This window comes from Pteronotus mesoamericanus, unplaced genomic scaffold, assembly GCF_021234165.1.
Source record: "Pteronotus mesoamericanus isolate MK-2021 breed Mesoamerican mustached bat unplaced genomic scaffold, CSHL_Meso_final contig_246, whole genome shotgun sequence".
NCBI classification, from domain to species: Eukaryota; Metazoa; Chordata; class Mammalia; order Chiroptera; family Mormoopidae; genus Pteronotus; species Pteronotus mesoamericanus.
This window is the reverse complement of record NW_026555104.1, coordinates 9,626,354-9,910,223: the sequence shown is the minus strand read 5'-3', so window position 1 is coordinate 9,910,223 and position 283,870 is coordinate 9,626,354. Positions and strand designations below refer to the sequence as shown.

Below are 283,870 nucleotides of genomic sequence, written 5' to 3'. Positions count from 1 at the left end.
GGGTGAATGTCAGTGCTTTCTGCTGAGAGAAAGCAGCCAGACTCAAAAGGCTGCATACTGTATGGTTCTATTTACCCCATAAAAATAGATCAGTGGTTGCCAAACACTTCTGAGAACAAAATCTGAGCCACATGATCTCTCTGAGCCTCTATTTTTTCATCTGTAAAATGGGGGGAGGGGTAATTTTACCTCCCTCCTGCGGGTGTTGTGAGCACTCGATGCCAAAATATGTAAAAGAGCTAGAAAAGTCTTCGTGCTCAGGAAATGTTCATGTTCTCCCCTTTCCCTCCCTCTGCTTTGGGCAGACAGGTCACTCTTACAGGTGGCTAATCTCATCTGTGACGTGCTGATCCACTAGAGGAGCCCTTGTTTTCACATTCTGGAGGCTCCCTGCTTGTCCTCTAGATCCGACTGCTGCCGTTGATGTGTACTGACTGTTACTTGAGTGGTGATTTCAGCTTGAATCCAACCTGGGGTTTAGACATACATGTCTGAAGACCCAGTGGGATGGCTTTCCAAAGCCTTGTTGATGTGAAGGATGGAACATTCCCGAAACTCTGTTCTAAGTAAAGAAGGTGGTAACAGCCATTGGTAAGAGGGAGCTCTTAAGAATAACAGGCAGAGAAAGAGGGCAGCGATTCTGTGGCCTCTCCCTCAAGTGCTTACACCTGCCCGGGCTCCCATGGGCTGTTTGGGCACTTGCTCTCAAAGGATGGCAAGGTGAAGAGGCACTCTCTTCCTCTTTGCGCCTGAAAACTCTGCAACATGGGTATTTCCAGGACCCCTGCGTCTTGGCTATGACAGGAGTTGGTGGCGTCTGGTGCCATGGTGGAACACTGTGACAACTCTGCGGAGAAGCTAGGGATCAGCAGGAGAGCATTCGGCCAAGTGCACACTTGAAACACCTCCTGGAAACTCCCAGAAGAACCTGGGAGACAGAAACAGGGTCGGGGAATTTTGAGTTGTTAATGGGTGCCCTCTGTGTCCACAGGCTGGTAGTAGGATCTCTCTCTATGTCTCCCCTACCTTTCCTTCTGGTGATTCTCATGTAATTGCCCACAGAGGCTGTGATCCTTCTACTGTGGCCAGGCATTTGAGAAGAAGCCCACGGTCCTTTATTAATAGGAATTTGTCACAAGACACCCATTTAGCATCTACCTAACACACACCAAGGACACAACCCTACTGCGTTCTAGTGGGATACACTGGTGTAGTCCGTGGGGCGTGCGTCTTGTTGGGGGAAGTCACACCCATGAAACAACTTTAGAATGATTATGGTATAATGTTATATTTGTTCTCATACAGGGTACTGTGGCAACAGGCTCTAGATCTGGGAGTTGCTTGCTAACCTATATTACCTGCAACTGTTTTTATCCCTGGCCATCCCTTAAAATCACCTGGAGGGAGGCACTTATATGCTCTGACGCCTGGGTCCCACCAGAGACCAACTCAGCTGGAATCTGTAGGTGCAGCCCCTGTGCTGTTGATGTGTTTTAAATGCTCCAGGTGTCTTTTTTCTCTTATATTTTTTATTGACCTTTTCCAAATAATTGAGATAATACATACAAAACAACATAAACAGAGGCAGACTGAAGAACATTCAGCATTTTTAAACATTTTTTAAAAATTCAAAGATCGGATTCTCATCCTTTCTGTACTATATTTTTAAAAAGCAAACTGCTTTCAATATAAAATACTGTTAGATATAAATAAAAATAAATTGTATATATGTAGGTAGATATTTTTAAGACTAGAATTTATGTAACATTAAAACACTTGCACTCAATCCTACAGTCTTATTTATGGTGTTGCAAGGATCTTGAGATAATTTAAGATTAAAAAAATAAAAAGAATTTGACAGTGAAAATAATATTTTTATCCTGAGATCATGAGCTAAAAAATAAAATTGTAGTATTTTTCCTAAAAATTTCCTATTCTTTTGTAATTAGAATCAACAACCTCACTTCAAAATACTATAATTCACTTCATCTAAGTTACTTTTGGTCAGGAAGGCAATACGGTGAAACTTCTTTTCAGCAATAAATAAAAACATTAGAACAAATCTGAATATCCATTTAAAATAATGCCAAGATGACCCCAGCTGGCATGGCTCAGTGGATTGAGTGCCAGCCTGTGAGTCAAAATATTGCCAGTTCGATTCTGCATTGGGGCACATTTCTGGGTTGCGGGCCAGGTCCTCAGTTGGGGGCGTGCAAGAGGCAACCAATGAACGTATCTCTCACACACTGATCTTTCTTTCTCCTTCCCTTCCCCTCTCTCTAAAAATAAATAAATAAAATCTTTAAAAAGATAAAATAATGCCAAAGTGTTAGCTTATTTACTATTTATGTAACATAGTAAGTGTGTATCTTATATATAATTAATTTTTCTGAAGAGATTATCTGCAAAGGAGTTTGTCACTACCTTGTAAGAGATTTTATATTATTATTAGCACTCTATTCAATATAATAATTTAATATAATTTTGGTGATTCTATTTTCACAAGAGCCACTCAAAAAAAGGTGCAGTGATATGAGATTCTTGTTAAAACAATTTAAAAAAAGATTTTATTTACTTATTTTTAGAGAGCAGAGAAGGGAGGGAGGAACATTTATGTGTGAGAGAAGTGTCAATTTGTTGCCTCTCCCAAGCCCCCAACTGGGGACCTGCCCGGCAACCCAGGCATGTGCCCTGACAGGGAATTGAACCACCGAGCTTTCGGTTCTCAGGCTAGCGCTCAATGCACTGAGCCACACCAGTCGGGGCTAAAAGAGTTATTTCTGGGTCTTTGCCTGAGCAAGATGGCTGCCGCTGCATGGGGATGAGTCAGCACCGAGATCCCTCAGGCTACTCTCTCAGTTCTCTCCCGGAAGCCTCCTTTCCCCGACTCTCCTCAGGCATCTCTAACCCACTCCTGCCCCTGCCTTAGCTGGAGACCACGGAGACATATCAGCAAAAATAATGCCGGTCAGGGAAAGGGGTGCTCAGCGCCCCCGCACCTAGGACAGGGCTTCAGATGTGTGTCCTCCAGGGAAGGCCCGAGGCGCACTTGGCTTGGGCCTCGGGTGCACCTTCCCAGCCATGGAGTTGTTGCCGGCGCCTTCGGATGCCTCAGGCGACCACGAGCCTGGCGTTTTCTCTGCTTTGGTGGCGGGCATGGCCGCCTCAATCAGCAGCATCTTGAGGAGCTGCAGCAAGTCGATGGGGCCCAGGCATGGTGCAAAGCCACCCTTGGCCTGAGCTGGCGGGCACAGAAACCTACGCGCGCGCCTGCTGCCCGCTCCAACCCCGCCCACTGCCGCCTCTGAGCCCTGCCCCTGCGAGGCCCCCGCCGTGCTGCTGCCGCCGGGAAGGCTGAGCTGAGTCCTGTCTCGAGCTTGCCGTTGTTCGGAGGAGGATGCGCTGCGGCTGCGTGTCCTCGCCCTCAGTCACCTTGACCCGGCTCAGGGCGGTGATGGCAGCTCAGCGCCTCACTGATTCGGGCTCTGCCCGCTGCCTTCCCGCCTGCATGGCTCTGGCTCGCGGGGCCCACAGGACATGCCAGCACCAAAGGTGGGGTTGGGAGGCACTGACGGAGGGCCAGAGAGTAGGAGTTTCTTTTTTCCCTTCCTGGGCCCTTTACTCTTCTTTGCTGTTTAATGGTTTATTTGGTTTATTTGTTCACCAACAACATAATCACTCAAGCTAAAAAGCTTAGAGTCATTCTTGCCCCCTCTTTCTACCTCATTTGCTCACCACATCAAATAACTGTTCGACTCCCGATTTCATTTCCAGTGTACCCGAGTATATATAAATATTAAATGCAACCTTTGTAAGTCAATGTGGACACACATGTAAATGTAATGGTTAAATACACAAATAAATTATATAATTAAATTAAAGAAAAAGAATTCTTTCTACTGAAAGAATTCGAGGTATAAATTTGGTCTCCTGAGAATTGGGCAGGCTTCCTAAAATCACCGTCGGTGTGGTTACCTCCTCATGAGATTTATCATAAAGCATTCTGAAGGTATTTATAAGCACTATAAATAAACTATCGTGCTACCTGCCACGTCAGATTAGGCGCACCAATAGCAGATGTCACAGTGATGTGCCGGGCCAGTGCACCCTGGCTTCCCAGGGCTAATGGTTAAATATTCAGGAACTTTGCAAGCAGGCTATTCAACCATTGGTAGCCTGAAATCTTCCATAGTGGCAGTACTTCACCATGGAAATCAGCAAGTGCTACACAAGAGCCGGTTTATCAGCACGCACTGTCTAGGACAGTATTTGTGATTTTTACCTAGAACTATCATATTTAGAAAAGTGGTTCCCTACAACTCCTAACCTGTGCTATGCTGTGCTTGGGTCCCCACTGCGCTGCTATTTTATGGCCACAACATTGAGCCTCCTGCAGGCCCGTGTGACAGAGGCCCAGGCGTTCCTCTCCTTCCACAGCTGTGCCATCCCAAACTTCCTGTGGTCCCAGAATGACAGCCTGCATGTCCATTAGGAGAATTTCCTTGATCACATGTATGCCTGTTTGCGCCTGGTTATTTAACGTGCATTTACACATGTTAACATACTTTCCTTGCCATGAGTGAACAGGAGGTATGTAAGTACCTATCGGCAGGCATAGGTTTGGGGAGGGAAAAGAAGCATGAATAGAGCAACTGCCTCCTAGGTGCCACCTGCTCTCCATGGCCCTGGTGGCTGTGCCCCAGCCTCTCTCCCACTGTGATCTGTGTAGGAAGGACTCAGGGAGACCCAGGGAACCTAGAAATGGACTCGGTGGCATTTGAGGGTGTGGCTGTGTACTTCCCCCTGGGGGAGTGGCTTCACTGGATCCTTCACAGGAGGAGGTCTGTGTGGAGAAAAGTCTCCATGAATCATTCATCCCATAATATGCACATTAGATGTGAGACTGGACGCTACGGAGAGAAGCCATATGAATGTAATGGATATGTGAGAGCATTCATTTATATACAGTGTTTTGAAACACATGAAAGAAATCACAATAGAGAGAAAACCAATTAATGTAAGGAATGTGACAAAGCCTTCAGTTCTTCAACTTCGCTTCAAAGAACTACACAGGGGAGAAATTCAAGGTAAACAATGCGGAAAAGCCTATAGATACCCTCAAACTTTTCAAATACATGAAAGGACTCACACAGAAAAGAAAGCCTATGAATGTGAAAAATGTAGCAAAGACTCTAGTTGTCTCAGAAATCTTCCATCATGAAATAAATCACACTGGAAAGAAGCCCTATAAATGTAAAAAAAATGTAGTGAATCATTTGTTTCCTAGGGATCTTCAAAAACATGAAAGAAATCTCACTGGAGAGAAACGCTTTGAATGGAAACAATGCGGTAAAGACCACGGACATCCCCCCCAGTTTCCTCCAAGTATGAGAAAGAACTCATGTTGAAGAGGAACCCTATGAATATAAGGAAGTTGTAAAAGTCTGTCTTTATCACACAGCTTTTTGAAGACATGTGACAATTCTACAGGGTTTGGCAGGAGTAACGTTTGCTTGAGTGCGGTTGGTAGGGTAAAAATATGGGTATAATAATATAGTTTTAATTTGAACATTTTACCTATAATGTCATATGGTGTGTTTGAGTGTGATATTGTCATATTGCGGAATTACATGCTTAATATTTTGTTAAAAGATTTTGTAATAAAAAAGGAGGATTATGTGTGCCAGACTGTACTTTTCACACTAATAAATAGTTGGAATAGATTTTACGTGTGGCAAGATTTTGGGGGGCAGAGTTATTACCCTCCCCACCCTTCTCCCTCAAATACTTTTTTCTCTTGACTTGAAGGACACCACACTTTCTTGGTTTGTAGCTTCCTCCTCACCTGTAAGGAGGTGTCCAAATCTGGCCTCCTCGTCTCCCCACCCCTGACCTGCCTGCCCCCTTCTCCTTCTCCGCTAAAAACACCTTCCTCCTTTCCAGTTGCTCAGGTTAAAACCCTTGGAGTCACCCTCCACTCCTCCCTTTCTCTCACACCCCACATCTGGTCCATTGGCAAATCTTGTTGTCTCTCCTTTCAAACTGTACCTAGAATCTGATCACTTCTCATCACCTCTGTTGCCACGACCCTGGTCCAAATTTATTCCTAACCCCGGCGGTCAGGTTGATTCTTTTTGAGTGTAAGTCGGGTCATGCCACTCCTCCGCTCAAAGCTCCTTGTGTCTCTCAAGGAAACGTCAATGTTCTTAAAATGGCCCCGAAGCACTGTGTGATCTGGCCCCGTGACCCCATGACCTCTCGCACCTTCTCCTGGCAAGTGCGCTCCTCTCCCCCGGCTCCAGCCTCACTGGCCTCCTTGCCCTTTCCTAATCCTGCCAGGCTCACCCCACTCAGGACCTTTGCGCTTGTTCCTTCCCACCCCCCACGCTTCCCTTCGAGAGTTGCATGCTTTGCTTCCTCACCACTTCCAATATCTTGTTAAATTGTCACCTTCTTGGTAAAAACTTTCCTGACCACCGTATTTAAAAGTGCAATTCTTGCCCTGGCTGGTGTGGCTCAGTGGGTTGAATTCCAGTCTGTGAACCAACCAAAGGGTTGCTTGTTCAATTCCCAGTCAGGGCACATACCCGGGTTGTGGACCAGGCATGGGCCAGGGCTTCTGTCTGGGTTGTGAGTGATGTGTAGGGGGTGCTTGAGAGGCAACCACACATCAATGTTTCTCTCCCTGTCTCACTCCCTTCCCCTCTCTCAAAAAGTAAATGAATGGAATCTTTAAAAAAAAAACAACCCTCAAAACTGCAACTCTCAGCACACCCCACCCTCTTCCCTGCTGTGTTCTTCCCACCTCCTAAGAGACTATGTGGTTCCTTTTGGCTCCATTTTCATCTGAATCCTCCACTTCAACCTAAGCACTAGGAAGGCAGGGATTTTTGTGTGTTTTGCCCACCATTCTATCCCAAGCAACTAGCACAGTGCTTGGCAGACAGTGAACACTTAATAAATATGTCAAATGCATAACTACCTGACATTTAACTGATTCTTACTAAGCATCAGGCACTGTGCTAACTCCTTCATGGAGTCGGTGATTCCATCCTCTAGAAATACTGTGAAGTGGACACTATTATTATTTTATAAATTAAAAAACGAAAACTTAGGCTAAGTAGCGAACCTGGCTCCCATGGTCAGGTAGCGGTAGAGGTGGGCTTGACGTGACTTGCCTGCCTCCAGAGCCTGTGCGCCTACCCTCTTTGCTGCAGTGCATACAAGCCTCAGTGCAAGCCTCCACCTCCAGGAGACCCTTCTGACCCCCAGCGCAGGCTGGGCTCAGCGACTGCCCCACACCGCTGGCGCTCACACAGCACCGGGGCCATCTTGGTCATAATATCTCTTTCCTGTTATTTTAGAAGTCAGTTTGCATGTCTGCCTCTCCCTTTAGACTGTGAGTTCTGCTAGGACGGTGCCTCAGTCATGTTTATTTCCCCAGCCCTGCACACAGTTGGTGCCCGGGAAACGTTCTTGTAGGGGTTTGGAGCTGCTTGTGTTTTCCATACTCCGTTGAGAGTGGCTGCCGTGTGCTCTGCAAGAGCCCCAGGAACCATCAGCCACATCTGTCGTGTGCAGAGGTGCGGAGCAGGGTCACATGCACACTTGTTTGCCTTCAGCTAAGTACAGAGTAGATAGTCAGGGTCTTGTTGTTGACTGAAGGACACAATTACTTCTTTAAGGAATTGAATTGAACCCTTCAGGCCACACAGGAAGGTATGGCTTTTTTTGTTTGTTTGTTTTTGATTTAAAAAGAGGCATTTTAGCAGAAGCCCCTTCTGGTTTAACTGAACAGAAATTCATTCTATCTTGGTGGACACACATTTGCACCCTTGTTAAAATTATGTTGAGAGAAGGTGCTTTGCCTGTAGTAACTGAGGATGCCGGAACGACTACGGGTTCGATACAGCACCGCTACTTGCAGTATGGGCGCATAAGAACTTGGGTTAAATCAAGGACAGTCCCTGAATATTGGTGCTTTTGTTACCTCTCAGACATACATTTCCCTTCTTGTAATTTGGTTCTTTATATTAAAAGTAGACCCACCTACGTTTGGGAATGGGATGAATAGATAAGATTCCAATTAATTGATGATTCTAACTGGATGAATTGCAGTTGACTGATTTTACAAATAATAGGGCCCTAAGACAAATCTGTGACTGTGTCCCATGCTTACTCATCCTAAAAACCAGAAATAGTCACACCTCATTGTAACGATCCTGGGTTCAGCCCATACATTGTTCTGCTAATTTATTAGCTGACAATTGCTTTAGTAAGTGGAACCCTTTTAATTCCCAGGGCTTGGGAATCTCTCTCTCTCTCTCTCTCTCTCTCTCTCTCTCTCTCTTCTGTTCAGTGAACTCAAAAAAGTCTGGAGGCTTTGCTAGAAATAAATGATAGAGATTTATTCTAGGGTCTTAGAATCTGCAAACTGGAAACATAGATCGACAAAAACCCAGAAATGCTCCAAAGAAGAAAGAGGTTAAAAGTTCTTATAGCCAAAGTGCATTCTTGAGAATTATCATTCTTTCATTCTTAGCCCTAGGACTGGTCCAGGGTGGTTATCAGTCAGATGACAGGTGGTCAAGGCAATGGAATGCGAGGTGGAGCGGAAGATGAGCGCCAGGAGGTCTGGTCACATCTCGGTGGCTTAGATAATGTCATGTGGATGTCGACGTGAGCCCTTCAGGGTTAGTTAGAGGGTACCTGGAGGCCCAGATGCATGTCCAGGCACCAGACTGGAAAGCTGATGTTTATCCAGGCATTGATGTAGGTCTGGAAAGTCCAAAAAAGCTTAAACTGATGAGGCAAAAACTACAAGTCTTCCCTTATCTTGACTCTTACCTCAGTTCTTAGAGATTGGGGCCCGGCTGCTACTTACAGCAATGTTTGGCTGAAAGGGAAGAACATGGACGTGTGTAGCTATATGAAGTGCTGTGCATAGAGCACAAAAAATTGTTTTGAGCCACTGTACCTGCCTGCCACCCCCCACCCCATGATGCAAGGTACAATCTTTTCAAACAAGAGTTTGAGAAGTGATTGTCCCTTAGCCTTACAATCAATTCAAATCAGCTCCAAGAAAACAGATTCAAATCAGTAACCCAAATCCCACCCAGAGCAAATTCTGTTTGAGCAATAGCTGTAACAAACACCTCACTGAACATTAGATGCCCAATTGTATTTTTATTAAGTATGGCAGTTTAACTCCAAAGTCAGGTTTAATTAATTAATTAACTTCAACCTCTTTATTAAAAAAAAGAACATGAAGGGCTTCATAACTTTAAATACAATGAAATGAAGATTTTAAAAATGATACTGGAAGCTAGCTATGGCAAAGTAGGGAATACTCTACCAGAAATGTGGATAAAATAGTTTCAGCATGATATTTAACCCTGAGCTTCCTAGCACCAAAGGCAAAAATAGAAAATGGTGGGCCATGTGAGTTTCATCATCATGATCTGAAAAAATACAAGGAGGAGGAGAGGGAGATAGAGGAGGGGAGCAGCAGCAGCTACGTTCGATTTTGTTTGTAGAAGCAAACGTTTGTCTTGCATTACATTATTGGAAATTAGACTTTGGAGCTCTTCATGGAAGGGATGTGAGATAACTTGCTCAGAGATGTCTTCAACTGTTGTTTTGGCAGCAGGAAAAATGGTTTAGGTCTTACCATGAAATCATGAAAGTGCAAATCAGTGATGGTTCTTCTGAGGAGAGCAGTCAACTCAATTAAGCTCCTGCATCCACGCCCGAGCCCACGTCACTTTTATTTTTAAGTGTGGTTCCAGGGTGTGAGGTGGTTGCTCAGAGTGGGTTTACTTCCAGAGAGGTGTGTTTTAGAGACACAGCCAATACAAGTACTGCAAACAAGCCAGTTTGAACAAACCACCAGAAGTCCTCATGCCTTCTTTTTCCGTGGGTTGCTCAATACTGTATTTACCCCCGGGTGATGCTGTCAAGAGAGAAAACGAAATAATCCATAGAGACTTGGCCAAAGGAGATAAAAAAAAAACAGCACTGACTTCACGGATGGAGCAGGAGCTTCAGCTGTTGGAACTACCCAGAATGCCCCCATTTTGGCGTTTCCACTTTGTGTGTGGACTTCCTGAGGTGGTGGAAGAAAGCCAGTTCTGGCATCTGTAGTAAGAGAGGTTTCTACCCTAGTGTGAATATCCTGGCCCTGAGCTTTGAACCAGCATATATACTGGTCCAGGCCCAATATTTGACTGTGTATATAAAGGTAGCTTTTCTGATACATCTTTACAGGAAATTAAATTAGCTTATTTTTCCTGCTTTCTCTTGTCTGGTTCTTTTGGAACCAGCCACACACATCTGCATTGCAAGTACAAGTGTTTAGCACCAGAAAGACCCCTGTCATTCCTGTAGGCCATTCCCAGGGAGGGGGGCACTTTCCACATCTCTGGATTGATGACCGACACATCTCACAAGGGACTATATACAGAATTAAGTACAGACATTCCAGGGGATTAGGGCAATGGCTGAAAAAGGTGAAGGGGATTAAGAAGTACAAACTACCAGTTACAGAATAAACTACAAGGATGTAATGTACAACACAGGGAATATAGTCAGTAACACCGTGATGACTGTGTGTGTTGTCAGTGGTTACTAGAATTATTACTGTGACCACTTCATAAGGTATATAAATGCCTAATTGCTGTGTTGTACATCTGAAACTAATATAATGTTAGATGGCAACTTTAATTAAAAATAAAACTTTAAAAAGGCAGACATTCCATCACCTGATTCCAGGCTTCTTAATGAGATAGTTTCTACTTGGGGATGGGTCAGTGATGGATTCTTGGCAGCCCGGTGCCCTTTGGAAGGCTCAGGTTCCTTCTAGGGCACCAAGTGAAGGGCAGGGATGGTGAATAACTGTCTTCCCCCGGGACACTGTCTTATGACCAGTAGAGAGCATGAGTTGGCATTGGGGAACAGGGGGCTGGGGCTGTCCCTTTACTGGAGGGATATTAAACCAATGTCCTGTCAAAGGACAGGAAGAGAGCTCCCCAAATCCCCATTTATTAAACTGGGGACTTCTGAGACACACGGTTTACTTCCAAGCGTGGCAACCGAGGGGTTTTTCCCTGTCTGGGTGAGACAAGTGATTCAGTCTTTGGCTCATTTTTCTTTCTCAGTTCTTGGCTGTAAGTCTTGACTTTACTCTAGAAAAGAACACTTCTCAGAAATGGGCATCACTTAGCTGTACCAGTTAACACGGGAGCCAGACTTCCTTGCAGAAATTCTGTAGATTCCCCCAGGGGTCCAGGAAGTCACATTAGTAAAAATATGAACAGTAACAACCATGCCTTTGATAGCACTTACTATGTACCAGCTTTGTACATTTACTCACTTGGGTGGAGTTGTTATCCTCATTTATGGGTGATGAACTTTGGGAACAAAGAGGCTTAGTAACTTACCCAAGGTCACACAGTGGTGGGATGATGTCTGCTGGACACAGGATACTAAGAAAGTGTCATGGGAAGGGGTGGTTTGAGGTAACGGTCTGGGGGGTCAGTAGCCAGTCTGATGGGACCCTGATGCTCTTGAACCTTCTTTATGTGCAGAAGCCCTTTTGGGAATATGTTGAAGCATAACCCTCTCCCCTGAGCAATGTACATACACATCATTATAGAAAAAAGTGCCAGTATAGCTGCTTTTCTTGAGGAATTGCAACTTACTATTTAACAAACTATAGCATCGTTTTCCTGATATTTGCTGCCAGTGGTGCCATCAACGCTTTTTTGTGCAGGTAAGCTTCTGCTGATGAACAACCTAAAGGACTTCTCAGTCTGTCCTCATAACATTAATCGTTTGCATTTATTAAAACAATCTTCTGTACCCTTTAAATATATAAAATTTTGTTTGTCATTTATACCTCAATAAAGCCATGAGAAAAAGAAAACCACCAGCCTCATTCATTATTAAGTCTTAATATTAGCAATGTAACATAAATATTGTTCATTTAAAAACTTCAGTCTTATATTCAATTCCAAATTTCCCTCTTCCTCCCAGGCCGCCATAAGGCTCCTTTGCTTCTGAGGCTATGTGTTGGGTGTGTCTCAGAAATGCCTCCGCCCTCCGTGACCCAACAACCTCATTCTGGGTGTTTATTCTGCATAAATGAAGACTTGCGACCCCGACCTTTGGATTGGCATAAGTCAAAGGAGGCACCTGATTAGGGTTCTGCTACAGGGGACTCAATGTCAACATCAATGTAAATGGCATACTGAGGGGGGTACGGTGGCAGCACTGTCCCTAGAGAATTTAAAAGTCATCATAAAAGTGACAAAAGTCCATCTGTGCTTATCATCATTATGCACAGATAAACCTAAATAATGTCAGTAATAAAATACTTCTTCCCGCCTAAACGGACCATTCCCTCTTGATATGCCACGATGTCAAGTAACTTTGCCGGTGTTGAGGGTCCGTTGACCTGATGGTATCTTCAGGTCAACTCCCGCTGGAAGTACCTACCAGTCATGCGTCTGTGCCCAGCGCTGCTTGTCTCCTCGTCTCCAGCAAACCTGTAGGCAGCCTCCCAGCCCATCGTACTCTCCATGGCCCCAACTCTGGCGCCTGCAGGCCCTGGCTGTGGGAACCTGGGATGGGACGGCAAAATCCTTGCCCTTTCTGGACCATACCATTCCTGTAGCCTCAGGGCAGCTTCCAAATAGGCAAAGAGCTGTTCCTCTCCACACTGTCCATCTCCCCATTGCTGATGTCCATGGAATTTTTTTAATTCTCACCAGAGATGTTTTTTTAAAATTGATTTTAGAGTGAGAGGAAGCAGAGGGAGAGAGAGAGACCAGTTGCCTGCCATATGCGCCCCTTCCAAGGACTGAACCCACAACCTAGGTATATGCCTTGACCAAGGAAGGAACCTGCAACCTTTTTGGTGTATGGGACAATGCTCCAACCAACTGAGCCACATGGCCAGGGCAGTCTGTTTCTCTCTTTTTAAAAATATTTTATTTATTTATTTCTTAGAGAGAGGGGAAGGGAGGGAGAAAGAGAAGGGGAGAAACATCAGTGTGTGATTGCCTCTCACACTGCCTCTACTGGGGACCTGGCCTGCAACCCAAGCATGTGCCCTGACTGGGAATTGAACGGGCAACCCTTCGGTTTGCAGGCCAGCATTCAATCCACTGAGCCACACCAGCCGGGGTTAATCAGTTTGAATACTTCTTGCCAGTCCCTTCTAGCCTGCAAAGTTTCTTTTGTGAAATCGCAGTCTTATGGGAACTCCTTTGTAGGTAACCCTCTGCTTTCCTCTTGCTGCTTTTAAGATTCTCTCTTTATCTTTAACCTTTGACATTTTAATTATGATGTGTCTTGGTGTGGTCCTTTTTGTGTCCATCTTGTTTGAGACTCTCTCTGTTTCCTAGACTTGTATGTCTATTTCCTTCACCAAATTAAGGAAGTTTTCTTTCATTATGTTTTCAAATAAGTTTTCAGTTTCTTGCTCTTCCTCTTCTCCTTCTGGCATCCCTATGATTCAGATGCTGGTAGGTTTGGAGATGTCCCAGAAGCTCCTTGTTTTTTTGAATTCTTTTTTCTTCTTGGTGTCCTGATTGAATGCTTTTTTTCTTCCTTATGTTTCAAATTGTTGATTTGATTCTCAGTTCATCCCTTCCACTGTTGATTCCCTGTAGATTTTTCATTATTTCACTTAATGTAAACTTCATTTTTGCTGGGGTCTTTTTTATGCTGTTGCTGTACTCAATGAGTTCTTTGAGCATTGTGATAATCAGTGTTTTGAACTCTGCATCTAATAGATTGGTTATCTCCATTTCATTTGATTCTTTTGTTCTGTTCTTTCAATTGGGCCGTATTTCTTTGTCTCCTCAATTTGGCAGCCTCCCTGTGTTTGTTTCTGTGTTTAGGTAGAGCTGCTTTGACTCCCTTAGTATTGTGACCTATTGTAGAAGAGTGGACCTGTGAATTGTGTGGGGCAGAGCCTTAGGCTGTTGTCCAAGGGCTGGGCAACCCGTTTCACTGCTTTGTGGCTCTGTATGCAGGGAGGGCTCAGAGAGGGGACAATGCCATTACCTGGCTCCTGGAGGTTTGCCTGGGAGGGAGCTATCTCCTTGCACTTACCCTGCTTTCAGTCACGTTGCTTTCTCCCCATATGCCATTGGTACCCTTCCAGCTATTGCTCTGGTGCTGAATCCCAGAGGTGGTGGGTCTGTGTAAGTCTTAAGTCTGAGCGGACCCTTTAAGAGGAGTCTCCTGATTATCTGGCAGTTTCTTCTGGCTGCCCCAAACCCCACTGGTTTTTACAGCACAAAGTTGGGGGGATTTATCTTCCTGGAGCTGGAACTCTGGGCTGCTGGGTGGTCTGGCTTGGGGCTGATTTTTATTCATCACATGTGAATGTGGGACTGCCTGTTCCATCACCTCTTCATGCCACTCCAGCAGCTCAGCTTGGCGTCTCTCTGTCTCTCTGCATTCTGCCCCTCCTACCTGTCTGAATGAATGTGGCTTCTTTATATCCTTGGTTGTTGGACTTCCATATAGCTCAATTTTCTGACAGTTCTGGGTAATGATTTTTTTGTAATGTAGTTGTAATTTTTTCTGTAGTTGTGCAAGGAGGTGAAGCATGTTTACCTACGCCTCCATCTTGACTGGAACTCTCCTTTTTTATTCGTTCTTAATGATTATTTTGGCCAAAGATCAGCAAACTATGGCTCACAGGGCAAATTTGCCCCATTGCCTGTTTTAGTAAGTAAAGTTTTATTGGAACACAGTCATGCTCATTTGCCTATGTATTGTTGATGGTTGCTTTTGTGTTACAAGTGTAGAAATGAGTAGTTGTGACAAAACTGAATGGCCTGTAAGTCTAATATTTCTAATCCCTTTACAGAAAAAGTTTTGCAACCCCTAGTCTTGGTGATTCTAGGTCCTTTATATATCTGTATTTTAAAAACCCTGTTGGGGTTTTAATTGAGATTGCATTGAATTATTAGATCAGTAGTATCTTGCAATATTGAGTCTTCTAATGATGAATACGATGTCTTTATCCAGCTATTTATATTTTCTTTAATTTTCCTCAGCAATGTTTTAGTGTAGCTCTTGTACATCTTTTAATAGATTTATTCCTAAGTATCTGATTTTTTTGATATTATTAATAATATTTTATTTTTTTATCTTTTAAAAAGGTTTTATTTATTTATTTTTAGAGAGGGGAAGGGAGGGAGAAAGGGAGAGAAACATCAATGAGTGATTATTTCTCTCCCCTACACGTGCACCCCACACTGGGAACCTGGCCTGCAACCCAGGCATGTGCCTTAGACTGGGAATTGAACTGGTTACCTTTGGTTTGCAGGCCAGCACTCAATCCACTGAGCCACACCAGCCAGGGCAATTATTAATAATATTTTAAAGCTTTTATTTAAAAACAATTTCAGATCCAAAAATGTTGCAAAATCTGCAGGTCTATGTAAACATTTTTCCAGATTCCCTAAATGTTAACATTTTATTACATATGCTTCATAATTCTCCCTCTTCTCTCATACACACACAGACACACCACACATTATTGGTGAGTGGTATTTTTTAAATCTTATTTCTGAATGTTGCTAATATATAGAAAAAAAGTTGATGTTTTATATTGACCTTGTAGCTAACAACTTTGCTAAATTCACTTGATAATCCCAGTAATGGATTATTTGGCTTTTCTACACATGTAATTATGTGATCTGTGAAAAATGACAGATTTATAGCTTCCTTTCCAATATTCTTCTGTTTCTTTTTCTTGACTTATTGCATCGGCTGGGACCTCTGGTAAGGTGTTAAGTGTAGATGGTGACAGTGGACATTTTTATCTTGTTCTCAAACTCAGAAGAAAAGTGTTCTATATGTTATTACTAAATTGGATGTTAGCAGTATTTTGTTGGTATTATAATAAAGAGTGTCAAAAAATACCTGCAAAATGCAAATCCTTATCAAATCAATTTACATAGCAATGAAAAAGAAAGAATTACTGCCACACTCAACAATACAGTGACTCTCATAGATATAACAGGGAGGTAAGAATGATAGAAACAAAAGATTACAAGAAGTTCTGTATCATTTCACTTACATGAAGTTCAAGAACAGGCAAAATTTATCAAAATAGTGTTTTCTGAAGCAGGTAATTGACAAGAAAGGGGCATGGAGAAGCCTTCTGTGCACATGGAAGTGTTATTTCTTGATCTGAGTGGTGGGCGTATAAGCATATATATGTAAAAATTCACTGAGCAGTATACATGCAACTACTGCGCTTTAATAAAAAAATGTAAAGTTCTGCTTGAATAGAAAATTCAACGCTCTCTGCATTTTCACAGAACTATTTGGTGTCTGCATCAGCAGCAGCTGTTACTGCCAGCTAGCCTGCGCTGCTCCAGTGTGTCTATGAAGCTTTCATGCGAGGTTTTGTCTAATCTCCTTTCTGAGATCTAGTCTTTCTACATCTATTACAGTGCTTCTCAAACTTTTTTTTTCTTTTTGTCCAAGCCCTGTACAATGACTATTTATTCTGAGTTTTAAAATATCTCTACCAGCCAAAGAGATTTGGTGAAAACTCCCTCTGGAAATTCGGATAGTTGCTGGGGTGCCTGCCCACATAGCCTGAAAATCACTGGTGTCCTGATGCAACAGTCCTTTTGAAAAGTTTTTAAAGAGACAATCTTCCGATGACTTGTCCTTGGTGTATTTGTGTTGGTTCCTGGAGATCAAGACACTCATAGGTCATTTATTTAATAATCAGTCTAGAATTTTTCCGGGGTTGGACATTACGCTTTCTGATAGTGAAAATGTTACAATGATATCACAAACTCTGGCAAAAATCCAGAACTGACTTATTTTGGTACATTTCCTTTTTACCTTGAGCCAAGTTAAGTTTGGCTATCTGCTATTTGCACCTGAAAATATTTAACTCATTAAGAAAGGAAACCAACCCTGAGAAAGTGTCCTGTGGCAAGCACTTTAGAGCCACTGAAATTTAAATCTTAAAACAGCCAAATGAAGTAGATGTTACTCTCCCACCTTATAGATGAGGAGACTGAGGTTCTGACAGAGCAAATGACCTGCCCTAGCAGCGGGGTCAGGATCTGAACCCAGATCCCAGTCTTACCTCGGTGCCCATGTTTTCCACCACTCCTCTCCCTCTTAACCACCACGCCCAAGTGTATTCTACACTTTCTGATTTGAAGACATTCGTCTCTTTGATGGAGACTGACATGAAAACAGATGTTGAGTAGTTCCGCTACCTTCTAATCACACCTGCCCTATAATGTGACCTAGCATCTCCAGAGCTGTTTTGCATGGAACCCTAATCTGTCTTTAGGTGTTAATGGATGTCTCATGAAAAAACAAATGTTTAATGGTGAAATGACTTTGGAAATGCCACCCTGTCTTAGAGTCACAGGTGCATTAACACTTTAAAGGCTCTGGTAGATCCTGCATATACAGGGTGGGGCAAAAGTAAGTTTACATTTGTGAGCACCATGAAACACAGTATTTGCTCTTGTATTATTTATTAATTATTGCATTGTTTTCCATACAAACACCTGTAAACCTGCTTCTGCCTCACCCTGTATAACCTGTGTAATCTCACTTAACCCAGTGTTTCTCAAACTTATTGGTCACTGAGTCCTGTTTTGAAGGGACATTTATTAAAATTTTGATGATGAGGCATGGTGTTCATTGGAGGGGTTTGGGATTTGCTGATGTAATGGACCAAGCCCTTGGTATCAGAGACTCTGTTTTTCTAACTCCTACAAAGTTTATTTACCTAAACTTTGGTGTAGTAAAGTAAAATAGGCCAGTAATGGCTTCCTGCCTTACAGACTACTATTAGAATTCAAATAAAATATGAGCAGTAATAGCTAACATCTGTGGTGTGTTTGTTCTGTGCCAGGCATTGCTTAGACACTATATACATTAACTCATTTAATCCTCACTATACCCTACGTGGTAGATTCTGTCATTGTACTTGGGGGAAATGACACTCCTGTGTGTCTAACAGTCTCTAAGTGGAAAAGCCAGGATTTGATCCCAGATACCGTGGGCCTAGAGTCATAACCACTGTCCCACCCTCCCTCAGCTCTTACATGATGACGGTGACTAGGAGGCCCTCTGGCAGGACTTAGTGTATTTTCCAAGCTTCGGCCCCTTCTGTCCTTCAGCCTTTCTGCTTCTGCCTGTGCCTCTTTGCCCAAAAGCAATCTCTGAACTCCTACACTGGCAGAGTTGCTGAAAATTCCACTTTGGCGCACCACACAGTGTTTCCACTCAGGGTGCGGGCACAACTTCAAGACCAGAGATTCCTGCCACAACCTGTGGATGAAGTGATGGAGGAGGGAGCTGTAGGCTTTTATAGTGAGCAGACTTTGCTTGCTGTCTGTGAGCATCGTGGTGTGGCCCAGTGGGAACCCTGGGTGCCTGTTCTTTCTTCTTGCTCTGCAACAGCTCTGAACTCTGTGACTTTTTCACAAGTCACATAATACTCTTTGTGCTGCTTTTTACACTTAAAGATCTACCTTGCAGGTTATTGCATAGGTTGCATGAAGACCTGTTTTGCTCTTTGCAGCAGCTGCAGAGGACTTCATTAGTTTCTTTAGTGCAACCTGTTCACTGTAGACTCTTCTGGCCACAATGCCTGGCTCATTCAGTCTTGCCCATAATAGTGAGATAGGGGTCCACACAGGCGTCTGTGTGCATACCTACCTGAACGGGGGTAGGGAGGAGGCAGCTTTAAACCTGGATCTTACGAAGGAACCCAGAGGGTCTGATGGAAATGGCTGATCCCAAGTGCTGGAAGGAGGACCACATACATTTTCCCAGATGGTTATCAAATCTGGATGTGACTGAATCTCTGCGGACAGCCACTTTTCTCATCCTGGAAAGCTGGGCTCAGCACCTGGGAGGTGGCCACGCCATAGCTCATGAGTAAGAAACGGGTGCTTTATGGCGCTGTGGCAGAGAGATGCGGAAGGGACTTTCCTTTGCATGCCACTCAGTCAAACTTTGTCAAGGTCCCCAAACCCCCTTCCCGATGCTCATCACCTCATCTCCCTGCTCCCCAACCTCATTCATCTCCTCTTCCCCTGCAGCTTCCCCTCAGGGCTCTCCTTCGTCCCTGTCTGGACCATTTAGCTCTTTTGCCTTCTCCCCTTTGTGTCCTCTCCTCCCCTACGTCGGCCTGCACAGCAGTGTTTCTCAAAGTGTGATTTCTGGGTCTTCTTCATTAGATTCACCTGAAGGACTTGTGGGACATGCCTCCCAGGACCTGAAAGAACTAGAAACTGGGGGATGGCATCACCAGCAAGCTCTCAGATGATTTGTAGGTGTACTAAGTAAAGTTTGAGGACCAGCTGTTCAAGGTTGCTTTTGGCACCATTGCCAAAATCCAAGTACGTGGAGCCTGGTTGATGGGATCAAGGGCTTGCGAGTAAAAATGCCACCATCCTGACATGCTGCATTCAGAAAGGAGTAATGTAATACTGAGTGTAATACTGAGTCCAGTCCCTGGGATGAAGGGGTAAATCCCCCACTATGCTTTGCACATGGACACCCTGCTTGGAGGCTACCATTTTTTTTTCCTTTTAAAAATTTGAGGTATAAATTATTTGCTAAAGTGCTCAAAATCTGATTGTGCAGCTTGATGACTTTTTGCATAATTACACACCTGTGTAATGTACCACCACCCTCCTCAGGAGCTAGAGGGTGGGCTCCCTCGTCCCTCTCTCATCCCGCCCCACCCAGGGGTCACCGCTATTGTGACCGCCATCATTATAGATTAATTCTGTCTGGTTTTGAACTTTACCTAAAAGGAATCATACAGGATGTACTCTTTTGTGTTTGGCTTCTTTTGCTTCACATCTGTCCGGGAGATTCATCCATGTTTTGACATGTAGTAGAGATTCAGCCTTTTTCACTGCTGTGTGCAACGGATCAGCGACCTCTTTCCATAAAGGGCGAGGTATAAATATTTCCAGCTATGTGGACTCTGCTTCTGTAGCTCAGGTGCAACCACGGGCAATGCACACACCACGCACACAGAATAGGCCACAGGTTGGCCTGGGAAGCATAGTTTGCTGACCCCTGCTGCATAAAATTTGGTTATGTGGCTCTATCACAGCGTGTTAAAGTTATCCATTCTCCTCTTATGAGCATTTGGGTTACCCGCTTTTGGATTCAATGACATGTGCTACAGTGGGTACTGGTGAAAATATGCACGCGTTTTGTGGAGGGGAAGGAGTGGAATTATCAGGTCATAAGATAAGCATACGTAGACCATTAGTAGACACTGCCAAATGGTATTTTAATGTGGTTGCACCAATTCCACTCATCAGCAAAGTTTCTTCACATCCTCAATAGTACTTGGAATTGCCATTCTTTTTTAGTTACAGCCATTTGGGTAGTAGGTGTGTCTTGATATCGCCTTGTGGATTTTCATTTGCATTTCTCTGATGAGTTACGATGCTGTATATCTTCTCAGACGCCTGTTTGGCTACTTGAATATTCTTTTTTGAAGTAAAAACTGTTTTCTATTTCTAAAAATTGAATTGCCTTTTGTTGTTTTATAGAAGTTTGTTATATATTTTGGATACAAATCCTTTGTTAGATATAAGTGTGGCCAATACCTTTTTTTCACTGTAGGGCTTGCCTTTTTGCTTTCTTAATAATAGCTTTTGATGAACAGGTGTTTTTAATTTTAATGAGGCCCATTTTAATCATCTTCTTCTTTCACAGGTAGTACTTTTAGTGTTGTTTAAAAAAATCTCTGCCTGCCCCAAGGTCATAAAGGTATTCTCCTGTTTTCTTCTAGAAGCTTTATTGTTTTACCTTTCACATCTAGATCTATAACCCATTATAAATTAATTTTTGTGTTTGATGTGAGGTAAGGGTCAAAGTTTCCATGTGAAAATCCAATCGTTCCAGTACCAGTTAGTGAAACAACCATCCATTCCACTGTGATGAGGGCTGCATTTAAGGTTGAACTCTAGTCTTTGCAAAGGTTCTGGACCTGTAGTGTGTATGAAGCTGAGGATAGTTCCTAGGCTGTGCCCCAGGAGGAAGAGAGGAAGGAGCGGGGCCTGGACGCTCTGGGCTGCCCTAGTCTGGAGCGATCAGCTCTGAGGTGGCCAAGGCACAGGTTCCCCTTTCCTCCTCAGAGGAAAGGAGGCAGCTTCTTTCCATCTGTGAAAGTCTCTGTCTCCACAACACTTAGAAGGATGTCTCACCAGGCCAAGGTTTTTCAGCTGTTGCTGGAAAAACGAGATTTCCAAGAAACTGCCCTCAGGAAAAAAAACCAAAACAAAAAACCCAGCTTTCCCTTTTTAAATGTTTTCATTATTCTTCATATTGCTCTGGTCAAATTTTTGCTCCCAGAAGAAAACAGGCTTTACACTATGAAAGACTAAGTAAGCCAGTACTGGCAGGAGCAGTAACCAGGGAAAGTCCTGAATATTTGGAGACTCAGAAGTGTTTATTTCTGTAACTGAAAGAGAAACAGTGTCCCAGGCCCAGGTTTTGCAGACATCAAAATGTGGACTAATATTTTCCAGGCAGATGACTGCTGTCCAGAACTTTCCTGGACCGCCCCCCACACGTCCCCGCCCTAGGGCTTCTCACTGGCTCCGTGAGCCCCGGCGGCCCCTGTGCCCTGTGGGAGGGACTAGAGAGCTGCTTTCGTATGCATCACTCTGATACTCCAAGGATGGGGCAGGTGGGCACTTACTATTTCTCACCAGTTCCGGAGTGTGTGGGATTTGACTTGGCTGGGGGGTCAGGGAGCAGATGTGGGGCTGTGGGCCTGGCCCTTGAGCGAATGCTGGAAGAGTGTTTCATTCTCTGACTCATGGTTTATTCCTGAGTATCTGGGGTCTGCAGGGGCAGCTGTACCTCGGGATAAGGCGCCCAGGTGGGATGGGCAGGCTCCACCAACCAAGAATCATCCTTGAGGCCCACTCTCCTTAGAAGGTGGTAGTGATTGCAATTAACAAATAATTTATTCCCTGTCACATTATATCAGAGAATTTCAGTCATTCACCTAAAGATATTGAGGCCGGCACTGTGCTTTGTCCTAGGTATCCATATATGAACAAAATGGACAAAAATACCCGCTCTCATGGGGCCTTCATTCTAGTGGGGAAAAACAATGCAAATTATATAGGATGTGAAGTTAAGTTCTGGGGGAGATGTACAGAGAAGGGTAAGGGAAATCAGGGGGGTCAGGGGAGGGCAAAGCCTGTACCTTTGCGTAGGGATTGCAGGGTTGACCTCAGTGAGGAGGTGACATAAGAACAAAGACTCCAAGGAGGCCCTGGCCAGTGTGGCTCAGTTGGTTGGAACATCATTCTGTAGACTGTAAGGTTGTGGGTTCAATTCCTCCTCAGGGCACATACCCCGGTTGTGGGTTCGATCCCCAGTCAGGGTGCATATGAAAAGGCAGCCGATCAATATTTCTGTCTCTCCTGCTTCCTCTCTCTCTAAAAGCAGTGAAAAAAATGTCCTTGGGTGAGGAAAAGTCATCTCTGGAAGGCTTTGGCTCACCCCTACATTAGACAAATTCTAATACCAAACTTCCCTTTCCTTCCTTTCTCTGCCCTTCTTTCCTTCTTCCCTTCCACACACATTAATTAAATGTCCGCCACACCCAGACACTTTCTTACCCACTATGGTTCTCCTGTCACCAAGAAACAATGGGCAGATGGGCTCAGGTATTGAGAGCTCTTCAGGCCCCTTGAAATAGGACCTGGACATCTTCAGAAATGCCCCCAATAAGGCAGAACAGATGGGAAAATAATGATAGATTGCCTTTCTAATATTAGAACCTCATAGATGCCCTTGGGATGTTATTAAATTGTAATATGTTCACTCCAACTATTTTTATTTCATCCCAACTAACCTCTGTCTTCCGAGGCCTTTGATGGACATTTTAATTAAATCATGAAGAGCCCTTTGTCTCCTGAGAAGGAGGATAAAAACCTTCCCATCCCTCATCATCCCTCATCACCTGGGTATATTTTTCTTTGAGGCTCTGTAGCAATTACTGAGCGATCTACATAGCTTAGGGTCATCCCTGAGAGCTACGAAGGCTTGGACATATGGAACCTCTGTCCACTTCCCTGGGACTGGCAAAACAGGTCTTGCATTAAGTTTAATGCAAGATAGCATTAAACCTAATGGTGCTAAACCTAATGACCTGGCCTAAACTCCCTGTTGCCTGCTTTATACTGGAGGCAGGCTGTGCTGCAAAAGAAGATTAGCCTCTTCTTCTCAAGGGACTCAGGGTCCAATTTCTTCTAGTTGGTGCTCCTAGAGCATGCACCCTAAAAGAGGGTGTACTGAGGCACTGTGGATGAAGATTGTATTGCCTATTGTCTTTGGGGACAGAAAACTTTCTAGAGACCATCCTTCATCTCTGAACTTACTGAAGGGATCTGTTTCCCATCTGGAAGAGAAGAGAGGCATCCCTGTTTTTCCCAGCCTATAGTGAGCTTGAAGGGAGCATCCCCTGCTCATGCCTGGGTCCCTGGAATCAGCGAGCCTAACTGCATGACCAACCCCGGTCTTGTACCACAGCCAGCTTCAGCATCCTGAGGCCTGTGCCTCGCCCCTTCCAGGACGGGGCGGAGACCTTCCCGAAGTGGCAATACTATAGTTATGCCCAGGTGTGGAGCCTTATCAATAGTCGGTGGTGGGGCACAAATTGCTGGGTCTCTTTAACTCTGCATGGGCAATTCTGATGGTCTCTGGCCTTTACTAGCCTTGCTGGGGGTTCCTGCCCTCATGTCTGTCTGTACAAGAGGTGTTTATTACCTCCATTGCCTTGGGTAGAAAAACTAATCTCATAACTCTGGCTTTTAGTATTTGGGCAAGTTTCCCTGCCTTTCATGCTCCCAGGAGCCTTAGTCCCTTAGGGGACCTACGGGAGGGGAGAGAGAGAAAGAGAGAGAGAGCACGCGCAGCCGTGCCACTCCTTGAAGGGAAGGGGGAGTCCCTGTTAAGCAGTCCCTGAGGCTCTTATAGAGGATGGTCCCCTTCCCCGGATACCTCAGGGACTGTGCAGAAAAGGTGTTTTAAAAGACAGGGAACCTGGGAGGGATCAGAGAAGATCCCTGGGAACCTGTGTATGTTAGCTGGGCTGGCCAGAGGAAGCCAGCACCTCCGGCCCTGAGCAAGTCCTGCTGACCTTTCCAGGGAGATCAGAAACTGCCGGGTGTCTCTGGGTACGAGAAGGCACGCAAGTCCTAGGAAAAATGAACACGCCTTCAGTCTGTCTCAAGATTAGCCTCCTCTTGTTGAGTTTCCTTTAAAAGTATTATTTTCCTAATTGGTCCAGTGTCTGATTCATTTAGCTCTAAATATAGTTTCCTGGAAAAAGGATATGTGGGCATCATTGATTTTAAGAAAATCTTGTCCTGTCAGTGATTTTGTCCCATAACATTCTTTTGTTGGAAGGGAACAGCTTCTATTTTAAAAGCAAACATTGGTTGACTAGCTACCTCTACCATTGGTACAGAAGCTTTGCTCTGAGGGAGAAGGCACCAGACGGAGTAGCCCCGGTGTCTGCAAGAGCCTTAGTGGCTTCCCCTTTTAGGATAATTTCAACTTCTCCCAAATTATCAGTGAGGAGGAGGGGAAAATGCCCTCCGAGCAACCCTTTGAAGAAGAGCCAGGACCAAATTCTGTAACAGTTAAATAAGTCCTTTGCAGACCCATCGGGGACCTGGAGAAGAGAACGTATTCCATCGCTGTACTCCAGTTTTTCTGGTGTCTATTCTGTAATTTGCCTGTGCTTCCCCTAGATGCCTCTGATTTCCAATCAAGATAAGCTTTCCATTCGTTTAGTTTCAGTTTTAGAGCCGGCTTTTTCTAATTTTAGGTGCAAAAATTAAATTAGGCATCAAAAGAGCTCCATTTTGGCCATCTTAAGTTGATAGCATTTCTAGTTGAATCTTCTCATTTCTGTAAGCACTTGCAAGTAAAGGCTTCCTATTAACTCTATAGCTGCAGACGTATTCATGGGGGCCTGGGGTCTGGGAGCTTCCAGTATTGGAGACATGGTTCTCCATGTTGACTTTAGTTTTATTTTGGGATCTGTAGAGTCTAAACAAATATCTAGGGATATTATGGGGGTGGGTTGAGGGTGATGTTTATGGGTGGAGCTCCAAGGGGCTGTCACCTCCTGAGTCATCTCAAACCCTCTTCTGTGTCTCGCTTTCTCTCCCAGGCTGTCTCACACAGCAGTGAGGACTCGAAGAGCTAGGTAACCGTCCTTTATGTGTGCGTCTCTGGATGAGCCAGTTATTTAATTACAGTTGAATTGGAATTCCCTCTGTGATTCCTGCACATTCTGAGGTCTACCCCTGACACCTCCACAGAGATCCTTAGACACCCAAGAATGGCCTCGATTTGAGGTGGAGGGAGGAAGTGCCCCTCCATTTCCTCTCCTGTCCTTAGTTATCTTGATTCTTATCTGTAGCTTATGTTCTCTCAACCCTTGACCTTTAGCTCCACCTCGAGGACTTTAAAAAAACAGCTCAAAGAAAGCCTGAATTCAACTTCAGATATAAGGAAGAAGGAAAAGGATGTCCTTCTAGCTGAAAAGACAAGGACTTTCTCTCTGTTGGAACTAGTAACCTGAGAGCCGCTGGGAAGGGCTTTGTGTGATTTTGTAGTGTTCCTGGGTGCATGGATGTTGTCTTGCAGTCTATGGGGTGCTCAGTGCGAACTTCCCTGGTCCAGGACCAGGCTTCCTTCATGGGAGTCTTCAGTGGCAAGCGGAGTGCTCCACCAGTGCCTGCAAAGTGTGGCAATCCATAGAAAACTTTTTAGAAAGAGGGGGAGGTAGGGAGAAAGAGAGGGAGAGAAACATCAATGCATGAGAGATGTTGCCTTTTGCATGCCCTGAAAGTGGGAATCTGCCTGTAACCCAGGCGTGTGCCCTGACCAGGACTTGAACTGGTGACCTTTCAGTTCTCAGGCCAGTGCTCAATTCACTGAGCCACACCAGCCAGGGCTAAGTGAGAGAGAACCCCATGGCTGGATGAAAGGAGGTAGAAAACACAGCTAATCAAGTCCTTCAAGCCAAGGCCATGAGGATGACTGGCATACCAGTAGCAAAACAAGCTGAGTCATGGCGCCAAAGATGTTATTGGTGAGACATTGAGACACAGACCTCCATTATTATCTTTGTGAAGAAAAGGTTTCAGTCAAGAGACGAAGAGCAGCAGCAAGGCAGGCAGGGATTTATTGGCAGGGGGGAAACGCACTCAGGAGGGACTGAGCGGGCTCCTCTGGGTGCGAGCGCCATCAGTCCAAAGCCCTCCTTCCCGGACTTCTCCGCTTTTGCTCCCTCAGCTCACCCCTCTCACTAACCTGTCTGCGCACCAGTAGGGCTGGAACTGGTGACCTGCGCGGCTGAACAGTGTCCTGAGACTGAATCAGAGATTCAGTGACCACAATTCCAGGTATGTTAAGGGCTGTTCCAGCCTAGAGATTTATGTTAGGCCCCGTAGACATGCAAGGATACAGAGGATAATCCCCTTTCCCTTCCTTTGCCTGCCCCTTGGCTCATGGTTAACTAGCTACCTATTTCAACAGGACTTTCGGCCAGCTTTCTGCTTCTTTAGAGCTCAGTAAACTCAGTACAAGGGGTACTTTCCAGCATTACCTATCATTGTCCAGCTCCTCTCCTTCCTCAACTCCTGGTAAACCTTTTACCCCACAAACAGGAGACTTCCTCAATAAAACGATAGTACCTGTGTTAGGCTCTGTTAGGAGCAATCACTTTGGAAAACTTCTCACCTGCAAAAATGCAAGCCCTGCACACAGGTTCTCTTGGGACCTGAGATTATTGTGGAATATTCTGGGCAATAAAGCAGCATGGCCGTGAGTCACTCGGCCTGGTCCCGGGTTTTCTGCACGCGGCCTGGCTGGGGCAGCCTGCTCCTCCTGCAGCGCCTCCTGCCCTCTCTCCCCACCTCCGGGCACCTGCTCACTCATGGCTCCTCTGCACCCTGGCTCCACCCTGCACCTTCCCTCTGGGGTCTTTCGTGAGATCTACTCTGCTATCAACCACCGCTCCTCTGTCTTCAGTTCAAATCCTTGGAGGAAGAGGGTCCGCCTCTGACAGGCTACCTCAGGCTGCCCCACGGTGACATGCCCACCCGGGTGCAGTCTACTGGGAAGGGTCACATGATACACAGCAGAGAGATGGAGGCCCTGGAAACCCCTCAGAACTGGCTGGACCAGCGCAGCTGTTCTGATGCTCCTAGAAGGAGTCTCTCCAGGTAGGAGTTAGGTATCAATGACAAGCCAATACATACACAATTACAGGCAAAACAAGGACCTGGAGCACAGTTGCCACCACAGGTCTGCCCGTGTTTCTGTGCATTTCTTCCGCTTCTCCCAACCCGCTGGCACATGCTTCGGTTTTCCCTTCTGGGGAACCAGGGCACCGGCTCACCTGGAGTCACTCGGATGAGCCGGAATTGTCCCGAAGCAGGCCTGGGCTCTCCTGGCCTCTCTCAGCGGTAGTGACAACTTCTGCCTGGGTCCTGCACTAACCAGACACTCAGTGCTGAGTCCTTCCTGGAGGGCAGGGTCAGCCACAGGCGAGCTGCCACCGCCCTAGTCGTGTAGCGATTTATTATAATTCTCTCCTTTTTCTTTGCTGACCTTTCAGCTGCCCCAACCAACAAACTACTTACGTGACAGAGAAAGTATCTAACGGAGAGCTCACCTTATATTGGTCTAGAATGATAAATTTAGGTCACTGCTCTTACAATGCTCCACTCCTTAAAATATACAGAATCTTCAGGGAAAATACAATAAAATATATGTGTATGTATATACACACGCACACACACACACACACACACACACACAAAACCTTAAAGTCCTTCTTGCTGCAAGGCTCTGTACCCCTCTAAGGACCTAAACAGGAGGCCTAGGGGTCTGGAAAGCAAGAGTGGTACCTGAGGGTACAAACAGCTCGGGGGGCAGGGGGAAAGCCCGCCGAGGCCCGTGGTAATTCCCTGGATTGTCCGCGATCCCACCCACTCCGGGACTGGCTGCTCTTTCCCGCCACATGTCTTGTCTCTCTTTCTCCCTTTCCGCCGCCCCCTCTCCTCAAGCTCTTTCCCAGTAATTAATTAGTGAACTGACATTTATGTGCCCATTGGATGGGCCTCTGACTAAACAGACCTGAAAAAGAAAGCCTCCTTCTGTGCCTTGTAGGCAATCTGCGTGCATTCCCTCATTCCACGCCATCCCAGAAGCCGAGGTTTGCTTCTGTTTCCCAGAGGAGGGAGCTACAGCCCAGAGGGGTTACAGAGCTAGCCCCACGTAGAGCGGGGCCCCGTCCAGTGCCTCCCACGGAACAAGGGGAGTCCAGGCCACCTGCATGCTTGAGCCACCCAGGACTGAGGCAGGAGGGTGGAACCACCCCGGGGGCAGGCTGCAGACTGCTCTCTCTGCTCGGTGCAGACCCCCAGCGAAATCGGAGAGCAGAGCTCGGGGGCTGGCATCCACTTCTACAAGTCCATTCACCCATCCAGTGATTAGTTATTCATTCTGCGAAAGTCCTTTGATGTCTGCACACCCACGAGGAAGCCCTAATTAAAAGGACAGGCCACAGAGAATGCTGGAAAGTATGTGGAGACATCGAAGCCCTCAAACACTGCTGGTGGGAGTATAAAATGGAGCAGTCCTTTGGAAAACAATTTTATAGTTCCTCAAAGAGTTAAAGATTAAAAAACAATTAAACATAAAGTTACACTATGAGCCAGCATTCTACTTATAAGCATCTACCCAAGAGAGTTGAAAATATCTGTTCACACAGAAACCTGTATTCAAATGTTCATAGCAGCATAGAATATCCAAACAATGGAGGCAACCCACGTGCCCATCCACTGAGTAATGGATAAACAAAATGTGTTATGTCCATACAATGGAGTATTATTTGGTCATTAAAAGGAGTGAAGTACTAATATATGCTACAACATGAATAAACCTTAAAAACATTATGCTAAGTAAAATAAGCCAGCCACAAAAGGCCATATATTGCATGATTCTATTTATATAAAATGCCCACAATAGGCAAATTCATAGAGACAAAAGTCAAGTTAGTTGTTGCCTGAGGCTCAGGGGAGAATACAATGGGGAGTGGCTGCTGGTGGGTATGGGGTTTCTTTTGGGGGTGATGGAAATATTCTGGAATTAGGTAGTGGTGATGGCCACGCAACACTGGAATGTACTAAAAACCACCGAACTGTACACTTCAAATGGTGAATTTTACATTATGTGCTTATATCTTAATAAAAAAAATTCTTTATTGAGTACCTACTCTGTGCCACGCATGGTGCTGGTGCTACAGAGAATTGTGAGACATGGCCTTGGCCTTGGAGAGCTTGTGTCCAGTAAAGGAGACAGGTGAGTGTTGAGCTGGAGGCAAAACAAGAAGGCTTAGGGACGGAGGATGGGGGAACCCTCTAGAGATGAGAGTACACGGAGTGGGGGCGGAGTCTGGAGATTAGAGTTAGCCAGGGGAAGAGTGGGGAGGATATTGCAGGCAGAGAGAGAGCAACGGTGTGGCTTGCGGGGGAGCTCCTGAGGGAGGCGGGCAGAGTGGATGAGGCAGGAGCGGCACAGGCATGGGATCACAAAGGTCAAGGTTACTGCCTGAGTGTTGCAGGTGCCTCCCTTGTTAGCTCAGCAGCCAGGGTGGGGGGAAACGAAACATTCCTTCCTGTTGGGGACGGTCAGCTCCACTAGGAGCAGTCTTCCTGGTCCTAATTTACATACAGCAAACTGCCTGTTCCCTCCTCCCCACCCCCATTTCCATGTGGAAAACATAGAGAAGGTAAAGAAGAAAATAACCATTACCTGTAATTCCACCACTCTTAATGTTTTAGGTTCTTACTCAGTTTTTTCTATGCCTTTATTTTACATAGTGGGGATCATTTGGCACTGTAATCTGATGTTTTTCTTTTGATATCATAAATATTATTCCTTAACATAAAGTGTTCTTAATATACTTCATATCTTTGACTATATAATGATCCTCCATAAAGGGGGATTCTGAAACGGGACCAGCACGATCTCAATGATTCTGACTCTGATGCACAGTGATGCCCTGAATGTCTGAATGTTTTTGTGCGCCAGTGGCCAGAGTCTGAACTCAGAGGTGCCAGTTCTTGCTGCATTCTGCTTTTTGGTGGACACTCTGACCTGGAAGGGGACTGTCCCAAGAATACCAGACTCAAGACATGCATGGGGCAGAGAGACTGAGAAAGTCCAGATATCAGCACTGGGAAGGCTCCAGGGAACCTTAGCAGAGAAAACAGAAACATAGAGGGATCACATGGCCCAACCAAAGGGGCCCCGACAGGAAAAGGTCCGAAGGGTGTGCTTGGCTGGTGCAAAGGCATCTAGAACTTATTTGGATGAGCACCCAACATCCTCAGAGGGTGAAGCTGGGGAAACACTTCCTTTTCTCCTCCACCCACATTCCTCATGGCATTGCACCTTGTGAATTCCAGCTGCAAGCGTCAGCCTGTCTGGGCCTGAGGGCTTCTCGAGAACTGAGGAAGGCCGCCCTGTCCGCAGCAGGCCTTGGAATGTCCACCAGCCCCGGGAGCAGGCTCAACCGGTGATGCTCTGAAATTGCTGGGTGAACAGCAGCCTGGCCTCTCCGTTGGGCTGTTCTGAGGCCTGGGATGCACACTCTTTCCTAAGGGTTCCCTTGGGGTTGAACTCCTGTTGCCCATTAGGGTAGCTGGTTTAAGAGTGCACCCTGGGTGACCGCTTGCCCTTCCCCACGCCCCTAGTGACATCCCCTGCAGGTCTCAAATACACTGCTTGCACCTGAATCCTTGAAGTACCACACCTCAAAGCTTGCCTGGATGCCACTCTGAATTAATCCTCAACCCACGAAGACTCACGGAAGGGCAGAGAAGGGAGGGTGCTCTGGGGACTGTCGACAAGAAAATTCCTGGCTGGAACACCCGCGAGAGCACGGGCTTGGTGAGGGCCAGCCAGGCTTGCGCCAGCAGTGTGAGTCACCCTCCAGGGACTCCGCCAGCCATGCTGTCTGTCTCCTGATCTACCCTGGGTCCGTCCACCCCAGGTGACCACCTTGGCATTTCAGCAAAAGTCCCTGTTCTTCTGTTATCTGCATGTCATTTGAGGTGGTACATGCCCCAGGGGGACCTTGCCTACTGAGCTATGGGAACTTGTGTGACTCATGCCCTTCAGTGGTCAGTCAACAAGTGACGTTGGTCTCCGGAACTGGGGGCCTATTTGAGACTTAATGTGTTTGGGCACTAACTGGGAGGATTCTTAGAAAGCCTCTTCCCAGAACCATCCTTTGACAGGGGTGTTGGACTTGTGACTTGCCATGGGACATACACACACACACACACACACACACACACACACAGTCAAACTCACAGGTCTCCTGCTGTACTTTCTTTGCAGTTATTTGTATCCCACCTTCATAATTTCTGTCATGCCTACAAAATACTTACACTGTTTTTTGCTTAAATATTTTTCCTTAAATTAACTCTTTTTTAAACTTAAATGTATTTCTAAAATAATTTTTTTCTTTCCTTTTCTTTTTTATTTTCCAGACGGGGAGGGAGAAGGAGAGGGAGAGAAACATCAATGTGTGGTTGCCTCTTGCGTGCCCCCTACTGGGGACGTGACATGTCCCCCATGTGTTCTGACTGGGAATTGAACCAGTGACGCTTTGGTTCGCATGCCTGCACTTGATCCACTGAGCCACACCAATCAGGGCTAAAATAAATTTTTATTTCCATTTTTCACAAGTGGAAAGTCAGTAAATTGTCATAGACAGTAATCACATCAATAAATACTTCAGCTATTACAAGGAAGAAACATGTTATTCCAGGTATCACCCCAAATCCCTCTGGATTGCCTTAGGTACAATGACCCTGAGAGCAGGTGGCATGGCCTCCCCAACCTCCCTGGCCTCCCTGAGAGCCCTGTGGCTCACCATGACAACCACACTTTTTCACTCCTGTTGGGACACCAGGTGCCTGGGCTGCTGAGCTGGAGCATTCTGGGCGACAGTGACACACGGCATCTCCACCCTGGAGAAGGGACACTGACGCTCTCGTCGAGAAGCGATGGAGGTTGAGGATTTGCCTCTGGCCTGAGCCACCCTCCTCCGCCCCCTCACCCCATCTAAGTCCTTCCATCCTTCAAGTGCCCCTTTGCTTGAAGGATTTCAGCCTTCCTGAGCGACCCAGCCCCAGCCCCTGAAAGCCTGGAGCCCTCAGCATTGGGCAGCCCATTGGAGCACTTTGTACAGAACCAGAGTTGGTGCAGGGCCCCTCGGGGGACAGTTCCCCGTCTTCGGAGCCGGGAGGGCGCAAGTCTGCAGAAGGCTGTCCAGTTTTGATCCTTGAGCCCGTGGGCCACCTCTCCAAGCCTCAGGGTCTCGCCTGCAAAATGGGAACAACGGTACTTTCATTGCAAGGTTGTCATGGGGTTGGGCAAAGCGCTGCGCACATAGCAAGTGCTCATGCAATCCCTGCATGCGATCAATGTTTGACTGCCTACTTACTGTGAACCATGGGAATACAGCGATAAGTGTGACAGGCACCCCATACATAAACTCATGGCAGAGAAAGAACTTGCCTGTAGAGTCTGACAGTTCTGGGTTCAAATCCCAGCTCCGCCCCTTACTCCCTGGGTGACTCAGGCAAGTCATTTCTCAACTCTGAACTTCGGATTCCTCCTCCATACATTAGACATGACAGTACCTCCCTCAAAGAGCTGGTGAGAGAGTTCCACTGGGGCTTCTGTGAGGCAGGGACACAGAGCAGGGTCTCTTCTCCTCCTTCTTGCAACTCCTCACCCTGCTTCTGCCTTATATTGCACAGAGCTGGCAACTGACTCTGGTACCTGGAGAAGAACATTCAACCACAAGTCAAACTCAGCTCTTACAGTGGCCTCAGTTTCCTAGCCCTGTCCTGCCACTCCTTCACCTTTTGCCTGGGGTGTGCTCACATGCAGACATGGGCATGCACACAACGGCACGTGAGGTAGAGAGTCATCTGCAACCCAGCAAGGACCTTGGTCTGAGACCTGGGCCAAGCCTCAGCTCCCTTCCTTTTGAGTTCAGTGACATTGGGCCGGTTGCTCAACCTTTTTGTGTTTCAGTTTCCTTACTTGTGAAATTGGTATAATAACAGAACTTTTGCAGGAGGCAGGCTGCTGGAGGATTGACCGAGATGAGAAAAGCTCAGGGCCTGGTATAGTTATTGAGCTGTAATTATTCTTGTCTCTAAGTCTCCAAGAATAATTATTATTACAGGAGGGTGGGGGAAGAAAGGCAGTGAGTGTGGTGTAGGAGCCTTGCTCCTCTGGCACTGTGTTCTGGCTCTCTCCTTTATAGCAAGTGACAGTAGTGAGAGAGGAAGGAAGGAGACACCAGGGTTTTAGCCTTGCCACCACCTGGCTGTGTGATCTTGGACAAGTCATTTAACTTTGCCGAGCCTCAATATCCCCATCTATAAAATGGGATTAGCAACAACCCTCCCTTCACAGGTTGTTGCGTAGATTAAATGGCTGATACATATAAATGCCTTGCTTAGTAATTGTTCTCTCTGATCCTTGTTTTAGTAGAAAGAGCCTCAAAGTTCCTACCTCCCAGGGGCCAACTGGAGCTGAACCATCTCCACAAGCTGGTGCAGGGACAGATCAACTTTATTTGATGGACGATCAGTCCCAGTAAATGGTAATGGAAAAAAAAAATACAATAAAGATTAACTCCCATCACTGCCAAAAGAAAAAAAAAAGAAAAAAAAGAAAGAAAGAGAGAAAGAAAAAGAAAAAAAAAAAGAAAGAAAGAAAAGAAAAAGAAAAAAGAAAAGAAAATCAGTCCCAGAATGCTAACCTCAGAATGGGTTGAGAAACCCCAGTGCTGGTGGGTATTGGCGTGGTGCCCACGATGGGCTGGTGACGAAGAGAGGAGAGCACCTCTCCACAGCAGCCTCGGGGCCTCCATCCCCACTCTCCCAGGGGCCCGCCTGTTCCTGGTGCGCCCTTCCAGGTGCTCGGCAGCATTCATCTGCTGCATCCATCGTCAGGAGCCGCCCAGGAATGCGACCCGTTGGGTGAGCTGGGCCAAGGGCGAGGCAGCCGTGCAGCCCAGAAAGCCACAGGATATGCAGAGAGGAAAACCCATGAGAACTTCCAGGAGGGGGCCAGCCCCGGACCCAGACCTGCAGACCAGAGCTTTGGGCTGGGCAGCAGGGCTCACTGTCTGTCCTGGCTCAGAGACTGTCTGCTGTGTGTCCGCGGTGAATCTCTTAACCTCTTCATGTGTCACAAAACTTACTGCTATATATTTTTTAAAGATTTTATTTATATTTAGGGAGAGGGGAGAAAGAGAGGGAGAGAAACACCGATGTAAGAGAGAAACATAAATTGGTTGCCTCTCGCACAAGCCCCAACCAGGAACGAACCTGCACCCCAGGCATGTGCCCTGATCGGGAACAGAACTGGTGACGTTTTGTTTTGCTGGATGATATCCAACCAACTGAGCTGCACTGGTCAGGGCCTTACTGTTATTTTTACTCCCTCCCTCGCTGTTCATCAATTAAGAGAGTATTGGGATAATGGTGATAGTCACATACAATATTGTGAGTGTATTAAAAACCACTGATATATACACGTTAAAGTAGTCAAAATGATGAACTTTATGTTATGTGAGTTTTAGCCCAATTAAAAAAAAATAAAGGAATGCAATGTTACAGAGCGAGAAAGAGAATTGGAAATTTCAAAGTAAGTGTGGTGGCGGAGCCCTGCCCCCGCTGCTGAAGGGTAGTTTGAAAGGCAGGTCCTGTTACCTGCTGCTCTTTGTCAAAATGTAAATTATTATTCTCTGACCCACAGTGGGGACCAAAAATTCCTGCTTGACTGCCTTTTTTGCTCCATAGCTCCAAAAATTTCCTCCCTCCCTTCCTTCCACCCTTCCTTCCTTCCTTCCTTCTTTCTTTCCTTATTCCTTCCTTTCTTCCTCACCCAAGAATGGATATTTTCATTGATTTTAGAGAGAGAGGAAGTAGGGGGTAGAGAGAGAGATACATCGATGTGAAAGAGAAGCGTCCATTGGTTACCTCCCATGCACACCCTGACCGGGTATCAAACCCTTAACCTAGGCATGTGCCCTGACTGGGAATCAAACCAGCAGCCTTTTGGTGTATGAGAGGATGCCCCAACCAACTGAACCACCTGGCCAGGGCCAAAGCATTTTCTTCTGTCTCATTACTCACTTTATCTTGGCCACCATTTGTCATGTAAAAATTTTGGCCCAGAGATGAGAAGTGGCTTCCCTGAGGTCACAGAGCAGCTCAATAGTCTGTTAGGAGATTCCAGGACCTTTCAGGTTAATTCCATGGACGCCCTCAAGGCCTGGTGCTGAGTCTGACAGTGACTGCTGACCCCAGCCCTCCCAGGGCCAAGCACGCGGCCTGGCAGGCAGATGGCGGGTTGGAGGTGGGCCCGAGGGGATGCGGCCGCCTTGGAACTCAGGATGATAACGTCCCTAGAATGCAAAGGAACAGGAAAAGTAAATAATTACTGAGCTCTTACCCTGAACCAGACATTCCAGAGGCCCTTTGAGTAGCACCACACGTCATTCATTTATCACTCCATCATCATATATTCGGCTAATGCTTTTCTGTGTGTCCACTCTGTGCCAGTCAATAGGTGCTGGGAATATTGGGCGGTAAGGACAACATGGTCCTTATGTCTAAGGGCACAGGAGGTTTACAGGGGAGACAGTGAGGAGATTTGGGTTCCTGTCAGGCTCTACCACAGACTCACCTGAGACTCCAGGTGCTTGGATCTCCACACACGCCCAGGGGATGAGGAATCAAAGAAGAGGACGGACACAAGGGCTGCTGGGTGGTTGTAAGTACCACACTCTTCAGGGGTCGTGCAAGGGAGGCCCCTTGAGGAGGAGAGCTGACAGCGAGATGACAAGGACATGGAGATCCCCCCCAGGGACCGCATTGGGACCGGTCCTCTCCATCAAGGGCAGGAGCGTCTTAGAGAGCGAGCCAGGGCACCAGCCTCAAGTCCCAGGGTTTCACTGCCCATCCATCCAACTGTCACGTGTTTGACAGATCAAATGGCGGAATAACTGCGTTTTCTGAAACAAAGCCAACCAGGCAGTCTGATGCCAAGTAGGTGGGATTCTAGAGAATTCCATGAAAGGCAAGTAATAGTAGCCACCTCATAGGGTGGTAGGCAGTTACACAGACATGAGCCCAGCGAGGACAATAGGCCAGGGGCAGAAGGTCGCCAGGGAAGGAAGCCTGAGAAAAACAAGGATCTTGTGGCCAGGGAGACCTTTTCTCCCCTAGTACATTGCTGGTCATGGTTAGATCCCTGGCCTGTTCTCCTTACAGGTAACAGCTAGGTCTCAGTTGTGTTTCAGCTACAGATCCAGAAGAGCAGAAAAACCTGCATTGACTAATGACCCCCTGCCCAGCTTTTGACCAATCAGTGGAGACCAGGACTCTGGAAGGACACATCCAGAAAACCGAGGAATGTTCTTTTGAGGCCCTCCCCTAAGATCTTCACCCTTAGAAATGCTTTTGCCCTTCCTCTCTCCCTCCTTGTCCGCCTTCCGAGAGTCTTATGTCCTGAGCCCATTTCTTCTACCGCTCACTTTCTTTTTTTAAACTTCTGTGACTTTCTAAGTAAGTTTTCTCTTATAGTTTGACTCTTGGCTCTGCGTTCTTTCCCAGCCAGAACTCAAGTACTGAAGTTGCTGCACTGAGGTCCATTTTGACCCCACTGGTCTGACACCTGGTACTGTTCTTGCCATGGCCACCATCATGGTGCCGTGACTCAGATCGTGACTCAGGTTGTCTTCTCAGGCCTAGTGTGGTAGGATTCCAGAGAAGCCCACCCGGGACCACCTTGCAGACCTCGATCAGTGCTAGGTACCAGCAGGGGCCCATTGTGATACTTTGCATCCGGTGGACTTGGGAGAATTTTCCTTGGAATTCCGGACCTACTTATTTTAAAGTTAGAGACTGTTCCATCCCTCTATCCCTGCATGTACCACTCTGTAGTATAATTATTCATTCCTTTCTTTAGGCTTTGCACTCCTTAGGCCCAGGGACTATGCATCTTTCCTCGAGCAGCATTGGTGTCCTGGAACAAACTGGCTGAAGCCTGAAAGAAGGATGGCTTTGGTATGTTGAAACCCATTGCAATCTACTATTATTTTTATTCACTCGTTCGTTCAATTAACGAAGATCTTTGAGCTCCTATTCATGCCTTTTGTAACTTACTTTGTCTATCTCAGACAAATTCAATTCATTATAATGCTGCATTTAATTTGGGGGAAGATGGGAAGGAAGTGAATGGATGGTGGCAATGATGCATTAGGATGGTGAGATCGAGGGCGTTTTCTTTCCTTCCATTTTTTGACTCTTCCCTAATGTAGTTGTTATTTTACTTTTCTAACGGAACAATTCATACCATATAGGAATACTGTGTTCAGAGCACTAGAATAAATGAAATTATTAAACATTATAATTTTTCATATTAAAAAAGAAACCATTTTTTTTCCATAGAAGAGGCTATAACACACTTTCTTTTAAAATAAAGGAATTTTTTTCTCTATAGAAAATAATTCTCCCTGCCATTGTGTCACAGCCAACGTAGCGCTGCAGGGTGGGACGCCCGTGACACCCACGTCTGAGCGGCCTCCCTGTGCCCGTAGCTTCCCTTCCCTTCCCTTCCCCAAAACTCAGGCTGAATGTTCCAGGGACCTGCCTGGAACCCTGGCCTCACCCAGAGTCCCTGGCCTTCTGTAATCGGACATTTTCTAGTTTGTTCCACACTCAATATCCCTCAGCTTCCTGGGCCCCTGCCACAAACTGCAAAGCCAAAAGTCTGGGCAGGAGTTAACCAGAGAGCCTTCTGATGAGGAAAAAAGCAAAATTCCCAGATGCTGAAAGTGAAGCAATGTGACTTAGCTAAACAAATCCTGGTTCCATGACGACTTCTTTATTGAACTTGCCACCCTGCTAATGAGCTGCTACCTTGAACCTGGGACCAGGAAGAAGTGAATTTACTGGGGATGCCCAACAGGATGATGCCACAGCAAGATCAAGCCACCCACGGGCCAGGAGTTCCAGTCATAAATTAGCTAACTGTACATGCTGCTGGGGACACTCCCTTTGGACACAAAAAAAGAATTTTATGCAAAAACAGCTCCCTGGATGACACAGGATGGGTATAAATACTTCTTAGCTGCCAGTGTGATAAAAACTTCGCAACGAGTTGAAGACTGAGACTCTCTGGACCCAGAAAACTCAGCATTGCTGGTTTGAACCCTCTCAGCCTGTCTTGGTAAAGGGCCAGGGCAGTTACAGGCGGTTCTGAAGGGCTCGAAGCGCCCAGTTGGCTTGTTGAGTCAGCGCAGTCAGCTGCGAGGTGAGTTGTCTTCATTTGCGGGCCATCTGCTGCTTCTTCCTGTGTGGAAAGGCTCAGAAAACTGTGGGAATTTTCTGCCTGCCGGCGCCGACCCGAGCTAGCAGATAAACGGGTGAAAAACCTGAGAAATGCCAACACGAGGTAGGCTGTCAGGGCCTGTAAGGGAGGTGCGCAGGGTTTGTGCTATGTCCCCGTTGAGCTATGATCCAGCATTTTTCCTTTAGATTTTTATGCAGGTTTTTAGAATTAAAGTCTATATCCCTAGGATCCCCCAAACCAGCCCCAAAATAGCAACAGAGGTTGCAAAGCATTGATGAAGCATCTGTTCTAGATTTATGTTCTAGACTTTGGTATGATTCTCTGGTAAACCAACCATATGGGGGAGGCCACGTCCTGTAAACTCTGTGTCACCCTTCTGTCACCATCTCCTTCCCCTTCCTCAGCCCCGTGGTGAAGAACCTCTGAGTTAAAATCCAGAGAAGTGACCTGCTTTGCAAAGCCACAGAGATGGCTTATTTCTGGAAGTTTCTATTCAAAGCTAAATCATACTTTATGAAAGAACCAGACATCAACAATAATGTGGGAAAAACCGTCCGGGCTCCCGACAGGTATGTTTTCCCCGGCCACCCCCACCTCCGCTCTTCTCCTGTCTGTTTTCATTTTCCCTCCAGCACTGACAACTCGGAATTTCTCTCTCATCCCAGCTTCTCGCTGGGGGTCTGATCTCACTGGTTGCTTCTTGGGTGTCCCTGTTGGAATCTGATGTAGCTACTCTTTGTTGTGTACCTCACTGCGCCTGACATGATGTGGAAAAGGAAGGAACATGGCACGGTGCTGGCCCTGAAGGAGGTTGGAATCTTTTGCAGGGGAAGAATATGGAATGTGAATGTGGAATCCCTGACTTAACCAATGGAAGGCAGTAGAGTCCAGTGGTTAGAGCCAAGGTGGCAACCTGGCCAACACCTTTTCTGATTTGCCAGTGCGCATGCCTCACCAGTTGTTAGATATTTTGAATATCAACCTTGGAGAGGGCACTGGGATGTTAGACAGACTGTGTCCCAGCCTTGTGCTGTGCCGCACTTGCTGGTCCTGTGCTGTCTTTCACCGGCTTTGTAACCTAGGGCAAGTGAACCTCTCTGAGCCTCAGATGTTCTCACCTGCAGTATGGGGACAACAACGGGACCCACCTCATATCATGTTGAAATGAAATGAGAGTGTGCAGTGTGCCCATATAGAACAGGCCCTCGTAAACATGAGGCTTTTATTATAGTTTACTGAGCGCCCACTCTGTGCCAGGGCTCTGCGGGGCACCTCGTATCATTGCGTCTCAGCTCATCTCCACAGTGGCTCTGTGAAGTGCGAGTTATTGTTGCATTTTTTACTGTCGCATTTTATAAACGAGGAGACAGAAGCTCTAAGAGGGGAGGGACTGTCCCTAGGTCACCTAAGTGGTATTTAGAAAGTTGGGCTTTGAACGCGCACACACACATGCACGCACACACCACACACACTACTTGCTTGGAGAAGCCAACTTGAGGCAGAATTGAGGGAATGGCAACCAACCAGTCGGTGGTCAGGCTTCCAGAGTGTGCTAGGAGGGTTCACCCAGCATGCCTTGAACTGGAGGTTGAGGCTTGCTCAAGTGAAAGACAAGAAAATCTGCAATATCATGAAAGCAGGAATCGAACCAAAGCCTCAATCCATGAGGGCAACCTCGGCCCCAGGGGAGCCTTTCCCATGGACTCCAGCGGGCAGGGCGCCCTCTGGGGGCGGACAGCACGGCAATCAACCCAGAGAGTACCTGACAGGTGACAGGAAAGCCTCGGGTTACGAGCATGGGCTTGGAGGTAAGCAAGTGGCTTTGCCATGTAATAGCCCTGTGACCTTGGAGAAGTCCCCTAGCCTCTGAGCCTCAGTTTCCTTATCTGTGAGAAGGGGGCAGTGATGCCTATTTTCTGGGGCGGTGGTAAGAATTAAATGAATTTTCACATGTAAACAACCTAGCACTGTGCCTGGCACAGAATAAGTGCTTGGTAAATGGCACATGTTGCTGTTGTCATCGCTGTTTTTGCTGTTGGCAGGTAGGGCGACATTGAGCAACATTAAAAAGGGTCTCTCAAAAGGCTTTCGAGAAGTGAGTGGACTCGGGGTGGACTTGGAAGAGTGCGTAGAATGTGGGGAAATCAAGAGAAATAGCAAGGACATTCCAGGAAGGGCGAGAGGGCGGGCGATGACAGAGCCAGAAGTGAGCGTGCCTGTGCTTCGGCCTGGGGTCGTGGTGGGAGCTGGGGTAGGAGCGACGGGGCCGGGGCCGGCGCTGGGAGGGCTTGAATGCAAAGCAGAGGGTTTGGACTTGCTCAGCTGGGTGGCAGTGGGGGGCCAATGTAGCTTCCTGAGCAAGACCATCCAGGTATGGGGTGTGGGCTGAACTAGAGACGAGAACGTTTGAAACCAGGCAGTCTGGGGTATGGTGGTCGAGGAGGCCAAGAGATTGAGGCGTGCGAATGCAGCGTTGGGTAGCCTCTCGTTGTCCTCCTGGCTTTTCAGACTCACATGCTGCCGACTGACAGGAGCTTCATCACACCTCAGAGGAGCTAGGGAAGGCTTGAACCCCAGCAATCTGCTTTGACTCTTCTTGGTCACCAAGTAACACGTCCCTTCCTTCATTCTCTTCCCCCCATGGCTACAGCCTCTGCAGCTGTCCCTGCTTCCCCCACTGCAGCCCCTGACCCTGGCTCTGACCTCTCTTACTCCAACTTGACTTCTAGCAAGCCATGCTATTGTTCTAGAGTCTGCTGTGGCTCCCTATTGACTGTTGGCACACTGAGGCTTGGCTGCAGGGTTCTGCAAGACCACTCTTCCCGGAGGGCCCATCACACCGGCCAGCCCAGCCTTCCTCAGTTTCCCGGTGCCTGTACAAGCAGGTTTCTTCTTGGACTCATCCAGACCCAATCCATCTCCTATCTTTTGAGACCCTCCCCTACGCCCTGCAGTGCAGCCTACAGCTTTTAGCTCTGAATCCCACACCCTCTAACGGCACTGACAGTTATGCCTGACTTGTGTTTTGGACACTTCAGGAGACCTGAGCTCAGACCCTAGGCGGGACCCTGCGCTGCATGTTTACCAGGAGCAAACCAGTTGACTCGCCCCACCTTTTTAGGCTTGGGTGGGTTGGCGGAAATGCTTGAATCAGGCACTAGAGCTGACGGAAAGAAAATATCATACTTTGATTTATTTACCCCTCCCAACAATCCATGAGGAAGGGACTTTTATTTTCCTCCTACTGTAAGGATGAGAACATTGAAGCCTAGAAAGTTTAAGTAATTTTTAAGGTCTCACAGTTAGCAAATATGGAGCCAGGGGTCCACCTTGGCAGTCTGGCTTGTAACCCCTAATAGGGCTGCTGCACTTTCGGTTCCAGGCACGCGGCAGCCCAGCAACACTTAACTGCTGAGAGCTGCATACTTGGCACTGTGCGGGGCGGGGGGGTCATGGAGGTGTCCATGAGGCCCTTCTGTTTATTAATTAAACAGTAATTTAAGTCACTGATTAATTGCGTGCACAGCAGCTAAAAATAAAAGATAACATTTGTAAAGTACCTATTACTGAGACTCAGAGGCTGGGGGACTTGCCAAAGATCATAAGGCTATTAAGTGTCAGTAATGAGACAATATCCTTATTTCATTATACTTATTTTACAAAGTTGAATGACCTACTCAAGATCAGTATCTGGAAAGTGGTAGAACTGAGGTTTGAAACAAGTTCAAATTCATAACCTCTATAGTCTGTGAGCTCTCCTCGAGGGCCTACTACGTGCTGGGTTAGAAGAGGGGCAGAGAGGAGACCCAGGTGCTGCTGTCAGGGAGGGATGGGGGCCCTGGTACCTGCCTCGCTGGTTTGGGGAGGAGGGCATGCAGAATGGGAGGTTAAGGCGCTCAGTGATTGGGGTGGAGTGCCACGGAGCGGTAGGAGGTTGCAGGAGAAAGGGGGGTGGGCAGTAAGCACTCGGAGCTCTTCTGCAGGAGAACTCTGCAGCTGGGAGGCAGGGCTGTGACTGGAAGAGGAAGCAGCAGTGCAAAGGGGATTTTATACTGAAAGCAATGGGAACCAATGAATAGATTTTGATTTTAAAAGGTAATTTTCAAATTCATTCAGGTGCAGTTAGACCCAGAACCTATTATTTGCGACTAACGATTCTGTATTTTGTGTAAAACATGATGAGGAAGTGAACATGGTAGGTGTGTGTTTTTGGGACAAAGGCAAATGTGGGAACATCTAGGTGAAGATGTATGTAATTTGGAAAAAGGCCAAGCTGGGTTGCCGCTGGCTCAGAATAGATGTGTGCCTTCTTGTATTGGATTTTAGTCTGGGTAGGGATTGAATACACTGGAACGCGTCCTGGAGGGCCCTGTGCACGCTGGGGTCGGGGCTGCCCCCTGTCTCTCCAGTCCAGACCCTATAGGTGTTACCCTGCTTCCACAGGAGGAGGGACGACAGGTGGAGCAAAGTCAGAAGGAGGGCCCTGTGCCTTCCAGATTGAGAGGACAAGGGTCCTGGAAGGGACCTATGGTGGCTCCTGGTCCAACTTGCAGCCCCCCACGTTTCCCGCGAAAAGTCACCCCTCGCCCTGCTCTTTCTTTGGCTTCCTTCGTGGAATCACACTAAACATGCAGAAAAGAAATAGCACTTCCCAGGGCTGGCAGCTCTGTGAGGGGAGGGAGCTCGGTTGCGGCCCTGGGCCTACCATGCGGCCTGGGGCAAGGTCTTTAACGCCTCTGCCCCGCCTCTCCCCAGTAAAGTCGGGGTAGCAATATAGATTTGCCCCTTGACTGGATTTAGTAAGGGGTAGATGAAATAACAGAATAAAGTTTGCTTTGTAAACTGTAAAGCACTACAGTACAAAGCCCGCCGTACTTGTCCCGGGGTCTTAGCCCAGAGAAAATCCGGTGGCATTCAAACGGCGGTCTTCCCTGCGAACGCCCGCTCGGTCCGCTGGGTGTGGGCACCCCGCACGCGCGCCCCAGGACTCTCCGGCCCAGGGCCAGTCGGGGTGAAGCTGAGTCCGTCAGCGCCCCGTGCTCGCTCCGCCTCGGGGCGGGGGCTGCGGGGGCGGGCGGCTATAAAGGGGCCGGCGCCGAGCGGAAAGGGGCGCCGTCTGAGCTGCGCCCTGGCCGGCACCATGCGCGAGGGCCTGGGTGCGGCGTGCGAGGCAGCCCGGCCGCGGCTCTGTGGGCTCCTCCGCAGGATCCTGCGGCCGAAGCCCGCCTGCGGCTCCCGCCGAGTCAGGTACTGCCGCCGGGCCGGGTCCGCCCTGGGAGGGAGGCGGGCGGCTCCGCGCGGGGACCGGGCTCCCACCCGACGTGGCACTGACTTTCTCTGAGCCTCGGTTTTCCGCGAAAATATGAGAGTTGTAATATTCGCTCTGTAGGGTTCCGATGAGGATGTACATAAAAGTGTTTTTTCTGTTAGAAGCCGGCGAGGTTACAATTCTGTAGCCACCGAGGCCCAGAGAGTCCCCACATGCCCCCGTGAGCCACGTCTGCGAGGGCCGGAGTGGGAAGTGTGGATGTTTCAGCACTTGGGAGCTTTCTAGAGTTTTTCGGCCCTGGGGCTGCTACACCCTTTAAAAGAACTAAAGAGTTCTTGTTTTACAAATAAGATCCGTTTCCCGGGAACTCCTCCCTACCCGCAGCCCTTGGTGTGTGGAGCGGTGGGCAGGTGAGGAGAAATGAGAACTGTGGGAGAGTTGGAACCCCAGGTCGGCCCCCAAACAAGCCACAGGCTGCAGCGCGGCCCGCACCCCGGCCCTGGGTCTGAGCAGCGCCGCACTCCAGCGCTCCTTCTGACGGCAGGCCCTGAAGGCCCCTCCTTCCCCACGAAGGACCAAGCACGGCTGTGGGTTCAACCAAATGCACTGAGCGGCTGGGTGGACAATGCAATAGTTTGTCAAAAGTATCCAGAAACTTAATATGCTCATCTGGCTTCTGACCACTGCATCTCCCAACAGCTAGCCTAAAGAAATCTGCTGAGGGGCAAAGGGGATTGTGCACAGCTTTGTTTATTCATTTTCAAATTAAAAAACCTTCCCAATTATGAAAGGAACTCATGGTCGCTGTGAAAAGATGGAGAATACAAAGAAGTATAAAGAAAAATTCAAATCACCCATGCTCTTATTACTTAATGGTAGTCACTGTTAACATTTCCTTACGTTTTTCACACACACAGCAGCAGACCATGTACACAGTTTGGGGCATTGTTTTTAATAGCGGAGAAACTAGGCACAACCTAAATATTACTTTTTCCAATAATAAAAGCAATACATGCTCCTTTGTCGTATTCCAACATCACAGATACGTATAGAGTGGAACGGGAGGGACCCTTGGGATACTCTCCAGTTGCCTTCCCCTTTGATGTGCGTGCATACACACCCCAGAAAACACTGCAAAGAACACGGAACACCGCACGCTTTCCTACTCAAGTGCCCCTGTAGTGTGATCCGCCCCAGAAGGAGGCATCTGTGATTTTGGAGGGGCGCTCACGAGTCTGTCGCCAGAGGAGTTACGTCTTCTGTTCTCTGTAGCATTTGCCAGGAGAGCAAACCTGAAATCCCAAACCAGAACCAATGGTTTCTGAGTGTGATTTCAGACTATTAGGGCTTTCTCCAATGGATACGCTAAGTTCTTTAAATCTGCTGTTTTAAAATAAATGTAACCAATATGTTATTTTCTTTAAGAGTCCTTATCTTCCAGAAGTGCTTCCTGAGATGTTTCTGGATGGCAGGGCATCTCAGACTTGCTTTAGGCTGATGGTGGGGGCTGTGGGGGGGGGCCGGAACAGGGCTGGCCGTGGTTGGTAATCACTGACTGGGTGAGGGGCCCTTGGGGGTTTATTAGTGTATTATCTCTACTGTGCATGTTTAACATTTTCCATAATAAGAACTTAAAATAAGTAAATAAACCAAGACAAATCAAATGCTTTAAATAAAAATGCTTAAGTCCTCCAAAATGAATGGGTGGTGAGCAGTGCTGCTGGCCTGGAAGAAGCCGTTCTCTGCCTGAGCACGTTAATCCTCAGCTTCTGAGGGGGGCATCTTCCCAGAGCGCCCGCGGGCCATCCTTTGGGCCGCCCGCTTTGGTTCAGCTCCCTTCATGTCTTTCTGGCTGTGGAGAGGGAAGGCACGAGGAGAAGAGGAGGAGGGAGGGTAGTGATGGTGAGGAGATCGGGTCTGACTGACTGCGTCCCCTGCCACATACACACACTGTCTTTGTCTGGGAACCACGAGCAATTCACTCCCATCCTCTGGACCTCAGTTCCCTCATCCATCAAATGACAGGCTGGCAGAAGGGACTCCGAGATCCCTCTCTGCCCTCTGATACTCCGTCTCATGATAGTTGTTTCCTTTCACAGTCCAGTGATGCAGGATGACCCCAAGCGTCACAGCCTTGGCAAGCCCCAGAATGAGTCCCCCCAGCCCTTCACAGGGACGGTAAAGGTCAGTGAGTCACACAGGTGTGGGAAGCCCCATCCTCACTTGCCCAGGCAGATGCAGGCTGAGCAGCCTGGTGGAAGCTGGGGTCTGGGCAGTGAGTAGAGACCCAGGGGACTCAGGTGGGGACAAGGAAGGGCTTTGGGAGGGCAGGATGATTTATGGCGATCAGGAGTGGTGGGCCCCCAGGTGCGCCGTGTGGGCTAGCAGGCCTGGGTGAGAGGAGACCACCGATAGAGTCAGACTCAGCAGCTGAGCCTCCGGTGCCAGCCCCCGGCCTCTGTCCCACTGGCCCCATCTTCCCTAGGTGCTTTGGGACTCAGTGTTCCAGACAGATGGGCAGAGAAATGGGGGTGGGGCGGGGAGGTGGCTGGGAGAGAAAATGGTTTACATTTTTTTAAATGCATCTGTGGTCCATTCTTCCTCCTCCTGATTTCTGTCCTCGGAGGCATTGCTGTAACACTCCAGCGACAGCAGTCTCCTTTGCATCTAGTCTCCTCTACTGTTGTAATTCCCCTGAGGGAGCATTTGGCAGGGTCTTGGGTGAGGAGAGAGGCCTGGCCAGTGGCCCAGGCACCTGGAGCTCTTAGCAGGCACTGGCCCAGGTGGCCAGGCTGCCGGGAAGGGAGGATGGACGTGGACCTACACCCTGACCTGTGTACCCTCCCAAGCTCCCCACCCTACCCAAAGCCAAAGCAGGGCCAGGGGCCAGGGAGAGACCCATGGGGTCCTGGAGTTGGACGCATTTGGAAATCCCTGTTTTCTTCCCCCTCTTAGAAGTCTCCAGAATCCCTGGTCAAGCTGAACGCGCCCCCCTCGGGCTGCCCACGGCACATGAGGATAAAAAACTGGGGCAGTGGGATGACCTTCCAAGACACACTTCACCGCAAGGCCAAAGGGGTGAGACTTCTGGGGCTTCAGGGAGAACCACCGTTGTCCCATGTCAGTGAAGCCACCGGGGTCCTTGGAGGACCAAACAGATGTGCCCCCGGGCCAAGCGAACGGTCATCGCTTGGGTAAGGGGTTCTGGGAAGAGAGATGTGTGCTCCTCATAAATAATGGTAGGAAGTGAGTGATGCCAACTCCCGTGAATCCCCCTCGTGGATAATGGATCGTCCAGGGGTGAGAGAAATGGTTACAGGAACAAGTGAATTCTTTTCAAGAGAGACACAGACTTCAGCATAGTATCAGGGAGAATTTTCTAACAGACCTGTCTAAAGCTGAACTGAAGTACATCAAGGGGCAGTGAGCTTGTTGTCATGAGAAGGATTCAAGGGCTATTTGATAGGGATGTTAGAGAGGAGTTCAAGCACCCAGTGAATGGTTGTACTGTTGTGCTAATTGTCCTTTACAGCTTCTTACTGTAGTCTTCGTTTCTCATTCTAACTTTAGAATGCCTTCTATCTAAGTTGCAAAGAATTGAAAATTTCAAGACCATGAAAGCAGAATGATTTCCCACATCTTCCAGATTAACATTTGGGTGTACTTCCTTCCTGTACTTTTTCTGTGCTGTCCTCCGACTTTGAAATTTGCACCCTCTCATTTCAGTTCACTCTGGGTGAATATCAATAGTGTGTTCCCAGGAGCCACATCAGCCCCTTTAAATGAGAACATAGCTGAGATGTTTCCAGGGATAGAGCTGTTGACTTTGCTGTGGGTCTGGGGATGGCTGGGAATGGCACCCAGTGGCTGAGCCCAGGCAAGGGGGAGCAACCCCAGCTCACATCCACTGGGGTCCAGCCAGTAGAGGAAAAGAGATCTAGGTGGGGCGAAAGCTTGGTGGACCCCCAAGGAGGAGGTGCCACAAGGGTGCCGAGGGGTGGTAGGGAGCTGGAGCAGCCAGAGTAGAAGGCGATGCCGGGAGAGCTAGCCCTGGAGAGGATGGCCATCAAAATTGCCCACTTTACCTCCCGCCTCTCTCTTCCCAGGATCTTGCTTGCAAGTCCAAGTGTTGCTTGGGAGCCATCATGAACTCCAAAAGTTTGACAAGAGGACCCAGGGACAAGCCTACCTCCCCAGACGAGCTTCTACCTCAAGCTATCGAATTTGTCAACCAGTATTACAGCTCCTTCAAAGAGTAAGGCTTGTCTCTGGCAGGATCCGCTGCCGCCCGCGTCCTGCGAGCTCCCCTGCGTCCAGCCATCTCCCTCTGACCCCAGGCCCCTTTTCCCCACAGATTTGTAGTGGAAAGTAAAGCATAGTTTCCCAAGGAAATAAAAAACTCAGGGTAGGTTTTCATAATTGTAAGACAAAGAGGCAGAGTGATAGTGGTTAAAAGTGTGAGCGGGAATATAACTGAGTTTAAATCCTGTCTCCCCTAGTAAGCAGTCCTGTATCCTTGGGAAATCTGTTTACCCTCTCTGTGCCTCAGCTTCCTCATCTGTAGAAGGTGGGGGTGAGGATAGAATGTTGCTTAAAAGATTGCTGTAAGGATTCAATAAATTTAGAACAGTGTCCTGGCACAAAGTCACCTTGAGTATGACTTGATATGCATCCTTTTATTATTAAATATTTGTAATAGGCAGGACTTTTGAAACTACCTAGGCAAGCCCTTCTCCTACAGGTGTGGCCAAGGAAGCCCAGTGACACACCCGGGTCACCCAGTCACAGCTAGAATTCAGGCTGCCCAACTTGGAGAAGGCAGGCTGTACTCTTTGCACTCAACTTTGTGGGGCTCTCCATTCCTGGGCTTCATTAAATATATGACTTTTGATTTAGGCCCCTTTAAAACTTTGCAATAACAGTGCACAAAGGGATTGTAAGACAGAATGGCCAAGGGCATGGATTTGCTGTTTTATGGGCTGGGAGGAGACTGTGGCTTCTATGGTGTAGCCCCATGTGGCATTCTACTGCGTGAAGTGAGCCATGCAAGTGCACCCGGGCCCCCCGTGGTGGAAAGAGTGGTTCCTGGTGACACCACATTCCCGCTCCTATGACCCTGCAGGGTCTGAGCTGGGAGGGACCTTGAGTCTATGAAAGAGACCCTTATCTCCCAGGGCCAGTGATCCTCAACCCACGTTGCACTGTAGAGTCACCTGAGGACCTTGCAAAATACTGATGTCAGGGTCCACTGGGCCAGCAGTGTCAGCACCCCAGGAAGCGGGAGGCAGCAGACATCCATGGTCTTTAAAAGCTCCCGGGCAATCCTAACACACAGCCTGTCTGGGAGCCCCCCCCCCCATAGTGCTGTGTGCTGTGCACTACGACCTCTGCAGAAGTGCCTTGTTGACTGGGAGGTTCAAGATCCTGGGCTTTCAGCTAGGTTGTTGACTAATGAGCCTTTGAGGGTGCAGGCATGATTTCCACGTGCTTCCTTGGGCCACTATATTGATGGCAACATTTACTGAGCACCAAGTATGTTCTGAGCCTTGCGTGAGTGCCTTGTAAGTGATGCCCACCACCACTCTGGGAGATTGGTGTCATTATCATCCTCCGCAGTTTTCAGACACGGAAACTGAAGCCGTGAGGGACATGTGACTTACTCAAAGTCATACACTCTGAAGTCCCAGAGCTAGGATTTGAACCCCAGAAGTTTGGTGCTAGAGCCCCTGCTTTTAACCTCAGTGTTCTAGTCTCCAGCTCTTTGACTGTGAAGGGCCTGACTCCATGCTGGACCCGGGGCGGGGGCGGGGGGGTGCCGCTGGTGTCTGGAAGGCAGCTGGGGCCTCCAGGGCTGCTCTTGTGGCTGTTCAAACCCATGGGCTCCTCACTGAGGGAAGAGTCATTTCCCACAGTCACAAGTCCGTGCCTGGCACCCCAAGAGGACCTGGGAGGTGTGAGTGACAAATGGCAGTCATCTTCTCAATTGCACTAGCAGCCAGAAGCACAAACAACTGGGCTGTTTGGTTCGGTCTTTCATGAAGGAAAGATTGTATAGTTAGAAATGGGAACTTGTTGAATGTTCTGTTCAAATCCAGTTTGCCGCTGCCAAGAGCCACTCTCTCTTTTTCAGAGCGGACAGGCATCATAGCATTTCTAGTGCCTCTGATATGTGACTGTATGAAAACAGTGGTAAAGTACAGAATTCTAAAGGAATTGGGTAGACAAGTGAAGAAGAATCCTGCCTTATGTAGTCACACGGTCATACTACCAAGTATGCTCTGGGGATCGCTGGTGTTTTCCTGCTTGGACGCAGCGCAGGGAGCGGGGCGAGGAGCTTGGTTTGGGGAGGAAGGGCTTCCTGTGGTGGGGCAAACTCAGCCTTCACCCGGCAGCCATTAAGCCAGGGGCATCCTTGAAGATAAACAGTGTCGAGTGTTTTGTCTTGGAGCTTTTTTCTTTAATCAAGGAAGAGTTGTCGAGACACCCTTCATCCACAGAAAGGCCATTTTGTTCGGAGTTGTCCAATCTCCTTAATCAGGAGTTCATTCTTTAAATAGTTTTGTTTGTTGCCATTTCAAACATCTTTGGCTCTGATTGGAAATCTCAAGGTTTCTGTGTGTGTGGGTTTCAAAGCCTTTCCACTGAATGCCTCCTCCCTGGGGGATATTTCGGAAACCTGGCAGGGAAGGGGAGAACCCAGTGTAGAAACCGCCTATGGCATGGCTGGCTGAGAGGTGCAGAGGTTGGGAAACAACACATTGTAAATAGCCCTTGATGTGGGACCTCGCCGGAGCCCTGCAGGCTGAGTCCTGAGGGCTGGGCCCTGTCTGTGCCTGACTGTGAGGAAGGCGTGGGAAGGCCGTCAGCATCTCTGGGCTTGCAGTCTTCCCTGAGGTGGAAAGTGTAAGGTTAAGAGCCTGGGCTTGGTATCAGGGAAACCTGAATCTGAGTCCTGACTTTGCTCTTTATCATACTTATGTTCTATGTGGTTACTTAACCTCCTAGAGCGTTGATACAGTGGACTATCGAATAGACACAAAAATGCCTCCCTCATAGACTCAATGAGACCCCGAGTGGGAGGGACTTCACCCAGTACCTGGTTCCTAGCAAGGGCTCAGTGCGCGGGAGATGCCGTGGGAGGGACTGGCTCATCTCTTCACCGTGGGAAGGTGGGCAGCTGCTCCCCTGGATGAGGGGCAGGATGGGACTGTGGTGTGATGGACGCCCCTCTGGGTCATGCATCTGGGGAGCACACGTCCTCCTTGCTTGTGCTCGCCAAGCTGAGATGCACAAGATTAGACGCGCCTAGAAACAACAAGGGTGCTGGTTGGATTGGAACTAGCTATGTTACCTGCAGGACGCAGTGTAAAAAATGAAAATGTTGACTTCCTGTTCCAAAGTGATTACAAATTTCAAGGCATTGACAGCAAAGCATGAAACGAAGCGGGGGGCCCTTCTAAGCTCAGAGCCCGTGAGGCTGGCCCATGAAGCTGACCCAGGAGGGGACAGTCTCCATGAGAGACATCTTGCCCTCCTGGTGTCCTGATTCAGTTCCTGCTTCTGTGGATTGAATTAATCCCTGTTTAAGGCCATCTCATTGTTGATCTTCCTGATGTCTTCCTGTCCTCCAGAGCAAAAATAGAGGAACATCTGGCCAGAGTGGAAGCTGTAACAAAGGAGATAGAAACAACAGGAACCTACCAGCTGACAGGAGATGAGCTCATCTATGCCACCAAACAGGCCTGGCGCAATGCCCCGCGCTGCATCGGGAGGATCCAGTGGTCCAACCTACAGGTGGACTTCCTGAGGCCCCGGTGGGAGAGGAAGTGGGCGGGGGCTGGGAGTGGGCAGGCCCTGGGCAGACGCCTCTGAACAGCCAAGCAGACCGGTGCCCAGGGCTCCCAGACTGAAACCAGGGCCTCGGGCTCTCGCTCCACATTCCTGAACCTGAGATGGGACCCTAAGAGAAACCTAGAATCCGATTTCAGTCCCAGGATTTCTAGCTGATCTTTCTCTTTTACGTTAAATTTGGGGTACTAAACACCAACATCAAACCAAACGACCTTGTTACTATTATGGTGGAAGCCCTGGTGCCGCAAAGAAAGGTTGTTTACCTCGGCCGTTTGATTCTTGGCTCCTAGAAAACATTTTCTCTATTTTAGCTTCCTAGGACCTCTTTACATTGGGGGTCACTTGCTGCTGGATAATAGCGAAAGCACTTGGACAGAGAAATCGATGAGCAATGGCAGTGAAAGCAGCGCTGGTTGTAACAAAACGTGCTGGAGGCCTGGTGCACAGGGTACTCATGTTGTAAAGAGACAGGCTGGGCTGTGGGAATCCTCATTCATGGTGTTTGAAATCAGGCTCTCTTGGGATTTGAGTTTTGAGAGCATCCTCCAAGCGGGGTTGCTCGGGCTCCACCAGGAGAGCAGGAGAAAGGATGGCAGTGCAGCCCCGAGGTGGGGGATGTCAGTGCCGAGGTGAGAGAGCACTTCTCCGCCTGGTGTTCGACAGCGAGGGGTTGGGACCCACCCTAGGGCCCTCCTGACTTAGCTTCTGATCATCCCTGGGGGCTGTGTGCAGGTCTTTGATGCCCGGAGCTGTTCTACTGCCCAGGAAATGTTCGAGCACATCTGCAGACACCTGCGGTATGCCACCAACAACGGCAACATCAGGTGTGGCACCTTTCCCAAGGCTATGACTGGGGTCCACCCTCCTTCAGAATCCACCCAAAGATACAGATGTGTTTGGGGGTGGCATTTCTAGCTCCAGAAGAAACCAGGGAGAAAGAGACCTGAGACAGAGGCTTCTTTAGGGAAGCCCCGCAGTGAGCAGAGCGCCCACGAGCTTAGCCCTCCTCAGTAGCCTGTTTCCTTGGTTTGCTTCTGACTTGTAACCATTTGGGGGGGGCGGGTTCTTTAAGAAGCAAGATTAGGGTTGCCCACTTTTTAGAAGGGATGCGAGGTTAGTTTTGGCTCCAGGGTGGTGTTTTTCTGAGAGGGGGGGAGTGTTACTGCTCGTTGTACCACCTCCGCCTTACCTTCCCTGCCCTCAGCCAGCGAGGTCAAGGCTGGTAGGACTGAGCAGCTCATTCATCCAGTCATTCATCTGTTCTTCTGTTCAGCAAATACTCAGTGACCACCCAACAGGGGCACAACCGCGGGCCAGGCACAAGGGTGGCATAGGTGGCAGGGGTACTGAGGCGACTAAGACCCTAAGACACTGCTCCAGCCACTGTGAACCTACGTCTGCACTAACTCACTCGACCTCAAGGAGAGAAATGTGGTGCAGCAGGAGAAAGGGATGGGGCAGCTAACCCTGCCTGAGAGTTGGGGGGCCTCCTGGAGGGGCCAGTCCCTGTGCTGGAGGGAGAAGAGGGAGGGAGCGGGCATTTCAGGGAGTGGGGCAGGCCACACAGAGGCCAGGGAGAGCTTGGCGTGTTGGGGAGCTGCAGGAGTTGGGTTCAGTTAGCTCAGGTGCAGAGGGCTGGGCAGTGGGAAGACAGGAAGGGGAGGTGGGCCAGCGGGGGATGGCTGGGAGCCCCCACTGATGCCAGGTGGTAAACAGCACTCTCTGGTCTTGGGGAAGGTCGGCCATCACTGTGTTCCCTCAGCGGAGCGATGGGAAGCATGACTTCCGGGTCTGGAACTCTCAGCTCATCCGGTATGCCGGCTACCAGATGCCTGATGGCACCATCAGAGGGGACCCTGCGTGCGTGGAGTTCACCCAGGTACCAGATCCAGCCTTGGTGTTGACAGAGTGGAGCCACGTGGGGTCGAGGGGCCTGGGCCTGGAGACTCACCAGGCCTGTCTTGTCCCCAGCTGTGCATTGACCTGGGCTGGAAACCTAAGTACGGCCGCTTCGATGTGGTGCCTCTGGTCCTGCAGGCTGATGGCTGTGACCCTGAGCTCTTCGAAATCCCACCTGACCTTGTGCTTGAGGTGCCTATGGAACATCCCAAGTAAGCAGCAGGCTGAGGGTGCCGGGGGTGAGAGTTCACACGATGCTCCCCTCCTTCCTAAGTGAGACCTCAACCCTCAGGCCCCTCCTTGCATCACCCCCAAAGCCCAGTCATCAGCAGCTGTCCAAAAGGGCTGGCTTTCAAGGGCCCCCCTTGTCATCCTTCTACAGCAACTCTGCATGGTGTCTGGGGCTTCAGGCTTATGAGGATATGTTATTGGTGGGGCGGGTGGGAGGGTGGAGCGGAGACTTGGACAGATGGGGTCCTAGGAGCTTGGGAGGCAGTGCCCCTGGGAGAGGAACCCCCGCAAGGCTCTGAGATTCTCACAGTGAGCAGCCCAGGCCTCTTTGCCTTCCCGCTCCAGACTGTGATGAAAGTACAGGCCTATGGCGACTTGCTCCAGGCAGCTCTCATAACCACAAAAATTACTTCCATATAGTGAGACTCACTATGTAACGACCATTGGGCTGGGTGCTTTTTTCTTTTCTTTTCTTTTCTTTCTTTCTTTTTTTTTTTTTGTCCCTTGAATATCCTGAAACACAGTCCTGTTTCTGGACCTTTGCACCTGCTGTTCCCCCACCCATTTCCCAGAGTTCATTTCTTCCTGTCAGTGAGGTCTCCCTGAATGTTAGTTACTCTGAGAAACCTCTTCTAAATGCCCAGTCCAGAGTAGGCACCTTCACTCTCTGAGTAACATATCACCTTGTCTCTGTCTTCCTATTTATTTATTTGTTTGTTTGTTTATTTGTTTGTTTACCTGTACATAGTCTAGAATCTAGATTCTAGACTGTAACCTCCTTGAGAATAAGGATCTTGCCTTTCTGTTTCAGCAATATATCCCCAACACTTAGCAGGGTGCCTGGTATATAGTAGGTGCTCACTTATAAATATTTCTAGAATAAATGAATATACAAATGAATGATAGCATTATCTTCACAATAATCTCCCTAGTTTGGTGCTATTATCTCCTTTTTAGTGGTGCGGATACTGAGGCTCAGAGGGTCTAAATAATATCCCAAAGCCACACAGCTGGTGAGCAGTAAGAACCTGAAACCAGGCTTTCTGACACGAGAGCCCTTTGCCGCTGTATTACGTTGGGTTCTCAACATTTGGCACAGGGCCTGGCATGTACTTGATTCTCACTATACATATGCACTAGGGAGCGAATGAGTGAATGAATGCATAATTAATGAATGACACCTAGTGTACCCATTCACCCCTCTGCTGGGATGAGATCAACACTTGCAAAGGAGTTATCTTGGCGGACTCTTTTCCTGAAGCTTTTTCGGGAGTGAGGGTGGGCAGACGTGATGGCCTCTGTTGCCAGTGGCTCTGTGTCCCTGCCAGGTACGAGTGGTTCCGGGAGCTGGAGCTGAAGTGGTACGCCCTGCCTGCGGTGTCCAACATGCTGCTCGAGGTGGGTGGCCTCGAGTTCCCAGGGTGCCCCTTCAACGGCTGGTACATGGGCACAGAGATCGGGGTCCGGGACTTCTGTGACGTCCAGCGCTACAACATCCTGGAGGTAACTGGGACCATCAAACTGGCTCAGCTGGAGGTGTGGGCCTGTGGTTTGGTCCCAAGGACTGCTATGCCCCATTTCTCTGCCTCTGCAGGAAGTGGGCAGAAGGATGGGCCTGGAAACGCACAAGCTGGCCTCACTCTGGAAAGACCAGGCTGTCATTGAGATCAACGTTGCCGTGCTCCACAGTTTCCAGGTATATCCGGTGTTCTGTAGGTCTGAAGCCTTTCCTGGAGGAGGGTCACCTGGGCCAGCCGCTCACGCCATGCTTGGTTTTCCCCCTACAGCCCCATTCACATATTCATGTGTCACACAAGCACTGAACAGCTAGTTTGTGCTGCATGCTGTGCTCGGTGCTGGGGACAGAGACAAACAAGCCCTCTCGCTAACTCTGGGTCTTCTGGCGTAACTTGTAGGCATCTAGCAACAGGCAACTACTTTCCTCCCAAGACCGATCAGCCCTGTGTTTAAGCACTGAATCCTGTCCTCTCTCAATTTCTCCAGGGCTTGAATCCTGAAAATATCTCCCCTTTCTCTCCTGTACCATCAGCATCTCCCTTGCCACTGGACCATTCCCATGAATACCAACAGGACATCATGGTAGCCATCTCAAAGAAATACATGGCTAGCTGATCCAGTAACTCCCCCAGCTACAACTTGTTTTCTGCTCCCCTTTACAGCAAAACCAAGGAAAGATCTCATGACAGGTCCTCATTCCCGAGCCACTCCAGTCAGGTGTTTGTCCTCTACCACTCTCCCGGTCACGCTGGAATTCTTGCTGGTTTCCAAATTCACCAATGTAGTTCCCGCCTCAGGGCCTTTGCTCTTGCTTTTCCCTCTGCCCAGAATACTCTTCTCACAGATCACCCTATGGCCAGCCCTCTCCCTTCAACCAGGTCCCAACTGTCACCTCCTCAGAGCAGCCCTCCTTGACCATGCAGTATAAAATGACACCCTCATGCCACTTCTGTCCTGTCTCTCTCTCTCTTATTCCTTTAACTGTCTTATTTTTCTTTATAATACTTATTATAAGTATTCATAGTACACCCACTTCTTTCTTTCTTTGTTGCTTTGCTCCCACACCCCTAGAATGTGAGCTCCAGGGGACAGTGTCTTGTCTCTCTTGTTCACTGCTCTGCCTCTAGAGTCCAGAAGAGTCTCTGGCACATGGTAGATTCTAAAGATATGTCTTGAGTGAATGAATGAGAGCTCACATCCAGGTGAGCCCTGGTGCTCTTGTTTCCCTGTACTGAGCGACAATGTCTGCCCCTTGGCCCACACCCAGCAGGTGGGTTCCTGTATGGGGAAGCCCGTTGGGCCATCTTCTGCTCTTACTCATGTAAACACACCCCTTTCTTTTGGGAAGGAGGCATAGGATGTGTGAAGATATTACTTTAGAAGTTGGGACCATCTCCACAAAGGGGCAGATGTCCTGGAGGCCAGACCTCTGGGCTAAGAGTCATTCATTCATTCAGCAAAGTTTCACGGAGCATTTTCCTTGTGCCAGGCACTAGGCTGGGCCAAGGATGTGAGTGGTGAACAAAATAGACCAAAATTCTCTTCCTCGGTTCATTCCTGGGTTTCGGCCCCACAAAAAAAAAAGAAAAGAAAAGAAAAGAAAAATCTGTCCTTGTGCAATAGAGTGGCTAACATTAAACAATCACGCAGTAAATATTTACAATCACACACTGTTCCCCATGACTGGTCATCCCATAAGCAGGTCAGGCTTGTGTGTTGATTGGGGGTGGTAGCCTTGAGGCAGGACAGGAAGAGCCCCCTGGGGCCGTCCCCGCCCGGGAAGGCCGGGAAGGTCGCCCTGGCTGTGGGCCACACATCCTGACCCCTGGGGGCCCCCAGCATCAGCCATGACACTGGCAGGATGCAGATATGTCCTCAGAAATCCCCTGATCCTTTGCTGTCTCTTGCCCATTGCTGACCACGTTCCCCGCCACTGTTTTTGAGTCTCCAGGACTTCCTTGTCACTTTCCTTCATGGCAAAAAAACTTCGAAAGACTTGGCCTTGCTTCCTAATCTGTAGGGCAGAGATAATCATAGTACCATCCTCACTAGGCTACTGGAAGAATTCAATGAAATGTATGCAAAACGTTTAGCTGAGCTGCCTGGCCCACAGTGAACATTTAGTAAGCCCTTGTTTTGTTGTTATTATTATTTATTATTGTTGCCATCATTATTACAATGATTATCATCAGCTCCTGAGCTTAAAACGGGTCTGGCACTCGGGAGCCACTATATGTGTCTGTATAAATTTTAGAAGGTGTGGCTGGGCCTACGGGGGCCTCTACCAGCTAGCTCCTCTCTCCTCCTGGCCTTGACTCTTGCTGTGTCCTCCCTCAGGTATGCCTGTCTCTAGCCTAACTTCTACCCATTCCTCAAGACTCACCACCTCTTCAAAGATGTCCCTGAAAACCCCCACCGCAGCCTCCAGGCCGCTGTCTGAGCTAAGCCCTCTCCCCTGCCCTCCATCAGCGCCTGCGCCCACCTCCATCGTAACTTCTATCAGACCACGGGAAACAGCTGATGTCCCTCTGCCTCCCCCAGTCAGAATATAATCTGATGCAGAGATGGGACCCTGTCTTTCATTTCTGTAATGCCAGTGCCTTACGCTATGCCTGGCAGACAGAAATAATAACAGCAGCTAACAATTGAGCACGTTCTGTGCTTTACTTGTAATAATACTGCATCTTTTCAATCACCTTATGATGTCAGAACTGTTATCATCCCCACTTTACAGATGAGGACACTGAGGCCTAGTGAGGTCCGGGAACTAATTACTTAAGGTCACATGGCTAATAAGGCCAAGGTTTGAACCACTATATTAAACGTCTCCTGACTGAATAAGTTGCCCCTAACATTGAAGGGTCATTCTGGAAAGGCTCAGACCCTTTGGCTTTTAACTTTAGGATTGTGGTCACCGTCTTCCACACACTTCACTTCTCTTCAGAGGGGTCTAGGTCCTTTTTGGCCAAGAGAGCCACATCCTTGGGGAAGTGACTCCTGGAACTCTACCAGCAAAAGTGCACTGTAGCTTGATTTGTTAGCATCCAGAAAGAGCCATTCGCTGGGAATTTGGGGAGGCTTGTGGGCATGGCCTGAGAAGCTGGGCACTGTCCCCAGAGGGCCAACAGGAGGTCCCATTTGATCTGGAGGCTGACCATGGCCATGGTGATTTTTTTTTTTGGCTCTTTCAGAGGCTCTGAAAGTCCCTTTCATTTGGGTATTTATCTTCAGCGGTGAGGAGGGGGCCAGGAGGAATTGCTGTCCCGTTTTACAGATTCCCAGGCCTTCTCATGGTTTATCCGGGAGCCCTGCAATCAACAGACCGCTCTCCTGACTCTCCTATCCCTTGTCTCAACTCCCCTTCTTGCCTCCTTCTGACGTAGAAGCAGAATGTGACCATCATGGACCACCACTCAGCTGCAGAGTCTTTCATGAAGTACATGCAGAATGAGTACCGGTCCCGCGGGGGCTGCCCTGCTGACTGGGTTTGGCTGGTGCCCCCGATTTCTGGAAGCATCACCCCTGTGTTCCACCAGGAGATGTTAAACTATGTCCTGTCCCCTTTCTACTACTACCAGGTAACAGGAAGGCCTTCCTCTCCTCTCTGTCTTGGGAGCTCAGGGTAGAAAGACTGTCGGCATGTGTGTTTATACATGTGTGTGCTTGCATGTTTGTGTGCATCTGTGTGCGCCCGTGCATGCTCACTCGTGCAGGACATATGAGGAAGGATCAGGGACACAGGCATATTTAAATGCTTCTTAGGCTTGACTCAAAGATGTTCATTTCCACAGGGCATGGAACTGAAGGAAATTCCTTACACTGTCTCTTTGGTGGCCGTTGCTCTGACATGGTTCAGGCTCCCGGGGGTGACCACCATGGCACCTGCCTCTGTGGGAGGACCCTAAACAGTCCCATAGCATCATGGTGCAGAGCTTGGCTCCCAGGTCAGGCGCACCTGGTGGAGGCGGAGTGTCATTTCACCCATCTCAGCCCAGATTTTTTCACCTCTAAAGGGACTGGCCTTAATTTCACATAGGAGGTTGTAAGGATCACGTGAGCTGCTGTATGTAACAGCTGAGCCCAGTGCCCAACAAAACGCACTCAATAAACATCATGCCTTGAAACAAGCTCATTTTTTGTTAAGAAGGACTTTGGTTAGATTTGGGAAGAACTTCCTTGCTCTAAAGGTGATCAGTAGGGTGACTTATTGTCCTGGACAGTTGGCATCTGTTGTCATAGAACCTTGTTTCACTCTCGAAGGTGTCTATGCATCATATCGTCTTGCGAGTGATAAGACACTAAAAACAAGAGAAGTGGGGCCTTTTCATTCCAGAGAGACACTAATGACCATAAAACCAACTGGCCACTGGTACATGCAGGCTCCGTGCTGGACCGGAGCTGCCGCTCTGAGGGACACAGACAGGCAGCGCCGTCGGAGTGGGGCTCTCAGTGAGGGCGGGGGTTGGGACAGGGCCTGCTCGCCCCCAGCTCACGAAGGGCACAGAGGGTCCGCCGTCCCGCCAGCACCTCAGCACAGGCTGGGCCGGGCCTGCCTTGCTCTCATACCAGCCCTCTCTTCCGAAGGTGGAGGCCTGGAAAACCCATGTCTGGCAGGACGAGAAGCGGAGACCCCGGCGAAGAGAGATTCGATTCCAAGTGGTGGTTAAGTAAGTGGGAGCGGCCAGTGTTGCCATCTTCCTTCTAGTCAGCCAGCCCTTCTAGGCCTCGTAGGGCAGGGAACAAAGAGAAAAGATGGTCCTGATTAAGTTTGGCTGCCAGAGGTCCCCACATCAATTCCAAGGGTCACCTGTTGCCATTGTCCCCACCCTCTCTCTCCTCCATTTTCCCAAAGGGGCTAAGCAGGAGTTGAGCGGGTGAGGGGAGGAGAAGGGGGGGGAGTCGTTTGCTGGCTGGTGAAAAATGTGGGTTCTTTCAACTCAACCTGCCCCACTTTAAACACTGGCCCTCCTCCCACCCTCCTGGGCCCCCATCTTCCTCTGGAAGGATGACTCAGCATGTGCCTGTCTGTCGGTCTCCACAGAGCCGTGCTCTTCGCCTCTATGCTGATGCGCAAGACCATGGCGTCCCGAGTCAGAGCCACAATCCTTTTTGCGACAGAGATGGGAAAATCAGAAACGCTGGCCCAGGACCTGGGTGCCTTGTTCAGCTGTGCCTTCAACCCCAAGGTATCTGACCCGGCTGGGTGTGCGCTGTTTTCTCTGTCTGCGTTCAAGGAGTTTTGGGGAAAGGTCAGACGGTTGCTCTGCCCCTGGGTGGCCCAGAGCCTTGGATGTGCTGCTGTTCGTGGTAAATCGCTGATAGGAGGAGACGTGTCTAGGGCTTCCCACACTCACACAGTAAATACGTTTTTCAGAGTGTTCCAGGGAAGGCAGGTTGAGAAACACATTTCTAATGAATCCAAGTCTCAATATACATGAGCTTCTCTAGATGAATTTTATTCCCGTTTACTGAACACCTTCCATACACGGTGCATGGGGAAAGGAAGGGGGCAAAGGATGAATAAAGTGCAGACAAATAAAACAAACCCGCAAAGGGATAGTCATTCGTTGCATCAGTACTGTACTTTATTCTTCATCTCTGAAGGCCCCCCAGTCCTGTAGGCCCGGGGGGTGGGGCAGGAGGCAGTGAGGGCGCGGTTAGTGTCAGGCAGAGTAGGTGGGTCCCAGAGCTGCCGAAGGAGTCATCGTCTTTGTAACCTGCTCATCCCATTTTTGTGGGAAACGTGTCCACACACTCAGAATCCAAAGTAGCCATGGAAGTGGCAAAAGTGTTTTGATTTGGGACGTGCAGCATTTGGGAAGCAAGCCCTCCAGGGCTTGCTGACGTCGTAGCGTTGGGGCTCGAGGCGTGGAGACTCGAGACATGTGTTCGAGCCGGTTCACTTGGCAGGGATTTGTTCGGTGCTCACCTCCTCTGTGCCACGCCGGTGCTGGGAGGGGGCAGCAGCAGGGGGACAGGAGGACGAAGGGGGCGAACGGCCTGGGGAGGGGGAGGGCGGCACAGGGGGTCCGGGGAGGGCGCAGAGGACCCCAGCCTGAGAGCCGCGGGCTGACGCCCACCCTGGTGCCCTACAGGTTCTCTGCATGGACGAGTACAGGCTGAGCAGCCTGGAGGAAGAGCGGCTGCTGCTGGTGGTGACCAGCACGTTTGGGAACGGAGGCTCCCCCGGCAATGGAGAGGTGGGTGGCCCAGGCCCCAGTGTCTGGGGGGTGGCAGGGCCCAAGAGCACCAAGGAAAGGGCCTGGGGGATTCAGCACGTCCTGAGGAGGACGTTTGGAAGTGAGTGCTCAGACCGCCCTGGGTTGCCCTAAGGTCGGCCATTTGCCTGTGTCCTTCGTAATTTTCGCCATGTGCCTGTACCACCTTCCCTGTGACACACTTAAACGTCCTCAGTAGAGTTCAGTAAAGTGACCTCGCTTTTAAAATGCAACAATTCATGTTTAAAAGAAATTTTATATCCGTCTCACAAATGGAAAGCCAACAAAAAGTAAATCCAATGAAAACCAAACAGTTACTGAATTTTAGCTAGGAATTATTACCTAACTGTGGCTTGCTTAGTTTTTTGGTTTTTTTGTTTTTAAAGAATAATAAGCAAGTATTAGAAAGGTATTAAGTCTCCATTAATAACAATCTGAGACTTTCTCTCTAGTGCTCAGAAGAACAAAACACATAAATAAATAAATAAACTGGAATAAATTTAAAAAAATTCCAGAAAACAGAATACTTTCTTACAACGAGATTTGACACTGTATCGGCTAGGCCATATACCACCTAAAATTACCTTGAGTTCCTGGGAAATGAGGATTATTTTAGAAAATGTGGCAACAGTTGTTGCTCTCACAAGGTTCCAAACAAGAAGAGGGGTTCGCTCACACCCCCGTGGGAAACCCTCCAGACACGCCCTGCTGTGAGGCAGGCCCCTCTGCCAGGGCTGGTTGGGCTGGAGGTGGGGACGTTCTGGGTCCCCCACTGAGGGTCAAGACCACATGAGTGGCTAAGGCTGAACTTGCCCCTGAGCCCCAGCCAGGTACACAAAACCCAGCTTATATTCGTGGATCCTGAACCTTCTGTAAGATGTGGCCAGATCTTATCTGGGCCACCAGAAGAAAAGAAACAATACTGCTTTTGTGAATCCTGTCCTGAGAATTTTGTGGTTCTCTCTCTTTCTAGAAACTGAAGAAATCCCTCTTCATGCTGAAAGAGCTCACCAACAAGTTCAGGTAAGGCTGTTCCCCACCCCGACTTGTCTGAGCCCCACCTCAGGGACCCAGGGTCTGGAAATGGGTGTGGAAGGGGGTCTTCTCTGGGGTGTCCAGACACAGAGAGAGCCGGTCCTCAGCGTGTGTTGAGGATCAAATCAGGGAATCCAAGTCCCTCCTACTGGTCTGCAGGCCAAACATGTGGCTGGTCTTCAGAGTTGGTGACAAGACTCAGATGCCAAAGAGGACCAGAAGGGAGCATACACTGTTGGGCCCAATGCTGGCTGGAATGGGAGTCCCTGAGGCCGGCCTTCTGGGCTGTGGAGGGGTGGGCGCTGCCTGCCTGGGCCGTCTCGCTCCATTCTCTGTGCGTGTGTCCTCCTCTGGCAGGTATGCCGTGTTCGGCCTCGGTTCCAGCATGTACCCTCAGTTCTGCGCCTTTGCTCATGATGTCGACCAGAAGCTGTCCCACCTGGGAGCGTCTCAGCTCACCCCGACGGGGGAAGGGGACGAGCTCAGCGGACAGGAGGAGGCCTTCCGCAGCTGGGCCGTGCAGACCTTCAAGGTCAGTTCCTCGCTGGAGCTGTCCCGCAGCGCGGACAGGGCACTGTGGTGCATTCGTGCCCAGGACGTCTGTGCGGGGCATCCTGGGTGGCGTGACCCCTGCCTAGTCCAACAAATCAATCAATTTGTTGATTGGTCCCAGGTGTGGGCTGGGCTGCAGGGCGAGGGCTCAGATTGCTGCTGCTCTTCCTCAGCCCCCAGAAGAGCTCCACTGTAAGCATGTGTCCCGGGGCAGGAGAAGGTCGCTAGGATGCCTCCCTGCATTCTGGGAGGCTTGGTTTGAGATCTTACCCCCTCTCACTGGCCAGCTCTTCTCTTGACAACCTTGCGTCGTTTCAAGTCTCCCAGCCACAGAGTGCTCGGGGACAGGGACCACACAGTTGAGTTCTTTGGACCTATATCAGTGGGCCTTTGTTGCTTGGGTTTGACTCCTCTGACTTAGCAAACTCCTCATTTACGCAAAGCGTTTCACCCTGTGGTGCTTAGGAACACCGGCTTGAGTCAGGGCCAGCGTGATTCCCAAGCCCAGGTCTCCTCCAGTGATTTTGCATCAGGACAATGGGGGCAATCAAACCTACCCCACGGTGTGGTCATGCAGATAAGATGAGATACTGTCAAAATTAATATTCGCCATAATAGCAATAGCTAGCATGCGCCAAGCCTGGCACCGCTTTGAGTCTACACAACAGCCCGATCAGATTAGTGTGCTTAGTAATTTAACGAAACACTTAGCTTGTTGTAAGGGCCTAAAAAGTGAGAGCCCTTACATTTGGTGGTGATGCTGCTGTTGCTCGTTAATACCGATTCGCTCTATCTCCCTCAGGCAGCCTGTGAGACGTTCGATGTCCGAGGCAAGGACCGCATTCAGATCCCCAAGCGCTACACCACCAGTGCGACCTGGGACCCGCACCACTACAGGCTCGTGCAGGACTCACAGCCTTTGGACCTCAACAAAGGTACCAGCTTCCCTGTACCACACGCGGCTTGTTTGCCCTGCCTGCTGGGTTGGGGGGTCATTGAGCCATGAGCCTGTGGTTGAAAAGAGCAGTAGGAGCTTCTGAAGAGGGGCAGCTGGCCTAGGGCTGCCAGGCGTCTCCCCGTTGTGGCCTTCAAGAGCCAGTCGGGGTGCCAGAATTGAGGCCTTGCTTTGTCCATGACGGAGGCCATATCAGGAGGAAGCCCTGGGAGGGAGGTGAAGAGAGAAGGAAATGCTCCAGCTGAGGGCCTCCTGTGTGCCAAGCACTGTGATGGACTCTTTGCCCACCTCTAAGCAAACCCTGACACTCATCCTTCAAGAAGGACACAGAGAAACTGAAGTCCAGGGAGCTAAAGCAAGTTGCCAGCATGTGGCCACATTGAGATTTGCGTCCCGCCCTTCCAGTGCCAACGATGGCCAAGTATTTGTAGAGAACATTCTGTAGAGGCAATTGCAGAACATTCTGCAACCTGTGACCTCTCAGCAGTGCCCTCCAGATGCTGTGCCTCCGTGCTTTCTCTTTTCTTGTGCCATGAGTTTGGTGGTCCTGCAGATTTCTGCTCGTTTAGGACGTCCCCAGCCTCAGTGATGCTCTCCCACATCGCTGGAAATCCCTATATTTGGGCCTCTAAGTTGCATTTCCTAACACCTAGCAGCCACACGACCACCCTCTGTCAGACCAAAGGTCTTCATTTGTGATTCAGAGGTGCAGTAGGAAAGGGATGTCATTGACTCAGACACATGGAGGCTGCCCCACCAATGCTTAAAAGCCACTTGGCCATTTCTCTGTCTGTCTGTCCCCTGCAGCCCTCAGCAGTATGCACGCCAAGAATGTGTTCACCATGAAGCTCAAGTCACGGCAGAATCTACAGAGTCCAAAATCCAGGTAGGGTGGAGTACAGGGCTTCTTGGGTGATGGTCCACAGATTTTATTTTAGTGAAGGAAAGACCAGAGCAAGTCAGTCTTTGAGAAAGGGGAAGTGTCCATGAGCATGAGCGATGGGGCCGTTGGTGAGGACCAGCTTCATGGTAACCCCGTGGCCACCAGTGCCTTTACATCTGGTCTCCATCAACGATGGGCCACTTTTCCAGCTTCGGAACTAGGTACCTGCTTCATTTCCTGTCCTTAACTCTCACCAAAAGGGGAGCGCAAGAGGAAACCAAACCATTTGGCGTTTTCTTAAGAACGTCCAGAAAAAGTTGAGCAGAGAAGGACATCCCCCCACCAGGGCAAGCCAGCGGGTACTCTGTGCTGTCCTCCCCCCACTTCTTTAGGAAAACCTGGGCTTTGTTCTAGTAAAAACAGGATTTGTGCTGGGGACAAGGAAAGGTTTGTCCCAGTGCCTACATATCTCCCAGAGGGTTGCTTTCTTCGGGCTGAGTCTGTGGTCCAGCCCTCGCGGGTTCAGGTGGGTTGTGCAGCGAAGGGATCAGCGCACTCCCCCCCCACGGAGAAGCCTCAGGCCTGGTCAGCCCCAGGTCCTCTTCAGTGACCTGCGCTCATAGAGCCAGGCAGGAAGATGAAAGGAGGGCATATTTCCTGGGGAAACCAGCCCACCTGTCGGGAAACTCTGGAGGAAATCCTGGTGGCATCACCAGAGGCTTCTTGTCCCTTCTCCAGCCGCACCACCGTCCTAGTGGAACTCTCCTGTGAGAGTGGTCAAGGTCTCAGCTACCTGCCGGGGGAGCACCTGGGGGTTTTCCCAAGCAACCAGCCGGCCCTGGTGCAAGGCATTTTGGAGCGAGTGGTGGATGGCCCTGCACCTCACCAACCTGTGTGTCTGGAGACCCTCAGCGAGACCGGTGAGCTCCCTACACACCCAGCATTCCCCCCCCCCCGCCCCCTGTCAACTCCTCAACCAGCTGATGGGAAGGGCCTGGGCCTGCGCTGCAGGCAGATGACCTTGGCCTTCCTGCTGGGTGGGTGGGCCCCCCAGCCGGCGCTAAAGCGACCTTGCAAACAGTTCTCAACCAGCAAAAAGGGAAGCTTCTTTGGGATGATCTGCCCAACACCAAAGGTTGGAGAGTCTTTTCCCCTTTATTCTTTTGCTTATCTGGTCACTCTTTTGTTGATTGGCCAATTCATTCATTTTTCCATCACAATTTTATCTGGTGATATCTGTAAATGCCCTGGGCTAAAAAAAAAATGAATGAGATTCAGTGTCTGCCCTCAGAGAGCTCACTACCTAGTATGAGAGGCAGGTATGCAAGAATATTCATAGTAATCATTATTATAATATTAACAGTAGCAGCTAGCATTTATTGGGCAATTACTCTATGCCAGCATTTTACATGCATCGTCTCTTTAGCCCCCACAACAGACACATGTGTGCAGCTTGCCTGGTGACATACTAGAGAAATGTGGACACCATGTAAAAATAGTGAGGTCTGAAGTTTCGAGTTCCGGATCCATCACTTACCCGCTATGTGACCTTGGGCATATGAGTTAACTACTCTAGGCTTTATTTCTTTGTCTCTAAAATAGAGATAAGAGGGCCTTCCTTGGAGGCCTGTTTTGAAGAACAAATGAGTAGATACACATACAGCCTTCACCACAATTCCTGGCACCAAATAAGTGCAGGAGTGGAGGAATGTCCATTTCCCATAGGCGAATGAAAATTTGTTCACAAGGTCAGACGATACACCTTGAGTCTCCTTGGATCCCAAAATGTATAACATTTTCACATTTTCATGGCATTCTAATTTCATACTGCTACCCCACCAAGGGTCTGATTTATCCCCGCTTCCCGGGGCAATGAGCTTGGGCAGGCCTTAGGTGGCCAGGACAGGGTGGCATCTCCTGGCCAGCCTCATTGGGGAGAAGCCACTGTCCTGGGGCATGTCCAGGGCCCCCATCCTGAGCCCCGGCGAGGCTGTCTGTCTGTGTGGTGAGCACAGTACAGGGTGATGGGCACCAGGCGCGGAACACTAATGAGATCTACCATCACGGGCCTCCTGCCATACGACTTGCCCTCTGGCCTTAGCTTTCTCGGTGATAATGACACCTTCAAGAATGTGTCCTCCTGCCCGGCTGTTGTGGCTCAGTGGACTGAGTGCCAGCCTATGAACCAAGGTGCCACTGATTCGATTCCCAGTCAGCGCACATGCCTGGGTTGCGGGCCGGGACCCCAATAAGGGGTACACAAGAGGCAACCGCATATTGATGTTTCTCTCCCTCTCTTTCTCCCTCCCTTCCTCTCTCTAAAAAAAATAAATAAATACAATCTTTTTTAAAAATGAAAAAAAAAAAAAAAAGAACATGTTCCCTTGAAGAGAGGAGCCAAAATAGGAAAGCAGGGGCTAGAGAAACAAAGGGTGGCACCGTATCCCACTGCCCAGGAGAGTGTGAGACAGCCTGAAACCTGGGGACGAGGGGACAGAGATAGCCTCATGACTGTAGGGAGACACATGTGGCTCATCAGGCCTTGCGTCTAGATGAAACAATGTCATATTCATATTTTTACCTAAAATTTACTGAGCGCCTGTGTCCCAGACACTGTGCTTACTCTTAGGCTGCACTATTTCATTCAGAGTTCATATAAGCCTCACGAGACAAGTGTTCTTATCACATCTGCTTAACAGAGGCAGAACCTTTGAAAGGCTCAGAGAGCTCAGTCAACCAACCAGTAAGTGGAGAGCCAGAGTTTGAACCCACATCTATGGGCCCCAGGGTTCATGCTGTGACCGCCCTGTATACTGGCTCTTAGGACTACTTGAGACTCACCACCTCCCTTCTGGGTGATTGGCAGCTCTCCTGGCACCTCTTGGTATAGTATGCCAGGGGACCGTGGTCATGGGCTTTTCTCTAAATGAACAACCAGCCTCTAGGGTATACATAGGTCTCTGGTGGATTTTTGTCACTGTGAGCCTGAAGTTCACCTGTGGATATCCTGCTAAAGTCCAGGTCTGGGTGAGAGAGGGACTGGACTCTGGCACATAGTTAGTTTATAGGTCACTGTGGGTTCCCTTTGGAGGGCTGTCGATCAACCTTCCCTGCGGCCCCATCTCTGAGCACCGCTGTTCTGGACATGAGCTGGACACCAGGAGCCCTGTTGCTGTTCCTGGAGCCGGAACTTCAGTGTCTTCTCTCCCCTTCAGGCAGTTACTGGGTCAGGGACCAGCGGCTGCCCCCCTGCTCACTCAGCCAGGCCCTCACCTACTTTCTGGACATCACCACTCCCCCAACGCAGCTGCTGCTCCGAAAGCTGGCCCAGCTGGCCACCGAAGAGGCCGAGAGGCAGAGGCTAGAGACCCTGTGCCAGGTGAAGTTTGGAGCTGGAGTGGGAGGCAGGTGCCAGGTCCTAGAGTCAGGGGAAGCCAGAGCCCTGAGCGGACCTTTAACCCCCAAGGGTTAAACCCTCATGAAGCTTCCCATCTGGTGGGTGCAATGAACCCCAGAAATAGATAGTTTTCCTTGTGTCGGTGCTGAGAAGGAAGGCACAGGGTGCTACAAGGACAGAGGATGGGGGCTGGGCTGACATAGAAGAGAAGGCCCAAATCTTCCCAAGGGAAATCCACGTCAGCTGCCCAAAGTGAGACTTGTCCAAGTCTGGTGGGAAGTCAGGCACCCTCTCCCATCCTGTCTCTAGGACGCAGTTGTGTTGAGTAAACTGGATTTTTCTGAGTGTCTGCAGGATGCAACCAAAGTACACATCCTCAGACATTAGCTAGAAGAAGAGAGTCACTGTGTCTTGCCTATCTTTGTATTCCCAAAACCTGAGACAAGCCTAGGACTTAGAAAGGGTTAGAGGATGGATGGGGTGGATGAATGGATAAATGGACAGAGTGCCAGGTGGGCAGATAAATTAATAAATTAATAAAAGAATACATTAACTCATCTGAAACTTTCTAGGCCCAGTCGTTGCAAAAGATGCGGGATGTCATTATTATATCAACATTATTGCTGATTATCATGATTCCAGCCACCTACACGGGCCATTACCCTGTGGCTGTGCTGCACTAACTTGTGAGGGAACACATTTTCTCATTTAATTCTCACAACATCCCCACAAAGTAGGTGATGCTGTCCTCGGCTCGCAAAGGCTGAGTAACTGGGACAAGATGCCACAGCTCTAGAACAAGCATCGGGTCACAGCATCCAGTTAAGATTTGAACCCAGGTCTGTAAGATTCCAAAGCCCTGCCCCAGTTGAGATTGCAACAGAGATTTTGACTCCTGCCCACAAGTTGCTCACAGTGAAGTTCTAAGCACACAAGTTAGATCAATGCTACTCACTGGCCTGAGTTCTTCCAGGACAGGAAAGATCCAAAATTTTCTCACCAGCTGGGTAGCACCCTGGACAGCGCCTAGTACTTTCAAGTGTCTGCTGAGGGAGGGAATGAATGAATGAGTGAATGAATGAATCCTGGATTGTGACAGCCTCTTCCCTCGATGTGGGGCAGGCGCCCTGAGTTGCTCACACTGCCCTTGCCTTTCAGCCCTCGGAGTACAACAAGTGGAAGTTCACCAACAGTCCCACACTCCTGGAGGTGCTGGAGGAGTTCCCGTCCCTGCGGGTATCTGCCAGCTTCCTGCTCTCCCAGCTCCCTGCTCTGAAACCCCGGTACTATTCCATCAGCTCCTCCGGGGACCGCACACCCATGGAGGTCCACCTCACCGTGGCCGTGCTCAGCTACCGCACCCGAGGTAAGGCTGCGGCAGGGGCAGAGGCAGAGGCTCTGGAGTGTTCCCACTCTGTTATTTCCTGGGCAGCTGTTCAACATGTCTGAGCTTTGGTCTCCCCATCGTTAAACACCCGCCTTCCAGAGTTGTGATGGCAATAGGAGGCGTGTGGGGGAGATTACTCTGAGCCAGGCACTGAACTAGCCCCTTTGTATGCATATCACCAGTAGTCATATGAGATGGGTACTGTGTGCATTTTACAGGTGAGGAAACCGAGGCACAAAGAGGTTAAGCCACTTCTTCAAAGTCACACCATTACCAAGTAGAGAACTGATATGCGAACCCAGGTAGTCTGCTAGAGTCCAAATTTTTTAAAAATTTAATTTATTTATTTTTAGAGAGAAGGGAAGGGAGGGAGAAAGAGAAAGACAGAAACATTGATAGGCCACCTCCCACAAACCCCCGAATGGGGACATAGCCCACAACCCAGGCATGTGCCCTGACCGGGAACTGAACATCACAGGCCGGTGCTCAGTCCACGGAGCCACATCAGCCGGGGCCTGAATCCAGATTCTTAACCACCCTACTTTACAGTCCTACTGCTGTTGGGGCAATTCAGTGAGACTGAATGTGAAAGCACCCACTACTCAGTGGGAGCCCAATGATTCTTAGTCTTCCTGCTAGCCCATCCTAAATACAGGCGCGGTTCTGCCTTGATCGTTCACTGCTTCACTCACTCATTCAACAATGATTCGTTTCATACTTCTCTACACGTGGCACTCTGCTGGGTGTGGAAATGTAGCCCCTGCCCTCGCCAAGCTTCCCATCTGGTGGGTGCAATGAAAAGAGACCCACAGAAATAGACAGTTTTCCTTGTGTCGGTGCTGAGAAGGAAGGCCCAGGGTGCTACCAGGACAGAGGATGGGGGCGGGGCTGACAGAAGGGAAGGCCCAAATCCTTGTCCAGCTGGACTCGGCTCCTCCAGTGGATGGACTGGGCCCCTGCCTTGCTCTCAGTAACTGAGCACGGCCTGGGGTGGCAAAGCTGGGGGGCTGCCCCACACCTCAGGGCCCTGGGTGCCCTGAGAAGCCCAAGCGCACGGTTCTAAGGACTGGGCAGAGGCTACTTGCTGTGCTGAAGGACATCGCACAGGCTCAGCCTCAACCCTCAGACCCGGAGACGGGAGGCAGGCACGTCCCACGAGGGCAACGTCCATCCAGAGGAAAAGCAGAGGGACTTTGCAAGTTGCTTGGAGGTCCCTTGAAATTCTGGGCCACTGGGAAGGGAATGTATCCCAGGGAAAGCTGGGGTTTCCACAAGCCCAGGAGGGGCCACATGCAGATGTCCAAACAGACTGGGATGCTCAGGAGGTTGTCCATCACCCAGGGTTCCTACCAGTAAGGGCTATACTTGTGACGACACTCTGGGGCAGTGACTGTGGCCACTCTCAGGGGCCACTTTGTGAAACTGTCATGGGATCCAAGTGGTGGGCTGGGAGGGTCCCTGCAGTCAGGGAAGCTGAGGTGTGGCCTGATTCTCTTGCTACCGGAGTGACCTTGTACAAGTCACTGACCCTCTGAAACTCAGTTTCTGCAGTGGCAACAGGAGAGGCTTGCACACTCTCTAGGTCCCTTTCCGCTTTCACCAGCTCTGGATATTTAGAGGGTAGATGTCAGAACCGAGAGACAACAGCTCCCACATTAGCGGGCCGTTCGAGGAGGCCCATCAGTCGGGGAGTTGCCACTGGGGCGGTTCGCGCAGGGGCGGGGGGCGAGGCCGGTCAGGTCTGTGCTGTCCTCACAGATGGCCAAGGTCCCCTGCACCACGGTGTCTGCAGCACATGGCTGAACAGCCTGAAGCCCCAAGACGCAGTGCCCTGTTTTGTACGAAGGTAAGCACCCGCTCGACTCTGTCTGTTGTGGGACCACTGGCTCTGGGGGTTTGGGGCTGAAATGGAAGGACCTAGGGTTTAGGAACCAGTCTGGACCCCTTGGCCCGTAAAGAAGGCACTTGGGGCCACGCTGGGCTGTCTGTTCTACCTCCTGGCTGTAGAACATGGCCGAGTCTATAGCGGGGATGGAGGTGGCAGGCAGTGGCGATGGGGCCCGGAGTGTGATGAGGCTCAGCCTCCTTCAAAAGGACTCCAGCACAAGGTGCTGGTGTGTCTGGTCAGGGGAAACGAGGCAGCTTGTGGACTTGGAATCAAATTCGAGCTCACTGTCCTCTCCATGCCGGCCAACACCACCACGCCCAACCACACCCCCAGCGCCTCAGCCCCTGGCCTGCGTGTGCATCCGGCCCATGGTGTCTGAGGACTAGGGCCTCTCTTTCTGTCCCCTTCAGTGCCAGCGGCTTCCAGCTCCCCGAGGACCCCTCCCATCCTTGCATCCTCATTGGGCCTGGCACGGGCATCGCTCCCTTCCGCGGTTTCTGGCAGCAGCGGCTTTATGACGTTGAAAACAAAGGTACTGCTGAGGGGCCCCCAGGGGTAGCGGGGGGGCCCCAGGTGCCTGGGAATAGAACTGAGTGCAGGATAGCTGTGCCACTGTCCACCCACGGTTCCTGGCCCCTATCCCAGGTCTGCCTCAGCCTGTGTGGGCAAGTGATCTGAATGCCCTGGCCCCTCAGCTTCCTCATCTATAAAGTGAGGAAATTACTAGACAGGATCCTTGTGGAGATGCAGTGAGAATTCAAGTTGGGTCCCAGCTTGTCAGGCCTTGACGCCTGCCCTCTGGTGCCCACCCTGGTAACTGCAGCCTTCTGGATCTTCCAGGGCTCCGGAGTGGCCGCATGACCCTGGTGTTCGGGTGCCGGTGCCCCGACGAGGACCACCTCTATCGGGAGGAGATGTCAGAGATGGCCCAGAAGGGGGTGCTGCATGAGGTGCACACGGCCTACTCTCGCCTGCCTGGCCAACCCAAGGTAATGTGGCGCTGCCCGCGCCGAGAGGAGCATTAAAAGCGCAGACTGTGCTATGATGGGTGTCCTGGAACTGCACACGCCCCTTACGTCTCTGAACCTCCATCTCCTCGGCTCTAAAATGTAGGCAGGTATACGGTCAGAATGATGCTGCGAAGCTATTCGGTTCACGCTTCCAGGAGGAGAGATGGGCCCTGAGGCGTTCAGGACCAAGCCAGTGCCACATAGTGGGTTAGTAGAGGACCCCAGAGCCCACCCTGCTGAACGCCCTCCCCACCTGGGACACACAACTGCCCAGGGAGAGGTTGTAGGCTGACTTTAGCTCAACCACAGCAAGGCTGGAGGGCGTCCGCCGCTCCCACCGGGAGACCACTGATGGGCTCTGCTGCTCCAGGACACTTTGCCCCGTGAGCCCGGGGAGTCAGGACAGACTCTGGGCCCCTCCCTTATGAACGCATCCTATCAGGGCTCCTCCCAGAGCCAGGGCTCCATGCCCAGGGCTGGGGTCACTGGGAGCCCCCGTTGACTCCTGGACGTCTGTGTCACGGGAGAGCCCAGGGCTCTGTGTCCTGCTCTGCTTTACAGCGCAGGCCGCATCGGCAGCCCGCATGGCGAGAATCCCTCTTCCGGGGAGCAGGCAGGTGAGCCTCAGAGCCCTGGGCAGGGCAAGTGGCTTGGCTGACGCCTCTCTGAAGCGTGCTGAATCCAGAGTGCGCCCAGGAGCGCCACTGGACCGTCAGCTCCTCGAGGGCAGGGCTGTGGCCAGCGTTCATCTCTCCAGCCTAAGCCTGGGCTGGGCAGGGCACCAGGGCATGTCCTCATGCTGAGCCTGGTCCCTGTGCAAAGTCCTGGCAGGGAGGGTGGTCACCCTGCTGCCCATCTCACCCCCAGGCCGCCTCCCCGGGGCCAGCAGGCCTCCCCGCGGCTTTGTCCCCTCCCCCCAGCAGCAGGGGCCCGGACTCACCATCTCCTCTGGTTTCAGGTCTACGTCCAAGACATCCTTCAGCAGCAGCTGGCCGGTGAGGTGCTCCACGTGCTCCACAAGGAGCAGGGCCACCTCTATGTCTGCGGGGACGTGCGCATGGCCCGGGATGTGGCCCACGCACTGAAGCAGCTGGTGGCTGCCAAGCTGAACCTGAGTGAGGAGCAGGTCGAGGACTATTTCTTCCAGCTTAAGGTATGGCAGCTGGTGTGAGGGCTAGGGATGCAGGGCAAGGGCACGGGCCAGGCAGCCAGGACGAGGGGAGTCAGAACTGGGGAAGTCCTGGATGCCAGGGGATCCCACAGATGGCTGCAGGTCAGAGCCGGATGGGCTGTTGGAGGCTTGACTGTGCCTCCTGCTCTGGTTGCTCAGTTAAGCAAAGACAAACATGTCGCTTTACCAGAGGACTTTCAGAGCCTCTAACATGGTCCTGGGGCATCGTGATGCTTCAAAACTGGGAGAAAGTATATCATATTCAGCAAACGTATTTATCATAGAGCCCATATTTCCAGGAGCATCATGGGGGATAAGCACTAGGCGGGTGATTCAGTCCATCATAAAGCCCGGAAAGATGTTTAGGTGGTCCTTGGCAGAGCAGGCAGCGGTGGGAGTTATGGCGCCTAAGTCAGAATCAAGTGTGACCGAAGCATGGCAGTCGGGAGGGCAACGGGTCAGGAGTGTACGAGTGGTAGGGAAGCTGGGTGAGCGCAGGGAGCTCGTTCCAGCCTGAACCTGATGGATGAGAGGTGGCTGGACCCGCAGAACTGACATATTGATTTCTGTTTTCCCTTAAAGAACCAGAAGCGCTATCATGAAGATATCTTCAGTGCTGTATTTCCCTACAAGGTGAAACAGGATGGGGCAGCAGGGAAGCCTAGTGATCCCAGGGCTCCAACAGCCCACGGAAGTTAAAGCTGCCACTGCTGAATCCTACAACAGACCCAGTTCTCGATGATCTGTGGTCACAGGGATACAGGTGGTGGGAAATTATATTCCCAAGCCTCACATCCTATTTCTCCATCTCCTTCCCCCTTTGCTTAACTTGCTACCAAGTAGCAGCCTGAACTGAATGGAACCTCGTCTCCTATGAGCTCACCCTTCCCCGGATAACGGAACACTGGGGCATTGGAGAGTAAATCTACAATGGCAGGCCTGGCTAGTGGGTGAGGATGAATCTTTCTTCTGATTGCACTACTGTGAGTGACCACGAGGAGGCGCTGTTTCACCACTCTGTATTTAGCCCCACCCTTCTCCCAGTGTACAGTTATTTATGCCTTTGTATTAAAAAAATAAATAAGTAAACAAACCAGTCATCCCCTGAAGGCCATTTAGGCCTTCCTTGTATGGCTCCTTGATGGAGATGTTTATATGAAATACATTTTATTTTAACCACATTGTATGTGCGCATGTGTGTGTGTCACAAGTAAAGCAGCCCTCAGTTACACTGAGTTGGGCACTGGCAGGTGGCCCAGCTTGGCCACGCAGCGTCTCTGGAATGGGTGTGAGAGCTGCACATGGGGTGCATACCTGGATACCCGTGATGGGCGAGGGAGCACAGGCCTCAGCGGAGCCTCACACAACACGCACCTCATGCCGGGGACAGCAGAGGTGCGACACTGTACAGGATGCCCCCTCTTTAATGAAGACATGGGCACGGCCTATCTTCAAAGTCACTGTATTTTGCTCCAGGGTCTGCTGCTTCATGACAGTTTGGCCAGTAAAGATTTGGCACCTGATGAGGTCGGGCTACAGGTCAAGGACTTGGCCGAGAGTGAGGGACACATGCCTTCCATGAGGAAGGCTTCTTAAGGGACCGAGCCATGTTTCCTCCTCCCAGTGGGAACAGGGAAGGAACTCAGCCAGGGGCGAAGTGAGGATCTGGTAAAATCTGGATCCCAGCTTGGGTTTGGCCTCTGTTTCATTGGCTCCCTGGCAACCTCCTCAGATGGGGGGTGCGGGGAGAGGGGGCACACCAACCGGCAGTGTCCCAGCGGTGCCTCTGAAAAAACGGTGATCAACCACACAGACCCCTAGCTCCATGCCTGCCGCACGCTAATCTGCGTACTAACCACCTGGGATCTCGCTCCGATTCAGGTCTGGGGCGCAGCCTGAGATTCTGCGTTTTAAACAAGCTCCCAGAGGCTGTAGCTACTGTTGGCTCAAGGACTTCACTTTGAGCCCTTGCCCTGGTTCCCGAGGCCCTGGATTCTTGAAGGAGGTAGCAGGGTGTGTTGGCATCAGGTGGACACAGGCCTAGGTCCCGTGCACTGGCCCAGTGGCTGGCAGACCGCTCCACACTGAGCCACTTTCCCAGCACCCCCCTAACCCCTAACACAGAAGGACCCACAGTGGAACAATGCAAACAAGCTCTCTTCTGGGTCAACTCCTCCTGACCCCACCTGCCACCTCCTCCCACTGATACACCTGCCCTGCCATTGGGCTTCCTGGCCCTGCAGTGGCCCTCACAGGCTCCAGCCCAGCCCTTGGCCCACCTCAGAAGCATGGGGCTGCTTCCTGGCTTCAACTCTGTTCCCAATCTTCCTGTCAGATGATCTTGTCCGAAAAGCTTGAGTCCAGGTGCTTTCTCTCACTCCCTTGTGGGGATTTGTGAGATCCACTGAGAGCAGAAATGGATCAGGACCCCCACATCAAAGTGTGCCTGTGCTCTCTCCTAGGCCAGGACCTCCCCAGTTCCAGAACCCAGGTGTCTCCAAACACATTTCACAAACCACAGCCATCCGTGCATGTGTGCCAAGGCAGATATTTCTTTCCCACTTTATTTGAAGGACACTGGGAAAGGGAAGAGCTTCCAGCTGAAGAAGGTCCTGTCTCTTGGCAGAGACCAGCAGGTGTCAATCAGGGTCACTTTCCTGGTGTAGGGGAAGGGTTGGTCATGGTATAAGGAAAGGTTAAAGGTCGGAGAAAGAGGAGGAGCTGAGGAGAACACCTCCTATGTGAGTCACCCGCTAGTGGCTTGAGCCTGAGGTGGACTGGAAAGGAGGGTGGCAGTGGGGTCAAAGCAGACGAGGAGTAGGCCCGTGCTGGCAGCTGGGGAAGGTCCAGGAAGCACCCTCCCCTTCTGCCGAGGGGACAGAACCTGGAGCTTCAACCTGCAGACTGCCCCTCTCCTCAGGTGTCAGGATGTGGGCAGCTGGAGCCCCGGGTGCCGCCCAGGCTGAGGAAGGCAGTCCCGGCCGGCGGGCTTCTCCCCTCCAGGGTGGCTGCAGCCAGAAGCAGGGAAGGCAAGGACCTGGCTCCTCAGATCCTTGGCTGGCTGGGAGGGGCGGAGACTGGGCAGGGACAGGGAAGGCGGAGGTGATAGGCAGATCTGGAGAGCAGACTCGCAAACATCGAAATCCCACCTAGGTCTGCACGTGAGTCAGCTGGATGTCGCCTCCCACTTCCAGGTTGTTGATGGCGGGCAGGTTATTCACGCGGTGGTAGTAGTCAAACAGGTGCTGGCCGTTCACGGCCACCTTCAGGCAATGATTTTCACACATGATCCACACCTGGGTAGACAGACCGACTGCGTCATTTGCACTCCGCTTGGAAAGTTGTCACCCCTAAATGCAGGCCTGGGTCTCCCTCCCTCCTTCCTGCCTTGCTCTAACGTGACGTAGCACGCCCCACGCCCACATCCTCGGCACAGGAAGGACTCACTCTTCACAAATGTGCTCTCTTTCCTTTCCTTTTACACATTTTGTTCCCCTGGCATAGAAAGCCCTTCCCCGGCCCCCACCGCACACCTCGCCCACACGGATAGTTGCTGGTGCCCCTGAGGATGCACCCCTCTCCAGCCAGGCTTCCCGGCCTTCTGCCACCGCCTGACTCCTCATACTCAGGTCAGGTGCCCCCTCAGGTCGGGCCCCCCACCCCCATCCTCACTCTCCAACTGGGCCCTGTGCCTCCAGCGGCAGGAGCCACGGCTTATGCCACCCACAGCCCTATCCCCCGGCACCCAGGGGCGCTCCACGCCTGCACTCCTGCGGCGGCCGCCCCCTGGCTTGTCCCTTTTACCCCCAATAGTCTCCACAAGGCGGTCAGAGCACATCTGGTAAAATGCTATCATCCCCCTCGCAGCCCCTAACACTTGCAGCACGCTCGCTGGGGAGGAGGCACTGTCCTAAGCATGTCACGAGCACAGTGCTGTTTCATTCTTACTTCTCTATGAGACCAGTATTGTCATTAGCCTCATTTTTGAGATGGAAATACTGTGGCTCAGAGCAGTGAAGTCACTTGCTCAAAGTCGCACAGCTTATCTGTAAATGGATGTATATTGCTCTCTGGCTCGAAACACACCAACACACTGGATCACAATGCAGACTCCTTTCCGTGGCCCTAAGGCCCTACATTGGTCATTTTCAGCCCTGGCTGAGGAGCATTAGGGCCTATTTAAAGGGCCAGGCTCATGCCGTTGGTGGTGGGGAGTGGGCCAGGCATGGAGTTTTCTTTCTTAAGCTCTGTGGGTGGTTTGAACCTGTAATCAGGGCTGAGAACCCCCTGCTCTGAGATCTGGGCCTCCAGCCTCCCCACCCATCCGGTTCCTGGATGCGCCATGCCTGTGATCCCCACCCTTGGAGCAGCAGCTGCTCCCTCCAACGTCTCTGGGGCTGCACCCCTCAGATTTCATGGGGCGGCTCCTTCAATCACTGAGGCCTCCCCTGCACTGTGGTCCCTGAGAGCTGTCCCCACCTCACGCCGCGTAGCCCCTGCCTAGGCCTCACTCTACCAGCGATGTCCAGACTTTTGGTGTCTCTGGGTCACACTGGAAGAAGAAGAGTTGTCTTAGGCCATACATTTTGACCCAAGGATCACACACCGAGACACATCATAATGAAGTTACCCAAGATTACAGGTAAGGGGAGAATCTTAAAAGCAGCAAGAGAAAAGGAGACAGTTACCTACAAAGGAGTTCCCATAAGACTGTCAGCTGATTTCTCAAAAGAAACCTTGCAGGTAAGAAGGGGCTGGAAAGAAGTATTCAAAGTCATGAAAGCCAAGGACCTACATCCAAGATGACTCTACCCAGCAAAGCTCTCACTTAGAATGGAAGGGCAGATAAAGTGCTTCCCAGGTCAGGTCAAGTTAAAGGAGTTCATCATCACCAAGCCCTTATTGTCTGAAATGTTAGAAGGACTTACCTAAGAAAAAGAAGAAGATCAAAACTATCAACAGTAAAATGACAACAAACTCACAAATATCAACAACTGAACGTAAAAACAAACACAAAAACAGCATAAGCAAACTACTAGAACAGGAACAGAATCACAGAAAGGGAGATCACATGGAGGGTTATCAGTGGTGAGCGGGTGGGAGGAAAAGGGGGGAAAAGGTGCAGGGAATTAGAAGCATAAATAGTAGGTACAAAATAGACAGGGGGAGGTTAAGACTAGTATAAGATATGGAGAAGCCAAAGAACTGATGTGCAGGACCATGGGCGTGAACTAAGTGGGGGGAATGCTGGGGGGAGGGGGGTGCAGGGCAGAGAGAATAAAGGGGGGCAAAAACGGGACACCTGTAATAGCATAATCGATAAAATATACTTTAAGAACAAAATTATTTTTAAAAAGCATTATTGGTAGGCACAAAATAGACAAGGGGAGGTTAAGAATAGTATAGGAAATGGAGAAGCCAAAGAACTTAAATGTATGACCCATGGACATGAACCAAGGTGGGCAATGCTGGGGGCAGGGGGGGCAGGACAGAGGGGCACAAAGGGGAGGGAAAAATGCGACACCTGTAATAGCATAACCAATAAAACATACTTAAAAAATAAATATATTGCGATGTGTAATCACACACACACACACACACACACACACACAAATCTCACGATGTTTTAAGTAAATCGATGGTTTCGCGTGGGGGGCATTCACAGCCATCCTGGGCTGCACGCGGCCCGCGGGCCGCCTGGGGGACACCCTGCTCCACATTACGCTCCTTTGCTTTCAGCGCAGCACCTGCTGTGACCTGCACTGATTCTCTGCTGCCTGAACTGCAAACTTCGGGGCAGGACCTGGTCTGCCTGCTTCATGGCTGCCTTCCCCGACCGCCAGCACCTGGACCGCTTCCTGCACGAAGTGGGCCTTGACCATACGGCTGAGAAGCAATTGTTGAATGAATGAGTGAATGAACGAATAAACGAACAACACCTCATTCTTGGGCTCCATCGGGCACTTACTGGCTGTCACCTCAGGCGAGGAGCCTGCACTTGAGTTTTTCCCTATCTGTAAACAGCAGATACCACCACCTATTTATGTGGGACAATAATTGTAAAGCCGCAAGAACAAATATTTGTTGAACACGTTCTCTTCTTCTGGGCTCAGCCCTCACACCAGAGGCCTCGGGGCCCATCTGGTACCCGGGGTAGCAGACCCCCGCCCCCCGCTTTCCTTGCCCCTCAGAGCCCGCCGAGCCCCAGGCTGTGGCACCTTACCAAGAAGCTCTGGCCTCTGGAGAAGGGCATTGTTTGGGGCAGGCTGCGCTCCTCAGGCCCCCAAGAGCCCTTGACCTGCGTGTTTCGGACCACGGCGTTCTCATTGAAACGGGGATTCAGGTGAAAGGCGATGTCATTCCCAGAGCGCAGGTTGATGTGGAACCTGGGGGAGGGCGGCTCACATGGGTCTCCTTTGCCCGCCGAACTCGGGCCCCTGCCCCTCCCCAGCCTGCCCGGGGCCAGGGGGGAGGCCAGAATGGCCTTGGGGTATCTCTCCTCTGCAGGAGCCCAGGCTTACCTCTGAGCGCTGGGCAGGACCATGCCTGACACGGTGATGCTCTTGGAGGGGTACAGCCCACCAGGGATGGAGGTGAAGTAAGGTATCGGCTGTTGTGGGGAGAGGGACAGGTCAGCCAGCGGCAGCCAGAGCAGCGACCATTGTAGGGGGAACTTCCTGCCGATTTCCATGAGTTCAGACTGCCCACTGAGTTTAAAACTGTGCCTGTGAGTCATATCTTTAATAAATGCCACAGGAAAACTCTCCAGTGTTCCTCAAATTAATGGGCTCAGACTGTCATGAAAGGACGTTGGCCGGACACAAAGGATACTGGGGCTGAGGAGGGAAGGCCATGCAATATGCTCACCGTGAGGGGACAATTTTAAAGGAGAAAGCTCCTTTCAACGTCTTCTAATTTACTCGGACGTGGGACTTCAGCTTGCCAAAGGGCTCCTTTTGATTTTGTAAGCCGCCCCTCACCTCCCACACTGCCCCCACACACCAAACCTCCTCCCTCCCTGGGAAATCACTTACATAGGTGGGGCCGCTCTGCATCACAGGTGGGATTACAGGGTTCTGTTGAAGAGACCAGAAAACGCAGTGTGGGGTTGCGCCCACACGCAGGCCCCCCACACTCTGAGGCGGTGCTCCGCAGGAGGCATCAGCCCCTGGACCCTCCCGTTCACCTCCCCTCTCCTGACGGCCTGGGCGCACTTCTGCCATAGTCCCCGACCCCATCGCGGGCCACCTGCCCTCAGCTGTCCACAGGCAGCTCTGCTGCCTCCGGGGCTCCCACCTGACTTCTACCAGCAGGGGGAAGGGAAGCAGCGGCTTAAGTCTGGGACCAGCAGTGACATCCAGGGACCCGAGGAGGCCAGGCCTCAGATCCAGACCCTGGGCCCGCTGCACTCCCCTCTCGGTAACAGAAGGACCAGTTGTCCTGCTGTCCCTGGGGGTCCTGCCTCCTGGGCCTCGAGGTAAAGCCAGACTGAGCCAGAATTTCTGCCATCCCTGGGTGAGCTTGACTTGCATGTCTCCTGAGCAGAGGGCCAGCCCCAAATCCCCCAGCCTCCCTGTTAAACTGCTTCCGCCTCTTCTCTGGGATTAGAGAATTCAGTCCTTGGTGAAGGGGGACATCACAGGGGCTGTGAGCTGACTAGAGCTTTCGGACTTACAGAGAACATTTGTCCAGGGGCGCTCTGCACCGTGTGGATGACCGTTTGAGTCTGGAAGAAAGAGGTAAGAGTTTTAACTCATTCTCAACAGCATGATCGCCACCACCTGCCACCAGAGGACACCATTTCACACACTTTGGGAGGTGCCTCTGAGCTACTAACTAGCTCAACGGCCCTGACAAGACTCCCGGAATTGGAGGATAGAGAGGTGTTTCTCCCCTCAAGAGGATGAGGTAGGGGCAAAAGATTCTCATGAAGAAGAAATATGGATTCATTTGTGGCCTGTAGGCCCATTTTTCTTCGCAGAGGAATTTCATAGCTTCACTTCTCAGGAGGAAGAAGTAAATGTGGGGTGTCTGCCTCCTGTGGCTGCCCACAGAATGGCAGGGGCCTGGGCGCTTCAGCTCGTCTCCCTGTTCATCGGGCCAGCCGGTCACCCCTGACCCCAGGCCCTCCCACCACCACCACCGCAGTCAGACGGTCAGGGGGCTGGCACCAGCTGCCCCTTGTCCTGTGGTAGAGGCCTAACGCCTCGCCTGGCCTCCTCCTTTTAACCCACGGGAAGAACCAAAATGAAGATGTTCCGAAGAGAGAAAACACTCACCATGGGAGCGGTGGTGGCCTTCCAGAAGCCTGAGGGCTGACGGGGACGAGATAATCAAAATGAGGGTTAACATCAGTGCCACACGAGGCTGAGACAACGGCAGAAACTGGTAAACATGCCTCCCCAGACTCTCGCTCGCTTCCTTCCTGCTCCCGAAAAGCCTCCCTGAGCCTGAGGTCAGGCCAGGCCTGGAGGAGAGGGAGCATCCCCATTGGCTCCTTCAGAGAGAGAGCATAAGGGTCTGGCGTACGCCCACAACACGGAGCTTCCCTTAGCTCCCAGAGGCAAAACAATCTATTCCTTCCAGTGTGCTATTTCATCCAGAAGTTGAAAAGTAGCGTTTACCCAGGACTGCCGTGTGCCAAGCCCCCGCTGCTACGGTTTATGAGGGAGGCACCCTTAGCTGCTCTTTGGCTAAGTGAGACAGCCAGGCTCAGACAGGTTAAGCAACTTGCCCAAGCCTGTCAGATCACCAGCCATAAAACACACAGTGGTCCCCAGCTGTGTCTGATTGTATCCAGCGTACTGTCCTCCCCGGGCAAGGCGAGGCTTTCCGGCAAGGCGTCCTGGAGTTTGACCAGTCCAGAAGTCATTGTGGCTGGTGGCAGGTGCTCTACCTGCACTGTGATTGGCCACAAGAGGGCTGGGTAGAGAGGCCCCCCTTGCCCTTTGTCCCCACTGCTTAAGTGGCCAAAGGAAGGGCCAGGCATTTCTCCCCTTTCCTGTCCTGGATCCTCTCCCCACCCAGCACACTGTCCTTGTGCTCCCTGCTGTCCTCTTCTAGTGGCTCTGCAATCTACCATCCTCATCCGATTATCAAGTCCCTACTGCATTCCAGGCACTGTGCATAGGGCTGGGGCTACACAAAGGGACAAGTCACAGTTCCAACCTCATGGGTGTGGGAAAAGAGGAGGTGGGGTGACGGGGACACACATGTAAATGCAGTTACAACAGGACCTGGTGACTGGCATGGCGCAGAGCTGTACAAAGTTCATGGGGATGGGAGGTGGAGGGGCATCCAGCCATTTACCCCGCAGGGAAGATGGCCCTGAGCTAACACTGAAGCAGAGCATTAAAGGGCAGTTACTGGTTGGCTGGCAGTGAGGTGGCAACGGGACAGCAGATGCAAAAGCGTGGTGGCTGGAGACAGCCCGGAGCGAGCCACAGAGGCGCATGAGCTCAGCACGTGGGGTGCCCGCCAGGAGGTGGGCGGGCACTGCTGGGGAGGATTCTCCACATCCCGCTGGGGACTTCGAGCTCTATTGAGAAGGGCTTGGGGCCTTCAGGATTTTTAACAGGGAGAAGATGTGATGGAATTTGCTTGTAGGAAGGTCAGTGTGGCAGCGGGTGGGTGTGAGGGGCCAGGTGGCCAGGACCAAGGCACTGGTTTCCGGAAGGGGAGTGTTGGTACACTGAGGAGAGATTGAGGAAGGGAGGGAAGAACCAAGGATGACACCCAGGTCCCGGCTCTGGGTGCTTGGTGGATGGAGACAGGGAAGCTTGGGTGGGCACTACCGGGCCTGAGTTCCTGGCCGGCCTGCTGGCTGGAACTCGCCTCTCTCAGACCCTCTGTCCTTCCTGCTGGCTGCTCTGCCCTCCAGGTTCTCAGGTGTAACTCACTTTTGGTTTGCGCCCCTTGGGCGTGGATGGGAAACAAGTTGTCTGGGGAAAGTGCATCGCGGAGAAGCCAGGCTGGATAAGGATTGTACGGATATTCTGTTAAAACAAAAGGTGCCGAGGCATGAAAAGAAGCTTTAACGGAGCCAAGGAAGAGTGGAAAGGCAGGGGCGGGGACAAGAGGGCAAAGCCAGGCCAGCGGGGAGACAGCAGGGCGAGAGCAGGGGAGGGCGGGAACGGGAGGGATGAGGGCCAGAGAGAGAGGAGCTCCTTCCTATTTGTTGAGGGCCTAGCGTGTGCCCTCCTCATCGCCGGGAATGTGCTCACGTCCAGAGAACGGTGACAAGGGTGGCAATGCAGCCGCCTGGGCCCTGCGGGAACACCAGCCCCTACAGGCCCAACCTTCCCAGTCTTCACAGACACTCAGATTTCCATGGGTCACCCACCAGGCCATTATAATTTGGGGGGGGTAAATACACAGAAAATTGGCCACCTTAACCAGCGTTCAGTTACAGTCGAGTGGCACTGAGTACATTAACACTGTTGGGCAGCTGTCACGACCAAGCAGCTCCAGAGGGCAAAGTCCTCCTGACCTTTCAGATGCTGGCAACACTTTCCAAAGTTTTAAAACACAGAGAGGGTCAAACAGACCCTGGTGTGGGCCCCTGTGGGTCATTTCCTTTTTAAGGTTTTATTTATTTATTTTTAGAAAGAGGGGAAAGGAGGGAGAAAGGAAGGGAGAGAAAAATCAATATGAGGGAGAAACATCCATCAGTCACCTCTCATACACGCCCTGACTGGGTATGGAACCCACATGCCAGGCATGTGCCCTGACCAGGAATTGAACCCCCGACTCCTCGCCTTGAGGGATGCTGCCCAACCCACAGAAGCACACCGGTCATGGCCCACGTGGGCTGTTTTGTGACATCTGACAGGTATCTCCTCAATGACCTCACACAATAGCCCACGGGGCTGCACTGACTATCCCTTTTCCACAGATGAGGAGACTGAGGTTGGGAGAGGCAAAGTCACTTGTCTAAGATCCCACAGCTGGTGACAATGGCAGAGCTAGAATCTGAGCAAGGCTTCTTTCAGGAGCCACGTGGCCTCCTAACCAGGGTGGGAATAGAGAGTGTCAGAGAAGAGTCGTAAGAGGCAGGAGGCTGAAGCAAGTGTTATGAACAGAGATGGTGACACAAGAAGGACGGGACAGGGGAGATAGGTTTGTCCCCAGAGTCACCTGGGTAGGAAATTGCCAGGTACCTTTGGGTCCACCCATCAGGGCCCTAGACTGGATCCTGTACCAAGACCTGGGACACATGCCCGTTGGACAATCTGACCTGGAAGCTGATGTTGGTCAGCCCCACAGCGCCGGTGACAGAGATAGCATCCACTTGGTGGAATGGCACGCGGTGTATGTACTGCAGAAAGAAGTTTCCATTCACTGACACCTGTCAACAAGAGTACGTGATCCAGGAGTGGGGTCCCAGACCAGGGTGGGGAGCACACCTGAGCCTCCAGGCCCCCGCGCCTAGAAACTAAGACCTGCCTGGTTTTCACCTCTGACCCCTCTAGGACAGGACACCAGCCTCCCGAGCTGCACCAGTTACAGGAACATGCGTGTGATCTGAAGCACATCCCAAACCAACCACCCTCGACACTGGTTGCGGGCTTCTTAGTTCTTATGGTTGTTTGTTTATTGCAGTAGGTTTGTCTTTCCAATCTTAGCTCCCCTGGGGTGTTACTTAAATATGCGCTGTTAAATATGCATAAAATGCTCATGGGGGAGGGGCAGAGTTGGGGGCCCCAGGTTGCACCCTGAGGGGATGGGAACACCCACGTTCCCACAGAGAAGCACAGACACAGGTCCCCAGCCCTCCGTCTCCCCAGCCCAGCAGAACCACTCTGCTTGCAAAAGCAATTTGCAGCTCCGTGCCAAGCTGGGCCATTCAAGGTCCCAGATAAGGGCTGTGCAATGTCATACCCATGACAACTACTCCACACCATGGGAAAAAAAAGTTATCCCAAGGACCTTAGAGAACAATGACTACTGCAAAGGAATGGAATTAACTTATTACCCAAGGCCAAAGAACACGTGGAGACTTATCTAGTTCTTATCTCCTAGTCATTGAAGCAGCAGGTGCCCCTGCAGGTGCAGGTGGAGGTGTGTGAGGTCCTGCTGTCTGTAAATGGTGTTGCTGGGTACTTGTTTCAAGGCTTTTGACCAGGCCTGATAGGGCAGTGGGAGGGAGGGGAGCTCCTGCTCACCTGGAATTCCTTGCTCTGCACCAGGAAGGAGAGCTGGAAGGGGTTCCCCCTCTGGAAAGGCATGTGCATATTCCTCTCCTCTGGCCCCCAGCTTCCTTTCGTTTTCGTGTTACAGACCACATACCCGCCTTCTTCAAACCGGGGATTGAAGTGGAAGGCAATGTTCTGATCACCGAGGCCATTCTGCAAGTTCACAGCAAACCTGGGCCCAGGAAAATCAGAGCGTTCTGGTTCATTGCCCATGGGAGGAATAGAAAAGCCTCTTGTCTCTGACTTTGTGCCTCTGAGAATTTGCATACATCCTACCTGGCAGTTTTGCTCCCATGATTACTTTGTTGCCTTCCTTTCTGTTTACCTAATTTGCACATGGGGTGTTTTGGTGTAATTGTTGCATTATGCCCTTTCCAGTGTGACTTTCAAAAAATAAGTAGAAAACGGTAAAGAAGAATGTTGACACTATGAAAAGGAAGCATAAAACTGATTACTAATTTTAATTGAAGATACAAATCGGGACTATGCCTAGAAGCAAGAGCCTTTCATGAAAAGTGTGCACTTGTTAGAGGGCAGCCCATGCATGTGCATTTGGGAAAGAAGAGAAGAAACTGAGAGAACATGTAAAATTGATGGAATATAGCTCTGGGATTGAGACAGAGTGGCTGCCAAGAGAGTATTATGTGTCCACAAGGGCGTCAGCTGCCAGCCCCCGTGTACGCAGACCCCACCCAAATCGGGCCGGAGCCCACACCTGCCCACCTCCCGGACCTCAGCAGAGGGCAGCCAGGCTGCGAGGGGATCGGAGCGCTCCGCAGCCACAGGCTCTTGCCTGTTCCCCAAAGTCCCCTCTTGGGTGGGAAATGGTGCTGAGATGTTTGTACTTTGAATTGACTTACTAATATCTGGAAAAGAGGTTGAAACAGAAAGTGACCAAAGTACACTTAATGGTAGGTTTAAACATTTCCATATAAGTCAAATGGCTTGAAGTGAAAAGGGTAGTTGTGGGTCACAAAGGAAGTGTTATTTTTTGAACTCTGGGTCTCAGTGTGCAGAGTTCAGTCCTAGGCCATAATCATCAGTCTCTGCGCTGCCTTGGACTGGGAGCCCCTACTATCTCTGGGTCTATGGCGCGTCTTTGTCAATGTGTCCAGACGCTATTAGCAGACGGCAGGGGTCACACACGGTGTGGGCAGGGGCCGGGCCCCCTTGTCCGGCGTCCCCGGAGCCAGGCACAGGCTACTTGGGGAACGTCGGGTGAGCTGGCCTGAGGGGCAGGCGCCACGGTTTGCTGAGGGGCAAGGCAGCTCCAGGTACCTGGTTCCACCGGAGTGAAGAACAATCCCATTGAGAGTGATCTGAAGTCCATCCTGGAGGCCCCCCTGGATGGACCCAGTGAAGGGGACGACCTGCAGGGAGAAAAGCCAGGCCGTAAGAGTGCCAGCCTCCTTCTGGCCGTTGCCCCCGGTCACCTGCTAGTGGCCGGTCTGGTGTGTCAGGCACCGAGCCCGGGGCTGTGTACAGCTGGGAACGGAGGAAATGGCCCCAACCCAGGCAGTTTCACACACAGTCTGAGACGCTCAAGGAAACTTCCAGGCCCTGGGATGATGTGACCGGGAGCTGACCTCCCCTACAAGGAAGTGACAGCTCCCTGGTGGAGGAAGTAGCGTGTTCATGACCCTGAGAGGGGAGGGAACCAGGGCAGCGAGAGGAGCTGCCGGGCCCCAGGCCAAACCACAGGCGCCTCGGTTGAAGACCCAGGAACCCAGGGACCAAAGAGGCCGCCAACCTAGTCTAGAGGGTAACCCTTCGGCTCCCCTGAGGAGGTCCAGAGGAAGGCATCCTCTCACCTCCCGCCCGCCCCACCAGAGGTCAGTGGTGGCCGTGACCTTAGGAAGCTCTTCTTCCTGGATGCCCTCTGCTGCCCGGGGGCAGCCTCCTCCTCCAGTCCTGCCCCTCGGCTCCCTGCTCCCGCCCCGAGGCCCTGGGCAAGGTCTGAAGCCCCAATGTGGTATCTCCACTCCCCCTAGGCCCCGATGGCACCAATTTTGTCAAATTCTCTTTCCCAGGCCACTTGAAAGGGGCAAAGGTTATGGTGAGGAGCACATATTTTACAGCCAGACATAATCCAGGTTTGGATCCTCTTTCTGCAGCTCGTTACCCGAGAGGCCTTGGGAAGCTTAATTAGCTTCTCTTTGCCTCAGTCTCCTTATCTGCAAAATAAGGATACATCTCACCTTGTGTGTAAGATGCATGACTCAGTGAGACAAAGTCCAGGGAAAAGAATGGCACATTGTAGGTGTCTCTACCACAGCCTTCCTCTCAGTCTCTCTGAGCAAAAGTCCCAAACTGGTTACATCTAGACCTTTAACACTAACCTCCAGAATGCCTTTTATCTAATGGGTCTGTAATCTGCATTAACCGAGGAGAGAAATTCCAGCTCCTAGTCAATTTTAATATTTTTTTCTTTTGATTTTTCCCCGTACAGCAGGATATTTTTTCATTGCTTTTTAGAGAGAGAGGAAGGGAGATAGAGAAACATCAACGTGAGAGAGAAGCATCAGTTGGTTTCCTCCCATATGTGCCCTGACTGGGAATCAAACCTGCAACCTCTCGGTCACAGGAAGACTCTCCAGCTAACTGAGCCACTGCTGCCAAGGCCCACGCTTTGAACCACCCCACAGGCTGCTTCTCACGAGCAAGCACAGAACACCCTCGCTCCTGGCTCGCCGAGCGCGTCCCGGAGCAGACAGCGTGTCCTGTCCTGCTTGTGCTTCCAGCCTCCATCCTGGCCCCTGAGGCTTGTGGGGGGCAGGGAATGGGGGGTGAGGCCCCCAAGACAGACCCTCATCGTGCTGAGCTCCTCAGCAGAGCAGCCAGGCTGCCTGCCCGCCCGGTGCACTTGGGAGGGAGGGGGTGGCTCTTGACTGCCAGGAGCCACCGGCCGCCACCGGGAGGGGTGAGCCTGCGGGGCGGGCCGTGCTCCTGTTGGGGCGACACCCATCCTCATTCTGTCTGCACTCCAAGGCCCTGTTTGAACCGCTCATGCAGGATTTTCCTTCTGATTCGAAAAGTTTGGCTTTTCAAGCCAGGCATTGGAAAGAACAAACCGGTCGCCAGGATAAGAAAATGTCAGGGCCCCGAAGGAGCTCTGGGCTCCCCCGTCTGACAGGGAAGAAGCCCAAGGTGGCAGGCGCTGACCCTGAAGCCCCCGGAGCAGCCCCCGGGCCCGGCTCAGCCTTCTCCAGCCCCACCATGAGCCCCTCTTCCCGGTGAGCCCGGCCCGGCGACTGCTGCAGGGAGCGGGCCAGGCAGGGCCTGCTGGGGTGGGCTCGAACCGCGAAGCCCTGGCGGCTCCCCACCCTCCCCGCCACGCCCCCAGCCCCTGCTGCTGCCCACCCACCTAGCCCGTGCCCCCACCCAGAGAGGGCTCTGCCGTCCGCTCCCCCCTCCGCTCAGGAAACTGCTGGCCAGGCCTGGCAGCGGCTCCTATTGACACTATGGGGCCGGGACCGGGACACAGCGACCACGCAGGCGTCCTGGGCCTGGGGCTGCCGCATGCCTGCCGTCCCCCATCACTGCTCTCTCTGTGGCACCTCCCTCTTCTGGGGGTAAATCAAGGCCCCTCCCTTCTCTGCCACTTCCCATCTGGGGACATTTGGCAAGTGGCTTCCATGCCTCTGAGCCTCAGTTTTTCCATGTATGACGTGGGGATAATAAAGCTCAGAGGGTTTAAACAAAGCCATCAAGGACAGGACCAGCACCCTCTGGGTGCTGAGTCAGCATTTGTCCAATGCATGGATCCGGATTGCCCCACCTGGCATTTCTGCTCTTCTGTGTTCTCTTTGGGATCCCCTTCACCCCGCCTCCCAAATGTGGTTTCCTCAGAGACCCAGAGCTGCTTCCCTGGAGAGGCAGAAGCTCAGCCGTGCAGCACCGCCCATGCCCGCAGCCTGGACACTCACTGGGTTCAGGAAGGGAGGCTGGATGTTGCTGAAGTTCATCTCTCCACCACCTGTGCGGTTACTGCTGGTCCTCTCACTTGCAAGGCGTTCTCTGCACTGGGGAGGAGTCAGTAAAGAAATAGAAACCAAAGCAATTTGGCTGTTATTCAGTTGGGGCGGAGTAATGTGCCCTGCTCTGTTATTCAGGAGCAAGAGGAAAGGAGTCTGGAGAAAGAGAAAGGAAACCTTCTGGGGAAGTGGGGTGAGCAGGGACTCAGGGACAGGAAAGTAAATACTCCCACCTCTGAGACCTTTCCTTCCTGTCTTCCTGTGCTCCACCAGGAGAACGAATGACTCAGGGTTCACAAGCAGGTTCAAAGAGCCTGGCCACCCTGACATGACAGTGAGTTTCTAGGTGCTGCTGCCCATTAGTGTGTGGTGGTATCTCCTGCCCACGCTCCGTCACGGTGACCAGAAAACAGTGGGCGGCTAGACAGGGCCACACTGGTCGGGGTTGGGGGCGGGGGGCTGGTTATACCCATTTACACACGGAAACAGGATGAGAAGCTAGGGACGTGCCCCTGGTCACAGAGCTCAATGGTGGCAGCCTGACCTCAATGAGGATACTTAGGTTCTCAAAAAGCTATCTCTCTCTTTTAAAATTCTAGGTTCTCACATAAAAACATCATCATATAGAAAGAAGTGTTTTACCAATAGAAAACCTCATAATGGAGGTTATGCTACCCCTGGTTATAGTTGTACCCGGGAAGCTTCTCCGTCCCCTCTCTGGGAATTTATCTCTTCCGTCTTTCCTCCTTCTCTTTTCCTCTCTCCTTTTTGTAAATAAGTTTTTATTTAGGTTTTTTTAAAAAAATTTTGTTTTGATTTTTTAGAAAGAGTGGGAAAGAGAGAAAGAGAGGGAGAGAAACATCAACGTGTGGTTGCCTCCAGCCTGCCTCCAGCTGGGGACCCAACCCGCAAGCCAGGCATGTGTCCCGACTACAAATTGAACCGGTGACCCTTCGGTTCACAGACTCGCACTCAATCCACTGAGGCACATAAGCCAGCACTCTCCCTTTATTTTTTAATGGCCTCACATTTATAATGAACCAACCTACTATTACCAGAAATAATCAACAGAGAAAAATCATTTTTTCAATAATTTCCCAATGAAAAGCCTAGCTATTCGATAGCAGTGACCTTTTCAGTGATTTAAAGAGACAGATGAGTTGGATAGAACATAAATATGTGAGTCATCTCTTACGAGCCCTTCCTTATAAACCCAGTTTGGTTCTTCTCCAATGTCATGTGTAATTTCTTATAGACCCAGTTGGGTGCTTCTCCAATGTCTCCTCTTGGAATGGTATTTGACTTTATTACCAGTTTTCATCCTAATCCATCTGGTAATGGGCCAGTTCAGCTTTTGTTTTTTGACCAGGAACCTCTTGGTCCTGAGAGTCTCGTGAGAAGACATGGTGAAGAAGAACCAACTGCACAGACCACAATGGCAGAGAAAGAGAGACTCCTCTCTCCCTTCTCTTTCTGGGCTTTAGATGAGGGAGACGAGAAGTCATAGACACAGTGGAACGTTCCAAGTGACATGGAAGTCAGGTGACATATTAAAAATAACTGCCTTTAAATGGCTTCAGCAGCTAGTTAAGGAAAATGGTTGAACAGAGACTAGCAGGATTGGGGAGGAGAGGAGAGGAGCGGTGACAATAAACTTACGTGAAGTCAAGGAGGTCCCTGCAATGTGCTAAACAGAAAACCAAGGCTGGTGAAGCCTGAAGGAGCAAATAGGGGTCATATAGGCGCTAAGTGGGTAGAAGGTACCCCAGGGTCATACATATGTCTGTTCCTCTCTTCTTTCTTGAACCTTGTCTAAGTGCACGAGAATTTGCAAAGACTGGCTCCTTGGAGATGCTCTGACATCACCTCGGTCCAAACTCAGCCCCCAGTATATTCCTGAATCAACTAGAATTTAACCAATGTAACAGCAGCAGTGTTGGAACAGAAAGGAGGGAAAGGAAGAAAAATTCTTTGCAGTCCTCTCTGACACCAGCGACACCAGAGACAACTTCATCATTGACCAGGATATGGAACGAGTAGAACTCTCATTCCTTGCAGGTTGGAGTGTAGAATAACACAACTTTGGAAAACAACTCAAGAAAGGTGAAAACATACGTGTATGTTCACAACAGCATTACTCGCCATAGCTCCAAAGTGGCAACAACACAAATGTGCACCAAAAGGAAGAAGAGGAAACCATTTATGGTGTTCATACGATGGAATGGCCCCAGCAACGGAAAGGAACTGTGACACGAGAAACATCAGTGAGCCTCAGAGTTGAACGATGAGCATGGGAAGGCACGAAGGCACCCTCTGGGTGCTGGAAATGCTCTGGAACTTGACCTGGATGGCAGTCACGCAACTGTCTTGCCTATGTAAAGCCTCAGCCAGCAACCAGGGTCTGTGCAATTTACGCTACGTAAACACTATCTCAATAATGTACTGTTGAAAATCCCCAAAACTCCCGGAGCTCAGAGTGCTCCAGGGAGACACAGGGACAGCTAGAGTTATGGCAAACAGGCACAGGCACCACCAGGTGCTTTCCAGATGAGTCACAGGGGACCCAACCCAAAAAGGAGAGCCCCAGGGCCCTCTGCCGCAGCGCTGCAGGGCAGGGCGTTCTCAGCCTATCGGAGACACTGGGGGGCCCTCCTCCAGGTGCAGCACCAGGGCACGGCTGACCTCAGCAGTTGGCATCATCACCGTGCCGTCACGATGACTCGTTCCCAGCCCTCGGCTGCAATCTCAGGGTGGAAAGGGGCAGCCCTCAGCAAAGTTCTTGCTCAGAGCTCTGTTATTCAAACCCCAGACACTGATCGGAGGTTCTTGGTTCTCTGCATTGCAGAGCCAAAGAGCTCTTCAAAATGCGCGTCTGCCACTTCACACCCTTTAGGACAGCCATTATTGAAAAACCAGAAAATGAGAGGTGTTGGCGAGCATGTGAGGAAGAACCCTGTGCATCGTTAGTGGGCTGGTAAAATGGGGGGCAGGGCTGCGGTGAGAAATGTTGTGCAATGGAGCCCTGGGCTGAGGCCAGACTTCTTGCTTTGGTTTGGGAGGGCTCACTCCTCAACAGGCTGTTTAGTGTTTAGATTTGCATTCCAGCCCTCGGAAAGGAGCCTGGGGTCTCGGGTGAGAAAGGAAAGGGGGAACAGAACAGGCTCCTTCCTTCTCCGTTGTGCCACAGACTCTTTACGTGGTTCTCAAGAACCCCTCTGACCCAGGTCCCCTCCCGTGGTCCCACCTTCTCGAGCCTGCCCTGTGCAGGTGCTCTGCGTGCCCACCTCTCTCCATTCCTCTCCCTTTCCCCTTTCCTCCCGTGGGCACGCTATTTCTTCCCTTCTCCCTGTCCCTTTGGCCCAGACCCAGACTGGCTGATGATGACCATTCCATAGGCTCAGCTCTTGAAATGGAATGAGTGTCTTCACTTCAGCTGCAGCTCGGTCTTTGGTGCTTCCAGGGTCCTGGGTCCTGTCAGCAAGCAAAGGAGAACTGGGCCTGACGGAATGAGACAGAACTAACTGACCCACAGAGGTGGATCCAAGTCGTCCTTGAGGACGTAGATTATTCCCCTGGATAGGCGCCTAAAGGAGTTTGGAATGCGGCAGAAGGACAATGAGAAGTCGCCTAAAGGATGTCAATGTTGTCTCCCATTGCATGCGTTGTTCTTTCCAAAGTCACACTTTGCAGAAGGTCAACATTTATAGTCACTGTATAACATATATGTAACATGAGGGGGCCATGCTGGTGTGGGTCCCTCCCCCTCACAACTTTGGCCCTTTTACATGGATCAGAACCCTGGTTACGGGACCTCAGAGGACATGGGGGGAGGGCAGGGAAGATGCCTGTGGTTTTTGGCACAGTTGATTTCACTGTGCTTTTGAATTCTGTCTGAACACAAAGCCTGTGCGGTCCCAGCCGGACACAGGGAGTGCAAGTGGGGGATGTCGCTGTACCGAAACTCATTAGTTAACGTTGTCTGAATATTGCTGACAATTCTGTAAAGTTCCGCTTTATGAATATTTCCGTTCAAGTTATTTCATCTTTGTTTTGAAGTCCTTCCCTTTTAAGGTGCAAATGTGACACTTGTGAAAAAGCTTGTAAGATACTCTTTCCTTCGCCACCCTTTGCTTCCCCTTTAAATGACAAATGTGGTAATGAAGGTAGTAAATTTGTATTTTTGCTTTGTTTTAATGAACCTGTCTCCCAGAATAGCATTGTGTGATGGTGTTTAAATGGCAAAAAACAAACACACGGCACGACTTTGTGCAATTAATAAAAGGCTACCGCCAGCAGGGTAGAACAGTTCTTGGTCACACACACAGAGAAAGAAATGAGAAGAATGCAGTGTAAGTGTCTGATGCTAGCTTTTCTTATTGTAATGCGGGTGGCTGACATTAAAGCATCCATTTCAAAGATATCTTTCTCAAATCAGCATGTGTCCTGCCATGTAACAGTTTCTCACTGAACAGTTAGATAAGCACCCAGTGTTCTCCCATCCTTTAAGTTCCCCTCTAGAAAGCCTTGGGTAACCTAGATAACTGGCCACATGGGTGACCCCGCTTTCCCCTTCCTGCACCCTAATTCTCACCTGGGCACCACTCCATTGGATCCCAATAAAAGCAGAGCTCCAGGTGCCTGACCTCTCTCTCTCCCTGTAAACTTCCTGTGTAGCTGGCAGGACTTGTCAGTATTAAATCTTGTGTTTTCAAAGTTCCTTGATGATTGTTGCTGAGGTGCATCTTGCTATTCTGAAAAGAACCACAAGGGCTGGTTCAGTTACAACATTGTCTCTGGTTGGAGAAATGTCTTTGGGGCCTCACCGCAGGTAGGATGTGCCATGTGAGTGTCCCGGGCCATTTCTCGTGGGTTGCAGGAGGGTGAGATCCATGCACCCACACGGCACGATCGTTCCTTAAAAACTAAGCATAGAGTCCTGGCTGGTGTGGCTCAGTGGATTGAGTGCTGGACCGCAAAGCAAAGGGTTGCTGGTTCGATTCCCAGTCAGGGCACATGCCTCAGTTGCAAGCCAGGAACAGACCCATAGGTCAGTGAAATAGAATAAAAAGCCCAGAAATAAACCCATGTCTCTATGGTCCAGTAATATTTGACAAACGATGCAGAAGCATAAACTGGAGTAAAAACAGCCTCTTCAACAAATGGTGTTGGGAGAGCTGGACGGCTACATGCAAAAAAATTAAAATTTGATCGCCAACTGACACCACATACAAAAATAAACTCAAGACGGATAAAAGACTTAAATATAAGTTGCTATACCATAAAAGTCCTAGAGGAGAACATAGACAGGAAACTTTCAGATATCACACACAGCGATATTTTCACTGATATGTCCCCTAAAGCAAGGGACATAATGGAAAGAATAAACAAGTGGGACCTCATCAAAATAATAAGCTTCCTCATGACTAAAGAAAACACCAGCAAAATGCAAAGGGAACCAACTGTATGGGAAAATATATTTGCCAATGATACATCAGATTGGGTTTTGATCTCCAAAATATTTAAAGAACTCATATGAATCCACTCCAAGAAAACAAACAACCCAATTAAAAAATGGGCAAAGGACCTGGACAGACACTTCTCCAGGGAAGAGATACACAGGGCCCAGAGACGTATGAAAGGATGCTCAGCATCACTAGCCATCAGAGAAATGCAAATTAAAAGGACAATGAGATACCACTTCACGCTGGTCAGAATGGCCATCATAAACAGATCAAGAAACAACGGGTGTTGGCGAGGCTGTGGAGAAAAGGGAACCCTAGTACACTGTTGGTGGGAAAGCAGACTGGTGCAGCCACTGTGGAAAACAGCTTGGAATTTCCTCAAAAAGCTAAAAATGGAACTGCCTTTTGACCCAGCGATTCCACTGCTGGGATTATACCCTAAGACTCCCAAAACACTAATTCAAAAGAACCTATGCACCCCAATGTTCATAGCAGCACAATTTACAAGAGCCAAGTGTTGGAAGCAGCCTAAGTGCCCATCAGTAAATGAGTGGATCAAAAAACTATGGTACATTTACGCAATGGAATACTACGCAGCAGAAAGAAAGAAAAAGCTACTACTCTTCGCGACAGCATGGATGAAACTAGAGAGCATTATGCTAGGTGAAACAAGCCAGGGGGCGAAAGACAAATACCACATGATCTCACCTATAAGTGGAACCTAACCAACAAAACAAACAAGCAAGGAAAATATAACCAGCACCATTGAAAGAAAAAAGAAACCAACAATATCAAGAGGGAAAAGGTGGGGTGGGGAAAGGGAAGGGAAGGGTCAAGAAACATGTATAAAGGACCCATGGACAAAGCCAAAGTGGGAAGGATTGAGGGAGGGAGGTGGGGCGGGGGGCCGGGGAAAGTGGTGGTGGGAAGGTGGAGACAAATGTATTTGAACAATAAAAAAAAAAAAATTAAATGTTTAAAAAAGGAAAAACAAAACAAAACAAAACTAAACTAAACTAAGCATAGAGTTACCACCATATAATCCAGCAATTCCTCTTGGATATAAATGCTAAATAATTGAAAGCAGGGATTTGAAGATATATTTGTACATCCATGTTTATAGTAGCATTATTCACTATAGCTAAGCGATTGAAACAACCAATCTCCATGAACAGATGATTAGATAAATAAAATGTACATACATATGGAATTAATCCCTAAACAGGAAAAAAGCTGTAATTCAGCAACATTTATTTTACATGAAACAATTTTCAAAGAACACATTTAAAACTATGTGGTTACTGATTTCCGTGCATTACAAAAATTGAGAGGCACAACTGAAGAATGAAATGAATTGTGAGGAGTGTGATGACCACTTAAGACCACTTTTCAGGTTGTTCCTTAGTCATTTAAAGGCTCTGAGTACGAGGGTCTTTACCACAAGGCAGGAGTGCGCTTCATTTAGTAGGAATACATGAAATATGTAGTTTTATACAGACGGTGTTACTGTACTGTAACTTTCAGTATATAAAACCTATAGGTGTACTGTAACTGAAAAACTATAAAAACTTCATTTTAAGTTGCTGTAGGTAAAATGCAGTCAGTCTGTCTCCCTCACCCAGGTATCTGGGGAACTGGGACGTAGCAGCATTTCTATACCTGCTTAAGGACCCGCAGGGACAGAATCAAGGTGGGTTATGTAACTAGGAGGTCAGATATTGGCACCCTGCCGGCTTTGTGTGCACTTAGCATATAAGGGAGTCGGGACGTTCTGCGGTGCAACTCACGGCCTGTGGCCTAGTGCATTGCTGCCCCCTCTCCATATTCTCCTGTCTGCCCGAACCCCGTGTGAACCTGCCTGGCCTGGAACGCGCGCCAAACGACGGGCGCAGTCCGCAGGATTTGCCGAGGTCCGGTCCGGAGCCATCGGAACCCCAGGAGGGGGGATTTAGAGGGGTGGCCTGCCGCCAGTATGTGTCATTCGGTGGCAGGGCTCTTTGAGGATTGGGCTCCCTGCCAAGAATGGCCCAATGACAGTGGCGCACCCCGCATGGCGTGTGCCTGGCCATGTTTAGTCTTAATCCTCATGGACCTGATGATGAATGCTTTACAGCAGGAACGAGGGATCTGGTGCTATCCCCCTTCCTCCGTCTCCTTGGGATCGCCCTTGGCGATTTTGGCTCGTGTGTTGGGAGCCATTATTCATGATGTCACCATGATGATGGCAAGTCTGGGAGAGCTGGACAGCCAGAGAGTCGGTGGCAGCAGAAAAGCGTTCGGACAGTGTCTTGAGTGCCATCAGCCTCTCAGGCAAAAAGCAACGCCCTGCAGGTGACTAAGACCTAGATGGAGATTAATCTTTTGGGGGCTGGCATAGATTGAAATAAGATTGAATGGGAAGCCAAATGCCTACTTATTAGAGCTCTAGAAACAGCTGGGAGCTGACCGACGTTCCCTGCGGCCCCAGTAGGACGAGGCAAAGGGCAAGCCCAGGGAGGATACCCAGGAGGCCCATCCTGTCTGGCTGGAAGGTCACCTGGCTGTACCAACCTCCTGAGAAGAGGGAGGAGATATCCTTTGGAACTTTGAATAGGGCAAGGGTTGAGGAACCTGTTTAGAGGTGACGGAGGGGGACCAGAGGCCACGTGTTGAATTGGCTATCCACTGGACCCCTACAAATGTCCAGCGGGTCCTGGCTGTAGTAGACATGGGGACAGAATGAATGCTCCCGTACGGAAACCCTGAGAGGTTTCTGAGGCCCGAGGCTCCTATTGACTGTTACGGAGGGCACAGTGTGGGAGTGAAGGCCGTGTGGTTCCCCGAGTATTGGGCAATAATACCCCCCACCCCTGTGAATATACTGTGTATGTGTCCCCTCGTTCCTGAGAATGTCCTGAGCATTGATGTGCTCCAAGGGTTGTGGCTGCAAACCGCTGCGGGGTGTTCCACCTGAGAGTGCCAGTTGGTAAAAGCTATTCTGTGGGGGCATGCTGATCATCCCCCTGTTCAGTGGCTGTCCCCAAGATGGGTGATGGCACTTAAGCAGTACTAGCTGCCCAGGGGATATGAGGACATCACATATACTACAGGAGAGTCAGAAAACGTGGGGCTCTAATTAGAGCCACCCACAGTCTCTTCAACTCCCTTGTGTGGCAAGTGCAGCCACCAGATGGCACATGGAGAATGACGGTGGATCACCTGGAACTCAACAAGGTTGTCACCCAATACATGCAGCAGCCCCCTCTGTGATCGATTCAACGGGCTGGTTATCTAATGAGCCGACAACTTACCACTTTGTAGCTGATCTAGCAAAGGACTTTTTCTCCATTGATTTTCCCCTGGAGAGTCAAGTTCAGTTTGCTTTCGTGTGGGAAGGCCAACAAAGGACCTTTACAGTTCTCCCTCAGGGGTACTTGCACAGGCCAACCATCTGCCACGGGCTTGTGGCGCAGGACCTGGCTAAGTGGCCACAGCCTGCAGCAGTGCGCCTTTTTCACTACATTGATGATGTTTTGCTAACCAGTGATTATCTTGCAGAATTTGCAAAGGCAGTGCCGCAAGTGTCATCACAGTTGAAGCCATGTGATTGGAAAGTCAACGAAGCCAGGCTGCAAGGGCCTGGATCATCTGTCAGATTCTTGGGGGTTGTCTGATCAGCTGAGACAAGAGTCATCCCCGAAGCAGTGATAGACAAAATTCAGACACATCCTACCCCTACCACTGCGAAGCAGCTCCAGACATTTTTAGGCTTGTTGGGGTGCTGGAGAGGGTTCATGTGTCACCTTGATCAGGTTACTGCCCCTTATATGCTTTGGTAAAAAAGGGGAGCAAGACGGGACTGGACCACGACCTTGGAACAAGTGTTCCATAGAGCGAAGCCCATCATTAAATGTGGTCAGGCCTTGCATGCTCTGGATCCTGCCAGACCTTGTGATCTAGATGTGCATGTGACTTGGGAAGGCTTTGGGGTGTAGTCTTTGTTAGCAATCTGAACGGCTTTGTTAACCCCTGGGATTCTGGTCCCAACTATGGAACTGTGCAGAGGTATAGTTCTCCCTTATTGAAAAGCTGGAGACGATGTATGCTGCCCTGTTTGCCATAGAGGCTACAGCAGGAACTGCCCCATGACAGTTAGGACCACTGATCTCATTGTTGCATGGGTCAGAGACTGGATGGCCACACCTCACAGTGGGACGGCCCAGATGCCCACATTAGCTAAGTCGGGGGCTTATCTGCAACAAAGGAAGGAAGTTCCTTTTTCGACTGGCCCTCTATGCGCCAAGCTGCAGGAAGTGTTGGGCCCTGTTACCTATGTAGATGAAATCTCTCCTGCCCCTGGCATCATAGAAGTGGAAGCTAGCCCCTTTCGTGAAGGGCAAGCAGCTCTTCCCTCAGATGCATGGTACAGTGATAGGTGCATGGGTGCCAGCCTGTTATGTGGACTGCTGTGGCAATTCAACCAGAAACAGACACGATCTGGTTTGACGGTGGAGTGGGTCAGAGGAGCCAGTGGGCAGAACTGTGAGCTGTGTGGCTCATGGTTGCAAATGAAGCACCACCCCAGACTGTTTGCACAGATAGTTGGGCGGTGTACCGGGGACTAACGCTATGGATTCCTACATGGCATGCAAATAAATGGATGGTTATGCTCAGGCCATTCTGGGGGCAGCTTTGTGGCAAGACCTATGGGCATTAGTTTCTGAGGCCCATGCTATTGAATGCCTGACAGGTGGTCCTCTGCAGGAATGACAGGCATCCTTAAGTACTGAATGGCGATGTGTCCTTGCTGTCTTGGGTGGCAGTGTTTGTGTTTTGGTTGTGTGCTGCCGCAGCTTGTACTGTGAAGGGGCCAAACTTTATGAAGGGAAGAATTAGAGCCCCCCTTCGTAACAAGATAGGACAACGGCTGAGCCTTGACTCAGATAAACAGCCCGTAAAAGCAGGGTCAGAGCTGAGGATAAGGGAGGAACTAATACCAAGAAAGACATATCAGGGTGCAGCCCCCATGCAGCTGGGTCAGAGTTGACAAGAATTAGGAGGAGGCATAGGGCAAGAAAAATACGGATATGGGCAGACTAAGGGGAACAAGTTGACCCACACTAGAACAAACAATACCCCAAGATGATGGAAGAATTGTGACACCCCCAGTAACAATGTAGAAAAACCAAACAGCCAATAGCTAACCGCCACCTCTTGCCCTTGTATCCTGCTTGCTTGCTCTGCTTATAAAAATCCATGTAATCTAACAGGAGCGCGCCTTTTTCCTTTCAAGGGAAAGGTGGCCCCTGCGCAGGTAAAAAACTTGGCCAAATAATAAAGAGTGTGTGATCAAACTCTAATTTCTGAGCTCATACTTGCGGGGATCGTAACATACTGCTATTGAGGCATTTGGGTGCAGGACTCTGCATTCCTCACCAAGGGATCCTTGAGGAAGACAACCTCGCGTAGAAGTATGGCGTGGAGCCCTGATGGGTGGAATGTAGGGAAAATGGAGTCAGTCAGGCTCGCTTACCTGGGTATCTGGGGAACTGGGTGTCTCAGCAGTCTTTCTATAACTGCTTAAAGGCCCGCATGCGCAGAATCAAAGTGCGTTATATAACTAGAAAGTCAGCTATTGGCACCCTGGCAACCTCATGTATGCTTAGTATATAAGGGATTCTGGATGATACGCAGTGTGACTTGCAGCTCGTGGCACGCATGGAATGGCAGACATCCTGACAGCTGCGCATATGTTCTTCTGTCTGCCTGAATCCTGTGTGAACCTGCCTGGCCTCAAACGTGTACAGGACAATTACACAAAAGTTCTCTATAAAAATGATACATCCCAGAAAGCATAAATAGAACTAAATATCTACCAAATATTTCATTACAAATAAATAGGTTTCCATTTCTCCATAGATTAAAAAAATCTATGAAGAATTACATTATTCAAATGGAACACAAAATTTTTTTCATAGGAAAATAGGGTCACCCATTTGTTCCTAGTCAGCTGCATTCCTTCTCTCTTCCTTTAAAACAAATCACAAATGTTCAAAGTTTTAAATCAGAGTACCTATCATCCCAAAGGATATGTGTCAGTTTTTACTTTATTTCATGCTACTGTAGTATTAAATTATCACAAAGGCACAATGGGTACATTCTTTGGAACAGGTTTGGTGTATCTTTTTTTTAAGCACATGTTTTTAAGCAGTGATTTCAATCATGTTTCAATAAAACAAAAATATTAGATTCATGTATTCCCGGACACTCCCACCTTGAAATTTCCCCAGAAGTTTTACAGTTCAGAAGTAGGTGGATTATTCTTTCTCAGAGAAACACTCACTGGATCCTAAAATTCTAGGAAGCAGTAAAGTAGGTAGGCTCCCCAAGCTACGCCTAAGAAGAAAACAACTTCTGATATAATATTGTATATCTGTGGAAACAAAAGGAAAACAAAGGTTAATGATTACAGAAGACTATAAACCCAGTCTATGTGTGGAGGGGAGTCAGTGAAGAAAATTTCTACATGGCTGGCTTGGGAGAAAGGGTAGACATTGGCAATCTGACACATTCTTAGTTTGAAGTTTGAACGTCTCTAGACATGAAGATGTCCATATGCAAGCTGTTGTGTTGACTTCTCTGAAGCTTATATCAAGTTGTCCAACTTTGTGTTTCATGGCTTACGGAAAGAGTGGTGTTAGTGTTTGAGGATTCCAAGTCAGAGGACTGGGACTAGAAACTGGAAACAATGTTTTGGAGAGTTATAGTCAAATGAGGAAACTGGAAGAATCCAGGATCTAGTCCAGTTTATAGGTAGGAGACAAACTCTCAATGGCAATTAATAGGACTAGAATCTGATATCCACAACGGTGCTAGAATTTCTAATAAAAAATCTCAGATAGGCTTTTTAAAAGTTTTTCAAGGCCCAGAAGCCCAACCAAGGAATTGCCATCTGGCTTTGCCTGCGATACCAATAGATTTGGGTGAAGTCCTCTCTTCCCAAGGCTCCCCCAAATATGCTGAGGTTCCTGCGCCTGCCAGGAAGTGATTGTCCTCATTCTCCTGGTTAGGCTGTGGGGAACTCTGCAAGCAAGACACCAGTATGATTTGCCCAAGGGGTTTTATATATTTGCTCCAGAAACTCAACCTTAGTTCCAGAAAGCTGTTTGGTCATATGTGAGTCAATGCACATGCTCAAATATGACATTCCAGTCAAAACTTTGGTAATATAACCAATGTAACAGAGTGAAATGCTTCCTCTCTCTCTTGACCTTCAGGTTGACTACACACATGATAATTAACTAGAGGAACTCTGCTCGAGTCTTGAGTTTTTGCAAGACTAGTCCCTTGACACAGGTGCTTTTCCAGAAGAGATGGGAAATATGCTCAAAACAATGCTTGTCTATCCAAGATTCATAAGGGATTCCAGGACCAAACTCAAATCAGCTGCAGTCAATCAAGAACAAAGGAATTCAGGAATTTTGCATGGTCCCTTTTGGGTGACTAGCTGTCTATGGCCCTTACCAACATCTTGTCTCACCCATCCTCCCTTCCCTGACATATAAGATGCCTGAATCTTGAGCTCTCTTAAGATGAATTTGAGAATCAGTTCTCCCATCTTCTTGAGCTAGGCCTTCTCGATCAAGAAACCTTTCCTCACTTCAAATCTCTCATTGATTGAATACTGGTCTTTCCTTTGAAGTGTTGGGCACATGAAGTTTGTGCTTGTAACACAACTGTGGGCTGTTACAAAGAGAACAGATTCTTCATTTTCTCCTATTAGTCTGCCTTATGTCATTTTAATTATTTGACCAGCCATAATGTTCCAGTAAGCAGATAATTAGATATTAATGAAAGAGAAGGGAGCCAGGCAGCTAACTAAGCCAGACTATCTAGGAAGGACAGCTTCAGACACTGGAGGAGTAGGTGGGAAAAACCAGTTTTCCAATCCCTCCAGGGTACAGCCTACTCATTCCCCAGATTAAGGAGGGTGGGCTGGAGTGGGGATAAACACCCAGGGGGGAATTCCCTGCTGAGGCCTTCTCTGTAGAAACCAGTGAGGAAGCAAAACTATGAGGTATGTTCAGTAGGAGCCAAAATGGTGACCATGAAGGCGAAGTGTTAGCCTGGTAAAATCTGGGTAAAAGAACAGATAGGATGAGAGCAGAAACCCCAGAAGTTCTAGGAAAGGGATTAGATAGTTTGAAAGAAAGTTTACACCTTCCCAAACCCAAGGAAATATAATCAAAGCTTAACAAAGGCTTGAGGCACTCTCCCCTCCTCGGCCCCCCCCCACCCCGCCTCCCTCTCCAGCACCGTGTAGCCCAAGCACAGTGCTGATCACAGACAGGATGGGAACAGAGACGGTTGGACTACTGGAGACTCAGATGCCAGAATGATGGCATGGCAGCTGGGGCGTGGCCCTCTTCCTGGGCTTGGTGGGGACAAGTGCAGTCCTGCAGGCCCAGTGGCTAGACTTCTTTTGGAAGTAAGAAGGAGCAGAGCCACCTGGTCGTGGATGAGCATTACCTAAGCCCTTTCTTCTCGCTCCAAGTAATCTTACCACTATACCTCAGTCCTTCTGTGCGTGTATCCCTGTGATGCCATGAAAGAATCCTATTTCCTCTGGCAACAATAAGAACCAAGGGGGAAGGGGGGAATTTTCCCCTTCCCAACACTAGCATAATCAAGAAAGTAAGGTATTGTTATAAAGACAGACAAATAGATCAGACAGAATAGAAAGCCCTGTAATAGACCCACATTTGGTTGGTCAATTGTTTTCCAACAAAGGCACCAAGGTAATATAATGCAGAAAGGAAATCCTTCTTAGCAAATGATGTTAGATGAAGTAGCTGTGTATATGGAAAAAATAAACCTTGAACTTTACCTAACACCATACACAAAAAAATAAACTACAAATGAATCACAGATGTAAATGAAAACCTAAAGCTATGAAGTTTTTAGAAAAATATATAGGAGGATATCTGTAACTGGAGTATAGGCAAAGCCTTCTTGAACAGAACCCAAAAGGTAGCATAGAAGATAAAAAAAGATAGAATGGATTTCATCAAAATTAAAAGCTCCTGCCCTTCTGGCTCCGCCTGTCACCCTGCCCTGCAGCTACCCTTGCTAGGAGCAGCCCCAGGCAGCGGCACGACGGTCCCCGCTACGTCTGTGGCCATGAGAGAGAGGCTCGACCACTTCCTGCATGAGACGAACTGCATGACCGACCTCTTAGCCAAGCTCGAGGCCAAGACCGGCATGAACCGGAGCTGCGTTGTGCTCGGTGTCATTGGAGCGGTGGCCTTGTACCTGGTTTTCGGTTGTGGAGCCCCTCTCCTCTGCAACCTGATAGGATTTGGCTACCCAGCCTACATCTCAATTATAGCCGTACAGAGTCCCAACAAATTGACGATACCCAGTGGCTGACCTACTGGGGCGTGTGCGATGTGTTCAGCATTGCCTAATTCTTCTCCGACTTCGTCCTGTTAGGGTTACCCTTCTACTACATGCTGACGTGCGGCTTCCTGTTGTGATGCATGGCCCCGAGCCCCTCTAATGGGGCGGAACTGCTCTACAAGCACATCCTTCGTCCTTTCTTCCTGGAGATGAGCCCCAGGTAGACAATGTAGTGAATGAAATGAAGGACAAAGCCAAAGGGGCTGCAGATGCCATCACTAAAGATGTCAAGAAAGCTGCCGTGAATTTGCTGGGTGATGAAAAGAAGAGCACCTACACCCGACTGGATGGAGCCTCCTGCCCTCTGTACCTTCCTGTTAGAGCTTGATGTTGTGTTAGGGACTGTGGTATAATCATTTTAATGTTGCCTTGGAAAGATTTGTGATATATTTAAAAATGGAATGTGTTGTCTTTTTGCTTACTTTTACCATCTATATACATAGGGAACCTTTTAATTTAAATTTAATGCAATGAGCAATATCCACATTTTTGGAAAATATGTTTTGTCTCTCAGTAGGAAAAGATGTATTTACCATCCTGCCAGAAATATAAACTTAAAATAAAATTATATATCCCTCCCCCGCAAAAAAATTAAAAGCTTCTGTTGATCACCCTGCTAAAATAGCTAGAAGTACAAAGACTGACAACACTACTCATTCACAGGAATATGGAGCAACTAAAACACTCACATAATTGTCAGTGAGCGTTCACAATGGTAAAGCACATTGGAAATAGCTCTGGTAGTTTCTCATAAAGTTAAATATGCCTTCTTTATGACCTAGAAATTTTACTTCTAAGTATTTACTCGAAGCGTATAAAGTCATATGTCCGCACAAAGGCTTAAGGATGAACATACACTATAGCCAGCCATACAATAAGAGATTTCTATATGGTTTTAAAAGCTACTGGTGGACAAAATGTAGGTAAGCCTCGAGAATACTGTGCTACCCCTGACCTGTGTGGCTCAGCTGGTTGGGTGTTAACTGCAAAGCAAAAGTTGCCTGTTTGATTCCTGGTCAGGGCGCAGGCCCCAGGGCTCAAACCCCAGTTGGGGCACATGCAGGAGGCAACTAATCAGCCTTCTATCCCTCTCTTTTGCCCTCCTTTCTCCTCTCTAAAAATAAGAACATAAAGTCTTTTTTAAAAGTACTGTATTAAGAAATAGAAGGCAGACACAAAACCTACATGCTGAATGCTTCCATTTATATGAAGTTCTAGAACAGGCACAAGGAACCTACGATGAAAAGAATAAAATAGTGGTTGCCAGTTGGGGGATTAGGGGTTGCCTGGGAAGGGGCAGGAGGGATCTCTCTGTAGTGATTGAAATGTTCTCTCTTTAAAAAAACATTGATTGATTTTAGAGATAAGAAAGTAGGGGGAGAGAAAGGAAAACATTGATTTGCTCTACACATTCATGCATTCAGTGGTCGATTTTTTTTTAAAATGCATTTATTTTATTTACTTATTTTTAAAGAGGGGAAGAGAGGGAAGAAGAGGAGAAAAACATCAGTTTGTGGTTGCATTTCATGCGTCCCCTGCTGGGGACCTAGCTTGCAACCCAGGCATGTGCCCTACGCTGGGAATCGAACTGGCTAGAAGTACAAAGACTGACAACACTACTCATTCACAGGAATATGGAGCAACTGAAACACTCACAGGCCTTTGGTTCACAGGCCGGCACTCAAATCACTGAGCCACACCAGCTAGGGCTCAATTCTTGTATGTGTCCTGACCAGGGATCAAATCTGCGATCTTGACATATCAAGACTGAGCTACCCGGCCAGGGCAAAACATTCTTTTTCTTAAAAGAGCATGGGTTATTTGGGCATAGGCACTTGTCAAACTCACTACTATACATTTAAGTTCTCTGCTTCTCAGTCATATGTAAAGTACATTTACATTTCTAAAAAAAAATAGCTAGAGATAGACGCAGGGGACTCAACTCCATGTGTGTTTTAAAAGTAAACAAAAAAAAGCAAAAACCAGGCCCTGCCATGTCAGCAAGAGGGACGGTGAAGACTGAGAGACCCCATGTGTAGAGAGCAGGGCTGAACAAAGATGGCATCAGCCCTGTCAACTGAGAAGCCATGTTTAGAGCATGTGAAGAAGAGCAATGACTCAGAGGGCATTTGCAGTATAAGTGAGGAGGTAACAGCATCCTCTCAGACCATGGGCAATACAGTGACATAATCAGCATGTACTTACTGAAGTGGTGCAAGACGATCTGTGTTCATCAAAGGCTGGCACAGCATCACACTGTGCCAGACTATGGAAGCAACCATATTCATGGAAACTGGAGGGGTAGAGAGGGGACAGTGCAGACACCACCGTGGCAATAACTCTCTTTTGACCCTTAAAGCCAGTGTGCCCAGGGTAGGGAAGAGACATTTAGCCTAGTGATACTGACCTTGGTGACCCCAGAGCCTCTCCTAAAGCCTGGGATGGCGTTGTGTGGGGGCGAAGCTGGATTTCTGCATTTTTCCTCTTCCTATAAAAAAAAGATACTGATTTATTTTTAGAGAGAGGAGAAAGGAGGGAGAGAGATGGAGAGGAACATTGATTTGAGAGGGGAGTATCATGCAGTCGCCTCTAATACGCTCCCTGACTGGGGACCAAATCCATAACACAAACATGCGCCCTGAAGGGGAATCAAACCTGTGACCCCTCCCCATGCGGGACAACTGCCAAAGAACTGAGCCACTTAGGTCAGGGCCTATGTGAGCTGTTTTATGACCTCTGAGACCTCATTGAGCTCACACAATAGCCCCTGGGACGGCAGTGACTATGGTTCTTCCACAGAAGCAGAGACTGAGGCTAAGAGAGACAAAGTCACTTCTTTGGTCCCACAGCTGGTGACAATTGCAGAGCTGGAATCTGAGCTAGGCTTATTTCTGGAGCCACATGGTCTGCTAACTGGGGTGGGAATAGAGAATGTCAGAGAAGAGTGGAAAGAAGTAGGAGGCTGAGTGGGTGCTCTGGACGGAGACGGTGACACAGGGACAGGATGGGGGAACCAGAGGTATGTTCCTATAGTCACCTGGGTAGGAGATTGGCTGGTAGCTTTGGACCCACACAGCAGGGCACTAGATGGGTGCAAGTTGGATGGTACGAGCTGGATGTTAAAGTTGTACACCCCCAATCCGCCAGTGACAGAGATGGTGTCCACGTTGCGCAATGGTAGCACACGGTGTGTATACTCCAAAAATAATTTTCCATCCACACGCACCTGTTAACAAGAGTGCATGACCCAGGGGCGGGGTCACACAGCTGGGTGGGGAGCACACCTGAGCCTCCAGGATCCCTGCTTTTAAAAACTAAGACGTGCCTGGTTTTCACTTCAGTCCACTCTGGGTCAGGGCACCAGCCTCCCAAGCTGCGCCAGTTGCAAGAACACACATGTGATCCAAAGCACATCCCAACCCAATCACCCACTGGGTCTGGTTCTTGCTTTTAGTTCTTACAGTTATTTTTTTATTGCAGTAGTTTCATCTTTCCAATCTTAGCTCCCCTGGGGTGTTACTTAAATATGCGCTGTTAAATACGCATGAAATGCTCATGGAGGGCAGAGGAGGGGGGACCCCAGTTTGCACCCTGAGGGGATGGGAACATCCACCTTCCCACAGAGAAGCACAGACACAGCCTCCGTCTCCCCAGCCCAGCAGAACCACTCTGCCTGCAAAAGCAATTTGCAGCTCTGTACCAAGCTGGGCCATTCAAGGTCCCAGATAAGGGCTGTGCAATGTCATACCCATGACAACTACTCCACACCATGGGAAAAAAAAGTTATCCCAAGGACCTTAGAGAACAATGACTACTGCAAAGGAATGGAATTAACTTATTACCCGAAGCCAAAGAACACGTGGAGACTTATCTAGTTCTTATCTCCTAGTCATTGAAGCAGCAGGTGCCCCTGCAGGTGCAGGTGGAGGTGTGTGAGGTCCTGCTGTCTGTAAATGGTGTTGCTGGGTACTTGTTTCAAGGCTTTTGGCCAGGCCTGATAGGGCAGGGGACAGGCAGTGGGAGGGAGGGAGGGGAGCTCCTGCTCACCTGGAATTCCTCGTTCTGTACCACCAAGCAGAGCTCAAAGCGATTCCCCCTCTGGAAGGGCATGTGCATATTCCTCTCCTCTGTGCCCCAGCTTCCTTCCTTTTTTGTGTTACAGACCACATACCCGCCTTCTTCAAACCGGGGATTGAAGTGGAAGGCAATGTTCTGATCACTGAGGCCATTCTGCAAGTTCACAGCAAACCTGGGCCCAGGAAAATCAGAGCGTTCTGGTTCATTGTCCATGGGAGGAACGGGAAGCCCTCTTGTTTCTGACTTGCATGCGTCTGGGAACGGGCATACATCCCATGTGGTAGCTTTGCTCCCATAATTATTTTGTTGCCGTCCTTTTTGTTTACCTAGTACCTTTTGTTTACCTTTTTGCACTTTGTGTGTTTTGGTGTAATTATGGCATTTTGCCCTTTCCGGTGCAAAAAATAAGTAGAAAATGGATAAAGAAAAATGTAGACACTATCAAGAGTAAACATAAAAGTGATTATAAGTTTGAATTGAAGATGCGAATCGTGAATATGCATAGAGGCAAGAGCCTCTCGTGAAAAGCAAGCACTTGTTCGAGGGCAGCCCAAGCATACACATTTGGGAAGGAAGAGCAGAAAGTTACAGAACACGTGAAATTGATGGAGTACACCTACAAAGACGGTGACTAACAGGCAAGACATAGAATAAGTACTATGTCTCCAGGCACGAGAACTTCCTCATAGGAGCTGGGCGTGTGTCCCACACATGAGGTGTGGAGCAGCGATATCTCTAAAGTCCACAGGCCTGGACCCAGACCCCAGCTCTGCAGTGTGTGCTGTTTGTGCTGACCCTGAACCACACTATCCTCAAGTCACTGCACCCAGGAGAGGGAGCGAGTCTCTGCCTTTGGGGATGATTGATGAGGCAGTGTTCGGGAAGCCCCCACGCAAGTAAACTTTCATTCCTTTCATTTCATTTCTTCCTCTCTGTGCCCGAGAGGAAGAAGCCCTCACCATCAAAACTTTCCTTTGGTAAAGCTATGGTTCTGAGGTGAGGAATTAAAAAAGAACCTTCCAAGGAGCCTGGCCCACAAAAGGAGCACAGTGAATGTTTGTGCTGCCTTTTCCCAGGCACATGTCCTAAAACCAGTTCCCATCTGAGGTTCTCCACCAAGGGATCACCCGTCTACTGCAGCCTTCCCTGAACTCGGCATGAACGTGGTTCACCGCCTGCCCCAGGGGGTCTCTCTAGGGTCCCCAGCTAAGGCACAGCGCTCAGAGAGGGCCCCCCGTTGTTGTGTGTTTGCATCTGCCGCAGGGCCAGGCAGCGTACCAAGCCCAGAGGTGGCCCTGGATAGACATTCTATTCATTTGCTGTGATTTCTCTGTGGAGGAGGGTGAGTTCTGGGTGCTGTCCTCAACACCAGGTCGCTCAGTGGCCTCTCAGCGAGCAGGGCCCGCAGGGAACTGCCGTGGCCCAGGGCCCAGCCAGCCTTCCCTCTGGGGATGCTGAAAGGAAGGGAGGCTCTCAGTGACTCTGGAACTGGAAGACCTAAGTCCATATTCCTTTTTCATCAGAGACTATTGTTTCTGAAATATCTCTGCATGTATCGTTCCTTTTGTGGTCCTCCAGCTCCATGCCTGTGGCCCTTTGACAATCCTGCCCTGGGAAGAGAGAGAGCTGAAGCGCCCGTGGGAAGACGCAGGGACAGCAGGGTGGGAGTAGAAAGACCTCCTGGTGGAGGGAGGAGGGGTAGGCAGAAGCAGAAGGAGAGGGAAGGGGGCGGAGATTCAGAGTCGAGACCCCAGACTCCCTGATGGCAGGGTTTTAGAGGTTGGGGGGATCCGGGTGCCTCACTTTCCTTGGAGTCTCCTGAGGGCTCTCGGGGCTCTCAGACATGCACCAGGTGAGCGTGGCTACAACCACCTGGCAGGGACGCAATGGCAGAGAAAGCCCTCGAGAATGTACATGCTGAGGTGAGGCAGGGCTGAGCCTGGGAGGGCTGTGAAGGGATCCAGAAGGAGCCCAGGCCCCAGGCAAGGTGATCAAAAACCCACTGGGGGAAAACATCTGGAATTGAGACCGAGTGGCTGCCAAGAGAGTATTACGTGTCCACAAGGGCGTCAGCTGCCAGCCCCCGTGTACGCAGACCCCACCCAAATCTGGCCGGAGCCCACACCTGCCCACCTCCCGGACCTCAGCAGAGGGCAGCCAGGCTGCGAGGGGATCGGAGCGCTCCACAGCCACAGGCTCTTGCCTGTTCCCCAAAGTCCCCTCTTGGGTGGGAAATGGTGCTGAGATGTTTGTACTTTGAATTGACTTACTAATATCTGGAAAAGAGGTTGAAACAGAAAGTGACCAAAGTACACTTAATGGTAGGTTTAAACATTTCCATGTAAGTCAAATGGGTCAAAGTAAAAAGGGTAGTTGTGGGTCACAAAGGAAGTGTTACTTTTTGAACTCTGGGTCTCAGTGTGCAGAGTTCAATCCTAGGCCATAATCATCAGCCTCTGCGCTGCCTTGGACTGGGAGCCCCCACTATCTCTGGGTCTATGGCGTGTCTTTGTCAATGTGTCCAGACACTATTGGCAGATGGCAGGGGTCGCACACAGCGTGGGCAGGAGCCGGGCTCCCTTGTCCGGCGTCCCCGGAGCTGGGCACAGGCTGCTTGGGGAGCGTTGGGTGAGGCAGCCTGAGGGGCAGGCACCACGGTTTGCTGAGGGGCAAGGCAGCTCCAGGTACCTGGTTCCACCGGAGTGAAGAACAATTCCATTGAGAGTGATCTGATATCCTACCCTGAGGCCCTCTTTGATGTAGAAGCTCTGCAGAGAAAGGAACGCAGTCAGTCAGGGGGGCAGCCTCTTCCTGCAGTCCTGCTCCTGGGCCCCCATTCCCGCCCCCAGGCCCTGGGCCTTCTCCGTATTTCCACTCCCCCTTGGTTCCATCGGCACTGATTTGTCAAATTATTTTTCCTGGGCCACTTGAAAGGGGCAAAGTTTATGGTGAGGAGCACATATTTTACAGCCAGATATAATCCAGGTTTGGATCCTCTTTCTGCACCTCGTTACCCGAGAGGCCTTGGGAAGCTTATTTAGCGTCTCTTTGCCTCAGTGTCTTCATCTGTAAAATAGGGATACATCTCATCTTGTGTGTAAGATGCATGACTCAGTGAGACAAAGTCCGGGAAGAGAATGGCACATTGTAGGTGTCTCTACCACAGCCTTCCCTCTTGGTCTCTCTGAGCTAACTTCCCAAATTGGTTGCTTCTAGACCTTTACGCTAACCTCCAGAATGCCTTTTATCTAATGTGGTCTGTAATCTCCATGAACCAAGGAAACTTTAGCTCCTAGTCAATTTTCACATTTTCCTAGTTGTTAATGTCTTCTCCAACTTCCCCTTTAGGCCAATTCTCTTCTGAAATGAAGGGCTTATAGGGGCCAGACAGATGATGTGTATGGATGAGATGGCCAGGCTGAGCACAAGAGGGAGTGGTAGAGACTATGACAAGGTAGATCTCGTGTCTCTCATTGAAAGGGACAGTGTCCTCTCAGCTCTCCCCAGAATGAGCTAATTCACTTAGGACCGATTAATCCCTGTGCTAGGTCAGACCTTGCTCTCAGCTCCGACGAGGCTGGGAGGCTGAGGGCTCTTTCTTCCTCTCCCCACCAGGAATTCAGGCAGCAGAGCCAGGCCCCACAGGCTAGAGGGCAGGCAGCCCCGTTCCAGGGGCGCAGAGTGGCCAGCGAGCACCCAGCCACAGCAGGCCGGAGGGGCACGCTGCAGGGGACAGCGGGAGCCTTTCAGCCAAAGGGCGCTGCTGCCCAAGGGTTTGGAGGTGTTTCTTGCAGCCGGTTTCCCTGCTAGTTACTGGTTATCCTCGCAGCCACCCCTGCCATTCCCAGTGCTACCTCTAGATATGGGGATACCGAGGCGCAGAAAGGTTTGGGAACTTGTCCGAAGCCACACAGCTGGTCAGCAGTAGAGCGGGGTTTGAGGCCAGCGCTGATGCTTTTCATTTGAACCGCCCCACAGGCTGCTGCTCACGAGCAAGCACAGAACACCCTCGCTCCTGGCTCGCCGAGCGCGTCCCGGAGCAGACAGCGCGTCCTGTCCTGCTTGTGCTTCCAGCCTCCATCCTGGCCCCGGAGGCTTGTGGGGGGCAGGGAATGGGGGGTGAGGCCCCCAAGACAGACCCTCGTCGTGCTGAGCTCCTCAGCAGAGCAGCCAGGCTGCCTGCCCGCCCGGTGCACTTGGGAGGGAGGGGGTGGCTCTTGACTGCCAGGAGCCACCGGCCGCCACCGGGAGGGGTGAGCCTGCGGGGCGGGCCGTGCTCCTGTTGGGGCGACACCCATCCTCATTCTGTCTGCACTCCAAGGCCCTGTTTGAACCGCTCATGCAGGATTTTCCTTCTGATTCGAAAAGTTTGGCTTTTCAAGCCAGGCATTGGAAAGAACAAACCGGTCGCCAGGATAAGAAAATGTCAGGGCCCCGAAGGAGCTCTGGGCTCCCCCGTCTGACAGGGAAGAAGCCCAAGGTGGCAGGCGCTGACCCTGAAGCCCCCGGAGCAGCCCCCCGGGCCCGGCTCAGCCTTCTCCAGCCCCACCATGAGCCCCTCTTCCCGGTGAGCCCGGCCCGGCGACTGCTGCAGGGAGCGGGCCAGGCAGGGCCTGCTGGGGTGGGCTCGAACCGCGAAGCCCTGGCGGCTCCCCACCCTCCCCGCCACGCCCCCAGCCCCTGCTGCTGCCCACCCACCTAGCCCGTGCCCCCCACCCAGAGAGGGCTCTGCCGTCCGCTCCCCCCTCCGCTCAGGAAACTGCTGGCCAGGCCTGGCAGCGGCTCCTATTGACACCATGGGGCCGGGACCGGGACACAGCGACCACGCAGGCGTCCTGGGCCTGGGGCTGCCGCATGCCTGCCGTCCCCCATCACTGCTCTCTCTGTGGCACCTCCCTCTTCTGGGGGTAAATCAAGGCCCCTCCCTTCTCTGCCACTTCCCATCTGGGGACATTTGGCAAGTGGCTTCCATGCCTCTGAGCCTCAGTTTTTCCATGTATGACGTGGGGATAATAAAGCTCAGAGGGTTTAAACAAAGCCACCTGCAGACAAGGCCCACACATGTGGCAAAAAGGTGCAAACGCAGACCTATGCATCCCTCAGCGCAGGGACAGCCCTGCCCCTCCCTCACTCCCCAGACAGCCCCTCTGCAGACGCCCTCGACCTGCCCTTCTTGTTACCTCTCCCCGCAGGGCGCCGGGCGCTGTTCGCGCATTCTGGCATGCCACCTCACTTAATCCTTACCCCGATTCTGGGCTGTGACTCAAGGATTCTCCCTGTGGCACTGATGTGGAAACTGAGGCCCAGAGAGGTAAAAGTCGCTTGACTGCGGTCACCTATGTCCCAGACAGTAGATGGCTGAACCCAGGGAGGCCACTTCCATAGTAAGAGCCCCGTGCTGAGCTCTCATCCTCCCCAGAAGCTCTGTTTACTTCCTCGTCCAGCCCCCAAAACCATCACTCTTCTAGGGATGACTGGTGCCCTCCTCCCTCTCAGCACCAAGGACGGGGCTGGCACCCACTGGGTGCTCAGGCAGCATTCGTCCACTGCACGGATCCGGATTGCCCCACCTGGCTTTTCTGCCCTTCTGTGTTCTCTTTGAGTTTCTGAGGAAACCCAAGTGTGGTTTCCTCAGAGACCCAGAGCTGCTTCCCTGGAGAGGCAGAAGCTCAGCCGGGCAGCACCGCCCATGCCCACAGCCTGGACACTCACTGGGTTCACAAGGAGAGGCTCGACGACGTTTTTGGAAGACATCTCTCCACCACCTGTGTGGTCACGGCTGCTTCTCACACCACCCAGACGGTCTCTAACAAAGAAATAGAAACCAAAACAATTTGGCTGTTATTCAGTGGGGAGGAGCCAGGAGCAAGAAGAAATCAGGGAGGAGGGTCTAGACAAGGACCCTGGGACACAAAAGTAATCACTCCCACCACAAATATTTTCCTTCCTCTCTCCTCCTGCGCTGCACAAGAGTGAATCAGGTTCGGTTCACAAAGATGTTCAAAGAGCCTGGCCACCCTGACACGACAGTGAGTTTCTAGATGCTGCTGCCCATTAGTGTGTGGCTGTCTCCTGCCCACGCTCCGTCACGGTGTCCGGGAAACAGGGGGCGGCTTGACAGGGCCGCACTGGTCGGGGTGGGGTGGGGGTAGAAGGCCAGTTGTACCTAATTTACACCCGGAGAAACCAAGGCTTGGGGAAGCTAAGGGGCATGTCCAAGGTCACACCGCTCACTGATGGCAGCCGTGAGACAGGATAATAAGAAGCTCAAAAATTCCTAGTCAAGTGGAATGGGAAAACAGAGACAGGAAAAGTAAACTAAGCTAAAAAGTTGAGTGCTAGACTTTATCAGAGAGTGTGTAATCTCCCTGGCAATTAACCTGGGGAGGAGAGGAAGAGGAATTCTGTTGCAAAGGGAGAGATAATAGGGAACAAGAGAGCCAGCCTGGGAAGAAGCTGCAGACTTGCCTTTCAGCCTCCCCCCACCCCGCGCCCCCCACCCCCGCCCGCCCTGCGCAAGAGACACAGAAAGTCTGAGCTCCTCCTGGGAATTTCCCCCTCCCAAATTCCTACGTTATTCCATTATATAAACTTGCTTCTGGAGGCTCAAGGTAAGGTGGATGTTAGGGTTTTAACCCCCCATCTTCTCAGACTGCTAGCCTCTCATATTAATAAAAGTGAAATTATAATCCAATCCCTGTCCCTGCTTTTTGGCTGAGCGGTGACCGACGGCATGAACCCCAGACGTGGTTGCCCTCCAGTTTCAATTCCGGCAACTTTGGTGGGACGGACTTCAGGACTCTCTGGCAAGTCTGCGTATTTGGCTGTGGGTCCTGTTGGCTGTCTGGACTTGTGGACTCTGGGGGGGCAGATTTGGAGACTCCCTACCTGTCAGGTGATTTTACTTGGGGTCTCCTTCTCTGACTATTGGCGCCCCCTGTCACCTGACTTTCCAGTAAGAAATTGTATTTGTTCTCACCCTGGCTGGTGCGGCTCATTGGATTGAGTGCCGGCCTGTGAACCAAAAGGTGACTGGTTCAATTCCCAGAAAGCGCACATGCCTGGGTTGTAGGTCAGGTGCCCAGTAGGGGGCACAAGAGAGTCAACTACACATTAATGTTTCTCTCCCATTCTCCCTCTCTTTCCCTCTCTCTAAAAATAAATAAATAAATAAAATCTTTTTTTTCAGTTATCCTTAACTTTTAATCACTAAAAGGAACTTACTTTAGAAGAGAATGAATATCCTGCTGACCTTTTCTAGGCAATTATATATATATTTTTAAATTTTATTTTAATTTATTTTTTCAAATACATTTGTCTTTGCCAACCCCCCACCACTTTCCCTTGCCCCCTCCCTCCTTCCCTTCCTCAGCTCTTCCCCTTTGGTTTTGTCCATGAGTCCTTGCTATATGTTCCTTGACTTTCCCCTTCCCTTCTTTGTCCCTGCCCCCCCTCCCTCCTTCCCTCTTGTCTCTGTTGATTTCTTTTCCTTTCAGTGTTGCTGGTCTTATTTTCCTTGCATCTTTGTATTGTTGGTAAGGTTCCACTTATAGGTGAGATCATATGGTGTTTGTCTTTCGCCCCCTGGCTTATTTCGCTTAGCATAATGCTCTCCAGTTCCATCCATGCTGTCGCGAAGAGTAGTAGCTTTTTCTTTCTTTCTGCTGCGTAGTATTCCATTGTGTATATGTACCATGACTTTTTGATCCAATCATCTACTGATGGGCATTTAGGTTGCTTCCAACACTTGGCTCTTGTAAATTGTGCTGCTATGAACATTGGGGTGCATAGGTTCTTTTGTATTGGGGTTTTGGGATTCTTAGGGTATAGTCCCAGCAGGGGAATCACTGGATCATAAGGCAGTTCCACTTTCAGCTTTTTGAGGAGATTCCACACTGCTTTCCATAGTGGCTGCACCAGTCTGCATTCCCACCAACAGTGTACTAGGGTTCCCTTTTCTCCACAGCCTCGCCAGCACCTGTTGTTTGTTGATCTGTTTATGATGGCCATTCTGACCGGTGTGAGGTGGTACCTCATGGTGGTTTTGATCTGCATTTCTCTGATGGCTAGTGATGCTGAGCATCCTTTCAAATGCCTCTGGGCCCTCTATATCTCCTCCTTGGAAAAGCGTCTGCCCAGGTCCTTTGCCCATTTTTTGATTGGATCGTTTATCTTCTTGGAGTGGAGTTGAGTGAGTTCTTTATATATATCTTGGAGATCAAACCTCTATCTGATGTATCATTAGCGAATATATTTTCCCATATGATTGGCTCCCTTTTCATTTTGCTGATGTTTTCTTTTGCCGTGCAGAAGCTTCTTATTTGGATGAGGTCCCACTTGTTTATTCTTTCCTTTATGTCCCTTGCTTTAGGAGACATATCAGTGAAAAAATTGCTGCGTGGGATATCTGAGAGTTTCCTGCCAATGTTCTCCTCTAGGACTTTTATGGTGTTGCGACTTATATTTAAGTCTTTTATCCATCTTAAGTTTATTTTTGTGTATGGTGTCAGCTGATGATCCAATTTCAATTTTTTGCATGTAGCCGTCCAGCTCTCCCAACACCATTTGTTGAAGAGGCTATTATTGCTCCATTTTATGCTTCTGCCCCCTTTGTCGAATATTAGATGCCCATAGAGACCTGGGCTTATTTCTGGGCTTTCTATTCTGTTCCACTGGTCTATGGGTCTGTTCTTGTGCCAGCACCAGATTGTTTTGAGTATAGTGGCTTTGTAGTAGAGTTTGATGTCCGGTATTGTGATCCCTCCTACTTTGTTTTTCTTCCTCAAAATTGCTGAGGCTATTCGGGGTCGTTTACATTTCCATATAAATTTTTGAAACGTCTGTTCTATTTCTGTGAAATATGTCATTGGTATAATAGGGATTGCGTTTAATCTATAAATTGCTTTAGGTAGTATGGACATTTTGATGATATTAATTCTTCCAATCCATGAGCACGGTATATGCTTCCATTTATTTGTGTCTTCCTTAATTTCTTTCTTCAATGTTGTATAGTTTTCTGTGTACAGGTCTTTTACCTCTTTGGTTAAATTTATGCCTAGGTACTTTATTTTTCTTCTTGCTATATCGAATGGTATTTTTTTTTTTCTGATTTCTTCTTCTTCTATTGCATTGCTGGTGTACAAAAATGCCTTTGATTTCTGAATGTTGACTTTGTATCCTGCTGCTTTGCCAAATTCACTTATTAGGTTGAGGAGTTTTTTGGTAGAGACTACAGGGTTCTCTATGTACACTATCATGTCATCTGCAAACAATGATAGCTTTACTTCCTCCTTTCCTATTTGGAGTGTCTTTTATCTCTTTCTCTTGTCTGACTGCTGTGGCTAGGACTTCCAATACGATGTTGAAAAGAAGCGGTGAGAGCGGACATCCTTGTCGTGTTCCCGATCTTAGTGGGAAAGCTTTCAGTTTTTGCCCATTGAGTATGATATTGGCTGTAGGTTTTTCATATATGGCCTTTATTACATTGAGGAATGCCCCATTTATTCCCATTTTGCTGAGTGTTTTGATCTTAAATGGGTGCTGTACCTTATCGAATGCTTTTTCTGCATCTATCGAGATGATCATATGGTTTTTGTCTTTTATTTATGTGATGTATCACATTTACTGATTTGCGTATATTGAACCATCCCTGCATGCCTGGGATGAATCCCACTTGATCGTGGTGGATAGTCTTTTTAATGTATTGCTGGATGCGGTTTGCCAATATTTTGTTGAGGATTTTAGCATCTATGTTCATCAGTGAAATTGGCCTGTAGTTTTCTTTCTTTGTAGGGTCTTTATCTGGTTTTGGGATCAGGGTGATGCTGGCCTCATAGAAAGAGTCTGGGAGTCTTCCCTCCTCTTGGATTTTTTGGAATAGTCTGAGAATGACAGGGGTTAGCTCTTCCTTAAATGTTTTGTAAAATTCTCCTGTGAAACCATCCAGCCCTGGGCTTTTGTGTGCCAGGAGTTTCTTGATTACTGCTTCAATTTCCCCAGCTGTTATCGGTCTGTTCTAAATAAAATCTTTTTAAAAAATAAAAAAAGAGATTGGATTTGTTCTTAGAGAGTCCATCTGGTTTATGGCCTTTGGTCATCTGGTGGCCTAGGGACAAATCTGAGCTCTTCTATAACAAGTATCTGGTAAACTGGCTTTTCTCTGGGGTCAATGGACTCCAAACTTCCCAACTGGGGAAGTCCCTGGTGTGAATAACCAAGACCCCCTGCCCCACCACTCTCAGTGGCACGCATGGCTCAGTGACAAGAAAAATTCCAGTTCCCCAGTGTGGGATGGTTAGAACACTCTTCTGGCTCTGATATATGGATTTCATGTATTTTTTTGCTTTTCTCATTGTCTGTTAGTCTTTTTTTCTCTCTTCCTCCATGGGAGGAAGTCAGTTTCTGTTGAGAGTTCACTTTTGTTTCTCTTGTCTGTCTGAAATGAAAGGTAGTGTGAGACAAGTTTCTAAGGCTAGTTCCTGTTCCCTTATTTATCTATTTATTTATATTTTATTGACTATACTATTACAGTTGTTCTCTTTCTTTCTCTCCTTATTCCCCTCCCTGTTGCACCCTCCCCACCAACATACCCCCTGACCTTAGTTCATGTGCATGGGTCATACATATAAGTTCTTTGGCTTCTCCATTTCCTATACTCTTCTTAACTTCCCCCTGCCTATTTTGTACTTACTATTTATGCTTCTTATTCCCTGTACCTTTTCCTCCATCTATCCCCCCCTCTCTCCTCTATAATCTCCATTTCTGTGATTCTGTTCCTGTTCTAGTTGTTTGCTTAGTTTGTTTTTGTTTTTGTTTTCTTTAGGATCAGTTGCTGATAGTTTTGAGTTTGTCATTTTAATGTTCATAGCTTTTGATCTTCATTTTCTTAGATAAGTCTCTTACACATTTCATATAATAAGGGCTTAGTGATGAAGAACTCCTTTAACTTGACCTTATATAGGAAGCACTTTATCTGCCCTTCCATTCTAAACGATAGCCTTGCTGGATAGAGTAATCTTGGATGTAGGTCCTTGTCTTTCATGACTTTGAATACTTCTTTCCAGCCCCTTGTTGCCTGCAAGATTTCTTTTGAGAAATCAGCTAATAGTTTTATGGGAACTACTTTGTAGGTAACTGTCTCTTTTTCTCTCACTGCTTTTAAGATTCCTTATCTTTAATTTTGGGTAATGTAATTATAATGTGTCTTGGTGTGTGCTTCCTTGGGTCCAGCTTTTCTGGGACTCTCTGAGTTTCCTGGATCTCCTGGAAGTCTATTTCCTTTGCCAGACTGGGGAAGTTCTCCTTCATTATTTTTTCAAATAAGTTTTCAATTTCTTGCTGTTCCTTTTCTCCTTCTAGCAGCCCTATGATTTGGATGTGGGAATGTTTAAAGTTGTCCCAGAGGTTCCTAAGCCTCTCCTCATTTTTTTGAATTCTTGTTTCTTCATTCTGTTCTGGTTGAATGTTTATCTCTTCCTTCTGCTCCCAATCATTTATTTGAGTCCTGGTTTCTTTCCCTTTACTGTTGGTTCCCTGTATATTTTTCTTTATTTCACTTTGCATAGTGAAATTTCACTTTTTCCTCCAATTCGTGACCATACTCAACCATTTCTGTGAACAACCTGATTATCAGTGTTTTGAACTGTGCATCTGATAGGTTGGCTCTCTCTTCATCATTTAGTTCTATTTTTGGAGCTTTGATCTGTTCTTTCATTCAGGGCCATATTTCTTTGTCTCAACATGCCTATTATGTTGGAAGGAGCAGAGCTTTAGGTATCCACTAGGGCGGGGCCACCCAGGTCGCTGTGTTGTGACACTGTATGTAGGGGAGGGGTCTGAGAGGGAACAAGACCACTTGCTCGGCTCTCTGCCAGGTTTCAATCACTTTTCCTGCTACCCACAAGCCAATTGGGCCCTCCTGGTGTTGATTCCCAGGTGGGTGGGTTTGTGTATGTTCTGGGACCCTGTGGGTCTCTCTAATGAACTCTCCTGTAGGGCTGGGAGTTTCTCCCACCACTGCAACCCCCACAGATTTTTACAGCTTGAGGTTTTGAGGCTTTCTTTTCCAGCTCTGGAATCCTGGGTTTTGTGGTCTCACTCACCAGCTGTTCCTCCCAGTTTATCCACATGCAAATGTGGGACTGCCCAGTCTGCCAGTTGCCGCCTTGCCGCACGTCCTCTCCACCCGGCTGCCCATCTCCACTCCTCCTACCGGTCTGGATGGATGTTTCCTCTTTAACTCCTTGGTTGTCGGACTTCCATACAGTTCTGTTTTCTTACAGTTCTGGGTATTTTTTTATTTTTAAATATGTTGTTTCCTTATTTTGGTTGTGCAAGGAGGCAAAATATATCTACCTACACCTCCATCTTGGCCAGAAGTCCCTGTTCCACCATTTGGAGGACTCATTTATTTCAATTTTGCCTTTTTTGTTCCTGTTTTGAAAAGGGGAAGCTTGGTATTAATTCCATCAGGAGTCTGTGAGGTCGAATTTTAGCTGACTGGTCAAGTTATAGCTATAAGTCAATGATTAATTAGAATTGCTTTGCCAAAGATCTGGTAAATAGAAGAAGATTGCTTATGTGCAAGCATTCACGTTGTTACATCATAAGGATTCTACTCAGAAAGGATTTACACTGATGGTTTAAAAAATGAGAAGATCTCACTCCCCTCCCAGAATGTAAAACTCAGAAAGAATAATCATGAGGAGATAAGTCTTTTAAACACTCTAAATCCTCCTGGAGGCCTGCAGCTGGAAGTCTTGGGAACAGAAGGGCAATGAATGCCACTCCTCAAACTCTGCTGGTTGCAGAAGCAGGAGGGGCTCCTGCCTCTCCTCAGTATGAGCGGGAAATGGCACTTTGAATGCGAGGGGCTTTCTGTCCGAACCTGATTATTCCCCTGCCTCTCCTCCAGCCTCCTTAAAGTTGTCAAGGACAAAAATAAGAAATATATCAAATGTCTTTTTTTGGATCATGTGATCTGGAAAGTTATTTGATATTAAACCTGGTTTAATTTTAATATATTTTCAAGTTATTAACATAAAATATATGTTTGTTCTTCCTGGGTTTGCAGGAATAAGTTTATTTAATATGTCAATAAAATTGCTTGGGTAATAATTGACTTTAAAATCTCATAAGGTTGTTAAAAACTAATAAATAAACTAATAAATGAAGAATTTTGATCAAACTTTTTAGTAATAATTATATATGTGTGCCTAAACATAATTTTCCCAAGCCTTCGGTGACTTGAAACTTTTGAGTTCTGCTGGGTTCAATGGTGAAAACAAATACCTAGATATTTTGAAGTAACAAGATACTGAAATATTAATTGATCTGGGTTCTTTATTTGAAGTATGTCTTTTGAAAATGTGTGTTTGCCTATGAAAGAACCTGTTTCTAGAGGTTATGCAATGTGTTCATAAAAGTATCAACCTAAAGAATGTTACTTACTTACTTTTAGTTGTCACTGAAAATCAAGGCATCTAAGAATTAAGAAGTCCAGTTAAATTGGAAAGAAATTTGTATGGTTTGGTAATAGAAGGTATAAGGTATAAAATCACCAGATTACCAGAGACATTTAAACTACAGATAAAGAGGGTTCTATTAGATTGTCACTGCTTAATTTCATTCCAGTGAAAGTCTTGCATTTGGAAGTCTTTTCATCTGATTACCAGAGACATTTAAACTACAGATAAAGAGGGTTCTATTAGATTGTCACTGCTTAATTTCATTCCAGTGAAAGTCTTGCATTTGGAAGTCTTTTCATCTGAACCCAGGAAGAACAAACATATATTTTATGTTAATAACTTGAAAATATATTAAAATTAAACCAGGTTTAATATCAAATAACTTTCCAGATCACATGATCCAAAAAAAGACATTTGATATATTTCTTATTTTTGTCCTTGACAACTTTAAGGAGGCTGGAGGAGAGGCAGGGGAATAATCAGGTTCGGACAGAAAGCCCCTCGCATTCAAAGTGCCATTTCCCGCTCATACTGAGGAGAGGCAGGAGCCCCTCCTGCTTCTGCAACCAGCAGAGTTTGAGGAGTGGCATTCATTGCCCTTCTGTTCCCAAGACTTCCAGCTGCAGGCCTCCAGGAGGATTTAGAGTGTTTAAAAGACTTATCTCCTCATGATTATTCTTTCTGAGTTTTACATTCTGGGAGGGGAGTGAGATCTTCTCATTTTTTAAACCATCAGTGTAAATCCTTTCTGAGTAGAATCCTTATGATGTAACAACGTGAATGCTTGCACATAAGCAATCTTCTTCTATTTACCAGATCTTTGGCAAAGCAATTCTAATTAATCATTGACTTATAGCTATAGCTTGAGTCATAAACCAGACTCAAGACCTGGTTTATGATTGACTGTGTTTATTAATCTTTGTGTTCTTTCTGTTTTTGTAGAGTGTACACTATGACATTGCTTACCTGGTTACTTGTTTAGACAGTATAGGTCTCACTTTAGATGCCCATTTGCATTGCTACCTCCTGAAATGAGACTCAACGATTTGGCTGAATGAACCTGTCGTCAGGACTAGATGGCTGACTTGGATACAATTCCATATTTAGATGATGAAATTTTGGGGACTCCAGCCTATCCTTACTTTGAAAAAATCTGCTAATGGCCTTTCTGTTCCAGTCTCATGTCCCTTGTCTCCCTTATATCAGGCAGGGAGAGACTTCTGTACCCTACATGGGCAGGAACTACAACCCTTATCAGCAGGAAGCAGTTATTGATAAGTCAACCCCCCATCACCCTTAAAAGATTTTAGGGATGGAAGTCTCTGAAAGGGGAATGAGATGGGATAATAGGAGCTAGGAAATTCCTGGGCAAGTAGAATGAGGGAACTGAGAAAAGAAAATTAAACAAAGCCAAACCGTTAAGCACAAGACCTTATTGGAGAATACATAACCTCCCTGGGCATAAACCACAGGCTGCCAGGGAGGAAAGGAAGAATCCCCTGTCTATGAATTTTTCTCTTTATTCTCTCCTCCTTCTATTTTCCTTTTCCATTTTTATTGTTTTGTTTTAAATGGCCTCATATTTATTAATGAACCAATGCACTACTGCAGGAAAAAATCAACAGAGAAAAATCATTTTTCAATGATTTCTTAATTAAAATGCCCAATTGTCCAGACAGTAGTGAATTTTTTAGCGATTTTAAATGGCAGACAACCTGGATAGAACATAAATATGTGAGCCATCTCTTACATGGTATTCCTTATAAACCCAGTTTGGCTCTTCTCCAATGTCATGTGTGATATCTTACAGATCCAGTTGGGTTCTTCTACAATGTCTCCTCTTGAAGATGTACCTGAAATTACCAGTTTTCATCTGGATCCATTGGGGAATGGGCCAACTCAGCTGTTGTTTCTTGACCAGGAAGCTCTTGATTCTGAAAGTCTTGTGAGAAGACATGGCAAAGAAGAATCAACTGCACAAACCCTGATGGCGGAGAGAGACTCCTCTCTCCCTTCTTCTGGGCTTTAAATAAGGAGACGAGAAGTCTTGGACACAATGGAACATTCAAGTGACATGGAGATCAGGGTGACATATTAAATAAACTGCCTTTAAATGGTTTCAGCATCTAGTTAAGGAAAATGGTTGAACAGAGACTAGCAGGAGAGGTGAATCCATGTTCTGGTTATCTATTGATGCATAAAATTACATGAAAACTTAGTAGCTTCAAAAGACATATATCTGGCTCATAAATCTGAACTTGGGCAGAACTAAGGGGGGGGAGAGCTCATCTCTGCCGAGAATGGGAGCCACTCTATAAATATAACCTAACCCCAGAAGCCAGGCAGTGCCATTTCCACCACATTCTATTTCTTGGAGCAATAGAGCAGCCTGTGCCGCGAACCACTGCACAACCCTGCCTCAATTCTCAGATGTCTTTTCATGGGACAGAGCTTCCTTTCATGGGCTGCAACATTTGTCGCAGGGAATGTGGCTCTGTGTTCTGTGCCCGCCCAGGGCTGAGAGGGCTCTGCCAGAATCAGACTCCCGGCTTCATTTTTGAACAAAACTTTCCATGCCTGGGGAGCGGGGAGCCCAGAGTGTTAGGCTCAAGCTTTGGGTCCTGTCAACAGCATCTCATCCGGGGGCCATTCTAGAAGGTGGGAGGTAGAGGCTGCTCTGCTGAACAGGAGGGAACAAGGAGTCCGTTCTCTTTTGTATCCAGGGATCTCCTGGGAAGAGTGTAATGCGGAATGAACTGGTATTTTCCATGGAGTGGCCCATTGTCTAAAGGAGCCCAGATGTTGAAGCAAAAGCACTCACTGAGTCAGCCAGATGTGGCTTCAAGTCCAAGCTGATCCTTCCCCTGCCAGATGGACGACCCTGACAGATTACTTCACCTCATGACCCTAAGTTTCTCCTTCTCTAAATGGGGGGAATACTTGTCTCACATAATTTACCTGATATGAAATGAGAGAATATATGTAAAGCACCTTGCATGGCACTGCCACGTAGTAGGCACTCAGTGACATTCTGTAGCTTTGCTCGGGCCTCCTGGTGTGCCCAGAACTAGACCCTGTACCCAAGGAATCTTACCAACACACAACAGTGTGGGGCTTTCACCTCCCTTGTTTCTAGACACTCTACTTCTGGTAATGCACTCTAAGATGATTTTATTATTTTCGGCAGCCATCTCTCTCAGTGGTTTTCACCCATTTAAATCCTACTGTTCTTTCCACATGGAGCAGCTGCTCCTCAGTCCTTTCCCTGCAGCCATCATAATGGACCCAGTTGCAGACAGGGATGGCTGTGGTGTTTGAGAAATATGGCAAATCCCTGGCCCCTTGCTCCATGACTCAGGCCTTCCTTCCACATTACCATGGAAGGCTCACCCAATCCACCCCGCGAAGGAGGGATCAGGTAAGGTTAAGAACGCAGGCCCTCTACTCGCCTTCCCGATCCCCTCTCACCCCTGGTGTACTGGCCCAGCTGTGTGCTCAAGGGAAAAGATAGTAGACACTCAGTCCTCCTCAGTGATGGTGAGATGGATGAATCTACCTGTGGATATTCTCCAGTGCTGCTCTGCTGCCCAGCCTAGAAACTTACTGAAATGACTGACAATTTCTTTTTAATTTATTGACTTGAGAGACATCAATTTGTTGTTCCACTTACTAATGCATTCATTGCTTGTTTCTTATATGTGCCCTGACTGGGGATCAAACTCACAACTTTGATATATCAGGATGGTGCCTCAACAAATTGAGTTACCCGGCCAGGGCAACCACTTTCTTTTTCTTTTTTCTTTTCTTTTTTTTTTTTAATGTAAAGATGGGATGGGGGTGGGAGGTGGAAACCTGTACCCACATTGGGATCTTGAGAGCATCTTGGGCCAGCGCGTGATACAAACATTGAAGGCAATTCGCTGCTGGAGACACTGGGGTCACTGGAGAGAAGGGCGTCATCAGGGTTACGGCGCAGCTCCCCTTCCAGGGAAGAGGCCTGGTGTTCCGGGAAGTGGGGGGTGCAGAACCTGGCTGGGGGCAGCCATCAGGATTTGAGCACTCACCACACACTGAGCGCTTCACACCCCTCATTTATTCCATCTTCACAGCAACTAGTCTAGGCAGCAGGAGCCCACTTTCTTTATAAACAAGGAGACAGGTGCTAGGAGGCGTGGGAGGTCGTGCTGGCTCAAGGCAGGGTCTTAGCACATCCCGGCCTTGGCTCCTGGGCTCCACCTCCTGGTGGCGTCCCTCTACCAGGTCTCATCTGGATGCCTCCTGAGCATGACCCCTCCCCTGTCCCCCGTCCATAGGGTCACCGCTATGAAGGAGCCCATCAGCCACGAAGGCAGATATTTGGGAAATTATCCTGGATTCTCACCTCTTCCTCATATCTAATCAAAGATCTGTTCATTATCTCTCCTGCCTCTAGTTTAGTTCTACCCCAATCCATCCTATATAGCTAAAACTTAAATCTGATTATGATCCTCCCCTGCTCAAGAATTTTCAATGGTTTCTCAGGGCTGTCTTGTTAAAGCTTAAACTCAGTGGCTTGGCACCTTCAGGATTCTCTCCAGATTCATTCTACACCCAGGTTCCATTTTACAACAGCTGAAATACTCATGATTTCCAAGCATACCACGTATTCTCAGCCTCTGAGGCGTGGCATATGCCATTCCTGCAGGGTAGAATGCTCTCCTTTTGCTTATATGCACCAGACATACTACTTACCTTTCAAGTCAGCTCCAAGGCCACCTTCTCCACGAAGCCTGCCATGCAGACTGAGGGCCCCTTCTTGGGCTCCTCACTGGCCCATGGCTGATGGCAAGGGCACTCTGCCCTTTTATTTGTGTCCTAGCACTTAGCACCACTTTTGAACATAAGTAGATGCTCAATGTCTGCTAAGTCCCCTGACTTGTGATGAGTGGGATTCTGAAGTCTGAGTCCTGGACTGGCCGCCCATCAGCTGTGTCACCTTAGGTGACCTTCACCTCTCCATGCCTGTTTCCTCAGTCGGAACGCCACAACAACATTCACTTGTGATGTGAGGAATTGGATGAAGGTTAGATGATACAGGGAAAGCACCTCCCTGGCTCAGAGGGGGCCCCATAAATACTCATTCTCTATCTCTTCTGTGTTGCCTTCCCCAACCTCCAAAGCCCATCTCTCTGTTACTGGCAAGGAGAGGCTCCTAGAAATTAGATGTAGATAAGTGACCACTCCCCCCACAACCAAGGCTTCCACAAGGCAAGAGCACCTCCAGCCGAGGAGACAGACCACCAGCCGCTACAAGGGTAGCTGGATGACCTTCCTCTGTGCACCCTGGACCTTTGATGCTGTTCCCTTTCCATTCCTCCATCTGTCTAGAACTACCTGCCTTCGAGGTCCGCACGTAACTTCTTTCTCTGGAGGGCGCTCCCTCCATTCGTGTTCTCCCACGTCGTCCACCTGAGCAGTCCCCCAACTCACCCGACTGACCCAAGCAGACACAAGCCCCAGACTCCTTGGTATATTTTTATTCAAACTCCAGATCCCCAGGCTTGGCCCGGCAGAGTATGTTCTTGCTAGTGGCAAAAGTGATACAGCAAGTCCGTTAATACTAATCATTTTAATTTAAATTAATAGCATTTCTGGAAGACAAATGCGGTTGATAGAAAATATAAAAACTTTTACTGTACAAATTTTACATCACATTCAAAAATGCAAGTGTGTGCCTTGTGGCCACAGGGGACGCTGGGTTTGTACAGGCTGATGAAGCCCTGGCTAATGGTGCAGAATCCCACAAGCTCCCTATTTGGCTTCGCATTTACGTCTCCACCTGGCCCCCAAATCAATACACAACAGAGGCTCACAGGGCGCCCCACCCCCATTCTGGGATCACGAGAAATGCCAGGAGGGGGCAGAGAGACTCCAGGGCCCTGCTCACACCTTTGATTTGGCGACACGGAGAGGTCAACGCTGCTACACACCATTCACAACAGGGACCTCGCTGGATCCAAGACCTCTAGCTGGATGGAGACCCAATGGCTGCGACTCTGGTGGCCAAAGGCAGCAGGGACAGGCCCTAGGGTTTTGGAGGTGAGGCAGGGAATTGGGCCCTGAAGGGCAAAGTGTAGGCTGCACTCCCAGACCGCAGCGGGGACCTCTGCAAACCCCAGGGCTCTCACCACGGAGATCCTCCCAGCTTTTCCTTCACAGTTGGCCATGAGGGCTGAATTCACAGTATCTGCCGTCCTTCATGTGTTTCCAAGGCAGGAGGGGAGTGTAGGGGTGGGAGGAGCTCACAGAAGGGCAAGCGTGTCTTCCTAACCTCATTCAGTCTCTAAACTGGAGAGAGGGAGAAGGGGACCACATGGCGGTTTCCTCAGGTGCTTTTCTTAAATGATGGGGAGAGGCTCAGGCTAAGAGGCTGCCCGGGTCCTTGGAGAAGGGGGTGACCCCCAGGCCCTAAGCTATGCTCTTGGGGTTCCTGGCAGATCGTCAGTTCCGTAAGGGCGGGGACTGCAACTGCTCCTATCACCAGGCCCCCAGCACGTGCACAAGACCCAGCAGGTGCTCGATAAAAGCTTCCTGAACTGACTCACAAGTGTGACACATGAGAATAAACAAAACCCAGACTGACTTCCTGTGGGCCGAGTTGGGGCTGGGGAGGCGTTGAGCCTGACTTGCTTAACTGCTGTCCAAGCCCTGGGCTCTCCAGCATGGCCAGGGGTTCCAAGGGCAAGGTCGGCAGGCAGCAGTCACACAAGGGGCGGCTTTGGGTGGGGGTGATCGTGCAGAGGGCTGATGGGGAAGGCAAAAGCCATGTCAGGGAGAAACAGACAGTCCCACAGAGAACAGACCCACATGGAGCCGAACCCCACTGGTTTCCAGCTCTCACGTAACTCCCCGCACAGCAAGATGGGGCAAGGCGCTCATGTCTGGAGCGCTGATGGGCAGCGGGAGCCTGGGTGCCTGGTGCTGCCTCGCAGCTGTGCCATCACAGCCAAGGGGCGGTGGCCTAGGGAGGGAAACACAGCCCACAGATTCTGGGCAGCACCCTTCTTCATGATGTTTTGACCAGACTCCAGAGAGGGCCCTGGAGATCAGGAGCTTTGCCAGGAGCATCTAAGTGAAAGGGACCAAGTGCCTCCCCATCTGGGCTCAGAGCAGACAACTGTTCCGGGTCTGAATCCAACCACCTGGCCACTCTTGTCACCCTTGTTTTTTTCTGGTTTTGGAGCCTAAGGTGACATGATGTCCACTGAAGGGCTTCTTTGCCACCTGGAGCTTTTCTTTTTAGGCAGCTGTTTCCAATGAAGACAGGCAGGATGCTCTCACATCATGAACTTTCCCAAATTGAGCCCTTTCTCCTGGTTCAGGCAGAGGACTGGGGAAGGCTCTGAAGACTTGGCGGGGCGGGGGGGCAGTTGCTAGGTGGCTCTAAATGAAAGGGGGGACACATGCCTTCCATCTTGGCTCTGGACATGGACAGAGGGGTGCCAGGAGTATGCTGAGGGGGAAAAGATGGGCAAGTCTGGACCCTTGGATTTTTAAGGGGCCAGCCAGGTCACCCTGTGGCTGGGAGGGTGGCTTCAGGGACCCACTGCTGCTGTTTCTTCCCCTGCACCTGTCTTGCTCTCAGGGAGCCTCCACGGAACACACGGTCTTAGCTGTGGGGTCATGTGTCGGTCAGGGGACTGGGATGTGTCTGAAAAGCAGAGGCATTTCCTCATGCCTCCCTGCGGGCTTCATGGAGGAGACATCTCTACAGAGAGCGGAAACCCCGGTTAAGAACCACTGGGTGAGTGTAGGTGTTACTTGGACGTCACCTGTCTCTGTTTCCAGCTCCTATGGGCTGGATTGCAGGGGTCTGAGATGAACCTCAGCTCTCTGGGAACTGGCGACTCTCATAATGCAGCTCAGCTCCTCACCAGGGCCTCCTGGGCAAGAGGAGGAAGGGACAGTGTCCGTTTTTTCAGACAAGGGCGACCCCTACAGAGGGAGAGTCTCTGACACGGTTTAGGGCCAAAGCTTGAGGCCCCCCTGTCCTACCCCAAGGACACCCACAATCATGACACACTTCTTCCTTCTGGCCCAGCGTGGGCTCACTGCCTACAGGGCTTTCCAGAGGGGACGGCCACCTCCGCTGCCCCGTCCGACGGTGCCAGGGCACCTCTGCAAGGCCTGTTTTTATTATTACCTATTGTAAAACATTGAGTTCACTCCGCACAAACATACATGTAAACATTTGCTGCCTGTCGGGACAGGTTTGGTTGTTGATGTCATTTTAAGAAACAGCAGGTACGGCTCCATCTCCAGGACCAAAGTGTTTTTTGCGAATGAACCGTCTGAGTTGAGGACTCACGCTCCTGTCTCACAGTGCTTCGGAGAGTGGCTGCCGTGTCGCAGAGTGCTGCCTTTTGTTGTGGTGGTTGTTTGGATGTTTTAGAAACACATTTAAGGAAAAAGAAACGGTGGAAAAACTGCACAGCTGGCTACATCTTTGGATTACTGGACTCCAGGACGCCCAGGCCAAACCTTTCAAACCGGGGTACCACTTTGCTGCTGTTAATGCTGCAAAGAGGAACAAAGACAAGGGTTATAGCCCCCTCTGGTCTTGATCAACGTTGGGGTAACATTAGCTAAGGAGCGGGCCAGTTCCAGAAGCTCAGCAGAGGACCCAGCCCACCAGGAAGTGAGAATGATTCCACAGCCGAGCTGCTCTTCATCATACCTGGCCAGAGGAGCTGAGCCTCGGCCACCCCCTCCTCCTGGAGGGCAGTGGCTTGTTTATCTCAGAATCCCCGGCACCCAGCATGCCCAGGAACTGCTGCGGGCCCTTCGGAGCTGCAGTCTCATTTGCAGCCCAGGAAAGCTCTATCTCCAAGAGGAATTGGGAGAGAAGAGAAACCTGACCCCCAGTACTGACGGAGACATCACGTGTCCCATTTAGAAAAGGTCCTCCTCCAGCACTGGAGTGCATCAGGGCCACCTGGGAAGCAGGCTGAAATGTGGGTTGCCAGGGCCTGCTTGCAGAAGCCCGGATTCAGGTCTGGGGGCCCCAGGAACGCACCCTTGGTGACCACTGCAGTGACTGTGCGCCCGTCAGCTGCACCCCTGATGAACGCTGACTCGGGGCCTGGTGCTTTCCGTCTGCACTGGGCAGAAGGAAAGGGGGTAGCGCGGAAGGTAAGAAGGGGCAGGAGCTTTGCTTTATTTGTAAAATTGTATGAAGACAACCCCGCCCTGCTTTAGGACCACATTCCCGAGTGTGCTGCTGAGCACAGTCCTTCCACGCTGGTGTCTTTTATGGGAACAGAACTTGTGGCGTCCAAACTGCCAGCCCTGCAGAGGTGACTGGCCCTGTGCAGCTCTGAAATCATCCCACTCCTTGTTGGACAAGATCCCTATGGGTTAACAGCCAAGCAAAACCCTTCCCCCTGTCTTTTGAACCCAACCACTGGGAGGCCAACATGCCGGCTGGCAGGGTGGGAGGAGGGAACAGATCTCACTGAGCTGTTAGTAGGGAGACAGGAGCACCCAGACAAAAAATGGTACCACCCCGCAGAGGAACAGCTATACAGGATGAAGTCAGGTTCAAGGAGGCGGTTCCGGGGGCATTTGTTAGGGGATCTTCCATGGAGGTCGGTTATGCAGGCACACACAGGCCGTGGAGAGGGAGGGGGCCGGTTTTAAAAACAAACAAAGCAAAAGAAGTCTCAGGAGAGAAGGTTGGAGCAGCAGAGATGGCGTCCCCGGGGTTAGTGCCCGCCTCTCAGTTTGTGTTTGAGCAGAAGCCACGTGCCGAGTGCCGATTAGGAGGAAGAAAGCCCCAGGCACACGCGAGGCAGCCAGGCCTACAACCTATGGGAGAAAGAGAAGGGGAGAGCAACGTAAGAACTGAGCCCTTGGGGGCGGGCGAGTGGGGATGGGGAGCGGCCAAGGCCTGGTTAGGTCAGAAGGCAGGGGACCTTCTTCCCTGCAGACAGAGAAAGGGACGTCCCTGCTCCATTCCAGGCCGGGCAGCAGAGCGTGCGTGGCAGGGAGCCTGGCACAAGGAACCTTCCTCGAGTTTCCCGGGGCCCAGTCACAGGACCTTATACAGAAATTGGCCAGTGCACTCCCTACCCCTCAGTCCTTGACTTTCAAGCAGACTTCCTGGAGCTTGCTATTTTTGCTCATTGCGCTCCCTTCTTTAAGCTCTGGCCAGAGGGCACCCTGGGGACTCAGACAATGATCCCAGCTCTCCCACCCAGGCACAAGCCACCCTCTGCCCTGGGGCACGGACAGAGGCTGACACACGCTCTGGGTCTTCTCTCAGCCCGAAGAGAGAATACGAGCCTGCAGAGCCCTTGCTGGTGGCCATTGGTTTATGGGGAAAAGTCACACAAAGATGAGGCAGCTGGATGCAGGCAGAACAGGAAGCGGGGTGTGCCAGGGATAACTGCAAACAGGCAGAGAAGGAGAGAAATAACAAGACACACTATTCCTCCAGAACCGGGCAGGAGTTCTTAAAGTCAGGGTGGCCGTATCGTCCTTTCCCGTAGTATCGGCTCCGCCAGCGACTGGGAGCGGCCCCGCGATCATTTTGCCAGGTGTGGGAAAAGCCAAGTCCAGCAGATGATGGAGTCGGGCCCCCAGAGTGGGCAGGCGGAGGAGGAGCCACAGGAACCAGGATGGAAGGGAGAGGGAGAGATGACAGGACAGGCCATCGCATCAGCCACCCCCCGAAAATAAAGCAGCAGCAAGACGGATGGGAAAGAAGAAAATGAGAATTAGAGGCTGAATGTATAGAAGTCAAAATCATGAACAGGAAGCTCTGACACAGACTCATTCAAGTATGCCATATTCTTTTCTTTAAGAGGCTAAAACTGATCCTACTGGGCCAGGAACAGCCCTCACCTGTGACTCAGTTTCCATCCGTGAAATGAAAAGGTGGGGCTCTGTGGTCTTTAGGGAACCTGGGACCATCTCCAGAATGCCAGCAGTCACCTGGCACAGCTTTCTCTTTTGCAGATGAGAAAACCAGAGCTCAGACTGTTCAATGAGTTGCCTGAGATCTGACAAGCCAGGTCCTTGAACTTCCTGCAAGTCCAGGAGAACCTTTGGGTCCTGGTCTCTGCCGGGACAGCTCCTACTCAAAACCCAGCACCAGCGACCCCTTCTGGAGACTCTTCCTCAAGCTCCCTGGGTGGGCAGAGAGGCCCCGTCCGCACTTCGTCACAGCCCTCAGCATGTTGTACTCATTCCCTCATTCATTCACTCGCCCATCAAATGTTTACTGAGAAACTACTATATTCCTGGAACTACGCTAGGAGCTGGGAATACAGAGGAGTCGAGGCAGAGTCCTGCTGCGTAGACTTGTAGTGGACATCTGTTTGTCTGTATCCCCAGTTAGACTGTAAACTCCTTGCTGGCCGACGTCTGGCCTTGGCCTTCTATTTTCCTGGGTGTATAGCAGGTACTCAGCAATGGCTGGATAAAACCCACACTTTTCATGGCAACATTCTCTTACCCCCTATTTGTATTGGACCCTGACCCACCTTAAGAACAGAAGAGTGAAGCTGATTTTGCATCATGAAACACAGCACTCTCTAGCCACAAATGGTCTTTCTCCAGACCATCCTTGCAACTGGCCTCACAAAGTTTGCTACATTTCTTCAGGTTCTCCTACTTGTATAGCCTCGTCTTGCAGCCCGTTCTGGGCCTCACCGCACCTGTAACTTAAAGCTGGGTTGCTTTGTTTTCAGGACAGGAGCTAGCAAACTATGTGTAAGCCATATCTGACCCTAAAAAGGTTTCGATTATTTTAAGGAGTTGTTAAAGAAAAAAGAGAAAACCAAGTAAGGGCAAGGGTCGGAAACCCACAGGCCTCATGGATTTAGTAACTGGCCCTTTCTGCAGTGAGAGGAGTGCGGCTGGAACCACATGTCTGGGCAGCAGGTGTGAGATGCGGGCGCAGCTCCAGGGGCTCGGCGACGGCACTGCAGGTGCGCACACGCGTACATGGCGCCTGGGGCCACGGGGACGAGTGTGTGGGTGTGGGGCAGACAGGCTCTTTATCTGTCTACGTGCTGGGGCTGTAGGAGTTTTCCCTACAAAGTGCTCTTTGCCTTTTAAAACGTTTACAACAGTGTATCTTGCTCAGGGGTCCAGCCACCTATGGCTTGCACATGTTTCTGTACCATCCACAAGCTAAGAATGGTTTCTACGTTTGTAAATGACTGGCGGTGGGGGGATCAAAGGTAGATTTTATGACATGTCAGCATTCCACGGAGGCCATGTTTCCGTGCCTGTAAGCCCAGCCTGCCTGGGGCGCGGCCAGCCTGCTCCCACAGCAGACGGCAGAGCCGGGTCGTGGGGACAGGCACCGTGCTGCTGTCACAGCTCCACACCCTCCAGCGACAGCCGCTCTGACTCGATTTTCCCTCTCAGCCTAAAATAGGTCCCATGTGGCCTTTTACAAATTTGGGTACCTCCCAATCCTGCCCATCCCACACTCTTTGAAGCTCTGGAAACCGAGGCCTGCCACAAGGAAGGCCTTCCCGAGGTGCTCCCACAACATTCGCGGCAGGGCAGAGGTCTGTTCCATGTGTCCGTACAGTGTGGGCCCGAGGGACAAAGGAGAAAGGGAATGACGGAGAACTTAGAAGAGACGACAGAGGTCTGCACGGCCCAGTGGAGGCCACCCCTGCAGCCCAGGGGGCAGAGGGTTGTGCCATTACACACAAGCAGGGACGGGCTGCTAGCACCAGGCTACCACATACACCCAGGCCACGGGGTCCCCATACCAGGTGGCTGATTTGGGGACTAGAAAGCTCTGTCTTGGGTCTGCAATATTTTAAGCCACAGCTACTCTGCTGACTTTGGTACCCAGGTTGCTCTGACTTCTAACTGGCCCCGTCCAGCCCTGCCCTAGGCAGGGTCCTCTCACTGGGGCCTGGCCTGGCCTGGCGTCAGCACTGCTCTGAGAACCGTGACAGGCGAGTTCTCACAGAGAAGAACTAGAGGCGTCCGCCTGTCCAAAGGAGTCTCCGAAATGAATGTGGTGAATGAGATCCTGGCATCACTGGGGAGGGATGAGCGACCCCTGGCTAATCTGCTTTGAGCATATCCCCCAGTCTTGGGCACACCGGCGCCCTCTAAGGCCCTGGGTGAGGCCACCAAGGCCTGGCCAGCAGGTTTGGTCATTGAAGGGGTACTTACTCAGCAGACTTCCAGAAGTGCCCGGGGTGGGAGAGCCGCCGGTTCAGCTTGGGCAGTTTCTCCAGCATGTCCATCAGCAACGTGAAGCTGGGCCTCTCCTGCAGGTCAAAAGCCCAGCAGGCAGACAGGATCTCCTGCAAGCAGAGCGGCATTAGCAGGTGTGGAGCTGGCTGAGAGGGAGGGAGGCGCAGCTGGGGCCTCTGCACAGGGGCCCTTTCGTGGTAAGTACCCTCAGCGGGTGGTCCTCTGAACATCCTGCTGACATGGAGCTGACTGGCCATTGCTGGGATAGGGCTGAGAAATGATTGAATTTCTGAAGAGCTCTTGCGCTTCCGGTTCAAAATGAAGCACATGAGCCTATCCCCCCTTCTTCCTTCTTAGACTTCCCTGGAATAACAGTACCAATGTTGAATAACAGGTAATAGCAAAGACATCAGAAACGAAGCCACCAATTTTTGCAATGGGGCGTGGAAGGCAGCGTGTGGGCAGGTGAAACCCAGCACGCTCTGAATGTGCGCGGTGGGCGGGGGCTGCGGCAGGTGGGAGCCTCAGCCACACAGGGGTGGAGGCTGCGGGCGACAGGACTAAATATAGGGCAGCAGTTAGAGGGGGCACCACAGCCGTCCTGAGCATCCCTAGAGGAGGGCCCGCCTCAGTTTGGCAACTTGCTGCCTACTCTCGGGATCCACGCATGGACACAGCACAGCCCTTCGGCCTTTGAGTCAGGAGAACTACCTGTGAGCAAACAGGGCTGCGCACACAGCCAGGCAGAGGCGCCCACCTGATAGAGCAGGAAGGGCACGTCCACTTAGACTCGGGCTTCTGGCCTTAAATATGACTGGACCCCACGGGGTTGCCCACTATCACAGGAAAACAGGAGACTACAGGTAAATGGACCGAAACCCCGACTGGAGGAAAGTGGTGTGTGCGTGCGCATGAAGAAACTATTCCATCCTTAAAACCAGACAAGGGTGAAGTAAAAAAAGAAATCAACAAAGTGAAAAAGTGCTTACAATTAATAACGTGACTTCCGAAACAGAACATCAGGTGTAAGTACTGGAAAGTAAAATCAAGGAAATGCCCCAGGTAGTGGACCCAATTTTTGGTAGGAATGGGAAATATGAAAGAAGATAAAAGACATGGAAACTCACTAAGAAGGAGCAGATTCTGTCTAATGGCATTTCCCACAGAGAAAACAAAGAAACCATAGGGCAGGAAACTATAAAAGCCATAAAAAAAGTCAATGTCTCAGGAACTCGAGAGGAACAAGTACCTCCCACTACCAAGGCCCAATTATGGGAACTCAGTGAAAAAGCTAAAAAACTGCAGTTGACCCTTGAACGAAGCAGGTTTGAACAAGTACATGGGTTCGATTTTTCAGCTGACCACATTTCAATTGACCCACACAGTTCAAGCATGCATTGTTCAAGGGCCAACTACATGGTTGGGAATCTGTGTATGCAGAGGGCTGATCGTAGTTATGAAATGATTTTTGACTGTGCAGGAGGCTGGAGCCTCTGACCTCTGAGTTGTTCAAGGTCAACTGTAATAAACCTATTCTCAAGCATATTTTTATTAAATTTCACTAACAAGGATAAAGAGAAGATCCTAGGTGCTTCCAGAGAGAATAAAAGAGGGCATCTACAAAAGGTTTAGAATTAGATACCAGATATCTAAAAAAAATAAAAAATAAAAATAAAAAAAGCTCTGGACACTTAGTACATGGCAGAGAAAAATCTTTATGTTCTAAGAAAATTGTGAACTTAGAATTCTATTTCTGGTGTGAGGACAAAATAAGGACCTTTTGAGGAATGCAGGGATGCCAAGACTGTCTCCTGTGCATTGACTGGGAGTGGTTTCTTTAGGTTTCACTGTCATTTTGATAGAGTTCAAATAGAGAAATGGAGGGGCACAAAATACAAGAATTTGTGCAGCTCACCCAGGAATGAATGGAAAAAAAAAACAAACCCGGCATGACAGCTCTGCAGCAGGCCTAAAATTCCATCCATTCAAGTTATAAGAGAACAAGTTCCATTCAACAGGCAGAAAGCAGAAGGAGCTGCAAGACCTCAGGAAGATGGTAAAGGTATATTTCTTTTCTCTACAAGGGAAAATAAAGAAACTACAGGAAAAACCTAAAACTACCCAAGAAAACCATGGTCCAAATGTGAAGCCAACAAAACTGGGGAGAGCCTTTGAGTGACTGAGGGAATGGAAGGGATGGACCCCCACAAAAAAATAAAATGTAATCCCAGTGAACTACCCAATCAGCAGCTCACGGCAATTACAATCCATTAGAATAGCACACACACTTTGTCTTCTCGTTGTTAGCCTCCCTCTGTAGACACAGTATGGAAGATTTAATCATGGCAACACAAAATGAATCTATACAATCAAAACAAAAAGGGCAAGCTGATGGAAGTTGAGCACAGGAAGGGGCAGAGGGAGAGGAAATGAAGAGCAGATGGAGTAAGAGGTGGTCTTTCGGAGAGTGACCTGGGTAAGGGGCTGATGGTTTTCATGAAAGACCCTCCTTGGCCTTCTGATGTCTTCCTGTCCACACAAATCCACTGTGGCTGCCTCTGTACACAAAGCAATTTCTAGTGGTGAACTTAGAGCAATGTGGCTGGAGAGACAGAGAAAGTGCCCTTAGAGGGCACTCCCTGCTTTTCATTATGATTCAAAATAATTTATTGTCACTGACCAACACCCACTTCACACTCCAAAAGCAAGGCATTAAAAAGAGAAAGGACCGGACAGAAAAGATGACTCGCGTGAGCCATACGCTGGCCGCTGGGACATTTTCTCCATCCCCACTTCCCTACCCCTGCCCCTACTTTATTATTAAAAGGCTTCAAAGGACCTATAACCCCACATTATAAGAAATCCTTTCAATTAGGTTAGAAGAGTGGAAGTGTTACTTAAGGAGCTTTATTTAAAAATGAAAAACAAACCAAACGAAAAACTATGACCAAGGCCAATAAAATTAGTTATTTGTGGCGAAGGCCCTGGCTATCTGTAAAAAGCTCCTAGAGGATTCGAACTTGTGGCCAGCACTGAGCCCTGACGACTCCCTTGCAGCCCTCTGATGACTCTCTGCTCTGCTTTAAGCAGCCACCTCCAGGTCCCCTCATTACTTGAAGACAGCATTCAATGTTCTCTGCTCCAACACGAAGTGTTCAGAGAGATAACTGAGGTTGTTGCCAGGAGGGGAACTTGCTAAGAATACTTTAAAAAAGGGGGGGGGAATTCTTCTTTTTTTAACAAGATTTCATTTTTAGAAGAAGGGAGGGAGAGAGGGAGAAAAACATCAATGTGTGGTTGCCTCTTGAGCACCCCCTACCAGGGACCTGGTTGCAACCCAGGCATGTGCCCTGACTGGGAATCGAACCAGTGACCTTTTGGTTCGTAGGCCAGTGCTCAATCTGCTGAGCCACACCATCTTTTTTTTTTTTCCTGATGAAATAAATGTAGGCACATACTCTGGTTTATAAAAAGATGTCCTTCATAACTTTATTGCAAAAGGTAAAAATTGGAAATAACCTATATGTCCAACTGCAGGGAAGTTGTTATATTATGGTATAGCCATAAAACAGAGGGTGGACTGGCTTTAGGACAATGACTTGCCAGTGATTTGAGATGAGTATAATAAAATGCCACTTGGAAAAAAAAGGCACTCTTAAAAGTTAGCTATATGTTATGATTTTGATTTTGTTAAAGATATATATTCTTAAAAATCTTTTAAAAATGACTGGAAGGAAGTAGCTACCTCAGCTGCTCTCTGAGCTGCCTAAGTGGCAGGAGCCCAAACCCCACACTTTGAGCCCATCACTGCCATCCTAAGGTGCCCAAGGTCATGCCGTGGTGACTGTGGCTCTGGCCACGAAGCCAAGAAGTATGAACCCAAGAGCACTGAAGGGGCGTTCATCGCCTGCCCCCTTGCCCCAGGCCCCATTTGAAGTGGTGCTGGTTGGCCACAGACGAGCGTGGCGCTGGTGCCTAGACCAGCACTTGGTGGATTCTAGGAGGAGCATACCTGTACAAGTATTTTGTACTTCAACCAGATGACATGTACTACTGCTGAATAAAATACACCAAATACAATGTCATAAATGAGCCATAGCTGCTAGCTACCAGCGAAAGAAGGAAGATGTTAAGATCTATTAAGGTCTGGGAGGAAAATGAATCAATTGCTCTGCCCGTCCCAGAGTTTGCGGGTGGTGACCCTGCCCACGTTCAGGACTTCACCATGAAGCTCTCAACCTGAACAAAACCCAGGTGTTTCCCTCCAGGCTCTGCCATTGTTATGCCGCCCAGATACCCACTGCAGTTACTCATAGCGTCCAGGCTGGCCCCTCTGTGCTCCAGTCCTGTCTCAGCCGTGGTTATCCCTGGCTGCACTGGCAAAGTGACCTCTGGGTCAGCACTGTGTCAGGGCAAAGACACTCACAACCTGTAACGCAGAGAAACCATTACAGGTATGCAGCCATGTGAGGTCAGTAACTGGATTGCGACTCGACATTTTAAAAACAAATTTACTATGGAATTTCAATCAGTTCTGGAACAGCAGAGGAAAACATTATGGAGGAAGATTGGATACCGAAGCATAACCTCATTATTTGTATTTTGTGCAGTGATTTTTTAAAAATCTTCTTTCCTTGTAACATACAGAGCTTTACTATCTTTTCGACTTCCAATTCAATTAAAATCATTATCTTTATTTCCTTCCAGTTTTTTTTTTAAAAGACAATTTTGTTGTGTTTTGTTGTTGAAGAAAAAGGTTAACCGTGGGGTAATAAAGACACAGTCCTGTTTGCCGGCAGCAGGGAGGCCTGCCTGGCCCACGTGCGCCTCCAGGGCCCCTTCGCAGGTGAGGAAAGGAAGTGTAGCCATGCCATGTGCCCATGCCCTGCCCTCTAGCCCTTCTCCCTCTCCAACAACAAACAGGTAGCTACTCACGGTGACTTCTTTCCCCAGGCTGACGGAGGCCAAGACACGCTTCATTCCCTCTCCGCTTCCAATTTGCCAGATCAAGGCCTCTGCAGCTTGGTTCTTAAAGGGCCAGTCTCTTGCTTGCAGCTCATACCAAACGGTCCTGTGGAGACCACCCATGCAGCATGAGCTCTTGGCCCGCTCAGGCCAGCTCATGCCCAGAGGCTCCTGCTGCCACAATGCCAGGAGCCCAGCCAGAGCCGCCAGGATCCTTCCCCAGCCTTCTCCACCCGCCGGGCTTCAGGGAGCGCCGTGAGGGGTCCCGGGGGCTCCTCCCAGGAAGTAGAGGATCTGTGGCCCTGTACTCCTGTTGTGTTAAAAAGTCGGAGGCAACGCAGGCTCTGAACAGAGGTCTTGCTCTAACTGTTAACCTCAGTGGGCCTGGTGCCTGCATCCAAGGTTGTCTGAGGAGCAACAAAAATGCCAAGCTCAGTGCCTGGCTTGCATCCGGGCTCCAGGAATGGGTAGGTCTGGGAGGAAGAGACAGCCACCGAGGGAAGGACACCCAAGGGATCACAGGGCGAGGCCTCGCTCAGCCTTTCCGAGCCACCTCGCTTCTCCCGACTCATTTGGATGGGGACTTTCTCTGTTGGACCCACACTGTCCAACGCAGGGGCTGCTGAGCAACTGACTTGTGGAGAGCAGAACCGAGGTGTGCGGTTAGGTGTGAAACAGCACCGAGTTGGAACACTTTCTAGGGCAACACATCCCCTTAAATTTTAATTTTGATTACATGTTGAAATATTTTGGATATGTTGAGTTAAATAAAATATAATTCTGAAACTGATTTCACGTGTTTTTCTTTTTTTAACGTGTCTAAGTGAAAATTATATATTTGGCTCACATTATACGGGGTGGGGGATGGGGGAAAAGAAGGTTTACAGTTGTCTGTATGGAAAACAATACAATTAATAAATAATAATACAAGCATAAACTGTGTTTCGCACGCTCACAACTGTAAACCGACTTTTGCCCTACCCTGTATTCTCTATTTTTTTTTTTGGTCAGCTTCATGGACCACTAGAAGCTGGCTGGCAGGATGTTCCACTTCTCCCAGAGGGACAGTTCTTAGCTCTGGTGAGTGTCCTCCCAGGGCAGTGGAGGGGACCAGAAATGGCCCAGCTTAGTGTCCATGAAGCAACCCTATCGGGAGGTGCCACCACTCCCCCATTCTATAGGCAGGGAAAGGGGGTCAGTAATGTGGCCTCTCACCCAACAAGCAGCGGCGCCATGGCTCAAACTTGCCTCCCCTGCCCCCAAGGGCCAGCAGGGACCTCTCTTTTGGCCATACTTAGCCTCCGAGCCCCAGGAAGAGGGTTTCCTCACCCAAATGCGTAGACGTCTGCAGCTTTGGAGAACGGCAGCTGGTCCTCGTCTTTCCCAGGGGTCATCTCACGCACGATCTCAGGAGCCAAGTAGCACAGCCAGTCGTGTGACAGCTTCAGCTGGTTCTCACGTCTAGAGGCCAAGGGGCAGGGCGAGGATACAGGCCTTTCAGTGGCAGCAAAGAGGCTAGCCTGGCGCGCTTGGGCCCCAGGGCCGGCGTACCACCCACACGCAGCCCCCGGAGGCAGCCCGGATCACACTGGCACTTTTGGGGACTGTTACAGAAGCGTGACGACCAGGTACTGCTAGGAAAGCAGGCCAACAGGGGCCTGGCAGGGAGCTGCCCTTGAAGGTGCTGGGGAGCCTGAAACACTTCTCTATGCAGGAAATCGGATCTGCCTGTGCTTCTCACAGATGCCACTCTGCCTCCTGGGGGTCCCCCAGATGCTTGAGGAGGATCCTTTCTCTCTGCTCCCACCCCTGAAGATGTGGGGAAATAAAACCTGATGTTCTTGCTCATACTGGGAACCTGAACCCTGGTCCTCCACCCAAGTCGGTAAATGTGCATGAGGTGACCCAGCCTCCATGGGGGTTGGCCTGAGAAGCAAGGCGTCACCTGAGTCTGATCCTGGACCAGAACCACAAGGGCGGGACCAAAGCAAACATGACCTTTCCTATGGTTAGGGCTGCCCCTGAGCAACATAGAGAGCGCCTGGACCTCAGCTGCCCTCGGGCCCAGCCGGCACCACCCACACGGCCCTGTCCTGCCCAGATGCCCAAGGCCTACTCACCGTCCCTCTCGGACCACGCCCGACATCCCGAACAGCCCGAAGTCCGTGATGACCACCTTGCCATTGTCATAGAAGACATTCTTGGATTTGAGATCTTTGTGCACGATGCCCTTGGCGTGCAGATACCCCATGCCCTGGAAGACAGCGTGCCGCACATCATGGGGAGGGAAGATGAGTAATGAGGGCGTAGCCTCCGCCTGGGCCATGCACTGGGCTGGATGCCTTCCCCAAATCCCCTCGTTTAATCTCCACAGTGTTACGCAGGGTAATTGTCCTCATTTTATGGATGAGGAAACCGAGCTCAGAGAAAGGAGGTCACCTACTCCAGGCCACACAGCTGACATTTGGTTTCAGGCCAGTCCCTGCCCTTTTCAGGCCTTCGTGCTGCCCAGCTTCCAACTTAGACTCAGATAATGTGTGACATGTGGAGAGGGGCATGCGCGGGAGGCGGGGCGGTCAGGAAGTACGTAAAGCGTGAGCAGACCATCTGTATTAAGTCAGGAAGGGCCCGTGAGATGTGGGGTCCTTCAGGCTTTACCCAGCCAGCCTCTCCCCTCCAGCTGGACAAGGGCTCAGGTGCGGAACAAAGAGGAACTCCCACAGAGGGAGTCCCCGAGTTCGGGAGGTCCCAATGTCTGTGCTCTCATCAGAGCCCTGGACCGAGGGCGGAAATCCAGGGTCCAGGTTCCATCTCAGCTCACATTCTAATTTGCTGTGCGGCCTTGGACACTCAACTTTTCTGGGCCTCAGTCTCCTTGTCTGTCAAGCAAAAGGGCGGAGGTGGGTGATTTCTAACCAATACTCTATTTGGACTGAACCCTCACTGGCCAGGTGTATGCAATGTGGGTGACCCGACACAGGCATGACGTCATCCAAGGTCCACACTGTCTTCTAATGCCAAACCCAGGGCTCCTGCGTACTCTGATGCCCTTGGGAGCAGGCGCAAGATGCCATGACTGAAATGCCTGTCCCAGCCCACTCAGAAAGAGGCCCATGTAAATCCACCTCCCAGTCTCCCACTCTAGGGAGGCCCACATATAAGAAATCTCTCTGGCTTTAGAGTTATTTGAGCTCAGGGGTAGAAAGGTAAATAAGCCACATTCAGGAAGCAGAAAGAATGAGTGTGAGGTGGAACCAGAGAGAACTTAGTCGAGGCCAGAGCTCGGTCAGAGTGGGTCTGCAGAAGGTCAGAGAGTTTACGCAAGGCAGATGCTCTTCTGTGAGAGACAGGATGGCGTGGGGTGTGCTGTGACCACTTCCCTCAGGCCTGCTGAGAGCTGTCATCCTGCCACAAAACTAAGGCGTTCCAGAAAAGAGTGACTTGCTCCTCCCCCAAACTCTGTCCTGAATACAAGACAATCCTTCTTAAAATATCTGCCCATTTCCCAAGCCAAAGCAATTGCACATGCCTTTCTCGGTGGCCTGAGAGCCAAAGACCTAGTCTTGTACTGAACAGGGAGCTGTGTGTCAGAGGACAAGTAGTTATACCTCTCTGAGCCTTGTTTATAAAACAGGTGCCACCATCTCAAAAGACCAGCTTAAAGAGACAAGACAGAAAGCACCTGGGTCTGGGACACAAACTCTCCTTCCCATGATTTCACCGTGTTTCCAGAGTGGCCCTCAAACTGAAAACCCTCTAACCAAAGTCAGGCTCTTGTTGCTGTATTTAGTTTCAGGATAGCAGAGACAAGTACAAAAGGAAGTAGCTTGGAAGTGGCTTAGAATTTCCCAGCAGAAGGCCAAAGGGCAGGGAGACAGTTTTTCAGCAGAGAGAAGAACCAAACAAGCCAGCAGAAGCAGCTTCTGGCTCTGTAATTAAAAAACCTTTGAGTAACTTTTTTAAAAATCCTTACCCAAGGATGTAGTTTTCTGTTTTGTTGTTTGTTTTTGTTTGTTTTTTTTTTTAGAGGAAGGGAAACATTGATGTGAGAGAAAACCATCAATCAGTTGCCTCCCATATGCGCCCCAACTGGGATCGAACCCACAACCTTTTGGTGTACGGGACAACGCTCCAACCAGCAGAGCCACTGGCCAGGGCCCTTTGAGTAGATTTTCTCGTCTGCCCTGGACTCTTGTTCTGATACTGTGGAGAAGTGACTATTTGGGGGTGCGGGGGAGAGGAGCAGGGTCTAGCGAGTTTGGGACAATAAAAAGTAGGTGCAACACTCTGCAGCTCTGTCCAACGTCTCTGAGGTGAGAGACTCAGTGAAGGCGTACAGGTGATGTTTGGATTTTGGGGGCTTCAAAGGTTTAATTCATTAGCTCCGCCGCACAGAAATGTTATGTGGAAATCTTGGTTTGCTCATAAAAGTAACTGCGATTTTTATTCTTTCCTTTTAAAAGACATACACACAAATGGACAGAGGAGGAAGAGAGGGAGAAGAAAGGAAAGGCGGCAGAGTGAAGGCAGAAGAGTAAGGAAAGACAGGAAAGGGGCCCCAATGCCGCAGGACCTGCCGAGAAAGCTTTTCAACAGAAAACAAGAGAAAACCAGCAGTATTCTAGTTCCTGTCTGGGCCTGTTACTAAATAAGCTACAAATAAGGTTTTTTTTTCATTTTAAAAATTTTCTCTTCTTTTTTAAAATTAATTGGAGAGAGAGAGAGAAATGGGAGATAGAGAGAGAAACACTGATCTGTTGTTCCCCTTCTTCATGCATTCCTGGGTTGATTCTCGTGTGTGTCCCGGCGCATTTGAATTTTCTCTCTCCTTAGGCAAGGCTGCGGGATCAAACGCGCAACCTTGGTGTACTGGGATAATGCTCTAACTAACTGAGCTACCTGGCCAGAGCCGTTTTTCTCATTTTTATTTCACTACTTTAAAAGGATGAAAGAAAGAAAAAAGCCTGCCTGACTTGAACCAGAGGGCCTGTCTTCTTGAAACCTGGGTTTGGGAACTTTAAGGCAGAAAGGGTGGGCGCCCACCCCCCACAGCAATGCTAACAGAGGCTCCCCAAGGGCTGGCCCGGTGTCCCCACGCGCTCTCTGCGCCAACCCATGCGCCAACCCACTGAGGGCGGTTGTGTTGGAATCCCCGTTTCACAGAGGAGGCAGCCAAGGCTCAGGGAGGCTAAACGACCTCCGCAGACTCACACAGCTGGTGTGGCCAGGACTCAGGCTCGGCCCATCTGCCTTCGAAGCCTGCTGCGCCCCTCCTCTCCCAATCTATGTCCACCACTGCCAACCTGGTTTCCAGCTCACGGCTCCGACCGGACAAGACGCAGACGGAGAGAAGGAGATGGGGTCCCACCCCTGAGGTGCCCCGGCTCCGGGGGAGACGAGGCTGTGACCATCACCCTGACACGGGCAGGCAGAGCAGGCAGACGCCCCTTTACCTTGATGATCTCCTGAGCGATCTGCCTGGTCTTGTTGATGTCCAGAGAGGTCTTGGGGTCCCGCACAAACGAGTGTAACGTCCGCCCCTTGCAGAAGCTGTGTGGAGAGCGGTGGGTCAGGCAGCGGTCCGGGGCTGGCGCGGCCCTGGCCCCAGCCCTTGTGGAGCCCGGCCGGAGCCGTGGGGAGAGCTGGGCCCGCTGGCCTCTGGAGGGCTCTCTCCAACCTCTGGACCACGGCACCAGAATCTCTGTTCTTACCCAAGCCTGCCGCCTCTTCCTCCTGGGGCCTGGCCTGGGTGTACAAAAATGTACCGCAGGCAGCCCACTCCTGAGGCCCAGGGCCTGCCCACCCTGGAACAGGGAACCCAGCTCGCCCCGGCTCCTGGTGGTCCGCAGCAGCCCGCCCGCGGAGGTTCAAGGCAGGTGGAACTCAAACTCCGATGGGTGGAATCTGGCCTTTTAGGGCAATCGCAGGGCCACAGTGGGGCGCTGGGCTCACTCTAAAGATGCTCATGATCGTTTCTAGTGTTTTCTGATCACAGAGGTTTTATTATAATAAAGGAGTGTGCAAGCAGGGGAAAGGGGTGGGAGGGCCTGTCGGGGGCGTCAGAGTGATTACAGGATAAGGGCCTGCCTTTGGGGGTCTCCATCTACACTGACCCCTAAAGCCTGAGGAGGAAGGAACAGAGAGAACGTGCGGCTCATTCTCCTGTTTCAGGGAGAAAGTGACTTAAGCCGCCAGAGGAAGGGGCTAGATTTTAGAAAAAGTCTCCAAGGAGGTAAGATTCTGGGAGCCTCAGAAACTGAGAACTGGATGAGGGGTCCAGAATAGTGGCCCATAGTTCCTTATCTGTGTTCCAGTACCTTCAGAATATTCTAAAACATGCTAAGTTTTTGTTAATGAATGCTTCGTTATGTTACTATATGTATTCCCTTTACGCGGGCTCGGATATTCTATGGAACTGGGTAGGTGAGATGCGGAACGATGGACGGCAGGGTGGACGGGCAGACGGACAGCGCTGGGGGCTGCGATGCGGGGGCTGCGGAGCTGGCGCAGCCCCCGTGGGCTCCCTAAACACTGCCCCTGTCATGTCGTGGGCTCGGATTTCATCCCTTGGTGTGGTGGCCTGGTGGGCCCACAGTGCTCAGGAATTCTGGTGGGTGGTTACTTATATCTGTGGCTGATAAACAAGCAAAATGGAAATTTACTTTTACTTAGGAAACAGTATTTTAAAGCATCGGGTCCAGCTATAGGGAATGTCACCCGGATATTAATGGGGGTTCTCTTGGCTCATGGGATTAAAGCAATTTTTAGTTTCTTCTTGAAACCTCCATGCATGTTCCGAAATTTCTTGACGAACCTCATATTGCTGTTTCCTGACTATATTTTTAAAAAGATTTTATTTATTTATTCTTAGAGGGAGGCGAAGGGAGGGAGAGAGAAAGAGGGAGAGGACGATCAGTCGGTTGGTTGCCTCCCGTGTGTGCCCTGGTCAAACCCGCAACCCAGGCATGTGCCCCAACCGTGAACTGAACTGGCGACCTTTCGCTTGGTGGGACCAACCAACTGCGCCACACTGGTCAGGGTGCTTTTTCCTGATTTTAGAAGTAAATACCCAACAACAACGTTTTCAAAGCCATGGGCAAAATGTTTCCGTTTCACACCCCCTGATGCTGGGGGTTGGGGGGCCGAGGCGGGGGAAGGGACACACATATGGTGAAGGTGGGAGAGGAAACTGGCGAACACTTTCTGGACCAGAAATGGGCAGTACATCCTCTGACCTGGCCCAGCACATGTCCTCACAGAAGGTCACCAAGATATGGACACTTTGTCATAGTGATAACAGAGGACTGGTTAGATTATGGGACAGCCAGTGATCAGCTCAAGAGAGAACACAGAGCCCGGTTGCGTGACTCTCTTCCAATCCCACTCCACTCTCAGCGACGCCATGTCAGCAGCCTGGAATCAGCTGTGGTGAGAATATTTATACCACAAGAATCAACAGATGCCACAAAGCAGGACTTCCCTCCCCAACACCCGGGAGGTGGTTACTAAACACACGAGCACACCAGCGCGGGGTTCAACCATACGGTGAGAGTACAGCGCAGGTGTTAAAAGACTGCAGTACACCTCAGACCTGCACGCAAGTGAAGGAAGCAAGGTGTGAGTCAGTATGGTCTCTGCTGTGTATTTTGACAAAGGAATAGATAAATAGTTTAAAAACATGAGTATATGCAAATTCTTTATTTTAATGGAAGGCACGATAAGGAACCATCTCCAGTGTCCACATGTGGGGAAAAGCACCCCGCTGGGGTGGGAGCAGACTGGTTTTTACTTCGTACCTTTCTGGAGTATTTGCACTTTCTCTCTCCTTCGGCATCTTTTATTTAATTTTTAATGTCAATGCTGTTTTATGATGGGGAAGTTACACTCCATTTTTTGTACCTGTCTACACTAAAACTTCCACGCCCTGCCAAAAAGGTAAATTTTTTTGCCAGTTATAACAACAGTCATGGGACTGTAATGTACAGACAGCATAGGAAATATAGTCAGTAATATCCTCATCACTGTGTCTGGGGCCAGATGGACTTAACATGATCACTTTAAGGTATATAAGCTAATATAATATTGGATGACAACCACAACTGAAAACTAAATTGAAAAACAAAACACTCCCATCCCCTCTAGCGCGTCCACGTAAACAAGAGGGCCCCAGGGCAGGGGAGGCTGGGGCGCCACCCCAGCGAGGGCCAGGCCGCGAGTTACCTGGTGATGATGGCCAGGTGGGGCGGGTTCATGCAGGCCCCCATGAAGAGCACCACGTTCTCGTGCCGTGTCTGCCGGTAGTTCATCACCTCTTTCTTGAACAGCTTCAGGTGGTCCTGGTTGTGGCCGTCCATCTCCAGCAGGCGGATGGCCACCTCGCCATGCCAGCGGCCGCGGTGCACGCGGCCCCAGCGGCCCTGCCCAATGGGCTCGCCCAGCTCCACCTGCTCAAAGGGGATGTCCCACTCCTGCAGGTACACGCTGGTCTGGCTGGCCTTGCGCGAGATGGGGCCCCGCCAGTGCCGGCGGGGGCTCGGCAGGTCGTCCACCTCATCCTCGTCGTCTTCTGCCTCTGACTTTCCAGCCTCCGGCTCCTCTGCCTACAAAGAGAAGGAGTAGAGATGGGCAGCAGATCTGGGCTCTGCTCACTCCCTTCCCCCGGAGCCCCAGCCATTTAAGGGAGGAGGACAGGTGTGCAGTCAGGAGGCCCGGGTTCTAGTCCCAGCTCCGCACTGGCTTGCTGTGGACTATAGGCAGGTCACGTAGCACCGTGGAGCCTCAGTGTCCTCACCCACAAAATATGGCCCTTGGCCCAGGTGGGCCCTGAGGCCCTCTCCCCAACTGACACTCCAAGATCTGCCTCCCAGCGACTAGGGAAGAGCGTTAACATCCACTGGCATGAAGAATTTAACTGCGTTCATTCTTTCTGGGCATTCTTTTGTTAAACAGAGTTTCTGTTAACATTCTGCTAGTGCTACCGGGAGCCAGGCTCAAGGGTCAAGGCAGTGGTCTTGGCCCTGGCTGCAGTCAGAAGCACCTGGAAGCCGTGACATTGGACGCTTGGCCTCGCCCCAGGCAGAGTGACGCAGTCTCCAAGGCTGGGGCCCAGGCTGCCCGGCTAGTGGTGGGAACCATGGGAATTAAGAGCGTACTTCAGCCCCCAAAACAGAAACGTGAAAGGAAGCTCGCTTAGTTGCATTCCTCATCATTCTTCCCTCCGTGCACATCTGCCCATGTCTGCTGCAGCAGGCACCTGCGACGGCCCTTGCCAGGGCCTGGCGCCATGCACTGCCTAGCCTCTTCCACATGCGGGGTGGGGCGGGGAGGGGCGGGGGGGAGGGGGGGAGTGGGAGAGGAGAGGGCACTGCCTTGGCTCACCTCTACTTCACGATCCTCCAACACGTCTGCTTTTGGCTGGTCGTTGAGCCTAAGAGTGAAACAGCGCTTGTCAAGGAGACCCTGAGGGAGGGGCTCTCCGCTCTCAGCTGGGCAGGGGACTCCCCATGTGAGGTCTGAGCAGAGGCCCCTGGGCCTGGATCCTCACCTTGACCCTCCTGGCTGCGGGAAAGGCAGTCTGGATGCTGTGGAAACAGCCAGGAGGCCCAGGCCCAGGCCCCAGTCCCCTTCTACAGCCTCGGCCTTCCCCAGACTAACCTTAGGGGGTGGGGATGAGGGGTGGGCAGTAACCGCCAGGGCCCCTTCAAATCTGACAGCCAGTACACAGGTTCTGAGCCCAAGCACAGCCCTTAAAATTCTACTTGAGAATTGTTTCTGTCACATCCTAGCTGTGTGACTTTATGCAATTTCTTAACCTCCCTGAGCTGGCTTTCCCATCTGCACATTGAGGATCACAACTACTTCAATACTTGCTTGGGAACACAAGTCAGGTGTCCAGCAGGCCTCACACTGAGAACGGGCTCCATAAGCTGGAGCTGTTTTGAGTAGGTTTCTATACCTCTGCGTGCCCTTTGCGCCCTCCTCCCGGGTCAGGTTTACATCCCCATTCAATGCTGACTGTATTGAAAAGAGGCTAATGAAATCTGTGTGGCCAAGCTCACAGCGGAAAGGGTGAATAAACCCAAGGAGTTTGCCACCTGGCTGGCCCAGCACCCAGCGATGTGCAGAGCGGGAGGCCAGGGACTGGGGGGTGGGAGTGGGTGGTTAGGGATGTGGATCCAGCTGTCACAAGTCCCCATGGAAGAGAAAGGGGACACAGCATAGGAACGCCTACCGAGTGCTGTCTGCTGCATCGGGGAACGGGGCTGCCGGCGGAAATGCTGAAATGTCTGGAGGAAACAGAGAGCAAATGAGAAGCATGAGATCATCTTTCTACTCCCCCTGAAAGACACAGTCCTGACGTGCAGGGAAGGGGGTTCTCCCCTGGCAGCCCCGCATGGGGCAGCACGCGTGTTCCCCAGGCCCTTTCCATGAGGGCCAACTCGTGCTTGTCCTAAGACCAAACATGAATGCAGCCTCTACAGCACCTGCGTTGTCCCAGGAGGGGACCCCGGGTGTGCAAGGAGGTTGAGACTTCTCCCCTGTGCTCAACTGCCTTATACAAGCAAGTGCCAAAAGCAAACAGGGCTACAGTTCACCAGATATATGGGCCAGACCCTCTTGCTCTGCTTGGAGGCCTGGGCTGGTGGCAAGAACTCCTTCACTGAGGCCAGCAGGGGTGGAAGGCAGGACGCGCAGGTGGCTCGTTAGTGACACCTGGTGCCTGTGATCGTTGCTGGGAATTTCTGGTGGGAGCTGGAGCCCGCGCCCCCCTCAGCTTTCAGGTGTGGTCCGCTGGCAGTCAGCTCTCAGGGGACAGGAAGAAATGCACAGTGCACACGTCAGCTGGGGCTGACCCCTGAGCCTGGGGCTTTCCCAGGTTGAGCGCTGAGAGTTATACTGGGAACACCAGACAGATGGTCAGCCCAAGGTGAAACCAGCATGTTACAAAGCCAAATCCTCCATAGCTGCTTCTGCTGCCAGCCTCTTTCTGTTCTCTCCACCCCTTCAAATAGCACTCAAGGAAGCTGGCTGCCCCAGGGCTGGGTGGGCCCCTTGCTCCCTTCTCTTTTATCAAACACACAACCCTTCGCTTACAGGGCAGCACTCCAGTCAACAGAGCCACGCCAGCCAGGGCTCTTCTCTTTTATCAGCACAAGGAAACACACTGGAGTTAGCAGTGGCCCAGGCTAATCAGTGGCCTCTCCCTGCCACTGGACAAAAAGCCTGCCCGTCAGCCACCACACCTCCCTGGACCTCCCTCTTGGGCTCTCCTCCCAGGCTACCCCTGAAGGCCAGCTGAACCACAGGTCCTCGATGTCTCTGGGACCTCACAGACTTAGGCTGTGCGCCTTCTTATTGAGGGAATGGACACGGCCACCCATAGCCCTATGCATGGCTTCCTGGGGATCCGGGACCCTGGAAGCCTCCGCGGGGGCCTCCTCCCGACACCACTATATTGCGTCCGTAGACTATCAGGGCGGCCTGACGTTTCTACCCATCGACATTGCTCAAATGATTCCACAGAAGGAAAACACGCGTGGCGGTGTGGGTGTGGATGTTGGGAGAAAGAGCACTCCAGGTGGGAGGGCAAAACTGATGCCTCTTATTTCTCCTTAAACACTAAGAGTACACTTTGCATTCTGCTCCAAAATGGGTCCATGTTTGCTCTAATAGAAATATATTTTCTTCCTCTCCCCACAACGTATCTTCAGAGCAAAATAGACCCTTCTGGAAGAAGAGGCATGTTTTCCCAATGCTTTCATGTACTCCCCTGCACACCATCCTAGAGCTAATAACCAGGGAGGCTCCTGCAGCAAATCAACAGCAGAAGTTGGCATGAAACCACAGAGGCCGCTCAGGGAGCGGGCCCCGAGCCCAGCCCGCCTGCGCATGCCTGCAATACCTCATTGATGATCCTGTAAGAACTAACAAGTGCTCCACGTCATCCTCCTAATAGAACTGAGTTAGGGCGTAGAAAAGCCTGTAATAACCACAATACCATGACTTCAGGACAGACCTGTTTAACCTGGGAAAAAAGCAATTAGCTACAGTCTTTGTCTAAAACACAAAAAACCTTCATATGGCTAAAATAACAACTGAAGTTGCAAATTACTTATAATAATGCCAGAGATAAGGCCTAATTGTATAAATGCCTTAGGGGCAGGAATACAGTCAAGTGCAAATATTGGCTCTAGTAGGTAAACAAAACAATTTTTGTAGAAAGGAATCAGTGAAATTGTCTTACTGAATTAAGTTTTTCCTTTAAACTTTTTGAACTAAAGATGCATTTCCAATAAATGGCCAGCAGATGGTGCTATGCAATAAGACTCTGAAAGGGGATGCCACCTGAGTGAGTGAAGCCTGCAGAACTTCCCAAAGTGGTCTTCCCTTTATAAGAGTAGCAGCTAGTTTCCTTGTTATTGTGCAGAAGGAAGTATCATGACAGCTGCTATCAAGGCACCAGTAGAAAGTCCTCTCCTCCATTATGCAAGCTGAGTTTCTGCCACCTTCTGGCTGTGTGACCCTGGACAAGTTGCGTGTAATCTCTGTGCAAGAGGCCAGGCAGGATGGACGTCAAGGTCCCTCCCAGAAAGGCACTGCCCCTGTGAAGGCTATGACTCACACTGCGCCCCTTTCCAGCCTCAACAGACAGGAGGCTCAAACCAGGCAGATGTGAGACTCAAGCATCTTCAAGGTGCCCAGAGCGAGGGCGCCCAGGCGGGCTGGACAGAGGGGTTACCGCAAAGAGCAGTTAGTGGAACCATGCAAAGGACTCACCTGGAAAGATAAACTGCTGTCTATGATGAATGAAGTAGGCAGCTTTAAACAGAAGAGGAGGTGAGTCACACAGAGAACAGCAAGTGAAGCGAGGGGGAAGGGGACTCCGGTGTGGGTTAAGGAGAGAGGGGCTGGTTATAGGGCAGGTGGGGTGGGGTGGGGGTGGGGGGTGAGTATGCCCCAGGTGGGCCTGGCCAGCACACAGTGATCCATGCAGGACTGAGGATGAAAGGCTGGGAGAAAACAGGTGCTGGCAAGAGCCCCCAGGAGAGGTGGGGCTTGCCCTGGAGGACTGGGGTTCCGAGGCCAGTCTCCATGGCCACCCTGCTGCAGAGCTCTGGCCAATTCTGTCCCCTTCTCGGGCCTGCTTCTCTGTGAAACGTGCACGCACCCAGGAGGTTAAAATACAATGGGCAGAAAAACAGTGATTCTGACAACATTTAACGATGGTGCTGTGGTGCTTCAGCAACTCGATCTCTCACCATCCAGGACAAAAAAAATCCTCTCTTAAAGATAACTGAGAGTAATTCACTGGGGATCTGGACTCTTGACACATTGTGATTCTAACCCCGGTTCTGCCACTCACGAGGCTCTGGGACCTGGAGAAGCTAGTTAACCTCTTCAGGTACAGTATAAAACAGGGTAGAAATACCCCATCCCCAGGTTTGTCCTTGAAGAGCTGACAGGGTCCTGCGCAGCAGAGTGGCAGGGGGCGGGGGGTGGCGGCAGGGGATCCTTTCCCAGGTTAAGCCCCTGGGCAGCCCAGTCCTGCACTGACTGCCTCGACCAGAGAGATAACAGGTCCTCAGAGAGCGAGGGCTCCCTGCAGGGCACAGTGCGGGCCCAGCCCAGGGACAGCAGGGAAACCTGAGCAGCTCTGGCTGACATCACAAAAAAGATTTTCTCAGTGGCTATTGTTTTGTAAACAGGCCCTTCCTTTTAGAAAAACTCAAAGTAGGAGGTTTAGCAAAAGGCCAGTTTCAGAGCATATTAATGAGAAAGCAGAAAGGGAGAGAAGGTTAATCAAATAGGCCATCGCTCAGTGGTACGGAGGGGAGGCTATGATCTGGACGAAGCATTGGTGTCAGGAGATATCCAGCCATGCGGGTATTAAAGTGAAGGGAGAGCAAAAGAGAAAAAGTTTCCTACAAAAATCTCAGTTTCTCATCATCCTCAAAAGAAGTCCCTAGCACCCTGCTGCGATGGGCTCCGAGAAGCTGCCAGGCCTCCTGCTGGCTGTGGGCGGCCCCAGCTGGGGGTCCCTGGGCACAGGAAGAGCTGTGCTTTTATCCTCCCGGGCCTGGAGCCTCGAGGGCCAGGGACAGGTGGGCCCGACCTGGACTCCATGGCTGAAGCTGGCCGCGGGCCTGTGTCTGGGCCAGGAGCACACTGGAGCATCCCAGCTGCTCCTCCTTCCTCCAGGCTGACAACTGAAATACGCTGAAGGCCAAGGCCCACTGCCAGGAGCTGCCGTGGAGGCCAAGGCTGGGGCTCAGTCCTCAAAGGACGAGTGGGCTTTTCTCCTCCCTGTGGAGGCGGGACACCCCAGGGTAGCCTGGGCAGAGGTCAGCACTGCTCAGGCCTGCTCCAGCGCGCACGCCCCTCTGGGGCTCGGTGTCCTTGTCTACGCAGAGGCATAAGCTAATGCCAACTTCACAGAGTCTCTTGTTTTATGGAAAAGAACAAACATTTCCTTTTCAGTAGCTAGTCCACATCTCAGAGCAGGTAAGAGACAGGCCAGGATCCTCTCTCCTAGGCCTTCTGGGCCTGCCTGGCTCCTGGGAGCTCATGAGCCCCAAGAGTGGAAAATGCCCAGCAGAAGCCAGGCACGCGCGGGGGTGCAGCACGGGGATTATGCCAGGAACACAGGCTTCATGTCACACAGCCTTGGCTTTGGACCTGGCTCTACCGCTTATGTGCTATACTGCTCAAGGCAAGCCACTTCCTTTCTCCGAACCTCAGGGTCCCCATCTGTAAAATGGGTACAACAGCAGCACCTACCTCAGAGCTGTTATCAAGTTAAATGTGGTAATGTGCTCGCACTTGGCACAGTGCCTGGCTCCCCACAAGTTATCCTGTTTATTGGCTGCAATGTTTAACCTTCAGCCTCCCGGGATGTGCTGAGAAGGGACATGCGACCCCATGCCTAAGAGCCCCCAAAAGCCCAGAGGGGTGGTACCTGGGAAGTTGAACCTGCTGTCCCGCTGGCCTGGCGAAGGGTTGGGGGGCGTGGTGGCACTGGACGGGTTGGACGAGGTTGGGAAGGGAGCCGGCGAGGAGGGCGTGGAGGACGTGGTGGAGGACGGGTTGCTGCTGGAGTCCAGGTGGTTCATGGCCGGAGGGTGCTCCTGCAGGACCAGAGACGTGGGGACTGTCACTGTGCCGCCCGGCCTGCCTCCCACACCCCTCGCCGGGATCCTCCCTCCCCGCGTGAGAATGAAGCGGTCGGCCCAGGGCATCCCCACAGTTTACTGGCCTAACATTTGAGGGTGGAAGGGCAGAAGGAGACCCTCACCTCAGGGTCCACCCCCGGAGGACTCCTGCTCATCTTGTTTCAGCTCGAACATACTTTCCTCTCAGAAGCCCTTCCTGAGCCTGGCTGGGACCGTGCCCCTCCTCCTCATCCTCCCGCCGCTCCCAGCACTTCCCATCAGGACACACTGTGGTCTGTCAGCTGCAGGGGTCTGGGGCGGTTTTGCCCTGGGAGGGCAGGGACCATGCCTGCGCATCGGACACCCAGCACCTGGCTCGAGCTGGCATGTAGTTGGGTTTTTTTTAATGAAGTAAATTCAGCCTCTGACAAGTATTTGTTGAGTGTATGGTACATAGCAGGTGCCTAACACCTGGTGGTTCGGGCCCTGGCAAGGCCAAAGGACCACCCGCGAGAGGTGGGGCTGATTCCACGTTAGGTGGCGCACTGCTCCCCAGACCCACGCGTCAGCGGGCGGCGGGAGGGATTCCTCGGTCAAAAGAGTTGGGGCCAAGTTGAGTTAAATGCTCAATTGAATGGGTTTCTCTTCTGCAGGCCCTAAAAGCTCTGGGGTGCACAGTGGGCTCTGAAACCCACCAAAGCTACACAGCGGGCCTCAAGCCCAGGGTGGGGATGTCAGCTGGTGCTTATTTGCTCAACATTTGAGACAGACATTCAAACCTTACTGCTTATTGTGTGACAGGCAACAATGAAGACATCAGGGACCCAGCAGGAATCAGGCAGCGTGGCCCTGACCGCAGAGCACCCGCATCAGGGGGACAGACAGCAGACAGGTGGTTGCACCACACGCCACATCAGGCCACGAGGAACGCGGGAAAGCAGAGGCACAGGTGGGGCTCTGTGCCTGAGGCCACATTGTCGGGAGGCAAGGCTGCCCTGAGGACGTGAGCGGTGTCGATGCTGGGGAGAGCGTTCTGGCCAGAGACCCCGGCAGCACACAAGCCACGAGGCAGGAACGTGCAGAGCCCGTGGCGGGAGGGCGGCCGGACAAGCGGTCAGAGAGACAGGCCGGCACTCATGAGACGAATGGGGTAAAGACGTGGCCCTGAGCACGACGCCGGGCACCCAGGGAGAACCCAGCAACTGTGAGCTCGCGTTTGGGTAATGACCATAAGTAGGGGGTGCGGGGAGGCCGACACCCCGTCGCTGCTCTCAACGTGACGAGACCCAGTTCTATGCTGGTTGAGGGCCGAGCAGGTGTGGGCCGGGTTTGGGTGTCCAGGTGGGCAGAAATGCAGATGTGCACGTGCCAGGGTGTGAGTGGACATGAGTTGATGAGGGGTGTGCGAGATGGGGGCGCACTTGGTGTGGCTGGAGAGGGGAGGGCAGGTGCAGAAACAGGGTTGGCAACATGGGGAGTGGCAGATCAGGGGGCCTGGCGCCCCACCGAGGAGCTGCGTCCATATGTGACAGGCAGGAAGACACACACGGGGGATGGGCGGTGCGGCTCCGACAAGCTCCCGAGTGTTACCCCGTTCCTCTTACAACACCCTGTGGGTGAAGATTACTCCCACTTTACAAAATAGGAGAACTGAGGCTCAGAGAGGAAAGGAATCCGCTCAAAGTCACAGAACAAAGGGGAACAGTCGGGATCTGCAGCCAGGACGGTGGACCCTGTCACCTTTCCACCCCTCACTACTGCTGGTGGGGACGCTGCCATCACAGGGAAGTGCGGTGCTGGTCGAGCGGCAGGGAGGAGACCCAAGCGCGTCAGGAGTGGGCAGCGGGTCCGGAGCGGCTGGTCGCCCTTGTTTGATAGTGACAGGTGACCCGAGACTGTCTCGGAGCAGCCCCCACGCCGCATCTTCAGGGTCCTCTCCTCCCTCTGCCCAAGCCTCCCCCAGGCTGGCCCAGCCGAGCAGCAGCCGGTCGCCAGGCCCCTCAGTCGGGAAGCTAAGCCCGGGTCTGGGGCTAGGACCTAACATCCTTGGAACACTCAGCCAGACCCACAGCAGCCTGGGGGAGGCCATCAACTCGGGGGTCACCAGGACAGCGGTGGGTGGCTGTCAAAGGCCACCAGCACGGGTGCCTCATAGAAATCACGCACAGCTGTCTACAGGGGTCCATGACAGGTCTGCAGACCCTCTGTGGGGGACTTAGGCCTTTGAGAATCTGTCTGGCTGCAGGGACATCTGCTCGCACTCGTGGGGACACCCAACCCAGGCTACGTGAAGTGCACTTGTGCGTGTTACTCTCGAAGCCCGTGAGCTGCACTGTGACTGAGGTAAGGCCCCGGGGCTGGGCCTGTCTCTCACTCACAGGGGACCCAGTGCTCAGTTTCCTCGTCTGTAAAATGGGCAAAATGTCAGTAGGTGCCTTTTAGGGTTGCTCTGAGGGTCAAAGGAAACACCCCTGGAAAATGTTCCTGACTCACAGCCAGTGAAATGTTAGCTGAAAAAGGAAGAGGGGTGGCGTTACGGGCACAGAACTCTACGTGTGAAGGCTGCCAAACGGCTAAAGATAGGCGCCCCGAAGGCCACCCTCTGGCCACAGACTGGACTGTGCTGTCATGCTCGACCTCCACATTGGGGGGCTTTACAGAGAGGAATCTCCTGGCAGAAGCAACAGACCCCCAGGCCCTCGTCCAACGTACCTTCTTTGTCAGCGCTTTGGGGAGGGTTCCAAAATGGGGCTCAGCTGCTCTGTCCACCGGGTTGTTGATGTCCGAAGGGACAGATTCTGTCCTCCGAATCCTAGCTACTGAAGAGGGGGTAACCATGAGCGGGGACGAGACTGAGCTAAGGCAAGACTCACCCCAAATCCAGAAGGCAGAGGAGAAAGGGCACAGCACTCACTTGGAAGGAAGGATATTCTGCAGGCGGGGGCTTCTTTTGTACACTTGTTGTGACACTTCAACCTGGTGAGGAAGGCAGGGGGTCAGAGCATGGGGGCGGGGGGGGGCGCCCGGTTCTTGGCACGGGGATGGGGCTCGGATGCGCTGCCTGGCAGCCCCGGGTGACGCCCCCTTGACGGCCTCAACTGCCACCAGTTTCTCAACACACATTAGCTCAGAAATGTAGAACTGGTATCAACGGTGCTGGCAGCTACTATCTGTTGAGCATTACACCTTCGGCTGTTGTCTGTCCAGTCCTCAGAGCAAAGCAGGCTTGATCACGCACGTTTTAACTTGTCACGTGTGGCTCACACAACTGTTTCTCTTTTCTAGAGGAAAGACCACCCTCCACCCTCCTTCAGAAAGCTCCGGAGGAACCTGAACTTACAGAGTTGGGCGAATTAGATGGAGAATGCCTGCACCGCCAAGGCCACCCCCAGGGATGCAGGGCGGCCCCTCCCACTACACTCTGCTGGGCCCTGTGGTCAGGGCTCAGCGGGGCTGGGCCAGCAGTGGAGAGGGCTGGGTTCTCATTTGGGGCCTGTCGGCTGCCCTGTGTGTCGGGGTTCTCAGCGATTAAATGAGCCCATGGTTGGGGCCCTACCAACCTCGCGCTGCAACTCAGCTCAGGAGCAGCTCGGGAGTTGCCCTCCCCACATGAAAGGCGTTACTTAGAAGGGACCTGGAGGTCCCAGTTTAAAGCTAAATAGCCAGAAGCCACAACAGGCTGAGACTGGAGAGAAAGCTCTGGCATCTCCTCAGTGATCAGGAGAATCGTCAGGAAAACAATGTATCTACCCAACACGGATGAGACCCATCACCTGCAGCCTTGTGGGGGCCCAGATGCTTTATACACACTAGCTCAGGTTCTTGGAGCAATTCTCATGGATGTAAACCTGGAATCATCCTCCGAGGTGTATAAATGACAAAAAAGTGGCCCAGAAAGGGCAAGCGCCTGACCCCAAGATGCACAGAAATGCGGGGGCCAAGTGGGTGGGAGCAGAGCCCAGGTCCACCCTCTGTAAGCTGAGGGCAGCTAGAAAGCAGGGGCCAGATCTGCTCACACCGCACTGTTCCCTATCCCTGTCCTTCTCTCCCTCCAGGAACCACATGGCGTGCAGAAGGAAAGTTGGGTTCATACAGACCCTGCACTTTTTCCTTCTGTGGGTACCACGAGCTGTCTCTCTGTTTTGCCATGGCCTATCCCTGTTTGCTACCCCTTGTGTGCTAAAATGTAAGGCTAATTACAGAACTCCTTACAGAGTCCTGAGTAGTCCTCCCATTCCCCTCTGCCTTTGTATAAGACGCTCCCTTGGCCTGGGATTCACTTTCTTCCTTGGTCCACCTGGCAAACTTCTGTTCATCCTTCAAAGCCCACCTCAAACAGTCCCTTCTTCTGGGAGTGCCTTGCCTGATACTTCCTTAATCGCATTGGAGAGAGCTGACTGCTCCCTGGTGTGCTGAAAGGGATCATGAACCGTGGGTTTAGGAGAACCCTGTGAACTCCGACTTGCCCTCAGGCCAACAATCGAGCGGCAGAACAGTGACTACCCACAAGTCTGCAGCTCGCCGCCCTTGCACGCCCCTCCCGCCCCTCACCTGCAGTGCTTGCACTTCACTCCAAACATCATGTTCTTCTGGCACACGTGGCAGACCTGCGACAGCCAGGACTTGGTGGAGAACCTGCAGGGGGTGGACACACAAAAATGCTCACGTAGGCCAGGAGACCAGGGCCTGGACAGAGAAGGGTCCCCAAACAGCCCAGGGAAACCAGGAGACTTCGGTCCAACCCAGTGCCCCAGGCACCCTCTCCCTGGGAGGCCAGGGCCACGCCAGGGACACTGCCTCCTGCCCCTCATTCAGAATTCCCAGCCACAGGGTCATCATTGTCAAAATTCTGAAGCTGGAGAGGTCACTGATGCCGGCTCTTTGGCAGGTAACTTGGCAAGAGCAACTACAAGGACGCGTGTGCAGACCCTCTGACCCAGCAATCCCAGCCTTTGGAACTGATCCACCAGGCACTCCCAAAGATGTCGAATGATTCGTGGACCAGGTCACTCAGTGCAGCACGTCTGTAGCAGTGGACGATGACAAACTACCCCCGCAGTTCAGGCCAAGCAGTGACGGGCTACAAATAGTATAGTCCCTCATACAACTGAGCACAGGCAGCCAGAGAATAAAACAAGGAGGCTCTTTTTGTGCAGATACGGAACGATCTCCAAATTACATTGTCAGTGAAAAAATTATGGTACAATATTGTATGATTCCATTGATGTGAAGCTTAAGTACCAGACACAATAATCTATGATGACAGGTGTGGACAGTAACCTCTGGGTGATGGCACTCTCGCCAGGGAAGGGCCCAAGATAGCTTTCTGGGGGCTGGGATGCGCTGATCCTGCGTCCGGGCAGTGTACGGGGGTGTATACGTAGGCCAAGATGTGTTTGTGTACCTAGCTCCGTATACATTACACCTCAATTTAAAAAGAAAATAAGGCAAAGTATAGGACAATGTGTATACTATGTATCATATTTGTGTTAAAATGAAAAAGGAGGCAGAAGAATCTGTATGTGCACTTGCTTGTGTAAAAGTCTCTCTAGAGGCCACAAGACACTGCCAAATCTGCCTACAGGGGGGTCTGGGGGACTGTAGACATGAAAAAGAGGGGACTCTTCTGTATATATACATTTTTATACCTATTGAATTTTGAATGTATGAATATATTTCGATCAAAATTTTAAAAATTAAAAAGCATAAGAGGTACATAGAAAGGAAGGAAGGATGGGGGTTGAGTGGGTAGTATCCTCCAGAGAAAAAGCCCAAAGCCAGTTTATAGGCTGGTGAGGCCTGAGGGCAGAAAGGACCTGTTGGAGGAATGGATTTTTACAAGCACAGCCTGTCACGTAACAGCAGAACGAAGAGGGACTTGGGGGCACGCTGGTGCAGCCTCAGCTCTCTGCGAAACCAGGTGCAGCCAAGACAAAGGCCAAATGAAGGGACCTGCTGATCCTGTTGGTGTCCCTCAGGTAATGGCTTCTCTTAGGCTACAGCCAGAGGCGGGACACCAAGTGCTCCCCACTGCTGGACATGTGAAGCCCAGACGCGCAGGTCCCCATTTTATCCTCTTGACAAGACTCAGAGGAAGTCCTATTTGCAGAGAGGGAAACTGAGGCTCAGAGAGGTTACTGACCACAGGTGCACAGCACTTGGCAGAGGGTTCCTGACTTCAAGGCCCTGCTCTCAGCAGCTCTCGCGGTCTTGGGAAGAGCACACTGGCCCCTTGGGTAGGGCCAAGGGAGGCACTCAGATCTCCTCTCACTCAGCCTGCCTGGGTGTCTGTGGTGCTGGGGCTCTGAGGCACGGGCATCCCCACTCCCACAGGGCTGAAAACAGGGGCGTCTGGGCGCCAGCCAGAGGGCTCAAGCACTGTCTTACTGGCTGCATGGCCTCAGGCAAATGACTCTGCCCCTCGGGGCTCCCTCGCCGAGAATCCCAGGCCGGCTCCTGCACAGGCTGGCGTGCAGCTCCCAGCCCAGGGGGAGTGAAAGCCCTGGCTAGCTGCAAAGCTCTTGACAGGCGTGCCCTATTGTTTTCACAAGAGTCTTTAACAGGGACAGCCACCTAAGGCCCAGCCCTGCTGTTGGTCCTCGGGCCCATGTCAGTCCTCCCCAACACACATGAGCCCCAGAGCCCCAGATGGCAGGCCTGGAATGTCAGGGATGGGGCCCAGGAATCAGGAGTTTCAACAAGCTCAATGGGGCACTGATGTGTGAACTGACGTGAGGTCCACACGATATCAAGCTGAAGAAGCTCTTGGCTTCTCCTCCCCCAGATTGGTTCTATTTCTCCTGGGACCTGTCAGCAGACTGAGGAAGAGGCCCAAGGAGGTGCAGGGGATGGCCCAACAAGTCCATATGGCCGCAGGTAACAGGCAGGGGTTCCCAGTGGGTGCGGGGCTGTGTCCACAGAGGTGATGGAGACAGAAGAGAAGCAAAGAGTCCTGAGATACAGGGATCAGGACTACAGTGAAGCGTGGTCCCGGCATGAGTGGGTCTCAGCCCACCTGTCCCCACTTGGCTGGGCCTACCTGTGTGTCACTGAGAGGCCGATGTCCCTCCGTACCATCTGTGGGGATCCGTGCGGGAGATCTGCAGGGAAAGAGGCCAAGTCGTCAGGCTGAGGAAGCCCTGCAGGGACAGCTTGTGCCTGTGACCTTCTCTGACAGAGATCACAGGCTAGATGGGTGTGAAAACGTACTGAATAGCAGAGAAACATCTCTGAACCTGCATCTATGAAAACAGAGATAGGACAAGCTAGACCAAGGGGAGTGTGGTCGCCCGCACGCTTGGCCTGCTTCCCTAATGACTGCTACTGCCTGGCCTCTGCAGACCGTTCAGTGCTGTCTCTGTGCGGTCTCTAGCAGTGGTGGAAGGCTGGCCTGCGGGGCAGAAGGCAAAGTGTGTGAGGGCAGAGGCCCCAGCCTCTGGCACTCTCTCGTGGATGCACCCACAGGTCACCAAGGTGTGTGGGCTCGATTCTGGTCACTTCGTGTTAAGTGGGTGGAAGTGGTCTGACCCTTGGCAGAGGGTTTGAGGCTGGTTAGCTTGTAGCACATCCAGTACCTCTCTAGCCTTGACAGCGTTGCTGAGGGCAACTGCTGCAGATCTGGCAGGTGGATCAAGGACAAGGTAAAGCTTTACCATGCTGCCATGGGGCCCAGACCCACCTGGCACTCAGTCTGAGTCTCTGGGAAAGCCTCGGCCCATGGGCTTTGAGACACCCCTTCTGTCTGCCTTCTTAGAGGGCACCCTGGTCTCTCCTCCCAATGCTGGCTTCCCCATAAGAACAGACATCCCCAGTGTTTATAGCATCACAAGTGGGCCATGGAGGACCAGCTGAAAGCAACCCCTCCATCTACAGGCAGCTCACAGGTCCAATGCCCTCCCCTCATCCTGCATCTGTGCACCCCGCCCTCCCCACGCTCGGTGCTGCTTGTCTCCTCCCGGAACAGGGGCTCTCGGCTGAGCCCATGGGTGGGCCTGAGAACTCTCTGCACTGATAACCAGCAGTTGTAGACTTCCTTGGAAAGAGGATCTAAACTTTCATCCTATTATCAGAAACCTGTGACTCAGAAAGATCAGGAACACAGTGCTTGAGGAATGCGTGGTCACTGAAGTCCTGTGAGTCAGCAGCCCTGCCCCTACCACCCCTAGAAGGCCACCACACCCTCCCAGGTCCCCGAGTACTGGCCCGGCACAAGGCTGGGGCTCACTAAGTGCTGGTCCCTTTAAGGCCAAGTACCACACACCCAACCAGAAGAAGGGCATGTTGGAGGTGCTGCTCCTTACACACCACAAAGCAGGGGCTGGGTCAGGACCAAAGGCCCTTTGTTGTCCTGCTGATGACCAGGAACCCACAACTGTACCGCCTGCAGCTCCATCCAGCACCCCTGCCATGGGGCTGACTCTTCCTGAGTCCCTCCTGGGGTTCACCCCAGGCAGCAGCCACGGCCACCAAAGCACAGGGGTCTAAAAAGGGGTTAGGCTGCCAGCCTAAGAGAGACAGACCGCGGGAAAGTGAGAGTCCAACCTTCTCTCTCTGAGTGCTACCTGTGACTGATGGGCAAAGTGCCACAGGCATGGGATCCAGGGAGGTGAGGACACACCTGCCAGGTGCCGACTGTCCCTCACTAGACGGAACCCTGGCCCCGAAGGCCTCGTCCTGCCTTCCTGGGAAGCGGAGCAGCAGCCTCGCTGGCACGGGCCCTGCACTGCCACAGCAACCTGGAGAGTAACAGGGCCAGGCCGCCCCGGGGGCGCAGGTGCTGCTCTGGAAGGCCCTGGAGTCTTGTCGGTGCCTGGTGGGGGCGGGGGCGGGGGGTGGTGCGGGAAGCCTCCCTCCTTCCCAGCCCTAGCCTCCCTGGTGGTCCTGCAGCCAGCTCCACTTTGGCAAAGTCAGTGCCTGATGTCCCCTCCTCATCGCTCTACTTAGCCAGCTCAGGACAGGACAAAAAGATGCTGCTATTTCGCTCAGGCAAAACCCGGAGGTCTCTGCGTCTCCACGGGGACCACTGACAGCAGGCCCAGAGACATGTTGTTTACCTCCACTTCAACTCAGGAGAGAGAAGCCCGATGGCACAGCCACATGCAAGAACCTGCTCCCAGCCTGGACGGAGCGGGGTGGGGAGGAGGTCAAGGCTGCCTGGCTTCCCCTGTCCCTCCCAAGAGGGCCGATCTCTCGGGGCCTCATTCAGAGGCGAGCCGCATTCCTGCCTCGAAAGACACCCCTCTCCTGAAGAGACGGGTCCTGAGAAGTCAGCTGGGGTCTGCGATGGCTAGCATGCACCTACACCAGACAGGTGGTACCTCCCTCTCAGGACTGGGGGCTCCTGAGGCAGCCCAGCAGGTAAACACTCCCTGCACTTTGGGGGAGGGCAAGGTGCAAAGAGGGCCTGCCGTGGGGGAGGGCCCACAGACTGTGACACTCAATGTCTCTCTGCTTCACGAAGAGAAGCTGTTGGCTGGGCTGAGGTCACCTCACCAGGTGAAGGCCACCTGTCCTAGAGTTGCCTCCAGAGGCAGTTCCTGGCACCTCTGCTCCTGGGCTATGGAAAGGCCAAGTGCACTAAGAGAGGGTCCAAAAAATCCACCCCCGATGGGGATGGCGACACAAACACAGCTCCCGGTGGCAGAAGGGATGAAAACGAATCATTCTTACCAAACCTGGAGAAGACAAAAAAGACAGAGGAAGCAGGATTAGCTCACCATGCTGGCTCAGCGTGTCCCCAGAACATCATCCCTTGGGAAGGAGGGGCGAGGTGCTGCCTGCGGGCTCTGAGCCCCTAGGGAGTGGGGTGGGGCGGCTGGGAGAGTGCGGGGCCGTGTCCTCAATGGGAAGGACTAGAAGTGCCCTTCCCCCCACCTCCTTGCCCAGTGGGCACCAAAGCTTCAGCTGTGCACTCTGATACGTCAGCTCTTCATAGCCTTGCTGGCCACCCAGCATGGTAATTAGAGCACCCCCACTGCACAGCGCCCGAGATCACCTGCCTGTTGGTGGGGAAGCTCTGCCCAGGGCCCCGGGGGGAAGGGCGCTCAGGGTCCAGGCAGGAGAAGGGGTCAGTCCGCCAGAGGGGAAATGGCTGGGGCAGGAGGGCAAGGGGGCCAGTGGTGGGAGCAGAAGGTGACCTCCAAGCAGGGCCAGATGGGGACAGGCCCTGAGCAATGCTGTCACTGGGCAAAGAGGCTCAGGAAACCCAGGTCATTCAGTCTGTCCTTCGGGCTCACTGAGGGCAGCCAGCGGCCTGAGTGGCCGTCAGTGCTAGTTCTGGTGGCCCCGTGGAGGCACGACTCAGAAGCGCAGGGCCCTGGCCCGGCCACGGGCTGTGGGGTCTGAGGCAGTGGTCATCTGCCCGAGGCTGTTCTCTGCCTGGAGCTGGGATGAGACAGAGCCCTCCCAGTGCCCTTTTCAGGAGAAAATGAGAAGCAGACGCCTGGGTTTTGCCCGCTGAGATGCCCTCTGGTTCGCGTGTGCCAATGTGTCATCCATGCAGCGGTTAGCATCGCCCTGCTCTCTGAGACGGGAGGCCCCAGAGGGGAGGACGGCTGCAACCCCCTCTAGAGGAGCAGGGAGTGGGGGGTGGGCCCCAGCAGGACAGTCTGATCGGGATTTCTCTCCTTGGGTGACACGCTCAAAACCATCAGAGGTGTCCAGGATCCATCCCATGGGGGCCCAAGGCAGGCTGCCCTGGGGCCGGGGAACAAGCGCACCCCAGACCAGAAAAGGGGTGCCCATGGCAAGAGAGAAGCCAGCCCCCCGTACAAGAGGGTAACGGGTACGCAAAGAAAGCTCTCCCCTTCTCCTCTGCCCTGCGCACAAGAGGGTACTGACAGGGGCAATTGTTGTAATAACAAAAATGACAATGAATTCAATGTCCATTGAGAGGGGAGGTGCTAGTTAAACTATACAACGGAATGATATAAAAGTGTGAAAAAGAGGAGGTATTTGAATAATTACAAATACATACAGAACTAATAACGTGGTTGATCCTGAGAGGGGAACTGGGTGACTAAGGAAAATGGGAGGGGGTCGCTTTAGACTCTACATCCCTACAAAGCTGAGCTACGAAGCCTTTGCATTTTGGACTATGTGACTGTTATTTCCTATTTAAATACATGGATAAGAAATTAAAAAAATAAAAAAGTAAGGTATTTCAAGACATAACTGACATGAAGTTCCCAGAGATATCAAGGGAAGTTGAAAAATAGATTATAGAACAGAATACATGGTTTTTTGATGACCATTAGAGGTTTTAGCCAGATATTCCAGTTCTCTTCTGGGCATCCGAGACAATTACATTTCTTGGTTCCTTTGTTTGGTTAGGATCATGGATGCTGAGTGGAGCTTTCAAGAAAGAGCACTTAACTGCTAGTGTGTCACATACAAAAATCTTTTTTCTTCTGCCACAGTGGAATGTTCCAGACAGTGGCTGTCCATCTGCCTGGGACCTGGCATGAAGCTGACCCTCGGTGGACAGGTAGCATGAGCCAGAAATAAATCTTTATTTTAAGACCCAGGGGTCATCTGTCGCTGCCGCATAACCCAGTCCACCCCAACCGGTACACAAAGCACCATTTCATTTGCGTGTCTGTGCATGCACGCACTTGAAGGAGATTTAGTAGAATTCAGCCCAACCACTGAGGTGGTCTGGGGCGAGAACTGAGGGGCGGGGCACCTTTCACTTTTTACTGTGCACACTTCTATGTTGGTTGATTTTGTGTCCTTTTAAAACTGAGTCTATATTACTTTATAACGAGAAAACTGTACTCAAAACTTGCAGTGGATGACAAATTCAGCACCTGTCTGGTATGAACACTTACCTCAATGGGGAGACCTCATCAATGCGGTTCCCCAGCTGAGACTCGTGGGACTTGCTCCGGGTGAGCGTGGGGAAGCTGGGCAGCAGCTGAAAGACCTTGCGGTTGGGCGGGGGCGGTGTCCTCGGTGGCTTCAGCTTGGTGTGCCGTCGCAGCTGGGGCGTGGTTGGGGGAGTGATGAAGCTATGCAGGGCGCGGGGGGTCAGCCGGCCGCTGGCGTGCAGGGGGATACAGGTGTCTGTGAGGCCCTCGCTGGGGCCGGGGGTTGGGAAGTCCGAGGTGGGCAGGGCTGACACGGAGACGGAGCGTGGGCCCTGGGCACTGCTGCCCATCCGGCCCAGCTGGGAGCTCCCCGGGGGCCAGGGCAGGCAGGCCGGCGAGAGGGTGTCTGTGGAAGGCCCTGAGCTGCTTTCCCGCCGGGCATCCAACGAGCTCCAGCTCGAGTCCTCTTTGTGTTCCCCTCCTGTGGGCCAAGAAGTGAGTCACAGGGGGCTGAGGCTGGGGGAATTCCCGGGTGAGGCGGCCAGGGCCTCGGGAGGCCAAATGGCCTGCCTGGGGTCACACCGTTCCTTAATGGAAGGCCTCAACTACTGCGCTTTACCGGGTGTATAAAGGCCTCTCATGCATTTTCTTCCACCTTTCCTAGCGACTGTGAGGCCACCAGCGTGGATAGTACTGTCCCCATTTTACAGAGGGAAAAATGAGGTCCAGAAAGGGACTGGCTTGTGCAGGGCTCTTGCTGGCAGGCAGGTCTGCGGGAAATAAGCCAGCAAAGCCAGCCCCAAAGTGGGCGACCTCAGAGAGGGAAGCGGTAACTGATCTGAGAGTGAGGAAAGAGACCCTGGGGTGTGTTGTGGGATAACTCTACTCTGAGAAAATTCAAATGTCAGGAAAAGGAACTGCACCAACCTTCCAACAGCAAACTGCCCTGGAAATTTGCTAGAAAAGATATCCAGATAGAAAGGGATCAGCAGCCACTTACTTCTGAGGGGAGCTGGCGAAGGACTTCTGGCTGCCCTCACAGTGACCCTCACCTGAGGCCCCGAGACCTTGAGACTCTGCGAGGTTCCCACTCGGGGGCACAACCTGACCATTCATTCAAGCGCCTGCCAGACAGTGGGTATCGAGGCATAAAAAGGACACACCCACTGAGCCTGAAGAGTCTAGCAAGAGTGACCCTCAACACAGTGAGTTTTGCTGACACAGAGATGCGTGGGGACTGAGGGAGCACAGAGGGGGAGGACCCAAAATAGCCTGGGGGATAAGGGGGCTTCCCAGAGGAGGTGGCACCTGGGGTGTACCGGGCAGAGGAAACAGCACGTGCCAAGGCAGGGAGCACACAGCATCTTCTGGTAACTACTAACAGCTCCTTGTGCCTTGAGAGGTCAGGACAAGCCAGGGAGACATAAGAGATGAAGCTGGAGGGTCAGTCTACCTGGGTCCAGCTCAGGGGGAACCTTGGATGTCTTGCTAAGGACCTCAGGTTCATCCTCACAGGAGGTGGGGCGGAGGCAGGGACAAGGGCCCCATCTAGAAACCCTTTCATGGGGAAGGAGACACCTCCCTCCTCATGTCTGTTCATGAGTAGAAAGTACAGGAAGGTAGATTGTGACTCAAGACAAAATGAACTTCTACCCTGGAATGCTTCTACGTTGTACCTTGTATGTACCCTGTCTCCCTGCATCCTCAGCACGTGAGGTCACTGAGATCCAGGGAGGCCACATTCCCTGCTGAGGTCAGACAGCTAAGCAAGCGGTGGGGTGGAAACCGAGTCCACTGTTCCAGCCACAGTGCTGGCCTCCTCCCATGGGGGTATCAGATCTGAGTAACCTACAACGGCATAGCCCTGGGAGGCCGCGAGCTCTCCGTCATGGGAGGGAGTCCTAGCCGCCCAGCTGCGCATCGGGTGTGGTGGACAGAGATTAGCCTTCCCGATTCTAGGGTTTCCTTGTGAGTTCCATCCCCTCCTCTAAGGCCCTTCCTCCTACTTCACCACATGGTGACTCTCTATCCATGAATCAGCTTGGCAGAAGGAGTTACCCAGTCTGCTGTTCCTTGTGCTTGCTCCTTCTGCGGAACTGCGGCTGCAACTTACACTCACTTACACACGACCCTATAGGAGGCACTCACATGCTTCTGGGTCGGGGAGGAAGGAATGAGTTCCATGTATCCATGGGAAAGTCTGCCACCAAAGGAAACATGTCCCCAATTCTCCAAACTGCTTATTGACTATGACGAATGCCTGGAGCCAGCTTAGGTAGGACGGTCTCACTGTGCATGTGAACCCCAGTCAATTGGCAGTGGCTCCTGAGAAAGCCCTGGAGTCACTCAGTAGGAATAGCGTGGGGTGTGATTAGCGATCTGTGCTATGGATGAGGAACAGGGATGATGTTCCCCTGTTTAACAGCCACTGGCACAGAGAACCGTCCTTCGCTCACCTTTAACACTACAGACCACAAGGGAGAGAACTGTAACATTTCCCATCATACAAGAGCCTAATGCTGAAAAGAGCACCGAATACATCACAGGCTCTGTTCTAAGCACTTGACCGTAACTCATTTCATCCTCGCAACCACCCTAAGAGAGAGGTGTTGTTATCACCTCCCTTTCACAGGCGAGGACACTGAGGCACCGTGGGGTTAAATCACTGACCCAGCTCCTTCGGGTTGTAAATGGCTGAGCTAGGCTGCAACCAGGCCGCTCTCGCCAAGCCTGGGTGGGAGCAGTGAAGACCCCGCCTGCATGATCCGAGAGACGGAGCGAACACTGGTGCCCCCCCAGTCCAGCAGGTGCCTTTCACGTGTGGCCACCATTGGGCCGTCCCATTTGGGCGGGGTGTAACCCGGACCCTTTTGGGGAGGTAGGGGCACCACAAGCTGAGATCAGATGAGAGAAGGACGCGTTAAAGGCCCTCTCTCGAGGGGCCTCCTCCAGGGCCGAGTGAAAGAAGCACCCTCGGGGGGAGGGAACCTGAGTGCCAAGTCCAGCTCTGCTGTGTGCCAGTGTGGGAACCCGGACAGCTCGCCCAACGCTGTCCGATGTGCTAGCTGTTAAAGGAGCTTACCGCCACATCTTAAAAGGGTGTTGCCCCATGAGTGCCAAGTGCCTGGCTTAATAAATTAGTGCTTCCTAAGTTAGCCATCTCCCTAGCTTGGCACCCACGATGGGCAGGCAGCAGCCTTCCTACCACAGATGGGCCACAACCGCTCGACAGCTGGCTCCTCCGCGCTTCTTTACAACTCAGGCGTACAGGGGCAGAGCTGACAAGTTAGCCCAAGATTTCTGCTTGGATGGATTTCTACTTTTAAATTTCTACAACGAAGGAACACACCAACCACCATCGAAGACTGAGGCTTAAATCTCCTCTCTGCCACTAACTACTATGTGTCCCTGGCCTCCCCTCGCTGGCTCAGCCTCCTCCTCTGTAAAATATGGGGACCAGAATGTTGACCATGTCTCTGTTATGGTTATTCTTTGACACATGCTGGGAGGCCGGGCATATTGAGGTTTCCTGAACTGAGTGAAGCTCTCCACAGTGGCTGTGTGTCCAGAGGACAACTTGGTACAATGGGGCTGGGGAGGAAATTAAGCTTAACCCTCCCTGAGAGAAAAGTTGAGCAGAATATAAACCTCAGTGCCTTCCTTAAGCCTCTGGCAGCTAGAGATAAGATAGGTGACTTAGATAATTAAAAAACAGGACTAATTCTACTCATTAGACTCATTTCAAAGTGTTAACTGTGTGGTTGGTAGTGGGAGCATTAAGTCAGGGTATTTGAAGCTGTTTCCAAGGCAACATTTAGGAAGCCAGCAAATAATTCCCAGGAACTCATCTAATGCCTGGATTACACCCTTCGCCTGGGGCAGCCATGCACACTCAGGGCTGAAACACCGCAGTTTGTCGAGTGCTGCTCGGCTCAGGCTGGGCCCACCTCAGCGTGTGCCTTGTGAGCGCACAGCCCAGCATGCTGATGAGAACAGGAGGTGGGGAGAGGACTCGGGGTGACCTAGGGTGGGGAGTGGGGCTGGAATGCAGGGTGCCAATGGAGGGTTCACAGACCTAACAAATGTGCTCCGAAGAGGGGAAACCATACCGGGCCCACCCAGCAGACCGGCCCGGGGTTTCTAGCAATGGCTAAAGCGTCCCTGTGTTAGTGCTGGCCAGACCAGTCCAGACCTGAGCCCTCTGACTTGGGGAGAGCCTCTTTCTCGGGTCAGGTCCACCACACACTTTCTGAATGTCTACTCCGGCCTTTCCAAGCTACCCCAGAAATGCTGGTCCATGCTGGCCCCACCCATCATCCACCTCAGCAAAGACTGTGGCCCCAGGGAGCCAGGCTAGGCCTGGGGAGAGAAGGCAGGCGTCTAGGACAAAGTGCAGGGAGAAGGACCGATGGGGCTGGCCTCAGTGCTGGGGAGGCAGGCCCTACCTACCCAGGCCTGTCACCTTCCGCAGGCAGGTGAGGGCGTACTGCAGGCGGCCACACTCCTCCGCACTGGCTCCACAGCGCCGCAGCGTCTCCTTCACCTTGGCCTCGTTCATGTCCAGGAGGGCATCCAGTGTGAGCTCTCGGAGGATCTCCTGAGGAAGCACAGAGGGACAGGCAGAGAGTCAGTGAGCAGTCAAGTGGCCCCCACGCCCTCTTCATGCGCCCCCTGGCCAGGGCTGGCCTCCCTGCTGAGTGGCAGGGGCCAGCTGCTGGTGGGCCCGCCTCCGACCTGAGGCCACCACTTGTCTGAGGACGCAGGCAGCGCGCTTTCACCCCGCCCCCAGCGCTCCCAGAGACAGCAGCTGAAGTGGACAGGCCTAAGCTGCAGAGCAGGGGGTTGGGGAGAAGGAAGGGAAAAGTCTGAAAAGTTTTGATCAGGGCATGTTGCCCCTCTTGTTGCTTTTTATTCCTCTGCCCAGGAAAATGATGAATCATGACAACTTTTTAGAATGACAAGTACTTGAGATAAAGATGGCCCTTTACAATTCTGCTGCGCTGTGTCTGAATCAGACAAGACTTAAAATAAAACTGGCTTAGTGAGAGACGGATTAGAAAGAATTAACCCTCAGCAGGCACTGTATAGGCACGTACTACCTCGCTCTATTTAATTCTCAGTCAAAGCCTTTCAAGGTAGCAGAGAGGACGTGAGAGACCAGAAGCGTGAAAAGGATACCACACGGACTTGGAAGATGGCAGGGCCACATGAAAAGGAATGTGGGTGGTCTCTAGGAGAGCGACTCCCCAGTGACTGGCAAGGAAAGGGGTACCTCACACCTATGGCCACTAGGAACTGGATTCTGCCAACAACCTGAATCCCTTAGCCGTGGCTTCTTTTCAAAGCTTCCAGGTAAGAGGCTAGCCTGGCTGACACCTGGGCTTCAGCGTGGTGAGATCCTAAGCAGGAAGCTCGCTGAGCCCACCTGGACTCCGCCATCTAGCCTTCTTCCTACAGAACTATAAGCTAATAGATGGAGTTTTAAGCCTGTGGTGATTTGTTACACAGAAAACTAATACAAAGAATGATTATTTGAATCAAGGCCTAACTGACTGCAAAGCTTGTACTCTTTTTCCCTCATTAAGGAGGGAAGAAACTGCTCTGGTTTTGATCATTTTGAGCCACATGCGGTACCAAGCCTGTGTTTGCGTAAGTAGTTTGCTAGTTATTAATAAAGGGGAAGGGGCAAAGGGGATCAGACATTGTCAAGCATAGTCAACCAGGGAGCATAAGCCTGCCTGCTTCACCAGAAAGGCACAGCTTCACACACTCCCCGGGGAAACACTGGTCCCTTCCTGGCAGCTGACTGGGGGGAGGGACAGAACAATAAGGGAGGAGGTCAGCACATGCGCAATACGAGCGAAAATGGCAACCTAGAGGCCTGTCAGTCTAGCCTGGGAAAAGAACAAATTGGTTAGGAGGTAGATCCATCAGAAGCCTGCAAAAACTTGGGAAGTTTGACTGATTATTTTGAAAAAAGCGCTGGGTACATCCAAAGCCCAAATTAATATAAAAAGCTTTACAAAGAAGCCCCTTCTCTCCCCTCCCCCTTTCTCTAACACATGCTCATTTTGTAGCTGTCATGCAGGTCTAGCAGCCATCTGGGGCCCACAGCAGACCGCACAGGCTCCAAAGAACTAAGCTTTAATATGGCACAGAATCTCTGGACACTGGCCCTATTTCTGGCCCTGATGAAGACAAAACTGGACTTTTTCCATGGTGGGATAAACAAAGATAAGATAAGGGGCACCCAGGGAAGCCTTTTATTTCCACCCTAATAAACCTTTCCACCAGACCACATTTTCCCATGCGTAAGTCTCCCAAAATGCTTTGCTCGCAACCCCATGAAAGAGCCCGTTTCTACTGGCAGTACCTGGAGCAGACCACAGAACAAAGGGACATGTCCCGGCCTCAAGTGGCTTGCAGAGTGACTGCCATGAAGACAAGTCATTGCACCACAGTAAGACTTGACCCAGCATAGTGAAAGCTCAAAGAGTTACGGGACCAGTGGTAAGACGTGTTTTTGGTTTTTTTCCCCTTCTTTGGCCTCTTTCTATATTTTCCAGGTTTTCTATAGCAGAGAAGGCCAGACATCCCACATCAAATGATTCACATAAAGCTTGCAGTTCTTGAGAATCTAAGCTGGTTTTCATTGATTTCAGCAAGCTGTGCCTAATTTTAATTCAAAAGAATAATGTTATCAACAGCCTATCCAATCTGCTGTGTATCTTAGACTCAAGCATTAAAACTGAACCCGATGAAGATATTCGCTGTGAGTCATGGGGGCAATAGTTTGGGGGCTTTGTGATGCTTGGGGGTGAGGCCTGGTGTGTGACCCCTGGGGTCTGGCCATGCCCCGCCCTCCCCACCTTTATATCTTGTCTGTATATTCTTCAGCCTCAGCATTGTGGACAAGAATCTCAGAGCTGTTTGGAATGACTGAAACCAACAATTAGAAACAAACACAGAAGTAAAAGCATCAAGAAGCTTGTCAATGGTTGGACAAACCCGTGGTGGTCAGAAAGCTTTCTGGGTAATTAAACTAGAGCATCAGAGGATGACGATAAGAACAGCGCAGAGAGGGAGCCGATTAGATACTGGCCCAGGGCAGACACTTGTTCATCAGTGTATTTTCCTTTATTGACCTCCAAAACATTCTGCATCAAAATGCAGTTGTGACATCTTTCCCCCTCATTTTACTATGAAAAGCAAGCTGGCAACGTCGTCAGGGGACAGACAAACGTCAGTGATGCGGGCCTTTACCCAAGTGCAGACGCCGCCCTCCCCCTCTCCCTAGAGTGGCCACCATTCCCCTGGCTCTGCTGCCCTGTCCCAAGGCTGTGATGACTCGGCAGGTTTCTAAGAGGAGGTTGCAGTATCTGCCTCATTTGGGAGGAAGAGGGGGAGACAAGGACCGGGGACACCAATGAGCCTAGAAATCCAATCCCCAATCTAACTGAATTGCAAGGGATTGTTTCTCTTTATTTATATCCATCTCTTTCCCCCACATGCCAAGTTTCAGTTTCTCGAACATAATAACTACATTTATTATTACAAAAACCATTTGCCGGTACACTATGCCCACTACTTCATATACTATCTCCATTCAAAACTATTCAGCAAGGAGAGGCTGTTAGGCTCATTTTATTGAGGCTCAGAGACCTCATGCAAGCCTATCTAATAAGTGGCAGGACCAGAACTGCAACCCTGGTACGGCATTCCCAAAACTCCTTCAACGATTCCCGTCCAGGGTCCCCCTTAAACTGGAGCTGCCCCAGCCTCTCCCAGGACAAGCAACGCTCCCTGGACTGTGAATTCAATGAAATGAGAGTGCTCAGCAACCACTGGCACCATGATTTCTGCCTGTTCCGTCCATTCTCTAATCCCTCCTCCCTGCAGGGCTGGATCGCTGAGCTGGGGACAGGGACCCCCCCCCCGCCTTTCTCCCTAAAAGCTGTAGTCAGGGAAGCTCTCCACCAGTCAGCAGGTTACCTGGTAGAATGAGGGTCTCAAACACACAACCTCAGGGCCAGATCTTTGGAAGAAATGAGATCAGAGCAGATGAGACCTCCTGAATCTATCTTTTGATGGAGATACATGTACTAGAAACATTCTCTTACCTTTACTGGGCAACAAGAAATCCAGCAGCAGCAAGAGTGATACTAAACAGACACCCACCCTCTGCCCTCACTCGGTGTTGGGGTGAGATGGGAGGCTATGGGAGGGCACCAGATCTTCTGGTTTTAAAAAAATCTGCATTTCTACTTATTATTATTATTGTTATTGTTACTATTTTAATCCTTGCCCAAGGATATGTTTACTGATTTTAGAGAGAGAAGAAGCGGGAGTGGGGACGGGGTGGGTGGGGGCGGGGAGAGAGAGAGAGAAACACAGATCAGTTGTCTTCTGTATGCATCCCGATGGGGAATCAAACCTGCAACTCGGGTAACGTGCCCTGACTAGGAATCGAACCTGCAACCTTTTAGTGCACAGATGACACTCCAACCAACTGAGCCACACAGCCAGCGCTGAATTTTTATTTTAAAATAAAAATTTTACATGGTGGCAACTGATGCAAATCTGTGCAGACCAAACAATAGTATCCATGGTTACACAGAGCCCCCCAGACCCTCGCATGGAGACCCTGCATGAAGAATCTGATGCCTTCCGGTGACTTCTGATCACTGACTTGTAAAAGCTTTATTTCTATAGGCAAATGGGGAGGGATGGTGGCCCAGCAGCAAGTGCCCTTGGCAACATACCGCGAGTGGCCAGGCCTTCTTGGTGAGGCACCCAACCTGGCTCTGGGACCCCATCGTAGAAACAAAGCGCTCAGTCTTCCAAATCCTACAAGTGGCTCTGGACTTGAAGTCATTTCAATCAAGAGGGGCGAGTGCCCGAGGCAGGCGTGCTGGAACCAGGGCCGCCGGCGTTGGCCTGGGCCTCCAGCTAGACAAGAGTCAGGCTGCGCTAGCGACTGTGCAGGCCTCAGAGCGGCCCTGCCATCTCCTCCTCCCGTGCCTCAGGCAATGCCCCTCAGCAGCTCGGCACCCCCAAACCTCACAACTGGATGTGACTTGCTCACAGGGCCAGGCACAGCCAAGGCTGAGTTCGGAAGTTACTTCCCACCACAGTAATCCACATACAAATTTTCTGGATCCTCTCTCAACCGAAAGCAAATTAGGCAATCAGTTTAACCACCTGCTGAAGGTGAACCCACAGGCTTGCTGACAACCTGGCAGGTAGAGCGGCTCTGACATGGTCTCAGGGCTGAGAGGCCCCATAAGAGCCTCCCACCTGCCTGCAGGTGCGGGGAACACGCCCCGCAGCCGCCTCAAAGCCAAGGGCAGTTCTGGGGGCAGGAAGAAGGCAGAGAGTTTATACGCTCTAAGGAGAATCATTTTCCACCCCGCCCTAGCTTCTGTGCAAAGAAACATGATCTAGAAACCAAGAAGGGAGGGCCGTCCAGCCCACCTCGGAAGCTCCCCTGCCCCCCATGAGCCTCGGGGGAGCCTGGAGCACAGCAGTAGGGCAGTGAGAACACTGGGCAGAGAAAGAGCTCCGGGGAACAATGGCCTCTGCCCGGCCCCCCAAGACATAATGTATATTCTCCAGGGGGTGACATGAAGTTACTCTTTCTGATAATAATTAGAGAGCAGGGTCAGTTGGGCACTGAGGTCACTCCCAGGCTGTGACAATTAAACTGCTGGTTCTGTTGTCCGTAGGTGGGGTGCCCTGTCCCCTCCGCGGCTGGCAGTGGCTGGCGTCACAGGCCAGGCGGGGTAGCAAATGGTGTCATCCTGGGACTTACCAGCAGACACGGGGCTGCCTGGGGTCTATACTTAGAAACTGTGCCGAGAGCCATCCACGCTCACCGTGGTCAGTCAGCTGGACAGCGGCAATGTCAGAGGCACTACAAAGCCTGTGTATGGGCCACATGGCAGCTCAAGCTGGCACACAGGTGAAGGCCAGGCTGAAGAAAGACCAAGCAGCAAACCCAAACTTTGTATATCTATTTAGCTTTCTAGTCCTAGAGGATAGAATGGATCAGTAAAGTTAGTAGCTGCCCCAATCTGTGTTGCTAGCATTCAAGGTCCATTTGCAGGACCTGGACTTCTGGGGCGTGCGGGCAGAGGCTTCCACCAGGTTCCCTGGCTGCAGGTTCATTCAAGGGCCAGGGTCCTTCACCATAGATGCTTCCCTGGGAACTGGTCATGCCCAAGGCCAGAGGTGGACTCCCAGAACTCTGTGCATGGTGATGCAGGACCTACGCGCCTCTGTGGGGACAGGGCCCAAAGCGGGGCTGGGAGAGGACAGAGAGAACAAGGAGATTTCTATGACAGCTCAGGCTGGGAGCCCACATGCTTCCCAGTTGGCAGGGGAGCACCTGACAGATGTTCCTTCCTTCCTGCTCCGCACTGCTGGGGCCGAGGGAGAGGGTGGGGGGAGACTCGGGTAATGGTTGGGTATTCTGGGAGGCACAGGAGGGGCTGAGGTGGTGAGGGCCTGGGTCAGGCAGCCTCCTAGGGTTTCCACGGAGATCAGCAGACAGCTTGGGGACACTGGCCTTGCCAGTCAGGGGGTCTGCACCCAGCCTCTTTACTCTCCCAGCCTGGGGAACAAGGAGAAGCCCCTCCTGGGAGAAGTCAGGTGCTTCCTGCAAGCCTTCTCTCCGCCACCTCTCCGCGGGCCAGCGCAGTGAGGGAAGGGTCACATTCGGGCCTCGGAACCTGCTTGACCCTGGGTCAGTCCCTGTTCCTCTCCGGGCTTTGATGTAATCATTTATGTAATAAGTGGGTTTGGCTAGATCAGATCTATGGCTCTCAACCCTGGAACTACCGGGGGTTGGGGGGCACGGGCAGGGAGGAACTTTAAAAAAATCCTGATGCCCGGGCCCCACCTCAAACCAACCAAATCAGAATTTCTGGGGGTGGGGACGGTGAGGGCAGACAGGCTACTGAGTCTGAAGTCTGGCTAAATAACCCAGGACAGAAAGGGTCTCAGAGTGCCCAGGGCAGATGGTGGGTCTGGCCGGGTGGGGCTGCACTCTGGGGCTTGACCTCCTGCCGGTCCTCTCAGGAGGCCCACACTCTGTCAGCTCAACCCTAGCCCGGCCCGAGGGCACAGACGTCCCAGGAGATGCTTCCCTCCCTCCCTCCCACAAGGCAGGGTGGGGGCCCACACAGTGGGGTGCCTGGCTGGAATCTTCAGGGAGCAGTTGTCTTTGGCCTGTGTGTTGGTACGTCTGGGCTTGAGACCCCAGACAGTGCGGTGGTGATGAGACCAGGTGTGGAGGTTGAGGGATGCAGGTTAAAGGGGAGGAGCTGAGGACGGGCCAAGGGAGGGTGAGTGATGAGCACTAATTCTGCATTTCCTGGGAGCCAGGCACTAAGCAGGTGAATAGAAGAGGTCAGCATAGGCAATCTCCATAACATCCTGAGATGGCTGCTGAAGCTCAGAAAGGGCAGGTAACTTGCTCAAGGCCACACAGCTCAGCTGGTGAGTCAGAGGCATGGCCATCTCTGCCTAGTCCCAGCCAGCCAGCCCTGCCTGCACTGGTGCCCACTTCTTTGCTCTGTAAAACGTGCGCTTTTTCCCAGGTAGAGCCTACCTGGCGTCATAGGTCACATCTGGCTTTCCCTGCCCTGCCCCCACGCAGCTGAATCGAGCTCCAGCCGTGGGATTAAGGGCGGCGGCAGGCCTCTCACGGGGTCTTCTCTCTACAGCCCTTCTTAAATCCCCTCAGCCGGGCTGCTGGGTGCCCCTGAATGCCAGTCCTGCCCCCTGGAGGAGATGGGTACTTTCTACCTCTGCCTGAGACCAGCTCCCCAGATTCTGGCGGCACCTGCTGTCACCGCCATCACCCCGGGGGCCTGGCCCTGCTCCCTGGGAGAGCTTGTCCTATAGCTGCCTCCCGGGCCCCCTTCTTTCCCTTATAAACCCTGAGGTACCTCGTGCAGGAATTGGCAGGAATGGTTTCTCTGAACAGGCCGGGGAGTGAACATATTCAGCTTGGCGGGCCATATGGTCTCTGTCACAACCAGCTCTGCCAGCAGAGCGCCACACAGCCACAGGCAGCACGTAAACAGATTGGGTGTGGCTGAGCTCCAATAAAATTTTTAGTATGGAAACTGAAACTTGAATTTCATTTAATTTCCACATGCCATGAAATTCTTTTCTTTTTTGTTCCTTACCAGTTAAAAAATGTGAAAACCATTCTTAGTGCACAGGGCTGCACAAAAAACTGGCGGTGGTGGGATGTGGCCCAGGGGCCATAGCGGGGCATCCCTGTCTAGCAGGTCATTCATTCGGCCACTCAACAAACACACAGTGCCCAGGTTGGGCTCCATCTCCTGGTGGCCCTGGGCCACGCTACCCCTTCCTTCCCGGCCTCCCGCTGTGCGGACGTGTTTCACCCTGCCCAGCCCCCAGCACACTATCAGCAGGAGGGGGACACAGAGGAAGACGCTCTGAGGCTGCCTGCATTTTGTCACCTTTCTCTGTGGCACCAACACACATTTCCAAAACTGCTGCTCCAGGCTGCTTTCTGAAAATGGCCAGACACGCCCAGCATTAGAGAAACACACACGCATCCCGGTTTGGGGGCTGCGTGCTTCCCCCAATATATGCTACTCCCCAAATGGAGAGAGGAGATGGGTGGGCTTCTACCGGGGGTTCCCCACATCCAGAATGTTTGCTGATTATGGAAGGAAAACCCCACTATTGTTCCCCAGACTCCACAATAAAACTCAAGTCAAAAATGGGATACTCTAAAACAAACAAAAAAGATTGGGGTCAGAGTAGGGCTGGGAAAGGCTTACCAGCAGCCAAAGGACAACACTAACCCTCGGTGGTGCTTGGCTTCTGGGGAACAGGCAAATGGCAAGGTCCCCCTCCTGCCCGAGGAGGTGGTGTGGGGGGGCCGGAGCTGAGCGAGCAGCGGGTCAGAGGCCCTTCAGCACCCAGCCCTGCTCCAGGACAGTGCTTCCCTAGAGCTGCACCCGCCACCCCCACTGCCCGGTGTTCCTGGGTGACCAGCAGGTGAGAAGAGGACGAGCAGGGTAGCAGTGGGGACACAGGCCAGGCCGGCAGGTGGGTGATGAGGGAGGGTGAAGGTATGCTGAGCCATTGCGACAGGGACACTTCTGAGAGGGAAAGGAGGAGCCGTGCGTAACTGCCCTGGGACAGTAGCCCTAAACTGGGACTGTCTCAGGCGCAAGCTGGGAGGCCTGACAACCCTACACAGAAGGGGGAGAGAACAGGGTTTGGCTTGGACGTATGCGACCTGAGGGTAAAGGCACTGACAGAAATAAAAAGGGGTCCTTGGATGTGGCCACGCCTGCAGCCATCTTTGTGGCTTGCTGGTCCCCAAGTTCTCCCCTGTCCACTTCTCCCATGTTCAGTCACACTTAGAGAGAGGATGCCCAGACAAGTTGGCTCCGTCTCCCTCTCCTGCCTCCTCCATATCCACAGAGCGAGAGCTCTGAGTTTGGTCGGTGAGGCCAGTCCTCCAGACAGTGCGCAGACTGGCCAATGGGCCTCAGGCAGTGGTGTCACTTGGGCCCTGACACGTGCCTGGCCCCAGTGTTGGGGTCTAGAGGGCCCCCCTGGGAGCCAGGAACCAAATCAGAGATCCATTCACCACAGGGGCCTGCCCCAGCGTTCAGCATGTGGTCTGTCCTTTTGGGTTGTTTGTCTGTCCCGGTGGGGGACACATCGGGCAGCAGGAAGTGAGCCCAGAGCTGAAGACCTGAGACCCGGGCTGCTCCACCCAAGGACAAGGACCCCATTATTGCGGAGCTATCACCATGGGTGTCTAACCAGACAGCCAGCATCTCCCAGGAGTTCCCAGAGGCAGGCAGCCCCTCTCTGGAGTTTTTCAGAAACACTATAAACAGCTCCTGCCCCACAGCAGCCATGGGAGCCTGACGGGGCCCGACAGAGCCCGGAGTGGATGGCCAGGACTCAGGCCAGGGAGGCCTTTGCCAGAGTCACCAGGGTCTGAGGGCGTGAAAGGGGCCAAAGGCTATTCATGAGCGAACAGGAGAGAAACCCTTCCTCTGCCGAGGTCAAAGGCAGAGTTTGAAAGAGCCTTAGACACAATCTAGCCCAACGCTCACTTTGCAGAGGAAACCAGGGCCCTGCCAGTGACCAACACCAGGATACACCCTGCCCCTACAGAACTCACAGTGGGTATTCCTTACCCAGATACAAAGGGTTTATTCTTGCCAGGTTTCCTGAGCTGCTCTAAGAGGCGAGCCGGGGGAAGACCTCCCTGAGGCCTGCCCTGACAATCACGTCCACGGGCACTGGCCCAAGGGATGCCAAGCCATGTGCTCGGCTCATGGGTCCAGAGCCCTGTGAAGTCCAGAAGCCATGGGGTTCCGGGCTCACGGCCTCACTCGGAGCCTGGCAAGTCCCTGATGTTTCGGTGGCTCAAAAGATGGCAGATAGGCAGAAATCCTCAACACCATGCTCTTGCCTACCCCTACCCATGTCCCTTTTCTTCTTTTTGAAAAGAAGCAGCAATTCCCACATCACTAGCTACACCCAAACACCCAGGTTCAGAGACGGGGCCTACGCCCACCCAGGGCTGTGGCGCACGCATTCTTATTCGGCTTCTCGACATGCTTCCTCTTTCCACAACCAGTCTAATCATAAAAATAGCAACCACTGGTACTACTGCAACCCATGAAGTGGCCTGGCCACAACTGCTTGGTGGCTAAGGAAAGAGAGCTAAGGAAAGTGAGGTTCAGAGAGATTAAGTTACTCGCTTGAGACACAGCAAGTGTGCGACGGTGCCTGGATTGGACGCTGGTCCATGCCACTCCAAAGTTACCGCTCACGCCTCTACACCATTTGGCCTCCCTGGCCTGGTTGACCAGAAGTACTGACAGGCAGGGCTGGGTCTGCCTGTACAACCTCAGTTTCTTGAGTTCCCTGCAAAAGGACTAGGTTCAAAACAATGCGTGTATGCTCTATTCGAATCAAAAGCACAAACAGGCCAAAAAAGATTCAACCATTCACTAGAAGGATGGGAAAGAAATATTTCAGGAAGATTCTGCTAGTTCCCCAACCACCTGACCACAAGAAAGGGGGTGAAATAGTGAAATGGAAGTCACATTCTACCCCAACAGGCAGATTTCTTCAGTGAGCAAAGCAAGGACTCACACAAAGCGCAGACAAAGGTACCCATTCCAGGGACTCCTGGGAAGGCTGCCTGCTCCCAGGCCCCAGCGCCTACCTCGCTGCCCTGCGGCCCGGGCTGGTCCAGGCCTCGTGCTTCTCGCAGCACCACAGGCGGCGGGGTCCCCGTGCCCCTGGCAACCCTGGCCGTCACCCAGCTCCACAGGCAGTGCATGGTGAGGGGCTCGAGCCCAGGGTCCCCGGAAGCCCCGGCCCCTTGTGCCGTGTCTCAGGGAAGGACAAGGCAGGGAGAGTTTTTGTTTTCATGACTGTATGAACAGTCACTGCAGCCAAAAATAGTCTGTGCCTGGGAGCTGGGGAGTCAGCACATACCTCTCGGAGCAGGTGCTGGGTGTGAGGCGCGCAGGCTCCAGCGGGCTTCACTGCAGGGGGCCAGGGACCTGGGCGCCCAGGATACCGGGCCACAAACAGAGAGGGTTTTCCCTGCCTTGCTGTCCCCTGAGTCAACATGGAGCACTATCATTTCTATCCTCCCCGTGAATCAACTGGGGAACCCCCACCCCCACATTCACTTGCAGCTCTCACGCATTTGGGACTGGGTGGTTTGGATGCCCATGAGAATTGCCATGCAAACTGCTGGCTATCAAAACTCACAGGATTGTACACCAAAAACAGTGAATTTTTACTATATGTAAATGAAAAAAATGTAAAAAGTTAAGGGGCTGGCTACCAGTGGCTGGTGGGGTTGTGGGGGGATTTTTTTTTTAAACTTCTCTATATTTTCAAATCCTCCTACAGTGAACATTTGTAATTAGATTTACAAAATGTCACTTTAAAATAAAATTTTGAAAAAGGATGCCCTGACCAGTGTGGCTCAGTGGACTGAACACCAGCCTGTGAACTGAAGGGTCGCCGGTCCAATTCCAGTCAGGGCACATGTCTGGGATGTGGGCCAGGTCCCCGGTTAGGGGTGTGCAAGAGGCAGCCAATCGGTCAATGTCTCTCTCACACATTGGTGATTCTCTCCCTCTCTTCCCCTCTCTCTAAAAAATAAAGAAATAAAATCTTAAAAACAAATAAATAAAGGAAAGATGCTCAGGCATCACAGAGGGAATGTGCGACGTGGTCCTATTTATGAGAATTTAAAGTGTGTGTTTCATGACCCCAGTTTTGGAGCCACACTTTCTGGATATAAATCCTGGCTCTATCACCTATCATCTAGGGGACCTCTGGTAAGTGACATTGTCCCTAGTTTCTCTGTCTCTACTGTATCCAGGGGATAAAAGCATTGCCTCCTACTACGACTAAACATTTGTGTTTCTCCAAAACTCACACGCTGAAACCTAATCCCACTGTGATGGCAACTGAAGGCGGGCCTTTGGGAGGTGATTAGGACATGAGGGTGGAGTGCTCATGAGTGGGATTGGTGCCCTGGGAAGAGACCCCAGAGAGCTGCCGGGCCCCTTCCACCACGTGAAAAGACAGCAAGAAGATGGCCACCTATCTCAGGAAGTAGGTCATCAACAGAAACCGAATCTGCTGGCACCTTGGTCTTGAACTTCTCAGCCTTCAAAACTGTGAGAAATACATTTCTGTTGTTTACAAGCCATCTGCTCTGTGGTGTTTTTGTTACAGTGGCCTGAAGGGACTAAGACACCTTCTCACAGGGTTTCTGGGAGGACGGCCTGAGATACTCCATCCACAGCTCGGTTCCAGGCATCTTGGGAACACTAACTAAAGAAATATAGCACAAATTCATGAATGAACTAAATTTAAAAAAAAAGAAGAAAATGGGGGGGGGGGGTGAGACCCCAAACCAACAAACAAAGAAGGCTGACTGGAAGGAAATACACCAAAATGTTTGCAGCGTTTCCTCTGAATGGTTAAGATTACTGGACAGACCATCAATAAACAGTAGTATTATTGTTTAATTTCTGTACTTTTCACATTTTGAAAATGGACATATGTATAAATCACTGGATATTAAGAAAAAAATAAAAGGTCAAGAAGCAATGATTATCTCTATACAGGATTACAGATGACTTATTTTCTTTGCTTTTCTGTACTTTTTAAGTTAAGTATTTATTACTTTCATAGTGAAGAAAATGAAAAAACAAAAACTGAGGGATAAGCTCACTTACTATAGTCTAGAAACATAATCTCTGCTTACCCCCCCGCGCCCTGCGCCACGCGCCCCGGGGCCTGGGCCTTGGACACACCATCTCTGAGCCTGAGGCACTTCAGTTCCCACACAGACACACCGAGTTCTGGTCAAAGATGGGAATGGGGCACAATGGTCACTCCTGAAACACCCAGGGGAAAGGCAGGTGACCCGTCCCCACGGAGAGCCCATAGTGAGGGTGGGGGTGGGGAGCTGCAGTAGCAACTGTTTTTGCTATCTGAGGGAGAGACAGCATTTGTGCATGACTCTTCATCTATCAGCAGGGCTCTTTTTCCTCCAGGAGCCCATTTCCTGGGTGCAGGGGGCTCTGACCCCTCAGGCCCTCTACCAGGTTCCACTGAACCCATAACCCAGTTTGAGCCAACTGAAGCTCTCCATCTTCCTAGCCCTATGATTGCTTCTGATGTGCGCACATGACCAAAGCTAAGCCAATCAGAGCCTTCCCTGGAATTTTTCAGCTTCCATTCTAGCAAGTTCATAAGCAAGTACTACTACTACTATACTGGAAGGAAGTGAGGTTTAGTGGCTGCTGCCCTTCATGCCTGCCAGGTGGAAGGGGTCTATCCAAGAGGTATACCCTAAGAGCATCACCTGAGCCCATGCATCCAGCCTGCACTGGACATCTGTTCCCTAAACTGATAGAAGTCTTGTTCTGCTCAGGTCAGCTGGTATTAGAACTTGTCATGGAAAAGTTCTAACTAGTAGGAGAATATAGTAGCTTTTACTCAGTAGGTCATACTATGTGTAGTCAAGTCATAGTTCACTCAGCAAGTCATACATGTGAACCCCCCATCTCTTTATCCACCCATCCAATCAACAGACAGTTACTAAATACCAGCTGTGTGCCAGGAACTTTCCTTAGCACTGGGCTCCAACAGTGAACAAAACATATAGTCTTTTTCCTTAGGGAGCTGATCTTCTAAATAGGAAACACAGAATAAGAAAAAACATTCCAAAGTAACTAAAATATGTAATTGAAATTTGTGAATAAGTGTGAAAAAGGAAACAGCATGCCTAGATAAAGTGGTGCGTGTAAGTGGCATCTAATTTTAGACATGGAGGCCTCTCTGAAGAGCTGACTTCTAAGCTCCTGTCAGAGGGGGAAGGCGCTAATGTGAGGGTATAGAAATTTCCAGGCAGAGGAAAAAGAACACACAAAGGCCCTGGGCTATTACAGGAAACAACCTGGCGTGTTCTCAAACAAGGGGAAGAGAGAGGAGGGGCAGGAGACAACGTAGAAGGAGGCAGACACCAAATATGTCAAAGCCTTGAAGGTAACGATGGGGGGTTTGAGTTTTATGCTGAGTGCAATAAGACACTGATGAAGGACTGTACTCAGAAAAGTGAGATAATGATCACATTGGGGTTTTCAGAAGAATCACTGCTGGCTCATGAAAAATGACATAAAGGAGAGGGCAAGAGAGTAGATACAGATTACACTGTAGGTGCTACTGCACAAGTCCGTGCAGTAGTAGGGTTAGGGAGGTGGCAGTGGTAAAAAGGGGGCACAGACTTGGGATATATATTTGGAAATACACCTCATGGGATTTGCCAGTCAACTGAATGTGGAGGTTGAGGAAGCAGAAGGAATCAGAAATGACTCGTCAGTTTCTAACTAGAGCAACTGGCAGAGGAGTAAACAGGCTCAGTCAGAGGCAAGGGACTTGCCCATGATCACAGCACTGCAAGTGGCAAAGTTAAAATTCCATCTGCCTCCCAACACCAGGTTCTGGGCTAATTCCAGGGGTAATGCTCTTAAGCAATCTTGTTTTCTAATCTTGCTGCCTGCCCAAAGGTATACGGCTGGCAGCAAGGGCCAGGGAAATGTATGTGTTGATTTCTTTAAAAAAGAAGGGTAATGAGAAAAGACTTTTGCTTTATAATAATTAAAACAGCGTAGTGTTGACAGAGAAATTTCCCAATATCTAGCTCATTGGATCTGTTCTAGAGCAATCTTGCCTTTGAAGCAGGCAGTCCCTGGAGGACGGGCAGAATACAAGCTGCCAGCCCAGGAGCTAGGTCGTCCAGGGGAGGTTCGGGTACATAGGAAGCCAAAGCCACACAGGCTTGCTCAAGTCTAGCCCATCACCGACAGAAACCAGAGGTGGCTCAGGAACCCTAGATTTCAGCAGGTCATCGGCAACCCAAACACCTCCCCCAGAGATCCTTGTAATTCAGACTCCATGACCCCAGATGAGAGCTCCTGAGATACGTTGGCCCAAGACACCAAACTCTCTGGATGATCTTATTTGAACTAAGTCATTGAATGAACACACCTACTCTATGCCAAAGCATGGAACACAACAGCCAGGTCCCTGCCGGTGTGGCACTTCCAGTCTCATAAATTTTCACTGGACCAGGCAGCTCAGAAATCCAAGGAGTGAGAAGATGGGCTCACCTTTCAACAGTGCCAGCTAGTACAGGGCTAAGCGGAACAGCCGTGCTCCTGATTTTTCAGATTTCTAGAAACCAGGGGCACCCCTACTCACAAAGCTGAAAACATGGCACTTTGGCTCAGGATCAGAAAAATGAATCCCTTCATTAACTGGAGAGAGTGATGTATGCAAGTTCCATAAGGACAGGAACTGAGGTGCAATGCCTAGAATAGTACCTGGCACACAATAGGCAGTAAATACCTGTACCGAGTGAGAGCATGACTGGACCAATAGGAAAAAACAGGAACTGGTCCTCAGCTGTGTCTTGCCCTGGCTCATCTTTTCCTCCCACTGGGCCGTCGGCTGGCATTGTGGTTGTTTGCAAATGTGTGCATCCCCTCCCCACCCGCCCCCCCCCGTAAGCGCCCCAGGGCAGATTGCATTCTGTTCATAATAATTCCTCTGTGATGATTAATCTGAGTACAAAGTAAGGGATCAATGGGTGTAGAATAAATAGATTTAAAGGAAGGAAGGAAGGAGGGGGTGAGAAAAGGAAGGAGGACAGAGGGAGGGAGGGAGAGGAAGAAAGAAAAGGCGGGGGGGCGGGGGGGGGAAGGAGAAGGGGAGGAGAATGAGGAGGGGAAAGGGAGAGTGAGAGAATGCTCAATTCAATTATACAACTATATAAGGTAGCCCCAGGCTGGGCTATTCTGGGTAAGATGTCAGACGACAAAATCCTGTAGGCAGATAAGCCTGGCTTTGGAGTCACAAGGACATGAGTTTGAATCTCGGCCCAGCTATCAGCTAGTTGTGTGATGCTCACATGTCATTGAACATCTCTGAGCCTTCACCTGCTTAGCTATAAAATGGGGGTCATGGTGTCTTCCCCACCTCACATGTAAGGATTATACAGGATGATGCATACCAGCTTGCAGTTTGCCCCCTTCCCTCCATACCCCAACCTCAGCTCTCCTCCTGGCTGGCCAGGTTACACCGGCACACCGGTCCACCGCCCAGGCCTCCGCCTCCCCATCCTAAGCGGGGAGAGCTCTTAGGATTCCCCCTGGGATGGTGCTGAGAGCGCAATTCCTCAGTCCAAGGCAGCCCCGACCACAGATCTCCGGGGTGTGTGCCATAGTCTGAGGAGGCTCCCAGGTGCCAAAGAGCGAGGCTGTCGTAAGTTTGGCCACTGGCTCCCAAAGGGACAAGGTGGGACAAGAGGAAGAGGGATGGGAAGGAGCAGCCAGGAACTAGGCAGCAGGGTTCATGTGATTTAAGCTGTACCCAGGAGTCCAATACCAGTTCATTTTTCTGGTTGAATATCACAGGCCTCCTGCTTGGGACAGCCTGCACTCGGGACCCAACGGAGCGCAGACCCCACCCAGGCAATGGGAAGCCAGGAGAGTAGCAGAGGTCAGGCACCATTCTTCCCCACCCCCAAGAGGAGGCCTGATTTTAAATGTGGGGATGCAAAGATAGAAAAAAGGGGAAAGAGAAACTTGCCCAGTCAGAGCCACAACAAAAATCCCTTACCGGACCCACCTCCATCTTCTGTTTCAAATAACGCCGCCAGCAGATCTGACTTGGGACCCTGCACCCCTGGCTCCAGCCCTGGAGTCGCAGCTGTGTGGCACCCACCTCTGCCTGCTAGAGCTGATCCCAGCCAGTGCTTGCCACTTCCTTTAACAACTTCCAACAGGGAAACTGCTAAAGAAAAAATATGGCTCCATGCCAGCAGGCTCTGAAATCATTTCCCCAGCTGCAGCCAGAACATGAAGCGGTGATTTTTTTGGTTTTTAACCCATGGAAGTGGGGCGTGGAAATAGTCCCTGCGTGCCTTTGGATGGCTAGGGAGGGGGAAGGGGCCAGGCCTCTAAACTCACCCTCCTGCTCTCTCAGCAGTCGGCCCCTCGGCGGGGCCCTCCAACCCTGCAGGCGGCCCGCCTGTCCCCACGATGAATCGGGCCTTCTCACTCCTAGGAGTCTGATTTTCCTTAAAACAATTCTACATCTCTCTCTTTCTCTCACCACCCCCCGCCCCGCCCCCAACACACACACTTCAGTGATATCCCAGACGAAACCCCAACCCCTGCGCTTTCCGTGAACCCACCTATGACCTCTCCCGCTTCTCCCAGACCAGGCCCTTTCAAGCCCTGGGGATCTTTGCAGGTCCTGTTCCCTCCACCTGGCCTGCTCGTCCCCTTCCTGCCAGGCGCCCTCCGGCTCCCAGGGAAGCCCCCCCGGAAAGGTCCTTCTTTGCCCACCAGGCGGAGTTCGCCTGCTTGCTCCCACAGACCCCACATGGTGCCAGCTCTCTACAAGGGCGTTTCACCCCAGCCTGCGACCCCCTGGGGCCGGGGAGTGTCTTCCGCACCCTAAGTCACAGCACAGGGCCCCACCAGGGCAGGCTCCAGACCTGCACTGTCCACAGCACGTATCTATTTAAGTTACATTTCCTAAGGAAAAAATTCAAATCTTGGTTTCTCAGTCACACTATGCATATTTCAAATGCTCCACGGCCACATGTGGCTGGTGGCTATCATGGGAGACGGAAGAGTACAGAACGTTTCTATCAACACAGAAAGTTCCATTGGACAACGTCTCTCTGGACCAAGGTCTGACAGCTGGGTAAACGTATGAAGGCACCTCCCAAGTTATCTGTCTCCACCATCCCTGGAAGAGGGGATGAAGGAGGAAGCAAAGTCACCCGTGTCAGAAGCACCGCAGCGGCTCGGGAGCTGCAGAGGGCTGAGCTCTGGCTCCGCGGGCAAGGGAATCAAGGGCACAGACAGGGTCCCTTCGTCCGCCCCGGAAACCAGGAAGTACAACCACCGCCCTGCAGCCACTTCCACAACCATCCCCTCTTCATTCTGCAGAAAGGCATTATTTCCTGGAAACTTCGTGACCGCAAACCAGTGACCACAATCTAAAGCCAAAAGCTGGAATAATATTTACGTAACCCTAGAGACACGGACCCCAGGAAAACAATACTGAAAAGGAAGAAGATTTATCCACACACATCTGGCTACACGCACCTATAATGCGTGTATTTTCCAGAGAGGAAAACCAGGGCCCCAGTCCGGGAGCCGCAAAGGGTCAAGATCAGCAGAGAACTCACTGAAGTGGCTGAGGGCACAAATCCCACCACATGAACACCGTCCCCAGAGGCCTTGGGGAGCAGCCCTGGGTAAACCGTCGAGTATCAACTGCACCAATCCTGGGGCCCTTCAGCGCTGAGAGCTCAGCAAAGGAAAACTGTCAGACTTCATGGATTTGGATACCTTCCCCCAAACACCGAATCAAAAAAAGGACAGATGGAGAGGAGACCCTGTTTTAAAGCCTGGCACCTCCAGCCTCCATTCCATGGCGACTTTCAGGCACCCCTTCACCCAGCCAACACTTGCCAAAGGCTCCCGTAGGCAGGGGCCGTGCTGCTGGGCACACAGCCTCTTCTGGGCACAGGCCTGTTTCTCTCTAAGCCTCTGTGTGTGCAGGTGGCACCCCTCAAGCACAGTCCTACCTAATAAAAGTAGCCTGAAGAAATCTTACCTCTCACTAGTCTACGGTTAAAGAAGAGTGGGACGGATTCGTATGGACTAACACAGAGATGAGATTAAGACTAACACTTGCAAGAATGATTTCTGCTCTTATGATCCCATTTTAGCAACTGTAACAAAAAAGGGAAACAAATTTATATGTAAATAAAAACAATGTAGCATCCTAGACTGGATTCTAGAACAGAAAGAGGACATTAAGTGACCCAAACAAACAGATTTTAGAGTTTTGTTAACAATAGTGTATCAATGTTGTGTTCTTCGTTTTGACAAATGTACCCTGGTCATGTAAAATGTTAATCCTAGGGCAAGTGGGTGAAGGTGTGAAGGGTTTATAGGGGAATTCTACTAATTCTCCAAACTTTCTACAAACCTACAACTTTCCCCAAACAAAATCATTATTTAAGAAATAAATAATGGGCCCTGGCTGGTGTTACTAAGTGGACTGAGCACTAGCCTGGGAACAAAAGGGTCACTGGTTTGATTCCCAGTCAGGGCACAGGTTGCAGCCAGGTCCCCAGTAGGGGGCGTATGAGAGGCGATCACACACTGATGATTCTCTCCCTCTCTTTGTCCCTCCCTTCCCGTCTGACTATAAATAAATAAATAAATAGATAAATAAATAAATATTTTTTTTAAGGAAATAAATAATGGTTTAGACTTGGGTTCGCAAGTCCAAGGAGTCTATCTCTAAGGTCCACTTTGGAAAGGCATGGGTTTTTATGCTGCTTGGAACTTTGGTTTCTGAAATTTGCACTTGTCTTTGATGAGTGGAACCACTTTTGCCTGAAAGCACACGGGATCCATCAGGGCCTAGGGCGAGTAGGGTAGGGTGGGCTTTAGTGGGAGTCCAAACAACTGTCTGGGTTAAAAAAGCGGATAAAACAGAATCACGCCCTGGGGCCGGCCTTGAGGCCTGTGCCAGGAGCCCTCTAACTCCAGGCCAGGGCGGGTCTCCAGACCTGCAAGGAGAAACACAAACAAGGAGCAAGCGGAGCCCCGAGCCTGCTCCCTCTCCCCGGTTAGCGGGAGCTGGGATTACTGAAGGAAACAGCCCTCCTTCCATCCTTCAGGAAACTCTGGCCCACGCGAGAACCAATGTGAGACTTGAGGGAAAGAAGCAGAGCAATCTTTAGGGAGGGATCTGGAGAGTTTGTTTGGAAAAAAAAGTTGCAACATCCAAGCAATGATTCCTTGTGGTTCTTAAAATCAGGCAGAAAGCTGCTCGCTGCCCCCTACCCCTAGCACCCTCGACAGCCACCCCCTCCTACTGGTGAGGACAGTAAAGAGGCCCTAGTGTGGCCCTTGGGACCCCCCTGGGTAGGAGGCACGCACTTGGCCCAGCTCCAGTCGGTCCTATGTGCGCCCCTGTCTTAAGCTCTGGGCCGACTCCCACTGCCTCTTGATTCAGAAGGTCGCCTCAGGCCAGCCCTGTTCCCTGCCCCCTACTCACTCCCTCCGCCTCATTCACTCCCCACCAGGGAATAACAGCAGCTGAGGAAGATGGGGGGGGAGGGGGAATTCCCTTAATGCTCCCTCCTCCACCCCAGCAAACACCACGGCACCTCTAAGCACTTGAGCCCACGACCGCCTCGGCAGGCCAGCAAGCAGCACGTGGGTCTTCTCTCATTTTACAGAAAAGAAAACTGAGGCTTAGGGAGGTAAAAGAGTTTGGCCAGGTTCCCAGAGCCAGGACAAGAACTGGGAGAGAGAAGCGCTGAGGGCGAGGGCTCAGGGAGTCCGGTGTGGAGGGAGTCCGGTGTGGAGGACGCCCGGCTCTGCTCCTCACAGCCCCGAGGTCCTGGGCCAGTCAGGACAGCCCGCAGGGCCCAGGCTCCGCGACTGTGAAGTGGCAGGTGTGGTACTTGCTCCCAGCAGTGGTAGGACAACCAGATGAAATGATGCATGTAGAGTATGGAGCAAGACACAGGATGTGCTCTGCACAGGCCAGCTCTAAGGCACGCACAGGCGCTGAAGGGCGCTGGGAGCCCGCTGCAGTCAAGGTGCTACCCAAAACCAGGCGACAGAGGCCTCCCAGCGAGGGCCTGGTTGGACTCCTGGAAAGCAACACCCCTTAATGAAAAAGGGGCGTCGGTATGGTCAGAATGGGAGGGTCAAAGAGGCCCCAGGACTCCCTGCGGCCCTGGCCTGCCCCAGGCTTCCTGAAGGAGGCCTCTCCCTGGCCACAGGCTGATTCACGGGCAGCTGGGCACAGAGGGAAGGTGGATCTCTGGGGCTCTGGTCCCTCCCATGGCCTTTCTTGCAGGACTGTTAAAGCCGGGCCTTGGGGTCACCTGTGTCATCACCCACTCAGGACCAAACCCTTGACTCCTGGGGACATCCATCATGTTATGATGAGAGTCATCCTTCCTCTCCCCGCCCTTCCTCCCTCTCAAACAAGCAATGGCCACATCAGGCCCAGTACTCAATGAGGGTTTGGTGGCAAACAATCCAGAGAAGGCAGGTCCCTGTCTCACGGAACTTGTATTCCAGTGGGAGGGTAGGCAGACCAAATAGAACAAATAAGTTAGATAAACGCCACAAAGCGGTCATTGTCCTTAAGAAAATCAGCCAAGGTGCACTGGTGGAGAACAAAGGGTGGGAGCGAGCCTTAGATCAGATCATCAGGGCAGACTGCTCAGAGGAGGTGACAATGGACCCAGCACTAAAATGATGTCCACGGGCTCAGCCAGGGAAATGCACTCCAGGGAGAGGAAGAGCAAGTGTAAAGGTCGGACCAGAGAGAGCAAAGGGGGTGCTAAGCGAGATGAGAGGGCAGAGAGACGAGCAGAGGCCGAACCATGTGAGGTATCTGGTGTTTATTTGGAAAAAAAATGGGAGCACTGCAAAATGATGTGATCCAATTTACGTTTCTTAGTGGGCACTCTGGCTGCTGTGTGGACAATGGAATGAAGGAGTAAATGATAAAGCAGGGAGACAGCTAAGGGGCTGCTGCAGGAGCCTGGGCAAAAGAGGATGGTGGCCTAGACCATGGTGCTGGAGACAGAGAGAGTTGGACAGGGCTGCAGCGTGTCTTGGGGCAGAGCCCACAGGGCTCACTACAGGACTGCACGTGTGAGTGAGGTCAAGGGGTGAATCATGGATGGCCTCCGGGTTTGTGAGTGGCTGGGTGCATGGTGCTGCCATGCTCTGACATGGGAAGAAGAGTGGGAAGAAAACGTGCCTGGAGGTATGGCGGGGAAGAACAAGAGCTCTGCTTGAAACCCGTTAGATTCAGAGCCGCCTCGCGACCTCCAACTCACTGGAGAGGTCACTGGGCAGCTGGAGACGTTCCTGCTGTCTCACCCCGCCCCCTCCCCATTCCCACAGAGCTCTCTGCTCAGACCCTGCCCCAGTCCTCCACGCCGGGCAGCATCCTGGCTCCCAAACCACCTCATCTTTCGGGCTCTGCTGCCCGCCTGACCCCTGCATTCAAATGAGCTTGCCTCTCATTTACCACCCAGCTCTGATGCATCCCTCCTGATTGGTGATTGAAACATCACCTGATTCAGTATCTGCTATGCCTCTGAGACTGGCTGGAAGACCCCTGTCCCAGCCGCGACCATGGGGCTTCCTGGGGCCAAAGAGCCCCTGCAGCTGGCCTCCCTGCTACTGGCTGCTACCCCGGGCACACCTGCCTCTCCCGCACACTTCAGCTCTCTGGACCTCCTAGGGAAATCCTTCAAGGAGCTACGTCATCTGCCAAAGATGTGTTAGGCCTAAGAAAGGAAGTGAGAAGGCACATGTTTGGAGTCCAGCGGGCCCGGGTCTGAACCGTCCCTACTGCTAGCTCAGGGACTCTCGCAGAGCCCCGTGGCCCCTCTCAGCCGGGTGGTCCTCATCTGTCAAGCAGGGATGATGCTGATGAGATGCTGGTCAACTCACTGTCCTTGTGGGGCCCCGGTGTCCTCAACTGTAAGCGACAGACAGGAGTGTGGAAAAAGCTGCTTCCCACCTCTGAGCTCTTAAAGGAGGGAGGAGTAGATACTGAGGTTACACTGGGGGCTAAAGGGACCATCCAATGCTTCATAGTCTCCAGGTCCATCATTGTAAACTTGTCATCAGGGATGAGCCACTACATGTTTGGATCTCCTTTCCTGGAAACTGTTAGGCAGGCCGGTGGCCAAGGAGATGGATGGAGAGATGAAGCTCATTATCCATATTACGTGTGTGTATGCACGTAACTTAATAATGCTCAAGGAAACTCCATCTCACAAAGCAGTTTCCCTCCACCTTCACATCGGCCACCTCCTTTCTGCTAGCCTCTTAAAGGCTGGAGTATGCCATGCCACCAACACGAGGGCCACTGGGGCCGAGGCCCCTGTGGACCCCACTCACTGCCCCCCTCCCCTGCCAGGACAGGAACCTTTTATGTTCCTATCACTTCCTCCTCAGGAATCTCTGCTAAGGAAAATCCCTAAATATACAAATAGCTTCATAAATAGTATTAACCACGGTGTATATATAATAACCAATGACTAGAATTAACCTCTACCTGGTAAAACTCGATCACATACATCAATCAGACATTATACAGCCACTTAAAAAAAGAGGGGGGTAATAACTAAGTGTGGAAATATGGGGAAAACATCCAGATTAGCATATCAAATAAGGAAAATATAACAATGTTTCTTTAGGACGGTTTAAACCAGTGTTGTCCAATAGAAATATATTGCAAGCCACATACTTACATTTTAATTTTTGAGTAGCCACATTTTAAAAAGTAAAAATTAATCACATTTTATTTAACTTAATATATCCAAAACAGTGCCATCACATATATGAAATAGAAAAAGTTATTAAATATTTTCCTTTCTTTTTTCTGTACCAAATCTTAAGAACTCAGCACATCTTTAAGTGACAACACATCTCGCTGCGGGCTTGCTCCACACCAAGTAGTAACAGCCACAGTGGCTGGTAACTGCCTCACGAGGCTGCATGGGTCTAACCCATTAGAAATTTTTAAAAGACTTAAACAATAGGGGAAAAAAATGACTAGAAAGAAAAATCAAAATCTTAATGACCACAGACTTTCTCTGAGTGGTAGAAATATGAATGTGATTTTTCCTTCCTCTTCCTGTTTTCTAAAGTAGTCTACATACAATGAATTCATATACTTTTAAAACAGTAGCAAGAGTCAATCCTTTTAATTTTAGAAGAAAGGGATAAAAGGCCTGACTGGGCGGACTGCACTTGACACGCACTGACTGATCACGCCCCACGAGAGCGGCCTGGGCCCGACACCAGGCAGAGGGCGCGCGCACCCTGCAAACTGGCCGACCGCTGGTTAGCGGCTGGGTGGGTGGCTTGGCCAGAGGGGTAGGAAGAGGAACAAAGGAGGGGAAAGAGTATGCTACAGCAGTTACAAGAGAAAGTTAAACTCAGACCCTTGCTATTTCCAAATCTTAAAGCTATCACTTACTAGCCGTATGATTTTAAATAAGTAAGTAATTTAACCATTCTGTGCTTTAATTTTTTCAAGTATAAAATAGCAATAGTGTTAGTAATGCCTTCACAGGGTTTTGTGAGAATTAAGTGAGATTATCTCTACAAAGTGTTTAAGTACAGTGTCTGTCGCATGGCCAATGTTTCCAGAAATGTTGGATGCTGTCCTTATGGTGAACCAATAAGCCACCGGCATGGCCAGGCTGTCTGGCTCATAAAACAATGGCACCCAGGACACAAGCCGGAGCCACATTTACCCTATGTCCCTCTTGCTGCTGCCCCACCCCCATCCCTTTCCCGAGAGTAGACAGCGCTGTCCCTCCGTCGTAGTCACAGTGGAGCTGTCCTTGGGTTTGCGTGTGGTCCCTTCGCCTGACCCATCCCATACCCCAGGCCCTGACCCCAGCCCCCATGGCCCGCGTACCTGCACCACCTCTGGCCTCACATTGAAGGTGTACAGCCAGTCACTGAAGCGAGGGTAGCTGTTGAGCTCTGAGGTCCTCTCACCAGGAGCCACGCTCAGCTTGCACTGCCGTTGCTTGCAAATGTACCGGACCAGCTTCACCTGCAAGAAGCCCAGAGAAGAAAAGGCGGTTCACTTGGGGCACATACACGTGGCCACCCTGAGCACACTGTAAGGAAGCTGTGGCAAAACATCAGCCTGCTGGATTCTCCTTTGCTGCCATTCGGACAGTGCTGAAGAGGGGAGGGAAGAGAGGAGAAGGGTCTGGGAGAGCCAGCAGGAAACCTGGAGAGCCGCCCATAACCCTCTACCCCACCCAGGGACAGCTGACACTGCCTCAGCCGCAGGGACCATGATCCTCAGAGAGTAACGGGCAAGGCTGGTCAGAACAGAGAAGGACTTCCTGCTGGAGCGCGGGAGGTTGCACTGGGGGAGAGGGTTAGCATCGACGACACAAAAGATGCGAGGGTTTGAGGATGATCAGTGACCCTCCATTTAGGAGGCACCCAGCCTAGAATCAGACAGCCTGGGTTGGGATCTGGGGGCTCAGGTACCCCCTAGCCCTGTGGCCTTAGACAAGTTACTTAACACCACACCCCTAGAAAAGCCTCAGTTTCTTCCTCCAGAAAATGAGGATAATAATAGAACCTGCCTCTCAGGGAGGCTGAGAAAAAATAACACACTCAGTGTGTGCCTGGCCTCCGCTGCGTGCGGGCCACGCCTACAGGGCTGTGGCAGTATTATTAGCAAGGGTCCGTGACTTGGGTCCAACAACAGGCTTTCAGGGCCCACACCCTGAAATGTATGCAAATTTCAGACATGTGAGTCTGTGCATTTTCCAGGGGAAGAGTGCCCACAGCTTTCCAAAGACTAAAGCTGCAAACAAAGTAAGTTTAAATAATGCCAGCCTGACGGTCTCTTTGACAAATACTGGGCTCCACCTGGGTGGCCCGCACTGCACTGAGGAATGCAGGGGGGCAAGACGTGCAAGGAGGGTGCAGCCCAGGGCTTATTTAAAAGAAGGAGGAAGGACTCCAATAGATGCAAATGAGCACACAATGGAAGAGGCCAGAGTCCTGGCTCAGCAGAGATAACGGGATCCCGGGACCCACCGAGAGCTGCCTCCAATGGCCTCATATTGGCGACTTCCAAGCTTCCCCAGAAGACAAGTACCACTTTCAAAGTCTTGTGCAGAGACCCTGCCATTGGAACCACTTCCCAGTCCTACTAACCCGCCAAGGGTTTTGTGGTTATTAATATGTTCCTCTGTCTGTCATCTGTACATATCTCAGTAGATTTCTCTAAACAGCACACAGTACTAAAACGATAATTAATGATAATCATAATTTAAAAATTTCAAATATCTAGGAAGGCTCCCAATTTCCAAAGAGGAGCTCTTGACCGTTTTTTGCAGCATGGACCACCGCCCCCCCGCCCCCCGCCTCTGCAGCCTGGGGAGGACCGTGTCTCTAAGAGCAATGCTATTAAGTGCATAAAACAAAATGCTTAGGATAATAAAGGAAATCAATTGCGCGTAAATTCATTCATCAAAACATAACTTAAAATTGTGATAGGGCACTGAAGCTTCTTTATTAAAGCAGTAAATCCTGTCTGGCAGTGGGTCTCAGAGTTATTATAACTCTCAAGTTGTGCTTTCTCAGACAGCTCCGCCACGGTAACGTGATAGGAAAACAGCTGTGATTTCTACCAGTGACCGAGTCACACATATTTTGCTAAGACAACTGTGCCTTGCTGCCTTCATCCAAACTGAACAACATACTAAATTTCAAGCAAGGCTAATGAAAATAAAGGTAGAAATTTTCCTCTCCAAATTCATGAACCTTCAAAATTCTCTCCGCACACTTAAGGGTAAAGAACCCTGTGGCTGGAGGGATGGGAGGCGTGAAACAAGACCCATAATGACAGCAAAACCACGGCCCCTACAGTGGCCTTTCTGAAATCTTCCCCAGAAACTTGTTGGGTCCCGAGCTCACAGTCTGCTAGACTCAGGGACACTGGCCCACTCGCGTGGCCCTGAGCTCTGTTAAGTTCTGCTATCTTCAGAGGGTTCGGTGGCAAGTGAGGACAATTGCTAGAGAGGGAACACTGAGTCAGAACAAAAATAACTGCACTGAGTTGTACCGTTTCTATGTTTAGTGAAACCTAGACAGAGGCAAACCCACTGCGTGTTTGCACGACATGCCCTTCGGGTACCCAGGGCAGACATTACTAATCAGATCTTCTGCGGAGGCCCTTCACCTTGGAGCAGCCGTTGTTAATGGAACGTCTCCCGCTAAGGCTGGCAGCTCCCAGGCTGCTACACCAGAAGTGTACTTGCTGGTCTTTTATGCAACCTAAGCCCCTGGGAACATCTTCAGTGCATGAAGCTCACAAACATGAAGACATAGGTGCCTCTTGTGTCCTCAGGGGCTACACAGAGGTACTCAGCCCCTCTTCCAGGCTCCCCTCACTCTGTTCCATCCCTCCCAGTGTGACCAGAGGCCAATTTCAACATCAGGGCCCCCACCTTCCTTTCCAGGATCCTCTCCACTCCACCCCTGGCCACTGTGCTCTGCAGGTGCACACTTACCTGGAAGTATTCCTCAAATATTCAATATTTCCTACACTTCCCTACCCCTAAGCCTCTATCTGAAACTGTCTGCTCTGGCCAGAAGTCTCTACATCCTCCAGCCACAGCGTCCTAGGCCTGGGCAAGACTTCCCGGGCCTGATCGGAGTTCCTGCCTCCTCCTCCGAGCGTGCTGTCTGCGTCTCCATGGCAGCCCTACCACACCTGGCCTCATCCAGTTGAGCTGCTGACATAGTTTCCCCCAACAGGCATGAACTCCCAGGGCAGCAGACACAGAGCAGGCTTTGGGGTTTAACAGAATCTGGCTTCAAATCTAGGTTCTGCCATTTACCAGTTGTGTGACCTTGGGAAAGCTCATTCGTTTTTCTGAGCCTTGGTTCTCTCACCTGTGCACCAGGAATTATAACATCCAGCTCACTCATGGTCCATCGGGGGGATTGAACTACAGTGTGAAAACCCTCCAATGACTAGGTTAGTGCCTCTATTATTATAAATCAGGGCAGGGACTGTATCTACCCCTTTGTGACTGTCCCCACCTACCTATTACTACATGTGGCACATAATGTGCTCAAAAATCCTAAGGAAGGAAGGAGTCAAGGAAACACATTGGCCTTATCCCCACATTAACATGTTTCTCACAGCCAATCCTTCCCTCCACTCCACACCGCTCTCAAACTACAGCTTCAAAGAGCTGACCACGGACAGGGCAATAAATCGAGTAACCGTGCCAAGTCAAAGCCATTCTTTTCCACATTAACTGAAGAGGTCAGGCTGTTGGCACTAGCAGCAGCAGTGAAGGCCATCGTCACGGGTAGGAGAGTTTCCAGGGCCAAGCCCCTGGGAGCCGGTGAATAGCATATTGATTCTACATAAGACTTTCTCCACCAAAGGTCAACGTCGAGATCAGCCCATCAGCGTCGGCAATGAGCCAGCGTTGGGGCTCTCTCTCTCTAGTTCAGGCCTCTCCAGCATGCTCAGCCCTTTTCAGTCACCAGGCCCTCTGCCTGGCTGGTTCTTCCCAGTGACCACTCAGTCTCCATAGCTCAGCTTGGGTATCCATCCGCCCGGGAGGCCCTCCCCAAGCCTTTCAGTCCTGCCCCTTTGCCCCCTGCCCTCTCCTGTATCAGATCACATATTGCAGTTCTAATGTTTTACCAGCCGGCTTCCTTCTCTACACTGTTAAACTCCATGAGGCCAGGTGCCTGGTCTGTGTTCTTGCTCCCCACAAGCTCCCCGGGAACCAACATCGCAGCTGGTTTGCTATTGTAAAACCTTTGTTGAATAAATAAATGAGCACACAATACATTTTTGTAGCCCTGACAGGCACACACATTTACCAAAATGACAATGGAAAACAAATGACAATTGGGCAAGTGATGACTCAGGAGCCTGAGAGTCTCAAAAACCAGGGCAAGTTCCCCAGAAGAGGAGTAAGCAGTTTCTTTGCTGAAGGACTGGGAGGATCCCTGCTAGAGAGCCCAGAGCGGGCCTGTGGGCTGGGCTGTGCAGAACTGGAAGTGATTCCTCACTGCACCCAGTTAACCTGCAGGGTGGCGGCAGGGCGCTGCGACCCATTGGCCGGCGGGTCTGGCGGCCTGCGGGCTGCTCTCCTCCAGAGCTCATAGAGAAGGAAGGTCACCCGCAGACTGGGGTTCTGCTAACGGAGCGAAGCGGCTCTCGGCGCTCGTTCACCAAGGACGGGGGCGCCTGGAGTGCAGCTCACATCTGAGCAAAAGGAGGCTGCGCTCACTTTTTGGAAAGTTGGTCACAGTCACAGAAGCACCAGGGGCTACTTTCCCAGAGAAACCACAGCAGGGCCTGCCAGCCCAGCCCAGCCCAGCCCAGGGGCCTGTGAGAGGACCTTTCATGGGTATAGTCATTTTTTGTTAACCACAAAACCGCAAGATATAAATTTTCCGGAATAGAAAAGCACCTGGGGTTTCAGCAATGGAACCAGCAGCGGGAGAGGAAAGAGTCATTAGCGCTCTGGCCACAGGGGAGGACCCTGGGCTGCAGCTCAGTCAAGTCTTACTCTACCCCAAAATTCTTCTGCTTCATGGGGGTGTGCCCCGCCTCACCCCAACACTCAGCCTGCTTCACAGACAGAACAGAGGGGCACCAAGTCAGCCGGCAAACCAGTGGTGGCACTGCCGACACAGGGCACACAGCAGGTGCTCACTAAGTCCTAAATGTTAACAGCTCTAGGCTCTGGCCCCAGCTCTGACATTTAGATCATGGATTGTGGGAAACCCCCCTGACCTCAGCTTCAATTTTACCACCTATAAAAAGGGTATCATTTTATAAAAGTTGGGGCCAAAGTAGCTAATATAAAATGCTTGGAACAAGAAAAAAAATACATAGAGGTCCCACTACGTTACTGTTGGTTACCCAACCACGTTCAAGAGGAAGCACAGATCTGTGAGGAAAAACTCCGGCTCTCAAGACAGACGAATGCGGCCTCAAAGGTCCTCACCTCCGCACCACCTCAAGCAGGACACTTCACCTTGGCCTCAGTTTCCCCATTTTTAAAATAGGGCGATCTGCTTCAAAGGGCTGCTGTGAAGAGTTACATGAGATTATGTGGCTGTAAGATGGGCCCCCACTCAGCGGCAGCTGCATGGGTGGCATTCTCACCACGCTACGTCTACAGGTTCTCTCCTAACTTCCTTGGGCCACAGGGAAGGTGGGGGTGGAATCACACCCATTTCTGAGGTGGAACTAAAGAAGACCCGAAAGCCAGTGCTGGCCTTCAGGGTGAGGCTGGTAGAACTCACAGACTAGGTACGTTTATTTTAAAGTCACGAAAGCCAAGGCCCAGCTCACCAGCTGACTCCAGGGAACCCGAGTCCTCCCTTTCCTCAAAGTACTCACGCCTTCACCATCAGCACCAGAGGCCACGGCAGGCGTGGAGCTGCGTTGGCTCCAGGCAGGCCGCCCGCCCAGATGGGTGCTGGCACCGCTAATCTAGCATCTGACCGACCCCCAGGGTCATCAGCCCCCAACGGTTCCCGTGTGCCTCCCACGCAGGCCTCCCATGCGGAGGCTGCTGTGAGCGTCACGTCCCGGGAATGGAGGCCCATCCGACATCCCTGAAGAGCAGACACCTGTCAGACTTTCCACAGCACATGCCACAGAAAGAGAGAAACTTCTGCAGGAAAAGGAAGCAGCTTCCAGAACGGCAAGGAATGCGGAAACACAAGAGGCCTTACACGTCTGCTCTGCTCGAAGCTGCCAAGTGCAGGGACCGCAGCCTCTCCTGGGGAAGGCTCTTTCCTCAACAGCCTTCCTTTACGTGAGGCCTAATCCCACCTCCCCTGTAGCTGGCACCCAGAGGTCCCAGGTTCACCCTCCAGAGCACGTCGCAGCTGTCACAGGGGACTCATGAGCCTGGCTGATCTGGGACATGAGGCTCCTCCACAGCCACAGGATGGAAACCCTTGGAGGCAGCCAGCGTGCTGGAGTGGCGGCTGCCCTGCCCCGCAAAGAGAGAGGGCAACGCGGCTGAAATGGTCGTCCCAGCAGAAACCTCCCACAGGCTCCCCAGGGCGGCTGGGCAGGGGCCTGCCCTTAAGCCAGAATGGCCAGGCAGCGCAGCGGTCACAACCAGGCACACATTGCACCCGATGCACGGTGCGCCCAGGCCGCCCCCTTACCATCAGCACCTGTTCTGACTGGTTGGCGCCATGCCTACCTCTGGTTAACTGGCCCCCTGCCCAAAGGAGAAACACAGGCTTGGCAGCCAGGCAGGCCTGAGCTCTCCCCCTGGTGCTCTCACTTGCCAGCTGAGCGGCAGTGACCAGCATACTTTATCTGAGGTTCCTCATCTGTACAGTGGAGAAAACCACATCCACGCCATCACTGAAAATTCCTTGTGGGATTCATGTATGCAAAGCGCTTTGTCCAATGTCCAGAATACATGAAGTGCCCACTAAACTAGATGCTGTTAGTGTGGGTCCTGCTCAGCCTGCAAGCATGGCCTCGATAAGCGAAGAAGAACACTTTCGACCCGAGCTCTTTGCATTATATCTTATCCAGTCTTCTACACCTTCACAGAAAACAGGTCTTTTTAGACAACTGACTACAAACAAAGTCCGCTGCACCCTAAAACTTCAGTGCCTGGGATAAGGAGGTCCTCCCTGTGGCTGACCCCCCAAATCCGTGATCTGGGTTATGGCAGTGGCCAGATGCCATGATGCCTGTCACCTTAACCCTGACACAGATGTGAACCCTGAGCAGATCATTACTCTTCTCAGCATCCCAGCTCTTTATGTTGCAAGCAGGGCAGGCAGTTCAGTCTTTGGGGACAGATGTGACAGATATTGAAATACAGATGGACAACACAGGCACAGGCAGAGATGGACGTGAGGTTCTCATGAACAGCAGCAGGCTCTCTCGATTATGAAGATCATGGCCATACTCAATGATCAACCCTAACAGTAATGATGATCTCTTCTACTTATGCGGTACTTACTGCCGTCTTTTCCTGGATTCTCAATGAAAATTCCAGGAGGTAGAAATTGCAGTAGATCCCTGAGAGCACAAGAGTGATGCCCCAACCTTCACACCCCCTGAAAGCTGGCAACGTCCCTGAATGTGTCATTCTCCCCCACAAAACACAGTTACATGTAACTGAAAACATCACAGATCCTTCCAGACTCTTGATGGGAAGTACTGTGCATTCAACATCAAGTGGAGGAAAACAGAGCTATGCCAAGATGTGAGTGCTGGGCAGCCTGTTCGGCTCGTTCCCTGGCTCAGGGACGCCCATCCACCCTGCAAACAGAAATGCACAGTTCTCAGTCCAGCCTCAGCACGACGAGCATGGCTCCTCGCTTATGGTCACTCACAGGCAAACCACACATGCTACACCCATGAGACTTACAAGTGTATCTTATCATCCCATCGTACAAGTGAGAAAACCAAGGCACCAAGAGCTTTGTAAGTTTCTCACATCATGAAGGGAACCCGTGACTCAACCCAATGCTCTGTTTCGTTGTACCATACCATTTCCAAAAATGACTCCTGCAATGCACCCCTACGCTCCTCTAAGCTGTCCTGACTGGCACAAGCAGGACGGCGATGGCCAGGGGCTACCTCTGCTGTGGGCCGAAGCCCCCAGTCCAGCAGTGCCCAGCCAGTTCCAGGCCGTGGGTCCTCTGAATGAAGGCTGCGGACTGCCCTCACGCTCTCCTATGTGTCCGGTCACACAGTGGGCCACCGCCTCTGGTCTGGATTTGTAATAACCCACCCTCTGGGCTACACTCAATCCTTGGCTCCAAACCAGCCTTAAATTCACTAAAATGGCCACCGCCCTGCCTGGGCTGCCCCTTTCAAGGAGGTCACAGCATACCTGCAGAAGGACGTGAGACACCTAGAGGGCCACTCCACACTTCCGCGCCCTTCCCCTCGGTGTACTCAGTCCTCCAGCCAGCAGGGGCAATTTCTGGAGTAGTCTCCAGGTCACCAACACCTAGGGGACCCCATCTCAAACTTTAAAATCACCAAAGCTCTCATGACTTACTCCAGCCTTCCCTCGATGGTCCCTGAAGCTGCCCAGGACTCGTGGTCAGTCCCTTTACTTCTCCTACCTTCTCCGCAAAGCTAGAGTACTACGCTTCAGGGAACTTCCTATGAGCCCAGGCAGCTAAGCAGGCTGGTCTGGCTGCCAGGGCCAACGCATTGCAAAATGATTTCTGAGAATGCAAGGAGGCCTCTGGGGGTTGTGATGCAGCCAACAGCACCACACACAGGCACAAACCAGGCCCAGCCCTCTCCCCCGGCACTGCCGAGCCCTGCAGACGAGGGTACCAGCGGGGCTGCTGTTAGAGGGAAAGGGGCAGGGCAACTAAGAGCACCAGGGAAAGTGGGGAGAAGAGAGGAGAAAGTGACCTCAATCCCCAAGTCAGGCATTTCGCAACCAACCATCCTTCGTCCGTCTGTCTCCATCCCATGTCCGAGCTCTCCTGGGGGAGCTGCCAGACATGTGCATTTGTGCGGAGACATCTCCCCGCCAAGCCTCCCATCAGCAACCCTGCCCTGACGTCAAACTTGGGAGTCGGGAAACTTCAAACACAAACAAACAAGTCTGCCCCAGACCACAAGTGGAGCTGTGCCCAAGGAGGCTGGGCTGGGAGGGCCACAGCTGGGAAAGCAGGCTTCCTGCCCTTCCCCGGCTCCACGCGGGCTGCTGCCTCTGAGCCTGACAACAGGCTGCTGCAGATGACAGGTTCAAACCCCGGGGGAGACCAAACAGGATCAGTCTTTGGCCTGGCTGAGGGCTGCGAGTGCCCACTGGGGCCAGCAGGGCAGTGGGTACAGGAGACCCTGCCCAGAAGCACCGCCGAGTTTGTTAACTTCCTCTATGCAATCAGCACCCCCATTAGTTACCATCACCCGTTCTAACTGCTCTAGTGACACGCAGGAGAAGGCAGGGCAGGGACAGACTGATGGGGCTTAGAAGCACGCCCGAAGCGCCCTGGGTGGATGGAGCTTGAGTTGGGCCAGGGAGGAGAGCCAAGGAATCAGATTTTCTCAGTGACAACTGTATCCCATCTCGGGCTCCACTGAGGTCGTGAGACTCAACAGGAAAGGTTTCGAGTGGAAGGCATTTCCCTGACCGAAATATTCTCAGACAGCTCCCACTTGAGAACCAAGGTTGAGTGAAATAAAAGTGTTCTTCAGAAAGCCATTTTTACCTTGAAAAGTTGGTAAATGAATGAACACAGGGCTGCCTTTCCAGTTTTGCTTCTTACCTCGATTCACTACTTAAGCCCCCAACATCCCAGGTGATTTTTTTAGAACTAGCAGTCCTTGGGGCTGTGGGGACAAAGTGGACTAAATCATGAGAAAGCACGAGACCCGCTCACCCCCACCTGCCCTGGGTCTCAAGTGACTGAACAGGGAAAGGAAGGAGAACCTCTATTAATAAATAATAATAATCCATTTATTCAACAGTTGGTTGGTAAACTTAAACCCAATGGCCATAAGCAACCTGAGGCATAAGCTAGAGGAACTCACACAAGTGGGGACAGATGTGTCCACAGAGAGACTTGACCACAGGACTATGGGAGGCAAAGACGGGGGCCTATGGCCACCCTCCAAACATTGCCGACAGCCCCGGTGCTCAGTGCCGCTGCTGGGGACTGAGGGGACAGCAGGTGTCAGGAGCCACGTATGTGGTGTCCCCCCCACATCAGATCCTTAATTGACAAAGCCTTTGTCCCAATTCAAACACTTATTCCACGTGCCCATCTTGAGTTCACCAGGCCCACAGAGCTTAGCCCTCGACCCCTCGATTACAAGAGGTAATCCCAGAGAATCCTGACGCCGCACACCGAAGGGACCTGGGTGTGAATTACCAAATGGAGAACCAAGGGAAAAAGGCAGAACCACACCTAATGGCGAAGGTGGATTGCTGCCGACGGGCCCACTCCCTGACATAGCCTTAGGACCTGGTCCCCTGAAAGCCACTAGAAAGGAGAGGCAGGGGAAGGTGAGGCATTTCAGACTCTGATCTGAAAGCACCTGCGGAGATTATGCCAACACCGGGGAGACAGAAGGTCTTCCATTCCAGGAACATACATGACTGTTTGCCTAGCAACTTCAGGCCACCACGGAAAAGAAAAAGGGGCTGTGCAGGGGGCAAGGGGCAAGGGGCAGGTAAGCACTGCAGATCCCAGGAGTCAACTAATGCAACGGCGAACCCCCTTGGAGTGATGGGTGCTGGGTTAGGCTCCGTTGGGGCCTACCTGTTACTTGTTCCTGACCTCTTCCTCACGCAGACTGATTTTGTTTGGGGCACCACTGTGCCCAGCGGTGAATCGGTCTGACTCAGTGGCGCTCAGCCCTGACATCCCATCCACGTAGCTGACCTGGGATGGGGTCCAGCCTGGCTACTGCGATGACCCAGCATCCCTTGAAGCTGGCTATGTGCAACAGTTCTGGCCCATGAGACAGGATGTCTCCCCGCAAGCCGGACAGTCTCTGGGGGGCCCGCTGCCCCCTTCCTGTTTTGAAGATCAGAATTGCCAGAGCTGTCTGGAGAGAACCACAGAGACACCAGCGCTGTTCTGCTGCTAAACCAACACAGGAGTCACTTAACTCCCAACGTCTCATTGCAGCAGAAGCACAATGGCCTATTTGTTGAGGTTACATTTTCTGTTACCTGCAATGGAGAGAAGTCCTTTCTGCTATCATTTATTAAGCCCACACTATTTCAAATCTAAACTTTCAGAGGCTAATGTTTCCAAGGCTAAGGCTCTCTATTGGCCTCCAAAGAACCTACAAAAGGAAAGAGACTGTTCTTGGGGCCACGTGCCATCCAAAAGCATTCCTCCAAATGTCCTTCCAAACGTCTAAGAGCAGCTACTGTTGTATGCAGTCCAATTTATCAATTTTTTTCTTTTTTGATTTGTGCTTTTTATTTCCTATCTAAGAAACCCTTGTCAAGCCCACATTCACGAAGATGTTCTCCTATGTTCTGGAAGTTCTACTGTTTTTTAAATTTATGTATGTATGTTATGTATGTATGTGTAGGTCTATAATCCACTTTGAAGTAATTTTTGTAGTCCAGGACTGTTTTTACCACGACTGTGTACTGTTTTGTTTTTTAATTGGATATTCCTATGTGTTGGGCACCGTGCTGTGCATTTTATGAGTATTGTCTCATGTTATAAATACTCTGATAAGTATTATTATTATCTCATTGTACAAGTGAGAAGACTGAGGAACCTAGTGTACTCTCCTACATGACAGTTTCTTCATTTCCATTACAGAGGGCCTGGAGCACAGCTGGACACTGCACCTGACTAGGGAGGTGGACAGAAAACGGGACCCTTGTTCCTACGATCTGCCTGATGCAGTTGATACTGAGTGCTGAGGAGTACAACCCCAGCTGCACCCCTACTCATAGGAAGACACACCATAGCCAGTTCCCAGGGTGGCACACAGTGGGGGTGGGAGGAAGCAAGATGTGTAGCGTCTTGCATTTCTAGAGGGAAAAAAAAATGGGTGGAAGAGTCCCTGTCTTTGGTAGTGGGTGGTGAGAGCTGTTCTTCCCTAGGTGACAATCACAGGATCAGTTGAGGCTATGACACAGGTGTAGGCCCCCACAATGACTAAAGATGGCTACCAGGCCCTGACTGGTATGACCTAGTGGGTTGGGCATTGTCCTGTGAACTGCAAGGTTACCAGTTCAATTTCCGGTCATGGCACACCTGGGTTGCAGGCCAGGTCCCTGGCTGGGGGTGCACAAGAGGCAACCAATAGATGTTTCTCTTGCACACTGAGGTTTCTCTCCCTCTCTTTCTCCCTCCCTTCCTCTCTCTCTAAAAATAAAATCTGAGGCCCTCATTGGTTTGGCTCAATGGATTGAGCGCCAGCCTGCAGACTGTGAGGTTACTGGTTCGATTCCTGGTCAGGGCATATGCCTGGGTTATAGGCCAGATCCCGGCTGGGGGCATGCAAGAGGCAACCAATTGATATTTCTCTCACATATCGATGTCTTTCTCCCTCTCTTTAAAATAGAAGAAAAAAAATATCTTAGGGAAAAAAAGATGGCCATCTAGAATTTCATGCTCCTCCAGTCTTCCTTTAAATCTAGGCTAGGCTGGGGCTGCTTTGCCCAACAAGACAGTGGAAGATTCTTACGGAGCCCTGACTGCTCTGGCAGGCAGACCGTGGGGAGGAAGAGCAGCAGCAGCCCGGCTGCCCCCGATCCCAGCAAAGTGACAGGCCTGGGAGTGGGCTCCCCGGGCTCTCCAGGCCAGGACCGCGATGCCATGTGGAGCCCGCCACCTCAGAGCCTCAACAGGGGTTTAAGTACTCGCTGTGGGATCCCAAGGGGACTGGGCCTAACTGCGGCTGAGAGCCTGGGAAGGCAGGGAAGAGGAGATAATCCCTAAAGCGGGTTCGGTGGGTTGGGATGAGGCACGGGGTGTGGCACACAGACAGAGGATAACGGGCTCCAGGTGGGGAACACAGCAAGAGTAAAGGCCAGAGTCACAAAAGAACCCTTTTTTTTTTTTTTTAAAGGGTATATCAAGTAGTTGGGAGCTTTAGGGAACAGGGAAGATAGAGCAGTCGGTCACGGGGGGAGGGCCAGCTCATGCAGGTCCTGAAAAGTTCTGGAAGGCCCTGGGAGGCCACACTAAGTCATCTGCACTCAATCTTGCAAGAGTGAGGAGGGAAGCAAAGGAAGAAACATGATCAGATTTGCATTTTTGAACAATCATCATTCTGGAAACCATGTGCAGGACAGATTGAAGTGGGTGTAGAGAATCCAGAGACAGGAAAATCAATTAAGAAGCCACCTCAATTCAGCAAATGATGAGAACAAAAGGTAATTTAGTTAGAGGCAGCGTGGGTGGAAAGGAAGGAGCAGATTCTAGAGATGTTTTATTAGCATTTTTACTATAAAGACAAGACTTCCCTGCTTGCTTGTCCAGGGAATTTCTGGCATACCAGCACCCTGGAATGCAGGAAGCTAAAGAGCTGAGTTTCTCTAGCAAATGAGTCAACAGGGCAGAGACCACTTGTCTTATTTACTAAAACTTGATGCTTCCTGGCAGAGAGGGTCTGCTATCTGTCACATGCCCTTGGCTGAAGGTCCAACTTGGCAAAGGCACCTCAGCCCACAGGCAACTAACCCCCAGGTGTCTCCCCACTGCTGAGCTCTACCCCTTCTCTCTCCCAGATGGAGGGGAACCCTGCACCTGCCATGAGCAAAAGCCACCAGTTCCGTCTCCCCCTCTTCCCAGCAACCCCCAGAGGTGGGGGCTGGAGAAAGACAGCATTTGCCAGAGTGGCCAGACCCAAGAGGAGCCTTCTCCACTCGGCGTGGGGCTGCAGTTCTGTCCAGCCCTCTCCAACCCGTACGCACAGGAAACATGCTATCCCATACAAGGAGAGTGTGCCCAGGCTCAGGCAGAGAGAGAGAGAGAGAGAGGGAGAGCGAGCACACTCTCCCTATCTTAATCAGAAAGATCATAGGAATTAGAGTCAGAAAGAGCCAAGTTTAAATCTCACCTCAGCTTCCTACGAGCTAAGGCACTGTGGGCAATTGACAGGATGTCTCTGCGCCTTTATTTCCTCTGTTGTTAAATGAGGGGGAAAGATCAGCCTCAGAAGGTCACTGTGAACACAGAATGATATGACACATGTCCAGCAGCTGGCGTGCTAGGCGCCCAGCAGATCTCTGTAGCCACCTCCCTTCTCTGTGGCCTTAATCGTGGGAAAGGCTGGGGCTCTGACAGCTGACAGGGAGACAGCAAAAGGTTAGTGTCCCAATGCAGGTGTTGATTATTGATCTGTTGACATGTCTGCAGGATGCCTGTGGAACAAGGACAGCAACGAACTTAGAGAAACAAGCACCTCTGAGCATGAGCTACCCTCCTCCTACCTCAGCTGCAGGAGTGGACAGCATGATTTTAAGTTACAGATTAAAACCCAGCATTCTTGAAACACAGGGTCCCACCAGGGTCAATCCCAACTGGGGACCCCGCAGGTGCCCCTAAGGGAATAGAGCCTCCCACAGCTTCACGAGGATCCCCACGCCTCCTTACATAAGGGATCTGTGAGGGCCATGTGATTACCCGTGACCTTCTTCATTATAAAATCTTGAGAGCTCTCTTTTTAAGGGACCACTTTAGCTGGGCAGGGGAAGATGAGGAATGAAATTGCAGTGGGCTTAAGGGGACGTCAGCTCTGGGAGAGAAGAGCAGCAGGTCCACCCTCTCCAACATGCAAAGGCCAAAGACTGTGGAATTTCTCCCCCTAAGCCCCAGGCACCTCAGTTTACACAGCTCTATTGGGCTCCCATCATCAACACTGTAATTATGGAGAGTGAGAGAGGGCTCAGATAACAGAATGTCATTGTCAAGCTATCCCAGGAACGCCAGCCAGAGGCGGCAGGGAAAGAGATGGGCCTAGAGTCCAAAAGACCTGGGTTCAATTCCCAGCTCTATTGCTGTCCAGTTGTCTTAACTTGGATTCACTTAACCTTTATTGGTCTCAGTGTTGTCAGTGAAGGGTGTGGTGGGCGGGCTGGTGCTACCTTCATGGGAGGGAGATGGAAAGTGCTTGGCATTAGATTGTCACCACACATCATGAGCCGTCTTTCTCATGAAAATTCCAGTATCTTGTCACCTTTGAAAGCAGTTTAAGTCTGACTTGTTTATTGCTTTCAGATTCTTTCTAAGTGAGTCCATTTACATAGCAGATCCCATGCCACTCTCCTGTGTTCCTTGAAAAGGGGCAAATGTAGGTGAGGCCCAGCAAGGCAAGGACACACTCACCTCAGAGGATGGCCTCTTTAAGCCTTGCTTTATTCCTGGGGGGTCAAGAGCAGGTCAACACACAAAAGCCAGACCGTGCAACAGGAACCCCTGCCAGTGGGCTGAGCACAAGATCGAGGCAAACAAGACACCGATTAAGATGCACGCAACCTGAGGAAGTCAGCCGAGGGGCGCCTGGGAGGGCCGGGCTCCAGGCCTGGCACACGGGCGGTAACAGGAGCTGCTCTCCCGGCCTGGGGTGGGAGCGACAGAGCTCAAAGGCAGACCGACAGAGACACACACACACACTCAACAAATATGCAAGAATGCGCACACACCTGCCACCCGGGCAAGTTCTGGCTGAAAAGACAGGGGCCCCCATTTCAAAATAAACAGAACAGGTGGACTGCGGGCCTCCCGAGATTTCAGCTGATCACACCTTACTGACGGAAGCAGGCGCCGGCTGACACTGACGAGGCATTTACTGTGTGTTAGGCACTGCTTTAAGTGTTTTATGTATATTAAATCACTTAATCCTCATAATAAGTCTGTGAGAAGGGCCCTGACACTACCTCCATTTTACAGAGGGGTACACTGAGGACAAGGAGTAGTTCCAAGTCACACAGCTAGTTAGTGGCAGGGTGAGAACTTGAACCCAGGTGGTTCAACTGCTGAATCCACGCTCTAACCAAAGGTTCTATTACCTCCTCGAGTGACAGATGGTTGGGACACTCGGCGTGAGCCAGGCAGGTGCTGGGCACCTTGATGTGGGAATCCTTACTTACAATACAAAGGAGGGCCTAGAGGCTCAGGGAGCCAACCCAAGGTTGCCCTGCTGGTACCTGCCAGAGCCAACTTCAACCCAGGTTGGTCTGACCTGTGCTGCACCTCCCCACACAGGCACTAGGCTTGACCTAGAGCAGGCCACTCCTCCCCACCCTTCAGACAAGGACCCTTCCTACTGTGCGGACGCACACGTTGCTGACACAACACATAAGTCCATGTGAGGCCCTGCACCTGCCAGAGGCCTGGGGGGCCAGAGGAACGAACCCCAGAGAGAACCCGCCAGGCTCAGCCTCCTCCCTCAGCACACACTGCTCTCCTCCCCGGGGGTGGGCCAGCCACACCCGGCTCCATCCTACCTGGTTGCAGAAAGAGGCAGGGCAAGAGCCTACTGCTGGTTCCCTGATTGCGTGAGCTTTTGAATTTTGAGTACTTAGCTTTCTGATGTAACAGCTCCGACTAGAGATACACAAAGGCGCTTGCAAAATGAGGCAGTTTCGCTCACAGAAAGACCTCAGGGCAAGCGGCGAGTTCCCTGAGCCAGGGTGCGCTGAGGCCCACGGAGCAGAGGCGCCGGCAGCCCGCACCTCAGGCCCTGCTCCGCCATGCAGGATGGCACATGTCTCCCGCGTTCCCAAGGAGGCTGGCTCTCCCACAAACCGTTCCTGGGTGACCCACATACTCTAATTCAGCCCCCAGGTGGAGGAGGGCTCCCCTGCGCAGAGAACATCCTGGCAAACCCTAAAGAGCTCCAGATAGCTTGCTGCCAGTCTGCCGTCGGCCCGACTGAAGACTGTGCCAAGCAGGAGGGGCTACTGGCAAAACTGGATCCTTCTTGAGATATCGGAAATACCTTTAAATCACAAAAATCCCAGAATGTTCTAAGATAAGAAGGGCCGTTCAAGGTCATCTCACATGTACAACGAATAACCTACGGAAATAACCGAGGAAACTAAGGCCTAAGGGGGGAGGGGATGGACGGGGCGGGGCAGGGTGCGGGTGGCGACAATGCCTTAGTTGAAGTCACTCAGAGAGTCAGGAGGCGGTGTCAGGACAGACCCCGGCTCCTAGCTCCTGTCCAGGGCTCCTCCTCTCTTGCTGGACAGCAGGAGGCCTGAGTTCAACCTGTTGCATGAGCAGGAAGCTTCACTGAGCCTCTGGTTCCCTTTTCTTATTTAGCAAATCAGGGACTATTTAAAGAAGTTTATACGTGCTCACTCATTTATCAGAGGTAGGTGTTAGTATTATCCCCACGTGGGGATGAAAATAAGACAGAGATAAGTTAACTGTCAGAGGCAGGATGGGAACCCAGGCAGTGTTGCTCCACCATACAAGCCCTGGACTGTTGGGCCATGCTGCCTTCGTAATTGCAGTCCCTCAGCGGGGACAGTTAGCTGTAGGAGCTCAATGGCGTGCCCTGACCAGCTCTTCAGAGGAGCGGGGCTGAAGACAGGCCCAGGACTGCTCCCAACCCAGCGGCCCTGTGGGGTGAGCCATGCCCAGGATGCCCAGGGAGGGCAGGGAGCAGACTGCCATGCCAGGTCCAAGTCTGGGGCCAGCTAGAAAACGGACCCAGGCGTTCACTGTAAACTCCTATGGGGACCTGGAGAGTGTGACCAGAGCTTGCTGTTGCAGAGAGCAGCTTTGCCAGGTCCGAGGGCTGTGGCCCCTGCAGAGGCTCAGCCTCCCCTCCCTTGCACTCTCTGCAGCCCTGGGCGTAGGAGGAGAGGGCCCCCCCCCCAGGCGCGGGGCCCTGGGGGGCATGATAATGCACTCTTGCCTTGGCCTCCTTGAGGCTCCAGCACTTGAGGTTTCTTCCTGAAAAAGGAAGCCATTACTCAATATGTTGCTACACACAGATACTAAGAAACACAGACCAAAGGCAAATGGGGCACTAGCCTCAGAGGTCAGGGAATGGGGCTGGGGGAAAGGGCTGGTATGGGTCAGTCGGCCTGCGGCTGCAGCTGAAGGGCAAGGAAGCACTGTGCACAATCTGGCCCATCCCTGTTCGTAAGAGTGACACAGTGAAAGAAAACAAGCCCAAGACACAACAGTAAAAACAGGACTGCCTCGGTTATGGTAAAAATACATATAATATTACAAAACCATTGAACGAATTTACAAAAACATGAGAAGTTTTTTGTGTTATTCTACTGCGGGACAAAGGCAGAACAAAAGACCTGCATGCTACTCAATGGAGGAAAAATTGTGAAATAGTTTTGCCTAGAAAATACAGCTAAAGGAGAACACGGCAGAAATGTCAACCACAGTGAGCTGAGTGAGCATGAGTGGGAAAGCTATAGGTGATCACGGTCTTCCCTCTATGTTTCTGTCTTCCAAATATTCCATAATTACCACGTACTAATTTTATAAGGTGATCATACTTTTTAAATGGTCAAAAGAGGAAAAGGGAGGGTGGAGGGGATTCTCTTGCCCTCTCAAGGGGAGAAAAGTCTGGGTAGGTAGCCAATGTCAAGGTTCCCCGTGAGGTGGAGCCTTGCATGGGCCGCCATGCCCAGCCTTCTCACAAAGCCTGGTGTGGCTGGTTACCGCTCCCCCCACCGCTCGCCCCACTGGATCTTGGATGGAGCAAAACCTCCCTGATTCAGAAAGTAAAAAGAAGGGAAGAAAACAATTTGAGAAGATGGAATTAAATTCATTTTGCCGTTTTTTTGTTGTCTTTTTTTTTACGACAGCCTGTCTCCATCCACTCATCCAGCTAAGAATAGCAAGTACATACTGGTTACCCAGCCTAGTGCCACGCCCTCGAGGTAATACAGAAATGAGTAAGTCCCATTTCCCACCCTAAAGATTACATTAGCGTAGAGGCTATCGAGTCACAATGCAAAGGGATATTTGACAAGCTGCTGTGAGAATTCAGAGGTGAAAATAAAAATAACTTCCAGCTTCAGAGAAACAACAGGTAGCAAGAAAGGGTTCATGGCAAAGGTGAGCTTTGAACTGGGTCCTGAAGAATGAGTAAGAGTCCATAAAAGGGTCAGGGAAACGGGCCAAGGAAGTATACACACTTATATCAAAGGAAAGTTACAGATGTAAGCAATCATAACAAACCTCTCCTTAATAACGAGCAAGGAAATGCAAAACGAATACAGAAGGGTTTGGGCGACGCTGGCAGAGCCACTCGGGGCTGGAGTGGGCTGTGGTGAGGTGCTGGGCGGTACGGCCTTCCTGGAAGCCAGCTGAGAACTGCGACACCGCGGCTGCAGCTTTACAATGTGGCGCCCCTTTGAGCCACAGGTTCCACTTCTAGGAATATTTCCTAAAGAAACAAGCGTGAGCAAAATAAGGCTATTCTCGAAAGTGTAACTTAAAATAGCCACCCATGGGGAAGTGGGTAACTAAATTCTGGTGTGTTTATGTGGCAGAAGACTATGCAGCTAGTAAAAAAATCCCTTTTTCACAGAATATTTAATGACATGGGCAACGGCCGTGATATTATGGCAAGTTAACAACTCAGGATAACTACATTTACAGTATAAGCCCAATGTATCCTCCTTTGTTCTTTTAAAGCATTACTTTTCTTTTTTCAGTTTAATGGAGATCGATTTTTATTTTACAGAAAAATAAATACATCAAAATTTAAACGCCGGAAATATAGGATCTTATTTTGATGTTGTTCCTTTTTTTTTTTTTGTATCTTCTACAAAGAACACGTGTCCTTTTTTAAATCACAAAATAGTATTCAAAATAAAAGAATAATAGGTGGGATTTTGATGGGAGGAGTAAGGGTCATCAGACTTAGAAAACAGAAGTCAGAGGTAAAGAAGTACAAGTCTGTCTGTGGAGAAGAAAGAGCCGAACTTCAGGATCAGAGAGAGCTGGGCTCAAATCCTGGATCCATTATTTTCCAGCTGTGTGACCTTTAACAAATTCCTGAACCATTCTGGAGCTTCTGTTTCTTACAAAGACTAACTGTGCTAACTTAGATGCTGGCCTGGGGCCCCCATCAGCTCTCTCTTCAACTCTTCAATCTCTCTCTCTCTGAAGTTTAATAAAGGTAGAGCCCTTTCTCCAAACAAGAAAACCAAATCTGTTCTGGGCATACACAGGTGAGGTAGGCATACTCATTTAAAAGATAATGCCATCAGTGTAAAAAGAGCATTTTGGGAAAACAAACAAGTGTTATATTAAAGTCAATGTACAAATGCATCTCAATATCAGAAATAATTAAACTGAAAAGATATCTCTCCTAAAATCAAGAAAACATGCAAACTTTTCTCTTCTAAAGATGATGATGACTAGATAAGGCATTTAGTCATTGCCCAAGACATTAATGTTGTTCTCATGCGTCTTGTTCGGTCTGATTTGTGTCCCACATGAGGAACTGGCTAAGAAGCCAGGTTCCAGTTCCCAAGCAGACCTGCATGCCGCAGGGATGAGGCCCCACCTCCCATGGAAACAGTTCTGGATTAGAGAGCAGGGCTGGTATGGCTGGTTACCCGCACCCCCCACCCCGCCGCCCCCGCCCCCCGGGCACTGAATCTTGGATGAAGGGCGCTGCTCTCATTCTCCCCGGAGTCCCCTTACATTTCTCCAGTCTGACCTTTAGAGTGAGAATTCAAGCAAAATTCTGAACAAGTCTCACCAGCCTACCTTGACCCCAATCACCCCACCCTCTTCCAGATGAGGAAAGCATCAGAAATGCCCAAGTCAGCTGCCTTCAGACTAAGCGGCTGTACCCTGGAAAAGCCTCAGGTTTGCAAAGAATCCTATCCTTTGGAAAGAAATGCAAGCTCTGTGACCAAACTGTAAGCAACTGAGAGCCCCAAACCCTCTCAAATGCCAGGCTTTGGTTATCCCAGCCAAGATAAGCCTTCAGATAGAGATTTAGCTCACTCCCCAAATATATGTAATCACCGCAGCTAATCCTTATTGATGGTGCTTATTTAAATGTGCCAGGCACAGTTCCAAGTGCTTTACATGTGGTAACTCATTCATCCTTGCAAGAAACATGCACAGAGAGGTTAAGTAACTTGCCCAAGGTCAGGGCCAGAACTAGCCCATACCTGCCTCCGTGCAAGTTGGAAGAGGGTGTCCCCTTCCTCTGGGGAGCACAGCAGTCACACACAGGGCACATGCCTGGCAAATAGGGGCAGTCTGGGTTTCGCCATCCTCCCACCCACCTTGTGCAGAGCACAGCCTTCATGACTGTACGCTGTCCCATCCAAAATCATACAGCTCATAAGAGGCAGAGCTGAGATGGGAACCCAGCCCACCTGGCTCCCAAATAATGAGTGAGTATAGTCTGATATTCAGTAAGTGGCCTGCAAATTAACGCAAGCCCAGGTGTACAGAGGCACTGGCTTGGGGGACTGCGAGCACCAGTTCTGTGTGTCTAGGGCGAGGAAATTTTTTGCAATGGTGGGAAAATGCTCTGACATTTACAACTGTGTGGGCCAACGCTTTTTCACATTTTCATGATTTCTGATGGGAATACAGGCATGCCTCAGAGATACTGAGGGTTCGATTCCAGACGACTGCAGGACGGTGAACTGTAATCTTTTCTGCTGGCGGAGGCTCTTGCCTTCAATCTGTAACAAACACAACATCTGTGAAGTGCAATAAAGCTAAGTGCAATAAAATGAGGTATGCCTTGTTTCTCAAAGGCGGTTCATCCTTCTCTGCCATTTAGGACAGCGTGCACCAAATGTAACTTCACCCTGCCTGAACCCCACACCATCACCCCTGACCGCGCCCAGGGACACCGGCCCCTGCCTTTTCCTGACACCCGACCTGTGCCTCCGGATCCTGGGTAACTGATCTTTCTCTGCTTCTGTAACAGCTACTGGAGAAAACAGAAGGTGAGGTGGGTTGAGGCCATTTAAAGTTTTGGGTCTTAACCTTCCTATGGACAGCAGTTCTTTCACTTGCTCCTACCTAACTGCTTGCTCTTTCCCAGTTCCTGGGTCTCACTGGTTTCACACTCTACCAGCCACCGACCTGAGCTCCCTCCACTTAGGCGCCTCTCCTCCCTCGTGCTGGGAACTCATCACCTCCCATGATCACCTCCTTCCCTCTGAAGGGAGCTGGGCATTACAGCAGGGGGTCTAGCTGTCCTTCAGCCTCCAAACTCTCATTCAAGTCTTTCTGGCCTTAAGAAAACACTTTTCTGCCACTTCTCTCTCCTTCCCTTCAGGCCGAAAGGTCTTGAAACATCCTCTCAGCTGCTCACTTCTTTACTTACTCCCCCACCTGTCTCCATTTGTCGCTGAAAAAGCTCTCACAGAAGCCCCCCGATGCTGTCGTCTCCTGTCTCCACTCCTCCCGCCTGACTCCCCGTGGGCACTAGCACAGGGGGTCCCTCCTCCGCCCACAGTGCCTGCCCCTGGCTGCCCAGCTGTCCTCCACCTCTGAGAGCTCAGCAGCCTCCTTCCCAGCAGCACCCCAGCACCACCGACACACGGAGGCCTCCTGAACCCCACCCCTCTCACAAGCTTTGGACCCACCCACTCAAATCCCAGATGAATGGCCTGCCTGCCAGCCTGGCCCAGAGACAGCGCACACTCAGACGACCTGAGCCAACCTTAGCTTCTCTAGCCTCTCGTCATCTAGTTGCCCCCACTTCCCTATCTCCATTCTTGCTAACATAATGCTAACATTTAAAAGTTGGCCGATTTCCATCCTCCCTTGCAGCGAGGTGTAGCTGTATGCCTAATATCTGGCCAATGACAAGTAAATGGAAGTGTCATGTGGTAATTTCACAAAGAATATTTAAAGAACACTTCCTTCCTTCAGCCTTTCATCCATCTACTGCCTGGATTGATGTGATAGCTGGAGCTCCAGTAGCTATCTAGGAATAAGAGGACAAGGAACGGCAGGGGGATTAAACTGGAAGAAATCTTCCGTATGAATTTGTGAACCCACTGCACCAACCCTGGGGCTACTTACCTCCAGCCTTCTTTTGTGTGTAAGAAAAATTAACTGTTTGAGCCACTGTTATTTTACTTTGCTGATGTTGTGAATGAAGCTAAACTTAATTTTAACTAATATTCCATCTAAAGCGATCTCCTCTTATATTCCTTGTCTTGGTCAATAATATTAACATTTATACCTGGGGGCCCCTGGTTGTTTATTGCCAATTTCCCCATTAGATTATAAGCAACTAAAGAACAGGAACGTGCCTCTCATTTCTTAAATAAAATGATCAAATATCAAAACAAAACAAAAAACCAACAACCCCAGAGAGCAATAACATTTTATCACATTTGCTTCAGACATTTTAATTTAAAAAAAAAAGAAACACTGTAAATAAGGTTTCAATACTCCTCCCACAGGTTTTTACGGCCTCTCTCCCCCCACAGGCCGCAGCCACAACTAAGCTGGCGGGCAACTTTCCCGTCTAGGATTTCACACTTTTGCTAAACTGTTTTGACTGTTTTAACTTACAGAAATGGTTGTCATGACTTACATATATTCTGCAACTTGACTTTCTACCAATCTCTTCCTTAAAGGTAGCCAGGCTGATTCACGCACAGTAGATTTAACCTCTAACTAGTTCTACATTATACAACTACACCATCTCTTATTGATATATTTCACTGCTGATAGGCATTTAGGTTGCTCCCAGCTTCTCATAATCAAAAATGTGACAATGAACACACATTCCTATCTACCCTCGAGTGCCTGTGGGGTAGTTTCCTAGTATAGATAATAGAGGTGAAATTTCTGGCTACAGGGCATGGATATTCTTAAATTCACCAGATGCCCTCGCAGGCCCCGTGAGAGGGGCTCTTCCCCCTGCCATGCCCTGCAGGTTTCTGAACCACCGCTTCCTACCTAAATGATGATGGCAGGGCATAGTCTCACACATTTGCTCATATTCTCTCTCTCGTCTTAATACTCTGAATTAGCTACAGGAGAAACACAGGAAGGCCTTCAGCTTGCGCCTCTCTCTCCAAAGGGCTGCCTGGCTGCTCTATGAGGATGGGCTGCCACCCTCCACAGCGGGTGTGCACACCGTTCCCCCTGTATCCCATCTCCAGCAGGGTGGACACAGACTCTTTTTCCTCCCACAGCTTCTGGGGGGGAAAAAAAAAGTCCTTTGTATCCACCCCCAAATCCTTCCTATCAAGTCCTCCCCAAATACTAACACAAGAGGACAATGTATCGGTGTCTGACCCACCACAAGCCCTCCCTCTTATCCCCAGAGTCCACTGGTTTCTAGAAAGAAGCACCTCATCTTGGGTGGTGGCTTGTGAATGTCTCCTGATAAAGGAAAGTCCCAGGCAGAGAGGGGGCCAAGTTGTTTATTTCCAAACACAGCCAGATTCCAGCTGTGACATGTACACTGGAAAGGAGCTGGGGCGGAGACAGGGGTGGGGGTTGCTAGGCCTGCACAGGAGGCGCTGTGGTTGTTTATTTTGAGGTAAGCAAGTCCTCCCAAAATCGAGTACAGAGCCCCTTCCCAGCCCTGTTTTTCCTGATACTCTGAGCCTGCCTGGCCATGCACTTTTCATCTGGACTTACCTCAGATGCAGAGGGCGGCTGCCTTAACCCCTTAAGCCAGGGGCTCGGAGGAGCGACAGAATGCTCCTCGGTGGGCACCCCCCACCCCCTCCCCACCCACACACACACAGAGTCACTGCACGCCTGCTCTGACCAGGCACAGGTTTGTAACGATGGCTATAACCCAGAACCTGCCCCCGGGAGCTCACAGCCTAGGAAATAAATAATTGTGATGCTGCGTGAAAAGGTGCAGGGGTAAATAATGTGCAAGAAAAAGGGACACAGAGAACGGAAAGATTAAACACTAAGTGGGAGCTTCTGGAAAGTCTTCCTGGATGAAGTGATGCTAAGCTTGGTCTCCCACTCAACATGGGTGAGGAGTAGACATTTTTTACCAACACCATAACCCAAACATATGCCTTCCTTTCCCTCAACCATGAACATGAGGAGTAACAAGGCAGCAGTCAGTGTTAAGGGGGAAAGCCCTGAGTTCCCTAACAGGGATCCAGTTCTAATCCAAGCTGCCTCTACCAGAGTGTCGTCTGCTGTGTGTAACTAACTCATCATCCTTCTCGGGGGCAAACTGAAGGATTGGATGAGCAATGCGGGAAGAGTCCTCCCAGCTCTAGCACTCTAACCCGACGCTCTCAACCCTCGCTGTGTATCTGAGTCACTGGGCGGGAACATAGGAAGAGAGGGAGATGCCCAGGCTAGGACCACGCTAGAGACACCGGCCAGAGGCTGTGTCCCCAACATCGGTATGTTTGAAAAGCACACAGATGATTCAAACGTGCAGAGTTAAGAACCACTGCTGTAAACAACGTTCCCAGCGCTTGAGGGCCCAGCGTGCCATTTCAGAGCCCGACCCACGGCGTGCCCAAGTCAGGAAGCAGAGGCCACACAGCCCGTCAGTGCCAGTCCTCCTCTCCTGGGGATGGGGTGACTTAAGGCCAAATTCTCTGAGCCCGGTGACAAAGACAGGCAGCAGGGAATCACACGATAGCCAAAGCTCCCTCCCTCTCTACCTGTCTCGGCCAGCCGGGTGCCCCACTCCAGGGGAAGAGTCTCTCTTTTTTGTCCATGAGAAGAAATGGGTAACTACAGGGTGAAGGCAGCACCCCCTCCTGTCACTAACAGGGGGTCACCTCCCCCGCAGAGGAGCCCTGGGAGAAAAGAGCAGGAGTGGGAGACAGCTGGGCCTGGGAAACTTGGGCAGCACAGCCTGTGAGTCAGCCACGCAGAGGCCTCTTTCAGACAAAGGGGCGAAAAACAAAGATCCCTTGTACATGCTCTGCATGGAAAAGCCAGCTGAGACAAGGCGACTTTAGGGCCAGTGGAGGTGCTATTAGCATTTTACTTATTTATTTATTTACGTTCATTTTATCGAACTAACACTTAGGGGGCACAGCACCTAGTGTGTGCCAGGCACAGCCCAAAGCCTGTGCAAACGTGAAGGCACGGGGTTTCTGATCCTACTGTTGGCCACAAATTCAGAGGTTTAAGGTCCAGAGAGGGGGGAAATCTGATTCTCCCCCATCCGCAGGCACGTGAACCATCGAAGGACGGCACGTGCCTACTGCACCCTGCCCCTGCCTGGCCCAGGGCAGGAGACAGGCGCCGCCTGGACCCAGGAATGCATTCCAGGGTGTGGCCTACATCCCCTCGCTGCAGTTTATGGAAGGCCACTTTCTGTAAAAATGGAGACGTTGTCATGCTGAGATGGAAAAGAATTTGGGAGTCAAACTTGTTTTGGGAACTTGAGCACATCCGGCAGCTTCTCAGAACTTCATCTGTGTGTCTGTAAACGGGAACAGAGGCCCCCATGTCACAGGAGGTGTGAGGGGTAAAATGATAATTAGAGAAGAAGAGTCGGGCCGAGGGCCTGACATCAGCTGTTGGGGTCATTCCCTTCTCCCACCTGCAAAAGGCCATCGCTGCCATCACCGAAACCTCACTCTATTACCTCCCATTGTCACACTTGAGGGCCGCGCAAGAGCGGGCTCTGGGTCCTCAGCCTAGTAGAGGAGGCACTCAGATGACTGACAGGTGGATGGACAGGTGGACTGCAAGCGCCAGAGTCACTAGAAACTACTTTTATGATGCTCTCGGGGAAAATCTACACTTCCCAGAGAAAGAACAGAAAGAAAACATTCAGGTACTTTCAAACTAAGTACCTTTGGCCTTTTCTTTTCCCTTTAAGAATATTAAAGTTCATGCCAAATTTCACAAGTGCAGCTTCCCCGCCCAGTATTAAATGCTTTGAGAAAAGCAAAGGTGCAGCTATTGCTTCATCTAGCTGCTCTGCTAACCTAATCCACGCCGCTGTTGCACACCCCAGGGCCTTGCTCACCAGGCGCCCTTGCCGGGAATGCCCGTCCCCCTCCAAAGCCTTTGGGTTCCAAACAACCCCCCCACGCTCACCGTCCTGCCCCCTATAGGAGACTGACACCGCATTCCTTGCGGCTCCCTTTGGGGAGAGCATCCCTAACGGCTTGTTCATCAACTAATTTTCTAAGTCTTCACCCAGAGACTGGGACTGTGTCTAAGAATGGAAGCTCCTTGAGGCCCCAGGCCCTGTCTTGTTTGCTCCTGTATCAAGAACATCTAGCCTGATGGGGCGGCACATAGCAGGTCCTTAATAATGACTCAATGAACAAAAAGCTTAAACTGTTTGACTGTTTTACCTTACAATGGTTCCTCTTCCTTAACTGTACTCTGCCTGTATTTGAAATCATCCCAGGCCCCCAAACCTACCCACGATCCTAGCTTACAACACGTACAATTACAGAACATAGGGACCCAACTGCAAGTCTCTCGGTCCCTTAGCTGGACGAGAGCAGGTTTTGCAATATGGAAGTGGCCAGGGGAGTCTTCCCTCAGATAACCCAGGAAAGCCAGTCAGTCTTCAATTCTCGGAGGTCTCTTCCAACTCCAGGTAAAAATCCACCCCACAGAATGCTGCACGGCTGTGCTTACCCAGTGAGCTCACCCCCTCACTGCGCCGTGAAGGGGAAGCCGCTTCCAGAGTGGGAGGCACTGGACGGACCCACCTTTTTAAAGTTCGTTTTTTCCCCTGGCCCCTCCCTCCCTCCCTAGGCACTATACACACACACACATGTATGTTTTTAAGAGTGATTTAAAATTTTCTTTTATGCTTTTATTTCTCAAATTTTCTACAATACGTATGTTAGTCTTATAATCATATAAAAATTATTAGAAGGAAGGAAGGGAGGAGGAGTGGAAGGAGGGGAGGTACTGTCTTAAGGAAGGGAACAAGGGCAAGGACACATTAAGACAACTGTTCTGGGTTCTTCAGTGCTGTCCCGACAATAGATTTACCTGTCTTCAGGTAAATATAACTCAGGTGTCTTTCCAAACACTTTTCCCAGGCTGGCCCAACCCCATAATGAATACGTTCTCATCTGTGAAAATAATGACACTATTAATAATAATGGTTTTTACTGAGCATTTACCATGTGGTAGGCACTATTCCATTTTGTAACTCATTTTCATTTATTTCTTATAATGACTCTGAGGCAATTATTATGATCCCCCTTTTACACAGAGGAAGTAAGACACAGAGAGATTAGGTAACTATCCCAAAGTCACATAGCAACCTCTTCCTGATTTTCTACTTTGGTTACTGCCTAGATGTGATCTATCTTAATTAGACAAAACCAGGTTTTATAGCTGTTGTACTTTTAAAATCGGGCTTTTATTCCCAGGGACAGGTGAGGCAAGGAGGAAGTTATTTTGAGTGGTGACAGGAAAATCAGCATTAACTCAGCCATCTAAAACCAACTGGTCATTGGGGGACTGGGTGGAAAAGGCGAAGGGATTAAGCTGTGGTAGTTACCACAACAGTCACAGAGAAGTAAAATGCAGCATAGAGAACAGTCAGTGGGGTTGTGGGAACTATGGATGGGGCCAGGTGGGTTCTTGAAGGGTGGGGGGAACACTCTGCAAGTATGTGATTGTCCACTAAATGCTCAGCTGGAAGCTGGAACTGATACAGAATAATAATGAATGTAAACTGTAATTTTTAAAAAATGTCCAATATCACCTTGATTAAAGCATATGATTGGAACTCCTCTTTTTTTTTTTCAGTATAATAATTAATTCTCTTATCTGGTAGGCCAGAAGAGATTCAATGCTTCCCAGCTGATAAAACAGTCTCTGCAGCCTACTTACAGAGGCTCTGTGTAACCTCAAGCCCTTCACGCGCTCAGCCTGCACCTCCTCCCGCCACCCACGTGCACTGTGCCGTCTGGTTACCTGGTGTCTCCCACTCACAGATACAGAAAGCAGAAAACTTGAAGGTGAGAAGAACCTCAGTACTCACTCACCACTGTTGACAGGTTCTGCAACTTGAAGTGAAATGACGTAAACCAAAACTGATTTTACCATAGGCTAAATGATACAACAAGAGATAAGTCATCCCAATAAATTTAATGGAAAAAGAGTGAAGTTCCTATGGCATCCATCAACGTTATAACGAAACAACTTTGAATAAAATGATGTTCTTTGAGGTCCAGCTTTATCTAGAAATAAGTACACAGAGCCCACAAGATGTGACAGCAATAAAGGAAGAATTGGAAAAAACTACGAAGCAGACCCATGATTCAAAAAGCGTATCTTTCCACAGGAGAAAAAAATGGTCTCATGACATTGTTTTGAAGAAAATGCATGTGCCTTCCTGAACCATTTAAAATGATTAAAACACATTTCATGCTCCCAGAAGTAAGTTTGCTACCTAGGAAATTCACTTTCTGTGAAATGACTTGTTTCCTACGCTGTCCAGTAAATTATGGTGCCTGCTGTTAGCTGCCTTCCCCTGGCCATTCTCCCCTTCTTCCTGAACTCTGGGTATTCTTGATTTTGTTCTGAGTAATACTGTGTCCAACTGCCAGGCTCCTTTGCAACGATAACCGGTGGTTGCCACATGACCCAGTTCTAGCCAATGAAATGTAAGGGGAAAACTATTACATAGTTTCCAGGAAGTTAGTTTCCCTCATTGAAATGGATAAGAGTCAGTTGGAAAAAGCTTCCCTCTCGTCTCCTTCCTGCCTGGAATGCAGATGTGAAGGCTAAAGATACAGCAGCCATTTGAGAGCATGAGGGAAAAGGACCATTCGCTGAGGATGACAGAGCAAAAAGATAGGAGTTAACGCAGCCCCGGACTGCCTGCCTGCCTGCCTCTGGATTTCTTCTTTCATGTGAAAATAAGTCCCTTATTTGTTTAACCCAGTGTTATTTGGATTTGCTAAACACGGAAGCAAACGAGCCCTAATTGACACATTAATATCAGACTATAATTCCAGGGTAATAAAAATGACTCCAAACATCTTAGTGTTACCCTAAGTAGCCTGAAAAGCATTTTTGTGCTTTGGGGTACCCCAATAATACACAGACTGGCCAACCATTACTTATGAGGAGCCTGCCTAGCTGCTGCTAGTGGCAAATGGCCATTGATTGGCATTGTGTCTTTGCTAAGCTGACTTGCTTTTGCAACTTGGAATTTTGTGAAGAAACAAAAAGCGCTTTATGGCAAGGGCATTAGTGCCACAATGGGACCTTTCTGCTTTGACTAGGAAAACACATTAAGAGCTTAGCTACACCGTAAACAGCGGCCAGGAGACTCCACTGAGGTCTCGGCCTTCCTGACCATCCTCCACTCAATATGCTCCAAGGGAGACAAAGCTACCCAGGAGAAATTGTTGCAGGCAGACAGCAAAGCTTAAAGGGGCTGGGCAGTCAGGTCCACCTAGACGACTGGGATGAACAGGCTGCGCTCCAGCGCTGCCTGTACACCCTCCTGACCAGTCCCCACTATGAAGCACCCACATACTCGCCCTTACAGAATCACCCATGCACAGGCCTCAGGCCTCTAATTCCCACACCTGCAAAGGTGCTACGGCTCCAGTAGGAGCTCAGAGACAGCCCAAAGGATAGAGAGGCAGGACACTGAGCAAGCTTCCCTCAGGTGCTGAGCCAGGTCAACCCTCCTTACATGCTAACGAGGCCCACCCTTCTCCTTAGCAATGCTGTGATCCCACCCCCAGTTCCCCAACAGAAAGCATAGGGACACGTGTACACACACGCATACCGGCTTACCAAGAAACATCTCTAACAATAACCATAGCAGTGTTCTTTAGTAACATGCCCAAACTGTACACAAACCCAATGTCCATCAACAGGAGAATGGACACAAAACTTGGTGCTAATCATTCAACAGAGTGAAACACAGCAATGACAGTGAATAAACAACAGCTGTGTACAACAAAAATGCATGGATTTCACAATGTTGGACAAAAGAAGCCAGACACTAAAGAATACATAAAGTATGACTGCCCTTACAGAAAGTTCAAAAAAACCAGTGAAACTAAATCGCAGTGCTTAGGGACGTGTATTAGTGGTGCAATGATTGTTTTAAGAAGCAAGGAAGTGACTACTGTGAGTCAGGCCAGTGTTGCTTTTGGTAGTAAGGGAAGGAAAGGGGACTTCTGGGTGTTGCCAGGGTCCATTTCTTGTTTTGCCAAGGTCCATTTCTTGTTTTGCCAAGTGGTTACAAGGGTGTTCAATCTGTGAAAATCCATCAAGTTTTAGGGATGCCCAAGCCTGCGGCCCGCAGGCCGCACACAGCCCAGGCTGGCTGCGAATGTGGCCCAACACAAAATCGTAAATGTACTTAAAACATTATGAGGTTTTTTTCCGCGATGACATGTCGCCATGTATTTATTGTGTGGCCCAAGACAACTCTTCTTCCAGTGAGGCGCAGAGATGCCAAAAGGTTGGACACCCCTGCTTACATTTATGTTTTGTGTGCTTTTCTGAACCTGTTACATTTTGCAGTATAAACAGTTAAAAATAAAAATGAAAAAGGAATGCTGTCTATATCACTCTGCCTTCCCTTCAGACAGCGGGGCGCTCACACTCGTGGTCAGAAACTCTCAGCCTGGACATTTCAGTGTATTCATCTCTCTCTCCCAAAACCAGAATTACGAGATCCTTGAAGGAAGGAAACGGTTTTGGATATACACAGGTATTCCATAGATTAGTGATGGACACCCGAGAGAGAAGCTCACAAAGTACTAGAAAAGTCACTAGAGAGGCGACAGACATTTCGCTGCATCGTCGGAGCACAGGTTAGAGCCCAGTCAGCCAGTCGTCAGGACCTCCGTAAGGAGGCAGGGCCGCGTCCGGCCCACTCCCGGCCCTGAGAGGGGTCTGAGCTGACCGAACACGTGCACGACTGCTAACGCTGCAAAGCTGCCTCTCTACTTTACGGTGAGAAACTGCCATGTCCAGTTCTACTAGCCTAGAGAGTCTGCATGTACCAGTGTATTCTCCGCTGGTAAGCAGGCTTACACTTCCACAGGGGTCTCTGGGTGAGCTTATCCTTATCTAGCACCTAGTTTGAGAACTGCAATGTTTGGTGGCATCAAGAAAAGAAACACACACACAACAACAACAACAACAACAACAAACTGGATGCCTGCAGCTAACCACAGTGATGGAAAACACTGTGGTTAGAAGACTAATGGCCAGGTACCTGCCCTCTCCCTGGGCAACCTTACTTGGTTGGGCACTGCCAAACTTTGGCTCAGGACCCCTTCCTTTTCCTATCTGCAGAGATACCTCAACTGAGAACAGCCAGGCCCTGATGGCCTGGCAGCCCCAGGGGTCCTGCAGGAAACTGTGCCCTACCCTCCACGGGCCCTTGTGAGAGGAGTCGGCCAGCTCCCAAGGGCAGGCTGCTGTCCTTCCTTTCTGAGTTGTAGTCCCCAAATGCCCACTGATGCCCCTACCGATTGGTGGGTATTAAGTTTCTTCCCAGAAGCACATAGGCAGCCTGCAGTCCCTGGCGCCCTCCATTCCCCATCAGCAGGCAAAGCTGCCCCGAGGTGTCCCCCTGCCACCTCCCCAGGATCCTCAAGCACTCAGACTGGGAGAGAAATAAGAACAGACCCCTCCTGGCTCTGAGCCGTCACAAAGGTATCTGCGCCCAACAGTCAGCTCTGCACAGGCAGCCAGGGGTGTGTCGCTGGCGAGCTGCCAGCCACAGCCAGCTGTTTCCACCCCATGCTTTACGCCCACCTCTTCACGGCTGACCATTCTGCACGACCAAAATTAACTAAAATCTCTACTGCACTTTTGTCACTCTTGCTCTAAGAAGCGACCTGCGAAGAAGCTGTCGGCAAGGCATTTGAGAGTGTTTTTCCCTGGTCTGCTCACCCCTGCCTTCTGACATCCCAGACGGGGATGATGGCTGTCCTGCCCACTGGCGGGACAGGTGTGAGGACCAGGGATGGGGCTGCTGCGAGTTCCTGAGCAGGGAGCTGTCAATACTGAGACAATACTGGCCCAGGAGTGTGCCTGGGCGGTACGATGGGACGCTCAAAGGAGAATACAAACTCATTCACTGCAAAGAATTAAGCCAGGAAATGGTATTTGTACACGTTAAAGAGCAGTTACACAAGCATTCTTTGGACAGCCTTCAGCCAAGCAGGTTGCAGCACCGCCCATGCATTCAGAGGCAGCCGAGCACCTGCCATGCACACGCCAGGCCCTCAGAGCCTGTTCAAATCTCCTCAGCAACCCCATTTTTCAGAGCAGGGGCACTGAGGCTTGGGAGGTTAAGTTGCACAATTACCTTATGCCAAGGCCACTCAGCTATTCAGTGTAGGGGCTCAGATTTCTCCAGCTCTTGGATTGTTTCCAATTCCATCCTGACTGAAAAATGTCCATGAAACTACACAAAATGACGCCCACACTAGTGTCATGTGCTTTACCAAATCCCTTTACAGGGTCTCACTTAATCCTTATTAGGGTGTGTTTTATCATCACCAACCTCCTCCTTTCACAGATGAGGAAACTGAGGCTCAGAGAGCCCGAGGCCACTGAGATCAAGGGGCGCAGCAGGGGGCCGCAACCCCGCCACCCTCACAGGCTAGTCGGGAATGGCTCTCCAGGCTGCTGGTTCTGCCACGACCCACAGTCCTCAGAAGGCGGCATCGGAAGCCCATGGAAAAAGGGAAAACCACAAAGGTTATGTCAGGTCAGGGTGTAACAAAGGGAGAGGAAGTGGTCCAGGTGGATGGATGTGGACAGAGACTGCCCTATTCGCTGCATGCGAAGCGGACGGGGCAGGGGTGCTGGCCTTGCAGGCCCCAGGCTGGGATTGTGAGAAGACCCCCACCACCTGGAGCCAAATCTGCCCATCCCTGGGCCCTGGAAAAGGGGATTGAGGCCAAGTCTGGGAGTCACCCTTCCACCCCCAACACACACCTAATAGAGATTCTGGCCTCTTTAACCCGTATTTATTCAGCGTTTAAAAAGCACTTGGCCTAGGGAGCAGGGCTGTGCCAGGGCGCCTGAAATGCAGGCACCTGGGTTTTCCTTCGCTCCGCAGGGCGTCTGCTGCGGCGTCAGGACTGGCTGGTCAGCCGTTGGGCACCTGGGTTCTCTGATGGGTCTGTTTAAAATTCAGGCCAAAACTTAGGTAACACAAGAAAGAAGCGCCCAGTGGAGACAAGCACCCGTGCCCTCACTCCAGGACGTGACCCTTAAGTCTGCCTCCTACGCCTGCTCCTTCTTCAACTCCTTGTGTACGTCAGGAAACAGGGTCAGACGTAAAAGAGGGACTGGCCCAGAGAGGACTGGTGAGGGGCAAAGAGCGTGACCTAGAGTCAGACAGGGGTTCACTGTGAGCTCTGGCACTAACCAAAGGCAGGGCTCCTGGCCCACAGGCTACCACTTGGGCCCTCAGAGATCCTCAGCTGCAAAGGGGGCATCACGGCACCTCCCAGCCAGGCGGGAGGATTCGGTGGGGTGATAAAATGCCAAGCACAGGGCTTGGCACGTCACAGGCACCCAGCCAATGGAAGCCATTATTCTAACTGCCCAGAGCCAGGATTCCAGCCAGGGCTCATGACATGTCCAGTATGACATCCTTGAGCCCGTGTACTGACCACCCCCCTCACAAAGTCCACCCAAAGCCAGCCACTCTGCTCCACGAGACGTGACCTAACTTCCTGTTCCCAAGACCCCCGAGGTATCACCAGGACAGCGGCCACAGCAGACACTCTGCCCTGGGGCCCTCGCTCCTTCTGCACTCAGTCAGCAGGGAGGGGAGCAGCGGGCACGGGGGCGCAGGGCGGGAGCGCTAGCGCCCAAGTGGGTTTTGCTTCTCTCCAAGCCAAGGCCGCCCCTCATGGGGGCAAGATAGAAGCTGCCCATCTATATTCTAGAACCGCGCTGTCCAACCTAAGTATAATGCTAGCCCCTGATGAAATTTTATATTTCGTAGTAGCCACATTAATAAAGAGATAGATGACACCAATTTTGGTGATATATTTTATTTAACTGAATGTATCCAAAATATCCCTTTGGTATGTTATAAAAATATACAAAATCAATACTAAAAATTATTGGGATATTTTACATGTGTTTGCTCGTATTGTCTTCTGAATCTGCTGAATATTTTTAGTTAGAACACATCCCAAGTCGGACTAACTGCATTTTTAGGGTTCAGCTGCCGTATGCAGCTGACTGCTACTGAGGCAGGAGAAAGTCAAGAAGCAGGGAACTCCAGAGGTGCCCCAGGACTAAGATAAAGAACATGGATAAAGGGTAGAGACCCTGTTCTAAGACCAGTAGTTTCTGCATCTGGAAAAGAGTCCTAGTGAATCAGGAATGAACCTGCGCAGAAGATGCTACCTGACCCCTGCTTCACTGTAATAGCATTATAATAAATTAGCATTGTGGGATCCCCTTCCCGGTAGCCAATCAAGGAAAATCATGGGAGACCCACCCAAAAGGAAAGAAAGCCCCCTGGGCCCCAAGGTGAAGGCTGTTGAGCTGCTGCTGTTAGGCTGTTAGGCTGTGCTCTGCTCTGCTCAGCTCAGAGCTGGCCTGCTCCCGTGTTCTGTGTGGCTTAATCTGCTTTCTCTCGCTTTCTGCTAAAAACTCTGTGTGTTTGGTTCAATTTTTTGTCGGCGATCACCAAGAACCTGGTTACCTGTGCCCACCTGTGACACTACCATATTGGAAAGGGCAGAACGAAGGATCCATTATTGCAGAAAGTTCTACGGCACAGTGCAGATGTCCTCTTTTCATTAAATCCTGGGAGCTTCTGGCCCTTGGGGGATGGGGAGCGGCATGCATGGGGCTCCTCCTTCCGAATTACCAAGGGGGCTGATTTCTCTGACAGCTGGGGACTTGACAGGAAATACCTGTTTGTCTGGCTATGAAAAAGCTTTCCCTTCCTTCTTCCTCAGGCTTGGGCAGGGCTGGGGGGTTTCCATGACACCTGCAGCACCCAACGCGCTGTCCCCCAGGGAGCTGAGCCAGTACCCAGACCACAGAAGAGAAAATTCCAGCCTGGGGGCCTGGGGGTGGGCGGGGTGTGGTCAGACAGAAGATAAAGGCTGACCCTCAGCGGGGCTCCAGCAGCCTCTTTGTTGGATAAACCAAGGCCCTAAGAACACCAAGTTACCAGCTGCAAAAGGGGAAGGTTTGACTCCTGGGGTTCCCAGCTGCCAGCCCCCTGGGCCACTCCCTCCACAGAGATGATCAAGAGGGAAGGGAGAGAAAATAACCAAAATGTACACCCTCATAGACAAGCTGTATAAATCTGGCCATAGCCACACAACTGAGTATCGGGAAGCCACTAAAAGCTCTACAATGAACATGTATGGTTTTCCTCATAAAAGTATGCTTCGCTAAGCCACCACACTAAGCTAGAATTTTCACCTATACTACTACTTGTCATTATTGCAAAGTCATGAGTTAAAAGAGTATTATTCCCTTACTACCAGAGGGAGAAGGCAGGTCCGCCCAAATCAGATTAACTTGCCCAAGATGGCCCAGCCAGGAAGGGCCAAAGCTACATTGAGTCAACGCCCATCAAACCCCAGATCCCAAATTATTACTATTCTATGGCCTTCGGGTATATATTTGGGGGGGAGGATAACGTTGTCAAAAAGTGTCTTTGCTCTTTAATCACAACATGCATTATTAGATGCATATCTGCCTGCAGGCAAGAACAAGGAGGAAGCCTGGAGATTTGAAAAACAGTTTGGGTTAGGTCAGAGCAGTAAGCCAATTGTTTTTTAAACATTATTATACTCTTTAGGCAAAACATCACTTTTTTAAAAAGATTTTATTTATTTTTAGAGAGAGGGGAAGGGAGGGAGAAAGAAAGGGAGAGAAACATCGATGTGTGAGTGAAACATTGATTGGTTGCCTCTTGAATGCTCCCAACAGGGGACCTGGCCCGCAACCCAGGCATGTGCCCTGACTGGGAATTGAACCAGCAAACTTTTGGTTCACAGGACAGTGCTCAACCCATTGAGCCACACCAGCAAGGGCATAAGCCATCACTTTTTAAAGGTGGCTATCTACTGGAAAGAGAGAAAATGAGAGAAGTACTCAGAACACTGAGCATATCCAAAGCTGTCCTGGTCGCCCCTACAGTCTTCAGTCCCATGCCCCCCACAGCAGGTGGCACTGGGACTTGAACTATGCTTGCGTGATGCTTCCAGTGAGATCGAAAACACGTCAAAGAGCTGGGCAGAGGCATGGCTGATGGCAACCCCTTGGTGACACTAATACCTGGCACAGAATGAGAGAGAGAGAGCAGCAAAAATATTAACTAAAATGTTTATGGTGTCCTGGCACTGTTGAAAGCATTTTGCATATACCAAAATATGAGCTCATTTAAACCACACAACCCTACTGAGGTAGGTAATATAATCCCTCCCATTTTACTGATAAGGCAGCTGAGTCATGGGCAGATTAATAACTTGCTCAATATCACACAGCTAGGGAATGGAGAGGCTGAGATTCAAACCAGACAGCCTGGCTCCAAAGTAGAGCTCTGAGCCTCTCTTCTATATCGCCTCTCTTCTCACAATTAAAAAAAAAAGAAAAAGAAAAAGAAAAAAAGCCTCTGTTGCCTGAATCTGCATGAATCACCCAGCTGATGTAGAAGCTGTTGGCACCTTCTTAGGTTAAGAAACAATCCCTCCTGGATTAATGAGGGCAGTGGGAGGGGGTGGGGCATTCTTACAGGAAGCACACCAGGCACCTGCAGGCTTGCACACACTGTGGGAAAGACAATCTTGCGGGGCAAGCAGGGTGCGTGGTGGAGCCTACATGAGTTAGGATCAGCTGGAGAGAAGAAGGAACACCTAGAACAGGGAAGCCGGTGCTGCAGGAAGCAGAAGGACAGACCCCTCTGGCCAGCAACCAGAGGATTCAGATGGACAAGCCCACAGACAGGCCTGCTCCTGGCACTAAATGACCATTCTCCGGGCCTCTGAAGGAGAAGAGCATTAGTTAATGGGCCTTCAGAGCGATCCCTGTACAGTGACACCCCCTCCTCCCCTGGGCACATGCTGCACCAGAGGCCCTCTCCAGGGCTGGCTAGAGGAGGACGCTCCACCTTACAGTGCTGCTTCTTTATGGAGACCCTGGGATTGGGGGACTTCCTGCCCACCTGAGACCCAGAGAAGGGAGAGAGATGCTCCGCCCCTCAATCCTCCATGCCTCGGCCCCAATCTGCTTGGCTTCTGCCAGGAATGGAGGCTCTGCCTGGTTTCCTGTGGGCCACCTCAGGTCACCTCTTCCCTCAAGGTCCTCCAGTTGGCACTGCTCACTATCTACCCTGTCTCCCTGGCCCCAATTCACTCAACAAACATTACTGTGCCTGATGCTGCAAGGGGCCCGAGGCAGGTAAAGACGGACTTTGCCCTGGAAACATTCACAGACCAGTCACTGACTCAAACCCATTCTCTGGGCTGGGTGAGCAGGTCCTCCCAGAGCCACTGTCTGAGTGGGGTTTCTGGATCCCCACAGGGGACTCACAGATGGCTGGGTAAGTCCCCTCACTTCTTTAGATCTCAGGAAGGCCCAGATGGGCCTGAGAGACCTTCTAAACTCCATTCCCTTTTTTCTATGAAGCAAGCTACCAGCATCTCTATACCTCCCACAAGGCAGAACACAAGAGCTTCTCTAGAGTAAGCGATCGACAAATACTGGATGCTTGAGCTTCTGTTGCAAGTATTCAGATAGATACAGAAACACATACCCCTGCCTAATCCAAATCCTAACCTGTCATTTTTGTTCTAGTTAGGATACATCCACCAGGACCAGAAAGGCTATGCCATTGTAACAACCTACCTGAAATCTCAGTGGTTTACATAACAAATGTTATTTCTTATTCATGCTGCAGGCCACCTGAGTTGACCAGGTGCTATCCTGGGCCCCCTCACAGGGCTGATGGAGCCGCCACATAGCCACATACCGGGAGCACTGATAATGTTCACAGCAAGGGGGAAGGAATGTGGCAAATTGCACCCGAGCCCAGAGTTTTCCACTTCCAAGTGTCATCATGTTACTTCCTGCTTACAGTTCACTGGCCAATAAAAGTCACATGTTCACCTAACTTGAAAAAGGCAGAACAGTACAATCCTACCCTGTGCAGAGAAATAGATGATGAACTGCGCTGATGACCCCAAGCAGGGCTTGAGCAGAAGTTAATAGTATCAAACTGGGTGAAAAGTTCAGTATTATTTCTTTTTCTCTTTAGATCAGAGTTTTTCAACCTCCCACTGCTGACACTTGGGGATGGATAATTCTTTGTTGTCGGCGGCTGTCCTGTGCATTGTAGGACACTTAGCTTCTACCCACAAGACAACTATAGTGAATCTCTCCCCAAACAGACAATCAAAAATGTCTCCAGTTCTCTGGATGCTGTGGCTCAGTGCATTGAGCACAGACCTGCCAACTGAAAGGTCACAGGTTCGATTTCCTCAGGGCACATGCCTGGGTTGCCTGCCAAGTCCTCAGTTGGGGGCATGCGAGAGGCAACCAATCGATGTTTCTCTTGCACATCGATGTTTCTCTCCCTCTCTTTCTCCTTCCCTTCCCCTCTCTCTAAAGAATAAAATAAATAAATAAAAAAGTCTCCAGACATTGATTGCCAAATTTCCCTGGGGAGGTTAAATGGCCCCCAGTTGAGAACCTCTACTTTAGACTTAAAAAGCGTAATATCTATTAAAGAGAAAATAACAGCATCCTCCTCCCTCAAGATATCCTATTCAGAACTGCCTTAAGAGACAGTTATCTTAATTGCAATATAGAAATAATCACCGCACCCACTATAAAGGGTTGTTGTGAAGATTAAACCAGCAAATGCTCGTAAAGCTCTCAGCCCAGGCCCTGGCACAGGTAGCCTGCAATGACGTAGGTTTTGCAGAGTCAAGACTCTCTGTGTCACTATTGCTCTCGGGGCTGCTGCTAGATGGCTGCCTGGGAAAAGACATGGAAACAGCAGAGATCCCTTCCTGAGACCAGCGGAGCCATTCGCTGGGCCCAAGCTCATCCCTGCCCCCCAGCCCGCAGGAGTCCAAGGCTGGGAGGCTGCGGCAGGATTCCTGCCATTGCACTCCAGCCCCCAGCGTCTCAAGTTAAACAACATCTGTGTCATGACTGTGCCAGGCGGCGGAGGTAGAATGTGCTGACGCTCAAGTGTGGGCAAGCACAGCAAGATGACAAACGAGTCTGACCAGAGAAAGGCTCCTGACCAGTGACGTGGTCACCTGCTCACAACGATGACTCCCTGTGAGACTGTGGATGGCCGAGGCCGGCTGCACCCCTCTCAGCACCCACACCCCAGACTCCTGAGAGTCAAGTATCTTTTCACCCAGGACTGGAGCGGGACGGGAGGGGACAACAGACTTCGTTTTAAACTAGCCAAAAGAAAGGAAGGGAATGTGGAGAAGAAAATATCAGCTATTAAGGCGTTAAGTTTTAAAAAGATGCCTTACTTGGATCACAGGCCCTGAAGGGAGCCACCTTGTCTAGCGGGACCGCTTCCAAGGGCCAGCCCTAGGACGGTCCGGTCCAACTGGAAGGCGCTGATGAGTGCACGGTTTCCTCTGCTCAGCGCGGGCTGGCAGCACCGGCTCCGGGGTCAGCAGACCTAGCCTGGAATGTCAGCTCTGCCATTTCCTCGCTGTGTGGCTTTGATGAGTTCCTTGCCCTCGCTTATCTTCAGGAGCCGTCACCTACAGCTCTGCAGTCTGAGCCCTGCACTGAGACGCCAGTCCAGGAGGCAGGTGTGGTGGCAGGGATCCAGCCCGCACAATCTTTGCCAAACCCGGCACCCTGGCTGGTCCACCCGAGGGGAACCTTTTAGTAATTCACATAAAATTTGCTCTCCAGATCCTCAATTCCTCTGCCTTGAAATAGGAATAATAGTCCCTACAACTCCACAGAGTTATTACAAAAATTAATGGCAATGCATGCAAAGTGTTTATAAGTGCCTGGCATGTAGGAAGTGCTCACTGATCGTTGTGATGAAAATGACGGTAACTCCTGATAACAATGCCTTAATTTATAGGCTTGGTCAATGTCCTGCCTCCAAAGCAGCCAGAACGAATCTAAATGACGCCTTGTGGGGCTGCAATGAGGATTAAATGAGATAATGTACAAGAGAAGCTTGACATAATAGGAAGGGCTCGATAAACGTCAGCAGCTATTATCAAAGACTTAGCAGCCTTTGGTCTGAGTTCCACACAGTGGAGCTCACACAGGCGTAATCTTAGCACAATGCCTGACACGTAGGAAGGGTTCAAAAAATGCCAGCCACTCTTATTACATAACTTGCTACCCTTTGGCCTGAATTTTCATACTGGAAGTCCACATCCCGGTCGCGCTGTGCCACGGACAAAGAGTGCTTAGCACATGTGAAGGGGCTGTGCCGGCCCTGGCAGGGTTGGCGCCAGGACCCGGCAGCCCCCTTTGCTCTCTTCTCCAAGAAGACTGCTAGGCCCCTCTGTCACACCTCTCTGTGCCAGAGCCACCACAAGTCTGTCCACATCCCTTCCAAACTGTAGCCCCCAATTTTTCCTAATTTTCCTGTGTTGTTATGTTTCTTTTAGAACTTTAAAATATCCTTTTTAATATATCAGTTTGTAATTTAACTAAATAAGTTAAAAATAAAATGTGGCACCCAGAACAGAATATGAACATCCAGGTGAGGCCTGGCTGATCTGGGTGGATGGAGCCCCGATGATGTCTGACACCAAACCTCAGTTGGCATGGCCCCGCGCCTCTGCTCTGCTGGCAGCCACACCTTCACCGCCTGTGAGCGACATCTGAGTCTTGTCTTTTTCACACCGTCGCACCCAGCCTGTTCCATGCGTACTGGCGCAGCTGCCGCTTACTGGCTGAGTGGGCTTGGGAGTATCACCTCACCTCTCCAGTCGCAACTCGCATCATCTGTAAGATCACCAGGGCCACTCGGACTCTACCACTTAAAGGGTGGGCTTCAAGGGTGTCACTTCTAGGAGTCTTCTGTCCAAGTGCAAAGCTTTAGATCCCTGGCATTACAGGAAATCTCCCTCACGCAGGCCAGCCCACGGACCCTACACCCTTTACAAGCTCAATGGTCACCCATCCTGGCTCAGTGCTCCCCGCCTTGGGCCTTCAGGAAAACAAGTCTTTATCTAAGAGCTGCAAAGGTGCAGAATGGGGAAAGCCAAACGTGCACTCCTCCAGACTGACGCAAACCCATGAACAAGATGAGGTCGATGTGGTACAGACATGGCAGTCGCCGTCAGCCTCTCGATCTCCACCAATCCTCCCAACTACCCTCCGATAACAGGTAACTTAATGAGCTGTATATTTGCCCTACTTCAAAGGTGCACCAAAGTAGAAAGACTCACCAGACCCCCTTCTACATCCCAATTCAGGGCTCTCTCTGCTCTAAGGAGAGCTGATGAATTCATTCTGGAGCCACCTGGCTGTCTCCTATCCAGTTCCCGTTTCTGTATCTCCATGAGCATTTTCACAGGCGCAATGAGTGCCTGGGGAGCAAGACCCAGTGGTGCTCTGCGGAGCCCGGAAGAAGACCTGACACGCACTCTGTCGTGAGGCCTCAGGCACCCCGATCTGGCAGCCAGCTACCCACCAGAACAGGGAAGGCTGGCCTGGCATGCCTTGTTCTGAAAAGAGGAAGTGCCATCACCTTGACCCAGACTGGGCTCCAAACCTACTCATAAAACAGCAGCTTAGTAATGTTTTCTGGGAGCTTCCTGGAAATGGAGCCCAAGCTTACCAGACTGTGGTTTCTGAAACGCAGTTTCCTAATTTCTTAAAAGCAGGGCCAGCTTTTGCCCTCTTCTAGTCTTCAGGAGCCTGGCTCTCCCTTTGCAGCTCCTCAAACTGGTCAGCAACAGTGGAATGACCAGGTGACAGGGAAGCCAGTCCTGTGGAGCAGACGGCAGGGGGTGGGGGGGCCTCATTTAAGGCCATGGGTGCTCTCTGGCCCTCTCTGCCCCAGTTATTTTGCTCCTGATTGGGTTACCCTTGCTGTTCAAGGTCCTGACAGGAACAGGTCATGTGAGCTGTCCCCCAATCCCCTCCTCCTGTTAGAGCCCCCACTGCATGGCCTGGGTGGAACTCATGGTTATCACCCCTGTTCTTCGAGCTCAGAACAAATCCTCAAGAGCCTTCTTGATGCCCTTAGCATTTTTTGAAGCCGTTAACCCTCCTGACCCAGTTCTAACAAGTTGGTGCCGCTCTCCCACTCACCCCATGTTACTTGGCTCTATCTTTTCTCCTTGTAGAAGTCCTCTAAAACCTGAACTCAGGCCTGCAGGTTTCCTTTGCTGCTGCATTAACATCTTTAAATACCTCATGAGTCCCTTAGCTTCTTCACGGTGAGCATTCCCAGGCGTGGTTAAAGGTCCTCTAAGTCTCTATCAAGGCCAGCGGGCCTCCACCAGCCCAGAAAACAGAAGCATATGAGGAACATTTTAAAAATCCCGATGACAGCCCTGGCTAGTGTAGCTTAGTTGGAGCATCATCCTGTACACCAAAAGGCTAGGGGTTCAATTCCTGGTCAGGGCACATACCTGGGTTACAGGTTTAATCCCCAGTCTGGGCACATATGAGAGGCAACAAATTGGTGCTTCTCTCTCTCTATAGATCTTTATTTTTAAAATTTTTTAAAAATTAAATTAAACCTAAATCAATCAATCAATCAATCAATCAATAAAAGACCCCGTGGCAGGCCCCACCCCTACGGATTCTGGGTGGGCTTCAGGGCTCAGAATGTCCAATAAGTCTCGAGGAGACTCTGGGGCCGGTGACCCAGACCATGAGCTCAGGCACTGCTATGTGTTGGGACCACCTGGGGCACACAGAGGCCCCACTAGGAGGGGTGGGATAGGGCAGGCCCTGCACCTTTGTCCCCTGGTGGTTTGGGCAATGACTAAAGTTTGAGAGCCACTGGGCTGTCTGGAAAGCAGGACATCAGACAGTTTAAAAAAGGGATTTGGCCAATCAGGCTGGCCGCTTCTCTGTGGTTACAATTACCTAAACAGAACTGCCACCCCAAGCTGGGTGTAAGTGGAGCCAGGCAGCCATCAGAGCAAAGTACTACTACAGGAGCCCTCCCTTATCTGTGGTTTCAGTTACCCACACTCAACCTCGGTCCAGAAACACTAAATTAAAAATTCCAGAAATAAATAATTCATAAGTGAACGGAACGCTCTTCTGAGCAGCACAATGAAATCTCCAGCCATCCCCTTAAGTCATCTGCCTCCCTTCATCTCATCACGGAGACTCGGTACCATCTCGCCTCACCACCAGGGGAGTCAGTACAGTACAAGAGGATATTCTGAGAGAGACCACATTCATATAACTTTTATTACACTACAGGGTGGGGCAAAAATAGGTTTACAGTTGTTCATATGGAAAATAATAATAATCACTAATAAATAATAATACGAGAACTGTGTTTCGCGTCCTCACAACAGTAAACCTGCTTTTGCCCCACCCTGTACATTATTACAATTGTTGTTAATCTCTTACTGTGTATACTCTATCAATTAAACTTCATCATTTTGATATGAATGTACAGGAAAAAGCATGATACACAGCGTTTGGCACTGTCCACTGTTGCTGGCACCTGCTGGGGGTCTTGGACCATTTTCCGGCAGATGAGGGGGAGCTGCAGCGCTGCGGACGGGAAGGCAGCAGACAGCGTGCGCACCCACATGTGTGCACGCGCCCCACCTCTGCAGCAAAACCTGTATGAGCCTGTCTGCCGATCCCGGAAAGACGCTGCCCCGGTGACAGCCTTGTGTGCACATGTACAGATCCGCTCTGCCAGACCCTCCGGAATGATGCAGTTCCCTCCCGGTCACTTGCTGAGCTTCCCTGTGGCACACATGTGGCTATCCCCAGGCACAGTTTCTCAAACAGTGGCTGTTCACTTTAGGCATATGCCACCAGCGCTATTATTTAATATTTTTTTCTTAAAACTACTCACTTTTTTAAAAATTAACTAATAACAGTGCCATTAAGAGGACACCATTATCTCTGCCAGACAAAGAGGATTTCCACAAAAACAAGTATAACTGAAACAAAACATTTTAAATCTAGCGGACCCTGTTGCCTGCAGAAGCCTGGGATGCTGAGGCCTGTTCCCCCCTTACCCCACCCCCCAATCCTGCTCCTTGCTTCTTGAAAAGGGAGATGGTATTCAGACCCCCTCCTAGAGGCCACTGAAGGACTGGAGGAGGCTGCAAGGAGGTCATTCTTTGTTATGGGATTTAAGGTAATTAATGCCACACCTGGGCATCACCTGAAATCATTTGGGGTGCCTACCCTATACTTTGTCCTTGGCTGAGTTTTCTAGAAAGGACAGCAATACTGAGAAGTGAAAGACACTAGGATTGCTGGCCCCGAGGTAGTAAGAGGGCAAATCCTTCCAACCAGCCAGAGCTGCACACTGCCCACCCTTACTTACTCAACCTCCACCCCCACCCCGCTTCGGTGTCTTTGCAGGGGGCTGAGGGTCCTTCATCCTCATGGAGATGTTAAGGAGTGAATGGGATTACCCATCATGCACATGGCAAATCAGAGATGAATGTCTGCTCTATGCATGCAAAAAAGAAGGTGCGGCTGAAAGAACCGAAGGTCAAATCAGTATGTGCTCATCTGCTGACCTTATGAAAGGGAGGAAAAGACCACCTACTGCTGCCCCCTCCAAAATACCAGATCAGTTAAGATCTGATGCTTCCTGTTTACATAAGAATGAAAGACAAAAACAGGTTTTTAAAAGTATCTAAAACAGCTCTGGCTGGTGTGGCTCAGTGGGTTGAATGCCAGACTGCAAACCAAAAAGTCACTGGTTCAATTCCTGGTCAGGGCACGTGTCTGGGTTTTGGGCCAAGTCCCCGGTTGGGGACGTGAGGCAACCGATGGGTGGGTGTTTCTCTCATATACCGATGCTACTCTCCCTCTTTCTCCCTCCCTTCCCCTCTAAAAAATAAAAGCTTGGGGGAAAAAAAAAAGTATCTAAAGCAAAAACTGAACTTTAGAGCAGGCCTGGGTGGCCTGGTCCTGTGTTCTCACCCCGCTTGCCCAAACTACCTGTAGAAAATGACAGGGCATCTGCAGCTACTAGCAAATTCACTAGCTCTACCGTCAGCCGGGCTCCCAGGCTCCACACTGCTAGCCCTTCGGCTCCCTCTGAGGCGTTTCCCATCTTCATCATGTCCAGAAGACTAACAGAAGTAAAAGGCGCCCAAGCTGAGCTGAGGGCTGAGAGTCCTAAGGGCCACCGATTCATCTGCAATGGCATGAAGGGCTTAATCATTAACCTGAGGTCCCCAGGCCTTGCTCGCTGGTTACCATGGCACCCATGAGGTTCCCAACCCAGATTTTGGTTCTCAGGCCCTTCTAGCCAAAGGCCCAGCTGCACAGCACCCATGCCATGCCAGGGCCTCGCCTATGTCCAGGGAGGTAAGGAAAGAGGAGCAGGAAATGTGGCTATTTCAAAGACTTAAAACCCAGCAGAATCTGTCACAAGGCTAGAGAAAACAGAGAAAGAAGGCAACAAATTATCTGGGTTTTTCTATTCAACTGATGGGTTTCAGGATTTCTAATTTTAGGAGTAACTGGGGTTTCATTAACTAGAATTATCTCTAATATACCTCCTTCTCCCCTCATGTTATTTATCACACATAATTGAAGACAAACAAAAGAAGCATCATGGCTGTCTCTCTGGTCAGAGTTAGGTGCTTGGAGGTTAGCCATCCCCTTAGGCAAACATAAAACACAGTCCTGGGCCTCCGTCTCTTACCAGGAATCACACTTGTTTACATTGTCCTGGTTGAAGAAAAGGCAGGCCTATCCTAGGAGCTTGGCTAAGTGTGGATTCAAAATGCCAAGCCTGACCGCTGGCCCAAGAGGTCGCAACAAGCCAGAGCCTGGGCTCCTCGCACGGCAGTGCAAAGAGCCCAGAAGTTTCCAGAAACATTTACTATCTGCCCACATAAGACCCAGCCATAAATTAGGCTTACAGGCAATGTTATCCCATCCTCTCAGGGACAACATTGGGAAACAAAAACTATCCACCATAATGGGCAAATAGAATCCCACCTTAAAAAAAAAAAGAAGACAACGAGGAAGAAGAAGAAGAAGAAGGGAAGAAAGAAAGTGTTCTAGACTTTGAAGAAAAGGTCTGGGCCTGATTAGTGAGAGACAGCTCTAAGAAAACTGAACCAACTGTAGACTGCCATCAACTCAGATTCCACAGGGACTGCATGATTGATGAAGCAGTGAACCCTCCATGAGAACTGGCCCTGTTATTCTGAAATCATAGTGATTGAAATACCCACTTGGCAGTCATGTGTTACCTGGTGGAGACAGTCTTACTGGACAACACTCCTCATAGGATTTCAGAGCTGGAAGGGGCATGAGAAATGATCGCCAAGCCTCCCCTCTCATTGCCCATCTCTACCCTTGAGGGCAGATGAGGAAGCTGTGTCCCAACGAGACCAAGGAACTAGGCCTAAGTTATCTTCAGGCCGACACCAGGCCCCACCTCCTCCAACTCCTGGTCCTGGCTGTCCGCTGCGCCTTGCCCCCTCTGTGAGGGGTTCCTTGGTCCCGTCTCAAGTTAGAGAAACACACAGACACAAACACAGACACAAGCAGTCGCACAAAGACTTAATCATTAACCACGTATAAACTGCTTTTTTACCAACCAAGACACTGGACTCAGCCAGGGGACTGAGAGATTTGGGAGGAAGGGAACGGAAGAAAGAGGAGTGGGTTTGAGTTCTGCTCAGAGCCAGAGGCTCCTGAATCCAAGCTTCCTTTTCCCCTCGGCCTCTAAGATACACGTTCCTCTCAAAAGCCTACAAGCTTCTGCCTTGCAAAGACTAAGCTTCCAACAGACACTGTCTCCAAAACCAAGCTCAACTTTCCCAACTTCTTTCTCTGCCCGAGAGATAAAGGCCACAGCCAGCAAGCAACCCCAGCCAGCCTCCGGCTCCGAGCGGAACTCACATCCACTACGAACACCTGAGGCGTCCGCCCCGAGGAAGCCCTCGCTGCCTCCCTGCCCCCCTGCCCAGCCACCCCACTCACCCGCTGCCCGGAGCCCCTTCCGTCTGGCTCTCCAGCGGGCTGTGGAGTACAGCAGGATCACCTGGGGCACCTGCTCGTGGGCTGGTCCCAGAGACACTGCCAGGGCCGCCTCCCAGGGGCGGGAGCCAGCAGGCCACACTGAGTCAGCGGCCAGGGTCCAAAACCAGCTTCCTGGAGGCCTTGGACTGGGCGCTGCCCAATGGCCTTCTCAGAAGAAAAGCCTCTGAGGGTATCAACTCAGAGAGGGCTGCCTGCCCAATCGGGAACAGCGCCATCAACATTTTTTATCCAGTTGGTTTTTAAATGGTGGAAATGCCAGAACAGAAGTCTCCTTCCTGATCTTTATTGCTTTTAAATGTAAATTAAAAGATCTGTTCATTCACGTCTCTGGAATCCAAAATATCGGTCCCCTACGAAAACATTAACCCTGTAGAGTCGAGGCAGGCTGGACTGGTGGCGGGGTACGGACCCCGTTCCCAAGTCCAGGGAAGGCACTGAGCAGGTGTATGACCCTAGGCAGGTGAAATCCATCCCTTTCACTTGCTTTAACGTCTGGGATAAATGCACTCTAGGTGGCCTCGCTCAGAGGTGAGCTTCCCAGTTACTGCCACCTGCTGTTGCCTTTCCCCCTTCCCGTCACACAGGCCCACAACGCTCACCTGCCAGGCAAAAGGCACTTCCTACATTTCCCATCCCCACACATCCTGCCTCCCCAGGAACAATCCTGTCTACTTCCCGAAACCCCCTGGCAATTCCACTCTCAAAGTTCAAGTCTTTCTTGAAGAACCTTAAAAAACATCCCTCTCCTGTTCCGGGAAGCTCTTTGTACTTTTCCCCCTGCTGTCAGAGGGGAGGGGGATAAGGAGGCCTGTTTCCAGTTCACAGTGACCCACAAGCGTTTCCGGGCCTCTGTTCCAAACCCTGGCAGACATCAAAGGCCAGCACTGATGGCAGCTCCCCTGAAACCAAAACACCTCGGGGGCCCCACGGTTCTGTCCGGCCAGGCGGAGGAAGAGGTGGAGAGGATCCAGCCAATCTCACCGCAGAATGGAAACCTCAGGTGCCCCAAATTAAAGGGAATAAACTCAACAGCCAAACTTCTTGGCTGAAGCAGGGACTGTTTTGCTTTTTAACTTTCTCAGCAACAGGCATAGGCTTCAGCTCTGCCACTGAATATAACCAGTGCCACTTAGAATGCTCTGATGATCCCATTATCTCCTATTCGGTGCCCCTCCCTCTCCAGCATACCCCGTAATTACAGGGAATTTAGGGCTGGGATTTTTTATGATGCTTCTTTTCAAGCACGTGACAATGCAGAAGAAAGGGTTATTTAAATCTGAGTTAGAGGGGGGAAATTAGCATTGTTAACAAGGCAAATTAAGAACACATTTCCCTGGGTTTTAGGTAATTCAAGGTCACTTGCAATAAACAAGACAAAACTGAATCATCAGGCCCATGTGGGCTGTGGGGCTCCACCACCTCACAGGGTCTGACAAGCCCTAAGCGCAGCATGGAAGTCATGGTTAATGTCTGTGACTTAGAAAATACGCCACATTAAGGAATTCAAGGGCATGATTTCCTCTCTGACTGTCCAAGAGCTTATTTTGGTTCCCTAATGCCCCCTTCACCACCCCCCGCCCCATTCTGAGAGCACACATAACAGCTGAGGACAAGGACTCGAAGACCTAAAGGATGTAACTCTATCCCATTTACACCATCTACTGACTGTGTGACCTTGGGCACGTCACACAACCTCCCAGAGCCTCAATATCTTAATTTATAAAATGGGGGCAAGAGTCCCTATTACTTCATGGAGTTTTACGAAGATTCAGGAGATTAGAGTTGTCACGTGCATCACATGTAGTAAACAGTCAACGAATGTTACCCATAATCACAATAAGGAAGGCACACACTTGCTTGGGGAAGGGCCAGCAAGTCCCAGGACCAATGCCTTCTGTGCAGTGGCATCTATAAAGCAAGATAATGCCCATTTCCCTTCCTACATGGAATATATTTTCCAGCTAAGACAAAAAGCAGGGTTGAAAATGCCAAGTACTAAGTGTATAATACCATTTAATAAGCACCTACCGTGTCCCAGGAATTTAGCTGTATTTCCACAAATCCACATCATCCGGCAAGGCAAATACCATTAGGCCCTTTTTATAGTTGGGGAACCCAGGCTCAAGGTGTGTCCCACCTCCTCCCAATGCCAGGCCAGTCCTGATACAGAGGACAGATCAGGAGGCACATCCAGGTCCACCAGGCAACAAGCACTGAGGCACGGGGCCTCCTCTTCTGGGGCTATTGGTTTAGCTCATGGTTCTCTCCCTCCAAACAGCACATATGGGCATATTACCACAGAATGTTCCAGAACTATGAGAGACCACAGGACTAGCCTTGTCTGATCCACTGAGTTAGGAGTGTTAGAAACTCAGCCCTAGGACAAGAAAGTAGCTTGTCCAAGGTCACATGATGGCTCAGAGGCAGGGCTGGTATCTGGGTCAGGTCCACTGACTCTGAAGAACCAAGGGCTGCCCAACAGTTCCTAGAGGAATAAGCCAGGACAGGGACAGCAGGCGTAGCTCTGAAGAGATTTCAAAGCAATGCAAAGGAAAGCTAAGCAGACCCCACTCTTCCCAGACTGACGGGAAAGGCGAGCCTGCCCGCGTGGGCCAGGGGGAGGGCTGTCTGCCTTCAGCAGTGAACCACAGCCTCGAAGTTATTAGTGTTTTAAAATTACCTTCCTAGATGCTTCATGAATCTCTGTTTCAAGGCCACCCACTCTTAACTGTTGCAGGCCTGATCTCCTCTCCTCTCCCCGTACAGCTAATCTACTTGTCAGTACCGTCTGTCTCCAGCAAAGGAGTTTCATCAGGTGGCTGACCCATGTAAATAATTAAAGGGTGATCCCATAGCAATAAGTGAGGCCTATTAAGAGAAGGGTGGCCTGTTAAATTAGATATGGGGGAAGGCACCACTAACAGCCTAACGACTGCTTCCTCGACAGATGGCAAGCAGAGTGGAAAGGGAACGCAGCCCACAGAGCCAGCCTGCCGAGGGGAAGGGAAAAGCAAGGCGGGGCCGGGCCCTCCGTTTAGCAGGCTGGCTTCAATAACACCAGAGCTGCACCCACAGCCCACTGCTGCAAGCACAGGTGGGACCCTGGGCAAATCCACGACCCACTGTGGAGCTTTTTCTTACATCTAAGATGATCTCCCTCTTTTTAATTTGGAGGAAAACACCGACTAGAAAGCAAAATTATCCAAAGTGCTAATCTTTTGGGGGCAGGGAAGAACTCCATAGAGAAAGAAATGCCAGCTTCCCCTCCATCCCCCAAAAGTCATGTCCTGTTAGCAGTTCGGTCAGTACCCTGCAAACTGGTTTTTGTACTAGCAAGCAACTGAGGGCTCTGCACCTGTGGCTGCACGTGGAGTATACGCAGATACACACACAATGCTCCTTAAAAAACAGCAATGTATCATATATATCATTTGCTCTGCCTCTGATATTTTTACACTCATTATATCATGAAAATCTTTCTGAGATAGTCCATAGACCTACCTTGTCCATTTTACAGTCATACAGTATTTCATAATTGATTCAGTCTTTTCCTTACCAATGAGCACTTAGGCATCTCTCACCTCTTACTTCTATAAACAATGCTACAGTGAACAGCCTTGTGCACACACTTGTATTTACAAAGATTGTGGTTTCTATAGGTGTCAGGTTCCCAGGAGCTGGACTGCTGAGTCCTAAGAAATATATACTTTCAGTTTTTTGGTTTTTTGTTTTTCACAAGAAACTGATCTTTACTCTGAACAAAGTTCTACACAAGTGGAACCTCATTCCACCTCGGCACCAGTCCCCAGCACAGCGTGGTAACAAATGAACAGGCCCTGCGGTCCGCAGGAGGAAGAAAATGAAGGGCAAGGAGGGACATGGGAAGAAGCCGATCTGCAGACCGAGGCCAGTCAGGGCCCACAGCCCCAGGCAGGAGAGAAGGTTGAGGAGCTACAACTCTGCTGTGCAAAAATAAACCAAAAATAAATTAAAGATTAAATAGTTTTCTTTAAAAAGGAAGGAAGGGCGGGGGGGAAGGAAAGAAGGAAGGAAGGAAGGAAGGAAGGAAGGAAGGAAGGAAGGAAGGAAGGAAGGAAGGAGAACCAGGCTCCCACTTCCCTGCAGGTGGCTGGAGTCCTGCCCCAAAACTGGGTGGAGGAGTTTCCACGCCCATCAGCCAGCCAACCCACCCATGTTCCCCAAGGTCCTGCAGAGGATGCCCCTAAAGAACTGGAGTTACCAGAAAATTAAATGGTATTTAAAAAATTTTTTTTCTTCTTTACAAATGGTTTCCAGAGACCTACTGGAGTTTCCAAGGTGGGGAGGGAGAACTATAGGCGTTTATGGAATGTGCACCAAGTGCCCCCTGGAATAGAGGCAGGGCCTGACCCTGTCTGAGAAAAGACACAGGGCTGTGACGGGGATGGGGTCCAGGAACCCAGTGGGATGGACAGAGCAGCCCCAGGATGCAGGAACCCAGCAAACCCCCCAAAACCCCAAAAGGGGCCCCCAAGAAGTAAAAAGCAGGGGAGGAGAATAAAGAAAACCTTAAGGGGGGGCAGGACCCAGCTTCATTTTGAGGCCAACTCGGAACCACACTCCCTCTGGTTCTAGGGGAGCCTCTCCCACTGTGACCACATCCCCAACCAATCCCAGTAGGGTCCCTACAATTGTTACCCCAATCTGGTGGGGTCTCAGGGCCCCTGGGAGCAGTGATGAACAGGAAGCCCCATGGCCTCAAGGTCGGGAGGACACCACCCTTCCACCAAGCCCTTGCTCTCCTTCTTGCTGCCAAAGCATAAGCCTTCACTGCATCAACATCAGTCAAATGCCCCAGCCCTCATCTTAGAAACGCGGGCCTGGAACCTGAGGAAGGCTCTCAGAAGCTGAGAAACAGATTGCCCTGAAAATGGACGTGCTTGTGCAGAGAGGTGGGGGGGGAGGGGTGGGGGGTGTCAGCAGCTCTGGCTAACCCAGCTCTCTCAGAAAAAGGGCCCAGGCCAGTGTCTTCAAAAGTCACTGGAGCACAAGAGGGGGAAAGGGGGACCTCTGGTCAGCCCTGGCCATTCCCGGGGTCTCCACTCTTCTGGTTGGGATGGGACAAGAAGGAGGACTCTCTGGCTGAGGCTGCCAGAGAGCTGGCAGGACGTGTGCAGAGCAGGTCCAAAGCATGTGCATGCTCACGGGGCAGCCCCAAGGTGGCCGTCCTCTTACCCCGCCCTGGGCTCCCGGAAGAGGACCCCAACCCACCCAGCCCTCCCCAATCATCGCCAATTCCCATAAAACAGCAGAAGCTTCTTAAACTCTAGATGCAGGTTACACGGAAAGCCTTGTGGGTTAACTCAGGGGTTTGCTGACTCTATTGTCTCCATGCAGTCAGGGAAATGGCGGGGTGGCCGGCCCAGCCTGGCTGACAGCAGTGCTGGCACATGCGTGTGGCCACGTGTGTACGTCAGTGTACGTTTCTCTACAGGGATCCCACTCCCCTCCTGCTTTCCCCCTGCTTCATCTTAAGCCAGATTCAGTCATTTAGGCTGTGTTGACTCTTTCCTCCCACATGGCTGGCCCAAGAGGGCTGCCTGAGGTGACCCGATTCAGAGAAAGGGGCCCTTGCTGCCACAAAGCCCCACCCCCCTCCCGTTTGTAGGATGTGTGGAGGACCCACCCACCTGCCCACCGCTGGCTGGCCACACAGGCCAGGCGTGGCAGATAGATGGACAGGGAAGGCATCAGGATTTGGGTCCCACTCACTCCTCCCTAACCCCACTCGACCACGGCATGGCAACTTCTGGACGCAGCACACTCCCCGGCAACCCCTCCGATGACGACACAGACAGAAACCTGGCAATCGCAATGCTCCTCTAGACCCCATAGAAGGCAGCCAATCTCTCCTTGACCAGCGGCGGGAACTGCTCCAAGAACTGCTGCCCATTCTCCTCCCCAACTTGATCTTTGAAGCCATGGAAAACCTTATAAAACACGTCCCCAAGGTCATCCTTTGGGCTCACCCAGGAGGCTACAGCATCGCAGAAGAAAATAAGTCCTGCACGATGCCCCCGGGGTTGATGCCTATCATCATGCAGATGCCTCTGAAGGCTGAGTCCTTCTCCTCATTGTCCCTGATGCTCCTGAGGGACATGCACCAAGGCCGGATGAACTGCTGCAGCATGGGCGCCACCTCCTGTAGGCACACGTAGCCCAGGTGGCCGATGGTGATGGCTGTTTTCCAGCAGCGTCTTGGGTGTGTTGGGCCGGTTAATGATCTCCACCAGGTTGCTGAGGACCATCTGCACATAGGGCTGCATCTCTGCCCCCATCTGCATGCAGATCTCGCCAATGGCCCAGGTGGCATTGTTGCAGACAGAGATGAATCCGGGGTTCAAGTTGGTGCCCAGGATGGGCATGAATTCAGCAATTCAGGGCCTGACATGGATGAAGCAGGCTTTGGTGAGGTCTCCCAGGAGGGCAAAGGAGCTCTGCATCGAGCACCTCAGGCTTCGAGTTCTGCATGAACTGAAGAGCAATGTCATGATGTTGCTGCTGGCCATCAGCTGCTCCACGTGGCCTCTCGGGCCCTCAGCCAAGCCACTGAGCAGATCTAGCGCCATGATCATGAAGTCCTTGTCGGGGGCCTCATACTGCTTAGGGTGCTGGGTGTACATCATGGCCTGGGCCAGTGTCTTCTGCACTAGGGTGACACAGCACTGGTAGACAGGCTCACGGTAGGGCAGGAAGCCGCTCTGCAGGGCAGTGGCCACAGATGACAGACACTCAAGCAGAGGGAAGAGGTCCTTGTCTTCATCCTTGAGTTTGTTCCACTTCTGGATGAGTGGAGGTATCAGCTTCTGGCTATATTCCGGCTGGTTGAGGTGGTGGCCCACACAGTCCGCCAATGTGCCGACAGCATCATAGAGAATGAGCAGGTTCTTGTGCTGGTAACTTGACAAAGGCAAAGACAAGGGCGTCCAGGATATAGTTGAGGTAAGGCACCAGCTCCATGCAGGCCTCTTCCTCCAAGGTGGCAAAGGCACTGAAGGCTGCCTCCTGCACCCTCTTGTTGCTATCCAGAATGTGTTTAAGCAATTCTGTCATCAGAGGCTTGGGGCACATGTCCGGCGGCTGGCTGAACACTCAGTGAGCATAGCGGCTCAGTGTCCAGCAGGCGATGGAGCAAACCAGGGCCTTCTTGTCTGACAGGCACTGGATGAGATGCAGGATCATGTCAGGAAGGTAGGGCACCACACCCTGCATGCAGCCCTCAGCAATGGCGCCCAGCACCAGGATGCCTGACTCCTTGACCACCCATCCCGAGTGCAAGAGGAGGCCCTTGAGCAGGGGAAGGAGGTGGGGCAGTAGTTCTTCCTGGAAGACGTTGGCCAAAATGTCCAGTGTAGCCACTGAGCACTTCCTCAGATTCCAGTCAACAAAGCATCATCATCATCATCATCATCCTCAGCATCCTCAGAGCTGTCGGGCCTCTCAGCCTCATGGGGCAGTGTCACCGTGCGTGACTTGTGAAAGCGTGGTTTAATGTCCTGCTCACTGCCAGGGACTGCCTCATCATCCTCCACATCCCCCTTGAGCAGGATAATGTCTATTTCCGAGGACTTCACCAGGACGGGAATCAACTGGACCATGTGGGAGGCCAGAATGTCCTTGCAGATGGGCTGCTCGGCCAGCGTCAGCCAAAACTCACAGGTCTCAAGGACCATGTTCTCATCCTGGGTCCTCAGCAGCATGTACTGGATAATGCTGTGCATGTGGGGGATGGGCCTGTTGATTCGCACTTCCAGCAGCATCACCAGGGCACAGCACATGTTCTCCTGCACCTGAGGGTCATCGTCCACAGATAGGGCAAACAGGTGCTCAATGAAAGTGTGGCTATTGTCCATCAGCGCTTGGGCCTGGTCCATGATGAACTGGTTCAGGCAGGCGATGGCATGGGACTGGATGTTGGGGCTGCAGCACTTGAAGAATTGCAGGAACTTGGGGCTCATGATGTTGAGGGGTCTGTTGAAGGCATCACTATCCAGGAGCTCAGATGAGTCTTCACAGATCTTCTGTAGGGCTCCAAAGGCTCCCTCACACGTGTTGTAATCCTCCAAGTTGAGCAGGTTGCACAGCTGGGGCAGCAGCGCAGGCCACATCTGCAGCTCATCCTTGGAAGCACTGGTGGTGATGGGAATGCCTATGGTGACTCTGATGAGTGAGGAGGTGGCACCAGTGTTGCTGAGACACTCTTGTTTGATGAAGTCAGCCACAGGCAGTGGAAAGCTCTGGTAATGTGCCTTCACGTTGTTCTTGAGGATGAGACCACTGAGAGAGAGAATTGGCTCATCTTCTGACTTGAGTCTGGTCAGGACAAAGATCAAGTAGTTGTTGAAGTCAGGAAACAGGTTCAGTTGCTTGAGTTTATCCTGCACAATTCGCCGAGTGGCTATATTGGGTGACTGTGAGTCTTTGAGCAGCTGTAGGACCTGTTGCATGATGTTGCTGCTGGCGATCAGCTGCTCCACGTGGCCTCTCGGGCCCTCAGCCAAGCCACTGAGCAGATCTAGCGCCATGATCATGAAGTCCTTGTCGGGGGCCTCATACTGCTTAGGACTGGCATACTGGCTGCCAGTCCATGGCACAAGGTGAGCGGGCCGGAGGCGGAAGCAGTGGCGCCTTGTGCTGCAGCTTCTCATTAGACTTGAGCAGAAGGAGGCTACTTTAAGTTTTAATAAGTCCTGTCCAAGTACCATCCAAAAAGGCAGTGCCAATGTGGACAACTCAACTGTGTCTAAGAGCTGTCAACTGCTGGACCACAGGAAAGAGGCTCAGGGACTCAGCAGAAAGATCCCGGGGCCTCTGCCACCCATATACTTCCATGCCCGCCCCTCCCCTCCCCCTTCCAACCAATGCTGCTTCCACTTCAGCTCCTTTATATCCTGGCTTTCCACGGAAGATTTCACTAGGGAAGGAAAGGAGGCCTGCTCTGCCTGGTATGTTTGAAAATCACCTAAAAGATATTAATAACTGCTAACATTTATGCAGCATTTACTATGTGCTCAACATTTTATAATAATTGTATTTAATGCTTCAACAGCCCCCTCTTATGGAGGTGGGAACTGAGACTTAGAAAAGTGATTTTTGTAAGGTCTCTCCAACATGCTAGTAGGATGTGGAGTCTGGATAGCCCGAGGTGGCCGATTCTGGGTCCACACACTTGCTTAGCTCTTTTGTACCTTCCAGTAAGGAGACTGAACACGCAGACACACACAAGCCCAGAAATGTAAAAATGCCTTCAGATCTAGGCCTGTTGGCCTCTTTGAACCAACTAACCTTATTTGGCAAGCTTCTGGGTCAGCACCTTTCAGATAGGCAAACCACTATCACTTTGAGAAGGTACCTCCTCTTCTTCTCCCTGAAGACCCTGCCAATTCCCAGCCTCTCGCCCCCTAAACCCAATGGCCAAGATCCTTATTGCTGCCCCTTTGTGACCTCCTTCTGGGCAGGTCTGCCCTCCCCATTTCACACCCTGCAGGAGGAGGAAGTAAGAGACCAGAGGCAAAAGATCTGCTCAACAGGATAAAGAAGAAGCAAAAGGCCCTGATTCACTGACCTCTGATCTTAGTGCCTACCACCCCACAATTTCTATGCTGGGAACTGTCCACATCAAGAAATGGGGGAGGAAGGGAAAGAATAGCTATAACTTCTGCACGTGTGGATGAAAGAACCAGTCGGCTTACCAGGAATTTTAATACAAAAGGGTAGGTGTGGGGATGAAGAAAGAAAAAAGAACAAATGGGGGAGAGAGGAAATGAGGAAGAGGCAGATGAAGCAGAGAAGAGAAAGTGAGAAGGATCATCTCAAAAACACAAGTGGCCTGGGCTTGAACCCCCAAACCAGCCCCTCCTGCCTCATTCTCATCTGCAGAAGATGAAGAAAAGCAGAAGAGCAGACCCAGGCCCCTCGCAGGGATGTTGCCTAATCCAAAGAAAGGGAACCTTTCTGCTTGGAGTGGGGCCCGTGGCTGCGTTCCCACCAGTGCACTTCTGCACCCACAGCTGATGCCCCACCGGGGACCCCGCACTCTCTCAGAGACCTGGCCCCGGGGGGCTTCCGGGAAAGGGTGGCATCAGACAGGCAATGCTGGCTCCAAGGAGGTGCAAGGAGGGTGGCGCAGGACACTCCTGTGTTAGCAGACCAGAGCGATGCAGGATTTCCTGTTGTGTGTCCGTGTTGCTCTGGAAATGATGGACGGGTCAGGGAGGCTAATGCCACAGGACCTCTTACAGCATATTTTGATTAATGTCAGTTCCTGGAAGCCAGAGAAATTACTGCAGCGTTGTTGGTAATGGCAAAAGACTGGAAACACCCTAAATACCCATCAAGGGGGAATTGGAAAAATAAAATACTGACACATCCATATAAAGGAAACATTATGTCGCTATTAAAAAGAACAAGACAGCATTACATGTACTGTTATGAGCCAAACTCCCAGATACAGTGATTTTTTTTTCAAAGTACAGAGGAACATAAATGCACGGTCATATAAGTAAATGGGATAAGAACACAGTAGATGGGATAATTTCCACCAAAGACACTGAGAATGTTCTTTCCCAACCTAAGTAGAGGGTACATGAGTGTTCAGTGTATCATTCTTTACACTGTACATACATTTTGTACATGCTTTAGGATGCATGATTCATAACAGTTTTAAGTTTGTAAAGGTGGGGACGTGTGTATACATTTATGAGCACCTGTGCACAGAAAAATAGCTAAAAACTTCAAAGTCAATGCCTCTGAGAAGGGAAACTGGGGGGCAGTGGTGTGGGGTAAGAAGTAGGTTTACTTTGACTCTATGTATATCCTTTTATAACCTTTCACTACATAGGGTGCGGCAGGAGTAACGCTGGCTTGAGTGTGGTTGGTAGGGTAACGATATGGGTGTAATAATTTACAGTTTCAATTTGAACATTTCACCTAAAATGTCATGTGGTGTGTTTGAGTGTGATATTGTTATTACAGAATTACATGCTTATGATTTTATAATAAAAGGGGGTGTTATTTGCACCAGACCCTGTATTTTACCACATGTATGAACTGCTTGTCAAAAATAAAGGGAAAAAACACAGTCACTGGCAATTCTCCAGGGTGTTTCAGCATCACGGATCAGGGAAAGTACCCAAGGGGCCAGTTTCCCCATTTCACAGCCGAAGAAGCTGCAGCGCAGAGCGTCTGTACCCAGCCCAGGCCACAGTCACTCGAGTGGCAGGCTCAGAAAGGAAAGCTACGTCTCCAGGAGCCAGCCAGTGTTGTCCCACCCCTGACGTCTCAGTCAGGGCCTCCCAGGCTGCTCACACACGAGGGACCCCTACCCGGCCTGGCCAACCCTCCTGCAGCCTCCCCCCTCCCCCTGCCCTCGGTCACAGACGAGGCTGAGAGCATCAGGCGGACGGCCCACAAGTCTCTGAGTGAGAGTTGGGGGGCACAGTCAACATGGGAGGCCCCAACTCCGGAGCTTCCCTACCCACATGTCCCCTGGGCTGCTGCCCCCAACCTGTGGGCACAAAGACAGGCAGGTGGGCAGGCTCTGAGGTTCCCACCTCCCACCCAACAGTCCAGGCACCGTCAGCTCCATGGCCCCTCCTGTGTCCTCAGCAGGCATCTTCCCGACAAACCACCACCCAGCAAACCGCTGGAGGGGTTCCACCTTCTGGCCGCTTTGCAGACCTAACCACATCTGGGGGGAACGAGCACTTACCCTGCTGTCTCCATGCCAGCTGCCAAGCACCAGACCTACCGGCTCAACAGCCGTGGATCCCAGACGCAAGCCAGCGGGTGGGCACCAGGAGCCAAACCAGACTCCGGTTGCAAAATACCACCCTTGTCAGTGTGTTTACATTGAAGAAAATCCTTAAGGGCTGTGCAGAAGAATCATAAAACCTCAGAGTCAGGGGGAGTTAAGAAAACTGGATGGTTTTCCCTGCAATAAAAATCTACCATGGCTGCTTCATTTATGGGAGGCCAGAAACAACTCAGCCTAAATTTTAATACTTCCTTATTCAACAAATGCTAACAAATCTGAGTTCATACAGTGTTTCCAACATACAGTACCCTACCGCGGGCCAGGCACACTGGGAGCACGGAAGGCAATGAGAACAGCTGGCGCCTGGAGAACACTTACTGTAGAGCACAGTACATCCCAGACGTGCTGCTAAGCTCTTTGCACATAGTACCTCATTTAGTCCTCACAGCAGCCCCATGAGGGAAGCGTGTCGTTATCCCCCTTTGCAGAGGAGAAAGTCAAGGCATTGAGGTAAGTAACTTGTTCAAGGTAAGAGAGCGGGTGGCAAATTGAGGTCTGTCTGGCTCAAAAGCCCTTTCCCCACCCACCGAGCAGGACACAGCCCATCCACAGGAGCTCTTCCTCTAGCGGGAGCCTGGGCTTCCTCTTAATCACTACGCCTGAAAGCAGCCAGCCAGGCCTATTACTTCCCGCTCCGTCCCCAACTCCAAAGAGGGAGCTTTTCCCTAGAAGTTCCAAATAAATCAACGGTCTGGGATCCATCCTGACATTGCCCTCAGTGCTTCAGCTCCAGACCAAGGGCCCTGGGGCCCTGGTGACCCATATGTTGACACCAAGTCTGGGTGACAGCCTGGATGAACAGGATTCCTGTGAGAGGAAGCCAGGCACACTCACCTCCCCCTCTCCCGACAGAGAGCCAGCTCTGCAAAGGTCCAAGGGAGCAGCCAACCCTCTCCCCACCCCACGCACCTTGCTGGGGAGGACAAGCCAGCCCTTGCGGCAGGCAGGCAATGCGGGCCCAAGGGCTAGGGAGGGGGTTCCAATCTAGGCTCTAATCACCCCTCTTTGGGAAACCCCTAACACACAGGGAGGGGAGTCTCATTAAAGGAACTCAGTCACTTCAGCTTCTTCAGAGATCTTGAGAACGCCAGCCAGACAAGTTTACAGATGAGAGGCGCCACTCCCGGTACAGCACAGCTGCCGTAAACAGCAGGCGGCTCCCAGGAAGCCCACCCTCTGCCTGGAATGTCCTCCGCGCTCTTCCAACTGGCAAGGCTCGTGGGGCAGATCAAGCACCACCTCCTCTGAGATGTGTCCCAGGTCCTCCACCCTTCACTCAGAGGTACTCCGTGCTCCTCGGGTTCCTCTCTGTCATACTGGACAGGAGCTGTGCATTCACCGGCCAATGTCTTCTAGGGGCAGGGCTCCTGGGGGCGATGTCCTTCTGTACCCCCAACACCTGCTGCGGTGTCTGGCATACATTACGCACTACAATAAATGCTTACCGAATAAGTGAAAAAGTGTGAGTATTGTTATCACCCTCTGGAATCTGTAAACAGGACAGGACCCTCCTCGGGTGTGGCTCCCCACGGGGACCTCCAGCACTGGGACTGACCAAGGCCATCAGAATGCCCAAGCCCCCTGCACTGCCTGCATCCCTGCAAATGCTTCTCACACCCAAAGACTGACCTCCCTCCAGAAAGCCAAGCCGCCCCATCGGCACCAGGCACAGAGGATGCAGGGGACACACCATCCCCAACAACCCCCAGGAGCTCTCACTCTAGGAATTCCAGTCCAGAGGCCCGCAGGGAGGCTGCGTGAAGAAAAACAGAACTTCCCTTATCTCATCCCTTCAAATGTCTATTTTTATAGTCGCATTATTATAATGGCCATGCTATAATAGCACAGCAGTATGTGGACGTAATTGGTAAGTGAAAATACCTACGTTGGAAACACATGGTCAGAATTCCTTTCCTGACAGTTTTACGAGCACAAACCTGGACACCAGAGGTCCGGCTGGGAAACGCCCCATGCCCGTGCAGCGAGGGAGGGGCAGGAGAGAAGCTTCCCGGCGTTCATAGTGGGGGGGGGGGGCACAAAGGAACAAAGGGGAAGTCTCAAAAAAGGAGATGCTCAGGGTCAGGGCCCAGCACACTCCCTGCTGGGGAAAGATAGGACAGGAAAGAGAAAGGAAACAGATGAGGGGGCCATCCAGTGAGACAAGGGGGAATTCCAGGCATTCCAGGGAGAGGAGGCCTGAAGGCATGAAACAGCAGGGCCGCAGGGAGCCGGCAGGGAGCTCACAGTTTGGGGTGGCTGTGCGCTAAGGTTCAAGGAGCAGGGAGAGGTAGCAGGACAGGAGGCTAGAGAGGCAGGCATAGTGCCACACTGAATGCCACACTGAAAAGGTGGAACTCTGTCCCGCAGGCATGTGCAGTGGCCCCCAACCAAAAGCTAGGGAACAACTGTCCATTTATTTGTGAACAAAGGCCACTTGATTTGGTAACAGTTTTTTTTTATTCCTTGCCTGCGGGTATTTTTATTGATTTTTAGAGACAGAAGGTGGAGGAGAAACATCAATCAATTGTCTCCTGTACATGCCCCAACTGAGGATTGAACCCTCAACCTAAGTATGTGTCCTGGTCAAGGATGGAACCTTTTGATATACAGGACTATGCTCCAACCAACTAAGCCACCCCGCCAGGGCTCAATTTGGTAACATTTTAAGAGCTTTGTAGCAGTAAAGCTCAGTGCTTGGACAGCCACGCACACACTGGTGCCAAAAATTCTACGCACAGAATCCACAAGAACCCACCTTCATGTTCAGACCCACAAGCCCTTGGGGGGCATCCTGTCCCCAGTAATCAGGGCCAGTTTCTGGGAGCCGCCACAGTGAAGCAGGCACAGGAGGTGGGCGCAGAGGGAGGCGCAGGTTGGGAGGGCAGTGAGCAGACTCACCAGTCCCCCATCAGTGTCTGTGGGCTTCCGTTTTCCCTGAGGACCCCAAGAACCTAAGTCATTTGCTCTGAGCGGGGCGAGCAAGCAAGGAGATGCCCAACTGCAATCCTGACCACCGGTCTCCTTCCTTATGTTGCCTGAGAGTGCTACAGCTCAGGAGGAGGACCCCCGCTTCTTCTCTACAACCTTCTTACCCTACAGTCAGGGGTCTGCGGGAGCCTTCTCCAAGACGCAGGCTCTGAAGCAAGGCCTGCCTGCAAGAGTGGCAGCACCGCGAGGGAAGCAGGCCTGGGCAGGGGGCTGGCTGGGCTATGCCTCGGGTGCAGCAGAGGCCTCAGCTGGACCCAGGGAGGACTCCGGAGCTGGGATGGCCCCTCAGGGTGGTCCGAAATGGAGGCAAGGGGCCAGTCCCAGTACCGCACTTTTGGATGGGGGGTTATCTTGGGAGAGGAGCTCCCCTGAGCTGTAGGCAATTCCGGGGGAGGGACTCAGCTATCACTCAGGGCAGCTGGGATGGCAGACTGACCTGTGAAGGCGGTCTGGGCAGCACACCACAGCCCTTCCGAGGCATCTCAGACTTTTTGAGAAGAAATTTGTCTAGAATAGACAAAAGAGTCACAGAGGAAAAGCGCTTGTCTGTTATTTTTATGTCACTCATAACTGAGCTGATAGGATCTAACGTTCTCTTTCCTGGTTTTAGATTATTTTTTTTAAGAACATGAAATTTCACTTCAAAGAGCCCGTCAATGAACTGCTCTGTGAGTTTCCCACTTATCCCTCATCATTCTCAAGATCCTAGTTCACACATTTTTAAAAAATCTATTTATTGATCTGTAGACTCCAGCCACGTCATATGAGCAGATATTCATATTAAGTTGGGGACAAAGTCTGGGTAATCAAGTGGTTAAAACTTTACAGTGAGCATAAAAAATGTTCATCATATTTCAAAGTACATGAAAATCCATCCAAAATATTTTTATTTTTACAACATGATTTTCCATCATACATGAGAAATGCATGCTTGCGGAAGAAAAATTGAGAAAGGAAAAAAAAAAAACACACCAAGAAGGAAGTAAGTTATTATCCAACTATTTAGGGATAAGCCACCTACAATTAACATGCATCTGCATAGCCTCCTCTTTTTCCTCCATGTATTTCACTCTTAATAATTAATTGGAGTCATACTGTTTAACCCATTTTTTTTTTCTGTTAATGGCACATTGTTAATACTTTTTCAAGCAGTAATTCCTCACAGCAAGTTTTCACTGTTTTTTTAAAAGCCAACAGATCTAAATGTGCTCTGACTTTCCTTCTGCATGGTCCAAGGTTGTAGGTTTAGGATATTGGATATTTAGGTTATTTGCAATTCTTCATCAATGTAAATAATGCTGCAATTAACATCCTCGGGGCCAAATTCTTTTTAGATCCTAGTTGGTCCTTAACCCAAAATCCCAGTGCCTGCACTCACTTAATGTTATTAAACTTGCATCTTAAGAACCTAAATAACGGGTTCCTCGTGCCTGCGGCATTGAGCTACCAGCCCAGAAGGAAGTGCCCAACCCACTTTCGGCCTCAGCGACTGAGCGAGGGGCCTTCCTTCTCTTTGCTGGTGTCCACGGCAGGACCTGCTCCTGCGGCCCCACTAGGCTGAAGGGCCAGCGTACCACGTGTCTTCCTGCCCAGTAGCCACACGTGCCTTGAGGCGCCCGCCTACCCACCAAACACCAGCTTTCCCCGGGTTTCCTCTGAATCCCACCTAACTTGTGACCTGCTTTATAGCCAAATAGCTAGAACATAGTGAATTCTAGCCCTTTTACATTCAAAATTTTGTTTTCTAGATTACAGGTTTCCCAAGCAAGGTTCCCTTACCTCTTGTTACCCCCACACGACAGTTCTCTAGCATCATCACCATCAACAATACTTATGCTTTTTACCAGGTAGTTTGCATGCACTGACACATTTAACCCTCAAAACTATTCGGAGGGAGACTCCTGACTCCTTTTGCTGGATGAGAAAACTGAGGGCCAACATGAAGAATTCAATTAATGCACACAGCTAGCATGCCAGCGCTCAGGATTCAAACCCAATCCACTCCAAAGTCCACAGTCATTAGATTCCAACTTCGGGGATAAAATGAACGGTTTTGGTGAAGGCAGGACACTGAAGCTAAACCGCCACATGGAGGAGTTAGGGTGGGATGGCCTAGACCCACTATGCAATTGCTGTGGCCTTGGGACATCGTGCTATCCCACCAGGGAGCCCAGCACGGGGTGGTGGCTCCACAGGCGCCGAGCACACCCACAGGAAAGCCTGAGGCTGGTCCATGACCGTGGAGCCACAGCACATAACTTGTATCTTACACACAAGTTATACACACAAAGGCATCTAAAGTGTAAATGCCTTTATTGGCTAAAATAAGGGACATACGTGCTGTGAGCTTAAATTTCAGTCTGTTAGTTTGGCCCATAAGAGACAGAATCAGAGAACTGAAAGGGATCTCAGAGGAAATCAGCCCATCCAATTGCACAGACAAGGAAACTGAGGCTCAAGGCTGCTGTGTCACAAAGCCAGGTCTCCAGCCTACCAACTCAGTGGTCCAAGTGGTAACTCACAGCAGCCTGGTTAACACACAGCTCAGGAGAACTCTGTTAAAGACCCCAAAAGAAATTTCCTAGTTGAAGAAAAAACTTTTTTTTTTAAACAAAAACTGAGTGTCTAATTTAAAGAACTTTGATCAGGGATTCAGTTCAAGGTCTCTGGTACATTTGACCCCTCTTCCTGCCACGGTCCCCCCACTCCACCTCACCCCTGCCAAAAAAAAAAAAAAAAAAAGGGGTCAAGAGATGTAAATAAAGTCAGCAACAATAGCTAAAGAAGTGATAAACTGTTTCAGTCCAAGGTTGTTTGGTTTTGTAAATTGACATCAGAGGGTTATTACAACCTTAACCACAGAAGTCTGGGACACACCCAGCATTATCCTGACAGACACTGAAGAAGAGAAAACACACGCGCGCGTCTTGTCCAGATCCACTGCAGTGCGCGCCTTGTCCAGATCCACTGCAGTCTTGACTAGTGTTACGATGACTTCAATTTTCTAAACTTGGAAAATTACTCAATGGGTCTTCCTGGGCTCAGACGGCCAGACTACACTAGGCGTTAACAGTTTTCTTTGTAATTTACTTTCCTCTTTCATTCATTTGAATGTTACTGAAGAGTCTATTCTATTTAGGTGCTGATGATTTATCAGTGAATAGAACAGACAGAAAACCCTACCCTTCTGGAACTTTCACCGTAGTGAAGGGAGCTGGCAATCAACAAGTAAGTAAACCAACCACATGGGGTGTGGCAACGGTAGCAAGTGTGTGGGGAAAATGAAGCTGGGCAGGGGACAGGTGGCAGGGAGGGTCCCCTTGCACCTGTGGTGGTCAGAGAAGACCTCACTCAGGCAGAAGTGGGAGCGGCACCGTGGACACCTGGGGGAAGAGCACTGCGAGCAGGCAGGCTGGGCCTGCCTCGTGTGTTCAAAAACAGGAAGAAGGCCAGGGGGCTGGGGCAGCGTGAGAACGGGCAGGAGAGAAGCCGTGGCCTGCCTTTGGCTTTGACACCAAGGCAATGGGAGTCACTGGAGGGTTCTCAGCAGAGGCTGACGTAACATTTGTAAAACAACCTGTTACCATTAAATCTTTCCCTGAACTTCACCAACCTCCTAATGCCCAGAGCTGGCACATACACACACACGAGCAGGCCAGAGGCTCCCATGGTCCGGATCCCTCTCCAGGACACCCACCTCCCCCCACCTTCAAAAACACACGCGCACTGCCAGCACGGCCAGCGTAACACCCACCGCCCCACCTGGCAGCACGGCCGGCATCCTGCAGAGAACGTCCTCTGACCCCAAAGCCCAGCAGCACAAGTTGCCTCAACTGTCAGCAGTTACCTCAACTCTCAGTACGAGCCCTATGTGGTTCAGCTGCACACCTCTCAGTCAGGGACCCTTACACCCAGCTAAGGTTGTGATTCCCTCCTGTACCTGCTGCTCCCATCCTTCCTCCTCCCAACCAGACCCCACGCCGTCCCCCTGAGGACCTAGCAGGAGAAGTCCCTCAGCAGAGGTCTGGGGCGACCACCTTTAATGAGAAGTCTTTGGAAGTGCTTGCGGGGAAAAGGGTGGGGTCTGAGCAGGGACAGCCAGGGTATGGCCAGCGTGGCCCAGAGTGGCCCAACTCTGTCACCTGCATCAGGAGAGACAACTTCCTTAGCTCACAGCGCCTGCCTCAGAATGAGGGAGGTGGGGGAGGGGAGGCCAGCTCAGCTTCGGGTACTGTAGCTAGAAAGAGAAACCAGCCATCCACGCATTCTCCCCTCCCTGACACAGGCTCTGGAGGATGAACATCAGTGTGAGAGTGGCCCTTGCCTCCCAGGGGGAGGTAGGAACGACTGCTGAATGCCTGTGACACCATGTCTTATGGCATTGATTCCATCCTCGCCCCAGGAATGACCCCATGAAGTAGCTATGAATGGTCTCATTGCCCACATTGGGAAATGGGCTCCTGAATGTGAGGGGACCATCCAGGGTCATGGAGTGACAGAGCTAGGACTCAGGCCCAAACTGTCCAGCTTCTAAATGCATGCGCTCGTCTACAACCATACCACCCTGAACGTGCCCAATCTCATCTGATTTCGGAAGCTAAGCAGGGTCAGACCTGGTCAGTACTTGGATGGGAGACCAAATGCATGCACTTTTCCTGGGGAGACAAGCCCCAGCTCTGAGCTACCAGCAGAGCTCCATGATGAGGGTGGAGGAAGGTCAGGGCAACCATGGCATTCGGTCTGAACTCCGCAGCCACAGGCAGGATAAGGTCCCAATTCTGGGAGCTGCAGAGTCTCCCGAGGAGTCAAGCTCAACTTCACCTTGTGTGTAACAATAACAACAGCAGAAACAACGACAACGCACATTTGTCAAGTGCAAAGCTCCGTTCTGCCAGCTTTGCCTGTTTGCTCATTTAATCCTCACGGCAGCCCTAACTGGGAGGTACTCTGATTATCCCCATTCCAGAGAGGGGGAAACATGCCCAGAAAAGGAAAATAACTTGACCAAAGTTAGAACAGTCAATGGCACGGGTGCGATCCACTCTGTCTGATCCCAGAGGCCATACTCTCAACTCCTGGCCGTTTCCATCGATTCACATTATTTCTCTAGAAATGTCAAGAGGTTAATTGAGCACTGATTACAACACAACCTCATTAATTACTCAGCACCTACCACGTGCCAAGCACTGGACTAGGCCCCGAAACTTCTGGGTAAAGAGGTCACACGTAGTCTTTGTCCTTCAAGGGACAGGAAATCCTTCCTGTAGAGCATAAGGGCTCTAGCCAGCTTTCTTAGGGAACAGGAGGTCATCCCAAAGCGCTTGGAGTGGCAGGCAGAAGGGCTGCCGAGGGGAGAGGTGACTCTGGGAAGGCAGAAAGGGGGCACCGGTGCCGTTCACCCTGAGAGGCCAGATTTGGCACTTCTCCATGGCTGAGCGTGCTGTGACTCAGAAACTGCCGAGGCGTGGGCTCTGTCATCAGCCAGACCCCGGCTGAATCTCAGCTCTGTCACCGTCACTGTGACATCGCTGTGAAATCCACCTCTCCGGGCCTCAGTTACCTCCTGAGCATTGCGGGTAGGAAGTACCCCAACTTCTCAGGGCAGCTGAAAGGCCAGTGGGGTATGGTATTCTCAGAGCTATCCTAGAGCCCAGAACAGAGCGTATTCAAGAAATGTTTGCTCTAGGGGTGCTTTTATTCTTTCCAGTTAGTGTCTTGGGTTCCTTTGGATATAATTCCCAGAAATGGAATCGCTGGGTCACACATAGTAGAGCAGTAGAAGAGGGTAAAGGTGGGATAAATGGCGATGGAAGGAAACGGGACTTGGGGTGGTGAACACACAATACAATATACAGGTGATGTGTCATAGAACTGTACACTTGAAACCTATATAATTTTATTAACCAATGTCACCCCCATAAACTCAATAAAAATTTAAAAAAGAAAAAGAAATGTTTTCTCTAGTCATAAATGTCCTCCTCACCACCACCACCACAGCCCTAATACCCACAGGTCATTCACAGGGTGGGGAGCAAGAACCGTAAGTGGAACCTCAAGTGGTTGTCCACCATTTCCACCCGAGTCTCTCTGAGCCAACCCCAGCTTCCTGGGGCAGCGTCACGGCCGTGTTTACCCTGTGAGTGTTTGGCACCTAGGAGACAGCACCCAGGGTGACAGTTCTCCTTTCTGGGACGGCCCTTCATGCAAAGGACCTGGAGGCAGAAGGACAGAGGTGCTCCCTCGGAAGGCTCGCAGGAGCCTGACTCCCTAACTCCCTGACTGGGAGCCCCAGAGTTGCTCGAGTCAGGCAGCCAAGACTTGGGGAGCCCTCTTGGTGCCAAGCAGGCTCTGCTCCCACAGACCTGCTTGCTAGGAACAGTAGTACCCGCAGGAGGGGCGGCCGCTTTGGAAACTTCCCTGCTTCTCAGCCAGAGCCAGTGCTGGCTCAACAAAGGCCGGAACGCCCCGGGTAAAGCTGCCTAACCAAGTCTCGTTGTTATTCCAGAAGAGCGGGGTTTTGCAGGGCACCACAATGTGAGCCTCGGATCCTTGAGCACTGAGAAGAGTCTAGGGCTGACCAGTCAGTGTGGCCTCAGGGGGCAGGGTCTCTGGTGAGGTCTGCCACCCTCTCTGAGCACCAGCTTGGTGCCTCCAGCGTGGCAGCACTTGAGTATTCGTTCCTTTAATAAAGGAATGAATGAAAATAATAACAATAATAAAGGATTGTATCCAAAACCAATTCCCTACATACACAAATCATTTCTCTTCTGGTTTTTTCCATCTGCAGACATATGGTACATGTTTACATGCAACTTGCACATACTATATTTTCACTTAATGTCATATCGTACCAGGTTAGAAGACGGTCTTGTTCTAACCCGGTCTTCACAACGAACAGCTGTGCGCGTGACTGCCCGGCCCCACGCCAGCGGACTTCCGCCGTGCGTCCGTTTTCTTCCTGTGTTACAGGTCACGCAAATACCCTCAGAGAGTTTGCTGTGCTTTTCTGCCGCAGGACTGCCTTAGGATAAGCGGCCTGGAAGGCTGGACAGAGGCGACGGGCAGCTGCTGTCCTGCTGTTGGAGACGAGGGAGGAATACCGGCGGGGCGCAGGCAGGACACGCTCTCGCGGGGGCTCGGTCAACGCCCCCCGGGCGCGGCAGAGCAGCCGGCTCGGCGCCCTCAGCGGCTGCGGCGCGGCCTGTCCCCGCCAGGCCCTGCCGCCCGCCCACCACTGCGGCCGGGGACAGGACTCGTTTCCAAGCGCACATTCAGTAAATCAGCAACGGGGCTTTTGGTAGCAGGTCGGTGACGGAACCAATCCGCCAAACTCCACGTTTAATCACGAATGGAGGGTTAAGTCTCAAAATCCTTTCTGGGCCCTACAGGATGGAGGACCGGACTGCGGAAGCGCCCACACAGAGCCCCCCGCGCCTCTCACAACCTCCTGCTCCCGTCACTCGCCCCTCCTCGCTCCAAGGCTTCAGGCCCGGGTGCCACGCGTGCAGGCGGCACCTGAGGGCCGCGTGTCCTGAAGCGCGTCACCGGGGGCACCTGCTGGCCGCCAGCCGCCGCACTCCGGCCTCCCTGCGGCTCCCCAGCGGCCGGCTCGCTCCCTCGGGCCCCTGCCTGCACTTCCTGGTCCTCAGCTTCCAGAGCTCTTCTCCGCCCTTTTGAGGTGTTGACTCAAACGTTACCTTCTCGGCAAAGTTGTCCTGACCCCTCATTTAAAGTTACACCACTCCTCGCCCCTGCTGCTCTTCCCTGCTCTCATTTTTCCCACAGTGCATTCACCATTTAACAATACATTTCACGTACTCACTTATTATCTGAACATCTCCTTCTAACACCAAAACCTAAGTTCCACAAACCTGACGTTTTTGTCCATTTTGTTCACTATTCTGTCCCCAATGTTCAGCAGATTGCCCAGCCCACAGAGGATACCCAACCCATTGTGGCTGCTGATTAAATACTTGTTGGGAAAAACCAAGAGTAATAACATATAAAACAATTCTTGATCTCGTGTCAGACATTGTGCTTTACAAGGCTCATCTCACATGCTGTGAACAATCCTATTAAAATCCCCATTTCACAGATGAGAAAATTGTTGCTCAGACAGGTGAACTGCTTGGCCAGGAAGGGAGGAAAGTATGCACCCCCTCCAGCACCAGAACCTGCACGTTCACCTACTGCAGAGTCAGGTCTGCTCACCCTCTTGGCCTTTCATCTAAATGCAGAAGTAGCCCATGAACCCGCAGAGCTTTCCAAAACAAGGCCAACGACCCGAGCCGCGGTCAAAATTGGGAGGAGGAGGCAGGAGCGGGGAGCCCGGGCAGTGGGCTGCATCTGGGAGTCCAGTTCTGCTCTGCCTCCCCTGGACTTTCAGAACCCAAGCACAGCCTAGTTTGGCAAGCCACAGAGTGAGAGAGGCCAGTCTGCTGTGACAAGTGGGACTGGGGCTTTGGCAAGCTGGGTGCTAAGAAAATAAATCCTGCCAGACCAGGAAACTGCTTAAACCAAGCAGGGCCAGAAAGGAAGTTTAGTTTAAGCTGTTAGATGCCCGAGACAAGGTCTGGTCATTTGAGGCCACCTAAGTCTTTTTCTAAGAATAGTCAAAAGCCCCTCTGGTTTAAGGGCCAAAGGTGAGGGGGGAGGGTGCCAAATAAACTGGTGCAAATGAGCCAGTTTCCATTAGTCACGTGGCAAATCATAGCCCGCATGGCTGTCTGCACACAGGTTCTGGGAGTAACGATGTCATTGACTTTGGTTTCTTTTGTTCTTTTTTTTTAACTACTAAAACTCACAATTGGCAAAGATGCAGTTGCAAGGCTGGCCCAGCACTATGTCTCAAGTGCTCACCTCTCCTCACAAACCACCAGGCCAACCACACAGAAAAAGTTTCCTGTCCCCTGAAAAGACAGTTTCCATTCGCTGATGGATTGATTCTTCCTTGCTCTGTTCAGCCCCCTTGGCCCGGGTGAGTCAGGGCCACCAAGGGGACTCTCCCCAGTGCCTCGTCCCCTTCTTTCTCCTAAGATTCAACACCAATATTTAAAATACAATGCAGCCTGCAAGTCCTCTCCTTTCTAACCAGAGGGCTTCAAAACAGAAACCAAGTTACTGGACATGGAATCAGATAGAAGCCTTTGCTCTGCACGGGCGACCCCCTCCGCCGCCCCACCCACCCCCACCCCCACCCCAGGAGGAATCCCTGTCCTCCTCCTCCTCCTGTGATGAGCCGTCCAAGAAGCCCTCGACCCACTTCCCCTCCATTCTTCTGCAAATGGTCGCCTGCTAGTCCGGACTCCAATACTCTGGTCATCTCATCCTGTTTACAACTTTTGAGGTAACCCCGTTCAGATGGGTTAGAAAGGGGGTAATTTTTCAGACCTTTACACACAGCATTATTTTCTACCAAAATGCCAAGCATTACCAAATCCTTTTCTGACCTCTCTCTGCCCAGAAAAGACCCAAGGTCAAGTGGGTTTCTAAGGAGTGCAATGAAATGAACACAAATGTGAATTCAGACAATTCTGGATTTGAAACCCAGATCCACCAATTACTGTGACTTTGGGACTTACTTCCTCATCTACAAAGTGGGCTAATAAGACTATCAGTACTGAGGAGCCAACGAAGAAATCTCCTGGACAAAGTTTGATATGTTAAAACTGGGCAAGCCTATCTCAGGTCAGCCATAACTGAGGGAGGAGGGCGTGGCGAGCCCAAATGGTGCGTTCGTAGAGTCTGGCCTTCCCTGCCCAAGAAGCCAGTTACCCGTGGTCAACCCTGGTCCCAACTCAATGGCATCAGGGCATCCGGGAGCTTATGGATCACCCGGCCTCCTCCAAGCAAAAGGGCAGCAAGTATCTTCCAGGCCCTTTTCCTGAACTGCCATGGGTCACAGCTCACTAGGTGAATACGTTCTAGGCTGTCCCAAAGTTGAGCATCTCAAAGCATCTGCTCAGCCCTCACATCCCCTCTCTCTGCCTCATCCTGAGAAAAGGAAATGATGAAAAGCACAATGTCCCCAAGTCTATATTCCCAACAAGAGTTACAAATTAGAGTCCCCAGTTAGGAAAGATGAAGGCAGAGCAGAGCAGCTCAGTAAGAAGGGGGTTTCCCATGTCTATTTCTCACTCTTATTTCCCATAAGTGGTGCCTAGACACTCATACCCGGCATCAGCGGCCCCACTTCTGAGCTGGCAGCCTCAGTTCCCTGGCAGAGGCCCAGGGGACCCTCACCTGGCACTGTGGCCTGCCAGGCCTTACAGGAGAGATCTGAGTTTCACTTAACACAGTGAAAGCTGACAGCACACAGCACAATTCGGTTCAAATCAAGAAACACTTCCCGAGTTCTTACATAGCTCAGGATGTAGAGATGAGTCAGCTGTGCGCCACGACGGGCCCTCATTCACACCTCACCAGCACCTTCTATTGGTTTACTCATCTACAAACTCCCCTGCTACACTGATGCTCTCATTCACGCTTGTATCCCTGAACAGGGCCTGGCTCAAAGCTGGGGGGCCAACAACTATTTGCTGAGTGAGTGCGTTAATTCTTTAACATGGTCCCACTTTCAGGAAACAGCCCCAAGCCCCCATCGACCTCCCTGACTGCAGGGCCAACCACAGTCTTCACGGACCACCGCTGCCCACTGAGCTCCAGGCTCGCCGCCCCCATTCTGGTCCCTGGACACACCAAGCTCATTTCTGCCTCAGGGCTCTTCCATGGGCTGGTCCCTCTGCCTGGAGCACTCCTCACCCAGCTTTTCACAAGGCTGCTACCTTCCCACCCTTTAAAGCAGCTCCAATGCCATCTTCCCAGGGAAGGAGGCTTTCCTAACCACCCGATATGAAGTAGCAACCTTCTTCCCACCCCCTCACTCTAACCCACTTACAGTTCTCTTTTTCTCAGGCCACTGTTCTCTATTGGTTTGTTTTTCATCTTTCTCTTTCCATTAAAGGAACCACTCTGTCTTCTTCACTGCTCTTTTTTTTCCAGTGCCCAAAACAGTGCCTGACACACAGGAGATACTCAATAAATAGTCACTGAAGGAAGGAACAGACAAAATAAATAAATAAATAAATAAATAGCAAATTCAAGGTGGGGAATGATCTGCAAACTTTGAATATCTTATCATTTTATTTGGCAATTATATCTTAACAAAGATGTTTAAAAAAAAAAAAGGGAAATGATTGAAGAAGGCCAAAAAAAGGGTGAGGGGAGAAAGGCACAGAGGTCAAAATGGCTGGCAAAGAAAATGAGATATTCACCCAGGAGTACAATTTTTAAGATAGCTATCATTCAAAAAGCATAAAATGGAGAATAGTTCAGCAACTACCATCACACACACAAAAAATCCATGCTCTTTGACCCAGTAATTTCATCCTGGGGAATTATCCCAAGGAAATGAATTCAGAAAAGGAACAAAAATAAAGAGGTGCTTGTGCAAAGACGATTCCAGTCACGTTGTTTATAACAGCAGAGATCTGGAAACAACCGAAATGTCCAATAACAAGGGAAATGCTTTGGCAAACTACAGCATACCCACTGGATAGAATATCATGCAGCAATTAAAATGACCAAAAGGAAGATAATAGAGAAACATGAACAAGTGTTTTTAGAATAATGTTCAATGAGAGGGGGTTAAAAAACATTGAATTACCAGGCATTGTCCCAGGACACCTTCTGTGTCTCAGCAACTCCTCAAGAGAGTCTAAAATAAACCATTCTTATCCCCGTTTAACTAACAAGATAACTGAGGTTCAGAAGGCTGAGGATCTTGCCCAAGGTCACAGAGCTAGCAAGGAATAGAGTCAGGATGTGAATGTGACCTTCTGCACCTGGAGCCCATGCACACCCTGAAATCCTCCCTGCAGCCCTCCACATCCTACTAAGTGCTCGACACTGTCCTTTCCTGGAATGACACCATAATTGTGTTTAGGAAGCCAAGCTCAGAGATTGGATGCAGCTAGAAAAACATGGCACAGCACCACCACTGGCTTGTGAGAAAACAGTAAAAAGCAAAATAAAAAAAAAACAAAGAAAACTACCTTTGCTGGGAGTGAGAGTCCACGAAGAAATGAGACAGAGTGCTCAGTGAGATCAGGCTTTGAGAAGGACGGAGCAGAACCATGAGAAGAACCACAAAAAGCAAGGAAGTCCCTTAGTGGGTGCAGGGCCCCATTTCAAGGCAAAAGCTGCCAAAACGAGGTTTCCAGGGAGCTCCTGGAGAACAGGATCTGCCCAGACTCATCAGGCACATACAGAGGGGCTCAATAAATGTTGGCTGAAATGCACTCGACTCATGACATGTGGATAAAGCTACAAGGAAAGGTAGAAGAGGAGACGGTGGAGCCACGGAGAAGAAAGGGCTGGAAATCGGGACCAACAGAGTGTGACTCTGGGGGGGTCTGGTGGCCCGCTTCTATTAACACAGCGCATCTCAGCCTCGGGCAGGGCTGTGGGAATAAGGAAGGTCACGCATCGCTCCTTGACTCCGCCATCTGTGAACAAGCTTCAGGTGCAGCCGGAGGTTCAGCTTACAGAAGGTGACGGCCTTCCTGTACGGTGCAGGCCGTCAGAAGCCAAGGTAGCTTCGGGGGAAACTGAGACAGTCATCCTTGGGAAAAGGTGTAGAGATTCCTCCCAGTCTGCCGGGGTAGGTACAGCTCTGCCCAGAGGAGGGGGCTGGACCAGAAGACCCCCCCCAGGTCTCTCTGCCTCCCTGCCGCCAATTGCCCAGTGCCACCTTTCTCAAAACCAGGCTTACTCTGAATATAAACGCCACAGATGACCCAAGACTGGCCAGAGCTGGTAAGTGCTGAAGCTGGGGGATCAGTACAAAGGGCTCCATCAAACCATTCTCTCTGCTTCTGTACGTGCTGGAACATTTCCACAATTAAAAAAAATTTTAATGTAAACTCAGACCTACCCATTTCACCTAAGGATCACCAGGGCCTGGCCCAGGCTAAGGGTCTGCCCTCCGGAGCCACACAAAAGCCACCGATCTTAAAAAAATCATTCTATGCTAACAGATTTTCCAGCTGGGAGAAGAGGTTGCGGATGCAAGCCACACGGGACTGTCTGGGTTCCAGTCACAAGTTAGTCTCTCCTTAGCTGTGTGACTGGGCAAGTCACTGAACCTCTCTGCACCTCAGTCTCTCCAGCTGTGAAGAAAGAAAAACAACAGAACCTTATTCACAAGCTTGTTATGAGAAGTAAATACTGCACAAAACTCCTAACAAGGGGGCCAGGCATGGAGTAAGCTTGGAGTAAAAGCAAAAGTGAGTTATTATGACACATCCATTTTGTAATATACATAAATATTCATTTTGGAAACCACAGATCCATTTGATCAGTTATCTGGAGAAAATGAAAAGGGGTGGAACCAGCATTCTATTTCTGAGACCTCAGGCAGCGGGCGGGAGCACACATCTAGGGCACCACAGCCCGGCCAGCCGAGGCCTCTGCTGGCCTAGGGGCTAGAGCGAGCTCCTCCTTTCAAAAGGCCAGAGCCAGAAACAGGAAGCTGCTTCCTTTCCTTTCCATTCTGAGCCAGCATTTCCTTTTTTGTTTTAAAAAGCATTCCTTGTCTGCAGCCCAGCCCTTCCCCTGCCCCGGGCAGCCCCAGGCTCAAACACACCCCCAGACCTCTGCATTTCTCCTAGATGGTTTTCTGCCCACAATGGGGTCATGAGGTTCCTTTCCGGCCCTGAGTGAGCTGCCCTTGGCACCAGGCTAACTGGCACACAAGGCCAGGAGGGGGCAGGACTCAAGGACTGCAGGCACAGAGACCTCTCTGGCCATGTATTCCTCACCTTGTTGGAAGGACTCCGTGGAATGTGTCTTTAAGAGCCAGAGCACACTGTGCCTTTCTTTGTAAAGTACCTCCCTCAACGAAAGGCAACCTTGAACTGCGGGGCAAGTGTACGGGGTCACCTGCCTCTTCTCAATGCACCCAAGTTACACTAGAACCTCAAATGGGACCTCAGTATCACAAAAACAGCAGCAGCTGAACTAAGCCTACAATGCCTTGTCTCTTCCCCTCTTCATGGGGTAAGGTAATGTTTTCCCACCTGTGTTCAGGTGGAAAAAAGATCCCTTGGACAAACAGGTCTGGGAACCCTTGCTGCAGGTCTCCTCAGAGCCTTTACACCAGTCTTCATCTGCAGGAGTCTGCAGGCGTGAGATGGCTGGGGCGGCACATTTCAGCTCCTGGGAGCCCTCCCTGGCAACAGCATCTCGCTGAAGGCAGCACGGGAGAGGCTGCAGTGCGCCTTTTCAAGGGTCCCGGTCTAAGGGCCAGGGAAACGCTACTGCATGAGAACACTCAGGTTCCTTTTTAAAATAGGACCTGTAACTTTTTTTTTTTCTGGCCAGCAAGACTATGTGCACCACGAGGGAAATGGGTCCTGCTAATCCACAGCAAAACCAAACCCAAATCAACTGCCTAAATTGGGGCTCAAAACCACCGGGTGCCTTGCCGAAGAAAGTCCCACCACTCTATGAGCAGCTTATGTCATCAGCTTTGCATAAAGCAAAACTCCCCTGGTCAACGTTAAAGACTCAAGTATGTAATATATGCTGCATGAAAGTTATGTTTCCTAACCATAGATGAGCTATTCCACATACTGCATTATGCATTCTTTCCCTTACACAAGTCTTATTTCATTCTTGCCATTATTCTGAAGACAGAAAAATGAAAGCAGGGAGAAAAACTGCAAGCAAACAGGATGACTTCAGCCTCCTGACATCGCAGAGCCATCCACCCAGTTAAAACACACTGCCATCCACCAAGACCAGGACAACAAATACAGATTTATATAAATATATAGGTTTTAATTCAAAGCGGGGGCAGTCTGAATTAAGACCTTTTTAATGCAGATAGGAAAGAGTCTTGCCTCGGAATAAATGACAAAGTATTTTTAATCCCAGCGAGTACCCCTGCATCTCCACCTGGGATCTGGAATAGAGTAGGCCAAGAGGAACACAAAGACACTCAATCAAAAGGCTGTATCTTCTAGAAGCAATAGTGTGCTATTTATAACGGCATCTTGACATTAAAACCAACAACAGTTCATCATGGTATAGAATGCAACACTCGTACAAATTTAAAACAAATACGGTGCCCTAGAGGAATAAAAGTTCATCCACCCATGTCCCTGGGATGAGAAGCCCTTGAAAGTTAGGTTTGGTTCAAGGACTCAGAGAGTCCATTCAGACTGAGCCAGCCCACTGGGCAGACTGGCTTTCAAAACAGCCACCACCCAGAAGACACCCCACATTGCTCTCCAGTCCACAGGATCCCTAAGGCATTGCTATGGGGCCAGGAAAGCAGACCCTCTTGCTTCCTCTTGCAGGAAACTCCTTGAGGCCAAGGTCCACCCCCCAGCACAGGAAGGCAGAATGGCAGGCTGCTGCTTGCTCACGGGTCTGACTCCCAGCTAAGTGCTCCGTGAACCACCCATCTCTGCTCCACTCTTTGTTAAGGTTATTCCCTAATACATATTCCTGATAAGTCACTTCGCCTTTGGGCCTTTAGTTTCCTCACCCGCAGAGAGGGCTGGACCAGATGGAAATCCCAAGACCCTTTGCAGCCTTCTTAGGAATCTAGGACTCTACCCCAAAAGCCAAGGCACCCCAAATAGCTCTCTGATCAATATATATGGTTGGTGATGAAACCCAGGCTACAGTGAGGTGTCTTTCATGAGCCTCCAGTAATGAAGACCTCATCACTTAGCTGTGCACTGCCCAGAGGGGACCAGTCCCTGGACACAGACAGCCCGACATCTACCTGCCCTAACCCCACTGTCTTGGAGCAAGGAAAGGACCCTCTCTTAATTGGTCAACCTAGAGGCCCCCCTTTGCTGCAGGCAACCACAAAACTAGAACCCACAATCCTTAACACATAACCCAGAACCTCAGCCACGAGGGCCATGTCCTGTGTCCTGTTTACACTCCTTGACCTCAGGGTGGACACAGATGCAGTGGCAAAGGGGTAAGTGCATAGAGGCTGTAATTTTATAAATTCTGGCATTCCTGATGGGGAGGTGGGAACATAATACACCCTAAAGATTTTAAAGAATAGGACTAACGTTACATGTGTTCACACACTTTGACCCAGCAAATTCCACTTCGAGGGCTGCACTCTTGCCCTTGCTGTGACACTCGGCGACAGCCTGATGGCTGACAAGGGAGAACTGGTTCCACAAGGCAGCCACTAACAGCGACGTTGCAGACCTATGTGTATTGATGTAGACAGAAGCCATGTATAAGGCAGTGCACATGGTAAGAACATACATTTGTTTGAAAATGCAGAGTATAAAAGCACTGGAAGAATTCATACAAAATGCGAATAAGAATTAACTCGGAAACACAGACATTCCTATCAGGCCTGACATTCCAAAGGTGCATATATTACCTCCTAGAAACTGAAGACAATCAGACCTTTTTTGGAGCAACGTTAAAATCTTTACTACATGAGTGTTATACCAGTGTGAAATGAAGGACCCCAGGTGGCAGAGCCACAAAGAGGAGTCCCTATCTCTGCCACTCTGGGGGACAGCTACCAGGACAGCTGCCTGACCCAAACCGGACTGTGACATGACAGAGAAACAAGCTTTTATTTTGGCTTTTTAAGCAATGGATTGAGAATGGGAACACCTGGATTAAATTCCCAGACCTACAATGACTGAAGAACGTCATGCTGTTGCATTATGTCAATCAGTCAACAAATATGTCTTGTCATTAAAAAAAAAAAAAATCTGAGTCACAATGTGCCAATGATCTACATATTTTGCAAACCTAGTTTAGTGTTATATAGTTATTTCTCAGGAACATATTAAATATTAGCTATCATGAAAAAAAGATGAACTCAGAGAACTGGCATTATGGGTGATTTTATTTTCTTTTATGCCTGTGTATTTTTACAGTGAACAAACATCATTATGTGTGTTTTCTAATATTTTGCTAAAAGCAGAAAGTTAAAGAATATACTGCTAACCAGAGGAGTTATTCAAAAAGAATAAGGCAGGTATCCATTAAAAAAATTATGAGTCACTTGATCTCAAGGCAGCTTCTCACTTCTCAGAACGAGACTGGCACCGGGCGGTTGCATCACTGCTGACAGAGACACGTCTGTGCGAGTGCAGGGCCGCACTTTAGGGAAGCAGCCCAGGGCTGAGCTCTCAGGCTGCAGACAGCCTGGGGTGGCCCCCCGCAGGCCCTGTCACCTGGAACGGAGCCCAGTGCCCCCGGGCAGGCTCTCCTTGTTATTGGCTACTTCCTTGGGCTCAGCAGCTACAACCCTGACCAAAATTCCCTGCCACAGTTTCTAGAGGTAATAAGGAAGTTCAGAAAATGAGGTCTGAAGACCAGTGGACAACCCAGGTTCAACCACCTACCAACTCAGTCTCTTAATCCCTCTGAGTCACAATGTCCTTATCTGCAAAATGGGGACGAGACCTCATGGGCTCCTGGTGAGCGTTAAATGGGGCAACACATGCCAAGGGCCTCGTGGAGTTCTCAACACAGAACAGGTGACTGAGTGTGTCTCTTGTCCCTCATCCGCTTTCACAATGTGCAAAAGAGGTCCCCATAATCCCAAAGGCACCTGCGCAGCTTTCCCTCTGAACTGAACATAGGAAAAGATTCTCACCAGCCTTTTCTGAAAGGATGTCCTCGTTAAAAAGCACTGCTTACAGAGACTCGGCCACAGACTTTGTTGCTTACCCCCCACCCCGCCCCATGGCAGACACTGCCCCCAAGGCCCGGGCCCCTGCCGTCCTTCTCCCGACCACAGTCAGCAGGCAGCGCCAGCATACTTGTGGTGGGGAATACAGCGTTCCTGGATTGGGAGCCAACCCAGAGGAGAAGGAGGTATTCACATCACTGTCCCTGGGCGCTGGCACTCACACCGGCCTGGGCTGCAGATCTGATAACACCTCCCCCCAGCCCCATCCAGCCCTCCCCAGTCTCAGGGAAACTGCCAGTCCCTCCCCCGGCCACCTCCGAGGTTGCTGGTGGCACGTTTCATCAAGGAAAACGTTGTCGAGGCAAGAGCTGACACCAAGGGCTCCTACATGACACCACGGTACCCCAGCTCGGCACCCCTTCAGGGACTGCAGGAGTTAAAACCTCCAGTGCACAGTTGAAACTATGGTGATGGAGCGGAAGAGAAAGGCCATACTGGAGGCAGTGGCTGGGTGGGGAAAGGAAAACCAGGTTTCACTCTCAGTTCTGCCAGGGACCTGTGACTTGGGCAAGTCACCACCAAGACTGGGAGTATTCCTCATAAAAACAGGAGGTCGGACTGGCCAGCCATTCCATCGCATTTCTAATTCCTAAGCACTCTTAGCAAGCCAGGGTACTGGAGTTGCTACCGTTTGCCTACCTTGCTCCCCCATTAGATTGAACATGTCCCCAAAGACCTAGAGAGCATCCTACCTACCTCAGAATTCTTGCCAGTGTGGCTGTCACTAGGAGCTCAGCAGGCAAATCAGTAATCACAGGTGTGTCGAGTGACTACACCTCCAAGCCTGTCCCAGTGACCTGACCTGTGGGGAGCGGTGTCACCCCTTTCCCGTCCCAGCAGTTCCACCACCCAGCTCATCTGGGGAGCAGGGGGAATGGGCCACAGGAAGAGCTCAGATCCTCCTCCCAGAGGGCCTGGACCTCAGCCACAGTGCGGCTGAGCGAAGGTCAAACCTCCCTGGTCTTCCCAGGAGTAGCTGGGCCCCCCCAGGTGCCTCCAGGCAACTCCTCAGGGAAGTGGCCAGCTCCTCAATGTCCCCTTCCCAGCAAGGCCAATGGGAAAGGTCCTTTGGGGACCCTTTCTCCAGGTCAGCCTTCTTGGAGGGATTTTTCTCCAGAAGAGCACAAGGTGCTATGTGACAGGCCTCTCTCTGGAAAGTACTAGTAGGCTGGTAGGAAAGGGCCAAGTTGCAGTGTCCACAAAACACAAATCTTTGTGAGGTACCACTCTCTCTCCAGTGCCCAGCAGACTCGGCCCGAATGGGACAGCTGCACGAGGGAATGAACTGATGCGGGGCCCCAGGCCTGGTTGTGAGGCCAGCCAGGGGTCTCTGTGTGAGCACATCTGGGGAAGGAGAACATTCTATCCTGCCTCAGTGGACTTCTCGGACCCCCTAAGAGGCTTTGATGGAGATGGGGCACCAGGCTCCGCTGGGATGAAGCAGCCTCACAACTTGTTTACAGATTCAGACTCGGGGTTCAGATTTTATCTTCTTCCCCTTCCCATGTAGAGAAGAACGGTGTGTGTGACCAACATTGGTGGATCTCATCAGACTAAGAAGGGTACAGCACACTGGCTGGCAGGTAGGAGGCAAAAATTAAACCTTGGCTCTTTCCACTCCTTTGGATCCAAACCGGACCACAGCATGGAGGAAGCCTTCATAAGCAGCTAGACACGCTGGCCCGCACACCCTCACAACCTGCGGTCTCAGGCTCCAGCAGCTGGGCGAGGCATTGGGGACTTTCAGAGGAATCTGACCTGCCGTTTCCCCCAATGAGCGCTTATTTAATAAGGGTCACGGTGAGCTGAGGTTCCTAAAGGTTCTGGGAGAAGCCTGGCGTGGTTGCATAAGCCAAGCCCTCTGGTCAATCCCGCCTTCAAAAGCCAGGAATCCAATGTTGCAAGCACTGCCTCTGGAGGCCCTGCCCTGGAATGCGAGAGGAGACTGCAGACCAGAAAAGAAAACCAAACTGGATATCACCACTGTCCCATGGGACCTCACCGCATGCTGCTGGGACGGCTTCCTAGTCTGTGTCACCCACCTTTGTGAAGTAAGAGCCAGATAGAGAAGTAGCTTCCCCTAAGGATGACCTGTAGTATGAATGTCATTGGACGCTCACGAGGAAAAGTTTATGAGAAGACTCTCTTAGTAGGAAGAATGTGAACTTTGACAACATTGCCAGTTTAAGCAGTCTCATTCCCGTTTTACAGATGGGAACGCTTGAGATTCTGGAGTCTTGGGATTTGTCCAAGGTCACAGAGACAGCACCTGGACCTGAAATCAAAGCCACGGGCTTTTCCAGTTACTACACTGCCCCTATCATCAGGATTCTTAGAGCAATAAACGTCCTCCCTATTGTATCAGTTTAGTGCATCTGGACTTTGGAACCATTCTTAAGCAGGAACTAATTTTTTTGTTTTGTTTTGTTTTTCTTGTTAGTCTTTTTAAAAATTAAATTTATTGGGGTAACATTTATTGTTTAAAACATACAGTTCAGGTGTACTACTTTATAATACAACATCTATATCCTCTACAATGTGTTCAATACCTGAGTGTCAACTTGTATTTGACCTGCTTTACCTTCTTTGTCCACCCCTCCTCTCTGGTAACCACAATTCTGTTGTATCTATGAGTTTGGTCTTTGTTTATTAAACAGAGATATTCTTAAACAGGAGCATGTCTAACAAACATTGATTCAACCCAGCTGGATACCCCTTCACTAAACAACAGAAGTCCACAGAGATCCACTCCAGCCTCCCTGTTCAGGTGAGGAGGCTGAGGTCTCTGGCGGGAAGTGATTCAAGCAAATTAGTTGCTGGCGTCTAAATTCCCATCCTCCCAGACAAGTGAAGTCTGCCTTTTCATAAAGCAGGGTGGACCTGAATCCACAAGACAATGGAGAGGACAGGGAGCTGGGTACCGGCTCCAGTTCACCCAGCAAGTCCGTTTCAGGCTTTAGGATGGGTTTCAGGATGCTTAGTTGGATCATCCAATAAACCAGCTCAGAGACACGAATAGCTGGATGCCTTGTGGTGTCATGATGCCACACCTTGGTTAACAGGAGTCACTCTGGAAGTCAGGGTACCACCATTTCCACCCAGAGAACAAACAGCAAATGGTTGTCCTGTACCCATTCTGTGAACCAAGAGCACTTCAGAGCAACAAGGGGACAATCCGAGAGAAGCCGACACAAGGAACGTTCTCTCATCCCAACAACACAGCAGTTCAATCATACACATGCTGCTGGACAAGGACTCTCCCCTCCCAGAACTAAGCCACATAGGCCCCCTATTGTGTCGCTTTAAAAACTGAACTTTGCTGGGCAAAAACACACTTGGCTGTCTGTGTTCAAGAAACCAGTATCTCTCCCCACTTGGGAAACAGCAGCACTTCTGCAGAAGGAGCAGTCGTGTGGAGTTTTGTTGGTTGGTTTGTTTTTTAAGCAAAGTCCTGGTCAGTACTGCTATAGCAACTGTAACAAAAATAATAATAGCCAGCACTGATTAGATGCTTCTAATGTTCCTGGTTTTATAGCTTTTAAGACAATAAAACTGAAGGAGAGAAGTCACCCCTAAGCATTTTGGATCAAACAGGGATTCAGGTTTGTGATGTGCTGAGGATTGGGTCTTGTAATAATTACAACAAATCACCGCTGGCCCTATGACAGTTGGCAGAGGCAATGAGCAATAAAGGGAGGCAGGGGGGTTGGGTGAGAAATTAAGATTCTAACAAAACAAAACATCTCCAGATCTGCAGAAGGCCAGATGCGGCAGTGCAAGGTGGAGCCCCTTCTTCAAGTCGAGTTAGCTTTTACTAACTGGTCTCTGAATTCCACAGCCTTCTCAGCCTCTGGACAAAAGCAAGTTGGGAATACACTGGTTTCCCTCTATTGTGTAGGGGGGTGGGAGGGCTCCCCAGACTGCTGAGAACCCAACACTTTTGGCTGCTTCTTCCAAATTCTTTTAATACTGCATGTCCCACTATAATTTGAGAGAGGAGGGCAGGCGTATCTTATTTCTTCTTTACACTGGAGGCTGTCTCCCCCAGAAGCCCTTAAATAGTGTTATCTTCGCACCAAAGGCCAGTCCCCAGCATAATCCTTCCTAAACCAACATCCAGTATTTGAAGGGAGTCGATGGGTAATTATTACATTTTGAGCAGTGAAACGCTGTGGCAGTGCGAAAGGAAAGCACCAAATGCCTGAAGAGCAAAAATGCAGTTTCAGCAAACACTTTTTGAAAAGCTGCACACAAGAACCTGGAGGAAAGGAAAGGAAGGGACAAGAGTGTCTGGGGCGTGAGGCGAAAGCAGAGAACGACGGGCCTCTGTTCACACTTCAAGGGGACCTCCCCCTGCCCCCGTCACCCCAGCCCACGGCTGCTCGGCTCAGTCACACCGTGAAAAGTCCAGCGTGTGACTCAGTGGGAGCATGAGTCCTGCGGCCAAGCAAGCTGGAAATAGGGCTGGGGGCGGAGGTGAGGAGGCAGCGGCTGTCCGCGCGCTGCCCACCCCGCCCACCGCTCCCGGAGCCTGCATCCCAGTTCCCACTCCACCCCTCCCCCCAATGCCCGCCCAAGGTGAGGGGCTGGTCCTGAGTCCTCAACCTGCCGCATCATCGAACCAAGGAAGGAGAGGAAGCTTCAATAAGGGCGACCCGGGCTTAAGGATGCAAAGAGACGTGTGGACAGAAGCTTGGAGGGGAGTATTAGCGGCAGGTCCCCGGGCCGCCTAACCCCGCATCCTCGGGCCCAGCCCGGGTCCCTGACCCTCCGAGCCGCGGCCGCCTTACCTCCAGGGTCCGGATCTCCTGCTGGGTGAGGTCGTTGGACACCGCGCACTTCGTGCGCAGCCCGCGCAGGCTGCCGATGGAGATATCGATGAGCTTCTGGAGCTGCCCGCACTGCTGCAGCGCCCGGTTTGCCGCGGCTCCGGCGCACCCCTCTGCGGCCGCCGCGACCCCCCCGCCGCTGCCTTCCTTCTCTCCCATCGCCGCCGCACGCCGTGCCGCTCTATCCATGCCTCGGCATCGGGGCCGCGGGGTGGCCGAGGCGGGGAGCCCTGGGGCGCGGGCTCGGCAGGGAATTCCCGAGCCGGGAGGGCCGCACGAGGAGCGCCCTTCGGAGCTGCCGGAGACGTGACGCGAGTGGAGCCGGCAACCAAGCCCACAGCTCCCGCCCGCCCCGCCGCCGCAGCAAAGCGAAAGCCGCGGCGACCCGACGGCTGCGGCTCCCGGAGCCTTTAAGTGGCAGCAGGGGCCGGGTCAGGGCAGCTGGGCATGCTGGGACTTGTAGTCCGAGCCGTGCACCTGCCTCCCGGCTCGCGCCTTCGGAGCCCGCGTCCGCGCCCAACGCCTAGCGACCGGCGGTCCCGGCCTTCCCCTCTGCGGTGGACGCAGGCGTTGCGGGAGCGACCGCCTCTGCGCCCCGGGAGTGGCTGCTCCGTGCCGACTCCTCCCCCCGGCGCCCAGAGCCTGGGAGCCTCGTCTCCCCGCCCATCCCCGTCCCCCCCATGCCCGCCTCCAGCCTAGGGGCTTCCCCCGACCCCCGGATGGGGCGGGACAAGGGTCGGGTCCCCTTAGAAACGGAGGAGGGTTTGCATCCTGCCATTCCTCAGCCGCATCCAAACCCTGGAATATGGGGACAGTGGAGGTTACAGAATTTTTATGTGGGTTTTAGGGGCCGCCATCTAGTGGGAAGGGGCCTAAAGTGCTTGTGCTGTAGCAGGTTCGCAAAGCACTGGACTCCCGATTGTCTATGCCAAAGGAAATAATTGCTCAGGCATGGAGAAAGACGGAAGGGCTTTCTTCTGGACACTTTTCACCCACCAAAATAAGTGTCCCGTCCCCGTACCACCCAAACCAGCCGGACAGCCCAGACGTTTGGGGTGGCACACTGATTTGTCCTGCGCTTTGGAGCACTCTAAAGCCAACGCCTGGTTTCAAATTCAATCTCTAGTGCAGCCTAACTGTGTGACTATGGGCAAAGTTAGCTCATCTCCGAGTGTCTGAGTTTCCTCATCAGTAGTACAACTGGGGCGATAACAGTACCTATCTCATAGAGATCACATGAAGAACGAGTTCAGCACTGACCGGTGTGGTTTCATTGGTTGAGCATTGTCCCACAAAGCGAACGGTCTCTGGTTGTAGTCCCAGTCAGGGCACATGCCTGGGTTGCCAGGCTGGTCCCCATTGGGGCACGTGGGAGAGGCAACCAATGGATGTTTCTGGCCCTCTCTCCCTTCCCCTCTCTCTAAAAATAAATAAAATCTTTTTTTAAATATCTTTTTTAAAAAATCTAGGTGTTGTACATACACGTAGTCACTGAATGTTAGCAATTGTTACTATCCAACCTTAGATCACCCAAACACGCCCGGGACCCAGCAGCAGGCATGGGCGCAGTACTGCTCCTGGACTGGTAGCCTTTCCTGCCTCCAGCATTCAAACCCCTTCCCGTCCCTACCCGCACTCGTCCCACCTCCTACCATGTGCTCTATTTATCTGGCTAAACCGAAAAGCCAAGGCGCTGATCAAAGCTCCCACACATCCATACTTCCGACATTTGCCAACAAAAGGAAGTATCTCTCCTCTGAATTATTTTCTTTTGTAAGCTCCTTGGCTGCCTAAATGGCTGGCTAAATTGTCTTTGTATCCTCTTCAGGGAGCCAGATACAGTCCCTGGCACACAGTAGGAGCTCCATAAAGTAGTACAGCCCATTTCACAAGTTCCCCAGGCATGCCAAGTTTCTGTTTCTCCTGGGCCAACTTAACAGTTTCCCTCTCTCTTCACCTTTTTTTTTTTTTTTTTTTTGAGAATGATAATTTGACAGGACGTAGGGTCCCAGCCTTAAATTTCCTCCTAAACTGTACATCTAGTCAATACTGGCTGGCAGTTTCTATTATACTTTACTTTAATGTCATTTGAAATGTTA

General features: G+C 50.8%; 7 protein-coding genes and 1 pseudogene across 11 annotated transcripts; 2 read left to right on the top strand and 6 right to left on the bottom strand.

The window, feature by feature from the left end:
* Nucleotides 1-39,012: 39,012 nt before the first annotated feature.
* Nucleotides 39,013-74,807, top strand: NOS2 (nitric oxide synthase 2). Of its 2 annotated transcripts, none has more exons than XM_054573178.1 (26): nt 39,013-39,113; nt 45,913-45,997; nt 46,769-46,891; nt 47,920-48,068; nt 51,445-51,607; nt 52,397-52,488; nt 53,402-53,543; nt 53,636-53,775; nt 55,123-55,297; nt 55,389-55,490; nt 58,696-58,890; nt 59,897-59,979; nt 60,354-60,498; nt 61,408-61,512; nt 62,504-62,553; nt 62,923-63,097; nt 63,920-64,052; nt 64,880-64,958; nt 65,694-65,875; nt 68,171-68,334; nt 69,511-69,718; nt 71,498-71,585; nt 72,038-72,159; nt 72,468-72,616; nt 73,596-73,790; nt 74,391-74,807. In XM_054573178.1, the coding sequence occupies exons 1-26, from the start codon at nt 39,013-39,015 to the stop codon at nt 74,505-74,507; spliced, it is 3,462 nt and encodes a 1,153-aa protein (XP_054429153.1). In that variant the 3' UTR covers nt 74,508-74,807. The 2 variants fall into 2 exon arrangements, with proteins under 2 accessions (XP_054429153.1, XP_054429152.1); XM_054573177.1 differs by lacking the exon at nt 39,013-39,113 and adding an exon at nt 43,685-43,791.
* A 1,535-nt stretch (nt 74,808-76,342) lies between these two features.
* Nucleotides 76,343-90,017, bottom strand: LGALS9 (galectin 9). Of its 3 annotated transcripts, XM_054573180.1 has the most exons (11): nt 89,929-90,017; nt 87,281-87,372; nt 85,973-86,174; nt 85,045-85,155; nt 83,708-83,803; nt 82,088-82,123; nt 81,484-81,534; nt 80,843-80,884; nt 80,330-80,418; nt 80,032-80,194; nt 76,343-77,104 (listed from the first exon to the last, which is right to left on the bottom strand). In XM_054573180.1, the coding sequence occupies exons 1-11, from the start codon at nt 89,965-89,967 to the stop codon at nt 76,958-76,960; spliced, it is 1,068 nt and encodes a 355-aa protein (XP_054429155.1). In that variant the 5' UTR covers nt 89,968-90,017; the 3' UTR covers nt 76,343-76,957. The 3 variants fall into 3 exon arrangements, with proteins under 3 accessions (XP_054429155.1, XP_054429156.1, XP_054429157.1); XM_054573181.1 differs by lacking the exon at nt 83,708-83,803; XM_054573182.1 differs by lacking the exons at nt 80,032-80,194; nt 83,708-83,803 and having other exon boundaries at nt 76,952-77,104.
* A 1,208-nt stretch (nt 90,018-91,225) lies between these two features.
* Nucleotides 91,226-91,381, bottom strand: LOC129070282 (60S ribosomal protein L39-like). Its single transcript, XM_054573184.1, has one exon. The coding sequence runs from the start codon at nt 91,379-91,381 to the stop codon at nt 91,226-91,228; it is 156 nt and encodes a 51-aa protein (XP_054429159.1).
* Nucleotides 91,382-104,594: 13,213 nt separating this feature from the next.
* Nucleotides 104,595-105,242, top strand: LOC129070285 (receptor expression-enhancing protein 5-like; annotated as a pseudogene).
* A 2,543-nt stretch (nt 105,243-107,785) lies between these two features.
* Nucleotides 107,786-114,737, bottom strand: LOC129070185 (galectin-9-like). Its single transcript, XM_054572994.1, has 5 exons — nt 114,666-114,737; nt 111,642-111,721; nt 108,924-109,125; nt 107,986-108,102; nt 107,786-107,851 (listed from the first exon to the last, which is right to left on the bottom strand). The coding sequence occupies exons 1-5, from the start codon at nt 114,705-114,707 to the stop codon at nt 107,786-107,788; spliced, it is 507 nt and encodes a 168-aa protein (XP_054428969.1). The 5' UTR covers nt 114,708-114,737.
* Nucleotides 114,738-124,223: 9,486 nt separating this feature from the next.
* LOC129070284 (60S ribosomal protein L39-like) lies at nt 124,224-124,376 on the bottom strand. Its single transcript, XM_054573185.1, has one exon. It carries the CDS (start codon nt 124,374-124,376, stop codon nt 124,224-124,226), a length of 153 nt encoding a protein of 50 aa, XP_054429160.1.
* A 5,440-nt stretch (nt 124,377-129,816) lies between these two features.
* On the bottom strand, nt 129,817-282,152 carry KSR1 (kinase suppressor of ras 1). Of its 2 annotated transcripts, XM_054573186.1 has the most exons (20): nt 281,733-282,152; nt 196,680-196,820; nt 172,002-172,149; nt 167,574-168,033; nt 165,415-165,419; nt 162,785-162,845; nt 160,297-160,380; nt 158,660-158,721; nt 158,458-158,564; nt 155,553-155,721; nt 153,374-153,415; nt 150,828-150,882; nt 149,975-150,023; nt 148,817-149,196; nt 146,050-146,146; nt 142,717-142,850; nt 141,926-142,057; nt 140,567-140,702; nt 135,608-135,741; nt 129,817-130,975 (listed from the first exon to the last, which is right to left on the bottom strand). In XM_054573186.1, exons 1-20 carry the CDS (start codon nt 281,958-281,960, stop codon nt 130,897-130,899), a joined length of 2,703 nt encoding a protein of 900 aa, XP_054429161.1. In that variant the 5' UTR covers nt 281,961-282,152; the 3' UTR covers nt 129,817-130,896. The 2 variants fall into 2 exon arrangements, with proteins under 2 accessions (XP_054429161.1, XP_054429163.1); XM_054573188.1 differs by lacking the exon at nt 153,374-153,415.
* On the bottom strand, nt 250,207-252,956 carry LOC129070279 (transportin-2-like). The gene is given in 5 exon segments (XM_054573179.1): nt 250,207-250,385; nt 250,388-250,566; nt 250,568-251,283; nt 251,285-251,776; nt 251,779-252,956. Coding segments are annotated over 5 exon segments (2,703 nt in total). The 5' UTR covers nt 252,916-252,956.
* Nucleotides 282,153-283,870: the final 1,718 nt, after the last annotated feature.

Excerpts from the sequence above, each read along its gene's own strand:
- NOS2 (XM_054573177.1), top strand. The coding sequence starts at position 43,685 with ATGCGCGAGGGCCTGGGTGCGGCGTGCGAGGCAGCCCGGCCGCGGCTC. Across the intron at positions 68,335-69,510 it reads GGCTAGAGACCCTGTGCCAG|CCCTCGGAGTACAACAAGTG; the intron begins GTGAAGTTTGGA and ends CTTGCCTTTCAG. Across the intron at positions 73,791-74,390 it reads ACTATTTCTTCCAGCTTAAG|AACCAGAAGCGCTATCATGA; the intron begins GTATGGCAGCTG and ends TTTCCCTTAAAG.
- LGALS9 (XM_054573180.1), bottom strand. The coding sequence starts at position 89,967 with ATGAACTTCAGCAACATCCAGCCTCCCTTCCTGAACCCA. Across the intron at positions 83,804-85,044 it reads TGACCAACATCAGCTTCCAG|AATATCCGTACAATCCTTAT; the intron begins GTCAGATTGTCC and ends TTGTTTTAACAG. Across the intron at positions 80,885-81,483 it reads CCCCTGGACAAATGTTCTCT|AACCCTGTAATCCCACCTGT; the intron begins GTAAGTCCGAAA and ends TCTCTTCAACAG.
- LOC129070282 (XM_054573184.1), bottom strand. The coding sequence starts at position 91,381 with ATGTCTTCTCACGAGACTCTCAGGACCAAGAGGTTCCTGGTCAAAAAA.
- LOC129070185 (XM_054572994.1), bottom strand. The coding sequence starts at position 114,707 with ATGTCTTCCAAAAACGTCGTCGAGCCTCTCCTTGTGAACCCA. Across the intron at positions 111,722-114,665 it reads AGCCTCTCCTTGTGAACCCA|AGCTTCTACATCAAAGAGGG; the intron begins GTGAGTGTCCAG and ends CTTTCTCTGCAG. Across the intron at positions 108,103-108,923 it reads TACAGAACGAGGAATTCCAG|GTGCGTGTGGATGGAAAATT; the intron begins GTGAGCAGGAGC and ends TCTTGTTAACAG.
- LOC129070284 (XM_054573185.1), bottom strand. The coding sequence starts at position 124,376 with ATGTCTTCTCACAAGACTTTCAGAATCAAGAGCTTCCTGGTCAAGAAA.
- KSR1 (XM_054573186.1), bottom strand. The coding sequence starts at position 281,960 with ATGGATAGAGCGGCACGGCGTGCGGCGGCGATGGGAGAGAAGGAAGGC. Across the intron at positions 158,722-160,296 it reads GTGAAGTGCAAGCACTGCAG|GTTGAAGTGTCACAACAAGT; the intron begins GTGAGGGGCGGG and ends CTTCCTCACCAG. Across the intron at positions 130,976-135,607 it reads CACTTCTGGAAGTCTGCTGA|CATTAACAGCAGCAAAGTGG; the intron begins GTAAGTACCCCT and ends TCCTCTTTGCAG.